Source organism: Phyllobates terribilis, unplaced genomic scaffold (assembly GCF_046119375.1).
Source record: "Phyllobates terribilis strain yellow unplaced genomic scaffold, ASM4611937v1 Scaffold_186__1_contigs__length_3700242, whole genome shotgun sequence".
In the NCBI taxonomy this organism is placed as follows: domain Eukaryota; kingdom Metazoa; phylum Chordata; class Amphibia; order Anura; family Dendrobatidae; genus Phyllobates; species Phyllobates terribilis.
Genome location: NW_027362946.1, coordinates 510369 through 798726, shown reverse-complemented (window position 1 = coordinate 798726; position 288358 = coordinate 510369). Strand labels below are relative to the sequence as shown.

At 45.3% G+C, this 288358-nt stretch overlaps 5 protein-coding genes across 7 annotated transcripts; 4 read left to right on the top strand and 1 right to left on the bottom strand.

Moving 5' to 3' along the window:
- Positions 1-51158: 51158 nt before the first annotated feature.
- Positions 51159-56382, top strand: LOC141212797 (uncharacterized). The gene is made up of 4 exons (XM_073665101.1): positions 51159-51245; positions 51329-51426; positions 51623-51713; positions 54068-56382. The coding sequence occupies exons 1-4, from the start codon at positions 51212-51214 to the stop codon at positions 55090-55092; spliced, it is 1248 nt and encodes a 415-aa protein (XP_073521202.1). The 5' UTR covers positions 51159-51211; the 3' UTR covers positions 55093-56382.
- Positions 56383-104612: 48230 nt separating this feature from the next.
- LOC141212798 (uncharacterized) lies at positions 104613-262914 on the top strand. 3 transcript variants are annotated; one of them, XM_073665103.1, is made up of 6 exons: positions 104613-104699; positions 258273-258370; positions 258569-258659; positions 261566-262503; positions 262580-262646; positions 262733-262914. In XM_073665103.1, the coding sequence occupies exons 1-4, from the start codon at positions 104615-104617 to the stop codon at positions 261892-261894; spliced, it is 603 nt and encodes a 200-aa protein (XP_073521204.1). In that variant the 5' UTR covers positions 104613-104614; the 3' UTR covers positions 261895-262503; positions 262580-262646; positions 262733-262914. The 3 variants fall into 3 exon arrangements, with proteins under 3 accessions (XP_073521204.1, XP_073521205.1, XP_073521203.1); XM_073665104.1 differs by lacking the exon at positions 104613-104699 and adding an exon at positions 258075-258189 and having other exon boundaries at positions 261569-262503; XM_073665102.1 differs by lacking the exon at positions 104613-104699 and adding an exon at positions 258075-258189.
- On the top strand, positions 107906-110612 carry LOC141212772 (uncharacterized). The gene is made up of 2 exons (XM_073665080.1): positions 107906-107921; positions 108523-110612. The coding sequence occupies exons 1-2, from the start codon at positions 107906-107908 to the stop codon at positions 110124-110126; spliced, it is 1620 nt and encodes a 539-aa protein (XP_073521181.1). The 3' UTR covers positions 110127-110612.
- Positions 125757-159591, bottom strand: LOC141212771 (uncharacterized). The gene is made up of 7 exons (XM_073665078.1): positions 159248-159591; positions 144062-144211; positions 143753-143932; positions 143550-143670; positions 143369-143466; positions 143080-143170; positions 125757-126906 (listed from the first exon to the last, which is right to left on the bottom strand). The coding sequence occupies exons 2-7, from the start codon at positions 144116-144118 to the stop codon at positions 125888-125890; spliced, it is 1566 nt and encodes a 521-aa protein (XP_073521179.1). The 5' UTR covers positions 144119-144211; positions 159248-159591; the 3' UTR covers positions 125757-125887.
- Positions 176256-233345, top strand: LOC141212819 (general transcription factor II-I repeat domain-containing protein 2-like). Its single transcript, XM_073665126.1, has 4 exons — positions 176256-176585; positions 232679-232933; positions 233017-233140; positions 233224-233345. Exons 1-4 carry the CDS (start codon positions 176256-176258, stop codon positions 233343-233345), a joined length of 831 nt encoding a protein of 276 aa, XP_073521227.1.
- Positions 262915-288358: the final 25444 nt, after the last annotated feature.

The following is a 288358-nucleotide window of genomic DNA, read 5'->3' as shown; positions in this document are numbered from 1 at the left end:
TGCTCCCAGGTGAGCAGGCAGGCAGACAAGGCAGGTAACAGGCAGGTAACAGGTGGGCGCTCCTAGGTGAGCAGGCTGACGGACACCGCAGGTAACAGGCGGGTGCTCCTAGGTGAGCGGGCTGACGGACACAGCAGGTAACAGGCGGGTGCTCCCAGGTGAGCGGGCTGACGGACACAGCAGGTAACAGGCGGGTGCTCCCAGGTGAGCGGGCTGTCGGACACAGCAGGTAACAGGCGGGTGCTCCCAGGTGAGCGGGCTGACAGACATAGCAGGTAACAGACGGGTGCTCCCAGGTGAGCGGGCTGACAGACAGGGCAGGTAACAGGCAGGTAACAGGTGAGCGCTCCAGGTGAGCAGGCTGGCAGGCTCGGCAGGTAAAGAGCAGATAACAGGCTGGCAGGCAGGACGAGGAGTCAGGCTAGCAACGGGACCTGAGGGCTGAAGCAGAGATAAGAAACTGTGCAACAACTTTGCTCGGGCACCTCCATTTTGGAGGAGGTGCCCTATATATGGGAGGACCCTCGGCTATTGGCCGGGGACTCCTTAGGACGGTGCGTGGCCCCTTTAAGAGGGGGGGAGCGCGCGTGCGCCCTAAGCACAGTGCCCGGGGGACTGCGCGCGCCGACAGCAGGCTGAGAAGGGGAGCGGGGAGCGCGGAGAGAGAGGAGGTGAGAGGGACGGCATCTCAGCCTGGCAGGAGGCAGAGACGCCGATGCTACAGGACTGCGCGCGCCGACAGCAGGCGGGGAAGGAGAGAGTGGAGCGCGGGGATAGAGGAGGTGAGAGGGACGGCGTCTGCCTGGAAGAAGGCATAGACGCCGATGCTACAGGTGGTACTGAAAGCCATGAGACTCTATGAGTTGTCCCAGGCCAAAGGTGTAGATGGAGAAGAGCAGGGGCCTTAGGACTGCACCTTTGGGGACATCGACAGATAGGGGGTGAGATGAGGAGGTGATGTGTGAGTGGGAGACACTGAATGTCCTGTCTGTTAAGTATGAGGAGATCCAAGATACGGCCAAGTCTTTGATGCCAAGAGATGAGAGAATCTGTAGCAAGAGGGAATGGTCCACTGTGTCGAAGGCAGATGACAGGTCTAGGAGGAGGAGGACAGAGTAGTGTCGCTTGGATTTGGCGGTTAGTTGGTAGTTGATGACTTTAGTCAGAGCAGTCTCAGTAGAATGGTGCGGTCGGAAGCCAGATTGGAGGCGGTCAAAGAGAGAGCAGGAGGAAAGGTGGGAAGACAGTTCAGAATGGATGTGTTGTTCCAGTAGTTTTGAGACGTAAGGGAGAAGTGATATGGGGCAATAGCTAGTCAGAGAGGATGGGTCAAGGGAGGGCTTTTTGAGGATGGGTGTGATCGAGGCATGTTTGAAGCATGAGGGGAAGACACCAGTTGTTAGTGACAGGTTGAAAAGGTGGGTAAGGGTTGGGATGAAGACTGTGTTAAGGTTGGGGATGAGATGGGACGGGATTAGGTCAAGTTCACAGGTGGTGGGGTGTGATTTGGAGAGTAAAGAGGAAAATTAGTCTTCCGTACATCACCAAAGCTTGGCACCTTGAGTACACATACCTCCTGTCCACGACATGTCCAGCTGCAACCTTACATACCTCCCCTCTGCCCAAAGCCGTTGGGCTTGGCACCTTCTGCCACCATACAAAGACCCTTGATAAGGCATCATCATTACCATGTTTTTTCCCAGGCCTATGCTCCACCTGGAAACTAACAATAAATAAAAAGGGGAGCGCAAATAGCGCTGTTACCAGATTAAGTCGTGAGAAAACAGAAATTTCTCACCTTTTTGGGTTGTGAAATGCATAACACATGTGGTATGTACAATGGAGGGCATCAGGCAGCACTGAATCCACAGAGGGATAAACAACAGAAAGCCAGAAAGAATAGTAATGGTGCCAAATAAATCTGCGCTCCTCCACACATGGATAAGGAATCAAAGGTTCAATTAAAGTCCAAAATAAATAAAGCCTTAAATAAAAGATGGACTTTAATTGAACCTTTGATTCCTTATCCATGTGTGGAGGAGTGCGGATTTAATTGGCACCACTCCTATCCTTTCTGGCTACCTGGAAACTAAAATCTTGTAGGGCTAGGAACCAACTAGTTACTCGGGCATTGTTTCCTTTCTTTTCTCGCATCCACCTTAGTGGGGTATGGTCCGGCGCTAACCTGAACCTTCTACCTAACAGGTAATACCTCAGAGAGTCTAACGCCCACTTGATGGCTAAACATTCTTTTTCTACTATGGAGTAGTTCTTCTCACACATGGACAGTTTACGACTGAGATACATTATTGGGTGTTCCTCTCCTTTAATATCCTGGGACAAGACTGCTCCCAGTCTGACATTCAATACGTCCGTCTGGACCACAGACTCTTTGGAGAAGTTTTGCGCCACCAAGACAAGCTGTTTACAGAGGGCCAGTTTTAAATCCTGGAAGGCCGCTTCAGCTTCCGGGGCCACTTAGCCATAGCCGACTTCGTCCCTTTCAGAAGATCCATCAGCGGGGCTGCTATCAGGGCAAAGTTATGGACAAACCTTCGATAGTCGCCACAATGCCTAGAAATGCCCTGACCTGCTTCGTGAGGGACTGTGGCCAGTTCAGAATCGCCTCATCCTTATTTATTTGTGGTTTTATTTCCCCTCTATCAACCACGTAGTCCAGATACTTGGCTTCCCCCATCCCCATAGCACATTTCTTCAGGTTGATGGTAAAGCCCACCTTCCTTAGGGCGTCAAGTATTGCTTGAACTTTGCCAAGATGACTTTCCTAGTCCTGGCTGAATATGACGATGTCAACTAGGAAGGCCACTGCATACTTATTATGGGGTGCTAAGATCCGGTCCATGGTTCTCTGGAAAGTGGCCGGATCTCCCTGAAACCCAAACGGCATCCTGACATATTGATAACATCCGTCTGGCGTCGAGAAGGCTGTCTTCTCCTTGGCCTCTTTGGACCGGGGAATTTGCCAGTATCCTTTGGTGAGGTCCAGGGTGGTGATGTACCGAGTGGGTCCTAGCCTTTCGATAAGCTCATCTACCCTAGGCATTGGGTAGGCGTCGAACTTCGAGACCTTGTTAAGCTTCCTATAGTCATTGCAAGTATCTCATTATTTCTCTGTAGCACCCAGGCCAGCAGAACCTCTGGAGAATCCGTTCCTCAGTCTTATCTGCGCCAGGTGACCACCAAACACATGGGAATGAGCCATGTCAAGTACCCTGCGTCTAAAGGGCCCTGGCACTAGCAACTGCTCTATTACCTCACCGCTTGACTTGGTTACTATGTACAGCAATTTCCCATTCACAGCAAAATAAGGGAACCCACTGTCGGCCCCCCGGCTCCTGAGGCACTCCATTTAACACATTTTCGAACGCCACTTTCAAAGTTAAATCCATGAGTTGGGCAGTTCCAAATTTTCCCTCAGACACCCCCTGCTCAGGGATATTGGCCTCAGGGGATGCTACCTCATCCTCATCGCCCACAAACACACATGGGAAACTGGTCCATTACAGCCTGCGGCGAGGTGTCTTCAGGGATGATCTGGCTGACGTCCGAGCAACCAGGTGTCCCCGCTTTCCCCCACATATCCCAGAATAAAGCAAAGTCCCGTCCGATTATTATCGGGTGCATCAAGTCTTTAACGACCCCCACTTCCTGAGATGAGGTGCCACAGTCCATGTTTACAGCCACCCAGGCCACAGGATAGTTTTTAGCGTCCCCATGGATACACAGGACACCCACCACCTTCCCAGAAACCAGCTGATGAGGGAGTTTGGCACTTATCAGGGTTACCAAACTTCCTGAGTCCAACAGTCCAGACACTTGCACCCCGTTTATGGACAATGAGCATGCCTGAGCGCCCTCGCCATGTTGAGGAACCGCGCTGCAGGCGGGGTAGGCAAAATAAGAGCAACGCCGGCCTACGTTGCAGTCCATTTGCTCAGAGTACATGGGACACCGAGTGGCTATATGGCCAGGGGCATGACACCTCCAGCAGAGGATAGAATGGAACTGATTACCCAGCTGCGATTCAGCTGCCTCCTGGGACTTTGGATGCCCACCCAGTGAAGATTTAGTCCTCTTCTTCTGGGAGCTCTAGAAAGGTGACATAACCACTGCTTAACCACCCAGGGAACCCTTTACCGCCTGGTACCTCTCTACTAGGCCCACCGGGTAGTCTGCATTTTGGAGATCTCCCTGGGCAGCCCAGGACTAAATTGGCTTAGGCAGTGAGTGGATAAACCGATCCATGACCACTCTCTTGACCATCTGGGCTGGGGAACAAGTCTCTGGCTGCAGCCACTTCTGTACCAGGTGCAAAAGATCAAACATTTGTGACCGAGGTTTGTCCCTGTGGAAGTTCCAGAGGTGAACTTGTTGTGCCCTGACTGCGAGGGTTACTCCCAGTCGCGCCAGCCTCTCAGCCTTAAGCTTGCTATACTCCTTAGCGTCCTATAGGGCCAGATCAAAATACGCCTTCTGTGGTTAAAGCGGTCAGATATGGAGCTAGAACCTCCGCCCACTGCTCCGGTAGTAGTTGCTCACGGTCCGCCACCCTCTCAAACACGGCCAGGAACGCCTCGACGTCATCCCCTTGAGTCATCTTTTGCAACACCCGTCTCACGGTTTTACTTACCTGGGTCTTGTAGCTTCGGCCTTGAGGTGGTGCGGCTTCTCTGATACGGACGGCCTCCGCCAGGAGCGTCATCAGTTCCTGCTGCTGTCGCAGCTGCATCTGTTGCTTTTGAACCTGGAATTGCTGTATCAACAATTTGTTGGTCTCCTTCTGAGCTTGCTGCTGATGCATATTTGCCTGCACCAGTTGCTTAATCAGCTCCTCCATGCTTGCTGCTAGACGAAACTTGCTGGCTGGCAGCCTTCACCCAGGACATATACAGTTTCCTCTAGCAATCACACTGCCCCTTGGGATTCATGCCCACACTTCTAGCACCAATTTGTGAGGGGTCAACTCTGTGGTAGGCGCTGGTTCACACAGGGATGCAGTCCGCAGGTTCAAACAAACTGGTGGTTTATTAAATGTCCATAAACCAGGTAGGAAACAAAAATATCTCAGCCTCTTTCAGGTTCCAAACAGAACAAAACATAAAATAACCAGTCCATACAGCACGCCCTCAATCGTTTAAATGCAGACGCCTTTCTCTGCCTTCAGCAAGATCTGAGCAGCACATGCAAGCCCGCTCACCTTGCACAACACACACAGACAGACAGACTGAGACAGGCGCAGCTATCTTAAATCAGGCCTTCCAAGACCTGGACTGGAGGTAAGTGAGCAGCTGATCCCACCTAGCTCTTTCAGCTGCTCGTAAAACTCAGCCCTCTAATCCGGGTACATGAAATACCTTTCAGCACTATGTGTGCTGGAGCCTGCTTTTCCGAGTCTTACATCACCAAGACTTGGCACCTCGGGGACACATACCTCCCGTCCAAGACCTGTTCGGCTGCAACCTTACAGTATTCATGGAATGTCTTAAGCTGTTGCTCAGATTCCATCCAGATGATTAAAATATTGTCAATGTAATGGTAGTAGGCAAGAGGCCTGATGGTACATGAGGACAAGAAGTCGCTTTCAAGCTTGGCCATGAAAAGATTTGCATACTGTGGAGCCATTTTACTTCCCATTGCTGTACCAGTCTCATGTAGATATATGTTGTTACCAAATTCAAATAATTGTGAGTGAGGATGAATTTTGTAAGTTTCACCACAAAGGTGAAACAATCCTCCTTGTCTGTTTGCTTTCCCTCCCAGTACCTTTTCTTTCTACCACTGTTAGGTTTCTGGGAAGTTATACTTATTCCTTTTATTTTTGGTTCTCATTAGCTTGCTTTCTTTGCCCTATATGAATGTGTTTCTCACTCAGGGTTTTTCATATCTTACTTCACACTTTTCTTTCCCTTTATTGACAGTGTGTTGCAGCCTCCTCTCTGGTACGAGAAACTCCTCAAATGCCTATTTAAGGGTTAGGTCCTAGTTTGTGTTTTTAGTTGTGCAGCTATGGCCTTTCTAGTCTGTACAGAGACCAGTAGGGTGCAGTCGCTGCATTCTCCTCTGTGTGGGTTCTCCCGTGGCTATCAAGATGCACTTTCTAGTTAAAACATTTCCCACATTTTGAACATGAAAAAGGCTTCTCCCCTGTGTGACTTCGCTGATGTTTCTTAAGAGATGATTTCCATGTAATATATTTCCCACATTCTGAACATGAAAAAGTTTCACCACTGTGTGACTTTTCTGATGTGTATTAAGAGTTGATTTCCGTGTAAAATGACGTGAGTCACAACACTGCTGGAACAGCACCAGCACGGGACCTGAGTATGAGTTTTTTTTATTTTATCATGAAGAAAGGGTTGTCCTAGTAGTGAACAACCCCTTTAAGAAGATCCAGTTTTCGGTTAAAACATTTTCAACATTCTGAACATGAAAAAGGCTTCTCCTCTGTGTGATTTCTTTGAAGTTTATTAAGAATTGATTTCCAAGTAAAACATTTCCCACATTAAGAACAGGAAAAAAGCTTCTCACCTGTGTGACTGCTCAGTCTGGTGCTGAACAAAATTTGATTTCTGTATGAAATATTTCCTACATTCTTAACAATAAGAATATAATTTAAGGAAATAAAAAAGGCTTTTACCCTGTGTGACTTCTCTGGTGACTAATAAGAGATGATTTATCTACAAAACATTTCCCACATTTTGAACATGAAAAAGGCTTCTCCCCTGTGTGACTTCTCTGATGTTTCTTAAGAGATGATTTCCGTGTAAAATATTTCTTACATTCTGAACATGAAAAACGCTTCACCCCTGTGTGACTTTTCTGATGTGTTTTAAGACTTGATTTCTGTGTAAAATATATCCCACATTCTGAACATGAAAAAGGCTTCTTCCCTGTGTGAGTTCTCTGATGTATATTAAGATGTGATTTCTGTACAAAACTTTTCCCACAATCTGAACATGAAAAAGGCTTCTCCCCTGTGTGGGTTCTCTGGTGCTTAACAAAATCTGATTTCTGGCTAAAACATTTCCCACATTCTGAACATGAAAAAGGCTTCTCCCCTGTGTGGATTCTCTGGTGCTTAACAAAATCTGATTTCTGGTTAAAACATTTCCCACATTCTGAACATGAAAAAGGCTTCTCCCCTGTGTGAGTTCTTTGATGTGTAAAAAGAGTTGATTTATCTAGAAAACATTTTCCACAATCTGAGCATGAAAAAGGCTTCTCCCCTGTGTGAGTTCTCTGATGTCTGATAAGCTTTGATTTCTCTGTAAAACATTTTCCACATTCTGAACATGAAAATGGCTTCTCCCCTGTGTGAGTTCTCTGATGTGTATTAAGAGTTGATTTCTTTGCAAAACATTTCCCACATTCTGAACATGAAAATGGCTTCTCCCCGGTGTGAGTTCTCTGATGTGTGATGAGATGTGTTTTCTCTGTAAAAGATTTCTCACATTCTGAACATGAAAATGGCTTCTCGCTTCTGTGGATTCTCTGGTGGCTATTAAGATTTGTTTTCCATTTAAAACATTTCCCACATTCTGAACATGAAAAAGGCTTCTCCCCTGTGTGGACTCTCTGGTGATTGAGAAGAGATATATTCTTCACAAAACATTTCCCACATTCTGAACATGAAAATGGCTTCTCCCCTGTGTGAATTCTCTGTTGACTAACAAGATCTGATTTCTGGTTAAAACATCTCCCACACTTGGAACAAGAAAATCTATTCTTTGCTGTGTGAATTTTTTGATGTTTAAGAAAAGACTTTGAGGGGAAAACGATTTCCATATTGTGAATGTGAAAATGGCTTTTTTGCTTTAGAAGCAATTAGTTTTTTAATGCTTATTTTGTGACTTTGATTTTCCTTAGTAGTCGGTAATGAATCAGAAGACAGGACCTGTTTCAAAGGATCAGGTGACAGATCTTTGCTGTGAAGGGATGATGGTATATCTGGAGTAATGGCATTCACTTCAACTGTATCCTGTGGGATCTCAAAATCATCTGATTTGAAAATTGAAGATGTCAGCTGTCCCTCTGATCTCCTGGTACAGTCATCTGCCAAGAAGAAAGCAAATTATTATTTTTTAAGTATCCTTGAATTTTATATTTTTGAACATTTCTACTTAAATGGTTCGTAAAAATGGTAAGTTATGTAAAAAAAATTTAATTATTCACCAAGACAATGACAGTTCACAGTCTAATAGAAAACCTCATAGCATGAACCAGTAGAGCGTGGTGTTCAACTGTTTGTTAATTCTGCCTCCCAAATATGGAATAAAAAGCCACCAAACAATGTTATGTAGGTGAAATAATACCAATAAAAACTTCTATTCATCCCGCAAAAAACAAGCCCCCACTCAGATCCATCATCTGTCTATGGAAAAACAGAGGTTTCCACATTATTAGTGGCTTAAAGGCTTTTGAAAAGCAACATGGCTTCCATAAACCAATCCAGCAATATCCGCTCTCCCAAAGTCAGATCTCCCCCTCACTTCTGAGCCTTGCAGTGTGCCAAACCACATTTATCATCCATGTATTTGGCATTACTATAGTGAGAAGAACCCGCTTAATTTATGGTGTGTGTCTCCTGTGCACAATCTAGGCACTATGTGTTGGGTAATAAAATGGCAAATGTGCAATTTTCACTCTCTAACATCCACTGCGTGCTAATTTACGGAAAGTGGCTGTGAAGTCAAAATAGTCCCTACTCCTATAGATTAATTCACTGAGGGTTATAATTCCCAAAATGGAGTCACTTTATGGGGATTTTTACTGCTCTGGTTTTCTGCCATTTTGTTATATTAGGGCTTCTGTATGGTGGGTCCCATCTCCTCCGGGATCTGCTCCTGTGACGACTGCTTGTGTTACCATGCGCCGCCTTATTCATACTTCAGGCGGCACTGGTGATGGAGGAGACGTCGGAACCAGAATTTCTGGGTGGCCCAGGCCCTGTCCAGCCACTAAGATTAGAGTGCCTGGAACCAGTAGTACCATCCAGTCTGGCAGCATGGGAGTTTTTTGTCCAGTTGAAGTAATCTGCTCCCTGCTTCAGCCAATTGGAAAGCACCGCACCCTACTAAAGCTGGAAGCATATTTCTGGAAGCTGCCAGATACAGCCTTGTTCTCCTCTGGTTCAGTCCTCTGTGCTCAGCTCCCGGCTTGTGTATTTGTTTCCTGTTGTGACCTCGGCCCGTTTACTGACTACTGGTGTCTTCTGATTTTGTATTTTCTCGGCCCTGCTGGTTCTGACCCAACTACCTGACTATTCTTCTTGCCGTCTCACTCCACAGAACTGCAGGTAAGGCCACAACCCCACTATCAGTATTTGTTAAGTATTTGGTCAGTATTTTTTCTCAGGAGTGGGAGCCAAAACCAGGTGAGGAACAATCAGAGAAAAGGTATAATAGAAACAAGTCACCAATTCTGCATTTATCACCCACTCCTGGTTTTGGCTCCCACCCCTGAGAAAATACTGACCAAATACTGATAGTGGGGCCGTGGCCTTACACCATGGCCCAAGCCTAGAGGTCTCTGAGTAAGTCCAGATACATGTGTAGGTGTTAATCCCTTTACCCCCCCCCCCCTCCAAAGCCTGTTTTCACCTTCATGACAATTCTGACAAGTGTCACTTTATGAGGTAATAACTGTGGAACTGGCAAATAAAAACTGGAAAATGCCACTGCTCCTTCACACGCGGCAAGTTCAGCCGCAGGTAAGCCATCGGCCGGGGCTCCTTGCGTGCTCATGCCGCCACCTCCACATCCAAGTAATCAGCACTGACAGCTTCAAGCATCGGACATCAAAACGCCGACACAGTGAGTTACTGTGGACCTTCTCATATAGGTCCCGCTGCTCGTCTCTCATGGACTGTCAGGAATGTTAATGGACGGTAATTAACCTCTAACTTTAATACAAGCATCAGACAATAAAACGCCGACACAGTGAGTTATTGCGGACCTTCTCACATAGGTCCCACTGCTCGTCTCTCGTGGACTGTCAGCCAGGAATGTTAATGGACGGTAATTAACCTCTAACTTGCATACAAGCGTCGGACAATAAAACGCCGACACAGTGAGTTACTGCGGACCTTCTCACATAGGTCCCGCTGCTCGTCTCTCGTGGACTGTCAGTCAGGAATGATAATGGACGGTAATTAACTTCTAACTTGCATACAAGCATCGGGCAATAAAACGCTGACACAGTGAGTTACTGTGGACCTTCTCACATAGGTTCCGCTGCTCGTCTCTCGTGGACTGTCAGTCAGGAATGTTAATGGACGGTAATTAACATCTAACTTGCATACAAGCATCGGGCAATAAAACGCTGACATAGTGAGTTACTGCGGACCTTCTTACATAGGTCCCGCTGCTCGTCTCTCATGGACTGTCAGTCAGGAATGTTAATGGACGGTAATTAACTTCTAACTTGAGTACAAGCATCAGACAATAAAACGCAGACACAGTGAGTTATTGCGGACCTTCTCACATAGGTCCCACTGCTCGTCTCTCGTGGACTGTCAGCCAGGAATGTTAATGGACGGTAATTAACCTCTAACTTGCATACAAGCGTCGGACAATAAAACGCCGACACAGTGAGTTACTGCGGACCTTCTCACATAGGTCCCGCTGCTCGTCTCTCGTGGACTGTCAGTCAGGAATGATAATGGACGGTAATTAACTTCTAACTTGCATACAAGCATCAGGCAATAAAACGCTGACACAGTGAGTTACTGCGGACCTTCTCACATAGGTTCCGCTGCTCGTCTCTCGTGGACTGTCAGCCAGGAATGTTAATGGACGGTAATTAACCTCTAACTTGCATACAAGCGTCGGACAATAAAACGCCGACACAGTGAGTTACTGCGGACCTTCTCACATAGGTCCCGCTGCTCGTCTCTCGTGGACTGTCAGTCAGGAATGATAATGGACGGTAATTAACTTCTAACTTGCATACAAGCATCAGGCAATAAAACGCAGACACAGTGAGTTATTGCGGACCTTCTCACATAGGTCCCACTGCTCGTCTCTCGTGGACTGTCAGCCAGGAATGTTAATGGACGGTAATTAACCTCTAACTTGCATACAAGCGTCGGACAATAAAACGCCGACACAGTGAGTTACTGCGGACCTTCTCACATAGGTCCCGCTGCTCGTCTCTCGTGGACTGTCAGTCAGGAATGTTAATGGACGGTAATTAACATCTAACTTGCATACAAGCATCGGGCAATAAAACGCTGACACAGTGAGTTACTGCGGACCTTCTCACATAGGTCCCACTGCTCGTATCTCGTGGACTGTCTGTCAGGAATGTTAATGGACGGTAATTAACTTCTAACTTGCATACAAGCTCTAAACACATGGTGTGTATGGTGTATATGTGTATATAAATTTTTCTTCATTTGTGCGGTCACTGGATTGATTATATATGATATAGCATAACCAGTGAGGTATTGTTTTTTGATATACAGATTGCTATTATATGGCTATTAAACTGCATTGATGTAATTTATACAGTCTAGATTGACCAATACGGATCAGACTGCAGGATCCTCCACAACATATATCTGGATCACTTTTTGTTAGTAAAATATTAGTTGTGGACACTGCAGGTTTGTTCCTAATTGGTCATCATTTATGGTACTCTGAAGTGGGTATTTTTTGGGCATTTTCCAGTTTTTATTTGGCAATTCAAGTATTCATCAATCCAGGGATGTTGGTTGTCACTAGCTGCTGACATACTTGATACAATGACACACTATTTAGCGCGGGTGTCTCTCTTGTTTACCCCTTTTTTTTCCGTTGGTAAATTACTCTGGAACGCTTCAATGAATCCCACTGATTCTGAATTTTTTTTTCGGAACATATTATACTTCATGATAGTGGTAAAATTTCTTCAATATGACTTGCGTTTATTTGTTAAAAAAAATAGAAATTTGACGTAAATTTTGAAAATTTAGCAATTTTCAAACTTAATTTTTATGCCCTTAAATCACAGTTGTAAACAAAATTTCCCATATGTCTACATTACATCAGCACAATTTTTTATTCTTATTTTTCTAAGCAAGTTATAAGGATCAAAAGTTGTCCAGTGATTTCTCATTTTTCCAACAAAATTTACAAAACCATTTTTTTTAGTGACCACATCACATTTGAAGTGACTTTGGGGGTCTATATGACAGAAAATACCTAATAGCGACACCATTCTAAAAACTGCACCCCTCAAGGTGCTCAAAACTAGTGTTGAGCCACCCCCGTAGTGTTCGAGTTCGGTTCGGTTCGTCGAACACCCGTGTGTTCGCCGAACTGTTCGTCGAACTGTTCGTCGAACACCTTCGAACACCGTTAAAACCAATGGCAGGCAAACAAAAACACATAGAAACACATAGAAAACACCTTCAAAGGTGTCCAAAAGCTGACAAACTGCTCAGAAGACACAACTAACACATGGAAAAGTGACAAGTACATATAGTCATGCGAAAAGAAAAGAGGTGGAGGAGTAAAAGGAGGGGGAGACACAGATATAGGCATGTCATGCCCTTCTAAAATCCAAAAAGTGAGAAGCCGACACGTTCAGTCCGCTCCTGCCCGTGCCACCTCCGTGTCGCCGGGTTTGTGCCAGAGCCGCGGTGAACCCTGACGGCCAGCCCCCCTCTCCCAATACTGGTGCCTGTCCGCTGGTGGGTCGAGCGAGCCCCCCTGTGGTGGAGGCAGCTCTAAGCTTTTTAATTTAAATTGTCTCTCTAATTTGAATGAATACACTTTAAATCCATTTACAAGGATCTATTGGAGGGCAAGTCTCATGCCAGCAGCCGCGTAATTCCAGCTCCAGTAGCGTCCACTAAAGCTGCTGCAGTTAAAAAGCTTTTATAAGGATCGAGCTCGGCTGTCCACCGCAAGGCATCCTACTGCCAGTCCCAGCCCCTATGCCTTGGGGTGCCTCCTGATGCTCTTCACTGAGTATCCCGTGGTCCCGAAGCATTTCCTTTGAAAAAATTAAGTGTCCAAACTACAGGTGGTGTAGCTTGCTTAACAGCCAGGATAATCCGCTGACTAGCAGACACTGCTACTAGGCACAAAGTATTTCCTGGGCTAGATGCAGTTAAAAATTTGTAATTAGATACTCTCGTTGGATGCTGAGAAAGTATTCCATAGAGTCTCCTGGCACGCCATATATGATTCTCTTAAAAAGCTTGGGGTAGGGGTCTAGGGGACCGTTTTATAGCCAAAATCACGGCCCTGTATCACAATACGTCACCTAGGCTGAAGATAAATGGAACTGTAGCACCCTGAGGGCTCGGTTGCTACAGAGGTATTGCACCTCACCCAGATGTGTGATATCTCACTCTCAGGTAAGGATGGAGTGTGGATCAGGACCCGACACCTGCATGCATTACACCACATTGCCGTGGGGCAGGGCGACCAATATGCCTCTGAGATGGGCACGACAGTCCCTGTCCCTGGCTGGAGTGGGGGGAGGGAACACTGAGGAAGGGGAACCCTGTAGTGCAGGAGCAGGGAGGAAGCAGTTCCTGGGTGCATTGAGAAGGGAGTATAAAAGGTGGGCACCATCTTAGTTCAGTGCAGAGAAGTCTGAGCAGAAGTGGCAGGGAGCAGGGGCTCTGCATGAGCTCTGCTCCGGAGGGGGGCCTAGTAACAGAGGCCCAGGCCTGGAAGAGGGAGAAGGAAGGAAGAGGAGCGGAGAAGGCTCCAGGAACGAGGAATGAAGGGATCCCAGGGGTGCGGACGGGCGAGTCGCCACCGCATGCCCGAATCCACCTGCGTGGAGGGGTCAGGCCAAAGAGGGAGACCGGTCCCCGAAACTAGTGGAGGCAGGAAACGACCCTCAGCTAGAAACCGGAGGCTGTGACATTTTATGTGGCGCAGCCCCTCGCTACACCCGCTAGGAAGGCACCACATAGGGTCAGGGAAACTGGCGCCAAGTTTACCAAGAGGAAGCCCGAGGCAGCCGGACAGAAGGGTTGGTAAGAAAGGCCAGACAAAGGACACACAAAGGGGGTCCTGTGAAGCGCTCCAAAGTTATCTGGGAGTTGTCTGAGCCCCTCACCTGGTGAGCACAGTACGACGTGGGCAGCCGTTACCTGCAGACGTGGTCTGGATAATAAGAACTGTGAGTAAAGGCCCTGGACTGCATCACTGACACCGTGTCGTTACTGCTGCTGCCCTGCACCATCACCCCCATCCTCCGCATACACTGCCCTGAGGCTATACTCCTCCCGTGGGGAGTTATGCTACGCTCTGCTGCACCCACAACACCAGCCTCAGCGGTCTGCCCTGCAGCGGCGGTTCACTCTGACCGCAATCCACGGGTAGCGTAGTCGGACATTTAAACATCAAAACCACATAAATAGTTCCGCCACTGGTTTGACCACCCTGAGCCACGGAACCGGGTCGCCGCCACGAAGACTACAACCACCAGCATCCACCAAAAAGGGTCCGGCTCCGGGTGTCCCAAGGCCCGGGGGTGCATCAGAACATTTTCATCACCTTTCACAATCACCAATGGGACAAGGCAGGGATGTCCTCTCTCCCCTCTCTTATACATCCTAGTGACGGAGCACCTGCTCTCATCAATTCGCCATAACCCCAATATTAGGTGGATTGAGGTGGGAGGCACCGAGTACAAGTGCTCTCTATTTGCTGATGATGTCCTAGTATATATCACTCAATCACATATATCCATCCATGCTGTTATGGCTGAAATAGATAACTTTGTTACATGGTCAAATTTTAAAATCAATGCAGCGAAGTCTGAGGCCCTCGATGTCTCCCTCCCCAAATCCATATAGGATTCCATCCAGTCCAACTTTCCCTTTGCCTGGCCCTCACAGGGTATCAAATACTTAGGAATTCCTATTCATAGAGACCTCTCCCATCTATGTTATCTTAATTTTGGGCCCTTTATTGAACAACTCCATACAGACCACGGTTGGCAAGTTAGAACTGTAAGATTCACTACGTGAACCACTGGTGTTTTGTGGAAAAGCACATGTACACTGTGTTCCAAATTATTATGCAAAAAGTGTTTAGGAGTGATAAGGGAAGAATTTGTTTGTTTGTCAGTTAAACTCATTGATGGTGATGTGTGTCAGGGCTCTTTATATCACTGTAAGCAATTGCAGACACCTGTGCTAATTAGTTTGGCAGGTGTGTCCAATGAAAGGCAAGACTACTTAAGAAGGCTGTCTCACATTATTAAGCAGCCTACATTTTCTGCCAAAATGGGAAAGAAAAAGGATGTGTCGGCTGCTGAGAAGCAACAAATTGTGGAGTGTTTAGGTCAAGGCATGACTACAATCAACATTGTGCGATGATCAGGATGAAGTGTCTTGGCAATCAAGAAGTATGTAGCTGATTCACAGTACACACATGTGCGTGCTGATAAGGGCAAATTGAGGACTCTTTCCTACAGGCAATTACGTCAGGTTAAAAGAGCAGCGGCAAAAAAGCCTTGTCATAGCAGCAGACAAGTTTTTGAAGCTGCTGGTGCCTCCAACGTCCCCCGAACAACAAGATGCAGGGTCCTTCAGAGGTTTGCAGCTGTGCATACGCCATCCTGTCGACCTCCTCTATCCACTTCACACAAGCAGAAACGGCTCCAGTGGGCTAAACATTACATGAAGACTGATTTCCAAACTGTTTTGTTCACGGATGAGTGCCGTGCAGCGGAGGATGGCTGGTTGATGGACACCCCACGCAAACACGGCTACAGCGCCAACAAGGAGGAGATGGAGTAATGTTTTGGGCTGGAATCATGGGGAGAGAGATTGTCGGCCCCTTTAGGATCGCTGAAGGCGCTAAAGATGAACTCCATAATGTATGTGGATTTTCTCAAACAGCACTTCCTGCCATGGTTCAAGAAGAAGAACCGTGTATTTCACAGCAAGATCATTTTTTTGCATGATAATGCACCATCTCATGCTGCACATAAAACATCTGCATCTCTGGCTGATATGGGCATAAAAGGGGACAAACTTATGGTGTGACCCCCATGCTCCCCTGACCTCTACCCCATTCAGAACCTCTGGAGCATCATCAAAAGGAGTGTCTATGATGGCGGGAGGCAGTTCACATCTAAGCAACACCTCTGGGAGGGTATTCTGTCCTCATGCAAAACAATTGAAGCAGAAACCATCCAAAACCTGACAAATTCAATGGACGAGAGAGTTCAGAAGCTCCTTTCGAACAAGGGGTCCTATGTGAAAATGTAACATCACCTAGAATAAAGTTTTGAGTTGAAAACTGTTTGATTTCAGTTTCTAATAACCTGCTAATGCTTATAATTTCAAAAATGACCATTTTTTTGGTCTTTATTAAAATGAAAAGGTTGATCGAAAAGTTTGGGGGATCTAAGAGTGTGGCAACCCAGTAGTCATGATTACTTCGAATTCTGACAATATGAGGGTCATGTTGCAGGTAGTGCAGCAAGAAGGCACTTATGTGTCTTGCGCATCTCGGAGCCCCAAAATTATTTTCCGGGCTAGATGCAGCTAAAAATTATTATTAATTTTAAATCTGGTGGAGCTTAGTATAGATGGCCTAATAGGATCAGTGCTGCACACTGCTACAAAGCCCAAATTATTTTCCAGCCAAGATACAGATAAACATGATTAGTAATTTTAAATCTGGTGGAGCTTATTATAGATGGCCTAATAGAATCAGTGCTGCACACTGCTACAAAGCCCAAATTATTTTCCAGCCAAGATACAGATAAACATGATTAGTAATTTGAAAGCTTAAAATGGTTGGTAGGGTGATTTTAACCAATCATCAAGCTTTTACTCTCCCCAGGATGACACAGGGGTAGAAAAGTCGTTTCGGATCCATGATTTGTTCATCTTTATGAACGTGAGTCTGTCTACATTATCAGTGGAGAGCCGCGTGCGCTTATCTGTCAGCACACCACCAGCAGCGCTGAACACACGTTCAGACAGAACGCTGGCTGCGGGGCATGACAAGATCTCCAAGGCGTAAGTGGCTAGCTCCGGCCATTTATCCAGATTGGAAGCCCAAAAAGAGCAAGGGTCCAGTGACACAGTCATGGCTTCAATGTTTACTTGGAGATACTCCTGTACCATCGTCTCTAGGCGTTGACTATGTGTCAGACTTCTTGTCTCCTGTGGCCTTGCAAAGGATGGGCTAAAAAAGTGGTGAAATGATTCCGCAAAATTGATGTTACCAGCAGATACTGTGGTTCTGTTACGGTTTGAGTGCTGAACACTTGACGGTCCCACGGTTGGCAAGTTGGAACTGTGAGATTCACTACGTGCACCACTGGTGTTTTGTGGAAAAGCACATGTAAGATTCTGCAACAGTCTCTGCTGATACTCCTGCATGCGTGCATCCCTTTCTATGGCAGGAATAATTTTGGCAAATTTACTTTTGTACCGGGGATCTAACAGTGTGGCAACCCAGTAGTCAGGATTATTTCTAATTCTCACAATTCGAGGGTCATGTTGCAGGTAGTGCAGCAAGAAGGCACTCATGTGTGTTGCGCATCCAGGAGCACCAAGTCCCTGTTGTGTTGGTGGCGAGGTAACAATCATGCTTCCTTCCTCTGTCCTCTCCCCCCAACCTCGCACAACAGAAATGTGATCAAGGTCTCCCTCATCTGATGAGTCTTCCATCAGTTCATCCTCCACTTCTTCCTGGGCTCTTGCACCTTCCTCACTAGTTTGGCTGCTACCATGCGCCCTGGTAAAACCATCTCCCCCACCCTCACATGCCTGCCGCCTTGGTGCTGCCGACCGTCTGGACCTTGCAGATGTTAGCCCTTCCGCATACAACTCCTCCTCCTCTACTTCCTCCACCTCCTCTTGTGCCACCACCTGACTCCGAATTCTGTTTAACATGTGCTCCAGCATGTAAATCACCGGAATAGTCATGCTGATAATGGCATCGTCAGCACTAAACATCTTCGTCGCCATTTCAAAACTGTGCAGAAGGGTGCATAGGTCCCTGATCTGAGACCACTCCTCCAGCGTGATTTGCCCCACCTCTGGATCTCGTTGGCCCAGGCTATACGTCAGAACGTATTGCACCAGGGCTTGTCGGTGCTGCCACAGTCGCTGCAACATGTGCAGAGTTGAATTCCACCGGGTAGGCACATCGCATTTTAGCCGGTGAAGTGGCAGGCCCAACGACTTCTGTAGAGATGTAAGTCGCTGAGCTGCGGGATGCGAACGGCGGAAGTGAGCACACAGCGACCGTGCCCTCTGCAGAAGGCCATCTAGTCTGGGATAGTGGGCTAAAAATTGCTGGACAACCAGGTTCAACACGTGAGCCATACAAGGCACATGTGTGACATTGCCCCGGCGAAGGGCCGCACCCAGGTTTGCAGCATTGTCGCACACGGCCTTCCCTGGTTTCAGGTCCAGTGGAGACAACCATTCATGAAATTGGTTCTCCAGAGCTGACCACAACTCCTCAGCTGTGTGACTCACATTTCCCAGACATTTCAAAGTAAAAACCGCCTGATGACGTTGAGCCCTACTGCCAGCATAGTAAGGAGGTGTGCAGGATCCCTTCTGCGCAGTTAGAAAGCTTGTGGCATGACCAGACAGGCTTTGGGTGCAGGTGGAAGACCGAGAGGAGGTTGAGGAGGCAGAAGCAGTGGAGGAACTTTGACAAAGAGGATTGACGCACAACTCGTGGGGACGGCAAGACTTGGACAGCAGCCCCTTGTCCTGCTGTCACCATAGTTACCCAGTGCCCAGTCAGCGACATGTAACGCCCCTGTCCATGCCTACTCGTCCAAGTGTCTGTGGTGAAATGCACCCTGTCACACACAGAGTTTCTCAAAGAAGCGGTGATGTTGTGTGCGACATGCTGGTGGAGCGCAGGCACACCTTTCTTTGAGAAGTAGTGCCGACTGGGCATCTGGTACTGGGGCACTGCGACGGACATAAGGTCTCGAAAATCCTCTGTGTCCACCAGGCGGAAAGGCAGCATTTTTGTAGCCAAGAGCTTGCAGATGCTGAAATTCAACCTCTTAGCTTTCTCATGGCTAGGAGGAAATGGTCTTTTACTTGTCCACATCTGAGGGACCGAGGGCTGGCTATTGTGCTTAGACGGGGTTGATAAGGGTGTCCCCGGCAAACTGCCGGTCTGTGAGGAAGATGCAGGCGGACATGTTAGGTTGCCTTGATCCAAAGGTGGTGCTATCGATGTCGGACAGCGCTCAACACCAGCTGGTGTTACCACCTCCAAAGAAAATGATGACCTGCCAATCACGCTGGCTGTTGCGGGTAAAGAGGTGGCAGGTCTGCGCCCCAAAACAGGTGTGACTGCTGTCCCCCCAGTCACAAAGGATGAAGAGGCCGCGGATGCACAAGATATGGCAGACGGTGGTTGGCCCGGCCGGCTAGGCCGCATTGTAGCACACTGAGCTTCCCACTGCAACTTATGCTTCATGTCCATGTGCCGGTTCATGCATGAAGTACTCAAACTATGTATTTTTTGGCCTCTACTTAGCTTTTGCTGACAAATGTTACAGATAACACGAGTTGGGTCATCTTTATCGATCTGAAAAAATGCCCAGGCTATGCAAGGCTTAGCACCCATGCGACCTGAAGAGCCACCACGACTTGTGGTGAGAGGCAGAGTTGTGTTTGAGGATGCAGTTGTTGACGTGCTTCCAGTACTACGTCTCTGTCCAGGAAGGCGCAACCTGACCTCGTCGTCACTAGCATCTTCCTCCACCTCCTCTGCTGACCTCATCTCTTGGCTGACTGTGGGTTGACAGTAAGTGGGATCTCCAACCTCATCATCATCACCCTGTGCGTTATCACACCCGTCGTCCTCAGAGCCAACCTGTTCCTGCCCTGACAAAAAACTAAAGTTGTCGCTCCAATCAGGTATTTGAGTCTCATCATCGTCTTCCTCATTGTCTCCACCAACAGGAGTTACAGTTTGGGAATGAGGGTCTACATTATGGTCAGAACCTTCTGCGTCTGGTCCTGGATCCGACTCATAAAGATTCTGGGCATCAGTGCAGATCATTTCCTCGTCTGGATTCACAGAAGCGCTGGAGTCGACCTCTGATTCCCAGGCTATAGTATGAGTAAACAGCTCTGCAGACTCAACCATCTGTTCTACCTCATACTCAGACGGGCAGCTGGAGATTTGGGAGCTGTGAGGAAGCAAGTGCGATTGGGGTGACACCTTTGAGGACTGGAGTATTTGTGATGTTGAAGTTGATGTGGAGGAGAGCCCACTTAAAGGAGCACTTGATATCCGTTGAAGCACCTGTTGTTTTTGTGCCTCATCTGGAATTTGTAGCGATTGGCGTGGCCGTAAGAAAGGGATCTTATCACATTGTCCGCTAAAAGAAGTAGACATTTTAGTTTGGCTGGAAGATGGTCTTTCTTCTGCAGATGTTACTGTTGCTTTAACACCTACCCCACGGACACAACCTTTTTTCCCCTTCCCAACACGCCTATTCCCCTTTCCACCAGCAGCAGGCCTTTTTCCACTCATTTTGGTGGTTAACTAATTCACAACTCTGGAGTTGTTTGCACAAAAAAACAATGGATGGGAACCGAGCAGAGCTGAGTGGCCAAACTGTGGTATTAGGCCAAAACTATTGGCTGGGTTAGATGGAGAAAAAAATTATATTCGATTTGCAACCTGATGGAGGTCAGTATAGATGGACTAATAGAACAAGTCCCACACACAGCTAGAAGCCCAAATATTTTTTCAGAGGTAGATGCAGAAAAAAAATATATTCAGTTTGCAACCTGATGGAGGTCAGTATAGATGGACTAATAGAGAAAGTCCCACACACTGCTAGAAGGCCAAATATTTTTTCAGAGATAGATGCAGAAAAAAATTATATTCAGTTTGCAACCTGATGGAGGTCTGTATAGATGAATTAATAGAACAAGTCCCACACACAGCTAGAAGCCCAATATTTTTTCAGAGCTAGATGCAGATAAAAATTATTTTTAATTTGCAACCTGATGGAGGTCAGTATAGATGGACTAATAGAGAAAGTCCCACACACTGCTAGAAGGCCAAATATTTTTTCAGAGCTAGATGCAGATAAAAATTATTTTTAATTTGCAACCTGATGGAGGTCAGTATAGATGGACTAATAGAGAAAGTCCCACACACTGCTAGAAGGCCAAATATTTTTTCAGAGCTAGATGCAGAAAAAAATTATATTCAGTTTGCAACCTGATGGAGGTCAGTATAGATGGACTAATAGAACAAGTCCCACACACAGCTAGAAGCCCAAATATTTTTTCAGAGGTAGATGCAGATAAAAATTATTTTGAATTTGCAACCTGATGGAGGTCAGTATAGATGGACTAATAGAGAAAGTCCCACACACTGCTAGAAGGCCAAATATTTTTTCAGAGCTAGATGCAGATAAAAATTATTTTTAATTTGCAACCTGATGGAGGTCAGTATAGATGGACTAATAGAGAAAGTCCCACACACTACTAGAAGGCCAAATATTTTTTCAGAGCTAGATGCAGAAAAAAATTATATTCAGTTTGCAACCTGATGGAGGTCAGTATAGATGGACTAATAGAACAAGTCCCACACACAGCTAGAAGCCCAAATATTTTTTCAGAGGTAGATGCAGATAAAAATTATTTTTAATTTGCAACCTGATGGAGGTCAGTATAGATGGACTAATAGAGAAAGTCCCACACACTGCTAGAAGGCCAAATATTTTTTCAGAGCTAGATGCAGATAAAAATTATTTTTAATTTGCAACCTGATGGAGGTCAGTATAGATGGACTAATAGAGAAAGTCCCACACACTGCTAGAAGGCCAACTATTTTTTCAGAGCTAGATGCAGAAAAAAATTATATTCAGTTTGCAACCTGATGGAGGTCTGTATAGATGGATTAATAGAACAAGTCCCACACACAGCTAGAAGCCCAATATTTTTTCAGAGGTAGATGCAGAAAAAAAATATATTCAGTTTGCAACCTGATGGAGGTCAGTATAGATGGACTAATAGAGAAAGTCCCACACACTGCTAGAAGGCCAAATATTTTTTCAGAGCTAGATGCAGAAAAAAATTATATTCAGTTTGCAACCTGATGGAGGTCAGTATAGATGGACTAATAGAACAAGTCCCACACACTGCTAGAAGCCCAAATATTTTTTCAGAGCTAGATGCAGAAAAAAATTATATTCAATTTGCAACCTGATGGAGGTCAGTATAGATGGACTAATAGAATGATGCTATGCCCAAAAGATTTTACTTCACTAGGTGCAGTAAAAAAATTGGTATTCTATACACAGGTGGTATATCTTGCAACACAGATAGGCTACTCCACTGACTAACACACTCTGCAATAGGCCAAAAAGGATTAGCTTTGCTAGATTCAGCCAAATGCTGTGAAAAAAACTTGCACAGCACTGGCACAGACCTGCCTGGCAAAAACTGATAGGAACTGATGTAACCTAGTCCTGAAAAGGACTGCAATTACAATTAGTCTTTACTCCCACAATCTATCTATTTAAGAGCACAGACCTGCCTGATAAAAGTCGTAGGAAATGCTGTAACCTAGTCCTTAAAAGGACTGCAATCACAACTATTCCCTACTTCCAAGCTATCTGTAGATTTGTGCAAAAATTGGCTTGAAATTAACAAGGTATAGCGCACACAGCAACAGCGGTGTCGTCTAACACGCAGCTGCAGCAGTGAGAAAATGGTGGCGACGGGGAAAATGGCTTGGTCTTATAGGGCAAGGACATGTGACATACACTGCCAATGACACATGCCCTTGCTTGTGTGAAAAACAGCAGTTCGCTCCGTGTGTGCGCTGCTGATAGGCTGACAGATTGCACCTCCCCACTGCAAATGCGGGAAAGAGAAAAAAAAATGGAGATCTTCATTATTCCTGCAGAGATCCATCCCCTGCCCCTCCCCCCACCCCGCTGTACACTCAAACTGCGCATTAACATTAATTTTCATCATTACTGAGAAAAAATCCAGTTATGATTTTGGTGCACGAACAGTTATCGAACATAACCTCGAACAGCCGAATTTTTCTCAAATCGTTCGTGTTCGCCGAACGGCTCGAACACCGCCCAAAACAGCTCGAATTTGAGATTGGCGAACAGTTCGAGTAGAACAACGCTCATCTCTACTCAAAACCACATTCAAGAAGTTTAGCAAACCATCCGATGCTTCACAGGAATTAATGGAATGTGGAAAGAAAAATGAACATTTAACTTTTTTCACAAAAATTTAAATTTAGACCCAATTTTTTTTATTTTCACAAAGGTATCAGGAGAAAATGGACCCCAAAATTTGTTGTGCATTTCCTCCTGAGCACGCCTGTGGAGACACTGGGTCTTCCGAGGGCATAATAGTACTCAAACCACACAGTGTGAAGGTTAAACTGTGTGGCAATACTTTATTGAACAGTCCCAGCAAACACACAAGATGGTGCAAAATTACGCAGTCTCACCCTTTCGCTGGCTCACTGGGAATAGAGCAACTGCACTTTGGGACTTCCAGAGACAACTACCTCAACCAGTGGCGCCCGCTTTTGGTGGGCACCCACAGAGAGGAGGTAGCAGCAAGTTTAGGAAGCTGACAGTCCATTGAGGTACGTTGCAAGGAGACCTGAAGATCCCACCCTGGCTTTCTCCAAACATATCCATGGATCCAGGTGACCGGATGGTCCCAATCTGGGTTTCTCCGGGTGTATCCATGGGTTCCAGGTGACCGGATGGTCCCAACCTGGCTAACCCAAACATATCCATTGGACCAGGTGACCGGAGGGTCACAATCCTGGCCTTCCCCAAATGTCTCCATGGGACCAGGTGATCGGATGGTCCCAACCTGGCGTCTCAGAACATATCCACCGGACCAGGTGACCGGATGGTCACAAACCTGGTTACCTCAAACATCTCCATAGGGTCAGTGATGGTCAATGGAGCAGATCTGTATCCTTACAGCCAGGGCAGTGGTCCCTTAGGCTGGATTCCTGAAGAATCTAAATCTGTGTCCCTCTGGATGGAGCCATGCTACCAAGCTGCTGCCCTGAAGTGTCTCTCTGATACTTCCTGCAGCACCATAGAAATCCCTTTTTATTTATACATCTGTGGCTCAGGTCATCATTCACAGGTCAGGGGGGAAGGTGCAAGGCTCATGTCTCATTGTTTGAGCATTTAATCAATTTCCATATCTTATACTTTTCTGCTCTGTGAGTCAACAAGCCACAGGGTCCACACAAAGGTTAATCAACATATTTAGCAAATATTCATTGTTCACAGATCAAGAGAAGTCAACATTCAGACTTATGACAAAAGTCTATGTTTCTTGTGCCACCTGAAGAAAGAAAAACACATTTCTTCAAAAGTCAACACACACACAATAGTGTAGTTCTTCTGGCCTAACAAATCTAGTCGTCTTGCTAATTAAGATTAGAAGCTGTGTCCTCACAACGCCCATACCCCATTTGTGGGGGAGAACCACTGTTTGGGCTTGAAGGGGAAGGAGCGCTATTTGACTTTTTGAATGTAAAATTTGTTGGAATAATTAGCGGATGCCATATTGTGTTTGGAGAGCCCCTAAAGTGCCTAAACAGTGGAAACCCCCTCAAGTGACACCATTCTAGAACCTAGAACCTTTTCCTCAGGGAAATTTATCTAGAAGTATGGTAAGAACCTTGAACCCCCAAGGACTTCACAGAAAAATCAAATTTTTCCCCACAAAAATTTTTTTTAGCCCCAAATTTTGCATTTTCACAAGGGTAACAGTAAAAATTTAACCATACAATTTGTTGTACAATTTCTTCTGAGTATGCAGACACCCCATGTGTGGATGAAAACTACCGTTTGGGCGCACGGCAGGGCTTAGAAAGGAAGAGTGACTTTTGGAACGCAGACTTTGATGGGAATGATCCTCGGGTGTAATATTGCGTTTGGAGAGCCCATGATGAGCCTAAACGGAGGAAAACCACCACAAGTGACCCCATGTTGGAAACTAGACCCTCTCAAGGAATTTATCAGATGTGTGGTGAGCACCTTCAACCCACAGGTGCTTCACAGAGAAGTTTATAATCTTGAGCCGTAAAAATAGAAAAAATCCAATTTTTCCCACAAAAATGTTTTTTTTAGCCATGCAATTTGTTGTACAATTTCTTCTGAGTAAACCGATACCCAATATGTGGACAAAAACTCCCGTTTGGGCGCACAGCAGGGCTTGGAAGGGAAGGAGTGCCATTTGACTTTTTGAATGCAAAATTTGCTGGATTAGTGGACGCTATGTCGCGTTTGGAGAGCCCCTGATGTGCGTAAACAGTGGAAACCCCCACAAGTGACCCCATTTTGGAAACTAGACCCCTCAAGAAATGTATCTAAATATGTGGGGAGCACCTTGAACCCCCTGGTGCTTCACAGAAGTTTATAACGTTGCGTTATTTTAAATTTTAGACCCCAATTTTTATTTTCAGAAAGGGTAACAGGAGAAAAAGGACCCCAAACTTGTTGCGCAATTTATTCTGAGTACGATTATACCCCATATGTGGTCAAAAACTACTTTTGAGACACAGTGTAAGGCCATGGCCCCACTATCAGTATTTGATCAGTATTCGGCCAGTATTTTTTCTCAAGAGTGGGAGCCAAACCAGGAGTGGGTGATAAATGCAGAATTGGTGACTTGTTTCTATTATACCTTTTCTATGATTGTTCCTCACCTGGTTTTGGATCCCACTCCTGAGAAAAATACTGACTGAATACTGATAATGGGGCCGTGGCTCAGAAGGGAAGAAGCGCCATATTGGAGTTCAGATTTTCCTGGACTGGTTTGAGGGCACATTGGCAGAACCCCTGCGGTGCCAGAACAACAGAACCCCCCCATAAGAGACCCCATGTTACAAATGACGCCACTCAATGAATTCATCTAGGGGTGCAGTTGTTAATATGATCACTGCACCCCTATATAGGGGTGCCTACATTGGGCAGTGAAGAAAAACAATTACATTTTTACCACCAAAATTTTGTTTTAGCAGATATTACATTTTCACACTGGAAAATGGGTAAAAATAGCATCAATATTTATCCCACAATTTCTGCTTAATGTAGAAATACCCCATATGTGGCTGTACAGTACAGCTTAGCCATACGGCGAGACTCGGGAGGGACGGAGCACTATTTGCCTCCAATGCACCTGGTCTGTGATAGTCTCAGGGTTCTGTTTCAAGTGCAGAGAGCATCATGAAGACCAAGGAACACACCAGGCACGTCCGAGATACTGTTGTGGCGAAGTTTAAAGTCACATTTGGATACAAAAAGATTTCCCAAGTTTTAAACATCTCAAGAAGCACTGTGCAAGCGATCATATTGAAATGGAAGGAGTATCAGACCACTGCAAATCTACCAAGACCCGGCCGTCCCTCTAAACTTTCATCTCGAACAAGGAGAAGACTGATCAGAGATGCAGTCAAAAGGCCCATGATGACTCTGGATGAACTGTAGAGATCTACAGCTGAGGTGGGGGAGTCTGTCCATAGGATAACAATCAGTCGTACACTGCACAAATCTGGCCTTTATGGAAGAGTGGCAAGAAGAAAGCCATTTCTCAAAGATATCCATAAAAGTTCTCGTTTTAAGTTTGTCACAAGCCACCTGGGAGACACACCAAACATGTGGAATAAGGTGCTCTGGTCAGATGAAACCAAAATCAAACTTTTTGGTCACAATGAAAAATGATATGTTTGGCGTAAAAGCAACACAGCTCATCACCCTCAAAACACCATCCCCACTGTCAAACATGGTGGTGGCAGCATCATGGTTTGGGCCTGCTTTTCTTCAGCAGGGATAGGGAAGATGGTTAAAATTGATGAGAAGATTGACGGAGCCAAATACAGGACCATTCTGGAAGAAAACCTGTTGGAGTCTGCAAAAGACCTGAGACTGGGAGGGAGATTTATCTTCCAATAAGACAATGATCCCAAACATAAAGCAAAATCTACAATGGAATGGTTCAAAAATAAATGTATACAGGTGTTAGAATGGACAAGTCAAAGTCCAGACCTGAATCCAATCGAGAATCTGTGGAAAGAGCTGAAAACTGCTGTTCACAAACGCTCTCCATCCAACCTCACTGAGCTCGAGCTGATTTGCAAGGAAGAATGGGCAAGAATTTCAGCCTCTCGATTTGCAAAACTGATAGAGACATACCCCAAGCGACTTGCAGCTGAAATCACAGCAAAAGGTGGCGCTACAAAGTATTAACTCAAGGGGGCCGAATAATATTGCACTCCCCACTTTTCAGTTTTTAATTTGTTAAAAAAGTTTAAAATATCCAATAAATTTCGTTCCACTTCACGATTGTGTCCTACTTGTTGATGATTCTTCCGAAAAAAAAATAGAATTTTATATCTTTATGTTTGAAGCCAGAAACGTGGCAAAAGGTAAAAAAGTTCAAGGGGGCCAAATACTTTCACAATGCACGGTGTATATTTATGGGTACATATATATATGTACCCATAAATATTGTTATGAAAAAACAACGTAAACCACATATACATACAGTACAGACAAAAGTTTGGACACACCTTCTCATTTAAAGATTTTTCTGTATTTTCATGACTATGAAAATTGTACATTCACACTGAAGGCATCAAAACTATGAAATAACATATGTGGAACTATATACTTAACAAAAAAGTGTGAAACAACTGAAAATATGTCTTATATTCTAGGTTCTTCAAAGTAGCCACCTTTTGCTTTGATGACTGCTTTGCACACTCTTGGCATTCTCTTGATGAGCTTCAAGAGGTAGTCACCGGAAATGGTCTTCCAACAATCTTGAAGGAGTTCCCAGAGATGCTTAGCACTTGTTGGCCCTTTTGCCTTCACTCTGCGGTCCAGCTCAACCCAAACCATCTCGATTGGGTTCAGGTCTGGTGACTGTGGAGGCCAGGTCATCTGGCGTAGCACCCCATCACTCTCCCTCTTGGTCAAATAGCCCTTACACAGCCTGGAGGTGTTTTTGGGGTCATTGTCCTGTTGAAAAATAAATGATGGTCCAGCTAAACGCAAACCGGATGGAATAGCATGCCGCTGCAAGATGCTGTGGTAGCCATGCTGGTTCAGTATGCCTTCAATTTTGAATAAATCCCCAACAGTGTCAACAGCAAAGTACCCCCACACCATCACACCTCCTCCTCCATGCTTCACGGTGGGAACTAGGCATGTAGAGTCCATCCTTTCACCTTTTCTGCGTCGCACAAAAACACGGTGGTTGGAACCAAAGATCTCAAATATGGACTCATCAGACCAAAGCACATATTTCCACTGGTCTAATGTCCATTCCTTGTTTTCTTTAGCCCAAACAAGCAGTCTCTTCTGCTTGTAGCCTGTCCTTGGCAGTGGTTTCCTAGCAACTATTTTACCATGAAGGCCTGCTGCACAAAGTCTCCCCTTGACAGTTGTTTTAGAGATGTGTCTGCTGCTAGAACTCTGTGTGGCATTGACCTGGTCTCTATTCTGAGCTGCTGTTAACCTGCGATTTCTGAGGCTGGTGATTGGGATAAACTTATCCTCAGAAGCAGAGTTGACTCTTGGTCTTCCTTTCCTGGGGCGGTCCTCATGTGAGCCAGTTTATTTTAGCGCTTGGTGGTTTTGCAACTGCACTTGGGGACACTTTCAAAGTTTGCCCAATTTTTTGGACTGACTGACCTTCATTTCTTAAAGTAACGATGGCCACTCGTTTTTCTTTACTTCACTGCTTTTTTCTTGCCATAATACAAATTCTAACAGTCTATTCAGTAGGACTATCAGCTGTGTATCCACCAGACTGCTGCACAACACAACTGATGGTCCCAACCCCATTTATAAGGCAAGAAATCCCACTTATTAAACCTGACAGGGCACACCTGTTAAGTGAAAACCATTTCCAGTGACTACCTCTTGAAGCTCATCAAGAGAATGCCAAGAGTGTACAAAGCAGTCATCAAAGCAAAAGGTGGCTACTTTGAAGAACCTAGAATATAAGACATATTTTCTGTTGTTTTACACTTTTTTTGTTAAGTATATAATTCCACATGTGTTAATTCATAGTTTTGATGCCTTCAGTGTGAATGTACAATTTTCATAGTTATGAAAATACAGAAAAATCTTTAAATGAGAAGGTGTGTCCAAACTTTTGGTCTGTACTATATATATGTATATAGTGTATGTGGTTTAATTAGTTTTTTCATAACAATATTTACGGGTATATATATTAAATATATATATATATATATATATATATCTTACTCACACACAAACACAGTGGGTACGGAAAGTGTTCAGACTCCTTTAATTGCAGCTTTATTTAAAAAGAAAAACTGAAATATCACATGGTCATAAGTATTCAGACCCTTTGCTCAGCATTGAGTAGAAGCACCCTTTTGAGGTAGTACAGCCATGAGTCTTCTCAGGAATGATGCAACAAGTTTTTCACACCTGGATTTGGGGATCCTCTGCCATTCTTCCTTGCAGATCTTCTCCAGTTCCGTCAGGTTGGATGGTGAACGTTGGTGGACAGCCATTTTCAGGTCTCTCCAGGGATGCTCAATTGGGTTTAGGTTAGGGCTCTGGTTGGGCCAGTCAAGAATGGTCACAGAGTTGTTCTGAAGCCATTCCTTTGTTATTTTAACTGTGTGCTTAGGGTCATTGTCTTGATGGAAGGGGATCCTTCGGCCAAGTCTGGAAGAGGTTTTCATCCAGAATATCTCTGTACTTGGCCGCATTCATGTTTCCTTCAATTGCAACCAGTCGTCCTGTCCCTGCAGCTGAAAAACACCCCCATAGCATGATGCTGCCACCACCATGTTTCACTGTTGGGATTGTATTGGGCAGGTGATGAGCAGTGCCTGGTTTTCTCCACACATACCGCTTAGAATTATCACCAAAAAGTTCTATCTTCACCTCATCAGACCATAGAATCTTATTTCTCATAGTCTGGGATTTCTTCATGTGTTTTTGAGCAAACTCTATGCAGGATTTCATGTCTTGCACTGAGGAGAGACTTATGTCGGTCCACTGGTGGAGGGCTGCAGTGATAGTTGACTTTGTGGAACTTTCTCCCATCTCCTTACTGCATCTCTGGAGCACAGCCACAGTGATCTTGGGGTTCTTCCTTACCTCTCTCACCAAGGTTCTTCTCCACGATTGCTCATTTTGGCTGGACGGCCAGGTCTAGGAAGACTTCTGGTGGTCCCAAACTTCTTCCATTTAAGGATTATGGAGGACACTGTGCTCTTAAGAACCTTGAATAATGCAGAAATTCTTTTGTAGCCTTGGCCAGATATGTGCCTTGCCACAATTCTGTCTCTGGGCTCCTTGGGCAGTTCCTTTGAGTTCATGATTCTCATTTGGTCTGAATTGCACTGTGAGCTGTGAGGTCTTATATAGACAGGTGTGTGCCTTTCCAAATCAAGTCCTATCCGTTTAATTAAACACAGCTGGACTCCAATGAAAGAGTAGAACCATCTCAAGGAGGATCACAAGGAAATGGACAGCATGTGACTTAAATATGAGTGTCTGAGCAAACGGTCTGAATACTTATGACCATGTGATATTTCAGTTTTTCTTTTTTAATAAATTTGCAAAAATTTCTACATTGCTGTTTTTTTCAGTCAAGGTGGGGTGCAGAGTGTACTTTAATGAGAAAAAAATGAACTTTTTAGAATTTACCAAATGGCTGCAATGAAACAAGGAGTGAAGAATTTAAAGGCGTCTGAATATTTTCCGTACCCACTGTATGTATATATATATATATATATGTATGTGTAGATATATATATATATATATATATATATATATATATATATATATATATATATATATATATAGTGGTAGATCGTCTCACTTATTTGCACACGAACAAAGTCTAGAGGACTGCATAAGCCACAGCATTGTTAGCAAAACAAACACGGCCTTCCCGGCCTAACAGGAAAAAACAAAACATAACTTATGGCACAGTCCTTATTGCTACGGGTAACCGCCTGCTTCAGGTATAAACAACCAAAGGTTTAGCTTAGCTTAACATGAACATCACAGCTCCAGAGCTCGTGCCTCCAGGCCCTCTCCACACCAAATGCTCTGAAAGGCCGGGGGTCCACTAGCATAAGGTATCCGATCCGATATGCTAATGACATTCAGCTCCTGCTCTGCTGAGAGCGGGAGCCGAATGTCAGTGCTCTGTGCTCCGATCCTCTCGCACAGAGAGGATCGCAGCACAGCTGCGGAGGGGATGGAGAAATCAATTTTTCCAACTCCTCTGTTGCTGGTGTCGGCGGGAATCTAACTGCACTCGGGTGATATCCGAGTGCAGTGCGATGTTTCACACGCACCCAAAGTCTTTTATATGTGTGTGTGATCTGAATCCAGCATGCTGCGATTTTTTTTCAGCCCGATCGCAATCTAATCGGTGCTGGAAAAAAAAACGCCACTGAGCCCAGCAGCATAGGATTAAATTGGTCCGAACGCAATCCAATTTTTGCAATCCGATCGGATGGCAGAGGGGGCTCTGTCCCTCTGCCTGTCTTCTAAATGCTGCGATGGATGTCAATCGCAGTAATTCGGGGGTTAAAGTGCCGGGAGCGGTGCCCTGAGTGTTGGGTGTCAGCTGTCAGTTCAGCTGACAGCCAGCGGCGATTGTGTGTGCATAGCTCCTGGGCACACAAAATCGCCTGGACGCGATACGTCCAAGGTCATGAAGGTGTTAAAGGGTGATGAGCAAGACAATCCCTGGGATTTGGAAAACGGAGTCGATAGCGCCAAGCCTGTTCGTGGTCGCCATCTTTTGAGCTGCCAGGTGACAATGAACAGTGCCCCCCAATATATTGTATCTGCAAACTATTCCAGCAAGATCTGCATTCACATAGCTTAATGTCGCTCCTTCCCTTCTTAACCTGCCATGTGCCCAGACAGTAGTGTACAACCGTATATAGGGGATTGTCTGATTCAAGAGAAGTTGGAAAATAATTTGTAAGGTCCATTTGTTTCCTATTATTCTTTGTGAAGAATTCCAGAGTTATCATCATATAAAGTGACACACGTCAGATTGGAAAAATGGGCCCTGATAGGAACACAAAACTGGCTGCAGGAAGGGGTTAAATCAGAGTATTTTGGGCACTAACTCCTGTAGTCAAAAACTGTGACTGTAGACAATAACACATCTACTGAAATGATCAAACTCAACAGTCTTCATCAGTAATAAATGAGTAACTAGTGGTGAAACCTCTCTGTGGTAATTGGAGTATGGGGCTCGGTGGCTCTTGGGAACCTAAAATGTCTATTTATTTTTCTTCAAGTGATTTTCTCACTTGTCAGCACATTCTACGTTCGCTGTCATTTCGCTTTGTATTTTACAGATCTGGGTAGGTAATGGTCAGCGTCTTCTAATCCCAGGGGGTCAGTGGACCTCCCAGGTTGCAAGTTCTCTAGAAAAGGGCTTTCACTGCCCTAAGCCAAACCTGGGCAAAGTGGACGCAGATCCGGCCCTCTGGCTGTTTGAGTCCAGCCCGCGGACTGAAATGGCCGAGGGGCTGGAAAACAGTGGCCTACGGGACACACCACAACCTCCCCCACCGCCTGCTCGCCGGCCGTCTGCTGTCTCCAAACTCTCCATCCGCGCCGACTACATTGGTGGAGGAGGGTCCTTTGGCCCCTTCCTCCACAAATCAGCGTGTGAAGCAGCGGAGAGAGCAACAGAGGCAGAGCGTCGGGTGTAGCGAGGTGAACATGGGCTCTCATGCCGAGCATGGGGCAGGCCATGGGGCTCTCATGCCGAGCATGGGGCAGGCCATGGGGCTCTCATGCCGAGCATGGGGCAGGCCATGGGGCTCTCATGCCGAGCATGGGGCAGGCCATGGGGCTCTCATGCCGAGCATGGGGCAGGTCATGGGGCTCTCATGCTGAGCATGGGGCAGGTCATGGGGCTCTCATGCTGAGCATGGGGCAGGCCAGGGAGCTCTCATGCCGAGCATGGGGCAGGCCATGGGGCTCTCATGCCGAGCATGGGGCAGGCCATGGGGCTCTCATGCCGAGCATGGGGCAGGCCATGGGGCTCTCATGCCGAGCATGGGGCAGGCCATGGGGCTCTCATGCCGAGCATGGGGCAGGCCATGGGGCTCTCATGCCGAGCATGGGGCAGGCCATGGGGCTCTCATGCCGAGCATGGGGCAGGCCATGGGGCTCTCATGCCGAGCATGGGGCAGGCCATGGGGCTCTCTGCTCTCTGGCTGTGCATGGGGCAGACTATGGGGCTCTCTGCCTGTGCATGGGGCAGGATATGGGGCTCTCTGCTCTCTGGCTGTGCATGGGGCAGGCTATGGGACTCTCTGGCTGTGCATGGGGCAGGCTGTGTGGGGCTCATGCTGCATATGGGGAGGCTGTGTGGAGCTCATACTGCATATGAGCAGGCTGTGTGGGGCTCATGCTGAATATGGGGAGGCTGTGTGGGGCTCATGCTGAATATGGGGAGGCTGTGTGGGGGCTCATGCTGTATATGGGGAGGCTGTGTGGGGGCTCATGCTGTATATGGGGAGGCTGTGTGGGGGCTCATGCTGTATATGGGGAGGCTGTGTGGGGGCTCATACTGCATATGAAGAGGCTGTGTGGGGCTAATGCTGCATATGAGAAGGCTGTGTGGGGCTCATGCTGTATATGGGGAGGCTGGGTGGGTGCTCATGCTGTATATGGGTAGGCTGTGTGGAACTCATGATGTATATGGGGAGGCTGTGTGGGGGCTCATGCTGTATATGGGGAGGCTGTGTGGGGGCTCATACTGCATATGGAGAGGCTGTGTGGGGCTAATGCTGCATATGAGAAGGCTGTGTGGGGCTCATGCTGTATATGGGGAGGCTGGATGGGTGCTCATGCTGTATATGGGGAGGCTGTGTGGAACTCATGCTGTATATGGGGTGGCTGTGTGGGGCTCATACTGCATATGAGCAGGCTGTGTGGGGCTCATGCAGTATTTGGGGAGACTGTGTGGGGGCTGATGCTGTATATGGGGAGGCTGTGTGGGGGCTCATACGATATATAGAAGGGGCTGTATTCAGGTTTAAGTAGTATTTAGTTAGAGGCCAGCATACTTAATTCTGCTCAATATTAATGCAATTAATTGATGCAATTAATTATTAATTATATTAATAATATCATTAATATATTGATATTAATATTGAGCAGAATTAATTTCAGCCTATTGTTTGGGCCCTTCACAACAGTCACGATCTCTAATGTGGCCACTCGGGAAAATAAATTGCCCACCCTTGCCCTAAGTCATTTGAACAGTTTTTGGGTGGAGGAGAATGTTGTGGTCTAGCGGTAAAATTGTGATCACACAATTGTGATACGGCCGGACTACACCACCGATAAAGCAGCCACAGCCGGTGACTGAGAAGAATCTGTGACTTCTCTGCATTTAGTGGTTACTACTCACCTGGGTAGTCATATGTAGGAATCTCCTCTTTACACCACTCATCACCCCTCACATATGTCTCTGTAGTATTAATATGGGTCAGATCTTCACCCTGAAACAAATATTGTAAAAGTCACAGACAGATGGAGAAGTCACATCTATGATCAGCTCTAATCCTGCCATCTCCACCGTTCTCATTACACAAGTATAAAACATATAATACTGGGGGATAACACAAGACTGAGCACAAGACCTTCACAGCCGTCTACACATCATAGGGGAGATCTCATGACACCTTCTCTCCATCTACCTGATGATCCTGAGGAACATTGGGATCTTCTTGTTTACAGTCCTGTGGAAGAAGAGGACGGGGACATTTCTCTGGTGTTGTCCTCTTACTGGATAGATCTGGAGGAAACACATACAGGGACTGAATTCATTCTTTACATACAGATAATTATAGGCCGTGTGTATTTAGTCCCGTCTATTACCTGGTGATGTGATGGGCTGGGGAACCTCCATCATGACATCCTTGTACAGATCTTTGTGTCCTTCTAAATACTCCCACTCCTCCATGGAGAAATAGACGGCAACATCCTGACACCTTATAGGAACCTGACACATACAATGATACCGTCATCCCCCCGATCCCTCCATAGCGTTACTGTATAATGTCCCAGCATTCCCAGCAGTGTCACCTCTCCAGTCAGCAGCTCAATCATCTTGTAGGTGAGTTCTAGGATGTTCTGGTCATTAATGTCCTCATGTATCAGGGGGTGAGGAGGAAGCTCCGTGAATGGGCTCAGGGGTCTTCCCCATCCCTCAGACACAGGGTCCTGACAGCGCTCTCTAGTGGTCTTCTTCACTACTGTGTAATCCTGGTTACGGAGAGAGACATTAATAAATCTCACTCCAGACATTTCCAGAGTCCTCACCTCTCCAGTTCTGTCCATCTGTTATACCCATAGATAAGAATGATGTAATGTGACGTCATCAGAATCTCTCACCTCTCCAGTAAGCCGGAAGAGGATCTCTAGGGTGAGGTGTAATATCCTCTCTGTCATCTTGTCCCTGTCTATATTCATCCTTGATCTTCACTGAGAGGATCTGATATTGTAGAGACCTGAATGAGAAGAAGATGAGCCGATGTAACATCATAAAAATCTTGTGTAATAATACAATTACTGGAGATAATAAGGGAAACATATGAGTAGATTTATTATTTTACAGTATTTAGTTTTCTTCTTTACATCTACTAATAAAACCTATATATTTTAGGTCACAGACAACAAGCAGTTTCTTCCTTGGAGTCTGCATCTGAATACGTTTCTCATAGACTCATCTTCCATAAAGCTAAATTAAAAATAATTACTTCATGATGAGGATGACATCTTCATCTTCTACTACGTCTCTATAAACGTATTTGGCCAGAGTCGGTCACTGACTACATCTCCACCGGCCGTCTATATGTTTCCCGTCTTCACCGGACTGTAATTTTCTATCACGTTAGATCTCATGTTTGATTCACACTCAGAAGTTTGAGGCTTTTATAAAAGCTTGTTTGCAAAAGCATGGAGACAACAGATATTTAATTCCAAATTCTCTATATGTATTTTTCTTTCTCTGGATATGATGGGATATTTTTTAACATTCTAACGCAGGTTTCCCTACATTGCATGAAAAACACCCCAAAAAAATAAAATTGGGGATGGAGGTACTGGGGGAATATTATACTGTGTGTGGGAACCAAGAAAGGTGCACTGTACTATGGGAGCAATACATGATTCCTGCACAAAAAACACCCCACAATTTGTGAATCTTCAGGGTAAATCGCTTTCTAACCATGTGATTAGAGCTGATACTATTAAGCTAAAGTTTCTAAACAGACTTTCTTTCAAATCCATAAAGGGGCACTTTTCCGTGTTTTTCATGCCAGAGCTGTTGGAGGATTATTAAAGGTGATAGTTTTCCCACCAATTAGTCCCCAGCGCGACTTTTGATCACCCAGGGCAGCGCGCCGTCATCTGTGCGTCCTGCTCATCTCTTGTTGGGACCTGTAGATTATTTTTTTGTTCCTTCATTCACAGTCGGAGCCGGCAGAACTTTCTCATTTCTTTGTAGCTTCACTATACGACATCCGGCTTTTCTGTAAGGCCGTGTTCATACAGTGCAGAAATACTGTGTTTTTGGCTTTCTGCAAGATTCGCACCAAACTACAGAATAACAATCTTCTCTAATTATTGCCGCATTTTTTAGGCATTTTCCTCCTTATTTATCACAAGGGGGCACAATTCTCATGAAATCACATCCACTTTGCTTGGACAGTTAGGCCGGTTTCACACGTCCGGATATTTCCGGTACAGGAAAAACCAGTACCGGAGATATCCGCGGCCGTGTGTGGCACACGTGTGGCAACCATGTGCTGCCCGTGTGCCGCATCAGGAGCACACATATCGGTGCTTAGGAATCAGTGTACAGTTAGCGCTGTTCCTCATCATTGTTTCCTGCTGGCGCTGTGATCAGCACCAGCAGGGACAATGATGAGAGTAGTAGCTGTAATCCATGGGACAGATCACTCCTGCAGCAAGCGGGCCCCAGAGCTGCCCTCAGCAAGTGACAGGAAACCGCTCATGAGCTCAGCGCAGCTCTGGGGCCCGCTCGCTGCAGGAGTCATTCTCTTCAGTTCCTCGGTGTGATCGGTCGCATGGATTACAGCAGGTGACACTTAGGTGAGAATATGGATTTTTTTTTCTCTATTTTTACAGGTGTAGAAACCGGGAGCAGACTACTACTCTCATCATTGTCCCTGCTGGTGTTGATCGCAGCGCCAGCAGGGACCAATGATGAGGGCAACGTCCAGCACCTCCTGGCGCTTGGGAACAGCGCTAACTGTACACTAATTCCCAACTGCCGGTATGTGTCACATGGATGGCATCCGGGTGCGGTATGTGTTTATATGGATCCTTTGACTTGAATAGAGCTGTGTGATCCGTGCTGACGGCCAAAAACGGATATGTCTACACGTGGATCACACGGACACACGCTCCGGAATGTGATTCCATGAAATATCCGCCCTCTGTGGTCTGAAGACGCTGCAGAAATCTGCGGTTTTGGTGTATTTTTTCTCTATAGGCTTCTTCTGAAAAAAAAAGCATGAAGAAAAAAACACTGTAGCATTTTTAAGTGCAGAATCAAAGCTTTTCTGTACTAATAAAAAAGCATTAAAAACGCATCTTCACATCTGCACCAAAATTGCATCAAATAAGCAGGAAAACGCATAAAAGAAACGCAGCAAATACCAATAGTCAGAGAAGATTGTTACTGCGTCGTGTGCTGCAGACATCTAAAGAAAACGTTCAAAAAAAATAGCATTAAAGAAAACGCCGCACTTAATCTACATGTGAACACGGCCACAGCGTTACGCTGTTAATACATTTCTTATAAGTTTAATAGAGAAAAAATATCAATCACGCCATTTACTGATTCCCATAAAGTGAAGTGAATATTATAAGTGTAATTTATGCGCTTCACAGGGAGGAGCTACGAAGATGTCCGAGAGGGGAGTATGAGCCGGAGAACAGCGGAGACGGGACGGGACTGGACGGGACAGTCCCATAGAGTACGGGACGCTGGGAGCTGTGCCACAGAAACCGCTGAGAAATAATCATCTAATGCTGCGATTCCAGGATTATTCTAGAGGGAATCGGCTGCGATATCCCCTGTGCAATATATATCTAGTATTAATGCTCCAGTAATGGGGGATCTCCACATACCTCCACCTGCAGAGCCGCCACCACATACCTCCACCTGCAGAGCCGCCACCACATATATGGCTGCTCTGTGCGCACAGGAGCTGTGATGAGGTCACAGGAGGGGAGGAGTCAGGGGTCACATAATCAGGGGCCTCAGTGGATGCAGGACTCTGCTGTGCTGGTTGTCATGGTGCTGGATGAGCTGAAGTTTATGTGTGGGGTCAGGAGGGGTTTACAGTGTGGATGTAGCAGAGCCGCGTGTGTACGAGGTGTACGGAGCAGAGCCGCGCGTGTACGAGGTGTACGGAGCGGAGCCGCGCGTGTACGAGGTGTACGGAGCGGAGCCGCGCGTGTACGAGGTGTGCGGAGCGGAGCCGCGCGTGTACGAGGTGTGCGGAGCGGAGCCGCGTGTGTACGAGGCGTGCGGAGCGGAGCCGCGTGTGTACGAGGCGTACGGAGCGGAGCCGCGCGTGTACGAGGCGTACGGAGCGGAGCCGCGCGTGTACGAGGCGTACGGAGCGGAGCCGCGCGTGTACGAGGCGTACGGAGCGGAGCCGCGCGTGTACGAGGCGTACGGAGCGGAGCCGCGCGTGTACGAGGCGTACGGAGCGGAGCCGCGCGTGTACGAGGCGTACGGAGCGGAACCGCGCGTGTACGAGGCGCACGGAGCGGAACCGTGCGTGTACGAGGCGTACGGAGCGGAACCGTGTGTGTACGAAGTGTACGGAGCGGAACCGTGTGTGTACGAGGTGTACTGAGCGGAACCGTGTGTGTACGAGGTGTACTGAGCGGAACCGTGTGTGTACGAGGTGTACTGAGCGGAACCGTGTGTGTACGAGGTGTACTGAGCGGAACCGTGTGTGTACGAGGTGTACTGAGCGGAGCAGCGCGTGTACGAGGTGTACTGAGCGGAGCCGCGCGTTTACGAGGTGTACTGAGCGGAGCCGCGCGTGTACGAGGCGTACGGAGAGGAGCCGAGTGTGTACGAGGCATTCGGAGCGGAACCGTGTGCGTACGAGGTGTACGGAGGGGAGCCACGCGTGTCCCCGCTTTCCCCCACATTTCCCAGAATAATGCAAAGTCACGTCCAATTATTATGGGATTCAATAGGTCCTTAACGCCCGCCACTTCATGAGATGTGGTGCCACAGTCCGTGTTTACATCCACCGGGGCCATTGGCCCAGGAATCAGTCCATGAGGGAGTGTGGCCCTTATCAGGGTCTCCAAACTTCCCGAGTCCAATAGTCCAGAGACTTGTGCCCCCTTTACTGACACTGAGCATGCCTGAGGGCCCTTGCCATGTTGAGAAAACGCGTCGCAGGCGGGGTAGGCAAAATAAGAGCAACGTCGGCCCATGTTGCAGTCCATTGGCTCAGAGTTTACGGAACACCGGGCGGCAGTATGGCCAGGGGTATGACATCTCCAACACACTATATTATGGGGTGGGACGTTGGGCAGCAACTCAGAACCCTCCTGAACTCTATGACGCCCCCCAGGTGTGGCGCTAGCTACCTTCTTTTGGTTGTCCGCTGCCTTTTGAGAACCCCAGTATTGAGAGGCTACGACCCCTTGTTTTTCCAACGGACTCTCAACCGCCTGGTATCTTTCCACCAACCCCACCAAGTCATCGGCATTATGGGGATCTCCCTGGGCAACCCAGGATTTCACCAACTTCGGAAGAGAGTGTATAAAACTGTCTATAATGACCTTCTCCACCATCTGTGCTGGGGAAGAAGATTCAGGTTGCAACCACTTTTGGACCAGGTGTAGGAGGTCGAACATCTGGGACCGGGGAGGTTTGTCACTGCAATAGGCCCAGTAGTGCACCCATTGCGCCCTGACAGTCAGAGTCACTGCTAAGCGTGCCAAAATCTCAGTTTTCAACTTAGCGTACTCTTTCGCGTCCTGCAAGGCCAAGTCATAGGCCTTCTGCGGCTCACCTGTCAAATGTGGCGCCAGCACCTCCGCCTACTGCTCCGGAGACAATTTTTCCCGCTCTGCCACCCTCTCAAAGACAGTCAGGAACGCCTCAACGTCATCACCCGGGGTCTTCTTTTGTAATGCTCTTCTTACCGTCTTCCTGACGTATGAGTCATCACCTGGATCTGAGGATGTGGCGGTCGTCCTGCCATGGATCTGCTCTGCCAAGATTTTCATTTGTCTTTGCTGCTGTTGGATCTGCTGCATCAGAAGTTTATTTGTTTCCTGCTGCAGCATGCTCTGCTGGTACTGCTGCTGGTGTTGCGCTTGTTGCGCCTGCTGTGCCTGCAACAAATGTTTAAGCAGGTACTCCATTTTGTCTGGCGACACTTGCTGGCTTATGGCGGACTTCACCCAGGACATATACGTCTTCTTGCAGCAGTCACACTGCTGCTTGGGATCTGTGCCCGTGCTTCTAGCACCAATTGTAGGGATTTGTACTCACTGAGCCGCGTTGGAGGTAGGCACAGATTCACACAGTGATGCAGTCCGCGGGTTCAAACAAACTGGTGGTTTATTTAGTGTCCATACAAAAGTGAGGAAACAAAAGTAACAGCCTTTTCCTGGCACAAAAAGGAATAACAGAACAAAGGTCAAAATAACAAGTCCATGCAGCACGGCTTCAGCCGTTTAAACAAAGTGCCTTCCTCTGCCTCCTGCAGAGTCTAAGGAGCACATGCAAGGTCTGCTCACCTTGCCCAACACACACAGACTGATAGAGACAGGCGCCGTTGTCTTAAATCAGCCTTCCAAGACCTGGACTGGAGGTAAGTGAGCAGCTGTTTCCCCACCCCCCAGCTCTTTCAGCTGCTCGTAAAACCGGCCCTGTAATCCGGGCCAATTAAATTCCTCTCAGTACTATGTGTGCTGGAGCCGGCTTCTCCCAGTCCTATATCACCGAAGCTTGGTACTTCGGGGACACATACCTCCCGTCCACGACCTGTCTGGCAGCCACCTTACAATATATATATATATATATATATATATATATATATATATATATATATATATATATATATACAGTACAGACCAAAAGTTTGGACACACCTTCTCTCTTAAAGATTATTCTGTATTTTCATGACTATGAAAATTATACATTCACCCTAAAGGCATCAAAACTATGAATTAACACATGTGGAATTATATACTTAACAAAAAAGTGTGAAACAACTGGTGCGGGGGTGCTTTGCTGGTGACACTGTTGGGGATTTATTCAAAATTGAAGGCATACTGAACCAGCATGGCTACCACAGCATCTTGCAGCGGCATGCTATTCCATACGGTTTGCGTTTAGCTGGATCATCATTTATTTTTCAACAGGACAATGACCCCAAACACACCTCCAGGCTGTTTAAGGGCTATTTGACCAAGAAGGAGAGTGATGGGGTGCTATGCCAGATGACCTGGCCTCCACAGTCACCAGACCTGAACCCAATCGAGATGGTTTGGGGTGAGCTGGACCGCAGAGTGAAGGCAAAAGGGCCAACAAGTGCTAAGCATCTCTGGGAACTCCTTCAAGATTGTTGGAAGGCAAGAAGTCCCACTTATTAAACCTGACAGGGCACACCTGTGAAGTGAAAACCATTTCTGGTGACTACCTCTTGAAGCTCATCAAGAGAATGCCAAGAGTTTTGCAAAGCAGTCATCAAAGCAAAAGGTGGCTCCTTTGAAGAACCTAGAATATAAGACATATTTTCAGTTGTTTCACACTTTTTTGTTAAGTATATAATTCCACATGTGTTAATTCATAGTTTTGATGCCTTCAGTGTGAATGTACAATTTTCATAGTCATGAAAATACAGAAAAATCTTTAAATGAGAAGGTGTGTCCAAACTTTTGGTCTGTATGTATATATTCTGTACTGTATGTGTATAGGGTCAGTATGTATATATTCTGTACTGCATGTGTAGATTTATAAAGATAAGTGATATAGTGATCGTACACCTCGTACACACACCGCTCTGCTCCGTACACCTTGTACACGCGTGGCTCCGCTCCGTACACCTCGTACAAACGCGGATCCGCTCCATACATCTCGTACATGTGCGGCTCCGCTCCGTACACCTCGTACATGCACGGCTCCGCTCCGTGCACCTAGTACATGTGCGGCTCCGCTCCGTACACCTCGTACACTCGTGCCTCCGCTCCGTACATCTCGTACACACACGGATCTGCTCCGTACACCTCGTAAACACGCGGCTCCGCTCCGTACATCTCGTAAACACGCGGCTCCGCTCCGTACTCCTCGTACACACGCGGCTCCGCCCCGTACATCTCGTACACACGTGCGGCTCCGCTCCGTACACCTCGTACACATGCGGCTCCGCTCTGTACACCTCGTACACACGCGGCTCCACTCCGTACACCTCGTACACACTCGGCTCCGCTCCGTACACCTCGTACACGCGCGGCTCCGCTCCGTACACCTCGTACACGCGTGGCTCCGTACACCTCGTACACGCGCGGCTCCGCCCCGTTCGCCTCGTACACGCGCGGCTCCGCTCCGTACGCCTCGTACACGCGCGGCTCTGCTCCATACACCTCGTACACGCGCGGCTCTGCTCCGTACACCTCGTACACACGCGGCTCTGCTCCGTACACCTCGTACACACACGGCTCCGCTCCGTACACCTCGTAAACACGCGGCTCCGCTCCGTACACCTCGTACACACACGGCTCCGCTCCGTACACCTCGTACACACGCGGCTCCGCTCCGTACACCTTGTACACACACGGCTCCGCTCCGTACACCTCGTACACGCGCGGCTCTGCTCCGTACACCTCGTACACACGCGGCTCCGCTCCGTACACCTCGTACACACACGGCTCCGCTCCGTACACCTCGTACACGCGCGGCTCCGCTCCGTACACCTCGTACACACGCGGCTCCGCTCCGTACACCTCGTACACACACGGCTCCGCTCCGTACACCTCGTACACACGCGGCTCTGCTCCGCACACCTCGTACACACGCGGCTCTGTTCCGTACTCCTCGTACACACGCGGCTCTGCTCCGTACACCTCGTACACACGCGGCTCTGCTCCGTACACCTCGTACACACGCGGCTCTGCTACATCCACACTGTAAACCCCTCCTGACCCCACACATAAACTTCAGCTCATCCAGCACCATGACAACCAGCACAGCAGAGTCCTGCATCCACTGAGGCCCCTGATCATGTGACCCCTGACTCCTCCCCTCCTGTGACCTCATCACAGCTCCTGTGCGCACAGAGCAGCCATATATGTGGTGGCGGCTCTGCAGGTGGAGGTATGTGGAGACCCCATTACTGGGCGCAGGGGGTATTAACCCCTTCAGCACCGAGACTCTTTTGGGGTCTTGTGTTGCCCCTTTATAAGAATCATAAGGTCTTTGTTCTGTTTCCTGTAATAGATACATACGACCCAACTATGGAGACAGGAAGGGAGGAAACGTATTGTTCTCATAGTACAGGACCCCTTTACTGGCCCCACAGTGTAATGCCCCCATTATGCCCCTTATGCAGGATGTTGATGCCCCCACACAGTGTAATGCCCCCATTATGCCCCTTATACAGGATGTATGATGCCCCCACACAGTATAATGCCCCCATTATGCCCGTTATGCAGTTTGTATGATGCCCCCACACAGTGTAATGCCCCCATTATGCCCCTTATGCAGGATGTATGATGCCCCCACACAGTGTAATGCCCCCATTATGTCCCTTATGCAGGATGTATGATCCCCCCACACAGTGTAATGCCCCCATTATGCCCCTTATGCAGTGTGTATGATGCCCCCCACACAGTATAATGTTCCCATAGTACCACCTGAGGTTTTACAGTTGGAATAATCCCTCTGGAGTTGGTTTTCCCTTTGCCTGCTCCCCTACATGTAGACCCTCGAGCATGTATATGTACTAGATATCGAGGCTTTGTACAGTAATATACCGCATGAGGATGGTATCAGAGGAGTAAGATGTTTCTTGAAATCGAGATCAAGAGTGTAGCAGACATAATGACTTCATGGAGGATCTTCTAAAATTCACTCTTACTCATAACTCCTTTGTTTTTGACAGGAAGTACTTCCACCAGCTCAGGGGTACTGCGATGGGTAGCCTCTGTGCCCCCTCATATGCTAACTTATCCCTGGACTGGTGGGAGGAATCCACAATATTCAGGGATGATGATAAGTGATGGCATCCATATATTGGGGTATGGTACAAATATCTTGATGACATTTTTATCACCTGGTCAGGGACGAGTGAACAATCTTTTGAATTTGTCGGGGAACTCAACATCAATAGAGTGGGCCTGAGATTTACATCTGAATTTATTATAATAATAATTTTTATTTTTATAGCGACAACATATTCCACAGCACTTTACAATTTTAGGGGGGACTTATACAGACAATACAGACTTTACAGAATAAGCATAACTCAGAAATTAAAAGGAGTGAGGGCCCTGCTCGCAAGCTTACAGTCTGTAAGGAAATAGGGGAGACACAAAAGGTAAAATGTACATATATTGTATAATACAGCCTTAATATACTAAATAGGGTAAGTACATAACACCACATGAACTGGTCGCCAGCCAGTATGTGCCAGTATTTTTGAAGAAAATTTTAATATGGGCCAAACTGGGACAGTTAGATAAGTGTGTTGAGGTGATAGGCCAATCTAAAGAAATGGGTTTTTACGGCACGCTTAAAACTGTGAGTATTGGGAATTAATCAAATTGTCCTGAGTAATGCATTCCAAAGAATTGGTGCAGCATGCGAGAAAACTTGGAGACGGGAGTGAGAGGTTCAGATTATGGAGGATTTTAGTTTTAAGTCATTAGCAGAACGGAGGGCACGGGTAGGGTGATAGACTGACACGAGGGAGGTGATGTAGGGCGGTGCAGAATCGTCAAGAGCTTTGTGGGTAAGAGCAATAAGTTTATATTGAACTCTGTATTGGATGGGCAATCAGTGCAATGACTGGCACAGGGAAGAGGCATTGTTGTATCGGTTGGTGAGGAATATGACCCTGACTGCTGCGTTCAGGACGGATTGGAGAGGGGAATGTTTAGAAAGAGGGAGACCGATAAGTAAAGAGTTGCAATAGTCCAGACGAGAATGAATAAGAGCTACAGTAAGAGTTTTTACAGAGTCAAAGGTAAGAAAATTTCTGATTCTAGAGATGTTTTGGAGGTGTAGATGACACGAGCGAGCGATTTGATGTGAGGAGTGAAGGAAAGATCTGAATCAAGTATGACCCCAAGACAGCGGGCATTTTGCTGGCGAGTAATGATGGAGCCACAAACGGAGATGGCAATATTGGGCATAGGTAGGTTAGTGGAGGGAGGAAATACGAGTAGTTCAGTTTTTGACAGATTCAATTTTAGATAGAGGGAGGACATAGTGTTAGAGACAGCGGAAAGACAATCACTGGTATTTTGTAATAATGCAGGGGTGATGTCCGGAGAAGAGGTGTATAATTGGGTGTCATCAGCATAGAGATGGTACTAAAAACCGAATCTGCTGATTGTTTGTCCAATAGGAGCGGAATATAAGGAGAAAAGAAGGGGGCCTAAGACTGATCATTGAGGAACCACGACAATAAGGGGAAGGGGAGAGGAAGAGGAGCCAGCAAAAGACACAGTGAAGGAGCAGGCAGAGAGGTAGATCCACAGTGTCGAATGCTGCAGAGAGATCCAGGAGAATCAGCAGGGAGTAGTGACCATTAGATTTGGCTGTTAGTAGATCATTAGACATTTTAGTGAGTGCAGTTTCAGTAGAATGTAAAGAGCGGAAACCAGATTGTAAAGGGTCAAGAAGGGAGTTATCTGAGAGATAGCAGATTAGACAGCAGTGGACCAGTCATTCCAGGAGTTTAGAGATAAAGGGAAGATTGGAAATAGGTCTGTAGTTAGCAGCACAGTTCTGGTCGAGGGATGTTTATTTAAGTAATGGATGTATGCTGGCGTGTTTAACCCCTTTATGACCCAGGGCATATTAGTACGTATCTGTGCCCTGGGCCTGATGCGTATTAATACACCCTGGCGATTTCGCCCACACACAAGCGGTGCGGGCGAGATCGCCACCGGGTGTCAGCTGATTGTTACAGCTGACACCCAGTGCTATGTGCAGGGAACAGCCCCGCACCGCTCCCGGCACATTAACCTCCGAAATGCGATCGAAATCAATCGCAGCATTCCGGTGGCAAGAGGAGGTAAGCTCGATACTTACCTTGTCTGCCGGCGTCCAGCGGCATCGGAGTCCGGTCCTGGATGTTGCCATGGTGACCCGACGTCATCATGACAACATCTGGGACACCAGGAGGCAGGAAGTTGCTTTGGTCATGCACAGTGCACGACCAAAGTAACTTCTCCCTGTGCAGCGCTGACAGACTGCATGGCATAGGGAGCTGCTGCTCTCTATGCCATGCAGCCGATCAGGCTGCAAAAAGTGAAAGTCCCATAGTGGGACAATGTGTAAAAGTAATAAAAATGTCAGAAAAAAATAAATTAAAAATATATATATATATATATATTGTACCCATAAAAAAATAATCTTATGAAAAAAAAAATAAACCAATAAAAGTACACATATTTGGTATCGCCGCGTCCGGAACGACCTGACCTATAAAACTGTCCTGCTAGTTAACCCTTTTAGTGAACACGATAAAAAAAAAGCAAAAAAACGAAACATAAAACCATGCTTTATCATCATACCGCCAAACAAAAAATGGAATAAAACGCGATCAAAAAGACGAATGTAAATGACTGTCGGCCGAAATATGGAAAAATTATAGCTCTCAAAATATGGCGATGTAAAAACTAGTCTGCAAAAAAGTGTGTCTTTTAAGTGTGTGACAGCTGTCAATCATAAAAACCCGTTATGAATCTGGCATCACTGTAATTGCACCGACCCGAATAATAAAGTCGTCTAATCACTTATACCGCACGAGGAACGGTGTAAAAAATAAACTTTAGGGTTAGGGTTGTGCTAGGGTTAGGGTTGGGGTTGGGCTAGGGTTGGGGTTGGGCTAGGGTTAGGCTAGAGTTAGGGTTGGGCTAAGGTTAGGGTTAGGGTTGGGGCTGGGATTTTTTCAGAAGTAGAAAAAAAAAATGACGATATGGTGACTAATGTTGAACGCAAGTGCTCGCTACTTGAGTTTGCATCGGGTGCTCGGGTATGCACCAAGCATAGCGGGTGCTCGAGTGACATGCTCGAGTCTCCGTCCCAAATGTTTTGCAGCTGTTATACAACCAAAAAAACCTTGCGGGGATTGCCATGCACCAGCGATCCCCGCATGTTTTTTTTTTGGTGTCTAATAACCGTGAAGCATGCGGGGCGGGGACACGAGCATGTCACTCGAGCACCCGCGATACATGGTGCATATCTGAGCACCCGATGCAAACTCAAATAGCGAGCACTTGCACTCAAGACTAATGACAACTTATTAATATGATGACCTAATGTTATCAAATTCTGTGTCGTACCTCTGGGTTCAAAATGTTCACTATACCCCTTGATAAAATCCTTGAGGTGTGTAGTTTCCAAAATGGGGTCACTTGTGGGGGGTTTCCACTACTTAGGCACATCAGGGGCTCTCCAAACGCAACATGGCATCCGCTCTCGATTCCAGACAATTTTGCATTCAAGAAGTCACACAGTGCTCCTTCCCTTCTGAACTCTGCCGTGCGCCCAAACACTGTATTTTCCCCACATATGGTGTGTTGGCTTACTCAGGAAAAATTGCACAACAGTTTTTGGGGTCCATTTTCCCCTCTTACCATTGTGAAAATAAAAAAATTGGGGCTAAAACATAATTTTTGTGGTAAAAGTTAGATTTTTTTATTTTCACGGCTCCATGTTATAAACTTCTGTAAAACACTTTGGGGTTCAGGATGCTCACCACACATCTAGATAAGTTCCCTGAGGGGTCTAGTTTCCAAAATAGTGTCACTTGTGGGGGGTTTCCACTGTTTAGGCACATCAGGGGCTCTCCAAACACAACATGGTGTCTGCTAATTATTCAAGCAAATTTTACATTCAAAAAGTCAAATAGCGCTCCTTCCCTTCTGAACCCTGCCACGCGCCCAAACAGTGGTTTTCCCGCACATATGGAGTATCGGCTTACTCAGGAGAAATTGCACAACAAATTGCATAGTGCAATTTCTCCTGTTACCCTTATGAAAATGCAAAATTGGGAGCTGAAAAACATTTTTGCTGAAAAAATGTGAACATTTTATTTTTACGGTTCAATGTTATAAACTTCTGTGAAGCACCTGGGTGTTCAAGTTGCTCACCACACATCTAGATAGGTTCCCTAAGGGGTATAGTTTCCAAAATGGGTTCACTTGTGGGGGGTTTCCACTGTTTAGGCACATCAGGAGCTCTCCAAACGTAACATGGCGTCCCCTAATTATTCAAGCAAATTTTACTTTCAAAAAGTCAAATGGCGCTCCTTCCCTTCCGAGCCCTGCTGTGCGCTCAAACAGTGTTTTTTCCTCACTTATGGGGTATCTGCGTGCTCAGAGGAAATTTCACCACAAATTTTGGGGTCCATTTTTTTCTGTTACCCCTGCGAAAACAAAAAAATTTGGGTCTAAAGTAACATTTTTGTGAAAAAAGTTAAATGTTAATATTTTTCTTCCACATTCCAAAAATTCCTGTGAAGAACCTGAAGGGTTTTTAAACTTCTTGAATGTGGTTTTGAGCACCTTGAGGGGTGCAGTTTTTAGAATGGTGTCACTCTTGGGTATTTTCTGTCATAAAAGCCCTTCAAAGTCACTTCAAATGTGATGTGGTCCCTAAAAAAAATGGTTTTGTAAATTTTGTTGTAAAAATGAGAAATCGCTGGTCAACTTTTAACCCTTATAGCTCCTTACTAGAAAAAAATTTTGGTTCCAAAATTGCGCTGATGTAAAGTAGACATGTGGGAAATTTTATTTATTAACTATTTTGTGTAACATATCTCTCTGATTTAAGGGCATAAAAATTAAAATTTTGAAAACTAGTTAGGTGAGTGGTGGCAGCTGGAGAAAGGGACTGAAGGAGATGTGAAGGAATAGGGTCACTGGTGCAGGTGGTAGAGCGAGAGGAAGCAAGGAGCCTTGTCACTTCTTCTTCCGTTACTGTTTCGAAGTCAGAAAATGAGCAAGATACAATGTGGAAGGGAGGAGCATGCATAACATGTGGGGATTGAGAAAAAAATTTCCTGTCGGATATGGTCAATTTTTTCTTTGAAATAATTGGCGAGATCGTCAGTGCTGAGGTCGGTGGTTGGGGCCTGTGCTTATTGATTAAGGAGAGAGTGAAAAGTGTCAAACAGGTGTTTAGGATTATTGGACCATGAGATGATTAGGTTGTCAAAGTAGGTTTGTTTGGATAGGTGAAGGGCGGCTTTATAGGTTTTAAGCATAAATTTATAATGGAGGAAATCTTCGGCCAGACAAGATTTTGTCCACAGCCGTTCGGCACACCTGGAGCACCACTGGAAAAAATGTGCTTGCAGCGTGTTCCAGGGTTGTCGCCATCTGTGCCGAGTTGTTCTCTGTGTAGGAGGTGTGCCTTCATCCAGGGCGCATTGCAATGTTTCGTTATAATGCTTCAGTGCAGAGTCAGGGCATGAGAGGGAGGAGATTGGGGCCAATGATCATTGCAACGTTTTCATAAATTTCTGGGTGTTAATGGCATGTATATTTCTATAAGTGTGGAAAGTAGGGGTGTCTTGAGCAGGGTGACAGTTCTTGACAGAGAATGAGAGAAGGTTGTGATCAGAGAGTGGAAGAGGAGAGTTAGTAATGTCATGTATTGAACAGAGCTGGGCGAAGATCAGGTCAAAGAGTATTTCCATCTTTATGTGTAGGAGAATTAGTAAGCTGTGAAAGGCCGAAGGAGGAAGTTAGCGATAAAAGATGAGCGGCAGATAGGGAGAGGGAATCGCTAATTGGGATGTTAAAGTCTCCCATGATGGGGGTGGGGATGTCATAGGATAGAAAGTTTGGAAGTTAAGTGGCAAAGTGATCCACAAACTGACGGGAGGGGGCCGGAGGGCGATACACAACCGCCACTGGCAGGGAGAAGGGCCGGTAGAGTCTGACTGTGTGGACCTCAAAAGAAGGGATGAAAAGTGAGGGTACTGGGGGATAACCTGAAAAGTACATTTTGTTTAAAGGAGCAGACCAACACCAATTATTACCAGTTGCCTTTCCTGTATGTACTGATCAAGAAGGATTGTAATGGGACCATAGGGACACTCATCTACCATAAACCTTCAAGCACTAATAAACTATTGAAGTGGGATAACCACCACCCCCACCCCCATCCCCATAAAAAGAGGAAAACCCAAGGGCCAAATTTTACGGTTGAGAAGGTACTGCTAGAATGTCACAGATTTTAATATACAGGCAATAGACCTGAACACCAGATTAAGGGATGAAGGGTACTCATGGTACAGTTTAGATTCCGCATCATCGTTTGCAGAAAAATGGTCTTATCCATCAGCTTATCTTTTTCTCATTCAGATCTCTAAAATACCGGATCCTCTCAGTGAAAGTCGTCTATATAAGAACATTTTCCTGATTTATCCAGGAAAATGATGGACAAGATGGTGGAGAGGATATTACACCTCACCCTAGAGATCCTTTTCCGGCTTACTGGAGAGGTGAGAGATTCTGATGACGTCACATTACATCATTCTTATCTATGGGAATAACAGATGGACAGAACTGGAGAGGTGAGGACTCTGGAAATGTCTGTAGTGAGATTTATTAATGTGTCTCTCCATAACCAGAGATTAATCACGGGGCCTCCACCTCACCCCCTGATACATGAGGACATCAATGACCAGAAGATCCTAGAACTCGCCTACAAGATGATTGAGCTGCTGACTGGAGAGGTGACACTGCTGGGAATGCTGGGACATTATACAGTAATGGTATGAAGGGATTGGCGGGATGACGGTATCATTGTATGTGTCAGGTTCCTATAAGGTGTCAGGATGTCGCTGTCTATTTCTCCATGGAGGAGTGGTAGTATTTAGAAGGACACAAAGATCTGTACAAGGACGTCATGATGGAGGTTCCCCAGCCCCTCACATCACCAGGTAATAGACAGGACTAAATGCACACGGCCTATAATTATCTGTATGTAAAGAATGAATTCAGTCCCTGTATGTGTTTCCTCCAGATCTATCCAGTAAGAGGACAACACCAGAGAGATGTCCCCGTCCTCTTCTTCCACAGGACTGTAAAGAAGAAGATCCCAATGTTCCTCAGGATCATCAGGTAGATGGAGAGAAGGTGTCATGAGATTTCCCCTATGATGTGTGGACGGCTGTAAAGGTCATGTCTTCAGTTCTGTTTTATCCACCATTATTATGTTTTATACTTGTGTAATGAGAACGGTGGAGATGACAGGATTAGAGCTGATCATAGATGGGACTTCTCCATCTGTCTGTGACTTTTACAATATTTGTTTCAGGGTGAAGATCTGACCCATATTAATACTACAGAGACATATGTGAGGGGTGATGAGCGGTGTAAAGAGGAGATTCCTACATATGACCACCCAGGTGAGTAGTAACCACTAAATGCAGAGAAGTCACAGATTCTTCTCAGTCCCCATCTGTGGCTGCTTTATCGGTTGTGTAGTCCGGCCATATCACAATTGTGTGATCACCATTTTGCCGCTAGACCACAACATTCTCCTCCGTCTGAAAATATTCAAATTTCTTTGTGTAATTGTGAAAGCCCTTTTCTATAGACCTTACAACCTGGAGGATCCACCAACCCCCTGGGATTAGGAGATGCTGACCGTTACCTGCTCAGATCTGCAAACTATAAAGACAAATGACCGCGTACGTAGAATGTGCTGACAAGTTAGAAAATCACTTGAAGAAAAATATTATGATGGGCCTGTAAGAGAAAGCGGAGGGTAATGATGCTGTTGGCTTCCTAGATCCCTGATATCTTATTGGATGAATCTACCTTCTCTCCCTTCTGTGCTGCTGAATGTGCCCATATGGTCCCTACAAGACCAGGTCCAGTCTTTCTGACCAAAGATCACTTTTATTATCGACATTAAATGTGCAGTGAGGCCAAGTGTGAATTTCTGTACAATAACAGCAGAGTTTCCCTTTATCCTGACTTTTCAATTTCTTTTAAAACCAACTAACTTCAAACAGGATTGTGATAAACTATACAGAAAACATTACACTGTGCCATGATATATCTCTAAGCTGTGCGTGGCTGATGGCTGTAATATACATTTATTCACGCCTGCAGGAGGTGTGTTGGCTCCAGCCCTGGTTTCATGGATTCACTCCACGTCATAAATTCCATTATATTTTCAATCCTAAGGAATTCAGATTACTGCACAATCTCTCCTGAAATGGGGGGCACTAATACTTTCTCTACTCTTCTGGTCAGGACTCATAGTTGCTCCAATGGTCCACCATAAATGAGTGCAAGTCCAGTTTAGTGTTGGATTTCTCCCTTCATACATACGTTGTTGTTGGGGATGTTACATGTTTTTATATTCTTTCTTTTTTTTACAAGTTCATTCTGTATGATAGTTTCATTGTGGTTGGATCAGCCGGCCTCACTTATGTGACTCTATAACTCCCTGGTCGTCTTTCAAAAATATCTCCATTATCTCTTCCAAATGCCCGAGATCTAAATTTAAGACACCTCAGCTCTGCACTATTACAAAAGTTCACTTTAAATGTCTAATATTTCTTCTTGACACTCATCTGACAGAAAATATTGTCCCTTACGATAGTTTAGATTGTAGTTACTCATTTTTCCCTGATGAAGACTGTTCAGTTTGATCATTTCAGTAGATGTTTTATTGTCTGTAGTCACAGTTTTTGACTTCAGTAATCCTCTGATTTAACCTCTTCCTGCAGCCAGTTTTATGTTTCTAATCAGACCCATTTTTCAAATCTGACATGTGTCACTTTATGTGGTGATAACTTTGGAATTCTTCACAAAGGATAATAGAAAACAAATGGACCTTACAAATTATTTTCCAATTTCTCTTGAATCTGACAATCCCCTATATACGGTTGTACACTACTATCTGGGCACATGGCAGGTTAAGAAGGGAAGAAGCGCCATTAAGCTATTAGGAATGCAGATTTTGCTGGAATAGTTTGCAGACACAATGTATTGGGGGAGCTGGTCTTGGTCACCTGGAAGCTCAAAAGATGGTTACCACGAACAGGCTTGTCACTATCTACCTTTTTTACAGATTTCACAAATTACTTTGCTCATCGCCGTTTAACCCCTCTACATGGATCTGGACTTACACAGAGACCCCTAGGCTTGGGCCACGGTGTTACCTGCTATTCTGTGGAGTGAGATGGGAAGAAGAACAGTCAGGTAGCCGGGTCAGAGCCAGGAGAGCAGAGAAAGTACAAAATCAGAAGACACAAGAGTAGTCAGTAAACGGGCCGGGGCCACAACAGGAAACAAATACACAAGCCGGGAGCTGAGCACAGATGACTGAACCAGAGGAGAACAAGGCTGTATCTGGCAGCTTCCGGCAATATGCTTCCAGCTTTAGTAGGGTGCGGTGCTCTCCAAATGGCTGAAGCAGGGAGCAGATTACTCCAGCTGGACAGCACGCACACCCATACTGACACCCTGGATGGTACTACTGGTCCCAGGCTCCCTAATCTTAGTGGCTGGACAGAGCCTGCGCCTTTTACTCCATATTTGGGAGGCAGAATGAACAAACAGTTGAACACCACGCTCCACTGGTTCATCCTATGAGATTTTCTATTAGATGGTCATTGTCCTGGTGAATAAGTGAATTGTTTAATATAACTTGCCTTTTTTACAGTCAGTTTAAGTAGAAATGTTCAAATATATAAAATTCAAGGATTTTTTATTAAAAAATAATAATTGGTTTTCTTCTTGGCAGATGTCCGTACCAGGAGATCAGAGGGACAGCTGACATCTTCAATTTTCAAATCAGATAATTTTGAGATCTCACAGGATACAATTGAAATGAATGCCATTACTCCAGATATACCATCATCCCTTCACAGCAGACCTCAATCATCTGATCCTATGAAACAGGTCCTGTCTTCTCATTCATTACCGACTACTAAGGAAAATCAAAGTCACAAAATAAGCATTAAAAAACGAACTGCTCCTAATGCAAAGAAGCCATTTTCACATTCAGGATATGGAAATAGTTTTCCTCTCAAAAAGTCTTTTCTTAAAAATCAAAAAATTCACACAGCAGAGAAAAGATTTTCTTGCTCCAAGTGTGGGAGATGTTTTAATCAGAAATCAAGTCTTGTTAGGCACCAGATAACTCACACAGGAGAGAAGCCATTTTCCTGTTCAGAATGTGGGAAATGTTTTACAGAGAAATCAACTCTTATCAAACATCAGAGAACTCACACAGGGGAGAAGCCTTTTCCATGTTCAGAATGTAGAAAATGTTTTAACCAAAAATCATATCTTAATATACATCAGAGAACTCACACAGTGGAGAAGCCATTTTCATGTGCAGAATCTGGGAAATGTTTTGCAAAGAAATCAAATCTTTTCCAACATCAGAGAACTCACACAGGGGAGAAGCCTTTTCCATGTTCAGAATGTGGAAAATGTTTTACAGAGAAATCAACTCTTATCAACCATCAGAGAACTCACACAGGAGAGAAGCCATTTTCATGTTCAGAATGTGGGAAATATTTTACTGTGAAATCAAATCTTATCAAACATCAGAAAACTCACACAGGGGAGAAGCCTTTTCCATGTTCAGAATGTGGAAAATGTTTTAACCAGAAATCTAGTTTTCTTAAGCACCAGAGAACCCACACGGGGGCAAAGGCTTTTTCATGTTCAGATTGTGGGAAATGTTTTGTACAGAAAGCGCATTTTGATAACCACCAGAGAACCCACACAGGGAAGAATGCCGCAGCTACGCCCAACTAGTCTCTGTACAGACAAGAAAGACCCTAGCTGCACAACTAGAAACGCCACCACAGACCTAACTCCCTAATAAGTCGTTGAGGAGTTTCTCATACCTCCTTAGGAATCAGAGGGGAGGCTGCAACACACTGTCAACAAGGGGAAAGGAAAGTATGAAGTAAAATACGAAGACCCTGAATGAGAAACAAAAACTCATTAATATAGGGCAAAGAAGGCAAGCTAAGGAGAACCAAAAATAAAAGGAACAAGTATAATCTCCCAGAAACCTAACATTGTTTGAATGAAAAGGTACTGGGAGGGAAAGCAAACTGACCGGGAGGATAGTTTCACCTTTGTGGTGAAACTTACAAAATTCATCCTCACCAACTGTATATGTAAAACCCGTCCATTTATAATGACCACGGACAAGATAAAGATTCCCAACTCACATCAGGACCACAAGATCCCAGGTACTTTCAGCTGCATCACAATGAACTTAATTATATGTTCCAAATGTCCAACTGGGGGTCTGTATGTAGGGGAGACAGGGCAAAAACTAAAAACAAGGATGAATTCTTATCGCCACACAAAAAAAGAAAAGAAAGAATAGACCTACTTGTGTCCACACATATTTACGGCCACAACTGCTTATCCCTTTCCCATACTGATAGTTCTGCTTCACGTCACTTGTCTTATTTATTGCACTATTCCTGTGCCCTGTTGTGCATAAATATGTGACTCTTCAGATTTTTGTGTTATACTATATCTGATGAAGGACCTGAGTAGTCTCGAAAGCTTACTGACTAATGGCTAACTGAAAAGATGGTATCAACCACTGAGGACTTGCAAATTTTAATATTTTTCTCCATACAGCAATTTTAAGATCTCTCCACAGGTGTTCAATGGGATTTAGATACGGATTCATTGCTGGTCAGAACTGTCCAGAACTTTGTTTCCATCCATTTTCTGGGTGCTTCTTGAATTATGTTTGGGGTCATTGTCATGCTGAAAGACCCATGACCTAGGACGCAAACCCAGCTTTCTGACACTAGGCACTACATTGTGCCCCAAAATCCTTTGCTAATCTTCAGATTTCATGATGCCTTGCACACAGTTAAGGTACCTAGTGCCAGAGGCAGCAAAACAACCCAAAACATCTTTGAAGGGCCACCATATTTGACTGTATGTGTTGTAAATTTATTGATTATGTTGCGCACCTTGGACAGAGGAACATCCGGATCTCTAAAGATGGACTTATAACCTTGAAATTATTGATATTTTTCAACAATTTTGGTTTTCAAGTCCTCAGACTCATGCGAAGATTAAATCAACTTCTCCCTTTTTTATCTTATTTTAGTTGTGATTTTCATATTGCCCACACCTACTATTTGCGACAATTGTGTTTGAACAAGCTTCACATGATTGAAACAAAGTTGTTTACCCACAATTTTGGCAAGGTGTCAACAATTTTGTCCGACCTATTTTATGTGGTTTTGTGTGAAATTATGTTCAAGTTGCCTTTTTTTTCAGTGTTTTTTTGTGTTGTTCCAATACACACAAAGGAAATAAGCGTGTATAACAAAACATGTAATTGCAATAATTTTCTGGGAGAATTACTTCATTTTCTGGAACAATTTCAAGGGATCCAACACTTTTCACCATGACTTGTTTTTGTTGCCTTTTTAATTTGTTGCAGCATATCATCCTTTTCATGTTCAGCTACAGTGGTGGCCAAAAGTATTGGCACCCCTGCAATTCTGTCAGATAATACTCAGTTTCTTCCTGAAAATGATTGCAATCACATTCTTTGGTCTTATTATCTTCATTTAATTTGCTTGCAAGGAAAAAACACAAAAGAGAATGAAGCAAAAATGAAATCATTGATCATTTCACACAAAACTCCAAAAATGGGCCAGACAAAAGTATTGGCACCCTCAGCCTAATACTTGGTTGCACAACCTTTAGCTAAAATAACTGCGAACAACCGCTTCCGGTAACCATCAATGAGTTTCTTACAATGCTCTGCTGGAATTGTAGACCATTCTTCTTTGGCAAACTGCTCCAGGTCCCTGATATTTGAAGGGTGCCTTCTCCAAACTGCCATTTTGAGATCTCTCCACAGGTGTTCTATGGGATTCAGGTCTGGACTCATTGCTGGCCACCTTAGAAGTCTCCAGTGCTTTCTCTCAAACCATTTTATAGTGCTTTTCGAAGTGTGTTTTGGGTCATTGTCCTGCTAGAAGACCCATGACCTCTGAGGGAGACCCAGCTTTCTCACACTGGCCCCTACATTATGCTGCAAAATTTGTTGGTAGTCTTCAGACTTCATAATGCCATGCACATGGTCAAGCAGTCCAGTGCCAGAGGCAGCAAAGCAACCCCAAAACATCAGGGAACCTCCGCCATGTTTGACTGTAGGGACCGTGTTCTTTTCTTTGAATGCCTCTTTTTTTTCCTTTACACTCTATGTTGATGCTTTTTCCCAAAAAGCTCGACTTTTGTCTCATCTGACCATAGAACATTCTTCCAAAACGTTTTAGGCTTTCTCGGGTAAGTTTTGGCAAGCTCCAGCCTGGCTTTCTTATGTCTCGGGTTAAGAAGTGGGGTCTTCCTGGGTATCCTACCATACAGTCTCCCTTTTCATTCAGACGCCGACGGATAGTACGGGTTGACACTGTTGTACCCTCGGACTGCAGGGCAGCTTGAACTTGTTTGGATGTTAGTCGAGGTTCTTTATCCACCATCCGCACAATCTTGCGTTGAAATCTCTCGTCAATTTTTCTTTTCCATCCACATCTAGGGAGGTTAAATACTTGAAGAAAGAAATACGACCATATCAACCCAAAATAATAATAAAATTTAACTTTTATTCATAAATAGTATAAAAAGTTACTTCATAATCAATATAGGGCACAGTACAAGAATACATAAAAACACATATCATGTATGATGACCATCTCATTGAAGGGACGATCCAGTCCACATGTAATAGGCTCCGAGGCACCACAGCAAAAAAGCATATATATAGTCCTTCATATAACAGACCAATAAAGAGGATTATCAAATGACCACAGTTCATAACCTATACTGTCAGGGTGCCATATACCTAGGCTAAGATATACCTTCATCATATCAAACGCCACATAAGGGACACTAGTAATAGCCACTATAGCACCATTATAATCGAGGTATAACAGCTAGAATGGTTCAGTTAATAGAGTTATGTTGACAGGGTGTATACCAAGCGAGTATAAAGATAGGTGAGTAAAAAACAAGTGCTGCGTTATGTAGGGGAGAATTACCTGGGCCACAAGCTGTGATGTCAGGGCACCCTCACGTGGACCGCTCGTCCACCCCAACGCACGTTTCGGCGTTTGCCTTCTTCAGGGGGTGTCAACTTCCTCTAGGGGCGTGTATATTTAAATGTTGTGTTGGCCAATCGAGTGAAGGGGGTGGACCCGCAGTAATGCGCGCAGCGTCCCCGCTACCAAGCAACCGGTGGCGCGGGCGTCATGCAAGGGATCACGTGATGGTCACATGGACCCAAGCGATACAGGTCCTTGCATAGAGACGCCAGGCGGCACGGGGTACTCAGAAAGCGGCGACGCTCGCGCGTAAGGTCCTTAAACCTCCCATAGTCAGGAACCATAGCAAGAGGTATAAGCTCAATTAAATGACATATATACTTCCACTACCACCACATAGATATATAGGTAGATCGTATAATAGAGACAGTATCCCAACCAAATGAATTAACAATATGGCAATCTGCATACAATATATCATCACATCAAGTAGTATATATAACAATATGACAAAATGCCTATACAGATCATGTTCAATCCCATATATATATAGAGAGAGGAATGTGGAAAAATCATATTGTCCTAGCATTAATATATAGTAGGTGGAATATCAAAAGATAACATCCTATATATCACCATGATTAAATCAAGGGGGACAATATCTAATGTAGGGGTAGCGAACTTCCCAGATATAACTTCCATTTAAACCAATTAACATATAAGGATCTTCAAACGCGAAAGGAAGATCCACAATATATATACACTGCAGTAGTCGTTCCCGGATGAAATAGATTATTTAGTATATTCTTATTCACATATTCATCCATATGATATCAGCCATAATGAAGAGACAACACGCCAGAGGAAGTAAACTGCAAACGGATGATGAAGAATACTAAAAATAATAATAAAAAAATGTTAAAATCATAAAAACCACAACAAAATATGTGACAGGGGAGAGATTAAAGAAAGGGAGCGAAGCTGAGATTCTCATTCAGTCCATTGGGATGTACAGTATTTAATCGCCAAATCCATCTAGATTCGAGCTGAGCCAAGCGTTGGCTCAGTTTACCTCCACGAATACCAACTCTTAACGCATCTATCCCACGAACCCTCAGGAGGGAGCTATCGCAGTCATGATGGAGTTTAAAATGTTTAGGTATAGTCCTGAGTGTGGAAGGATCCGCGCAGTCGATCGCCGCCAATATCCCCAATACATGTTCTCTTATTCTCACTTTGAGTTGGCGCGTTGTTAGGCCAACATAAATAAGCCCACAGGGGCAAGTAGCATAATAAATAACAAAGCGTGAGATACATGTAATGCGGCTCCTTATTTCATAGGTTTTCGTGCCAGCTGCATTGGAGAAAATATTGGTTCTATCCATATTGGGGCAAGCGACGCATCGACCGCACGGAAAACTACCACATTCAGGACCCGATGCACCAAAAATTGTAGACATGCCAGACACAGTTTGGTAGTGACTATGTACAAGATAGTCACGGAGATTCTTGGAGCGGCGTACAGTAATGGGTGAGCGATCAGGAAGGATTTTTGACAATACCGGATGTATCAGGAGGATGGGCCAAGCTTGAGTCAAGCATTTCCTCATCCGTCCGAATTGTCCATGGTAGTTTGTTATAAATCTAGGTTTGTCATTGATCTTAGGATTTCTTTGCAAATAAAGCAAATCGTACCTATTTGAATATTTAGCGAGATGGTACGCTCTTTTAACCACCCGTTTACTGTAGCCCCTATCATAGAATCTCTTCTTCATGTCCTTGGACTGTCTAACAAAATCTTCATCACTGGAACAAAGTCTGCGGAGACCCAGAAATTGCCCAGTGGGTACAGATCGAACCATCCACGGGGGATGGGAGGACGATGCGTGGAGCAACATATTCTTGGAGGTATCCTTTCTATAGATGTTTGTTTGTATCAAATTATTATGATCCCTTGTAAGGGTAACATCAAGAAAGTTCACTGTGTCAATATCCCAATTGAAAGTAATATAGATATTCATCTCATTAGTGTTGAGGAGTTGCACAAATGTTTGCAAGTCCTCAACCGAACCCTGCCAGATCAGCAGGATATCGTCAATGTAGCGCGTCCAAAAAGGGACGCGATCCATTGACGCCCGCCGATCCGGCAGGGAGAGGCCCCTCTCCCACAGCCCCAGGAACAAATTAGCATAGGCCGGCGCAAAAGATGCACCCATTGCAGTACCCTGGAGCTGTAGGTAGAAGGACCCCTTAAAAGTGAAAAAGTTGTGGGTAAGGGAAAATTCCAAGAGGCACATCACCAAGTCGACAATATCTCTCGGTAGATTAGAGGTATTGAGGAAAAAAGCGCAAGCTCTTAGACCATCCACATGCTTGATATTAGTATAAAGTGATTCCACATCACCCGTCACAAGAATCATTTCTGGGTCCAAATACAATCCATCAACTTTCTTAAGTAGATCACATGTATCTAAAAGAAATTCTTTATTGGTCTGTTATATGAAGGACTATATATATGCTTTTTTGCTGTGGTGCCTCGGACCCTATTACATGTGGACTGGATCGTCCCTTCAGTGAGATGGTCATCATACATGATATGTGTTTTTCTGTATTCTTGTACTGTGCCCTATATTGATTATGAAGTAACTTTTTATACTATTTATGAATAAAAGTTAAATTTTATTATTATTTTGGGTTGATATGGTCGTATTTATTTCTTCAAGTATTTATCTATGTCGAACGACTTAACCTATATTCCTACCATTAGGTGCTAGCCATTGAGCAGTATATATATTATCTTTAATATGCACCAATTGAGAAACTTATATTGGATCTAGGGAGGTTAGCCACAGTGCCATGGGCTTTAAACTTCTTGATGACACTGCGCTTGGAAGACACAGGAACATTCAGGTCTTTGGAGATGGACTTGTAGCGTTGAGATTGCTCATGCTTCCTCACAATTTGGTTTCTCAAGTCCTCAGACAGTTCTTTGGTCTTCTTTCTTTTCTCCATGCTCAATGTGGTACACACAAGGACACAGGACAGACGTTGAGTCAACTTTAATCCATGTTAACTGGCTGCAAGTGTGATTTAGTTATTGCCAACACCTGTTAGGTGCCACAGGTAAGTTACAGGTGCTGTTAATTACACGAATTAGAGAAGCATCACATGATTTTTCAAACAGTGCCAATACTTTTGTCCACCCCCTTTTTTAGGTTTGGTGTGGAATTATATCCAATTTGGCTTTAGGACAATTCTTTTTGTGTTTTTTCATTGAAGACAAATTAAATGAAGATAATAATACCAAAGAATTTGTGATTTCAATCATTTTCAGGAAGAAACTGAGTATTATCTGACAGAATTGCAGGGGTGCCAATACTTTTGGCCACCACTGTATATTAGGAAGCTTGTAGCAAAGTCCAATTAGCAGCTTTCCATTATTGCCATTTCCATGTACATCTACCCATACTGGTTTTAAAATGCAGAGGGCCAAAATGAAAAACTTGGACAAAGTTGTGGACCAACCAGTATACAGAATAATGGGCCCCACGGTCGGCGGTCCCGCAGCCCTCAGGACCCCCAGGGTCCTGCAAGTGCTGCGGTTGCGGTTCAGAGCGACAGCTCTGACAGGGGACATCTTTGGGACCTGATTGGATCAGGTCCCAATGGTGTTAATTAACCCTTTGCTAGCTTCTACAGTACAGACCAAAAGTTTGGACACACCTTCTCATTTAAAGATTTTTCTGTATTTTCATGACTGTGAAAATTGTACATTCACACTGAAGGCATCAAAACTATGAATTAACACATGTGGAATTATATACTTAACAAAAAAGTGTGAAACAACTGAAAATATGTCTTATATTCTAGGTTCTTCAAAGTAGCCACCTTTTGCTTTGATGACTGCTTTGCACACTCTTGGCATTCTCTTGATGAGCTTCAAGAGGTAGTCACCGGAAATGGTTTTCACTTCACAGGTGTGCCCTGTCAGGTTTCATAAGTGGGATTTCTTGCCTTATAAATGAGGTTGGGACCATCAGTTGTGTTGTGCAGAAGTCTGGTGGATACACAGCTGATAGTCCTACTGAATAGACTTAGCTGCTTTTTTCTTCCCATAATACAAATTCTAAGTAAATAAAAACGAGTGGCCATCATTACTTTAAGAAATGAAGGTCAGTCAGTGCGAAAAATTGGGCAAACTTTGAAAGTATCCCCAAGTGCAGTTGCAAAAATCATCAAGCACTACAAAGAAACTGGCTCACATGAGGACCGCCCCAGGAAAGGAAGACCAAGAGTCACATCTGCTTCTGAGGATAAGTTTATCCAAGTCACTAGCCTCAGAAATAGCAGGTTAACAGCAGCTCAGATTGGAGACCAGGTCAATGCCACACAGAGTTCTAGCAGCAGACACATCTCTACAACAACTGTTAAGAGGAGACTTTGTGCAGCAGGCCTTCATGGTAAAATAGCTGCTAGGAAACCACTGCTAAGGACAGGCAACAAGCAGAAGAGACTTGTTTGGGCTAAAGAACACAAGGAATCGACATTAGACCAGTGAAAATCTGTGCTTTGGTCTGATGAGTCCAAATTTGAGATCTTTGGTTCCAACCACCGTGTCTTTGTGCGACGCAGAAAAGGTGAACGGATGGACTCTACATGCCTGGTTCCCACTGTGAAGCATAGAGGAGGAGGTGTGGTGGTGTTGGGGGTGCTTTGCTGGTGACACTGTTGGGGATTTATGCAAAATTGAAGGTATACTGAACCAGCATGGCTACCACAGCATCTTGCAGCGGCATGCTATTCCATCCGGTTTGCGTTTAGTTGGACCATCATTTATTTTTCAACAGGACAATGACCCAAACACACCTCCAGGTTGTGTAAGGGCTATTTGACCAAGAGGGAGAGTGATGGGGGGCTACGCCAGATGACCTGGCCTCCACAGTCACCAGACCTGAACCCAATTGAGATGGTTTGGGGTGAGCTGGACCGCAGAGTGAAGGCAAAAGGGCCAACAAGTGCTAAGCATCTCTGGGAACTCCTTCAAGATTGTTGGAAGACCATTTCCGGTGACTACCTCTTGAAGCTCATCAAGAGAATGCCAAGTGTGTGCAAAGCAGTCATCAAAGCAAAAGGTGGCTACTTTGAAGAACCTAGAATATAAGACATATTTTCAGTTGTTTCACACTTTTTTGTTAAGTATATAATTCCACATGTGTTAATTCATAGTTTTGATGCCTTCAGTGTGAATTTACAATTTTCATAGTCATAAAAATACAGAAAAATCTTTAAATGAGAAGGTGTGTCCAAACTTTTGGTCTGTACTGTATATGCCGCGTTTTTTAGTGATCGCGGCATATAGAAGATAGTGAGCGGAGAGGGAGTCGTCAACTTACCTCTCCGACGGCCCCCTGATGTCTTCCAGGACCTGCCGTTGTTATGGCAGCCGGAGGTCACATGACCACCTCCGGATCTGCCATATATGGTGTCCTGCTAGGCTCAGCCTGCAGCTGAACTCTAGCAGGAGACACTGACTGTGAAACAGTCAGCAAAGATCTCATGCAATGCAATACATGTCTATTGCATTGCATGAGATCAGTGATTAGAAAAATAAAAATTAATGTCCCATACAGGGACTAAGTAAAAATGTAAAAAAAAAGAGTCAAAAAATGTTTTCAAACTGTTAAAAATAAATCACAAAATAAATAAAAATAAATAAATAAAATATTAAACCAATAAATCCGTATATTTATGTAAAAACAAAAAAAGTACACGTATTTGGTATCGCCGCGTCCGAAACAACCCGATCTATAAAATTGTCACACTAATTAACTCCTTCTGTGCACACCGTAATAACGGCCAAACAAAAAGTGGAAAAAAATGCGATCAAAAAGCAAAATGGAAATAAAAATGGTACCGCTGAAAACGTCATCTTGTTCCCCAAAAAAAGGCCGCCATACAGCTCCATCAGCTGAAAAATAAAAAAGTTATAGCTCTCAGAATAAAGCGATGCAAAAAAATTTTTTTTCTATAAAATAGTTTTATTGTGTAAAAGCGCCAAAACATAAAAAAATATACAGTAAGTGTAGTATCACTGTAAACGTACGGACCCGAAGAATAATGCTGCCTTATCACTTTTACCACATGCAGAACGGCATAAAAAAAAACTCAAAAAAGAAATCCTGAATTGTTGGTTTTTGTTAATTTTACCTCCCAAAAAAACGGAATAGAAAGCGATCAAAAAATATCACGTACCCAAAAATGGTACCAATAAAAATGTCAGCTCGTCCCGCAAAAAACAAGCCATCACATGACTCTGTCGGCCGAAATATGGAAAAATTATAGCGCTGAAAATATGGCGATGCAAAAACTAGATTTTGCAAAAAAAAAAGCGTCTTTTAGTTTGTGAGGTTATGTGCTCACGTAGCGTTTTACAAGCGTATATGCTGCGGAATTTCCGCAGCATAAACTCTTCAAAAACGCATGGTAATCTGCCCCCCATGGTCCTCAATGACAAGCCGCACTGTCAATGCCCATGCTGCGAATTTTTCCGCAGCGTTTATGCTGCGCTCAAAAATCCGCAGCATGTCTATTAATTTTGCGGACACGCAGCGTAATCGCCGCCATTGACTTGCATTGGACTGCGTGACATCCGCATCACTACATGTGCACAAGCAGATATCACACGGTTCAATGTGCGGATGGTACCCAAGTCTGGAGGAGAGGAGATTCTCATCCAGACCTGGGTACCATAGAAACTGTGAAAAAAAGAATTGAAAATAAAAAATAAAGTTTATACTCACCTTCCGATGTCCTCCCGGTGTTATCTCTGCCGCGTCCGCTCTCTTGCATTGCTCCCGCTGTTGTGAAGGACCTGCCATGACGTCACTGAGTCATGTGACCCATCACATGGCTCAATGACGTCACCGCAGGTCCTTCACACCATCGTGAGCCGCCCAACACACCTTACGCGGCGGAGAGAACACCGGGAGGACACTGGAAGGTGAGTATAAACTTTATTTTTTTATTTTTTACCATTTTATTCTTTTTTTTTAACTAACTTGGTCACACTACTATAAATCCATGCCGGTTGCATGGATTTATATAATGTGAACAAGTTGTCAAGCACTTTTCCAAGTGATGCTAAAATCGCTTGGAAAAGCGCTTGATAACCCGCATGCAGAAATGCATGCAAAGACGCTTTACAAACGCTTCTGGCGGGAAAAATGTATGTAAAATCCGCATGCGTTTTTCCTGCCAGGGAGAAGCGTGAAAAATATGCTTCATTTCCGCAACGTGGGCACATAGCCTGACAGCTGTCAGTCATAAAAACCCAATATAAATCTGGTATCTCAGTAATCGCACCGACCCGAAGAATAAAGTTACACTGTGTTCCAAATTATTATGCAAATAATATTTTCTCTGATTTTCCCAAATTACCTATATGAATTGCAGTCATTGTAATTTTCCAGTCAAATAACTATTAGAGTACAATTGAAAGGTTTTTGTACAAGCTGCCTATGATAACAGTATATTTTTAAAAAAATAAAAAACTCAAACTGCGCTCAAAATGCATGTTCCAAATTATTATGCACAGCAGAGTTTTCAACCTTTTCATTTTAATAAAGAACAAAAAAATGGTCATTTTTGAAATTATAAGCATTAGCAGGTTATTACAAACTGAAATCAAACAGTTTTCAACTCAAAACTTTATTCTAGGTGATGTTACATTTGCACATAGGACCCCTTGTTCGAAAGGAGCTTCTGAACTCTCTCGTCCATTGAATTTGTCAGGTTTTGGATGGTTTTTGCTTCAATTGTTTTGCATGAGGACAGAATACCCTCCCAGAGCTGTTGCTTAGATGTGAACTGCCTCCAGCCATCATAGACACTCCTTTTGATGATGCTCCAGAGGTTCTCAATGGGGTTGAGGTCAGGGGAGCATGGGGGCCACACCATAAGTTTGTCCCCTTTTATGCCCACAGCAGCCAGAGATGCAGGATGTGTTATGTGCAGCATGAGACGGGGCATTAATATTATTAATAGCCTAGGAAGGGTTCATGAATATTGGCCCCCTCCGAGGCTAGAAACAACAGCCCTCAGCCGCCCCAGAAGTGGCGCATCCATAGGATGCACCAATTCTGTCACTTAGCCTCCGCTCTGCCCACTGCCCTGTAGCGGTGGCAGTGGGGTTATAGGGCTGGGGTTGATGTCAGCTTATAAGGCCAGCTGACATCAAACCCAGCTTAGTAATGGAGAGGCGTCTATAAGACGTCCCCATTACTAACACCATAGTGAAAGTGATATGTGAAATAACTACACTGCTCAAAAAAATAAATCTTACCAGCTTCCGCCATCATCTTCACAAGGTCTTTTGCTTTGGTCCTTGGGTTGATATGTACATGTCGGACTAAAGCACGTTCATCTCTGGGACCCAGAATCCATCTCCTTTCTGAGCGGTATGATGGCTGGACATTCCCATCCTGTTTGTACTTGCGTATAATTGTTTGTATAGATGAACGAGGCACCTTCAGGTATCTTGAAATTGTACCCAAGGATGAGCCAGACAAGTGCAAGTCCACAATTCTCTTTCTGGTATCTTGGATGATTTCTTTAGACTTTCCCATGATGCTCCACAAAGAAGCAGTGTGTTTCAGGTGTGCATTAAAATACATCCACAGGTGTGTCTGAGAATCTTCGAAACACATGACATTGTTACGGATCCAGGTGGTGGAACCTCTGTGCTGGGATGCAAGGAGGGACTAGAGGGGCGTAACTAAGTGCCTACTCTGACCGACCCTGGTCACACGGCGGCTTAGTTGACTCCGTGAACCAAGGAGGGATCGGACAGGTGGACTAGGTACCACACTGGGACCGACCTTGTGTGAGAACAGGCAACTCCCATGGGTCAGATGGCTGAAGCTGACAGGTACAGTGGGAGAGCACGGCAGGTAGCCTGACGGGTGATCCAGGTTGGCAAGCGGGCACGGCAGGTAGCCAGATGGGTGATCCAAGTTGGCAAGCGGGCACGGCAGGTAGCCAGATGGGTGATCCAGGTTGGCAAGCGGGCACGGCAGGTAGCCAGATGGGTGATCCAGGTTGGCAAGCAGGCGGGCACGGCAGGTGGCCTGACAGGTGATCTGGGTAGACAGGCTGGCGGGACACGGATGGCAGACAGGCTAGCAGGAACAGCTGACAGACAGGCTGGCGGGACACGGCTGACAGGCTGGCGGGCACGGCTGACAGGCTGGCATGCACGGCTGGCATGCACGGCTGGCGGGCACGGGTGATAGACAGACTGGCGGGCACGGCTAACAGACTGGCTGGCGGGCACTGGAACCTGAGGGCTGAGGAGAGTGTTAGTACACAAACGACAAACTTGCACAGGCATCCCTTCCAATCCACAAGAAAGAAAGTCTTTCCTCTTACCCTCTTGATGGCCAAAATGTTCTCTACCTCAAAGACGTCCTCAGTGGAGACTGGAGCTGGAGCGGTACCTGGATCGTCAGAGAATGAATTAAGGACAACAGGGTTGAGGAGAGACATGTGAAAGGAGTTGGGAATCCGTAAGGAGGCTGGGAGTTTCAGCTTGTAAGCCACTCGATTTATTTGGTTCTGAATCTCGACCGGACCGATGAACCGCGGACTCAACTTATATGATGGTATCTTGAGACGGACATATTTGGAGAAAAGCCAGACCTTGTCTCCCAGACAGAATTTTGGCGGATCCAGACGTCTCTTATCAGCATGCTTCTTCATCCGCTCGGAGGACTGAAAAAGCGCAGATCTAGTGTCCTCCCAAATCACAGAAAATTCACTGATGAGAGACTCCGTGGCAGGATTGTCCACTGCAGCGGAGACGGGAAACGGAATCCGGGGGTGTTGACCATAGACCACAAAAAATGGAGACTTAGCAGAGGACCCACTCACATGGTTGTTATAGGAAAACTCGGCCCAGGGCAGGAGCTCAACCCAATCGCTATGGTGAGCATTGACAAAGTGCCGAAGAAAGCTGGTAAGGATCTGATTGATACTTTCCACTTGACCATTGGACTGAGGATGATAGGCTGAAGAGAAATCCAAAGAGACATCCAGCAGCTTGCACGTGGCTCTCCAAAAGCGAGAAGTGAACTGAACTCCTCTGTCCGAGACAATGTGGAGGGGTAAGCCATGGAGACGGAAGATTTGACGGATGAAGTCCTTAGCCAGCACAGGTGCAAACGGAAGACCAGGCAGAGCGATGAAGTGAGCCATCTTGGAGAAGCGGTCGGCGACCACCCAAATGACTGTACAACCGGCCGATACAGGGAGATCTGTGATGAAATCGATTGCAATATGTTACCACGGAGCGGAAGGCATGGGAAGAGGAAGGAGGTGACCGGCTGTAAGGTGCCTAGGTATCTTGTTACGGGCACAAGAGGAACAAGTCGGGACAAAATCTGCAATGTCCTTGCGCAGGGTGGGCCACCAATAGTGTCGGGCAATGAGCAGAAGTGTCTTCCTCTGGCCGGCATGGCCAGCCAGTTTGGATGAATGGCCCCAGAGTAAGACCCTCTTCCGATCTTGAGCCGCTACAAAGGTCTTACCAGGAGGTAGATGAGACAGGTCAAACGGAGCAACAGTCATTATTCTGGAGGGATCAATGATGTGTAGAGGCTCCTCCTCCAGTTCGGAAGACAGAAAAGAGCGGGATAGAGCGTCGGCTTTAATGTTCTTGTCTGCTGGGCGGTAATGGAGATTGAAGCAGAATCGAGCAAAGAACAAAAACCATCTGGCCTGACGCGGGATAAGTCTCTGGGCGGTCTGCAAATACGTGAGGTTTTTATGGTTAGTGTAGATGACCACTGGGTGCAGAGCCCCCTCAAGCAAGTAGCGCCACTCCTCCAGCGCTAATTTAATGGCCAGCAGTTCTCGATCTCCTATGGAGTAATTATGCTCGGCCGGAGAGAAGAGTTTGGAGAAGAAGCCGCAGGTCACCATTCGCCCGGACGAGGATTTCTGGGTGAGCACTGCTCCGGCTCCGGAGGAAGAGGCATCAACCTCCAGGAAGAACTGTTTATTGCCATCAGGATGGTGTAGCAGAGGAGCTGAGGAAAAGTCTTGTTTAAGAGAGATAAAGGCATTCTCTGCCTCAGGAGACCACTCCCTGGGATTTGCTCCCTTACGGGTAAGAGCAGAGATGGGAGCTGTCCGGGAGGAGAAATGAGGAATGGAGAGGCGGTAATAGTGAATCCCAGACACCGCTGAATAGCCTTTAACCCCTCCGGTCGGGGCCACTTTAATACGGCAGACATGTTCTCGGGATCCATCCGCAGTCCGGTCTCCGAGTTGATATACCCCAGAAATGGCAGGAAGGTCTGCTCAAAGAGGCATTTCTCGTACTTAGCATACAGGTGATTCTTCCGGAGCCTCAGCAGTACCTGACGAACATCCCTCCGGTGAGAGGGCAGATCAGGGGAGAACACCAAGATATCGTCCAGGTACAGCACCACGCAGGAATACAGGAGGTCTCGAAAGATATAGTTTAGTAACTCCTGGAAGATGGCTGGAGCATTACAGAGACCGAAGGGCATCATGCGGTACTCGTAGTGACCATCCCGGGTGTTGAATGCAGTCTTCCACTCGTCTCCCTGGCAGATCCGGACCAGATTGTACGCCCCACGCAGGTCGAGTTTAGTGAAGACCTTTGCACCCTTTAGGCGGTCAAACAGCTCCAAGATGAGAGACAGGGGGTACTTATTCTTGATGGTAATCTGGTTGAGGCCCCTATAGTCGATACAAGGACGAAGAGAGCCGTTCTTCTTCTTGGCGAAGAAGAATCCTGCTCCAGCCAGAGAGGTGGATTTCTGGATAAATCCCCTAGCAAGATTTTCTTCAATATATTCAGACATGGCACGGGTCTCGGCCAGCGACAAGGGGTAGATTCGCCCGTGAGGAGGTGAAGCACCAGGTATTAGGTCGATGGGGCAATCATACGGCCTATGAGGTTGTAGTGTCTCTGCCTCCTTTTTATCAAAAACGTCCGCATAGGACCAGTAGGGTGCTGACAGGCCTGGTACGTTAGCCGGAGTAGACAGGGGTCGAGCAGGACGAACTGGAACCAGACAGGTCTTATGGCATTCCTGACCCCAACGGAGCACGTCTCCCGAGCTCCTGTTCAGGACAGGCTCATGTCTTTGTAACCAAGGCAGGCCTAGCAAGATGGAATGAGAGAGACCGGACAGTACGAAAAAGGAGAGTGCAGCATTCCCACCTGAAGAGTTACCGGCTCAGTGACCAGCAAGATGGTTGTTATGCACACGCCCGCACTGAATGGCGTGTGCGGGAGTAGTGGTTCCACTGGACCATGAACCGGAGAGTGCCTGGAGGGGCGTGACTAAGTATCTGGCCGATCCGACCAAGGTGGCACGACGGCATACGACGCCAGTGCACCAGGGAGAAACCGGGCAGAGGGACCAGGTGCTACTCCAGGTCAAACTCCGGACACGGGGGTTGACCCACACAGGGATTACTGGAACAGGCAGGTTAGGCTGGCACAGACTGGTGGATATAAGCGAACACGGCAGGTATGCAGACGGGTGGATACAGGCGAGTATGCAGGCGGGGAGGTACTGGCCGAAAGGACGGGCTGGAGCACAGAGAGGACAAGACCCAGTACAGACTGGGTCACAGAAACAGAACCGCAGATGCGGTAGCCAAACACAGCAGAGAGGGAACGCCCGAAGCGGTGGGCAAGAGCAGAGCAGGACGGGACTGCCGGAGCAGCGAGCACAAGCAGAGCAGGACAGGACTGCCGGAGCAGCGAGCAGATGCAGAGCAGGACGGGGCTGCCGGAGCAGCGAGCAGATGCAGAGCAGGACGGGGCTGCCGGAGCAGCGAGCAGAAGCAGAGCAGGACGGGACTGCCGGAGCAGCGGGCAGATGCAGAGCAGAAACCGCAGGAGCGGCAAGCAAGGCAAGAGCAGAGTGGAAACTGCAAGAGCGGCAAGCTAAGCAGGAGCAGAGCGGAAACCGCAGAGCGGTAAACAAGGCAGGAGCAGGGCGGAAACCGCAGAGCGGTAAACAAGGCAGGAGCAGAGCGGAAACCGCAGAGCGGTAAACAAGGCAGGAGCAGAGCGGAAACCGCAGAGCGGTAAACAAGGCAGGAGCAGAGCGGAAACCGCAGAGCGGCAAACAAGGCAGGAGCAGAGCGGAAACCGCAGGAGCGGCAAGCAAGGCAAGAGCAGAGCAGAAACCGCAAGAGCGGCAAGCTAAGCAGGAGCAGAGCGGAAACCGCAGAGCGGTAAACAAGGCAGGAGCAGAGCGGAAACCGCAGAGCGGCTAAGAAGGCAGGAGCAGAGCGGAAACCGCAGAGCGGCAAACAAGGCAGGAGCCGAGCGGAAACCGCAGAGCGGCAAACAAGGCAGGAGCAGAGCGGAAACCGCAGAGCGGCTAAGAAGGCAGGAGCAGAGCGGCAAACAAGGCTGGAGCAGAGCGGAAACCGCAGAGCGGCTAAGAAGGCAGGAGCAGAGCGGCAAACAAGGCAGGAGCCGAGCGGAAACCGCAGAGCGACAAACAAGGCAAGAGCAGAGCAGAAACCGCAAGAGCGGCAAGCTAAGCAGGAGCAGAGCGGAAACCGCAGAGCGGTAAACAAGGCAGGAGCAGAGCGGAAACCGCAGAGCGGCTAAGAAGGCAGGAGCAGAGCGGAAACCGCAGAGCGGCAAACAAGGCAGGAGCCGAGTGGAAACCGCAGAGCGACAAACAAGGCAGGAGCAGAGCGGAAACCGCCGGAGCGGCAAGCAAGGCAGAGCAGGGGGGACAGGGCTCTGTTCACACGTAACAGACAGGAAGAGAAAGGCAGAGCCAGATACCCACAGGGTACTTGCAGTGAAGTAGCGAGTGGACCACAAACTCACAAACGGGAGTACAGAGACAACAAGCAGGAGTTAGGTACGAGTTCAGACTCTGCAGAAAAAGGAAGGGAACGGACATAGAGGCAAAACAGGTAAAGGATAGGAGAGAGTTCAGACTGGAACTGAGTGTACGGAGGAGACCGACACTGCAGCGGGATACAGGAGCGGGTCTGGGAATACGGCCCCCAGAGAGGCGGGACGAACAGGCAAGGAGCGTGTTCAGACAGGACAGACAAGATACTGGAGCGGGTCTAGGTAATCGGCCCCTAGAAGGCGGGAGGAACAGGCTAGGAGCGTGTTCAGACAGGCCTGGAAATACAGCCTCCAGGAGAGGCAGCAGGCAAGAGTACACAGACAGGACTCAGTTCAGACACGGGAACTGATACCGCAAGGCAGGAGACATAGACAGGACTCAGTTCAGACACGGGAACCGATACCGCAAGGCAGGAGACAAAGACAGGACTCAGTTCAGACACGGGAACTGATACCGCAAGGCAGGAGACAAAGAACGGGACCTGGCACCTTCAGAATGCAAGCACACACTGAATGAAACACTATGCTCAGGCAGGGATAGATGGGAGCAGCTGAGCTATATACCAGGTGACAGACAGCAATAGGCTGAGGACGCACAAGGGGTGTGACCCACAGCAGGTACAAAAAGCAGGAAGTGATCGGGCGCCGCCCTTAAGCAGCAGAAACAGACACAAACAGACAGCATGGAGGGAAGCCAGAGAGACATTCTGGACTGGAGACCAAGTGCGCGCTCTTGCACAGTGGGAGATGGACCACCATGCAAGGATGCCGCCAGGTATGTTACAGTACCCCCCCCCTTACGCCCCCTCTTCTTCAGGCCTGCCAGAATCTTCCGCAGGGAATTCGAGGACCAGTCGTTCACTTCAAGGAGATCACTTCCACTGTCCACAGGAAAAATTGATCCCATCTGGTTAGCTAGGATGCTACCTCCTATCCAGCCATCCTCAGCAACAGACGAAACGGGTGGAGTACCAGGAACAGCACACAAGGAAGTCTCTCTCCACATATTTTCAGGTGGCACCCCAGAGGGTACAGGAGACAACTGGAAGTCCTTCACCGGGTTGGAAGGGGACAGAGACTTGGGAGTAATCTCTGCTTCGAGGTCCATCTTCGGGTTATCAGGTACATAATGAGAAAAAGTCACTGTCTCTTTGTGATCTGGTGGTACCCCGGAGAATTCAGGAAACAACTGGAGGTCCTCCGCTGGGTCAGAAGAGTGCAGAGGCTCAGAGAAAACATCTGCTTCAGAGTACACTAGGTCGGACTCACTGGAGGAAGCAAGCGAGGTATCAGATCCAGGATATAGGAAAGTCTCTATCCATTCACCACCAGGTGGCACCCCGAAGGGTTCTGAAGACAACTGGAGGTCCTCCGCCTGGTCAGAGGGGTGTAGAGACTCACGGGTAACCTCTGCTTCAGAGTACACTAGGTCGGACTCACTGGACGAAGCGAGCGAGGTATCAGGTACAGAGTATAGGAGAGTCTCTGTCCTTTCGCTACCAGGTAGCACCCCGAAGGGTTCTGGAGACAACTGGAGGTCCTCCGCCTGGTCGGAGGGATGTAGAGACTCGGGGGTAACTACCACTTTGGGGTACCCATCGTCAGGCTCACAGGACGAAGCGGACAAAGTATTGAGTACCGAGTGTAGAGAAGTCTCTCTCCATTTGTCATCGAGTGGTATCCCGGAGGATTCAGGAGGCAACAGGGGGTCCTCCGCCAGGTAGTAGAGGTGCACAGACTCAGAGGTAACCACAGCTTTGGAGCATCCTTGGACATGCACACCGGTTAAAGTGGGTGAAGCATCTGATGCCGGGTGCAGGAAGTTCTCCTGTGTGGAGTCTGGATGGGCAGAAGTCTCTTCTGGCAGGAGAACCGGTGCACTACCCACGCACATTACCCGTTGGGGCTTCTCCGGGATACAGGGAGATGAAGCTTCAGTAGGGACTTCAAGGTTGGGGTCAGGAGGTCTCAGGGAGGACAGACCCTGGCGTGACGGCTTGCCTCTACGTCTAGTACGTCTGGACTGCCTCTTGAGGTTGGGAGAAGTATTCTGGAAAGCGTAGTCACCCTGTGAGGATTCTGGGTGTGCAGTAGTCTCATTGGGCTGGAGGACTATTGCGCTACCCACACACATTACCCATCGGGGCTGCTCCGGGATATTGGGAGGTGAAGCTTCAGCAGGAGCCTCCGGGTTAGGATCATCGAAGACCATTAGAAAGGCCACCAGGAAGGCCATTAGGTCCAGGAGGATCGGATCCTGTGTTTCATATAGGGGGTTGATCCATTCCAAGGCATCACCCGCCAGGTAAGACATAATGAATGCCACCTTAACCCGATCGGTGGGAAAACATAGAGGGTAGAACTTGAAGTGTAGCATGCATTGCTCCACAAATGCACGACTTTGTCTTGGATCCCCATAGTAACGTGGCGGATCCGCAGGAACGAGAGCAGATAGATCCATCTGGACGGGTGCGTAATTCGCCTGGAACTCAGCTGAGAAAAAAAAAAAATTATTTATTTATTTTTAATGCATGTATTCGCTGGAAAACTTCTCAGAGAGCGAAGGCCGTGGGGCTCAACGGGAACCATGGCCTGAGCATGCTGTTATGCACACGCCCGGACTGACTGGCGTGTGCGGGAGTAGTGGTTCCACTGGACCATGAACCGGAGAGTGCCTGGAGGGGCGTGACTAAGTATCTGGCCGATCCGACCAAGGTGGCACGACGGCATACGACGCCAGTGCACCAGGGAGAAACCGGGCAGAGGGACCAGGTGCTACTCCAGGTCAAACTCCGGACACGGGGGTTGACCCACACAGGGATTACTGGAACAGGCAGGTTAGGCTGGCACAGACTGGTGGATATAAGCGAACACGGCAGGTATGCAGACGGGTGGATACAGGCGAGTATGCAGGCGGGGAGGTACTGGCCGAAAGGACGGGCTGGAGCACAGAGAGGACAAGACCCAGTACAGACTGGGTCACAGAAACAGAACCGCAGATGCGGTAGCCAAACACAGCAGAGAGGGAATGCCCGAAGCGGTGGGCAAGAGCAGAGCAGGACGGGACTGCCGGAGCAGCGAGCACAAGCAGAGCAGGACAGGACTGCCGGAGCAGCGAGCAGATGCAGAGCAGGACGGGGCTGCCGGAGCAGCGAGCAGATGCAGAGCAGGACGGGGCTGCCGGAGCAGCGAGCAGAAGCAGAGCAGGACGGGACTGCCGGAGCAGCGGGCAGATGCAGAGCAGAAACCGCAGGAGCGGCAAGCAAGGCAAGAGCAGAGTGGAAACCGCAAGAGCGGCAAGCTAAGCAGGAGCAGAGCGGAAACCGCAGAGCAGTAAACAAGGCAGGAGCAGAGCGGAAACCGCAGAGCGGTAAACAAGGCAGGGGCAGAGCGGAAACCGCAGAGCGGTAAACAAGGCAGGAGCAGAGTGGAAACCACAGAGCGGCAAACAAGGCAGGAGCAGAGCGGCAAACAAGGCAGGAGCAGAGCGGAAACCGCAGGAGCGGCAAGCAAGGCAAGAGCAGAGCAGAAACCGCAAGAGCGGCAAGCTAAGCAGGAGCAGAGCGGAAACCGCAGAGCGGTAAACAAGGCAGGAGCAGAGCGGAAACCGCAGAGCGGCTAAGAAGGCAGGAGCAGAGCAGAAACCGCAGAGCGGCAAACAAGGCAGGAGCCGAGCGGAAACCGCAGAGCGGCAAACAAGGCAGGAGCAGAGCGGAAACCGCAGAGCGGCTAAGAAGGCAGGAGCAGAGCGGAAACCGCAGAGCGGAAACCGCAGAGCGGCTAAGAAGGCAGGAGCAGATCGGAAACCGCAGAGCGGCAAACAAGGCAGGAGCAGAGCGGAAACCGCAGAGCGGCTAAGAAGGCAGGAGCAGAGCGGAAACCGCAGAGCGGCAAACAAGGCAGGAGCCGAGCGGAAACCGCAGAGCGAGAAACAAGGCAAGAGCAGAGCAGAAATCGCAAGAGCGGCAAGCTAAGCAGGAGCAGAGCGGAAACCGCAGAGCGGTAAACAAGGCAGGAGCAGAGCGGAAACCGCAGAGCGGCTAAGAAGGCAGGAGCAGAGCGGAAACCGCAGAGCGGCAAACAAGGCAGGAGCCGAGCGGAAACCGCAGAGCGACAAACAAGGCAGGAGCAGAGCGGAAACCGCCGGAGCGGCAAGCAAGGCAGAGCAGGGGGGACAGGGCTCTGTTCACACGGAACAGACAGGAAGAGAAAGGCAGAGCCAGATACCCACAGGGTACTTGCAGTGAAGTAGCGAGTGGACCACAAACTCACAAACGGGAGTACAGAGACAACAAACAGGAGTTAGGTACGAGTTCAGACTCTGCAGAAAAAGGAAGGGAACGGACATAGAGGCAAAACAGGTAAAGGATAGGAGAGAGTTCAGACTGGAACTGAGTGTACGGAGGAGACCGACACTGCAGCGGGATACAGGAGCGGGTCTGGGAATACGGCCCCCAGAGAGGCGGGATGAACAGGCAAGGAGCGTGTTCAGACAGGACAGACAAGATACTGGAGCGGGTCTAGGTAATCGGCCCCTAGAAGGCGGGAGGAACAGGCTAGGAGCGTGTTCAGACAGGTTTGGAAATACAGCCTCCAGGAGAGGCAGCAGGCAAGAGTACACAGACAGGACTCAGTTCAGACACGGGAACTGATACCGCAAGGCAGGAGACATAGACAGGACTCAGTTCAGACACGGGAACCGATACCGCAAGGCAGGAGACAAAGACAGGACTCAGTTCAGACACGGGAACTGATACCGCAAGGCAGGAGACAAAGAACGGGACCTGGCACCTTCAGAATGCAAGCACACACTGAATGAAACCCTATGCTCAGGCAGGGATAGATGGGAGCAGCTGAGCTATATACCAGGTGACAGACAGCAATAGGCTGAGGACGCACAAGGGGTGTGACCCACAGCAGGTACAAAAAGCAGGAAGTGATCGGGCGCCACCCTTAAGCAGCAGAAACAGACACAAACAGACAGCATGGAGGGAAGCCAGAGAGACATTCTGGACTGGAGACCAAGTGCGCGCTCTTGCACAGTGGGAGATGGACCACCATGCAAGGACGCCACCAGGTATGTTACAATGGTTTCAGGGAGAAGCTTTCCATCTACAGAGGAGACTGCTAAAGGGTCCGCCAGACATATGGTAGGAATCTGAAAGTGCTCCGCAACGGCTTGTTGGATGAGATTCCCAGCGGCTCCGGAATCCAGATGGGTAGTCTCAAAAAAGCGGGTCTCACCACTGGTAACGGAAACGGACAGAGTCAAGGGCAGAGAGGAAAAACTCTTGCCTAGGACGACCTCTCCGAGCGGTTCTAGACACTGGAGTTTCCCGGTCTCACCGGGCAAGAGCAGATAAGATGCTCATTATTGCCACAATAGAAGCAACTCCCCTCAGCATCTTGACTTGGTCAATTTGCATAGGCTCTGGAGAAGACACCCGGGGGAGTGCAGGTTGGCAGACTAGACTTTGGAGGACGGGAGCGAGGCGGGGAGGTTTCCTCTCACGGGTCATCTCCTTAGCGCGTTCCAGGAAACGAAGGTCAATCCGGGTAGCTAATGACACCAGGTCGTCCAGGGAGGGAGGTATGTTACGTCCGGCTAGCTCATCCTTGATCCGTCCGGAAAGGCCCTCCCAAAAGGTGGACACCAGGGCCTCATTGCTCCAGGCAAGTTCAGATGCGAGGGTTCGGAAATGTACGGCATACTGGCCCACAGTGAGACTCCCTTGGCAGAGTCGGAGAAGTGAGGAGGCGGTAGAAGATTTTCGTCCGGGCTCATTGAACACCTTCCGGAAGGCCGCGAGGAAAGCCTGAAGATCGGACACCAGAGGATCCCCTCTCTCCCACAGAGGATTAAGCCACGCCAACGCCTCTCCGGTGAGGTGAGACATGATGAATGCCACCTTGGCCCTGTTGGAGGTGAACTGGTGTGCCAGGAGTTCAAAGTGCAGCGTGCACTGATTTATGAAGCACCGACATAGTACGGGGTCACCACCAAAATGTGGATGCGCAGAGAGCCGGGGTCCAAAGCCGGGTGCCACAGCGCCGCAGGGTTGAGGTGCCGCTGGAGCAGGTGCCGCTTGGATAGAGGCGGACACAGTAGGGGTGGACAGCGCGTCCAGGTGGGAGTTGACTGTCCGCAGATAGGACAGGATAGTATCCTGTTGGGATCTCTGGTGAGAGACCTCTTGGTACAGGTCAGAGAGCGAAGGAGCCTGGGAGCCACTGGGTTCCATGGCCTGTGCAAACTGTTACGGATCCGGGTGGTGGAACCTCTATGCTGGGATGCAAGGAGGGACCAAAGGGGCGTAATTAAGTGCCTACTCGGACCGACCCTGGTCGCACGGAGGCTTAGTCAACTCCGTGAACCAAGGAGAGACCGGGCAGGTGGACCAGGTGCCACACTGGGACTGACCTTGTGTGAGAGCAGGTGACTCCCACGGGTCAGATGGCTGAAGCTGACAGATACAGCAGGAAAGCACGGCAGGTAGCCTGATGGGTGATCTGGGTTGGCAAGCAGGCGGGCTTGGCAGGTAGCCAGATGGGTGATCCGGGTTGGCGAGAAGGCGGGCACGGCAGGTGGCCTGACAGGTGATCCGGGTAGACAGGCTGGCGGGCACGGCTGCTAGACAGGCTGGCGGGCACGGCTGCTAGACAGGCTGGCGGGCACGGCTGCTAGACAGGCTGGCGGGCACGGCTGACAGGCAGCGGGACCTGAGGGCTGAGGAAAGTGTTAGCACACAAACAACAACCTTGCACAGGCACCTCCATTTTGGAGGAGGTGCTTTATATAGGAGTGGTCCTCTGGCCATTGGCCGGGGACTCTTTAGGACGGCGCGCGCGGCCTAAGCACAGTGCCCGGGAAGCAACAGCAGGTGCAGGGGAGCTGGAGGACGCCGTACCAGGACCGCGGCGGTGAGGGAAATGGCGTCTCTGCCCGGCAGGAGGCTCCGCTCCGTACACCTCGTACACATACGGCTTCGCTCCGTATACCTCGTACACCCGCGGCTCCGCTCTCTACACCTTGTACACACGCGGCTCCGCTCCGTACACCTCGTACACATACGGCTTCGCTCCGTACACCTCGTACACGCACGGCTCAGCTCTCTACACCTCGTACACATGCGGCTCTGCTCCGTACACCTTGTACACACGCGGCTTCGCTCCATACACCTCTTACATGCGCGGCTCCGCTCCGTACACCTCGTACACACGCGGCTCCGCTCCATACACCTCGTACACACGCTTCTCCGCTCCGTACACCTCATATACGCGTGGCTCCGCTCCGTATACCTCGTACACACGCGGCTCTGCTCTGTATGCCTCGTACACACGCGGCTCCGCTCCGTACACCTCGTACACACGCGGCTCTGCTCCGTACACCTCGTACACACGCGGCTCTGCTCCGTACACCTCGTACACACGCGGCTCTGCTCCGTACACCTCGTACACGCGGTTCTGCTCCGTACACCTCGTACACACGCGGCTCTGCTCCGTACACCTCGTACACACGCGGCTCCGCCCCGTACACCTCGTACACACACGGCTCCGCTCCGTACGCCTCGTACACACACGGCTCTGCTCCGTACACCTCGTACACACGCGGCTCTGCTCCGTACACCTCGTACACACGCGGCTCTGCTCCGTACACCTCGTACATGCGCGGCTCTGCTCCGTACACCTCATACACATGGCTCTGCTCCGTACACCTCGTACACACGCGGCTCCGCTCCGTACACCTCGTACACACGCGGCTCTGCTACATCCACACAGTAAACCCCTCCTGACCCCACACATAAACTTCAGCTCATCCAGCTCCATGACAACCAGCACAGCAGAGTCCTGCATCCACTGAGGCCCCTGATCATGTGACCCCTGACTCCTCCCCTCCTGTGACCTCATCACAGCTCCTGTGCGCACAGAGCAGCCATATATGTGGTGGCGGCTCTGCAGGTGGAGGTATGTGGAGACCCCCATTACTGGGCGCAGGGGGCATTAACCCCTTCAGCACCGAGACTCTTTTGGGGTCTTGTGTTGCCCCTTTATAAGAATCATAAGGTTTTTGTTCTGTTTCCTGTAATAGATACATACGACCCAACTATGGAGACTGGGAGGGAGGAAACGTATTGTTCTCATAGTACAGGACCCCTTTACTGCCCCCACAGTGTAATGCCCCCATTATGCCCCTTATACAGGATGTATGATGCCCCCCACAGTGTAATGCCCCCATTATACCCCTTATGCAGGATGTATGATGCCCCCACACAGTGTTATGCACCCATTATGCCCCTTATGCAGTATGTATGATGACCCCACACAGTGTAATTCCCCATTATGCCCCTTATGCAGTATGTATGATGCCCCCACACAGTGTAATGCCCCAGTTATGCCCCTTATGCAATATGTATGATGCCACCACACAGTGTAATGCCCCCATTATGCCCCTTATGCAGTATGTATGATGCCCCCACACAGTGTAATTTCCCCATTATGCACCTTATGCAGTATGTATGATGCCCCCACACAGTATAATGTTCCCCCAGTACCGCCTGAGGTCCTGCAGTTGGAATAAGTCCTGAGGTTTTACAGTTGGAATAATTCCTCTGGAAAATGGTTTTCCCTTTGCCTGCTCCCCTACATGTATACCCTCGAGCATGTATACATTCATGTAGGGGAGCAGGCCTTACTAGATTTCGAGGCTTTGTACAGTAATATACCGCATGAGGATGGTATCAGAGGAGTAAGACATTTCTTGAAATCGAGATCAATAAGAGTGTAGCAGACATAATGAATTTATGGAGGATCTTCTAAAATTCACTCTTACTCATAACTTCTTTCTTTTTGACATGAATTACTTCAACCAGCTCAGGGGTACTGCGATGGGGAGCCTCTGTGCCCACTCGTATGCTAACCTATTCTCGGGCTGGTAGGAGGAAACCACAATATTCAGGGATGATCATAAGTGATGGCATTCATATATTGGGGCATGGTACAAATATATTGACGACTTTTTTATCATCTGGTCAGGGACGAGTGAACAATCTTGAAATTGTCAGGGAACGCAACATCAATACAGTGGGCCTGAGATTTACATCTAAATTTAATTAATACCAGTTGCCTTTCCTGGATGTACTAATCAAGAAAGAACTGGATGGGACCATATGGACTCTCATCTATCATAAACCTTCAAGCACTAATAAACTATTGAAGTGGGATAACCACCACCCCCATCCCCATAAAAAGAGGAATACCCAAGGACCAATTTTTATGGTTGAGAAGGTACTGCCATAATGTCACAGATTTTAATATACAGGCAATAGACCTGAACACCAGATTGAGGGAAAAAGGATACTCATGGTACATTTTGGATTCCACATCATCGTTTGCAGAAAAATGGGAGAGACAGACACTCCTCCATACCTAACCAAGAGACCAAGAAAAAGATGGGATAACACGAGTAAGAAAAACTTATGACAATCAGAGTGACCATATCTTTAATATACTCAGAAAACTCTAGGATGTACTTGTGGCTGACCCGGATCTGAGGGTGCTGTGTGATCTACTCCCACAATAACTTTCAGAAAGGGTCGATTAATTAGGGACCATTTAGTGCATAGTTTCTACAAAAAAACTTCACCCAAGGGGACTTGGCTAGATAGAAGAATCTGCGGTTTCTTTAGATGTGGAGAATGTTGTACATTTAGTTGGATGAGACCATGTAAATCTTTCTTGAGTTCCTCCACTAGTAAGTGGGATTATTCCAACTGTAAAACCTCAGAACCACATGCACCTGCCCCCTAGATTATGTAGGCAAGACCAAGAGGGTGTCTAGGAGGAGTGTGTGTGGGGGGGGGAATTTTGGTGATATATGCCATCTTCGGGACACCCCATTAGTGAGACACATAAACAGTGTACATCGAGGTGAAACCGGAGACATCTCCTTTTGTATCATTGAGGTGGTTAAACCCAATGTGAGAGGAGGTGATCACAATACATGTATCCTCAAAAAGGAAAGTGAGTGGATTTTTAGACTGGATTCACTAGGCCCTAAGGGACTGAATGAACAAATTTTCTATGCCTGTTTTGTGGGAATACAGCCCCATTCTGGATTATATTTTTGGATTTTATACTCTACCCATTGCTACTCAGTTCCCTGTGAATGGGGTTCACATATTGTACTTCATCGAGATATCTGAGCTCCTATATCAGAATTTTTTCTTATCAGTTATCTCCTACATATACTATTTCTTAAATAACAAGTGTGGTGATCCTTGTGTATCTCTAATTATGCAATAGGGGTCAAATATGACCATTTAGAAATATACTGTGGGCCATCATCCCATATTTTATGTAGTGACAAAGTAGATCTACATGCCTATTGCATGATGGGAGGATGTGCAATGCTTGTTTTTAATCTCCCATGATGATCTCAGAGAGAGGATTTTTCTGATGATGGAATGCAATCCAATACCATATGCGCTCCGGCGTGGAACGCAGACATTCGAGCATGCGCATTCGCAGACAATGTTCCAGTGTGTTATGCATAACTATGGGAATGCGCACTCACGGGTACCAGTGGGGCGGTGGCAATCAGTTTATCTGAACATGCACACTAGAGGATGGAGATTATTGGACTTCTAGCGCATGAGAAGTAGCGCAGGCGCAGTACATTATTGTAGAAAGACTCCATTCTATATATCCTATGACAATTCACCTCTAGGAATGGGAATGGGTCTCCTAGTCTGGGAAGGGATTTTGGATGATGTGGGATATTTATACATGGAGACCTGGCTATTAGGCACACTATGCTGAACATCATGAATTATCATCCCTGTATCAAGCCTCCTGATGAAGCTGTTGGGGAAACGCGTTGAGGCAGATTACTGAAACATTCTCTGAGTACCATACCCTTCCCTTTATACACACCTTGATACATATCTGGTTTCATGACTGCCCCATGGCTGATTAAAGGGAATCTGTCACCCCTGGGGCTTATCTGACCTTTAAAATGGGCATACAGATGATAGAAATGTGAATCTATACTTATACTTATGTCCAGATCCTGCGCCTGTGCGCTTTTTACGGTAGTGATGCACTTGTACTGTGTACAATGCTGTCATTTCACTGCAGGGATCTTGTGCCCAGGTGCCGGGAAGTCACAGTGACTCGCCTGCGCACAAGATCACTGCAGTAAAAAGTGAAATACGTGGGACTTGGACATGGTGACTGCACGTCATAGCAGGGCTGTGGAGTCGGAGCCCATTTTGGTGGAGTCGGTATAAAACTGTCTCACTAGTTCACCCCTTTACTGAACATGGAAAAAAAAATTTTTTTAAAAAACTAAGCAAAAAATGATTCTTTATCATCATACCGCCAAACAAAAATTGTGATAAAACGCGATCTTAAAAGACGAGCTTAAATAAAAATGGTACCGCTGAAAACATCATCTTCTCCTGCAAAAAAACAAGCCGCCATACAGCTCCATCAGCCAAAAAATAAAAAAGTTATAGCTCTCAGAATAAAGCAATACAAAAAATTTAATTTTTCTATAAAATAGTTTTTATTGTGTAAAAGCACCAAAACATAAAATAACAATATAAATATGGTACCGCTGTAAATGTACTGACGTTAAAAATGAAGCTACCTTATTAATTTTACCACATTCGGAATGGCATAAAAAAAAATTCCGGAATTGTTAGTTTTTGTTTATTCTGTCTCCCAACAATCAGAATAGAAAGCGATCAAAAAAATGTCACGTGCCCTAAAATTGTACCAATAAAAATGTCAACTTGTCCCCCAAAAAACTAGCTGTCACATGACTCTGTCGGCCAAAATATGGAAAAATTATAGCTCTCAAAATATGGCAATGCAAAAATTAGTCTTTGAAAAAAAAATGTTTTTTTAGTGTGTGACATCTGTCAATCATAAAAACCCGATATGAGTCTGGCATCGCTGTAATCGCACCAACTCAAAGAATAAAGTCGTCTAATCACTTATACCACATGAGGAACAGCGTAAAAAAGAAACTATGGTTAGGGTTGTGCTAGTGTTAGGGTTAGGGTTAGAGTAAAGGTTGGGCTAGGGTTAGGGTTGTGTTAGAGTTAGGGTTGGGCTAGGGTTAGGGTTGTGCTAAGGTTACGGTTGGGCTAAGGTTAGGGTTGTGCTAGGGTTGGGTTTGTATTAAGATTGGGGTTAGGGTTGTGTTGGGGTTGGTATTTTTTCAAAAGTAAAGAAAAAAAATGACGATATGGCGACTAGTGTTGAGTACAAGTGCTCGCTACTTGAGTTTGCATCGGATGCTTGGGCATGCACCGAGTATCGCAGGTGCTCGAGTGACATGCTTGAGTCTCCACCCCATATATTTTGCAGCTGTTATACAGCCAAAAAAAACTTGCGGTGATTGTTTGCCATGCACGAGCGATAACCGCATGTTTTTTTTTGGGTGTCTAATAACAGTGAAAGATGCGGGGCGGGGACTCGAGCATGTCACTTGAGGACCCGCGATACTTGGTGCATGCCCGAGTACCCTATGCAAACTCAAGTAGCGAGCACTTGCGCTCAAGACTAATGACAACTTATTCAATATGATGACCTAATGTTATCAAAATTCTGTGTCGTACGTCTGGGTTCAAAATGTTCACTATACACCTTAATAAAATCCTTGAATGGTGTAGTTTCTAAAATGGGGTCACTTGTGGGGGGTTTCTACTGTTTAGGCACATCAGGGGCTCCTCAAATGCAACATGGCGTCCGCTAATTATTCAAGCAAATTTTACATTCAAAAAGTGAAATGGTGCTCCTTCTCTTCCGAACCCTGCCATGCTCCCAAACAGTGGTTTTCTCCCACATATGGGGTATCTGCCTACTCAGGAGAAATTGAACAACAAACTGCATGATGCAATTTCTCCTGCTTCCCTTATGAAAATGCAAGATTGGAGGCTGAAAAACATTTTTGTTGGAAAAATGTGAACATTTTATTTTTATGGCTCAATAAACTTCTGTAAAGCACCTGTGGGTTCAGGGTGCTCACCACACATCTAGATAAGTTCCCTGAGGGAAGCACAAAGGACGAAAAAAACACAGAGATCAAGAATCCAAAGTAAGCCATCAAAATCTTAATTTTATTGGGTCAAGTTGTAACATATCAGGGTGGGAGAAAAAAGGACACAATTCCAGGTGGCAATCCGGAAAAAAAATCACTTATACACAAAAGTATAAGTTTGCAGGAAGCACCATAGCATGAAAACTCAGAAAAATGCACAGACACAAAATATATATGTATGATATGTACCAGCCGCAGATGATAAAGTACAAGTGAATAAATAAATAAGTATAAAAAGGCACCCCAAAAGAGTGGAATAAAGTGCTAGTGATTGAATGCCTAAAATGGGATATACAATATATATTCGATAAATGTCCCATATAGGTAGGTAGAAATACTTATAATTAGATCCCTATATGGAATATATATAGAGGGTGAAAAGGCCACTGTGTCTATCAAAATACTGATACTTACTGTGTTTTACCGAGGACCATTCCTCTTTCCATGCGCACATTCTGTGGTAGTGGGGAATTTTCCTTATATTTATTTATGTGAATTATCTTATACACTGCCCAAACACACTCAAATAACACATCCTAGATCTGAATGAAATCTTCTCATTGAATACTTTGTTCTGTACAAAGTTGAATGTGCTGACAACAAAATCACATAAAAATCATCAATGTAAATCAAATTTATTAACCAATGGAGGCCTGGATTTGGAGTCACTCCCAAAATTAAAGTGGAAAAACACACTACAGGCTGATCCAACTTTGATGTAATGTCCTTTAACCCCTTAAGCCCCGCGGGTGGTTTGCACGTTAATGACCGGGCCAATTTTTACAATTCTGACCACTGTCACTTTATGAGGTAATTACTCTCGAACGCTTCAACGGATCCCCCTGATTCTGAGATTGTTTTTTCGTGACATATTGTACTTCATGATTGTGGAAAAATTTCTTCGATATCACTTGCGTTTATTTGTGAAAAAAACGGAAATTTGGCGAAAATTTTGAAAATTTTGCAATTTTCAAAATTTGAATTTTTAAGCCCTGAAATCAGAGCGATATGTCACACAAAAGAGTTAATAAATAACATTTCCCACATGTCTACTTTACATCAGCACAATTTTGGAACCAAAATTTTTTTTTGTTAGGGAGCTATAAGGGTTAAAAGTTGACCAGCGATTTCTCATTTTTCCAACAAAATTTACAAAACCATTTTTTTAGGGACCACATCACATTTGAAGTCACTTTGAGAGGTCTTTATGACAGAAAATACCCAAAAGTGACACCATTCTAAAAACTGCACCCCTCAAGGTGCTCAAAACCACATTCAAGAACTTTATTAACCCTTCAGGTGCTTCACAGGAATTTTTTGAATGTGGAAGAAAAAAATGAACATTTAACTTTTTTCACAAAAATGTTAATTTAGACCCAATTTTTTTTATTTTCACAGGGGTAACAAGAAAAAATGGACCCCAAAATTTGTTGTGCAATTTCCCCTGGGCACGCAGATACCCAATATTTGGGGAAAAAATACTGTTTGGGCGCACGGCAGGGCTCGGAAGGGAAGGAGCGCTATTTGACTTTTTGATTGTAAAATTTGCTTGAATAATTAGCGGACGCCATGTTGTGTTTGGAGAGCCCATGTGTGCCCAAACTTTGGAGCTCCCCCACAAGTGACCCCATTTTGGAAACTAGACCCCCCAAGGCACCTTTCTAGATGCATAGTGAGCACTTGGAACCCCCAGGTGCTTCACAAATTGATTCGTAACAATGAAAAAGTGAAAAAAAAAACACTTTTTCATTTTTATGAATCAATTTGTGAAGCACCTGAGTGTTCCAAGTGCTCACAATGCATCTAGATAGATGCCTTGGGGGGTCTAGTTTCCAAAATGGGGTCACTTGTGGGGGAGCTCCAAAGTTTGGGCACACAGCGGCTCTCCAAACGCAACATGGTGTCGCTAACAATTTGAGCCGATTTTCCGTTAAATTTGTTAGCGACACCATGTTGCGTTTGGAGAGCTGCTGTGTGCCCAAACATTGGAGCTCCCCCACAAGTGACCCCATTTTGGAAACTAGACCCCCCAAGGCACCTATCTAGATGCATAGTGAGCACTTGGAACCCCCAGGTGCTTCACAAATTGATTCGTAACAATGAAAAAGTGAAAAAAAAAACACTTTTTCATTTGTATGAATCAATTTGTGAAGCACCTGAGGGTTCCAAGTGCTCACTATGCATCTAGATAGGTGCCTTGGGTGGTCTAGTTTCCAAAATGGGGTCACTTGTGGGGGAGCTCCAATATTTGGGCACACAGCGGCTCTCTAAATGCAACATGGTGTCCGCTAACAAATTTAACGCAAAATTGGCTCAAATTGTTAGCGACACCATGTTGCGTTTGGAGAGCTGCTGTGTGCCCAAACATTGGAGCTCCCCCACAAGTGACCCCATTTTGGAAACTAGACCCCCCAAGGCACCTATCTAGATGCATAGTGAGCACTTGGAACCCCCAGGTGCTTCACAAATTGATTCGTAACAATGAAAAAGTGAAAAAAAAAACACTTTTTCATTTTTATGAATCAATTTGTGAAGCACCTGGGGGTTCCAACTGCTCACTATGCATCTAGATAGGTGCCTTGGGGGGTCTAGTTTCCAAAATGGGGTCACTTGTGGGAGAGCTCCAATGTTTGGGCACACAGGGACTCTCTAAATGCAACATGGTATCCGCTAACAAATTGAATGGAAAATCGGCTCAAATTGTTAGCGGACACCACATTGCGTTTGGAGAGCTTCTCTGTGCCCAAACTTTGGAGCTCCCCCACAAGTGACCCCATTTTGGAAACTAGACCCCCCAAGGCACCTTTCTAGATGCATAGTGAGCACTTGGAACCCCCAGGTGCTTCACAAATTGATTCGTAATAATGAAAAAGTGAAAAAAAAAACACTTTTTCATTTTTACGAATTAATTTGTGAAGCACCTAGGGGTTCCAAGTGCTCACTATGCATCTAGATAGGTGCCTTGGGGGGTCTAGTTTCCAAAATGGGGTCACTTGTGGGGGAGCTCCAATGTTTGGGCACACAGGGACTCTCTAAATGCAACATGGTATCCGCTAACAAATTGAATGGAAAATCGGCTCAAATTGTTAGCGGACGCCGCATTGCGTTTGGAGAGCCCCTCTGTGCCCAAACTTTGGAGCTCCCCCACAATTGACACCATTTTGGAAACTAGACCCCCCAAGGCACCTTTCTAGATGCATAGTGAGCACTTGGAACCCCCAGGTGCTTCACAAATTGATTCGTAAAAATGAAAAAGTGAAAAAAAAAACACTTTTTCATTTTTATGAATCAATTTGTGAAGCACCTGGGGGTTCCAACTGCTCACTATGCATCTAGATAGGTGCCTTGGGGGGTCTAGTTTCCAAAATGGGGTCACTTGTGGGAGAGCTCCAATGTTTGGGCACACAGGGACTCTCTAAATGCAACATGGTATCCGCTAACAAATTGAATGGAAAATCGGCTCAAATTGTTAGCGGACACCACATTGCGTTTGGAGAGCTTCTCTGTGCCCAAACTTTGGAGCTCCCCCACAAGTGACCCCATTTTGGAAACTAGACCCCCCAAGGCACCTTTCTAGATGCATAGTGAGCACTTGGAACCCCCAGGTGCTTCACAAATTGATTCGTAATAATGAAAAAGTGAAAAAAAAAACACTTTTTCATTTTTACGAATTAATTTGTGAAGCACCTAGGGGTTCCAAGTGCTCACTATGCATCTAGATAGGTGCCTTGGGGGGTCTAGTTTCCAAAATGGGGTCACTTGTGGGGGAGCTCCAATGTTTGGGCACACAGGGACTCTCTAAATGCAACATGGTATCCGCTAACAAATTGAATGGAAAATCGGCTCAAATTGTTAGCGGACGCCGCATTGCGTTTGGAGAGCCCCTCTGTGCCCAAACTTTGGAGCTCCCCCACAATTGACACCATTTTGGAAACTAGACCCCCCAAGGCACCTTTCTAGATGCATAGTGAGCACTTGGAACCCCCAGGTGCTTCACAAATTGATTCGTAAAAATGAAAAAGTGAAAAAAAAAACACTTTTTCATTTTTACGAATTAATTTGTGAAGCACCTAGGGGTTCCAAGTGCTCACTATGCATCTAGATAGGTGCCTTGGGGGGTCTAGTTTCCAAAATGGGGTCACTTGTGGGGGAGCTCCAATGTTTGGGCACACAGGGACTCTCTAAATGCAACATGGTATCCGCTAACAAATTGAATGGAAAATCGGCTCAAATTGTTAGCGGACGCCACATTGCGTTTGGAGAGCCCCTCTGTGCCCAAACTTTGGAGCTCCCCCACAAGTGACCCCATTTTGGAAACTAGACCCCCCAAGGCACCTTTCTAGATGCATAGTGAGCACTTGGAACCCCCAGGTGCTTCACAAATTGATTCGTAATAATGAAAAAGTGAAAAAAAAAACACTTTTTCATTTTTACGAATTAATTTGTGAAGCACCTAGGGGTTCCAAGTGCTCACTATGCATCTAGATAGGTGCCTTGGGGGGTCTAGTTTCCAAAATGGGGTCACTTGTGGAGGAGCTCCAATGTTTGGGCACACAGGGACTCTCCAAATGCAACATGATATCCGCTAACAATTTGAGCCGACAATTTGTTAGCGGATATCATGTTGCATTTGGAGAGTCCCTGTGTGCCCAAACATTGGAGCTCCCCCACAAGTGACCCCATTTTGGAAACTAGACCCCCCAAGGCACCTATCTAGATTCATAGTGAGCACTTGGAACCCCAGGTGCTTCACAAATTGATTCATAAAAATGAAAAAGTGTTTTTTTTTTCACTTTTTCATTTTTACGAATCAATTTGTGAAGCACCTGGGGGTTCCAAGTGCTCACTATGCATCTAGAAAGGTGCCTTGGGGGGTCTAGTTTCCAAAATGGGGTCACTTGTGGGGGAGCTCCAAAGTTTGGGCACAGAGGGGCTCTCCAAACGCAATGTGGTGTCCGCTAACAATTTGAGCCGATTTTCCATTTAATTTGTTAGCGGATACCATGTTGCATTTAGAGAGTCCCTGTGTGCCCAAACATTGGAGCTCCCCCACAAGTGACCCCATTTTGGAAACTAGACCCCCCAAGGCACCTATCTAGATTCATAGTGAGCACTTGGAACCCCAGGTGCTTCACAAATTGATTCATAAAAATGAAAAAGTGTTTTTTTTTTCACTTTTTCATTTTTACGAATCAATTTGTGAAGCACCTGGGGGTTCCAAGTGCTCACTATGCATCTAGAAAGGTGCCTTGGGGGGTCTAGTTTCCAAAATGGGGTCACTTGTGGGGGAGCTCCAAAGTTTGGGCACAGAGGGGCTCTCCAAACGCAATGTGGTGTCCGCTAACAATTTGAGCCGATTTTCCATTCAATTTGTTAGCGGACACCATGTCGCGTTTGGAGAGCCCGTGATGTGCCTAAACAGTGGAGCTCCCCCACAAGTGTCCCCATTTTGGAAACTATACCCCTCAAAGATTTTATTAAGGTGTATAGTGAACATTTTGAACCCAGAGGTACGGCACATTATTTGTTTACATTAGGTCATCATATTGAATAAGTTTTCATTATTCTTGAGCGCAAGTGCTCGCTACTTGAGTTTGCATCGGGTACTCAGGTATGCACCATGTACAGCGTGTGCTCGAGTGACATGCTCGAGTCCCTGCTCCGCATGTTTCACGGTTATTAGACACCCAAAAAAAAACATGCGGGGATCGCTCGTGCATGGCAGGCAATCCCTGTAAAGTTTTTTGGCCGCGAAGCATATGGGGCAGAGACTCGAGCATGTCACTCAAATACCCACGATACTAAATGCATACCAGAGCACCCGATGCAAACTCAAGTAGCGAGCACTTGCTCTCAACACTAGTCGCCATATCGTCATCTTTTTTTCTTACTTTTGAAAAAAATCCCAACCCCAGCCCTAACCCTAGCACAACCCTAACCCTAGCACAACCCTAGCCCCAGCACAACCCTAGCCCCAGCACAACCCTAGCCCCAGCACAACCCTAGCCCCAGCACAACCCTAGCCCCAGCACAACCCTAGCCCCAAACCCAGCCCTAACCCTAGCCCAATCCTAACTCAAGAGTTTATTTTTGACGCCGTTCCTTGTGCGGTATAAGTGATTAGACGACTTTATTCTTCGGGTCGGTGTGATTACAGCAATGCCAGAATCATATGGGGTTTTTATGACTGACAGCTGTCACACACTAAAAGACGCATTTTTTGTAAAATCTAGTTTTTGCATCGCCATATTTTGAGAGCTATAATTTTTCCAAATTTTGGCAGACAGTCATGTGACGGCTCGTTTTTTGCGGGATGACTTGACGTTGTTATTGGTGCCATTTTCAGGCACGTGGCATTTTTGATCGCTTTCTATTCCGATTTTTGGGAGGCAGAATAAACAAAAACCAACAATTCAGGAATTGGTTTTTTTTTTTATTCTGTTCCGCGTGTGGTAAAATTGATGAGGCAGCTTTACTCTTCGGGTCAGTACGTTTACAGCGGTACCACATTTGTATAATTTTTCTATGTTTTGGCGCTTATACACAATAAAAGCTATTTTATAGAAAAAAATATTTTTTAGTATCGCTTTATTCTGAGAGCTATAACTTTTTTATTTTTCGGCTGATGGAGCTATATGGCGGCTTGTTTTTTGCGGGACGAGATGACGTTTTCAGCGGTATCATTTTTATTTATATGCGTCTTTTTGATCGCGTGTTATTCCACTTTTTGTTTGGCGGTATGGTGATAAAGCATTGTTTTTTGCTTGGTTTTTTTTTTTTTTTTTTTACCGTGTTCACTGAAGGGGTTAACTAGTGGGACAGTTTTATAGGTCAGGTTGTTCCGGACGCGGCGATACCAAATATGTGTACTTTTATTGTTTTTTTTTTATTTTTTTTATAATAATATTTATTGATGGGTACATTATATTTTTATTTTTGGTGTATTATTTTTTTTATTTTTTTATAATATTTTTGCACATTTTTTTTTTTTTTTTTTTCCACTTTCACACAGTTTATACACTTTATTACTTTGTCCCACTCTGGGACTTTCACTTTTTTTTTTCTGATCGCCTGCATGGCACAGGAATGGAGCACCATCCCTATGCCATGAAGGCTGTCAGAAGTGCACAGTGTGAAGATTGCTTGGAGATGCACTGCGCATGTCCAAGCAATCTTCCTGCTCTCTGGTGACCCGGATGTTGTCATGACGACATCGGGTCGTCATGGCAACACCCGGGAAGCCTTTGCAGACTGCGCAGGAAGCCGGAAGAGGAGGTGAGTATCGGCGATCACCTCCCCTTGCCCCCGCAATGCCGCGATCGACTTCGATCGACTTCGATCGCAGCATCGCGGGGGTTAATGTGCTGGGAGCGGTGCGTGACCGCTCCCTGCACATAGTACCGGGTGTCAGCTATGACAATCAGCTGACACCCGGCGGCGATCGCGCCCGCACAGCCTGTGTGCGCGCGCGATCGCCATGACGTACTAATACGGGTCTGGCTCTTAAGTCCCAGGGCACAGACGCGTATTAGTACGTCAGATGTTATTAAGGGGTTAAACAAGTCAAAATGAGGCTCAGTATTGTGTGTGGCCTCCACGTGCCTGTATGACCTCCCTACAACACCTGGGCATGCTCCTGATGAGGTTGCGGATGGTCTCCTGTGGGATTTCCTAGACCTGGACTAAAGCATCTGCCAACTCCTGGACAGTCTGTGGTGCAACGTGACGGTGGATGGAGCGAGACATGATGTTCCAGATGTGCTCAATCGGATTCAGGTCTGGGGAACGGACGGGCCAGTCCATAGCTTCAATGGCTTCATCTTGCAGGAACTGCTGACACATTCCAGCCACATGAGGTTTGGCATTGTCCTGCATTAGGAGGAACCCAGGGCCAACCGCACCAGCATATGGTCTCACAAGGGGTCTGAGGATCTCATCTCGACTACCTAATGGCAGTCAGGCTAACTCTGGCGAGCACATGGAGGGCTGTGCGGCCCTCAAAAGAAATGCCACCCCGCACTATTACTGACCCACTGCCAAGCCTGTCATGCTGAAGGATGTTGCAGGCAGCACATCGCTCTCCACGGCGTCTCCAGACTCTGTCATGTCTGTCACATGTGCTCAGTGTGAACCTGCTTTCATCTGTGAAGAGCACAGGATGCTAGTGGTGACTTTGCCAATCCTGGTGTTCTGTGGCAAATGCCAAGCGTCCTGCACGGTGTTGGGCTGTGAGCACAACCCCTATCTGTGGATGTCGGGCCCTCATACCACCCTCATGGAGTCGGTTTCTAACTTTGTGCAGACACATGCACATTTGTGGCCTGCTGGAGGTCATTTTGCAGGGCTCTGGCAGTGCTCCTCCTGTTCCTCCTTGCACAAAGGCGGAGGTAGCGTTCCTGCTGCTGGGTTGTTTCCCTCCTACGGCCTCCTCCATGTCTCCTGGTGTACTGGCCTGTCTCCTGATAGCGCCTCCAGCCTCTGGACACTACGCTGACAGACACAGCAAACCTTCTTGCCACAGCTTGCATTGATGTGCCGTCCTGGATGAGCTGCACTACCTGAGCAACTTCTGTGGGTTGGAGAGTCCATCTCGTGCCACCGCGAGTGTGAAAGCACAACCAACATTCAAAAGTGACCAAAACATCAGCCATAAAGCATTGGTACTGAGATGTGGTCTGTGGTCCCCACCTGCAGAACCACTCCTTTATTGAGTGTGTCTTGATAATTACCAATAATTATCATCTATTGTCTATTCTACACTGTGTTCCAAATTAGTATGCAAATAATATTTTCTCAGATTTTCCCAAATTACCTATATGAATTGCAGTCATTATAATTTTCCAGTCAAATAACTATTCGAGAACAATTGAAAGGTTTTTGTACAAACTGCCTATGATAACAGTATATTTAAAAAAAAAAATAAAACACTCAAACTGCACTCGAAATGCATGTTCCAAATTATTATGCACAGCAGAGTTTTCAACCTTTTCATTTTAATAAAGAACAAAAAAATGGTCATTTTTAAAATTATAAGCATTAGCAGGTTATTACAAACTGAAATCAAACAGTTTTCAGCTCAAAACTTTATTCTAGGTGATGTTACATTTGCACATAGGACCCCTTGTTCGAAAGGAGCTTCTGAACTCTCTCGTCCATTGAATTTGTCAGGTTTTGGATGGTTTCTGCTTCAATTGTTTTGCATGAGGACAGAATACCCTCCCAGAGCTGTTGCTTAGATGTGAGCTGCCTCCCGCCATCATAGACACTCCTTTTGATGATGCTCCAGAGGTTCTCAATGGGGTAGAGGTCAGGGGAGCATGGGGGCCACACCATAAGTTTGCCCCCTTTTAGGCCCACAGCAGCCAGAGATGCAGATGTGTTATGTGCAGCATTTGCTGATGCTGGCCTGGCAGGTGATGCAAATGGCCTTTTTGGGGTTATCGGCAGAGTCTTTAAAAAACAACCAGACTCGGGAAGACCTAACAGTTGTACTGGCAACTTCCTTTGTGTTGGTGTTATGGGGAACGGTTGCCTGCTTCTGTCTGCGGCCACCACACTGCTTCTTCTTGCCTGTTGGGGTGCTCTGCCTCCCTCCCCCTGTGTGCTGCTGGCCTCGCTCTGCATGTACTCCTACCAGGTTGAGTCATTTACTAATTCATCCACAGCCTCGTCTTCCACTTCCGCACCCTGGTCCTCCTCCTGACTTTCTGACAAATGTGTCTCATCATCGTCCACCTCTTGTGACATTTTCCCACCGTCGCCTTTGTGTGACTGTGGCTGTTCAAATATTTGGGCATCGCTACATGCGATCTCCTCTTGCCTTTAAGTCCTCTATATCTGTGTGGATAAAGTCCTCTGTATCTGTGTGGATAAAGTCCTCTGTATCTTTGTGGATACAGTCCTCTGTATCTGTGTGGATAAAGTCCTCTGTATCTGTGTGAATAAAGTCCTTTGTATCTGTGTGAATACAGTCCTCTGTATCTCTGTGGATAAAGTCCTCTGTATCTTTGTGGATACAGCCCTCTGTATCTGTGTGGATACAGTCCTCTGTATCTGTGTGGATACAGTCCTCTGTATCTGTGTGGATACAGTCCTCTGTATCTGTGTGGATAAAGTCCTCTGTATCTTTGTGGATACAGTCCTCTGTATCTGTGTGGATACAGTCCTCTGTATCTGTGTGGATACAGTCCTCTGTATCTGTGTGGATAAAGTCCTCTGTATCTGTGTGGATAAAGTCCTCTGTATCTGTGTGGATACAGTCCTCTGTATCTGTGTGGATAAAGTCCTCTGTATCTGTGTGAATAAAGTCCTCTGTATCTGTGTGGATACAGTCCTTTGTATCTGTGTGGATACAGTCCTCTGTATCTGTGTGGATAAAGTCCTCTGTATCTGTGTGAATAAAGTCCTTTGTATCTGTGTGAATACAGTCCTCTGTATCTCTGTGGATAAAGTCCTCTGTATCTGTGTGGATAAAGTCCTCTGTATCTGTGTGGATACAGTCCTCTGTATCTGTGTGAATAAAGTCCTCTGTATCTGTGTGGATACAGTCCTCTGTATCTGTGTGGATAAAGTCCTCTGTATCTGTGTGGATACAGTCCTCTGTATCTGTGTGGATAAAGTCCTCTGTATTGTGTGGATAAAGTCCTCTGTATCTGTGTGGATAAAGTCCTCTGTATCTGTGTGGATACAGCCCTCTGTGTCTGTGTGGATAAAGTCCTCTGTATCTGTGTGAATAAAGTCCTCTGTATCTTTGTGGATACCATCCTCTGTATTTGTGTGGATACAGTCCTCTGTATCTGTGTGGATACAGTCCTCTGTATCTGTGTGGATACAGTCCTCTATATCTGTGTGAATAAAGTCCTCTGTATCTGTGTGGATACAGCCCTCTGTATCTGTGTGGATACAGTCCTCTGTATCTGTGTGGATACAGTCCTCTATATCTGTGTGAATAAAGTCCTCTGTATCTGTGTGGATACAGCCCTCTGTATCTGTGTGGATACAGCCCTCTGTATCTGTGTGGATACAGTCCTCTGTATCTGTGTGGATACAGTCCTCTGTATCTGTGTGGATACAGTCCTCTGTATCTGTGTGGATAAAGTCCTCTGTATCTGTGTGAATAAAGTCCTCTGTATCTGTGTGGATACAGTCCTTTGTATCTGTGTGGATACAGTCCTCTGTATCTGTGTGGATAAAGTCCTCTGTATCTGTGTGAATAAAGTCCTTTGTATCTGTGTGAATACAGTCCTCTGTATCTCTGTGGATAAAGTCCTCTGTATCTTTGTGGATACAGCCCTCTGTATCTGTGTGGATACAGTCCTCTGTATCTGTGTGGATACAGTCCTCTGTATCTGTGTGGATAAAGTCCTCTGTATCTGTGTGGATACAGTCCTCTGTATCTGTGTGGATACAGTCCTCTGTATCTGTGTGGATACAGTCCTCTGTATCTGTGTGGATAAAGTCCTCTGTATCTGTGTGAATAAAGTCCTTTGTATCTGTGTGAATACAGTCCTCTGTATCTCTGTGGATAAAGTCCTCTGTATCTGTGTGGATACAGTCCTCTGTATCTGTGTGAATAAAGTCCTCTGTATCTGTGTGAATACAGTCCTCTGTATCTCTGTGGATAAAGTCCTCTGTATCTTTGTGGATACAGCCCTCTGTATCTGTGTGGATACAGTCCTCTGTATCTGTGTGGATACAGTCGTCTGTATCTGTGTGGATAAAGTCCTCTGTATCTGTGTGGATACAGTCCTCTGTATCTGTGTGGATACAGTCCTCTGTATCTGTGTGGATACAGTCCTCTGTATCTGTGTGGATAAAGTCCTCTGTATCTGTGTGAATAAAGTCCTCTGTATCTGTGTGGATACAGTCCTTTGTATCTGTGTGGATACAGTCCTCTGTATCTGTGTGGATAAAGTCCTCTGTATCTGTGTGAATAAAGTCCTTTGTATCTGTGTGAATACAGTCCTCTGTATCTCTGTGGATAAAGTCCTCTGTATCTTTGTGGATAAAGTCCTCTGTATCTGTGTGGATACAGTCCTCTGTATCTGTGTGAATAAAGTCCTCTGTATCTGTGTGGATACAGTCCTCTGTATCTGTGTGGATAAAGTCCTCTGTATCTGTGTGGATACAGTCCTCTGTATCTGTGTGGATAAAGTCCTCTGTATTGTGTGGATAAAGTCCTCTGTATCTGTGTGGATAAAGTCCTCTGTATCTGTGTGGATACAGCCCTCTGTGTCTGTGTGGATAAAGTCCTCTGTATCTGTGTGAATAAAGTCCTCTGTATCTTTGTGGATACCATCCTCTGTATCTGTGTGGATACAGTCCTCTGTAACTGTGTGGATGCAGTCCTCTGTATCTGTGTGGATACAGTCCTCTGTATCTGTGTGGATACAGTCCTCTGTATCTGTGTGGATAAAGTCCTCTGTATCTGTGTGGATACAGTCCTCTGTATCTGTGTGGATAAAGTCCTCTGTATCTTTGTGGATACAGTCCTCTGTATCTGTGTGGATACAGTCCTCTGTATCTGTGTGGATACAGTCCTCTGTATCTGTGTGGATACAGTCCTTTGTATCTGTGTGGATACAGTCCTCTGTATCTGTGTGGATAAAGTCCTCTGTATCTTTGTGGATAAAGTCCTCTGTATCTGTGTGGATACAGTCCTCTGTATCTTTGTGGATAAAGTCCTCTGTATCTGTGTGAATAATGTCCTCTGTATCTGTGTGGATACAGTCCTCTGTATCTTTGTGGATAAAGTCCTCTGTATCTGTGTGAATAATGTCCTCTGTATCTGTGTGGATACAGTCCTCTGTATCTGTGTGGATACAGTCCTCTGTATCTGTGTGGATACAGTCCTCTCCTCTCTACATTCTGTGAATAAGTCAATTAGACCAAGGGTTACATGTGCAAGAGACACATGCACATCGCGCAAAGTAAGTAGTATTATAACTCCATTACCTTGGGCCATGCTGGGAAGGTTAGTGGCGGCGTGGAAGAAGTTCTGGGGATATGTATCTGCTACCCATTTTTAGACTATAGTCCATCACTATATCTTTAAATCTTTATCATTGGATTGTACACTGTCTATAGGACGAGCTATCATATGATATATCACTCCAGTGCCCATTGATGGAATACTTTCTCTGTGACTCCTGATGAAGGGACGTCTGTTTGGGTGTATTTTTGGATTTTTATATTAATAGCCATGAGACATATACATATGTCATCGCGGACTTTCTTTAATTAATTTTCTTATATTTTGTGGCTGGCTGAAAAGGTTAACAATCATTATTTATTGATTGTTACATAGGGGATATAAGTCTCTTTGCAGGGTTCTTCCATGCTACCCTGTTTTTCTTCTCTAGCTGCCCTCCCCCTCCCTGTAACTCCTCCCCCATCATTTACTTATTCATATTTGAGAGTAATTAATTTTTTGTATAATCAATATTTTTCAATAAAGTTAATATTTTTACGATTAAATCCCATTTGGTGTTGTTTTGGAGATAACCTATAGGTATATGGAGGGATTTGTAACCCAACTCAGTGGTCCTCCTTTTTGTACATAAACAGCATGAGACCCCCATAGCCTCCCCATGTTGAGCATGAGTTCCCTATAGCCTGCCCATGTCCAGAATGAGACCCCCACAGCCTCCCTATATACAGTATGAACCCCCATAGCTTCCCCATGTCCAGCATGAGACCCCCATAGCCTCCCCATGTCCTGCATGAGATCCCCATAGCATTCCCATGTTCAGCATGAGACCCCCATAGCCTCCCCATATCCAGCATGAGATCCCCATAGCCTCTGTATTTCCAGCATGAGACCCCCATAGCCTCCCCATGTCTAGCACGAGACCCCCATAGCCTCTGCATTTCCAGCATGAGTCCCCCATAGCCTCCCCATGTCCAGAATGAAACCCCCATAGCCTCCCTATATACAGTATGAACCCCTCATAACTTCCCCATGTCCAGCATGAGACCCCCATAGCCTCTCCATGTCCAGTATGAGACCCCCATAGCATCCCCAAGTCCAGCATGAGACCCCCCATAGCCTTCCCATGTCCAGCACGAGATCCCCATAGCCTCCCCATGTCCAACATGAGATCCCCATATCCTCCCCATGTCCAGAATGAAACCCCCATAGCCTCCCTATATACTGTATGAACCCCTCATAACTTCCCCATGTCCAGCATGAGACCCCCATAGCCTCTCCATGTCCAGTATGAGACCCCCATAGCCTTCTCATGTCAAGCACGAGACCCCCATAGCCTTCCCATGTTCAGCATGAGACCCCCAAAGCCTTCCCATGTCCAGCACGAGACCCCATAGCCTCACCTTGTCCAGCATGAGACCCCCATATCCTCCCCATGTCCAGCGCTCTGCTCTTGTCTCCGATGCATTAACTCTCCACAATGCACAGCTGACGCGATGAAATGACATCATCACATCAGCTGTTTCTCATGCTGATCGGTGGAAGAAGGGGCTGGCGGCCCCTCCTCCACCAGTGCATTCACCGCGGATGGAGATTCACCGCGGATGGAGTCGGCGGTTGGGTGGAATAGGGCACGGTGCGGCCCGTGGACCACTGTTATCAGCCCCTATGCTGTCTTGGACCAGAAGGGAACAGCCAGAGGGCCGAATGAGGCCCGGGGCCCACACTTTGCCCAGGTCTGCATTATAATATTAACCTGCAGGTAATTGATAGATAGATAATTGATTGAGAGATAATAGATAAATAGAGATATAGATAATATGGGATAGATAGAAAGATAGATAATAGATAGATAATACATATATGATAAATACATGGATGATAGACAGATGATAAATAGATAGATTTAGATAATAGATATATGATAGGTAATAGATAGATGATAAATAGATAGATGATATATAATAGATAGATGATAGATTATAGATAGATAGATAATACATATACAGTGCCTACAAGTAGTATTCAACCCCCTGCAGATTTAGCTGGTTTGATAAGATGCAAATAAGTTAGAGCCTTCAAACTGCAAACGAGAGTAGGATTTATGAACAGAAGCATAAATCTTACAAACCAAAAAGTTATGTTGCTCAGTTGAATTTTAATAAATTTTAAACATAAAAGTGTGGGTCAATTATTATACAACCCCTATGTTTAATATTTTGTGGAATAACCCTTGTTTGCAATTACAGCTAATAATCGTCTTTTATAAGACCTGATCAGGCCGGCACAGGTCTGTGGAGTTATCTTGGCCCACTCCTCCATGCAGATCTTCTCCAAGTTATCTAGGTTCTTTGGGTGTCTCATGTGGACTTTATTCTTGAGCTCCTTCCACAAGATTCAATTGGGTTAAGGTCAGGAGACTGACTAGGCCACTCCAACACCTTGACTTTTTCCCTCTTGAACCAGGCCTTGGTTTTCTTGGCTGTGTGCTTTGGGTCATTGTCTTGTTGGAAGATGAAATTACGACCCATCTTAAGATCCTTGATGGAGGAGTGGAGGTTCTTGGCCAAAATCTCCAGGTAGGCCGTGCTATCCATCTTCCCATGGATGCGGACCAGATGGCCAGGCCCCTTGGCTGAGAAACAGCCCCACAGCATGATGCTGCCACCACCATGCTTGACTGTAGGGATGGTATTCTTGGGGTCGTATGCAGTGCCACCCAGTCTCCAAACGTCACGTGTGTGGATGGCACCAAAGATCTCGATCTTGGTCTCATCAGACCATAGAACCTTGAACCAGTCTGTCTCAGAGTCCTCCAAGTGATCATGAGCAAACTGTAGACGAGCCTTGACATGACGCTTTGAAAGTAAAGGTACCTTACGGGCTCGTCTGGAACGGAGACCATTGCGGTGGAGTACGTTACTTATGGTATTGACTGAAACCAATGTCCCCACTGCCATGAGATCTTCCCGGAGCTCCTTCCTTGTTGTCCTTTGGTTAGCCTTGACTCTTCGGACAAGCCTGGCCTCGGCACGGGAGGAGACTTTCAAAGGCTGTCCAGGCCGTGGAAGGCTAACAGTAGTTCCATAAGCCTTCCACTTACGGATGATGCTCCCAACAGTGGAGACAGGTAAGCCCAACTCCTTGGAAAGGGTTTTGTACCCCTTGCCAGCCTTGTGACCCTCCACGATCTTGTCTCTGATGGCCTTGGAATGCTCCTTTGTCATTCCCATGTTGACCATGTCTGAGTGCTGTTCACAAGTTTGGGGAGGGTCTTAAATAGTCAGAAAAGGCTGGCAAAAGAGATCTTTAATCCACACATGTGAAGCTCATTATTCTTGGTGCCTGAACTACTTCTTACTACTTTAGGGGGACCAAACAGAATTCTTGTGGTTTGAGGGGTTGAATAATAAATGACACTCTGAATTAACTTTTAACGTTTAAAAAAAAAAAAAAAAAAAAAATTTGCTGCAGTGCATTTCCCACTTCCAGGCTGATCTACAGTACAAATGTCACAATGCCAAGTTAATTCCGCATGTGTCAACCAGCTAAATCTGCAGGGGGTTGAATACTACTTGTAGGCACTGTATATATATATATATATATATATATATATATATATATATATATATATATATGGGGTCCAATAATGAGCATGACATTTTGGAATCCATAAATAAAAAACCTTTATTACAAAATGGTTACAATGGCACAACAAGCACAAGAATGCCCACATTCAGAATGGTAAATCAAGAACTAGTACATCAAATACCAAATATGCATAAAAACAATATCTATACAACGAATGAGAAAAATAGAGGCGAGGACCGCCAACCCATATGTAATATAATGACCTATCATTACAACATCATAGCGAAAGATATGAACAAATATTATGTGTAGATGAAAGGAGGCGCCAATTAAGATGCACACTATCTAGTGCAATGTGCCCACCAGTTATACAAGAAATATATAATATAACAATAACATATAATGTAAAGCATGTGCTGGTGTTAGAGGACATGCACACCAGACGGACACAGAAAATAATGTTGCTATGTTGCTGAATGTAAAAGCACCTAAAGAGGGGCCACCACAAATGTAAAGGGGAGTAGTTGTAAAGGTCTCATAATGGGAGAAAAAGGAAGTAAAGCGGCATAATATACCTGATAGGCAGTCCAGGAACTGAATGTGGAGCGCTCCCCGACGCGCGTTTCGGACGCAAAGTCCTTCGTCAGGGGGTAATGATAGGTCATTATATTACATATGGGTTGGCGGTCCTCGCCTCTATTTTTCTTTTTCATTGTATAGATATTGTTTTTATGCATATTTGGTATTTGATATACTGGTTCTTGATTTACCATTCTGAATGTGAGCATTCTTGTGCTTGTTGTGCCATTGTAACCATTTTTGTAATAAAGGTTTTTTATTTATGGATTCCAAAATGTCATGCTCATTATTGGACCCCACGTTCGGTGATTCTCTCGGTTGCTGTGTGTTTTAACCGAATGGTCTGCCATTCATATTGCATGTCCATATAGCACACAACTTGTGATACTATGGGTATTTTACACTGACCAACTGGTCCTTGCTGAAAAACCCTTATATATATGTGGCTATATCCTTGGTGTCTTTTGCATATATATATATATATATATATATATATATATATATATATGTGTAGATATATGATAGATAGATAGATAGATAATACATATATTATATATATGGATAGATAGATAATACATAGAAAATAGATATATAATATATAGATGATAGATAATAGATAGATAATAGATATATGATAAATACATAGATGATAGATAATAGAGAGATGATAGATAGATGATAGATTATAGATAGATATATGGATAGATAGATGATAGATGATAAATAGATAGATGATAGATAATTGATAGATAGAGAATAGATAGATGATATAGATAGATAATAGATAGATACATAAATAATATGATAGATATTAGATAGATAATAGATAGATAGATAATAGATGGATGATAGATAATAGATAGATAATAGGTAAATGGATAGATAATAGATAGTTAAATAGATGATAGAGATATAGATAATAGATAGATAGATGATATATAGATAATAGATCGACGGTAGATAATAGATAGATAATAGATAGATAATAGATGATAGATAGATGATAGATAATATATACAGTATACAAATAAACCATTAACATATTTTATTGGCTGTATAAAGACTCTTACGTTCTTTATATTGTTAAATTACCTGAATTATTTTATAACTTCCATAATCCCAACTGATAGCACATCGGTATCTCTGTGTGACCTGAAGATGTATGAAGTGCTCTACCACATTATTGCTTTATACCGGCATCACAATGCTATTAATGTTTTTGGGCGATACACACAGATGCCGCTCTGCCGCAGACTGGGACCCACTAGACACCAGACACCTTGAGAAAGGCCTATGATAGGCCGAAACGTTGGAAATATCTGATTTCATTAGGGGTCTATCAAAATTAAGAAAACTTTCTTTGCTTCATTGCATAATAAAAAAATCATTTTCATGATAATTTGTTTGCTGGAATATATATATATTTTTTGACTGTTTCACTATTTTACTCCTGAGCACCACAAGCAGTGAGCGCCCATTATTCACTTACTATTAATTTTATTATTACACAGAATTGTAAATATTTTACACCAACTCATCTTCAATCCACTCAGATTCCCACAATATGAGATACTAATAATTTATCTGTATAATTTTCCTAGAGAAGAATGGATAGAGACAGAAGAAGATGGTGGAGAGGATATTACACCTCACCCTAGAGATCCTCTTCCGGCTTACTGGAGAGGTGAGAGATTCTGATGACGTCACATTACATCATTCTTATCTATGGAAATAACAGATGGACAGAACTGGGGAGGTGAGGACTCTGGAAATGTCTGGAGGGAGATTTATTAATGTGTCTCTCCATAACCAGGATTACACAGTAGTGAAGAAGGCCTCTAGTGGGCGCTGTCAGGACCCTGTGTCTGAGGGATGGGGAAGACCCCTGAGCCCAATCACGGGGCCTCCACCTCACCCCCTGATACATGAGGACATCAATGACCAGAAGATCCTAGAACTCACCTACAAGATGATTGAGCTGCTGACTGGAGAGGTGACACTGCTGGGAATGCTGGGACATTATACAGTAACGCTATGAAGGGATCGGGGGATGACGGTATCATTGTATGTGTCAGGTTCCTATAAGGTGTCAGGATGTCGCTGTCTATTTCTGCATGGAGGAGTGGGAGTATTTAGAAGGACACAAAGATCTGTACAAGGACGTCATGATGGAGGTTCCCCAGCCCCTCACATCTCCAGGTAATAGACAGGACTAAATACACACGGCCTATAATTATCTGTATGTAAAGAATGAATTCAGTCCCTGTATGTGTTTCCTCCAGATCTATCCAGTAAGAGGACAACACCAGAGAGATGTCCCCGTCCTCTTCTTCCACAGGACTGTAAACAAGAAGATCCCAATGTTCCTCAGGATCATCAGGTAGATGGAGAGAAGGTGTCATGAGATCTCCCCTATGATGTATAGACGGCTGTGAAGGTCTTGTGTTCAGTCTTGTTTTATCCACCAGTATTATATGTTTTATACTTGTGTAATGAGAACGGTGGAGATGGCAGGATTAGAGCTGATCATAGATGTGACTTCTCCATCTGTCTGTGACTTTTACAATATTTGTTTCAGGGTGAAGATCTGACCCATATTAATACTACAGAGACATATGTAAGGGGTGATGAGCGGTGTAAAGAGGAGATTCCTACATATGACTACCCAGGTGAGTAGTAACCACTAAATGCAGAGAAGTCAAAGATTCTTCTCAGTCACCGGCTGTGGCTGCTTTATCGGTGGTGTAGTCCGGTTGTGTCACAATTGTGTGATCACAATTTTACCTCTAGACCACAACATTTTCCTCCATCCAAAAATGTGCACATTACTTTGTGTAATTGTGAAAGCCCTTTTCTGTAGAATTTACAACCTGGAGGATCCACCTACCCCCTGGGATTAGGAGACGCTGACCCTTACCTGTCCAGATTTGTAAAATACAAAACCAAATGGCAGCGTACTTAGAATGTGCTGACAAGTTAGAAAATCAGTTGAAGAGAAAGCGGAGGGTAATGATGCTGTTCCTTCCTAGATCCCTGATATCTTATTGGATGAATCTACCTTCTCTCCCTTCTGTGCTACTGAATGTTCTCATATGGTCCCTACAAGACCAGGTCCAGCCTTTCTGGCCAAACTTCACTTTTATGATCGACAACATTAATTGTGCAGTGAGGCCAAGTGTGAATTTCTGTACAATAACAGCAGAGTTTCCCTTTATCCTGACTTTTCAATTTCTTTTTAAACCAACTAACTTCAAACAGGATTGTGATAAACTATACAGAAAACATTACACTGTGCCATGATATATCTCTAAGCTGTGCGTGGCTGATGGCTGTAATATACATTTATTCCCGCCTGCAGGAGATGTGTTGGCTCCGGCCCTGGTTTCATGGATTCACTCAACGTCATAAATTACATTATTTTTCAATCCTAAGGAATTCAGATTACTGCACAATCTCTCCTGAAATGGGGGCGCTAATACTTTCTCTACTCTTGTGCTCTGGACTCATAGTAGCTCCAATGGTCCACCATAAATGAGTGTGACTCTGGTTTAGATTTGAAGTTCTCTTACCTGATACATATATTGTTGTTGAGGATCTAACATATCTTTTATTCTGTATTTTTTAACAGGTTCATTTTGTATGATAGCTTTATTGTGGTGGGATCGGCCTGACTCAGTTATGTGACTCTGTAACTCTCTAGTCTTTAAAAGAAGGTCTCCATTACCTCTTCCCAATGCCCGAGGTCTAAATTTAAGACACCTCAGCTCTGCACTATTATACAAAGTTCTCTTTCAATGTCTACTATTTCTTCTTGAAACTCATCTCACAGAAAATATTGGCCCTTATCATTGTTTAGACCTCAGAGAGGTTTCACCACTAGTTACTCACTACTTACTGATGGAGACTGTTGAGTTTGATAATTTCAGTAGATGTGTTATTGTCTATAGTCACAGTTTTTGACTACAGTAGTTAGTGCCCAAAATACTCTGATTTAACCCCTTCCTGCAGCCAGTTTTGTGTTCCTATCAGGCACCATTTTCTTAATCTGATGTGTGTCACTTTATATGGTGATAACTTTGGAATTCTTCACAAAGGATAATAGGAAACAAATGGACCTTACAAATTATTTTCCAACTTCTCTTGAATCCAACAATACCCTATACACGGTTGTACCCTACTATCTGGGCACATGGCAGGTTAAGAAGGGAAGGAGCGACATTTAGCTATTTGAATGCAGATCTTGCTAGAATAGTTTGCAGACACAATGTGTTGGGGACACTGTTCATGGTCACCTGGCAGCTCAAAAGATGGCTACCACAAACAGGCTTGGCACTATCTACTCCATTTTCCAGATACCAGGGTTTGCCTTGCTCATCACCCTTTAATCCCAAGAAGAATAGTCAGGTAACCGGGTCAAAACAAGGGGGACAGAGAAAATACAAGATCAGAAGACACAAGAGTAGTCAGTAAACGGGCCGAGGTCACAACAAGAAACAAATCCACAAGCCGGGAGCTGAGCACAGAGGACTGAACCAGAGGAGAACAAGGCTGTAACTGGCAGCTTCCGGCAATATGCTTCCAGCTTTAGCAGGGTGTGGTGCTTTCCAATTGGAATAAGCAGATTACTCCAGCTGGACAGCACACACACCCATACTGCCAGACTGGATGGTACTACAGGTCCCAGGCTACCTAATCTTAGTGGCTGGACACAGCCTGTGCCGTCCAGAGCTTCTGGTTCCGACATCTCCTCCATCACCAGTGCCACCTGCAGAATGATAAAGGTGGCGCCTGGTGACAGATGGAGACGTTGGGGCAGCAGATCCCAAAGGAGATGGGACACACTATTTACAGAAACCTTAAAGAAGTTGTCCAGTACTTTTTATAATTGCCCCAATGTCCCCCAATGTATTTACCCTGTGCCCATAAGTCTTTTTGTAATTACCTTCTGCTGTCCTTCTTGCCTGTAAGTGACGCTATCACTGGCCGCCTACAGACATCACGTGAGGCGTGACATCAGTGACATGGTCCCCGCGGTGAATGCTAGGCTGTGGGCGGGGTTACCCCATGCCTCACACCCGGCATCCACCACGCACTTTCCCTCTCCTCATTCATTGTGAAAGCGCGCGGTGGATTCTGGGTGTGACGCGCGGGGTAACTCTGCCCACAGCCCAGCATCCACCGTGGGGACCACGTCACTGATGCCACGCCTCACTTAACGTGATATCAGTGGAAGAAAGAGCCGGCTGCAGCCGGGGGTCATGTAATGCTTGTAGGCGGCCAGCGATATTGCCGCTCACAGGCAAGAAGGACAGCAGAAGGTAATTACAAAAAGATTTATGGGCACAGGTTAAATACATTGGCGAAATTGAAAAAAAAGTACTGGACTACTTCTTTAATATAACAAAATGGCAGAAAACCAGAGTAGTAGAAATCACCATAAAGTGACTCCATTTTGCAAATTATAACCCGCAGTGAATTAATCTATAGGAGTAGTGAGTATTTTGACTCCACAGGCACTTTCCGGAAATTAGCACACAATGAATGGTGGAGAGTGAAAATTGCCCATTGGCCATTTTATTGCCCAACACATAGTGCCCAGATTGTGCTCCAGGAGACACACACGGTAAATTAATGTCGGTTCTTCTCACTATAGTAATGCCAAATACATGGAGGCTAAATGTGGTTTGGGCGCACTGCAAGGCTCAGAAGTGAGGGGGAGATCTGACTTTGGGAAAGCGGATTTTGCTGCATTGGTTTATGGATGAGAAGAAGTTTTTATTGGTATCATTTTCGCCTACATAACATTGTTTGATGGCTTCTTATTCCATATTTTGGAGGCAGAATGAGCAAACAGTTGAACACCACGCTCCACTGGTTCATCCTATGAGGTTTTCTATTAGACTGTGAATTGTCATTCTGTCAATAACTTGTCATTTCTACAGATGTTTTAAGTAGAAATGTTCAAAAATATAAATTTCAAGGATATTTTATTCAAAATTAATAATTGTTTTTTTCTTGGCAGATGACTGTACCAGGAGATCAGAGGGACAGCCGACATCTTCAATTTTTAAATTGGATGATCTTGAGATCCCACAGGATACAGTTGAAGTGACTGCCATTACTCCAGATATACCATCTTCCCTTCACAGCAAAGATCTGTCATCTGATCCTATGAAACAGCTCCTGTCTTCTGATTCATTACCGACTACTAAGGAAAATCAAAATAAAAAAATAAGCATTACAAAACAAACTGCTCATAAAGGAAAGAAGTCATTTTCACGTTCAGAAAATGGAAATAGTTGTACCCTCGAAAAGTCTATTCTTAAACATCAAAAAATACACACAGCGGACAATAGATTTTTTTGTTCAAAATGTGGGAAATGTTTTAACCACAAATCAGATTTTGTCAAGCACCAGAGACTTCACATAGGGGAGAAGCCTTTTTCATGTTCAGAATGTGGGAAATGTTTTAACCGGAAAGCGCATCTTTATAACCACCAGAGAACCCACACAGGGGAGAAGCCCTTTTCCTGTTCAGAATGTGAGAAATGTTTTAACCATAAATCAGCTTTGGTTAATCACAAGAGAATTCACACAGGGGAGAAGCCTTTTACCTGTTCAGAATGTGAAAAATTTTTCAACCACAAAGCACATCTTAATATCCACCAGAGAACCCACACAGGAGAGAAGCCTTTTTCATGTTCAGAATGCGGGAAATGTTTTGTACAGCATTCAAGTCTTATCAAACATGAGAGAACTCACACAGGGGAGAAGCATTTTTCATGTTCAGAATGTGGGAAATGTTTTTGCGATAAATCTGCTTTGGTTACGCACCAGATAATTCACACAGGGGAGAAGCCTTTTTCATGTTCCGAATGTGGGAAATGTTTTAACACTAAATCTGCTTTGGTTAAGCACCAGAGAATTCACACAGGGGAGAAGCCTTTTTCATGTTCAGAATGTGGCAAATGTTTTAACCGTAAATCATTTTTGGTTAACCACCAGAGAATTCACACAGGGGAGAAGCCTTTTTCATGTTCAGAATGTGCGAAATGTTTTCGTGACAAATCAGCTTTGGTTAAGCACCACAGAACTCACACAGGGGAGAAGCCTTTTTCATGTTCAGAATGTGGGAAATGTTTTAATGATAAATCAGCTTTGGTTACGCATCAGAGAACTCACACAGGGGAGAAACCTTTTTCATGTTCAGAATGTGGAAAATGTTTTCGTGATAAATCAGCTTTGGTTAAGCACCAGAGAACTCACACAGGGGAGAAGCCTTTTTCATGTTCAGCATGTGGGAAATGTTTTAATGATAAATCAACTTTGGTTACGCATCAGAGAACTCACACAGGGGAGAAGCCTTTTTCATGTTCAGAATGTGGGAAATGTTTTAATGATAAATCAGCTTTGATTACGCATCAGAGAACTCACACAGGGGAGAAGCCTTTTTCATGTTCAGAATGTGGGAAATGTTTTAATGATAAATCAGCTTTGGTTAAGCACCAGAGAACTCACACAGGGGAGAAGCCTTTTTCATGTTCAGAATGTGGGAAATGTTTTAACCATAAATCAGCTTTGGTTAAGCACCAGAGAACCCACATAGTGGAGAAGCCTTTTTCCTAATCTTTTTTTTTAATCCAATATATTTTTGAGATTTTTTTTCATAATCTTTTTTTTTTACAAAACAAGAAACCAGTACATATAATAATAAGATAACATACCATAGGGATGACATACATGCATCTCTCCTATATATGCTTTCAGCTTGCCCATTACCATCTGATAACTTGCAGTTACTATATCTTACACTTAACATTCCACATTCTTGAAATCTTTTATATAACTATAATATTGTAATAAACATTATAATCCTATACACATATAGGTGTGCTATATTACCCATACCACATTTAAGGAATTCCAATACACATTACAATGAAACATTAGACCTCGCCAATACCCCCCTCCCCCATAAGTCATGGTCTCTCCAACAATAACCCCCTTGATGTCATTCCAGGTGTATCCGACCATAAACATTAAATCTTGTTTTTTATATACCCCTTTTTCTAATCTGATAATATGATTTATCCTATTTTTTAGTTCACTAATTTCTGGAGGTGAGGGGTTAATCCATTTGGATGCAATATGTTTCCTAGCTTGAAATAAAATACGTGAAATCCCTATTGAAATTGGGTCAAATTCCATATCATCCTTTAATACAGGGGTCCTCAAACTACGGCCCGCGGGCCACATGCGGCCCGCCGAGGAGGTTTATCCGGCCTGCCGGGTGTTTTTGCCGCCGCTGCCTGTCCTGCTTAGCAGACGACAGTTCAATGCCGGCGGGCCCTGTAATCGTGGGCGGAACGACGATGCCGCGAGTAAAGGCGATGCGCTGCCACTCCGGAAGACTTGCTGCCCTCCGTAAACAGCACAGACGACGTGATGACGTCACGCGCCTGTGCCAGAAGTAGACAGAATCGAGCAGGCGCCTATTCAGAGCAGTGGGATACATGGGTGAGTACTGGTATTTTTTTTTATTTTTAACACTGGATCCGGTCTGACATGCTTATTGGGGACATTTACCTGCCTATTGGGGACATGTACCTGCCTATTAGGGACCTATGCTGCCTATTGGGGACCTATGCTGCCTATTGGGGATATTTACCTGCCTATTGGGGACCTATGCTGCCTGTTGGATATATTTACCTGCCTATTGGGGACCTATGCTGCCAATTTGGGATATTTACCTGCCTATTGGGGACCTATCCTGCCTATTGAGAACATTTACCTGCCTATTAGGGACCTATGTTGCCTATTGGGGACATTTACCTGCCTATTGGGGACACTTACCTGCCTATTGGTGACACTTACCTGCCTATTGGGGACCTATGCTGCCTATTAGGGACATTTACCTGCCAATTGGGGACCTATCCTGCCTATTGGGGATATTTACCTGCCTATTGGGGACCTATGCTGCCTATGGGGACACTTACCTGCCTATTGGGGACATTTACCTGCCTATTGCGGCCCTATGCTGCCTATTGGGGACATTTACCTGCCTATTGGGGACATTTACCTGCCTATTGGAGACACTTACCTGCCTATTGGGAACATTTACCTGCCTATTGGGGACATATAACCTGCCTATTGGGGACATATAACCTGCCTATTGGGGACATATAACCTGCCTATTGGGGACATTTACCTGCCTATTAGGAACCTATGCTGTCTATTGGGGACATTTACCTGCCTATTGGGGACATTTACCTGCCTATTGGGGAAATTTACCTGCCTGTTGGGGACCTATGCTGCCTATTTGGGATATTTACCTGCCTATTGGGGACCTATGTTGCCTATTGGGGACATTTACCTGCCCATTGGGGACCTATGCTGCCTATTGGGGACATTTAGCTGCCTATTGAGGACCTATGCTGCCTATTGGGGATATTTACCTGCCTATTGGGGACCTATGCTGCCTATTGGGGATATTTACCTGCCTATTGGGGACCTATGCTGCCTATTGGGGACATTCACCTGCCTATTGGGGACCTATGCTGCCTATGGGAACATTTACCTGCCTATTGGGGACATTTACCTGCCTATTGGGGACCTATGCTGCCTACCTGCCTATTAGGAACCTATGCTGCCTATTGGGGAGATTTACCTGCCTATTGGGGAGATTTACTTGACTATTGGGGACATTTACCTGCCTATTGGGAACATTTACCTGCCCATTGGGGACATTTACTTGCCTATTGGGGACCTATGCTGCCTATTGGGAACATTTACTTGCCTATTAGGAACCTATGCTGCCTATTGGGGACATTTACCTGCCTATTGGGGACCTATGCTGCCTATTGGGGACATTTACCTGCCTATTAGGAACCTATGCTGCCTATTGGGGACATTTACTTGCCTATTGGGGACATTTACCTGCCTATTGGGGACCTTTACCTGCCTATTAGGAACCTATGTTGCCTATTGGGGACATTTACTTGCCTATTGGGGACTCTCACACCACACCAGTCTGAGCCTGAGGTAAAAGCGGAGTTCCACCAATATGGGCACTGGTGAGGCTGAAATTATATAGACTGGCAAGGCTTCATTGATGGGCAGTGCAGTCTGTATGTCTCTATGTGGGCAATTTTATTTTTGGTATTATTGTCTACCTGCAATTGGGGACATTTACCTGTCTATGGGGGACCTATGCTGCCTATTGGGAACATTTACCTGCCTATTGGGGACCTATGCTGCCTATTGGGGACATTTACTTGCCTATTGGGGACATTTACCTGCCTATTGGGGACACTTACCTGCCTATTGGGGACATATAACCTGCCTACTGGGGACCTATGCTGCCTATTGGGGACCTACAGTGGTGGCCAAAAGTATTGGCACCCCTGCAATTCTGTCTGATAATACTCAGTTTCTTCCTGAAAATGATTGCAATCACAAATTCTTTGGTATTATTATCTTCATTTAATTTGTCTTCAATGAAAAAAACACAAAAAGAATTGTCCTAAAGCCAAATTGGATACAATTCCACACCAAACCTAAAGAAGGGGGTGGACAAAAGTATTGGTACCCTTTGAAAAATCATGTGATGCTTCTCTAATTCGTGTAATTAACAGCACCTGTAACTTACCTGTGGCACCTGACAGGTGTTGGCAATAACTAAATCACACTTGCAGCCAGTTAACAAGGATTAAAGTTGACTCAACCTCTGTCCTGTGTCCTTGTGTGTACCACATTGAGCATGGAGAAAAGAAAGAAGACCGAAGAACTGTCTGAGGACTTGAGAAACCAAATTGTGAGGAAGCATGAGCAATCTCAAGGCTACAAGTCCATCTCCAAAGACCTGAATGTTCCTGTGTCTTCCGTGCGCAGTGTCATCAAGAAGTTTAAAGCCCATGGCACTGTGGTTAACCTCCCTAGATGTGGACGGAAAATAAAAATTGACGAGAGATTTCAACGCAAGATTGTGCGGATGGTGGATAAAGAACCTCGACTAACATCCAAACAAGTTCAAGCTGCCCTGCAGTCTGAGGGCACAACAGTGTCAACCCGTACTATCCATCGGCGTCTGAATGAAAAGGGACTGTATGGTAGGATACCCAGGAAAACCCCACTTCTTACCCCGAGACATAAAAAAGCCAGGCTGGAGTTTGCCAAAACTTACCTGAGAAAGCCTAAAACGTTTTGGAAGAATGTTCTCTGGTCAGATGAGGCAAAAGTAGAGCTTTTTGGGAAAAAGCATCAACATAGAGTGTACAGGAAAAAAAAGAGGCATTCAAAGAAAAGAACACGGTCCCTACAGTCAAACATGGCGGAGGTTCCCTGATGTTTTGGGGTTGCTTTGCTGCCTCTGGCACTGGACTGCTTGACCGTGTGCATGGCATTATGAAGTCTGAAGACTACCAACAAATTTTGCAGCATAATGTAGGGCCCAGTGTGAGAAAGATGGGTCTCCCTCAGAGATCAAGGGTCTTCCAGCATGACAATGACCCAAAACACACTTCCAAAAGCACTATAAAATGGTTTGAGAGAAAGCACTGGAGACTTCTAAGGTGGCCAGCAATGAGTCCAGACCTGAATCCCATAGAACACCTGTGGAGAGATCTCAAAATGGCAGTTTGGAGAAGGCACCCTTCAAATATCAGGGACCTGGAGCAGTTTGCCAAAGAAGAATGGTCTACAATTCCAGCAGAGCATTGTAAGAAATTCATTGATGGTTACCGAAAGGGGTTGTTCGCAGTTATTTTGGCTAAAGGTTGTGCAACCAAGTATTAGGCTGAGGGTGCCAATACTTTTGTCCGGCCCTTTTTTGGAGTTTTGTGTGAAATGATCAATGATTTGATTTTTGCTTCCTTCTCTTTTGTGTTTTTTCCTTGCAAGCAAATTAAATGAAGAGAATAATACCAAAGAATTTGTGATTGCAATCATTTTCAGGAACAAACTGAGTATTATCTGACAGAATTGCAGGGGTGCCAATACTTTTGGCCACCAATGTATGCTGCCTATTGGGGACGTTTACCTGCCTATTGGGGACATTTACCTGCCTATTGGGGACCTATGCTGCCTATTAGAGTGACCTTTACTTGCCTATTAGGAACCTATGCTGCCTATTGGGGATATTTACCTGCCTATTGGGGACGTTTACCTGCCTATTGGGGACATTTACCTGCCTATTGGGGACCTATGCTGCCTATTAGAGTGACCTTTACTTGCCTATTAGGAACCTATGCTGCCTATTGGGGATATTTACCTGCCTATTGGGGACTCTCGCACCACACCAGTCTGAGCCTGAGGTAAAAGCGGAGTTCCACCAATATGGGCACTGGTGAGGCTGAAATTATATAGACTGGCAAGGCTTCATTGATGGGCACTGATCAGACTGCATTATTGGGCAGTGCAGTCTGTATGTCTCTATGTGGGCAATTTTATTGCTGGTATAATGTTTTTGTAGCGCTGTATATATAATTGGTATTTTACTAAAAGCAATTTGGAATCCCTAGGAAATAATGATATCAAGAAAAAGAAAAATTGATGCGGAGTGTAGGATATTCAGAGAACAGTGGACTTATGATTACTTTTTCATGCAGTACAAGGAAAGAGCTGAGTGTTTGATATGTCAGAATATAGTGTCTGTGTTCTAAGGATACAATTTGCTTCGACACTATCAAACTCAATATAAAGATAAATATGATTGTTTGGTCGGAGAAAGGATAAAATATTAAAACTGAAAAATACATTGACAACTCGGCAAAATACTTCTGTGAAGCAGAAGCAGCTAAATATTTCATCACTGCGAGTAAGTTTTCAAGTTGCCAAGCTAATAGCGGGCACTGGCCGACCATTCCTGGGGGGAGAATTTGTTACAGAATGCCTTCTTTCTGTTGCCAAAGAGATGTGTCCAGAGAAGGCTGAATTATTTAGTACAGTGAGTCTTTCAGGACCTACCATTACACGAAGGATTGAAGAAATGGGAGACAATTTGCTTCAGCATTTGCAAAACTCTGCAAAAACACTTTCCTATTTTTCCTTGGCACTCAACGAAAGTAATGATATTCGTGATTCTGCACAACTTCTAATTTTTATTCGTGGGACGAATGACTGTTTCGAAGTCACAGAAGAGCTTGCTGCACTGCAAGGCATGAAAGGAAGAACTACAGGAGAGGATATCTATGAAAAGGTTTGCCAAACTGTGAATGGTTTGGAGCTGGACTGGGCTAAACAAGCCAGTGTGACTACTGATGGTGCTCCTAGCATGGTGGGGTCTAAGGAAGGAGTAATTGCTCGCATTAACCAAGAGATGGACAAACATGACCATTCTCATCCAATACTGCCTCATCCACCAACAGGCGCTGTGTAGTAAATCACTGGAGTGGGACTCTGTTAGGAAAATTGTGGTATCTTGTGTTAATTTCATTAGAGCTAATGCATTAAACCACTGACAATTTCAGGAATTTCTGTCTGGGCTAAATGTTGCCTATGAAGATGTTCTGCACCACACAGAAGTGCGTTGGCTGAGTCGAGGGAGAGTTTTGAGACATTTCTATGACTTACTTCCACAGATTACAGCTTCTCTGCTTTCAAAAACAAAGAAGTACCGGAGCTCAATGATGCGGAATGGAAATGGCACCTTGCCTTTCTGACCGATGTAACAGAGTTACTTAACAGTTTCAATGTACAACTTCAAGGAAAGGGGCAGCTCCTCTGTGATATGCAATCACATGTGAAAGCATTTGAAGTAAAATTAGGCCTCCTCATCAAAGAAGTGAAGGAGGAAAATCTCTGCCATCTCCCCACAACTCAAAATCTGTTAGTGGAAAAACCATTGGTTGCATTCCCAAACAAAACATGTGTGGATTCACTGGAAAAGTTCCAAAAGGAGTTCCAATGTACAGTCATGGCCAAAAGTTTTGAGAATGACACCAAAATTATATTTTCACATGATCTGCTGGCCTCTGGTTTTTGTCTGTGTTTGTCTGATGTTTATATCACATACAGAAATATAATTGCAATCATATTATGAGTACCAATAGGTTATATTGACAGTTAGAATGAGTTAATGCAGCAAGTCAATATTTGCAGTGTTGCCCTTTCTTCTTCAAGACCTCTGTAATTCTCCCTGGCATGCTATCAATCAACTTTTGGACCAAATCCTGACTGATAGCAGTCCATTCTTGCATAATCAATGCTTGCATTTTGCCAGAATTTGTTGGTTTTTGTTTGTCCACCCGTCTCTTGATGATTGACCACAAGTTCGCAATGGGATTAAGATCTGGGGAGTTTCCAGGCCATGGACCCAAAATCTCTATGTTTTGTTCCATGAGCCATTTAGTTATCACCTTTGCTTTATGGCAAGGTGCTCCATCATGCTGGAAAAGGCATTGTTGGGCGCCAAACTGCTCTTGGACGGTTGGGAGAAGTTGCTCTTGGAGGACATTCTGGTACCATTCTTTATTCATGGCTGTGTTTTTAGGCAAGACTGTGAGTGAGCCCATTCCCTTGGCTGAGAAGCAACCCCACACATGAATGGTTTCAGGATGCTTTACAGTTGGCATGAGACAAGACTGGTGGTAGCGCTCACCTCTTCTTCTCCGAATAAGCTGTTTTCCAGATGTCCCAAACAATCGAAAAGGGGATTCATCAGAGAAAATGACTTTGCCCCAGTCCTCAGCAGTCCACTCCCTGTACCTTTTGCAGAATATCAGTCGGTCCCTGATGTTTTTTCTGGAGAGAAGTGGCTTCTTTGCTGCCCTCCTTGAAACCAGCCCTTGCTCAAAGAGTCTCCGCCTCACAGTGCGTGCAGAAGCACTCACACCAGCCTGCTGCCATTCCTGAGCAAGCTCGGCACTGCTGGTAGTCCAATCCCGCAGCTGAAACAGTTTAAAGATACGGTCTTGGCGCTTGCTGGTCTTTCTTGGGCGCCCTGGAGCCTTTTTGACAACAATGGAAGCTCTCTCCTTGAAGTTCTTGATGATGCGATAGATTGTTGACTGAGGTGCAATCTTTGTAGCTGCGATACTCTTCCCTGTTAGGCCATTTTTGTGCAGTGCAATGATGGCTGCACGTGTTTCTTTAGAGATAACCATGGTTAACTGAAGAGAAACAATGATACCAAGAACCAGCCTCCTTTTAAAGTGTCCAGTGATGTCATTCTTACTTAATCATGACTGATTGATCGCCAGCCCTGTCCTCATCAACACCCACACCTGTGTTAATGGATCAATCACTAAAACGATGTTAGCTGCTCCTTTTAAGGCAGGACTGCAATGATGTCGAAATGTGTTTTGGGGGTTAAAATTCATTTTCTGGGCAAATATTGAATTTGCAAGTACAGTAATTGCTGTTAAGCTGATCACTCTTTGACATTCAGGAGTATATGCAAATTGCCATTACAAAAAATGAAGCAGTAAACTTTGGAAAAATTACTATTTGTCTCATTCTCAATACTTTTGGCCATGACTGTAGATTTAAAGATTCATCTCCATGAACAGGACATGCAGCTTTTCCGTAACCCATTTTTTTATTGACATTGAAAATGTGGATACAATTTACCAAATGGAACTGGCTGAAATGCATAATTGTGACTCTGAAAGATGCATTCAAGTCAAGCAGCCTTCCTAATTTCTATGCATCTCTCCCCTCTGAGACATATCCTAATCTCAGGAACCTTGCACTCAAAATGGCAACCATCTTTGGCAGCACTTATGTCTGTGAACAGACTTTTTCCAGAATGAAACATGTGAAATCTCCAACCAGATCCAGACTAACTGATGCACACTTGCATCACTTGTTACGACTAGCAGTGACAAATATGGAACCGGACATTGACCATCTCATTAGCCAAAAGCTGGCCCATAGTTCCCATTGACATACCGGTAAGTTTGTTGATTTAACTTTACTTGTTCTTCATTTTAAATATTGTATTTATTCCCGTTTTGTTTTTTTTACTTTAAAATAAGATATGTGCAGTGTGCATAGGAATTTGTTCATAGTTTTTTTTTAAACTATATTCCGGCCCTCCAATGGTCCAAGGGACAGTGAACTGGCCCCCTGTTTAAAAAGTTTGAGAACCCCTGCTCTAATATACCTAATAGGCATTTTTTGGGGTCTGGTTGAATATCTATTTTATATACCCTCTTTATAATAGACAGAACTCCTTTCCAGTATTTTCCTAACTCCCAGCATTCCCATAGCGGATGTAATAGGCCCGCAGCATCCATGTTACATCCTGGACATTCAGCAGCAGTCCGGTATCCTATGTTGCATAGGAATCTAGGCGTCTTATATTTCCTATGTATTAATATGATCTGGGAAAATCTCTGTGTCTCATGTAAAGATAATTGGGGTACCAGTTCTAATACCGCTCTCCATTGATCCTCAGAAATTGGACCTATATCTCCATCCATTTTTGTCTAGCTGGAGAAGGAAATATTGTTAAATAAGAATTAAAAGGACTCAGTAAATATCAGAAATACGACCCTTAGTATTTCCCTTCTCTAATACCAACTTAACAAAAGTATTATTTTCTACCCAAAAGGGCGTCCATCTTGATTTGCATTTAAGAGTGTTCCATAAGGACCAATGAATATCCTACTTATTCATTGTGTTATTTCTCATGGCAGCCGCTAGTTCAAAAGTATTATTTGTGGTTACTCTGTCAATTACCTCTGATATCAAAGGCACATTAGTTTGAAACCAGAAGTTTACATACACTATATAAAAAGACACATCAGCATGTTTTTCTCAATATCTGAGATGAAATCAGAATAAACCTTTCCCGTGTTAGGTCAATTAGGATTACCATAATTTTTAATATTTTCCAAATGCCAGAATAATGAGAGAGAGAATGTTTTAAGGCATTTTTATTACTTACTCCAAAGTCAAAAGTTTACATATATTTCATTAGTATTTGGTACCATTGCCCTTAAACTGAATGACTTGGGTCAAACGTTTGGGATATCCTTCCACAAGCTTTTCAGAATAGTTGTTCGGAATTTGCGCCGATTCCTCCTGACAAAACTGGTGTAACTGATCCAGGATTGTAGGTCGCCTTGCTCGCATCTGCCTTTTCAATAGGACTGAGATCAGGGCTTTGTGTCGGCCACTCCAAAACATTGACTTTGGTATCCTTAAGCCACTTTCTTACCATTTTGGCAGTATGCTTCAGGTCATTGTCTATTTGGAAGACCCATTTCCGCCCAAGCTTTAACTTCCTGGCTAATGTCTTGAGATGTTGCTTCAGTATTGCCACATAATCTTCTTTTCTCATGATGCCATCTATTTTGTGAAGTGCATCAGTCCCTCCTGCAGCAAAACAACTCAACAACAAGATGCTGTCACCCCCGTGTTTCACAGTTGGGATGGTGTTCTTAGGCTTCCAAGCTTCTCCCTTTTTCCTCAAAAGGTAACGATGGTCAGTATGCCCAAAAAGTTCAATTTTAGTTTCATCAGACCACAGAATATGTCTCCAAAAATTAAGCTCTTTGTTCCTGTGTGCATGTGCAAACATTAATCTGGCTTTTTTATGTTTTTTTTTTGAGTAATGGTTTCTTCCTTTTCTTGAGTAATGGCAGAGTAGCCTTTCGGCCCATGTTGATACAGTACTCGTTTCACTGTGGATATTTACACAATCTTATCAGCTTCCGCCATCATCTTCACAAGGTCTCTTGCTTTTGTCCTTGGGTTGATATGCACATGTCGGACCAATGCACGTTCATCTCTGGTACACAGAACCCATCTCCTTCCTGAGTGGTATGAAGGCTTGACATTCCATTTTTGTTTGTACTTGCGTATAATTGTTTGTACAGATGAACGAGGCAGCTTCAGGTATCATGAAATTGTACCCACAATTTGTAATCCACAATTCTCTTCCTGATATCTTGGCTGATTTCTTTAGACTTTTCCATGAGCAGCGTGTTTCAGGTGTGCATTAAAATACATCCACAGGTGTGTTTCTAATTAACACAGATGCTGCCAAAAAGCTCAGAAAAAAAATCAGAAGCTTCAAAACGCATGACATCATCATATGGGCAGTCCAAAATTATTTAAAGGTATAGTAATCGTAGTGTATGGAAACTTTTGCAGTAAGCAATAAAAATGCCTTAAAACATTCTCTCTCTCATTGTTCTGGCATTTGGCAAATTTAAACTAATTGACCTAAAACGGGAAATGTTTATTCTGATTTCATCTCAGATATTGAGAAAAACATGCAGATGTGTCTTTTTATATAGTGTATGTAAACTTCTGGTTTCAACTGTGTCTGTGTGTGTGTGTGTGTATATATATATATATATATATATATATATATATATATATATATATATATATATATATACAGTACAGACCAAAAGTTTGGACACACTTTCTCATTTAAAGATTTTTCTTTATTTTCATGACTATGAAAATTGTACATTCACACTGAAGGCATCAAACTATGAATTAACACATGTGGAATTATATACTTAACAAAAAAGTGTGAAACAACTGAAAATATGTCTTTTATTCTAGGTTCTTCAAAGTAGCCACCTTTTGCTTTGAAAACTGCTTTGAATACTCTTGGCATTCTCTTGATGAGCTTGAAGAGGTAGTCACCGGAAATGGTTTTCACTTCACAGGTGTGCCTTGTCACGTTTAATAAGTGGGATTTCTTGCCTTATAAATGGGGTTGGGACCATCAGTTGTGTTCTGCAGAAGTCAGGTGGATACACAGCTGATAGTCCTACTGAATAGACTCTTAGCTGCTTTTTTCTTGCTATAATACAAATTCTAAGTAAAGAAAAATGAGTGGCCATCATTACTTTAAGAAATGAAGGTCAGTCAGTCCGAAAAATTGAGCAAACTTTGAAAGTGTCCCCAAGTGCAGTTGCAAAAACCAGCAAGCGCTACAAAGAAACTGGCTCACATGAGGACCGCTCCAGGAAAGGTAGACCAAGAGTCACCTCTGCTTCTGAGGATAAGTTTATCCGAGTCAACAGCCTCAGAAATCTCAGGTTAACAGCAGCTCAGATTAGAGACCAAGTCAATGCCACACAGAGTTCTAGCAGCAGACACATCTAGTCACCGGAAATGGTCTTCCAACAATCTTGAAGGAGTTCCCAGAGATGCTTAGCACTTGTTGGCCCTTTTGCCTTCACTCTGCGGTCCAGCTCACCCCAAACCATCTCGATTGGGTTCAGGTCTGGTGACTGTGGAGGCCAGGTCATCTGGCGTAGCACCCCATCACTCTCCTTCTTGGTTAAATAGCCCTTACACAGCCTGGAGGTGTGTTTGGGGTCATTGTCCTGTTGAAAAATAAATGATGGTCCAACTAAACACAAACCGGATGGAATAGCATGCCGCTGCAAGATGCTGTGGTAGCCATGCTGGTTCAGTATGCCTTAAATTTTGAATAAATACCCAACAGTGTCACCAGCAAAGCACCCCCACACCATCACACCTCGTCCTCCATGCTTCACGGTGGGGACCAGGCATGTAGAGTCCATCCGTTCACCTTTTCTGCGTCGCACAAAGACACGGTGGTTAGAACCAAAGATCTCAAATTTGGACTCATCAGACCAAAGCACAGATTTCCACTGGTCTAATGTCCATTCCTTGTGTTCTTTAGCCCAAACAAGTCTCTTCTGCTTGTTGCCTGTCCTTAGCAGTGGTTTCCTAGCAGCTATTTTACTATGAAGGCCTGCTGCACAAAGTCTCCTCTTAACAGTTGTTGAAGAGATGTGTCTGCTGCTAGAACTCTGGGTGCCATTGACCTGGTCTCTAATCTGAGCTGCTGTTAACCTGCGATTTCTGAGGCTGATGACTCGGATAAACTTATCCTCAGAAGCAGAGGTGACTCTTTGTTTTCCTTTCCTGGGGCGGTCCTCATGTGAGCCAGTTTCTTTGTAGCGCTTGATGGTTTTTGTAACTGCACTTGGGGACACTTTCAAAGTTTACCCAATTTTTCAGACTGACTGACCTTCATTTCTTAAAGTAATGATGGTCACTCGTTTTTCTTTACTTAGCTGCTTTTTTCTTGCCATAATACAAATTCTAACAGTCTATTCAGGAGGACTATCAGCTGTGTATCCACCAGACTTCTGCACAACACAAGTGATGGTCCCAACCCCATTTATAAGGCGAGAAATCCCACTTATTAAACGTGACAGGGCACACCTGTGAAGTGAAAACCATGTCCGGTGACTACCTCTTGAAGCTCATCAAGAGAATGCAAAGAGTGTGCAAAGCAGTCATCAAAGCAAAAGGTGGCTACTTTTGAAGAACCTAGAATATAAGACATATTTTCAGTTGTTTCACACTTTTTTGTTAAGTATATAATTCCACATGTGTTAATTCATAGTTTTGATGCCTTCAGTGTGAATGTACAATTTGGTCTGTACTGTGTGTGTATATATATATATGTATATATATATATGTGTGTGTGTGTGTGTGTATATACAGTGTATATATATATATATATATATATATATATATATATATATAAGTAAATCGTCATCATTAGGATACCATATTTATAGCCTACAATATCCGGACTAGCAATCAACATACAGGCCAAAGGTTCAATGGCTATCGTGAGAAGGAGGGGAGACAGGGGGCATCCCTGCCGAGTGCCCCTGCCCAACGCGATTGAAGCCGATAAGAGACCATTAGTTCTTATTTTAGCCTGAGGTCCAGAGTACAAAACCTGTATGTATGATAGGAATTTGGGACCCACCCCAAACCTTTTAAGAACCTCCCACAGGTATTTCCATTCTACGCCATCGAATGCTTTAGCCGCATCGAGAGAGAGAAAGAAAGAATAGCTTTATGTCCCATTATTACATCTGATCTTTGAAGAAAAAGCCTTCGTAAATTCATTGCTGTGGACCAGTTTGGAATAAAGCCTGATTGATCCTTATGAATAATCTCCGTAATAATGTGAAATAATCTATTTGCCAGGCCTTTGCAATATGTCTATCGATAGAAGAGAAATGGGACGATATGACTTGGGGTGTGTAATGTATAATGTTTAGATCTGTCTCTTTAAGAAAAGGAAGTCTTGTGACCGGAGAGTTAGAGACAGGAAGTGAGTGAGTTTTAGTTTCGGTTTCTAGTCTCCTGAGAAACATGTAATGCATTGTGCTGGAGGAAGAAGGAGAAGAATAAAATACAGATAAAATCTACTCTCTTGAATTTCTTGTACTGTGAGGACATTACAACTTATATAGCGCCATTAATTCCACAGCGCTTTACAGACATTATCGTCGCTGTCCCCATTGGGGCTCACAATCTACATTCCTTATCAGTATGTCTTTGGAGTGTGGGAGGAAACCGGAGAACCCGGAGAAAACCGACGCAAACACAGGGAGAACATACAAACTCCTTGCAGATGTTGTCCTTGGTGGGATTTGAGCCCAGAGCCGCAGCGCTGCAGTGCTAACCACTGAGCCACCATGCTGCCCCCCATGTTATGCTTGATTTACTTTTATCAGTCACCATTTTTATCATATACATATATATTGTATATATTTCTTAAATATTTTAATACTGTATATATATCTTAAATATTTTTAATAATTATATTTTTGTGTATGGTATAATTTCTTAATATTTGCACAGTTTACCTCAATTTGTTATTTCGGGTGGGAATTGAACTCACTCCCGCTTCATTTTTTGTTTTGCCATTCATTTTGCTCGAAGATCTCTTCTTTATTCCTCTTTCATGGCTTCTCTGGAGGATTGTACTAACATTTTCCCACGTTACGTCACGATTTCTCCCAGCCTCTCACTCTAACAGCTGGGTTATCCCCGAATGCTGAGTTCATCTAAGTTCAGCGGAGGGACTTTCCCAGCAGCATAGATTTTTTCCCACGCTATTCTCTTAGCGATTTCTTTGGCCAGTATCTTTAGTTTAGTATCTTATTTCTCTTATACATTAACATTAAAAATGTGTTTTATATGTCCATATAATGTCTAATAATTAATATTCTAACATTCCAATGTGACAAACACTTTTATTCACTACAATCCACTTCTTAATAAATTTATGGTTTTATACACCCCAATCGCCCCTTTTTAATCCTCTGGTTCATTCACTCTTCTCCATTACATCGCTCACGCCAATGTCGATACTTTTGTTCTGTGACTTCTTGCCCAACCTACATAACTATATTTTTACATCACACTATATTTATATTTGGATTAAATTTATCACCAGAAATGTGTATTTTATTATTGTTTACAAGATAAATGAAATTGAGAAAATAAAAATATGTAATTTTGAAAGCTTTTATCATCATTTCTTCTTAAATTATTTACATTATTAAACTTTGACATATCATGTGTTCTTTTTTGGCGCCACATTTTTTCAAATTCACCAGTGTATATACTGTATATGGCTGTGTTCTGTCATTTGTCATATGTTTTTTGCCCTGAGGAGGAAGTATATTACTTTGACACGGATAGACAATAAAATAAAGCATGTTTTTCTAGTGTGGACCTGGATTAACTGTCATCTTCCAGCAGCGCGGATTTTCCACTTTTCGTTCCTTTCCACATACTACTGTTTCAGGAAACCAACTGCACGTCAGCAGGTACCACAGTTATAACTACAGTCGGTAGCGGAGAGCTTTGGGAAGCACTCATAGTACTAGAAAACTGACCCTGCAGCTGGGACTGTGAAGATCCTAGCTTGTAGTATTTCCTGGCCAGATCCTGGATCATCTGGGTCAGATTCGCTGCCTGATCACAGAGTGTAGGAATTGGATCCATTATTGGATATAATGTGATGCTAGTCACCACTCATGGACAGGCTGTGAGGCAGATTAGTCAAACATACCGGGGTCAGATACCAAGAGAGCACTTAGAAAACAAAAGAGAAAAGACAGGCGAAGTCAAGTCATGATCTGAGGTCATAATACCAGGAAGATAGCAGATCAGAGCAAAGGGGCTAGGCAAATGGATGGTCAGAACGAGGTTTAAAGTCATACAGCAAAGGACCAACAAACAGAGCACAGAATTACAAGGCAAACAACCGAGCAGATGCTATGTCTAGCAGAGGTCTGAGACTCAGCTAAGTTACTGGGTAATCACCTGGAACAGGGAACATCTGAAAGAAGCTCAACACCTCTCAAGACTCGGATTGGATGGCTGAGCTGTCCATCAAAACACCGACAACTCAGCACACCCCTGCACCACATGGCATGACTGAGCTGTCAGTCACAGCATCCGAGACACACTAAGCAGAGAAATTGTGACACTCTGATGTTTATTAGGCTGATATTTATTTAGAGTTGATTTCCGTATAAATTATTTCTCACATTAAGAACATGAAAAAGACTTCTGCCTGTGTGACTGCTCTGGTGACTAAGAAAAGATGATTTCTTCACAAAACATTTTCAACATTCTGAACGTGAAAAAGGCTTCTCCCCTGTGTGGGTTCTCTGGTGTCTAACAAAATATGATTTCTGGTTAAAACATATCCTACATTCTGAACAAAAAAAAGGCTTCTCCCCTGTGTGAGTTCTTTGGTGTTTAATGAGATTACATTTATGATTAAAATATTTCCCACATTCTGAACAGGAAAAAAGACTTCTCCCCTGTGTGAATTTTCTGGTGCGTGACAAGATTTGATTTCTGTGAAAAATATTTCCCACATTCTGAACAGAAAAAAGGCTTTTCCCCTGTGTGAGTTCTCTGGTGCTTAACAAAAACTGATTTCCGGTTAAAACATTTCCCACATTCTGAACAAGAAAAAGGCTTCTCCCCAGTGTGAGTTCTCTGGTGTGTAACAAGATCTGCTTTGTGATGAAAACTTTTCCCACATTCTGAACAGGCTTCTCCCCTGTGTGACTTCTCCGGTGATTAACAAGATTTGATTTCCATAAAAAACATTTCCCACATTCTGAACAGGAAAAAGGCTTCTCTCCTGTGTGTATTCTCTGATGTCTGATAAGACTTGATTTCTCTGCAAAACATTTCCCACATTCTGAACATGAAAATGGCTTCTCCCCTGTGTGAGTTCTCTGGTGATTAACAAGACCTGATTTCTGGTTAAAACATTTCCCACATTTGAAACAAAAAAATCTATTCCCTGCTGAGTGAATTTTTTGATGTTTAAGAATATACTTTTCAACGGAAACACTATTTCCATTTTCTGAATGTGAAAATGGCTTCTTTGCATTAGGAGCAGTTCGTTTTTTAATGCTTATTTTGTGACTTTGATTTTCCATAGTGGTCGGTAATGAATCAGAAGACAGGACCTGTTTGATAGGATCAGATGACAGATCTTTGCTGTGAAGGGATGATGGTATATCTGGAGTAATGGCATTCACTTCAATTACATCTGGGATCTCAAGACCATTTGATTTGAAAACTGGAGATGTCAGCTGTCCCTCTGATCTCCTGGTACAGTCATCTGCCAAGAAAAAAAAAAACTAATTATTATTTTTGAATAAAATATCCTTGAATTTTATATTTTTGAACATTTCTACTTAAACTGTCTGTAAAAATGGAAATTTATGTAAAAAAATTTAATTATTCACCAAGACAATGACAGTTCACAGTCTAATAGAAAACCTCATAGCATGAAGCAGTTGACCGTGGTGTTCAACTGATTCTGCCTCCCAAATATGGAATAAAAGCCACCAAACAGTGTTATATAGGTGAAAATAATAACAAGAAAAGCTTCTACTCATCTCACGAAAAAACAAGTCCCCACTCAGGTCCATCATCTGTCAGTGGAAAAACAAAGGTTTCCACATTATTAGTGGCTCAGATACTCTACAAATACACCCTAGGGCGTGGAGAGCAATGGATATTCATCTTCCTTAATAGCGCGAACACTGTAGCCACAGCACAGCTCCTGCTGTGCTCGGCGGTCAGTGTGCCTACTATTAAAGACCATGAATATTCACTACTACCCACTCTCCTGGATTGTAGTGAATAATCATGGTTTTTAATAGTGGGCACACAGACCTCCGAGCACAGCAGGAGCCGCACTGCAGCTACAGTGTGTGCGCTGTTATGGAGAGTGAATGGTCACTGCTCTCAACACACACAGTCCCAGCATGGGGAGCAGTGACTATTCCGGCACAGCATCTCAGTGTGAGGGTACATGACAGGGACGCCATGCGCCCCCTGCCATGAGAGGCGCACACAGTGAGTGTCGGCAGCAGAGCGGGACGCCATGTTTTACCAGTATGGGGACCAGAGGTGGCCATGCATTACCAGGGCAGGGATCAGGGGGGGCATGCATTACCAGGATGGGGATCAGGGAGGGCATGCATTACCAGAATGGAGATGAGGGGGGCCAGGCATTACCAGCATGGGGATCAGGGGGTGCCATGCATACCAGGATGGGGATCAGGGAGGGGGTGCCAAGCATACCAGGATGGGGATCGGGGGGTGCCAAGCATACCAGGATGGGGATCAGGGGGTGCCATGCATACCAGGATTGGGGATCAGGGGATGCCAAGCATACCAGGATGGGGATCAGGAGGTGCCTTGCATACCAGGATGGGGATCAAGGAGTGCCATTCATACCAGGATGGGGATCAGGAGGTGCCTTGCATACCAGGATGGGGATCAAGGAGAGCCATTCATACCAGGATGGGGATGAGGGGTGCCATGCATATGGGGATGGGGGCCACATATAACAGGAAGGAGGGGGGCATATATACCAGGATGGGGATATTAAAAGAATTGGGGGACATTACCCCTTTAACAGTGTCAGCAGCAGACCCCCTTCCCCTAAAATAATGCATCATGACCACAATTTTTGCTTAATTTTTTTTTCTATTTTGCTACTCTAAAACCTAGGTGCGTCCTATGGTCTGGTGCGTCTTTTAGTCTGAAAAATACGATAAGTGTAGCAGCCAATAATCTATATAAAATATAAATAAATAAATTGGTCCCCTTGGGAGGTTGTGGGGCCTTGACCATATGGTATTTATCCTTACTTATATGTTATATTTATTTTTGCATATAATGTATCTAGTATAGAACTTTTATTTATATATCCACTGGGATTTAATTAAGAATTTATTTATATTTTATATAGATTATTGGTTGCTACATTTATTTATTATATCTATGCACGTTATCATATATTTAGGATTAACCATTCATTGTCATCTACATGCTATACCCCATATATATAGTTTTCTCCTTGTAATCCCTTCCTTTTTTGGTTTTATCATTTATATTAATAAAAATTAAAAAATGTTATATTTTAAATACATTTTTCTGTTTAGTCATTATTTATTTGAGTAGGTTTAGTGCATGAAATAAGTATTTGATCATCTACTAACCAGCAAGAATTCTGTCTCTCATAGACCTGTTGGTTTTTCTTTAAGAAGCCCTCCTACTCTGCACTCCTACCTGTTCTAATTGCACTTGTTTGAACTCATTACATCTATACAAGACACCTATCCACACATAATCAATATCACTCCAACCTCTCCACCATGGCCAAGACCAAACAGATGTCTAAGGACACCAAGGACAAAATTTTAGACCTACACAAGGTAGGGATAGGCTCCGCGACAATAGGCAAGCAGCTTGTTGAGAAGACAACTGTTAGTGCAATTAATAGGAAATGGAAGAAACACAAGATGACCGTCAATCTTCTTGTCTGAGGCTCTGTGACGACACAGCTTATCTTAATCAGCCATACGTCTAGATTTGTTAAGCCAAGAGAAATGCACTATTGTGTTTGTGTTGACTTTAAAACTTGTGTGTGTTTCTTTGGTAGGTCAAGAAGAACAGACCAGTATTTGTATAACGCTGAATGTTGTCTTCTCTTGGTTCTGAAACAATGACGTTTGTTACTATACTAATTGCATATTGTACTAAAGCCAGCTAGATGTTGATTTAAAGAACCACCCCCCACCCCCCCCCCGCTATGTCGGCTGTGTGGGTGATTGCCCTGTGGATGTGTACTTGAAAGAACAAATGTGAACTATTTAAAGAACCCATGCCTCTGTAGCAGGCAGAATTGAAAGAGACTTTACAAGTAGAATCAAAGATCAGACTCTCTTCAGACCATCAGCTTGGTAGCATCAGTTTATTCAAAGAGACACAGATTTGTATTCTACAAGATTCCAGCCTAAGGGTATATGGCCCTGACTGGAAAGATACGTATCTGCTCCATTGACCATCAGAGAGCCCATGGAAACATTTGGAGAGACCAGGTTGGGACGATGAAGTCACCTGGCCCCTTGGATATGTTGCTTGGGGTTGCCAGGTGGGACCCTCCGGTAGCCTGGAACCCATGGAGACATTCTATCTGAGAAGCCAGATTGAGACCAGCTGGTCATCTGGCCCCATGGAAACTCTTGGAGAGGCCAGGGTGGGACCCTTGGGTCTCCTGGCCTTGTACCTCGATGGACTGTCAGCTTCCTAAGCTTGTCGATACCTTCTCTCTGTGGGGGCCGGCCAAAAGCGGGGAGCCTCTGGTTGAGGTAATTAGCCTTGGAAGTCCAAAAGTTGCAGCTGTTCTATCCCAGGCGGGCCAGCAGAAGGGTGAGACTGTGTAATGTTGTGCCATCTTAGGTATTTGCTGGGACTGTTCTATGGGTTTATTGTCCATTTGGTGGTTCAATAAAGTATTGCCACACTGTTTTACCCTCACCCTGTGTTGTCTGAGTAGATTTATGCCCACGAAAGACCCTGTTTCTTCACAGGCTCCATGCAGGCTTCATCTCGCCTCGTGCGGTAAGGATGATTCTGAGAAAGGTCATAATCAGCCCAGAACTACACAGGAGGATCTGGTCAATGACCTGAAGAGAGCTGGGACCAGAGTCTCAAACATTACCGTTAGTAACACCTCGCCGTCATGGATTAAAATCCTGAAGCACTCCCAAAGTCCCACTGCTCACGCCAGCACATGTCCAGGCCAGTTTGAAGTTCGCCAATGACCATTTGGATGATCCAGAGGAGGCATGGGAGAAGGTCATGTGGTCAGATGAAACCAAAATAGAACTTTTTGGTATCAACTCCACTCTCAATGTTTGGAGGAAGAAGAATGAGTACAACCCCCAGAACACCGTCCCAACTGTGAAGCATGGTAGGGGAAACATCATACTTTGGGAATGCTTTTCTGCAAAGGGGTCATGTATTGCGAGATTTTGGCCAATAACCTTCCCTCAGTAAGAGCATTGAAGATGGGTCATGGCTGGGTCTTCGAGCATGACAAAGACCCGAAACACACAGTCAGGGCAACTAAGGAGTGGCTCCGTAAGAAACATTTCAGGTCCTGGAGGGCCTAGCCAGTCTCCAAACCTGAACCCAATAGAAAATCTTTGGAGGGAGCTGAAACTCAATGTTGCCCAGCGACAGCCCCGAACCTGAAACATCTGGAGAAGATCTGTATGGAGGAGTTGACGAAAATCCCGGCTGCAGTGTGTGCAAACCTGGTCAAGAACTACAGGAAACATCTGACCTCTGTAATTGTAACAAAGGTTTCTGGACCAAATATTAAGATCTGTTTGTTTATTGTTTCAAATATTTATTTCATGCAATAAAATGAAAATTAATTATGTAAAAATCATACAATGTGATTTTCTGGATTTTTTTTTGATTCTGTCTCGCACAGGTGAAGTGTACCTACGATAAAAATTATTGATCTCTCCATTCTTTGTAGGTGGGAAAACTTGCAAAATCGGCAGCGTATCAAATACTTATTTTCCTAACTGTTATGTGTTGCGCAATAAAATGGCAAATGTGCAATTTTCACTTTGCAACATCGTCTGTGTGCTAATTTCCAGTAAGTGGATGTGGAGTCAAAATCGTCACTAGTCCTATAGATTAATTCACTGAGGGTTATAATTTCCAAAATGGAGTCACTTTATGGGGATTTCTACTGCTCTGGTTTTCTGACATTTTGTCATATTAAGGTTTCTGGTGGGTCCCATCTCCTCTGGGATCTGCTCCTGCGATGTCTGCTTCTCTCACCAGAAGCCGCCTTATTCATCCTGCAGGTGGAGCTGGTGATGGAGGAGACGTCAGAACCGGAAGCTCTGGGCGGCGCAGGCTCTGTTCAGCCACTAAGATTAGGGTTGCTGGGACCAGTAGTACTATCCAGTCTGGCAGTATGGGTGTGTGCTATCCAGCTGGAGTAATCTGCTCCCTGCTTCAGCCATTTGGAAAGCACCGCACCCTACTAAAGCTGGAAGCATATTGCCGGAAGCTGCCAGATACAGCCTTGTTCTCCTCTGGTTCAGTCCTCTGTGCTCAGCTCCCGGCTTGTGGATTTGTTCCTGTTGTGACCTCGGCCCGTTTACTGACTACTCTTGTGTCTTCTGATTTTGTATTTTCTCTGCCCTCCTGGTTCTGACCCGGCTAACGGACTATTCTTCTTCCCATCTCACACTACAGAACAACAGGTAATACTGTGGCCCTACAGATACACTAGAACTTAGTGATGTTTTTTTACATAGGGGTCTCTGTCTAAGTCCAAATCTATTTAGAGGAGTTAACCCCTTTACCCCCCAAGGCTGTTTGCACCTTCATGACCAGGCCAAATTTTACAGTTTTACACTGTCACTTTATGAGGTAATAACTCTGGAACGCTTCAACGGATCCCACTGATTATGAGCTTTTTCGTGACATATAGAACTTTATGTTAGTGGTAACATTTCTTTGATATTACTTGTGTTTATTTGTAAAAATAATCAAAATTTGGCAAAAACTTAATTTTATGAACTTAAATCAGTTATATCACACAAATTAGTTAATAAATAACATTTCTCACATGTCTACTTTATATCAGCACAATTTTTTAAACAATTTTCTTGTTTGTTAGGAAATTAAAAGGGTTAAAATTTGACCAGAGATTTCTCATTTTTCCAACAAAATTTACAAAACCATTTTTTTAGGGACCACATCACATTTGAAGTGACTTCAGGGGCCTATATGACAGATGACATATACTCAAAAGTGACACCATTCTAAAAACTGCACCCCTCAATGTGCTGAAAACCACATTCAAGTAGTTTATTAACCCTTCAGATGCTTCACAGGAATTTTTGTACTGTGGAAGGAAAAATGAACATTTAACTTTGTCACAAAAATTTTACTTTAGACTCAAATTTTTTTTATTTTCGCAAGGGTAACAGGAAAAAATGGACCCAAAATTTGTTGTGCAATTTCTCCTGAGCACGCCGATATACCATATGTAGAGGAAAACTACTGTTTGGGCGCGCAGCAGGACTTGAAAGGAACACCATTTGACTTTTTGAATGCAAAATTTTCTGGAATAATTAGCGGGCGCCATGTCGCGTTTGGAGAGCTTTTAATGTGTCTAAACAGTGCAACCACAAGTGACACCATTTTGGAAACCTCTCAGGGAACTTATCTAGATGTGCGGTGAGCACCTTGAATCCCCAGATGCTTCACAGAAGTTTATAACATTGAATCGTGTAAATAAAAATCACATTTTTCCAAAAACAATGTTATTTTAGCCCCAATTTTTTTATTTTCACAAGGATTGCAGGAGAGAATGGACACCAAAATTTGTTGTGCAATTTCTCCTGAGTGCGCAGATACCCCTTATGTGGTCGAAAACTACTTTTGAGGCACAGTGCCAAGCTCAGAAAAGAAGAGGTGCCATATTGGAGTTCACATTTTGCTGGACTGGTTTGAGGGTACCATGTCACATTGGCAGAGCCCCTGAGGTGTCAGAAGAGCAGAACCCCCCATATGAGACCTCATTTTACAAACTACACCTCTCAAGGAATTCATCTAGGGGTGCAGTGATCACAACAGGTGGGTCACCGAATTTTATACTATTGGGCAATTAAAAAAATAATTCCATTTTTACCACTAAAATTTTGTTTTAGACCCAGATTTTACATTTTTACAATGGGAAATGGGTAAAAATTGCATCAAAATTTGTCCCACAATTTCTGCTGACTGTATACCCCACATATGTGGTTGCACAGTACTGCTGGCATGACTCTGTTGTCGGGTATCCCGGGGGCAGGAGCTCCTTCCTGTCCCTAACATTAGGGGCACCCTAGCTGGTCCTGCTCCCCGGATTACTTCTGAAGGTAAAGACACCGGGCGCCACGTACCTTGTCTGAGTTCCTCAATCCGCCCACAGTCTGTTCCCTTCCACCACCCAGGGAAGAGGGGAGTAGTAATGTATGGCTGAACCCCAACCAGACTAACAAGGTAATACAAATAGGGCTAAAGGAAAATACCAATCATACAAATAAATGCACACAAACAACAGAGGTTAACACTGGGAAGTGGAGGATGGGGGACAAACCTAAATAGAAGAAGAAGAGGATAACACACAAACTAAACCACGCAACAGTCTTAGCTTAATCCTCCAAACGCCTTCTCAAACAACAACAGTCCAGCACACTCCTAGAACCATGCAGCATAAGCTAGCTCTGGTAGGATAGCCTGCCAAAGCCCAGTATATATAGGAGCGGGGAGTGGCTAACAGCGAACAGGTGAGAGCCTAAATGATGGTAAGCTTCTAGGAGCTTACAACTGAGCAGATTAACCCCCGGCAGAAACCTGCACTGTTTAATATGAAGGTGAAAGGCTTTTAATGAGTGGGAGGAATTAGAAGCTGCAGTCTTCGGGCTCCTCTCCGTCACAGTAAATCCATGTCAACTGCTTAGCCATACGGTGAGACTCGGGAGGGACAGAGCGCTATTGGTTTTAGCAGAAACCCAGTATAGTAATACAGTAGGCATCCTGGAGCACAGAATTTTCTGTATTAGTTTACGGACTCCATATACAGAACCCCTAAGTGCTACAAGAGCACAATCACCGCTCAAGTTACCCCATTTTGGAAATTATACCCTTTGGGAATTTATCTACAGGTGTTGTGACGATTTTGACTCCTTGGGTTTTCCAGAAACAAGCAGCAGTGGATGTTGCTGAGTGAAAATTGCAAACTTCCGTTGTAGTGACCAGTACGCTGTAGTGACCAGTAGATTATTCCCGGCTTATGCTTCTGGAGACATGCACCCATACAGTAAGAGGGCTCTCATCACTACAGAAATGCCAAACATGTGGACACTAACTGCGGTTTAGGCTTACTGGTGCTCAGAAGGGAGGGGGCATTTAGTTTTAGGAGCACAGAATTTGCTGAATTTATTTTGGGGTGCAAGGGCCATTTCGATTTTCCAGAGCCTTTGTGCCATCAGTAACATGGAAGCCCCCTATATTTCCGCTAACAGATGACGAACCCGAGTGGGAACTTGCTTTTTTTGTGGATTGAGTTGAAGCTGGGAACATTTTGGGAACATTTTACATAACATTTTGGATCACATTTATCCTGCACTCTATGCTGAGCACTTACATAAGGGTTTCCTTTTAAATCTCAGAGTGACGTAATTCAGATGAAACCCCGAGGCAGCAGAGTTACTCTCGACTCTGTCTGGCCTCTGTTCAGTGATGTCCTTTTTTCCCAGAGGTGCACAGAACTGTGGCCGATGACCCTTTTATGCAAACCTAAAAAGACGGACACCGCCAGATCAAAGGCCAGACAGCATCCATGGTGCCTCCACCTGCCTCATTATAGGGAATATTCAGAGCGCAGGATAAATGTGAGCTGAGCCTTACTGCGATATTTGGGAGTTAGAATCAACAAATCAACAGCAGGTGAAGAATTGGTTTTATTTATTTTTTACGCTGCTCCTGTGCGGTATAGGTGATTAGACGACTTTATTCTTCGGGTCGGTGCAATTACAGCGATAGATTTATAGCGGGTTTTTATGTTTGGCTGCTATCACATACTAAAATACGCTTTTTTTCCCCAAAAAAACTAGTTTTTGCATAACCAGATTTTGTGAGCTATAATTTTTCCATATTTCTACTGAAAAAGTCATGTGAGGGCTTGTTTTTTGCAGGATGAGTTGACGTTTTTATTGGTACCATATTTGGGCAGATTACATTTTTTGATCGCTTTCTATTCCGATTTTTGAGAGGCAGAATAAACAAAAAACAACAATTCAAGAATTGTTTTTTTTTTTGTTTTTTTTATGCCGTTCCACGTATGGTAAAATTGATAAGGCAGCTTTATTTTTCTAGTCAGTACGATTACAGCGATACAACATTATGTAGTTTTTTTATGTTTTGACGCTATTACAGAATAAAAACAATTTTATCGAAAAAAAAATATTTTTGCATTGCTTCATTCTGAGAGCTATAATTTTTTTATTTTTCCCCTGATGGAGCTGTATGGCGGCTTGTTTTTTTGCAGGACAATGTGACGTTTTCATAGATACCATTTTTATGTACAGTACATTCATCTTTTTGATCGCATTTTATTCCACTTTTTGTTCTGCGGTATGATGATAAAGCATTGTTTTTTGCCTAGATTTTTACTTTTTTTATGGTGTTTACTAATTGTATTAACTAGTGGGATGGTTTAATATGGTTGGGTTGCTCTAGACACGGCGATACCAAATATGTCTACTTTTATTGTTTATTTATCCATTTGATTTATAATAATATTTATTTATGGGTACAATATATTTTTTATTTTTTTAATTAGTATTTTGTGATTTTTTTAAAAAATATTGTTACAACATTTCTCCACTTTTTTACTTAGTCCCACTGTGGAACTTCCCAGCTTTAAAGGGGATACCCACCAGGCTAGGGAGCCTTTTAAGTCTGGAGTTAAGGGCATCTTTTTGTCCAGGCCTGACGGACGTTTGTCCCAAGCGGAGCTGATTTCATTCTGAAGAATTCTGGAATGTGCCTGACACCACTTTACACAGGGGATGCACAATGTCATGGTCCCCAGAACACTCATAGCTTGCCTGACCGTTACTTCCCTCTTTCTGCAAAAGGAACTGAATTTTTTTACTATGTCCCGAGCTTTCTTTTGAGGGAGTTTGGACAAGCCCCGGTGCGAATCTAATAGCACTCCCAAGAATATCTTCTGGTTGCTTGGAGCTAGGTCTGATTTTCCTAAATTTAGAACTCACCCCAAGTCTGACAATACTCGCATTACCCGACGCTGATGAAGAATTAACTGCGCGTCTGAATCTGCTACTAGAAGAAAGTCGTCTAGGTAGGGAATTATGACTATGCCCTCTCTCCTTAGACGGGAGACTACTTCCGTCACTATTTTGGTGAAAATACGGGGTGCCGATGACAGGCCGAACGGAAGACATTGGAACTGATAGTGGCTTACGCCACCTTTCCCTCTTGTTGCAAACCTGAGGTATCTCTGTCTTGAAGGGTGTATGGGAATATGGTAATATGCCTGCTTCAAATCCAAGGTACACATCACCGCGTCTTTGGGTACCAGAAGTATCACCGATTTTATTGACTCCATTTTGAACCTCTTGTACTTTACCCACTGGTTCAGGGGTCTGAGGTTTATAATTGTCCTGTACTCTCCCGATGGTTTTTTTATGGAGAACAGTCTGGAATAATGGCACCTGTATCTCTCTGAACGAGGGACCGGTGTTATTGCTCCGTCCTGGAGAAGCTGCCTGATGTCTACTTCCAGCCTTCTGAGGGCCGCTGTTGAACTGGCTTCCGTGATCTGAAATCGTCGGGGGGGGAATTGAGAAAACTCGATCTTGTACCCGTGTTCTATAAGTTGTAAAATCCACTGATTTTGGGTTATTCTCTGCCAACTTCCTAGGAAATGCTGCAGCCGAATGCTGTCCAGTACAGGTCCAAAAACCTGTAGGCCGGAAAATGGGATAGCACAAAGTTTGTTTTTGGACTGCATATCGCCTGTCCAAGACCTAAGCCAGAGTGCCCTACGGGCCGAATTCAACAGCGCATCATTACTTGCCGCGAACCGGACAGATTCTGCTGACGCATCTGCCATGAAATTTACTGCCATCCTGACCATGTATAAAGCCTCGGCTATATCCTCCCTGGAAGCACTCTTTCTCAGTTTGGCTTCCAGGTCCTCCAACCATAAGCCTGCTGATCTGGCCATGGACGTGGCCGCAATATTGGTCTTGATGATTGCAGCTGAAGCCTCCCAGGCACTTCCTCTTTAATCATAGCCTTTACTTCGGCTCTAAATGTGGCCTGCTCCTCCGCCATAACTTTTGCTATACAGTCCTTGCACAGCTGTTTGTTATATGTGTCCAGAAGCCTGGTAGTACAAGTTGGGCATCGCCTAGCCCTCTTCTTAGGAACTGATCCCTTTGGGGTCCCTTTATTCTATGGACAGTATCAGACACAGGCAGTTTGTCAGGATAAATCACCATAGCTCAGTTACAAAAAAAGGGGGCCCATAGATGCTCACTTACATGACCCAGGGAGATGGCCGTGGAATCCGTGTGCTGTGCGGGGCTACCCTCCATAGCTCACTATAGGTGCAGTGCCTAACCGACAGACACACATGGACAGATTTTACCTGTCTGCCGTCTTCGCCGCCATCTTCCCCAGGCTTCTCCTTCCTGCTGACCTCCTAACCGGAAGTGCGTTCCAGGGTGGAACTCATGCCGCAGCCGCGTCACTGGAATTGCGCTGGCCGGCAGAGGCAGCACGCCCAGAGCCCTCCGAGGAGGGAAGCGGCGCCTTCCAGGAGCTCCGCTCCACTGGGCTGGCTGAGGGACCAGGACGGGTTTCAGCCGGCAGCCTGTCTTGACAGCGGGAGGAGACAGGTATGGCAACCCCTCCGTCCCCTGGGCTGCTCCTATGCTTTCAGCGCTGCTGCGCCCTCTCATGTGCCTGTCCGACTAGGGACAGGAAAAACACAGGCGATGGAGGGTGGGGAGGGGCCTTTAACCTCTCGTGTGTTCCTGCCCCTAGTCGGACATGAAGGACTACCTCCTGGTGTGCTGTCAGGAGGGACGTCCTGGAAAAAAACATTACACTCACCTTCCGATGGCCCCCGGTCTCCTTCTCCGATGCGTCCGGTCTCCTCGGTGTCTCGCAGTGGTGTAAAAGGACCTTCCATGACGTCATTTAGCCATGTGACAGGTCACTCGACCGCCGACGTCAGCACTGACACCCACCCACAGCGCTGATACACACCCACAGCGCTGACACACACCCACAGCACTGACACACACCCACAGCGCTGACACACTGAGCTTCCTAGTTTTGATTCCTACGATACCACAGTGTCTATCGACTCCTGTAAAACATGATATTAGACCTTCCTAGCTAGCACTAAGCCGAAGTTCAAGCCTTACGTGTTTCATCATTTTTTTATAACTGCCATGATCATCAGGGGCTAGCAGTCTGTTTAATATCTAAATAGAATTCGTTACTATGATAGTTTCTTGATAAACATATCGGCATGGTTGCTGGCCATGTTCGGCGGCCAAGCAAGCATGTCTTTATAGGTAAGAACATCCCACCTCCTTCCTCCCTATTCTCAACTTGACCAATCCTTGGACGGAAGTGTGAAAAACTTATTGCATCATTCCCTAGAAGACTCATGGCTGTACTAGCTCAAAGGGTGCTTCTACTCAATACTGAGTAAAGGGTCTGAATACTTATGACCATGTGATATTTCAGTTTTTCTTTTTTAATAAATTTTCAAAAATTTCTACATTTCTGTTTTTTTTCAGTCAAGATGGGGTGCAGAGTGTACTTTACTGAGAAAAAAATGAACTTTTTAGAATTTACCAAATGGCTGCAATGAAACAAAGAGTGAAAAATGTAAAGGGGACTGAATACTTTCCATACACACTGTACTTTCTATCTGTGCAGCATTATTCATAATCTTACATCTACCAGAAATATATGCTTTGATCCAGGGTGGGCACCTTATTACATGTAATATTTCATAAATTTATGTATATTTATGTATGTGCCTTTTATAAGGTGGTTTACATCTAATGCTTTTTCTGCCTTTTTAATTATGTTTTAACTTTTTGGTGCTCGTGTGTGGTATTTAATAAAATTTATAATTCTTCTTAAAATTATTATTTATTGTTATTGACTTACTTATTCAGAATGTCTGGTGCCCATTTTTACACCCTTTTATTGTTCTTCTCTATATATTTCCTTGGATGCTGGGGCACAGCGTTCCTTTATAAATGTGTGGTGCCAGGTCTTCTTGTCTCTATACCCAGCTCTCTTCAGGGAATTGACCAGGTCCTCCCATGTAGTTCTGGGCTGATTCCTGACCTTTCTCAGAATCATCGCTGCCCCACCAGGCGAGATCTTGTATGGAGCCCCAGCCAGAGGAAGATTGACAGTCATCTTGTGTTTCGTCCATTTTCTAATATTGTGCCAACAGTTGTTGCCTTCTCTATTGTCCTGTAGCCCATCTGAGCCCTGTACAGGTCTACAATTTTCTCCCTGGTGTCCTTATACAGCTCTTTGGTCTTGGCCATGGGGGAGAGATTTGAGTGTGATTAATTGAGTGTGTGGACAGGTGTCTTTTATACAGGTAACGAGTTCAAACAGCAGCAGTTAATACAGGTAGTGAGTGCAGAGTAGGATGGCTTCTTAAAGAAAAACTAACAGGTCCGTGAGAGCCAGAATTCTTGCTGGTTGGTAGGTGATCAAATACTTATTTCATGCAATAAAATGCAATTTAATTATTTAAAAATCATACAATGTGATTTTCTGGATTTTTTTTTACATTCTGTCTCTCACAGGTGAAGTGTACCTACGATAAACTTGAAAAATCAGCAGTGTATCAAATACTTATTTTCCCCATTCTTTTGCCTCTTGAGAAAGCCCATAATATAGGGGCAAAACGCGCGTCGAGGTTCTCTTCTGGTCACTTGGCACCTTAAGTTCATCCTGTTCCCGGTCTGCCTGTCACTTTTTCTCTACTGGCCCCCCCTACTAGCGATTGGTAAGGGATACTTGAATTTTTCTTGATATCTTATATATACCTGCACACTTGTGCGGCTACCCCTCATCTATGGTATATCTTACATGCTATTTGCTTGCCTTTCCCCTTCCCCCTTTTTTGTTTGGGGGGGCCTTTGATATATACATTTTCTATATATGTTACCATGTACTGTATTTTGTAATCTGCTATTTACTCTGTGTTGCCACTGCTGTGGCCTTTTTACTATTTTGTATCCAATAAAGCTATATTGATTTTATGCCTATATATACTCTGTTTCTCCTGTTATATCTGCATTCAATATTGAGTAGGCTTGTGGCTATTAGAAGCTATGTATTTCCTAGTTGTCTTTTCGCCACGACTTTAAAAAATGAAGGCCGTCTTGCATATACTTATTTTCCCCACTGTAGCAGCAGCTAGGGACGTCCATCACGATAGCTTCATCCTCATCGCTAATGCTATAATATGAGAAGTTCAGCTAACAGGCTCTTGTGATTGGCATTATGTAGGAGACAGTGTATTGTACTATATGATTGTTGACAAGATTAGGGATAAAGCAAGAGAATCTCTCAATATCCTATAACTGCTGCTATAAGCACAAGATAAGAGAAACTGCCAATGTGTCGGCTTCATGAATTTTAAAGCTTACCACAGTGAATTTATTCACAGTTCTTCTGAATAAATTGTTCTGTTAGATACAAACGGTAGGAAGATCTGTTATCCTGATTAAATAAATATAATTGATATACAGTACAGACCAAAAGTTTGGACACACCTACTCATTTAAAGATTTTTCTGTATTTTCATGACTATGAAAATTGTACATTCACACTGAAGGCATCAAAACTATGAATTAACACATGTGGAATTATATACTTAACAAAAAAGTGTGAAACAACTGAAAATATGTCTTATATTCTAGGTTCTTCTAAGTAGCCACCTTTTGCTTTGATGACTGCTTTGCACACTCTTGGCATTCTCTTGATGAGCTTCAAGAGGTAGTCACCGGAAATGGTCTTCCAACAATCTTGAAGGAGTTCCCAGAAATGATTAGCACTTGTTGGCCCTTTTGCCTTCACTCTGCGGTCCAGCTCACCCCAAACCATCTCGATTGGGTTCAGATCTGGTGACTGTGGAGGCCAAGTCATCTGGCGTAGCACCCCATCACTCTCCTTCTTGGTCAAATAGCCCTTACACAGCCTGGAGGTGTGTTTGGGGTCATTGTCCTGTTGAAAAATAAATGCAAACCGGATGGAATAGCATGCCGCTGCAAGTTGCTGTTGTAGCCATGCTGGTTCAGTATGCCTTCAATTTTGAATAAATCCCCAACAGTGTCACCAGCAAAGCACCCCCACACCATCACACCTCCTCCTCCATGCTTCACGGTGGGAACCAGGCATGTAGAGTCAATCCGTTCACCTTTTCTGCGTCGAACAAAGACACGGTGGTTGGAACCAAAGATCTCAAATTTGGACTCATCAGACCAAAGCACAGATTTCCACTGGTCTAATGTCCATTCCTTGTGTTCTTTAGCCCAAACAAGTCTCTTCTTCTTGTTGCCTGTCCTTAGCAGTGGTTTTCTAGCAGCTATTTTACCATGAAGGCCTGCTGCACAAAGTCTCCTCTTAACAGTTGTTGTAGAGATGTGTCTGCTGCTAGAACTCTGTGTGGCATTGACCTGGTCTTTAATCTGAGCTGCTGTTAACCTGCGATTTCTGAGGCTGGTGACTCGGATAAACTTATCCTCAGAAGCAGAGGTGACTCTTAGTCTTCCTTTCCTGGGGCGGTCCTCATGTGAGACAGTTTCTTTGTAGCGCTTGATGGTTTTTGCAACTGCACTTGGGGACACTTTCAAAGTTTGCCCAATTTTTTGGACTGACTGACCTTCATTTCTTAAAGTAATGATGGCCACTCGTTTTTCTTTACTTAGCTGCTTTTTTCTTGCCATAATACAAATTCTAACAGTCTATTCAGTAGGACTATCAGCTGTGTATCCACCTGACTTCTGCACAGCACAACTGATGGTCCCAACCCCATTTATAAGGCAAGAAATCCCACTTATTAAACCTGACCGGGCACACCTGTGAAGTGAAAACCATTTCCGGTGACTACCTCTTGAAGGTCATCAAGAGAATGCCAAGAGTGTGCAAAGCAGTCATCAAAGCAAAAGGTGGCTACTTTGAAGAACCTAGAATATAAGACATATTTTCAGTTGTTTCACACTTTTTTGTTAAGTATATAATTCCACATGTGTTAATTCATAGTTTTGATGCCTTCAGTGTGAATGTACAATTTTAAAAGTCATGAAAATGCAGACAAATCTTTAAATGAGAAGGTGTGTCCAAACTTTTGGTCTGTACTGTATATTGCAATAATTTTGAGTGACAAACTCTTTACTACTAATATCCTAGCTGACTTTCAGTTCAGGGACCACTGAGTCAATCATTTTTACATTTTGCTACTATATTTCTAGTTTTAATCGTGAAAAAATAAAAGTTAATTTTTACCCTTTACTCCAATTGGATTAGTCTGTGAATTTTGGAAATATAAGTTTTGGAGATATATAATAATTTGTCAGAGCAATGAGTGGATTTACAGATCTGGGCAGTTAACAGTCAGCATCTACTAATCCCAGGGGGTAGGTGGATCCTCCAGGTTGTAAATTCTATAGAAAAGGACTTTCACAATTTCATAAAGTCATTTGAACAGTTTTAGGTGGAGGACAATGTTGTACTTTAACGGCAAAATGGTGATCACATGACCAATAAAGCAGCCACAGCCGGTGTCTGAGAAGAATCTGTGATTTCTCTGCATTTAGTGGTTAGTACTCACCTGGGTAGTCATATGTAGGAATCTCCTCTTTACACCACTCGTCATCCCTCACATATGTCTCTGTAGCATTAATATGGGTCAGATCTTCACCCTGAAACAAATATTGTAAAAGTCACAGACTGATGGAGAAGTCCCATCTATGATCAGCTCTAATCCTGCCATCTCCACCATTCTCATTACACAAGTATAAAACATATAATACTGGTGGATAAAACAAGACTGAACACAAGACCTTCACAGCCGTCTACACATCATAGGGGAGATCTCATGACACCTTCTCTCCATCTACCTGATGATTCTGAGGAACATTGGGATCTTCTTGTTTACAGTCCAGTGGAAGAAGAGGACGGGGACATCTCTCTGGTGTTGTCCTCTTACTGGATAGATCTGGAGGAAACACATACAGGGGCTGAATTCATTCTTTACATACAGATAATTATAGGCCGTGTGTATTTAGTCCTGTCTATTACCTGGTGATGTGAGGGGCTGGGGAACCTCCATCATGACGTTCTTGTACAGATCTTTGTGTCCTAAATACTCCCACTCCTCCATGGAGAAATAGACGGCGATATCGTGACACCTTATAGGAACCTGACACATACAATGATACTGTCATCCATCGATCCCTTCATAGCGTTACTGTATAATGTGCCAGCATTCCCAGCAGTGTCACCTCTCCAGTCAGCAGCTCAATCATCTTGTAGGTGAGTTCTAGGATCTTCTGGTCATTGATGTCATCATGTATCAGGGGGTGAGATGGAGGTCCGGTTTTTGGGCTCAGGGGTCTTCCCCATCCCTCAGACACAGGGTCCTGACAGCGCTCTCTAGAGGTCTTCTTCACTACTGTGTAATCCTGGTTATGGAGAGACACATTAATAAATCTCACTGCAGACATTTCCAGAGTCCTCACCTCTCCAGTTCTGTCCATCTGTTATTCCCATAGATAAGAATGATGTAATGTGACGTCATCAGAATCTCTCACCTCTCCAGTAACCCGGAAGAGGATCTCTAGGGTGAGGTATAATATCCTCTCCGCCATCTAGTCTCTATCCATATCCATCCTTGATGGGTAAATCAGAAAAATTTGCTTATATAGAAGATATTCACTGAGAGGATCTGATATTGTAGAGACCTGAATGAGAAGATGATGAGCAGATGTAACGTCATAAAAATCCTGTGCAATAATACAATTACTGGAGATAATAAGGGAAACATATGAGGAGATTTATTATTTTACAGTATTTAGTTTTCTTATATACATATACTAATAAAACATATATAATTTAAGCCACAAACAACAAGCAGTTTCTTCCTTGGAGTCTGTAGCTGAATACGTTTCTCATAGACTCATCTTCCATAAAGCTAATTCTCGCCTCATTTACAGACACCGGAATCGGCATTAGTAATACTGCAGGAGATTTTACACGTGACATGAGAAATAACTACTTCATGATGAGGACATCTTCATCTTCTACTTTGGTTCTAGAAACATATTTGGCCAAAGTCCGTCACTGACTACATCACCACCGGCCGTCTATATGAATGTTTCCCGTCTTCGAACTGTAATGTTCTATCACGTTAGATCTCAGGTCTGATTCAGACATAGAAATTTGAGACATTTATAAAAGTTTGTTTGTAAGAACACAAAGACAAGAGATATTTAATGCCAAATACTCCATGTACAGTGTATTTTTCTCTCTGGATATGATGGGATTTTTTTTTAGCATTTTCGCATAGGTTTCCATATGATACATGAAAAACACCCCAAAAAAATAAAATTGGGGATGGAGGTACCGTCGAAATATTATACAGTGTGTGGGTGGATGGCGATACTAGGGGAACAGTATACTGTGTGTGGGGGCCAAGAAAGGGGCACTGTACTATGGGAGCTATTCCTTCACAAAAACACCCTAAATATAACATTTTTAAAACAACCCCACAATTTGTGAATCTTCAGGGTAAATCGCTATCTAACCATTTGATTAGAGCTGATACTATTACGCTAAAGTGTCTAAACAGACTTTCTTTCAGATCCATAAAGGGGCACTTTTCCGTGTTTGTCATGTCAGAACTGTTGGAGGATTATTACAGGTGACAGTTTTCCCACCAATTAGAAGGGACACCTGTGGAAATTGGTGTTTTTTTACCAGCTACAGTTCTGATGTGATTTACTCTGTAAAGTGCCTTGTGGTAAAGTGGACAAAAGTCATGATCAATTACAATCAGACTGAAGGAACATCGCTCCTCTATTCAGCTCTATGAACCTAGGATGAAATCCACTGCGGCCACTGCAAGAAAAAGAATGAAGAAGAGCAGAAGTTTGGTGAGACCACCGTGGCCAGACATTTCTTGGATGGTGATAAAAGTTCTGATCTCCGATGGTCGGTGTTAGAAGAGACGACCCCCGCGGATTCACAATCACAACGCAGTAAACTTCTACAGAGACGTGTTCTGAATTTACTCCCTGGAATCACTTTCTCCCAAAGGGTTAAATGACGTCTGTAACTTCATTGTCTTTCTATGAAGCTTCTTCTCTGAACTTTATTGCTCTGTTTTCTGAAGTATTTATATTACTCTCCAGAATCAGGAATGTATTAAGTCCTATATAAACTTCTGAGAAATAATTCTCTCTAATTCTGTGTTTCCAGGATTATTCTTGTGGGAATTGGCTGCGATATCCCCTGAGCAATATATTTCTAGTATTAACCCCTTTACGACCTTGCCTGTAATATTACGTAGCTGCGCCCTGGGCTTTATTGACCAGCTATGTGCTATTACGCGTGCGGCGATGGGGCCCGCACACAAGCGGTGCGGGGCGATCGCCGCCTGGTGTCAGCTCATGGTCACAGCTGACACCCGGTGCTATGTGCAAGGAGCGGTCCCGCACCGCTCCCGGCACATTAGCTCCCACAATGCTGCAATCGAAGTTGATCGCAGCATTGCAGAAGTAAGAATCGGTACTCACCTCCTCTCCCGGCGTCCCGTGGCATCTGAGTCTGGTCTCGGATGTTGTCATGACGGCTCGATGTCGTCATGACAACATCCGGGTCAACAGGAGGCAGGAAGTTACTTTGGTCATGCGCAGTGCATGACCAAAGTAACCTCCCTGTGTGCAGCGCTGACAGGCTGCATAGCATAGGGAGCTGCTGCTGTTCTCTATGCTATACAGCCGATCAGGCTGCAAAAAGTGAAAGTCCCATAAAGGGACAATGTAAAAGCAAAAAAAGTGTAAGAAAGTTTAAAATAAAAAATTAAAAGAAAAAAAATAGTAAAAATATAAAAAAAAAATGAAAAAAATAATACCCAAAAAATAAAAATATAATATACCCATCAATAAGTATTATTATGAAAAAAACAAAACAATAAAAAGTACACTTATTTAGTATCGCCGCGTCTAGAATGACCTGACCTATAAAACTGTCCCACTAGTTAACCCCTTTAGTGAACACTGTAAAAAAAATTAAAAAAACTAAGCAAAAAATGATGCTTTATCATCATACCGCCAAACAAAAAATGGAATAAAACGCGATAAAAAAAACTAATGTAAATAAAAATGGTACCGCTGAAAACGTCATCTTGTCCCGCAAAAAAACAAGGCGCCATACAGCTCCATCAGCTGAAAAATAAAAAAAGTTATAGCTCTCAGAATAAAGCGATACAAAAAAATTATTTTTTTTATAAAATAGTTTTTATTGTGTAAAAGCGCCAAAACATAAAAAAAACTATATAAATGTGATACCGCTGTAAACGTACTGACCCGAATAATAAAGCTGCCTTATGAATTTCACCATACGCGGAACGGCATAAAAAAACAAACCAAAAAACAATTCCTGAATTGTTGGTTTTTGTTTATTCTGCCTCCCAAAAATCAGAATAGAAAGCGATCAAAAAATGTCACGTGCCTGAAAATGGTACCAATAAAAACATCAACTTGTTCCGCAAAAAACAAGATGTCACATGACTCTGTCGGCCAAAATATGTAAAAATTATAGCTCTCAAAGTATGGCGATGCAAAAAATAGTCTTTGCAAAAAAATGCATCTTTAGTGTGTGACACCTGTCAATCATAAAAACCCGATATAAATCTGGTATCGCTGTAATCGCACCGACCCGAAGAATAAAGTCGTCTAATCACTTATACCGCACAAGGAACGGTGTAAAAAATAAACTCTAGGGTTAGGGTTGTGCTAGGGTTAGGGTTCCGCTAGGGTTGGGATTTTTTCAAAAGTAAAAAAAAAAGAAAAAAAAAAATTATGACGATATGGCGACTAGTGTTGAGTGCCAGGTGCTTCGGTATGCACTGAGTATCGCAGGTGCTTGACTAACATGCTCGAGTTTCCGCCTCATATGCTTCGTGGCCAAAAAAAACTCGCGGGGATTGCCTGCCATGCATGAGCGAACCCCGCGTGTTTTTTTTTGGGTGTCTAATAACCGTGAAACATGCGGGGCGGGGACTCGAGCATGTTACTGCATACCTGGTGCAAACTCAAGTAGCGAGCACTTGCGCTCAAGACTGATGACAACTTATTCAATATGATGACTTAATGTTATCAAATTCTGTGTCGTACCTCTGGGTTCAAAATGTTCACTACACCCCTTGATAAAATCCTTGAGGGGTTTAGTTTCCAAAATGGGGTCACTTGTGGGGGGTTTCCACTATTTAGGCACATCAGGGGCTCTCCAAACGCGACATGGCGTCCGCACTCAATTCCAGCCAATTTTGCGTTCAAAAAGTCACACAATGCTCCTTCCCTTCTGAACTCTGCTGTGCGCCCAAACACTGTATTTTCCCCACATATGGGGTATTGGCGTACTCAGGAGAAATTGCACAAAAGTTTTTGGGGTCCATTTTCTCCTCTTGCCCTTGTAAAAATATAAAAATTAGAGCTAAAACATAATTTTTGTGGAAAAAGTTTGATTTTTTTATTTTCACAGCTCCGTGTTATAAACTTCTGTGAAGCACCTGGGGGTTCAGGGTGCTCACCACACATCTAGATAAGTTCCCTGGGGGGTCTAGTTTCCAAAATGGTGTCACTTGTGGGGGGTTTCCACTGTTTAGGCACATCAGGGGCTCCCCAAACGCGACATGGCATCTGCTAATTATTCAAGTAAATTTTACATTCAAAAAGTCAAATGGCGTTCCTTCCGTCCAAACCCTGCCGTGCGCCCAAACAGTGTTTTTTCCCCACATATGGGGTATCTGCGTGCTCAGGAGAAATTGCATAACAAATTTTGTCCATTTTTTCCTGTTACTCTTGCGAAAATAAAAAAATTGGGGTGTAAAGTAACATTTTTGTGAAACAAGTTAAATGTTCATTTTTTTTCTTCCCCATTCCAAAAATTCCTGTGAAGCATCTGAAGGGTTAATAAAGTTCTTGAATGTGGTTTTGAGCACCTTGAGGGGTGCAGTTTTTAGAATGGTGTCACTTTTGGATATTTTCTGTCACAAAGACCCCTCAAAGTGACTCCAAATGTGATGTGGTCCCTAAAAAAATGGTTTTGTAAATTTTGTTGGAAAAATGAGAAATCGCTGGTGAAATTTTAACCCTTATAGCTCCCTAATAAAAAAAAAATTTTGGTTCCAATATTGTGCTGATGTAAAGTAGACATGTGGGAAATGTTATTTATTAACTATTTTGTGTGACATCTCTCTGATTTAGGGGCATAAAAATTAAAATTTTGAAAATTGCAAAATTTTCACCAAATTTCCGTTTTTTTCACAAATAAACGCAAGTGATATCGAAGAAATTTTTCCACAATCATGAAGTACAATATGTCACGAAAAAACAATCTCAGAATCAGGGGGATCCGTTGAAGCGTTCCAGAGTAATTACCTCATAAAGTGACAGTGGTCAGAATTGTAAAAATTGGGCTTCTCATTAACGTGCAAACCACCCTCGGGGTGAAGGGTTTAATGCGCCAATAATGGGGGATCTCCACATACCTCCACCTGCAGAGCCGCCACCACATATATGGCTGCTCTGTGCGCACAGGCGCTGTGATGAGGTCACAGGAGGGGAGGAGTCAGGGGTCACATGATCAGGGGCCTCAGTGGATGCAGGACTCTGCTGTGCTGGTTGTCATGGTGCTGGATGAGCTGAAGTTTATGTGTGGGGTCAGGAGGGGTTTACAGTGTGGATGTAGCAGAGCCGCGTGTGTACGAGGTGTACGGAGCAGAGCCGCGTGTGTACGAGGTGTACGGAGCGGAGCCGTGTGTGTACGAGGTGTACGGAGCGGAGCCGCGCGTGTACGAGGTGTACGGAGCAGAGCAGCGTGTGTACAAGGTGTACGGAGCAGAGCCGTGTGTGAACGAGGTGTACGGAGCGGAGCCGCGCGTGTACGAGGTGTACGGAGCAGAGCCATGTGTGTACGAGGTGTACGGAGCAGAGCCGCGTGTGTACGAGGTGTACGGAGCAGAGCCGCGTGTGTACGAGGTGTACGGAGCCGTGTGTGTACAAGGTGTACGGAGCGGAGCCGTGTGTGTACGGAGCGGAGCCGTGTGTGTATGAGGTGTACGGAGCGGAGCCGTGTGTGTACGGAGCGGAGCCGTGTGTGTACGAGGTGTACGGAGCGGAGCCATGTGTGTACGAGGTGTACGGAGCGGAGCCACATGTGTACTAAGTGTAGGGAGCAGAGCCGTGTGTGTACAATGTGTAGGGAGCAGAGCCGTGTGTGTACGAGGTGTACATAGCGGAGCCGTGTACGAAGTGTACAGAGCGGAGCCGTGTGTATACGAGGGTTATGGAGCGGAGCCGGGTGTGTGCGAGGTTTTTGGAGCGGAGCCATGTGTGTACAAGGCGTGCGGAGTGTAGCCATGTGTATAAGACATGTACAGAGCAGAGCTTTGTGTATAAGACATGCACGGAGCGGACCCATGTGTGTACGCGGTTTACGGAGCAGAGCCGTGTGTGTATGAGGTGTGCGGAGCGGAGCCGTGTGTGTATGAGGTGTGCGGAGCGGAGCCGTGTGTGTATGAGGTGTGCGGAGCGGAGCCGTGTGTGTACGAAGTGTACAGAGCGGAGCCGTGTGTATACGAGGTTTATGGAGCGGACCCGGGTGTGTGCGAGGTTTTTTGAGCGGAGCCATGTGTGTACGAGGCGTGCGGAGCGTAGCCATGTGTATAAGACGTGTACGGAGCAGAGCTTTGTGTATAAGACATGCACGGAGCGGACCCATGTGTGTACGCGGTTTACAGAGCAGAGCCGTGTATGTACGAGGTGTACAGAGCGGTGCCGCGTGTGTACGAGGTGTACGGAGAGGAGCCGCGTGTGTACGAGGTGTACGGAGAGGAGCCGCGTGTGTACGAGGTGTACGGAGCAGAGCCGTGTGTGTATGAGGTGTACGGAGAGGAGCCGTGTGTGTATGAAGTGTACGGAGCGGAGCCGCGTGTGTACGAGGTGTACGGAGCGGAGCCGCGTGTGTACGAGGTGTACGGAGAGGAGCCGCATGTGTATGAGCTGTACGGAGAGGAGTCGTGTGTGTACGAGGTGTATGGAGCGGAGCCGCATGTGTACGAGGTGTACGGAGCGGAGCCGCATGTGTACGAGGTGTATGGAGCGGAGCCGTGTGTGTACGAGGTGTACGGAGAGGAGCCGTGTGTGTACGAGGTGTATGGAGCGGAGCCGTGTGTGTGCGGAGTGGAGCCGTGACTATAATCAGCTTTTGGGGGCTAAATGGTTTTCTAACCTTGAGGGGCTTACTACAGTTTGATTTGCACCAAGAACGGTGATGAATGGAAAATAGAGTTTTTAACGTCTGAGGGTTTACTCGATAATCTCGTTCTGCTATTTGGATTCTCCAATGCACCAACAGGATTTCACAGCTTTCTGAATAATATTTCTCTGATTACATTGGGAGATTTCTTGTGATTTTCCTTGATTATATATAATTTTTTCTCGTGATTTGGATTCTCATCAGGAACATGTCCGTGTTTCTTCTCCAGAACCTACATCCTCCAGTCTACCTAAAGGCACTGCGGTTTTCTGTGGTATCCTTGGAGTTGGAAGCTGAGATCCGTAAAGTCCAGTCATTGGCCCATTCCGCCACTTCTGGGTCCAAATTATTTGTAGCTTTGTACCTAAGATTGCGTCTGTTGCAGGAGTTTCATGATTCCATCTTGAATGGTCATCCTGAGGTCACAACTATGCAGAAAGCTATTGATAGGCTTTTTGGTGGCTATCTATGAATAATGATATTAAAGGTTTTGCATCCACTTGTGAAGTTTGTGCACACGATAAAGTCTGTCATAATTGACCGGCCGGTAATTGGCTCCATTGCTAATTCCTGAAAGACAGTGGACTCATCTGTCCATGGATTTCATCATGGATTTGCCTCGGTGTGGTGAGAAGACTGTTATTTGGGTTGTGGTTGACTGATTCAGTAAACAGGCTCATTTTGTTCCTTTGTCAGGGTTACCTAATGCTGAGACACTCTCCAGGTTGTTTATTCGTCATGTTGTGAGATTGCATGGAATTCCTCTTAACACTGTGTCTGATAGGGGAGTGCAATTTGCTTCCAAATTCTGGAGAGCGTTTTGTAAAACACTGGGGATTGACTTGTCATGTTCCTGTGCCTACCACCCTGAAACCAACGGTCAGACAGAAAGGATAAATCAATCTTTGGAACAAATTTTAAGGTGTTTTGTTGCGGCTCAGCAGGAGGACTGATCTTCATTCTTACCTATTGCTGATTTTGCCTTTAAGAGTCAGATCAATCAGTCCACTGGAACCTCACTGTTTTTTTCAATTATGGTTTTCATCCCCATTTTGGTGTATTTTATAAGATAAGTTCTGAATGTCCTGGGGTGGAGAACGCTATACAGAAAGTTGGGGATGTGTCACGGGTGTGTCGCCACGAAGATCGTCACGATTACACAGCCTGACTTCTCGCAGCTGACTTTTTGGTGCTTTGTGTTTTTCGGCAGTGAGGGAGTTAATTCTCTCTCTCTCTGTGCTAGACGAGGTCCAGCCTCGCCCAGCTGCAATCAATGCTGCTGTAGTGAGACTCCTTCAAATGCCTGCGGGTCTGTTAGGGAAGTGTCGGTGAAAGCATTTCATGCAGACTAACAGAGCGGATCGTGGTATTTGGAGTTTCAGAGATAAGTGTATTCGGAGAGTTTTTTCCCTTCCTCGCTTTATCATTTATCTCCTTTCCCGTTGGTGTTCCCTCTGTTGTAGTTGTGTAGTTTTTGTATGCAAGGTGGTTTTGGTTTTTCCCTTGTACTGTCTCGTTCGTCTAAGTACTGTGTGTGGGCATATTATTACTTGTCCCCTTTTGTTGTGATCGGGGTCCTTCTCAGGACTAGATTACTTAGGTGCAGGGATCCTCAGGAGGTAGGGGTTACGCTGGCGGCCTGGACCTCTGTACCTTTAACAGTACCTCCAGGTTGAGGGATTAGTCAGGGCCCCAGCTTAGGGTCAGCTTAGGCCCCCTACCTCCAGTATACAGAGACAGCGTGACATTTTCACCGACCACTTAGTTTTTCTCCAGCTACCATGGATCCAGTAGCCGGTCTAGCTCGGCAGTTGCAGAGTTTGTCCATGGAGCTGGCGGACGTTAGGTCCAAGGTTTTGTATCCTCAGGAGCAAGCCGGACCAGAACCTAAAGTAGCTCTCCCTGACAGGTTCACTGGGGGGCGGGACAAGTTTTTTGTTTTCCGGGAGGCATGCAAGTTGTACTTTCGGCTGCGGCCTCGGTCATCGGGGAGTGAAGAACAAAGGGTGGGAATTGTCATCTCGCTCCTACAAGGGGACCCACAATCTTGGGCGTTCTCTCTTCCCCCGGGCTCCCCGGCTCTCCAGTCAGTGGATAGGTTTTTCGCTGCTCTGGGACTCGTATATGATGACCCAGATCGGATCTCCCTTGCTGAGTCTAAGTTACGTAGGATTCAGCAGGGAGATCGTCCGGCGGAGGAATTCTGTTCGGAGTTCCGTAGGTGGGCCACGGACACCCAGTGGAATGACCCGGCTCTTAGGAGCCAGTTTTGTCAAGGTTTATCCGACAAATTACAGGATGTGTTGGCACAGTATGACTCTCCCGCGTCACTGGAAGCCGCTATGGCCCTTGCTATTCGCGTTGACAGACGGCTTTGGGAGAGGTGCGGGATAACTCTACCCCCTGTGATGACTCCACCTCCTACAAGGTCCCCTCATATGGTGGTTCCCCTGGTCAGTCCAGAGGAGCCTATGCAATTAGGAGGGACATAATTTCGGGGGAGGGGACCGGTGGTGCGCCATAAGACAGGAAGGTGTTTCTTCTGCGGGAGAAAGGGACATTTTATTGGGGGGTGTCCATCCCGTCCCTTGCAGAGTGAAGAGTCGTCGGAAAACTGTTGATCCCAGGTTGTGTGGTGGACGGCAATCTGGGAGTAGGTATTTCGTCCCTAGGTTCGTCTCAGTTTCTCGTACCGGCGGAGGTGGTGGTGGGTACGAGAACTGAGAGGATATCTGTTCTTCTGGATAGTGGGGCCGGGGCTAATCTGGTTGATGCTCGGTTTGCCCGGGTTCAAGGTATGCGATTGAGTGAGTTGGCTAAACCCATCCCCATATTCTCGATCGATGCCAGGCCTCTCGGTCAGGGAAGTTTTTTGCAAGCTGTGCATGACGTAAAACTTCAAGTGGGGGCGATACATAAAGAACTGTTGTCTTGCTACGTGTTGGAGGGTCTTCCCACTCCTATAGTGTTGGGCCTTCCTTGGTTAACTAAGCATAACCCGGTTATTAATTGACAAACCAGAGAGATAAGCCAATGGAGTAAATTCTGTAATAAAAACTGCATGAACACGGTCATCGGTGCGGTTACTCCTTGGGTCTTACCTCCATTTCTGGCGGACTTTGAGGATGTATTCTCGGAGAAAGGGTGTCAGGAACTACCTCCTCATCGCGAGTATGACTGTTCTGTAAAACTGCTCCCTGAGGCCAAGTTACCTAAAGCTAGGTTGTATAACCTTTCTGGTCCTGAGAGGCAGGCCATGAAGGATTATATTTCAGAAAGTCTGGCTAAGGGGCATATTAGACCTTCATCTTCACCGGTGGCTGCGGGGTTCTTCTTTGTTAAGAAGAAAGATGGAGGCCTACGCCCTTGCCTGGATTTCCGTGAACTTAATCGGATTACGGTCCGAGATCCGTATCCGCTCCCACTTATTCCCGATCTCTTTAATCAGATCGTGGGCGCCAAATGGTTCTCTAAGTTGGATCTCAGGGGGGCGTACAATCTGATTAGGATGAAGGAGGGGGATGAGTGGAAGACGGCGTTTAACACTCCGGAGGGGCATTATGAGAACCTTGTCATGCCATTCGGTCTGACTAATGCCCCGGCGGTGTTCCAACACTTTGTTAATGACATTTTTCGCCGCCTGGTGGGACAGTTTGTTGTCATATATCTGGATGATATCTTAATTTACTCGCCGGATCTGGTGTCTCATCAGGAGCACGTTAGGCAGGTGTTACAGATCTTGCGGGATAATAAACTGTATGCCAAATGGGAAAAGTGTGTGTTCGCCGTACAGGAACTCCAGTTTTTAGGCTTCCTGGTTTCAGCGTCCGGTTTTCGTATGGACCCTGGGAAAGTGCGGGCAGTTCTTGAGTGGGATCGGCCAGAGAATCTTAAGGCACTACAACGTTTCCTGGGGTTTGCTAATTATTACCGGAAGTTCATTTGTAATTTCTCGTCCATGGTTAAGCCTCTCACAGACATGACTAAAAAGGGGACGGATTTTTCTAGGTGGTCTGACAAGGCTTGTCAAGCATTCTCCTCCTTGAAAAAATGTTTTGCCTCGGCACCCATACTCATTCAACCTGATGCGTCACAGCCATTCATTGTAGAGGTAGACGCTTCCGAGGTAGGGGTGGGAGCAGTATTGTCACAAGGTTCGTCCCCTGGTAAGTGGCATCCGTGCGCCTTTTTCTCTAAAAAATTGCCGTCCGCTGAGAGGAATTACGATGTCGGCAATAGGGAACTCTTGGCCATTAAGTTAGCTTTTGAGGAGTGGCGCCATTTTTTGGAGGGGGCAGTCCATCCGGTCACCGTTATCACCGATCACAAGAACCTGCTATATCTGGAGTCCGCGAAACGTCTGAATCCCAGACAAGCTAGGTGGTCATTGTTTTTTACCAGGTTTAATTTTGTCGTTACCTGGCCCTGAGGGTCCGGAGGCCCCTCGTAGAAGGGGGGGTACTGTCACGGGTGTGTCGCCACGAAGATCGTCACGATTACACAGCCTGACTTCTCGCAGCTGACTTTTTGGTGCTTTGTGTTTTTCGGCAGTGAGGGAGTTAATTCTCTCTCTCTCTGTGCTAGACGAGGTCCAGCCTCGCCCAGCTGCAATCAATGCTGCTGTAGTGAGACTCCTTCAAATGCCTGCGGGTCTGTTAGGGAAGTGTCGGTGAAAGCATTTCATGCAGACTAACAGAGCGGATCGTGGTATTTGGAGTTTCAGAGATAAGTGTATTCGGAGAGTTTTTTCCCTTCCTCGCTTTATCATTTATCTCCTTTCCCGTTGGTGTTCCCTCTGTTGTAGTTGTGTAGTTTTTGTATGCAAGGTGGTTTTGGTTTTTCCCTTGTACTGTCTCGTTCGTCTAAGTACTGTGTGTGGGCATATTATTACTTGTCCCCTTTTGTTGTGATCGGGGTCCTTCTCAGGACTAGATTACTTAGGTGCAGGGATCCTCAGGAGGTAGGGGTTACGCTGGCGGCCTGGACCTCTGTACCTTTAACAGTACCTCCAGGTTGAGGGATTAGTCAGGGCCCCAGCTTAGGGTCAGCTTAGGCCCCCTACCTCCAGAATACAGAGACAGCGTGACAGGATGTTACCTATGTTGAAAAAAGACCTAAGTCCATCAAGTTCAAGCTTTCTCCACCAATTATACATTTGTTGTCACTAAATTATCTATAATCCACAATGTTATGTTTACTGAGGAAATCATCCAGCTCTTTTTTAAAAGTTGTTATAGTGTCTGCCATTACTACCTCTTATAGTAAAGCGTTCCACAGTCTGACTGCTCTAACTGTAAAAAGCCCTTTCCTGTTTGCCGGAATGATCATTCTGCCACCTGTAATGAGTGCCCACTAGTCCTTAGCATCTTTGGAAGAAATAAGTCCGCTAGAGACTTATTCCTTATACCATTGTGCTGTCCAGAGACCCCCGAGCATACCCTAGGTATAAGAGTAAACGGCATACAATGGGTCCCATATTTAAATAAATTTATCTAATTACTGCAGCAAGAACTTCAATTGCTATTGCAAACAGTAAGGAAGACAGGGGGCATGCTTGTCTTGTACCTCTGTGCAATAAAAATCGATTAGTGATAGAGCCATTCGCTCTTATTTTAGTCTTTGGGTCTGAATAAAGCAATTGCACCCATTATATAAATTTGTCACCAAAGCCAATCTGCCTCAACGTAGCCCACAAGTATTGCCATTCTACACTGTCAAAGGCCTTAGTGGCGTCCAAAGACAGGATCACCCTTTGACCAATATTATCAGCCCTTGCTTGCATATTAATATAAAGCTTTCCGAGATTGATCGTGGTGGACATATTGGGCATAAACCCAGACTGACCCAGATGTATTATTGAGATCACTTTTCAGAGTCTGTTTTCTAGCACCAGGGTCGGCTCCAGGTTTTCGTGGGCCCCGGGACGAAAGAGTGGGCCCCTTTAATACTTACCACAATTCATGATGCACAGATAAGAAATATAAATAGTACAATGCCAAAGATTGTACTATTTGTCGCACAGTGTGTGCCCTGGGGGGAGTCAAACGTTTTCATTTTAGACCGGACAATATAGTCCTCCATACAGTATAATGGACCCCAAATATTGCTCCATACAGAATAATGGGCGTCATATAATGCTCCATACAGAATAATAGACCTCCTATAATACTCCATACAGAATAATGGACCCCATATATTGCTCTATACAGAATAATGGACCCACATAATGCTCCATACAGAATAATGGGCCTCATATAATGCTCCATACAGAATAAAGGACCCCTTATAATGCTCTATACAGAATAATGGACCCCATATATTGCTCCATGAAGAATAATGGACCCCATATATTGCTCCATACAGAATAATGGACCCCATATATTGCTCCATACAGAATAATGGACCCCATATATTGCGCCATACAGAATAATGGGGCATCATATAATGCTCCATACAGAATAATGAGCCCCATATAATGCTCCATACAGAATAATGGGCCTCATATAATGCTCCATACAGACTAATGGACCCCAAATATTGCTCCTTACAGAATAATGGACCCCATATAATGCTCCATACAGAATAATGGGCCACATATAATGCTCCAAACAGAATAATGGACCCCATATAATGCTCCATACAGAATAATGGACCCTATATATTGCTCCATAGAGAATAATGGACCCCATATAATGCTCCATAGAGAATAATGGACCCCATGTATTGCTCCATACAGAATAATGGGCGTCATATAATGCTCCATACAGAATAATGGACCCCATATAATGCTCCATACAGAATAATGAACCCCATATAATACTAATTACAGAATAATGGGCCACATATAATGCTCCATACAGAAAAATTGGCCCCATATAATACTAAATACAGAATAATGGGCCACATATAATGCTCCATACAGAAAAATTGGCCCCATATAATGCTCCATACAGAATAGGCCCCATATAATACTCCCTACATGATGGGCCCCATATCATGCTCCATAGAAGATGGGCACAATATAATGCTCCATACATGATGGGCCCTCTATAATGCTCCATACATGATGGGCCCCATATAATGTTCCATGGAAGATGGCCCCCATATAATGCTGTGTACATGAAAAAAAATCAAATACTTCCCTCTCCTCGTTCCTTGCTGGCTGCAGCTCTGGACTCCTCAGCGTCGCCATCTTCCTACTCTCTGTGATGCTCATAGCACAGGGTGCGCTGATGTCATCGCTCCCTCTGACTTGAGAAGTCACAAGTCAGCAGACGCGGAAGAAGCTGGAGCTGTGGGGAACAGGGAGAGGTAAGTATTCCAAGTGCTGGCAGCCTGAGCAAGTGCGGCACTGGCACTGGGCTCTCCCAACTCACTGGCCCCATAGAGCGCCAATGTCCCCGACGGTGAGTGGGCCCGCCCCGCTGGCTCAGGGCTGACGCCAGCCCTGGATGGCAGCTTGGGAAGAAGTTTGACTTTACTGTTAAAAGAGGGATGGGTCTATAGGATGCCGGCAAGCTAGGGTCCTTGCCTTGTTTACGTAACACCATTATTATGGCTTCCTGCATGAATGTGGGCATTCATACAGGAAGCCATACAATTGCCTTCTACCCTCTTATCCCTCTATCCCAGTGAGAGTCCGGTATATTATTAAAGTCCTCTATTATAATATAGGGGATTTGTGAGAAGCCGGAAATAATAGTGAGAATTTTATGTATAATTCTCCTGGAATATGGTGGTGGTATGTAGATAGATTATATTAATAGAGATTTAGTAATTAATTTACAGAACAAACATATCTAGTGACCCTCTGTATCTCACTGTAAGACGCTCACATTGTGCACTAGGGTGTACTAATATACTGACTCCCCGAGAGTATGGAGAGCGCGTGGAGTGATAGTCGGCTGTAATCTCTTCTTGTTTAGTAGATGAAGTTTCTCAGAGGTAAGATGTGTTTTTTCCATTTAAAGATACTGAAAGATCACCTGTCTTTTAACACTAGAAGAAAGACCCCTTACATTCCAGCTATTTGCACTGACCCTGCCATATTTAATGTAGTAGATATGTCGTTTCCAATATCCTATCAGCAGAGCATTTCTGTTTTACATAGATAGTTAAGCGCTAATTACAAGATTGTCAACAAAATAAAACATACCCCAAAAAATAAAAAAGACCTCCACCCATAAAATCCCAACCATAATAGTCAGATATAAAACACCTTTCTCCGGGTGAGAGACTGGGCGAAGTATTTCCATTTTTAAAGTATAAAAAATGGCGGCTCAGTCACTGTTGAACATATGGGAAAATCCCCCCTAGAATTTACGTCTCCTTGGGAGATAATTCAACCCCAATTATACATAAGGACTGTGATAAAATCATAATAGAACCTGAAGAAAAAACAACATTTGTAAAGAACTGTCCAACAAGCAGGGACACACTTCTTCCCATATACTCACGGATCACTGTGGTTTTGAAGAATTAGTGTTTGTACCACAGGATCTACAACTTGTAACATCCCGAATGTGATCCCGGTGTATTTCATATTTGATCCTCTCATTCATATCCAGCCAGTGAAGGGTTTATGAATCTTGAATAAAGTGCACAGTACCTCGGGCTACCACCCTTAACTTGGCAGGGTAGATCATTGAATATCAGGATCTGGAGATATTTGTGGATACTTCCCAGGCTGCTGGTTTATTCAAGACGTCAATTCAGAAAGGTTTATTAAATTTCTGTTTTTATTCGAGGAGTTTCAAAGTGACAAGCACTTCTTCTTCAGGAGACAACCACATACAGACAAAATCCTGCAAGACAATGTGAAGGCTTGAGGTTTGAATTAAGACACCAAATCAACACATGACTGTCTGAGTTGTGTCAAAGTTCACTGGATTGGCAAACGATTACATCGGAAAATAACAAAATTGTGTGTATTTCAATTATACAAAGAAATTCCTCCTAAAAATGTATCACGATTCATATACTATAAACCTATTCAGCATTATTTAAAAATTGTATATATATATATATATATATATAAGTTCAAATGTTCACTAAAATAAATGTATGTATTTACTTATTCTAATAGCAGGAGTTGGGCTAGAACCTATGTCTCTATAGGGAAAACCACTGTGTCCTGTGTTCTTTACTCGTTAAGCCGCTATGTGTATTTAGGAATTAACAGAAGATTAAAAAGAAAAGCAAATCCAAGGGTCGGAGAAAAGTGTGTAAAAAAACTTGTAGCTCATTGTATGTCAATAAATTCTTGATTTATTTTATTTAATGTCTTTTTGATGAGCTAAAATGCTCTTATCCGAATTCCTCTAAATATTATTTTAGTTTATTATATTGGTTACAGGCCATTTGTCGTGTTTCATATCTCAGAATATTATTTTGTGTCATTATACTGATATCAGTGTGTTTTATCAATTCCTGTATAATTTTATTAGAGGAAAAATAAATATCATTATAAATAATTTCCACGCTTCCTTTTTTAATTAATTAGTTTCTCATACAATGTGATGGTGAAATATGGGGAGAGAGCGTGGTTTACCTCTGTCCGTGAATACGGCCGCTGGAGTAAATATATGGCCATGTGCTTAACTTGGAAGGATTTCATCTGCTGAGGGGTCACCTAGGGCAGTGGTGACGTCACGGGGGGATCCGGTCAGGGAGATCTTTCTTTTTACTACAAGCCTTCGTTATCAGGGACTGTAGGTAATAGAGGACGGGGAACATCAGAGGAATCCCGTGCTTGCTACATGGATTCTCTTGGAACGTAAAACGGTAGTGACTGGAATTACAATGAGGGGAGTTTTATACTCTGAGAAAAAAAGACAATCACTTCATGGAGATCTAAATGCTCGATGTTCCGGGAGTTTGATAAAATTGTGACATCTAAAAAATATACAGGGTGGGCCATTTATATGATACACCTAAATAAAATGGGAATGGTTGGTGATATTAACTTCCTGTTTGTGGCACATTAGTATATGGGAGGGGGAAAACTTTTCCAGATGAGTGGTGACCATGGCGGCCATTTTGAAGTCAGCCATTTTGATCCAAACTTTATTTTTTTCAATGGGAATAGGGTCATGTGACACATCAAACTTATTGAGCATTTTATAAGAAAAACAATGGTGTGCTTGGTTTTAACATAACTTTATTCTTTCAGGAGTTATTTACAAGTTTATGACCACTTATAAAATGTGTTCAAAGTGTTGCCCATTGTGTTGGATTGTCAATGCAACCCTCTTCTCCCACTCTTGACACACTGATAGCAACACCACAGAAGAAATGCTAGCACAGGCTTCCAGTATCTGTTGTTTCAAATGCTGTACATCTTGTATCTTCACAGCAAAGACAATTGCTTTCAGATGACCTCAAAGATAAAAGTGTAAGGGGGTCAGATCGGGAGACCTTGGTGGCAATTCAACTGACCCACGACTACCAATCCACTTTCCAGGAAAATGTTCATGTAGGAATGCTCAGACCTGACACCCATAATGTGGTGGTGCACCATCTTGTTGGAAAAACTCAGGGAACGTGCCATCTTCAGTGCATAAAGAGGGCAACACATCAACATGTAGCAATTTCAGATATCCAGTGGCATTGAGGTTTCCATTGATGAAGAATGGCCCCACTATCTTTGTACCCCATATACCACACAATACCATCAATTTTTGTGTTCCAACAGTCTTGGAGGGATCTATGAACTGTGCGCTAGTGTCAGTGTGTGGTTTTGTGTGTGGTTTTGTTCACCATTCACAAAAAAGTTTGCCTCATCATTGAACATAATGTTCTGTGTAAACTGAGGATCCTGTTCCAATTTTTGTTTTGCCCATTCTGCAAATTCAGTGCGCCGATCTGGGTCATCCTCGTTGAGATGCTGCAGCAGCTGGATTTTGTAAGGGTGTCATTTGTGAGTAGCTAATATCCATCGAAGGGATGTTTGACTGATGCCACTCTCAGGTGACATGCGATGAGTGCTACGCTGTGGGCTCTTGCTGAATGAAGGTAGGACAGCCACTGATGTTTCTTCATTAGTGACAGTTTTCTTGCATCCACATTTTGGCAAATCCAACACTGAACCTGTTTCATGAAATTTGGCAAGAATTTGCTAAATGTAGCATGGGAGATGGGTGGTCTCATAGGGTGTCTTGCATTGAAATCTGCTGCAATGACCCGGGTACTGCATTCACCAAACATCAACACAATTTCTATCCGCTCCTCACGTGTTAACCTCTGTGACATGTCAATGGCTGTAAACAAAGAGAAACTTGTAATAACTCATGAAAGAATAAAGTTACGTTAAAACCAAGCACACCATTGTTTTTCTTATGAAATTCTCAATAAGTTTATTGTGTCACATGACCCTCTTCCCATTGAAAAAAATAAAGTTGGATCCAAAATGGCCGACTTCAAAATGGCCGCCATGGTCACCATCCATCTGGAAAAGTTTTTCCCCTCCTATATACTAATGTGCCACAAACAGGAAGTTGATATCACCAACCATTCCCATTTTATTTAGGTGTATCCATATAAATGGCCCACCCTGTACATAGGATATTAAAAGATTATCATTGTACCATAGTTAAATGTCTTAATCATAGGAAATATATCTATATAAGAACTAAATATTAAAATTTGAAAGGTCGAGGGTTTTATCTAAAATAATTAATTTATTTTAATTGGTTAATAAAACCATGTCACAGATCATGGATAATATTGTAGTAAATAGATATTACAATAAAATATCTTATTAAAGATCATGTAAATTATTACAATTAATACTAATGTTAAGGGAGCTTCCACATCAGACTTTCTATCTCCAAAATGACCATATATGTAGATTTCTTACCATCTAAAGCAATGGTCTCAAACATGCGGCCCGTGGGCCACATGTGGCCCCTGAGGCAGGCATCTGCGGCCCGCGGTGCACCACAAGTCTCACCCTAGCAGAGAGGATGAGTGCGCCGCTCTGTAGTGGCTATGGCCCTGCGTTATGACATCCCTCTGGCGCTGCGTTATGACATCCCTCTGCAAGGAGGTGGGCACTGCTATAGAATAGTGAGCAAAACGGGGTGCTACAGTAACCTGATATAATAGTATAATATAGTTTGGAAGAAAAAAGACTCAGGATATACAACCGTGCACACCCAATATTAGAAAAATGAAAAAATCTTTATTACATGATTACACACTGACAACACAAGAAAAAATAAAAACATTTAAAAACAGACAAGGCATAACAATATTCATGGGGGAAGAACAATAATAGTGTTCCAAAGCAATAAATCCCCCCTTAGGCCACAGGTATAATATACATCAATTTTAATATCTCATAATACAATAATGTTTTTTAACCAAGCTATGTCACCCTAGTGAAGGGTAGCACAGCACCACTAGACCAAACATAGGTAATGGACCAGGCATTCCCAAATAATCAGACTATACATCATAATAGATTAAGGAATGAAGGAATGAGTGGGAGTGATAACCTGCTAGCACTAGGGGCCCGTATAGTATCAGCATTTACCAAAAAGTGTCATCCCACGTAAGGTACGACATTGGATCATGAATAAAATCATGTATGGCAAAACGGGCACTCCTGAGTAGTCAAGGGATAAATCAAAAATAATAAATTGACATAGTTACCTGTTGGCACCGAAGACCCTACGCGTTACGCTGCTGGACCGCAGCTTCGTCAGGGGTATGTTGTCAGTGAACACATGTGTACATTAAATAATCTATCCAATTTAGTGTGATTCCCTTCAGGTGAGTATAGATGCCCTCAGAAAGTCTCTCCAGCATCGTGGCAAATCGGACGGTAACTTCCTGTTTCCACAGCGTGCCGCCCACGTGCTGTGATGTAACGCAACCGGAACTGGATAAGACGTCATATCCGGTCGGCGAACCGCCGCCCCTTCCTATCTCTCATGCGTTCCACCCAGACGCTATGGTGGAACGCAACCAGAACTAGGTAAAAGATCATATCCGGTTTTGGAAACCGCCCCCTCAGAGATCAAGAGGGATGTAGTCCCTTGGGATGGTCACAATAGGAAAGAAGCTGGCATTCCCGGGGAAGATAGAACGCAAAAAATATATGTATACCCCCGGAAGTAGCGCGTCCGCTACAAAAAATTACCGGTACAAAGAAAAGAGGGCTGGCCCTGATCAAGGAAAGTGCCTGGCCAGGCCAAAGAGCAAGATGAAAAGTGTGATTGGAGTCAGAAAGTCACCAAATGTGCATAAAAGTGTGACCAATAATAACAATACAAACATAAACATAAAAGACTTACCAGACAAACCAACCACAAACAAACATAGAACAAACAACAATCATGTACAAATTGTGGGCCATTACAAAGGTGGCTAATGAAGCCAAACAGCAACATATATGGATATACGTACAATTATAAATAAGGACCTGGCATTTAAGATGATAAGAATGCTGGGGATTAACTTGTTATGGGATGGAGGAAATGCACAAGCCAGCCACACGAGAAGAGATGGAAGGATAAAAAGGATAAAGAGGAAAAAGGTTGAACCAGAGAGCCCTCAATCTAAAGCGGGATTCCAATAGCAAGGATACCATGGGAGTTTAAGCCAAGTAACCAGTAAATGAAAAGTCCTCATTTATACCCCTAGGGGCCACTGTATCAAGAACAAAGATCCACCTAGATTCAGATCTCAATAGATCCTTGGTGTGATCTGAATTACGTGAATTGGGCCTCATCTTCTGGAGGCCCATGACTCGCAATTTATTGGGGCTACCAGAGTGGCATTGGAAGAAGTGCAGAGCCACCGAAGAGATGGCTTTGCCCTTCTTCAAATCCTGTTCAGCAAGATGGATGTTGGAAACATGTTGCTGTACCTGTCTACGGAGTTCCTGCGACGTTTGACCAATATAAACCTTCGGACAGGGACAGGTCAATGCATATACAACATTAGTGGACCTACAATTGATAAAGTCCCTCAAAGGGTATTGATGGTTGTCAATCGGATTAGTGAAAGTTTTACCAGAAGAGAGAAATGGACAAGCAGAACAATCGCCACAAGGGAATGAGCCCTTAAATTTACTGCCGCCCGAGGTACTACAACTGGGGCGTGTATAGTGACTATGCATAAGTTTATCCCTTAAATTTGGGGCGCGTCTAGCCGTCAACAACGGTCTCTCTGGTAAAATGCTAGAAAGACGACTATCCGTCTTAAGTATATTCCAATGTTTCCGAAATAGACTACCCACTTCATTCCATTGATTGTTAAACCTGGTGATAAATCTAATCTGTGTATCCTCCATATTGACACGTGATTGTAGCAACATCTCCCGTGGTTTGACCAAAACCTTCTGGTGAGCCTTGGAAATTACCGCTTTAGGATATCCGCGCTCCCGAAAACGTGAGGTTAAATTGCTGGCCTCGGTTTTGTAATCCTCCTGTGTTGTACAGTTCCTTTTGGCCCTTGAAAATTGTCCCACCGGTATGCTGTCTCTCAAGTTTCTAGGATGAAAACTTTGGTAGTGTAAGAGACTGTTTGTGGCAGTCGATTTCCTATGTAATTTGGATACAAGTGAGCCACCCACTTTCCTGATGTCCAGATCCAGGAAGTTAACTGCAGAGGAAGATATACAATGGGTAAGATGAATGTTAAAATCATTAACGTTCAGCCTATCAATGAAGGTAAGTGCCTCGGCTTCCGTGCCCGTCCAGATAATCAAGATATCATCTATGAAGCGTAGCCACTTGAAGACCCCCCGATTGTATGCCTGTGAGGGGTACACGTGTGTGTCCTCCCACCAACCCAGAAAAAGGTTGGCAAAGGAGGGCGCACACCGTGCCCCCATGGCGGTCCCAGAGATTTGTCGATAGAAGATATGATCAAACACAAAATAATTGTGGGTAAGAATGAAGTTCAAGAGGTCCACAATGAAAGAGTCATGTAAACGATTACCTCCACTTGTAGCATTCAGAAAATAGAGGACTGCTGCTATGCCATCTTTGTGGGCTATATTTGAATATAGCGATTCAACATCAACAGTGATGAATAAGAACTGGTCAGGTAAGCAAAGAGAGTTGAGAGTCCGTATCAGATGAGATGAATCTCTGAGATAAGAGGGTAAACTGGTAACGAGGGGCTGCAAGAAAAAATCTATGTAAATACATGCCTTTTCACAAATGCTTCCTATGCCTGACACAATAGGTCGACCCGGTGGACATTCCAGATTTTTGTGGACTTTGGGCAAGACATAGAAAGTGGGTATGGTAGGTTTCCTCACTATCATAAATTCCCTCTCTTGTTTATTAATGGTTCCCATAGAGAAAGCCTTCAAAAGTAGTCGTTCAAGCTTAGCCGAGAAGACCTGTGTGGGGTCCGAGGTAAGTCTCAAATAAAATCTGGTGTTATTGAGCTGTCTATGTACTTCAGCAGTGTACATGCCACGAGGCCATAAAACAATATTTCCCCCTTTGTCTGCTTCCTTTATCAGGAATTCCTGGTTTTTCTGCAGGCAAAGGAGGGCACGCCTCTCCATCATGGTTAAATTTTGATGAGATATGTTATTGACAGGTAATCTCCTGATCTCATCTTTCATAACCTCAAAAAATGTAGAAACTGCTGGAACCAAAGACAGGGATGGTAGAATATTAGAAGGTAATCGATGCGGAAACTTTTTCCTACCTTGGTATGACTGGTTGTCCTCTAGGAGTTCAAGTAAGTCACGGAAGACCTGTTTATCAGTAGGGGAAGAGAGGTCTGAGAATGAATCAGATTTAGTGTAGATGACTTTGAGAATAATTCTTCTACAAAAAAGATACAAGTCTTTTAGCAAGATAAATTTATCGACCGGTACCATGGGAGAGAAAGAGAGACCCTTCTGTAATACAGACCTTTCAACATCATTTAATGTATAAGTAGAAAGGTTGATGATCTGAAGTTGGTCAGAGTTCTGACTTAAAATCTGTTCCTCTTCTTGTATGTCCTGGTGGCCATGGTCCTCACAGAATTTGATCCTGTTTTTTTGCTGCCGTTGCTTACGTTTCCCCCGTCTCGTCCGCCGTCGGTATCGCTCGTTTCTGAGTTTAAAAAATGATCACTATGGCCTATACTTGACAGAGATCCTCCTTCCGTATATTTTACAGATGAAGGTTTATGCAAGTTACCCCTATGTTTCCATTTATAGGCTTGGTTCCTGTCATAATCAGCTTTATCCCTGTTTAACTTGGCTCTTTTCCTCTCCATGGTATCTTTATCAAGACGATCAATGGTGTCCCTCAACTCAGTTTGGAAGGGCACTATAAATTTATTATAATCATATTTGGACATCTGTGTTTCCAATAATTTAATACGAATTTTCAATGTCTGAAAAAGATCCCTGTCATGTTGGATTAGCATATTGACTAGGACATTAGAACACTGTGATAGACCTGATTCCCATGTGGCCTTAAATTCTGGGGTAGGTTCCCAGGCTGGAAATATCTGGACTCTCAATCCACGTGGATAGATAGAGTCTCTGATATTTAATTGTCTCGCACGGGATTTGACGGATCTGCACAAGTCAGTCATACGAGTCTGGTGGAACATATCTAGACTTGAGGAATATCAGAGACTCTCTATCTATCCACGTGGATTGAGAGTCCAGATATTTCCAGCCTGGGAACCTACCCCAGAATTTAAGGCCACATGGGAATCAGGTCTATCACAGTGTTCTAATGTGCTAGTCAATATGCTAATCCAACATGACAGGGATCGTTTTCAGACATTGAAAATTCGTATTAAATCATTGGAAACACAGATGTCCAAATATGATTATAATAAATTTATAGTGCCCTTCCAAACTGAGTTGAGGGACACCATTGATCGTCTTGATAAAGATACCATGGAGAGGAAAAGAGCAAAGTTAAACAGGGATAAAGCTGATTATGACAGGAACCAAGCCTATAAATGGAAACATAGGGGTAACTTGCGTAAACCTTCATCTGTAAAATATACGGAAGGAGGATCTCTGTCAAGTATAGGCCATAGTGATCATTTTTTAAGCTCAGAAACGAGCGATACCGACGGCGGACGAGACGGGGGAAACGTAAGCAACGGCAGCAAAAAAACAGGATCAAATTCTGTGAGGACCATGGCCACCAGGACATACAAGAAGAGGAACAGATTTTAAGTCAGAACTCTGACCAACTTCAGATCATCAACCTTTCTACTTATACATTAAATGATGTTGAAAGGTCTGTATTACAGAAGGGTCTCTCTTTCTCTCCCATGGTACCGGTCGATAAATTTATCTTGCTAAAAGACTTGTATCTTTTTTGTAGAAGAATTATTCTCAAAGTCATCTACACTAAATCTGATTCATTCTCAGACCTCTCTTCCCCTACTGATAAACAGGTCTTCCGTGACTTACTTGAACTCCTAGAGGACAACCAGTCATACCAAGGTAGGAAAAAGTTTCCGCATCGATTACCTTCTAATATTCTACCATCCCTGTCTTTGGTTCCAGCAGTTTCTACATTTTTTGAGGTTATGAAAGATGAGATCAGGAGATTACCTGTCAATAACATATCTCATCAAAATTTAACCATGATGGAGAGGCGTGCCCTCCTTTGCCTGTAGAAAAACCAGGAATTCCTGATAAAGGAAGCAGACAAAGGGGGAAATATTGTTTTATGGCCTCGTGGCATGTACACTGCTGAAGTACATAGACAGCTCAATAACACCAGATTTTATTTGAGACTTCCCTCGGACCCCACACAGGTCTTCTCGGCTAAGCTTGAACGACTACTTTTGAAGGCTTTCTCTATGGGAACCATTAATAAACAAGAGAGGGAATTTATGATAGTGAGGAAACCTACCATACCCACTTTCTATGTCTTGCCCAAAGTCCACAAAAATCTGGAATGTCCACCGGGTCGACCTATTGTGTCAGGCATAGGAAGCATTTGTGAAAAGGCATGTATTTACATAGATTTTTTCTTGCAGCCCCTCGTTACCAGTTTACCCTCTTATCTCAGAGATTCATCTCATCTGATACGGACTCTCAACTCTCTTTGCTTACCTGACCAGTTCTTATTCATCACTGTTGATGTTGAATCGCTATATTCAAATATAGCCCACAAAGATGGCATAGCAGCAGTCCTCTATTTTCTGAATGCTACAAGTGGAGGTAATCGTTTACATGACTCTTTCATTGTGGACCTCTTGAACTTCATTCTTACCCACAATTATTTTGTGTTTGATCATATCTTCTATCGACAAATCTCTGGGACCGCCATGGGGGCACGGTGTGCGCCCTCCTTTGCCAACCTTTTTCTGGGTTGGTGGGAGGACACACACGTGTACCCCTCACAGGCATACAATCGGGGGGTCTTCAAGTGGCTACGCTTCATAGATGATATCTTGATTATCTGGACGGGCACGGAAGCCGAGGCACTTACCTTCATTGATAGGCTGAACGTTAATGATTTTAACATTCATCTTACCCATTGTATATCTTCCTCTGCAGTTAACTTCCTGGATCTGGACATCAGGAAAGTGGGTGGCTCACTTGTATCCAAATTACATAGGAAATCGACTGCCACAAACAGTCTCTTACACTACCAAAGTTTTCATCCTAGAAACTTGAGAGACAGCATACCGGTGGGACAATTCTCAAGGGCCAAAAGGAACTGTACAACACAGGAGGATTACAAAACCGAGGCCAGCAATTTAACCTCACGTTTTCGGGAGCGCGGATATCCTAAAGCGGTAATTTCCAAGGCTCACCAGAAGGTTTTGGTCAAACCACGGGAGATGTTGCTACAATCACGTGTCAATATGGAGGATACACAGATTAGATTTATCACCAGGTTTAACAATCAATGGAATGAAGTGGGTAGTCTATTTCGGAAACATTGGAATATACTTAAGACGGATAGTCGTCTTTCTAGCATTTTACCAGAGAGACCGTTGTTGACGGCTAGATGCGCCCCAAATTTAAGGGATAAACTTATGCATAGTCACTATACACGCCCCAGTTGTAGTACCTCGGGCGGCAGTAAATTTAAGGGCTCATTCCCTTGTGGCGATTGTTCTGCTTGTCCATTTCTCTCTTCTGGTAAAACTTTCACTAATCCGATTGACAACCATCAATACCCTTTGAGGGACTTTATCAATTGTAGGTCCACTAATGTTGTATATGCATTGACCTGTCCCTGTCCGAAGGTTTATATTGGTCAAACGTCGCAGGAACTCCGTAGACGGGTACAGCAACATGTTTCCAACATCCATCTTGCTGAACAGGATTTGAAGAAGGGCAAAGCCATCTCTTCGGTGGCTCTGCACTTCTTCCAATGCCACTCTGGTAGCCCCAATAAATTGCGAGTCATGGGCCTCCAGAAGATGAGGCCCAATTCACGTAATTCAGATCACACCAAGGATCTATTGAGATCTGAATCTAGGTGGATCTTTGTTCTTGATACAGTGGCCCCTAGGGGTATAAATGAGGACTTTTCATTTACTGGTTACTTGGCTTAAACTCCCATGGTATCCTTGCTATTGGAATCCCGCTTTAGATTGAGGGCTCTCTGGTTCAACCTTTTTCCTCTTTATCCTTTTTATCCTTCCATCTCTTCTCGTGTGGCTGGCTTGTGCATTTCCTCCATCCCATAACAAGTTAATCCCCAGCATTCTTATCATCTTAAATGCCAGGTCCTTATTTATAATTGTACGTATATCCATATATGTTGCTGTTTGGCTTCATTAGCCACCTTTGTAATGGCCCACAATTTGTACATGATTGTTGTTTGTTCTATGTTTGTTTGTGGTTGGTTTGTCTGGTAAGTCTTTTATGTTTATGTTTGTATTGTTATTATTGGTCACACTTTTATGCACATTTGGTGACTTTCTGACTCCAATCACACTTTTCATCTTGCTCTTTGGCCTGGCCAGGCACTTTCCTTGATCAGGGCCAGCCCTCTTTTCTTTGTACCGGTAATTTTTTGTAGCGGACGCGCTACTTCCGGGGGTATACATATATTTTTGCGTTCTATCTTCCCCGGGAATGCCAGCTTCTTTCCTATTGTGACCATCCCAAGGGACTACATCCCTCTTGATCTCTGAGGGGGCGGTTTCCAAAACCGGATATGATCTTTTACCTAGTTCCGGTTGCGTTCCACCATAGCGTCTGGGTGGAACGCATGAGAGATAGGAAGGGGCGGCGGTTCGCCGACCGGATATGACGTCTTATCCAGTTCCGGTTGCGTTACATCACAGCACGTGGGCGGCACGCTGTGAAAACAGGAAGTTACCGTCCGATTTGCCACGATGCTGGAGAGACTTTCTGAGGGCATCTATACTCACCTGAAGGGAATCACACTAAATTGGATAGATTATTTAATGTACACATGTGTTCACTAACAACATACCCCTGACGAAGCTGCGGTCCAGCAGCGTAACGCGTAGGGTCTTCGGTGCCACCAGGTAACTATGTCAATTTATTATTTTTGATTTATCCCTTGACTACTCAGGAGTGCCCGTTTTGCCATACATGATTTAACTCATGATCCGATGTCGTACCTTACGTGGGATGACACTTTTTGGTAAATGCTGATACTATACGGGCCCCTAGTGCTAGCAGGTTATTACTCCCACTCATTCCCTCATTCCTTGATCTATTATGATGTATAGTCTGATTATTTGGGAGTGCCTGGTCCATTACCTATGTTTGGTCTAGTGGTGCTGTGCTACCCTCCACTAGGGCGACATAGCTTGGTTAAAAACCATTATTGTATTATGAGATATTAAAATTATATATATTATACCTGTGGCCTAAGGGGGGATTTATTGCTTTGGAACACTATTATTGTTCTTCCCCCATGAATATTGTTATGCCTTGTCTGTTTTTAAATGTTTTTATTTTTTCTTGTGTTGTCAGTGTGTAATCATGTAATAAAGATTTTTTCATTTTTCTAATATTGGGTGTGCACGGTTGTATATCCTGAGTCTTTTTTCTTCCAAACTATATTATGACATCCCTCTGGCGCTGCGTGATGACATCCCTCTGGCGCTGGGTGATGACATCACGCCAGTGCACAGAGAGCGGAGGCGTGACTTTCCCCCCCATTGCTGGATTTTGTAGGTGACATATGCTGTGGCTGTACATGTACAGCAAGATGATAGCGCCGGCTCACATGCAGAGCCGACCCTATCATCCGCTGAGGTAAGCTGTACATCACAGCTGACAACCTACTTTAATGGCCACGATTGGGATTAACACCGATCGCAGCCGTTTAACCCTTTAGATACCGCCATCAATTGTGACAGCGGCATCTAGATGGCTATTTCAGGGCAGGGGCTTACTCTTAAGCCTATGGTAACCTGAGGCCAAGTAATGGCCTTTGGGTTAGCCATCTTTGGGGCCTGGAATATGCAGGGTCCTACATGTGAACTGTCAATATAAGACTGACAGTCCTAATATTCTGCAGTGCAGAAGTATTGCAGGATATTAGATCAGTGACTGTAAAGTAAAAGTTAAAAGCTACATAAAAAAATCTAAATAAAATATGAAATAAAAGTATTCTGCTACTAATCTTGAAAGTGAAAAAAAAAAGTACACATTTGTGGTATAAATCTGTACCATATCCCTGGCTTACTGTGCCTTCACATTACGCTCAATGTCCCCATCGGGGCATACGTCCGGACCCCCCCACAAAACGGGATTCAGACATATGTGCCTATGGGGCCATATACTGTAATGGTGCCGACACAGCGAACGTGCGTTCTGCTGGCATCATTTTCGGAAGTGTACACATACTGGAAGCAGACATTCAGATGCAGTCTATTATGTCTGAGTGTCCGCCTCCTGTAGGCGTGCACTCCAGAAAATTATGCAGAGCACACGTTTGCTCTTCCGGCATCATTACAGTCTATGGCCCTGTAGGCACAAATATCCGTATCCCGTTTTCTTGTAGGGTTCGAACGTATGCCCCAATGGGGACATTGAACAAAAGCGTTTTTGCAGCGTTTTTCACCCATAGCAATAAGAAAGTGGGAAAACACTGATTTTGCAGGTTTTTTGGTGAATAAAACTGACTTTATTAAACGTACTGTAGATTCCTATAATCTCCACCAAAAAACGCCACAAAACCTGTTTTTTAGGCCGGTTTCGCATATATTTCCGTTACCGAAGATATCCGTTTTACATGTTGCATCCGTGTGCGGCCCATGTGCTGCATCAGGATCACACATACCGGCACCAGGGAATCAGCGTACAGCTAACGCTGTTCCCAAGCGCCGGGTGCTGAATGCTGCACTCATCATGATTCCTTGCCTGCGCTGCAATCAGCACCAGCAGGGACAAGGATGAGGGTAGTAGTAGTGTCTGCTCCCGCTGTGTCCCTGTGTAAAACAAAGAATAAAACAATAAAATCCATATACTCACCTCTTCTAGGTGTCCCCCGCTGTAATCCTCTGATACCGAGGAGCCGGGGAGAATGTGTGGCTCCAGAGCTGAGCTCAGAAACCGTGTCCTGTCACTCACTGAGCGCAGCTCATTCTCTCCTGCTCCTTGGCAGCATCGGTCAGAGGATTACAGCGGGGGACACCTAGGAGAGGTGAGTATATGGATTTTATTATTTTTATAGGTGGACACTGCGAGATCAGACACTACTACCGTCATCATTGTCCCTGCTAGTGCTGATCGCAGCGCCAGCAGGGAACCATGATGAGGGCAGCATTCAGCACCCAGCATTTGGGAACAGCGCTAACTGTAGCGCTGATTCCCAGGCATCGGTACGTGTCACACGGATGTCATCCGTGTGGTACATTTTGCGGACCGTGCATCTGCAAAAAAACTACCATATCAGTATGTGGAGCACATGGACACACGGTCTGTGGAAACACACTGAGATGTGCACAGACCAATTCATTTGAATGGGTCTACGTGTATCAATGTCTCCAGCACTGGAGATACTGACATGTGAAAAATGTAGCTTTTCCATCATACTGACAGAAAGTAGAATAAAAAATTATCAAAAAGCCATATACCAAAAATGGTATAGCTGAAAACGTCAGATAAAGGAATAATCTGCAGGTAAATAGTGTTACAACGTTTCCTGGCAGCTTTACTAAAAGTTCAGCTACTGGGAAACTGAACTATATTTCTTTCAAGAGCCATCGGCTTTCAGTCATGCAAGGAGTTGCTTAAGCCGGCTTACTACACTATGAGTAGTTGCTGTAAGCACGCTCCAGCACTTGGGTTGCCAGCTCAGTGTGCAGCGCATCTGTGCGGAGAAAATCAAAAGTTCTGGGGCGTGCTTACAGTATAGTGAGCAGTGCTGTGAGCCATGAATGTAACTTCTATGACTGAAAGCCCATAGCTCCCGGGAGGAAATAAGTTAATTCTATCCTGGTAGCTGCACTTACAGTAAGACGGCCATGTAGCATTGTAAAGATATTTACCTGCAGATTGACTCTATATCTCCAGGTAAATAGCGTTTTCTGACATTACAGGTTCTCTTTAATATTGACATGTATGGCATTGCTATGGTGAGAAACTACATAAAGAGATTCTGCAGGACTTAAAGGGATTGTCCATTGCTTTTATATTGATGGGCTATCCTTTATAATGGCTGCAACTGGGTAATGCAATACTACGCCTAATCAATAAGAGTGGATATGAAGTGCCCAGCCGTGCCCACTATGCAGTTGATGGAGCTGTGTAGTTCCGCTCCGCAAGTGAGCACATACCACGGGCACCGGGAACTGCTGATCAGTGAGGGGAGCTGGATGTTGCATCCCACTGATCAGATATCCATCACCTGTCCTAATGATAGGCCATCAAAATAAAATTGTCTGACAACCCCTTTAATGATTAAATGGCCACTTCATTGAATAAACCAGTGATATGAGATCAGTGGGGTGCGGGCGCCCGGCACACCCCTTTATCAGCTGAAAACTGCTCTGGCAGTGAACTAAGCAATGTATGGGCAGAACACAGCAGCCTCATATATTGCTGACGCCCCTTTCACATTGTGTTCTTCCCCATGTTCGTCGGTCCCGTCGGGGCTTATGTCCGAACCAATATAAAATGGGATTTGGACGTATGTGCCGACGAGGCCATAGAATATATAATGGTGCTGACAGACTCAACGTGTGCTCTGTCCTGCATCATTTTCGGGCGTATACACCTACTGGACGCAGTCTACTATGTCCGAGTGTCTGCCTCAAGTAGGCGATGCACGACAGAGCACATGTTCGCTCTGCCAGCACCATTATAGTCCGTACTCTGCATACGCCCACGGACTATGATGCATTTCTATGGGAGCAGGACGGAGTTGCTAACAGACATATTTTTCAATACACAGAGCACCTGTTTAACATCATAAATGGCATCGTCATCAAAAAAGCGCAAGATTGCTGAGGAAAAACGAATATTTCAGGAAAAGTGGGAAAACTTATATTTTGTCACAGAGGTCGGAGAGAGAGCCCAGAGTCTGATTTGTCTTCATTTGTCGCAGCTTAAGGACTACAATGTGCGTGGACATTACATGACGCAGCATGGAGGACAGTATGGAGCAATGTCTGGCAAACAGAGAGGAAAAGCTTCAGCAGCTGAAAGCGTCTCTTCAAAAACAGCGAAACTTCTTCCCAAGTATTAACAGGTGAAGTGAAGCTTCTGGAAAAGAGAGCTTTCTACTCAGTAACATGATAGCAAATCATTCACGACCATTTACTGAGGGTAACAGATACTCCATACTGTGCCGTGTTCATTCGTGGGGTTGATGAAAACCTAAACATAACCGAGGAATTATTGGATTTATTACCAATGAAAGGCACAACGACCGGTCGGGACATTTTTAAAGAACTTGAAGGTTGTATTAACCCAGCAGGACCGCCATGGGATAAACTGGTGTCTGTGGTAGCGGATGGTGCACCAGCAATGTGTCCTGAAAACATTGGTGTTGTCAGATTATTGAAAGCAAAACGAGGCCAGCGTTCATTGTCAGGTCCTTTCAGTGCTATACACTGCATTCTGCATCAGGGGGCGCTGTGCGGAAAAAGTGTACAAATGAAAGACGTTATGGACTTTGTGCTTAAGACTGGTAACTTTATACGGGCAAGAGGTCTTAACCATAGGCCGTTCACTTCATTCCTGTCTGATCTGGACAGTGAATATGGAGACTTGCTGTAGCATACCGAGGTCAGATGGTTGAGTCGGTGAAGAGGGTTGGAAAGATTTTTTGCTTTGAGACAGGAGATAGATTTTTATGGCGCTGAAAGATAAAGATGCTTTCCAACTTTCCTTCCCAGCTTTTCTATCTGACTTAGCGTTTCTAACAGATGTCACAGAACACCTCAACGCACTCAACCTGAAGCTCCAGGGCCCAAAGCAGATGATTACAATGATGTTTGCTGGTATAAAAGCAATCAGATGTAGCTGTCTATGTGGCCCAGCAGCTGCAGTCAGGCAATTTGCCTCATTTCTCAGCTATGCAGTCGCTGGTACGAGCTGAACCCGAACGCTTGAACTACTCTTCCAATATAATTTCTCAGTTACTACAAGAGTTTGATAGACGTTTTCATGGGTTTCAGGATCTTGAAGCTGAATTTACACTCTTTGCCACTCCGTTTGCGGTAGACATTGCTTGTGTTTCAGAAGATCTGCAGATGGAGATTGTGGACTTGCAATGCGACGCTGTTCTTAAACAGAAGTATATGGACATTGCTGTTCCAGATCGCTATAGGTTTGTCGCACGAGAAAAATTTCCAAATCTTCTTAAAGCCGCTGCCAGGATCATGGCCATGTTCGGAAGTACATACGTACAGTACAGACGAAAAGTTTGGACACACCTTCTCATTTAAAGATTTTTCTGTATTTTCATGACTTTGAAAATTGTACATTCACTCTGAAGGCATCAAAACTATGAATTAACACATGTGGAATTATATACTTAACAAAAAAGTGTGAAACAACTGAAAATATGTCTTATATTCTAGGTTCTTCAAAGTAGCCACCTTTTGCTTTGATGACTGCTTTGCACACTCTTGGCATTCTCTTGATGAGCTTCAAGAGGTAGTCACCGGAAATGGTCTTCCAACAATCTTGAAGGAGTTCCCAGAGATGCTTAGCACTTGTTGGCCCTTTTGCCTTCACTCTGTGGTCCAGCTCACCCCAAACCATCTCAATTGGGTTCAGGTCTGGTGACTGTGGAGGCCAGGTGATCTGACGTAGCACCCCATCACTCTCCTTCTTGGTCAAATAGCCCTTACACAGCCTGGAGGTGTGTTTGGGGTCATTGTCCTGTTGAAAAATAAATGATGGTCCAACTAAACGCAAACTGCATGGAATAGCATGCCGCTGCAAGATGCTGTCGTAGCCATGCTGGTTCAGTATGCCTTCAATTTTGAATAAATCCCCAACAGTCTCACCAGCAAAGCACCCCCACACCATCACACCTCCTCCTCCATGCTTCACGGTGGGAACCAAGCATGTAGAGTCCATCCGTTCACCTTTTCTGAGTCGCACAAAGACACGGTGGTTGGAACCAAAGATCTCAAATTTGGACTCATCAGACCAAAGCACAGATTTCTACTGGTCTAATGTCCATTCCTTGTGTACTTTAGCCCAAACAAGTCTCTTTTGCTTGTTGCCTGTCCTTAGCAGTGGGTTCCTAGCAGCTATTTTACCATGAAGGCCTACTGCACAAAGTCTGCTCTTAACAGTTGTTGTAGAGATGTGTCTGCTGCTAGAACTCTGTGTGGCATTGACCTGGTCTCTAATCTGAGCTGCTGTTAACCTGCGATTTCTGAGGCTGGTGACTCGGATAAACTTATCCTCAGAAGCAGAGGTAACTCTTGGTCTTCCTTTCCTGGGGCGGTCCTCATGTGAGCCAGTTTCTTTGTAGCGCTTGATGGTTTTAGCAACTGCACTCGGGGACACTTTCAAAGTTTTCCCAATTTTTCGGACTGTCTGATCTTCATTTCTTAAAGTAATGATGGCCACTCGTTTTTCTTTACTTAGCTGCTTTTTTCTTGCCATAATACAAATTCTAACAGTTTATTCAGTAGGACTATCAGCTGTGTATCCACCAGACTTCTGCACAACACAACTGATGGTCCCAACCCCATTTATAAGGCAAGAAATCCCACTTATTAAACCTGACAGGGCACACCTGTGAAAACCATTTCCGGTGACTACCTCTTGAAGCTCATCAAGAGAATGCCAAGAGTGTGCAAAGCAGTCATCAAAGCAAAAGGTGGCTACTTAGAAGAACCTAGAATATAAGACATATTTTCAGTTGTTTCACACTTTTTTGTTAAGTATATAATTCCACATGTGTTAATTCATAGTTTAGATGCCTTCAGTGTGAATGTACAATTTTCATAGTCATGAAAATATAGAAAAATCTTTAAATGAGAAGGTGTGTCCAAACTTTTGGTCTGTACTGTATAAGAACAGTTTTTCTCTTCAATGAAGCTTAACAAATCAGCATTATGGTTAAGACTTACAGATGAACATCTTCGTGCAACATTGCGATTGGCCAACACTCAGGATTTCAAGCCCAATCTTGACATTCTCGTATCTGGCAAATGCTGCCAACTGAGCAGCCAGATTGAATTCTGCGACACTTGAAGTGGAAAACTGGATTGTTAAAATAAGCATGTGGAGTAAGCCGGCAAATTTCCGTTAAGTTTAAACCTAGCAGTATTATAGTACAGTAATGGAGAATTGTTATAGTAGTTCAAATAGATAATTGTTTAACAATAATTTTGTACTGTATTAAATTTGAAAGGAATGCGGCCCGCCAGCTTACAATTTTTTTTAACTGCAGCCCATTTACTCTATCGAGTTTGAGACCCATGTACTAGTGGAAGTCACGAGTGCAAGGGTTCATGGGCGCCAGTAGTGGAAGACATAGTGCGCGAAACCGAAGAACAAGTAAGCAGACCTGCTGATCAGCACTGCAGTGCTGAGGCCGAGTTATGGTGAAATAGGGAGCGACAGTGCGCCTCACCAGTCCTGGAGTATATTACAGAGGAAGGAGACTGTGTGGAAAATGCTTTATACTGTAAAGGAAACGTCCAGAACACTTTGTGCCCCCCGATATCCCTTGTATGCCGGGACGTTGCTAGGGTCCTAAAAGATCAGGGGCCAAAGCCCCAAAGTAGGTGTTTCCCCATACAACCTCCCCGCCACTTAAAAGAGGACCTATACATATATAATTACAGTACACCATTGTTGCTAACTTAAAATACACAACTGAAAGACCAATATTCCCAAAATTACTTCTGCACAATGCAATAATAATCCCGCTACACAATGCCCTCTACCATCAACACTACACAGTGAGTACATAGTATTATGATATGACCATTGCCTCTACATAAAAAACACACTGTACAAAGACCATCTGACTTCTCACATTTCTATTCCCACCCTGCACAACCGCCCCATGCTGCCTGCTCTTCCGACGTGGAATAGGAACCTCAATACTTCAAAAATTATGTCATTACTATGATTACCCTCCACCAATTAATGCTACAAAGACTGTGTGCCAGATAGAGGGGACCTATAAAAATAATAGTGTCCCATAGAAAGTAGTAAAGACCCCACTGTGCTGCCTAGCAAGTAATAATGCCAGATATGCTCTTATGAAAGTTTCAATATCTGAAGTGTTCCCTCCAAGCAACAAATACCGTTGAGTATCCCCTTTAAGTAATAATGCCCCCTTAAAGACACAATCAAACTACACCCAACTACAAAGTTCTTCTTCAAGTCTATGGACGATGATTTCTGGGAGGTGAAAGAAGAAATTTCTGATGATGCACCCATTTAAAATAAATAATGTCCTTAGTGCCCCCATAGCACCCTGTATATTGTATGATAGTCCAACAGCTCACTACACACTGTATGATGGTCCCCACAGCTCCCTATGCACTGTATGATGGTCCCCACAGCTCCCTACGCACTGTATGATGGTCCCCACAGCTCCGTATGCACTGCATAATGGTCCCCACAGCTCCGTATGCACTGCATAATGGTCCCCACAGCTCCCTATGCCCTGTATGATGGTACCCACAGTTCCATATGCACTGTATCATGGTCCCCACAGCTCCCTATACCCTGTATGATGGTCCCCACAGCTCCGTATGCACTGCATAATGGTCCCCACAGCTCCCTATGCCCTGTATGATGGTACCCACAGTTCCATATGCACTGTATCATGGTCCCCACAGCTCCCTACGCTCTGTATGATGGTCCCCACAGCTCCCTATGCACTGTATGATGGTCCCCACAGCTCCCTATGCACTGTATGATGGTACCCACAGCTCCATATGCACTGGTATCATGGTCCCCACAGCTCCCTACGCTCTGTATGATGGTCCCCACAGCTCCCTATACACTGTATGATGGTCCCCACAGCTCCCTAGACACTGTATGATGGTCCCCACAGCTCCTTAGACACTGTACGATGGTCCCCACAGCTCCCTAGACACTGTATGATGATCCCCACAGCTCCCCCATGCACTGTATGATGGTCCCCACAGCTCCCTATGCATTGCATAATGGTCCCCACAGCTCTCTATGCTCTGTATGAGGGTCCCCACAGCTCCCTATGCTCTGTATGATGGAACCCACAGCTCCCTATGCACTGTATGATGGTCCCCACAGCTATCTAAGCTCTGTATTATGGAACCCACAGCTCCCTATGCACTGTATGATGGTCCCCACAGCTATCTACGCTCTGTATGATGGTCCCCACAGCTCACTATGCACTGTATGATGGTCCCCACAGCTCCTTGCTCCTTAGATACTGTATGATGGTCCTCATACTTCCCTATACACTGTATGATGGTCCCCACAGCTCCCTACACACTGTATGATGGTCCCCACAGCTCCTTAGATACTGTATGAGTGTCCCCACAGCTCCCTAGACACTGTATGATGGTCCCTACAGCTCCCTATGCTCTGTATGATGGTCCCCACAGCTCCCTATGCTCTGTATGATGGTCCCCACAGTGCCCTATGCACTGTATGATGGTCTTCACAGCTCCCTATGCATTGTATGATGGTCTCCACAGCTCCCTATGCATTGTATGATTGTCCTCATAGCTCTCTACGCACTGTATGATGGTCCCCGCAGCTCCTCTTGCACTGAATGATGGTCCCCATGGCTCCTTATACACTGTATGATGGTCCCCATGGCTCCTTATGTACTGTATGATGGTCCCCGCAGCTCCCTACGCTCGGTATGATGGTCCCCACATCTCCCTATGCACTGTATGATGGTCCCCACAGCTCCTCAGGCACTGTATGATGGTTTCCACAGCTCCCTATGCATTTTCTGATGGTCCCCACAGCTCTCTACGCATTGTATGATGGTCCCTGCAGCTCCTTATGCACTGTATGATGGTCCTCACGGCTCCTTATACACTGTATGATGGTCCCCACGGCTCCTTATACACTGTATGATGGTCCCCACGGCTCCTTATACACTGTATGATGGTCCCCACGGCTCCTTAAGTACTGTATGATACTCCCCACAGCTCCCTACGCTCTGTATGATGGTCCCCACAACTCCCTATGCACTGCATAATGGTCCCCACAGCTCCATATGCACTGCATAATGGTCCCCACAGCTGCCTACGCACTGCATAATGGTCCCCACAGCTCCCTATGCACTGCATAATGGTCCCCACAGCTCCCTATGCACTGCATAATGGTCCCCACAGCTCCCTATGCACTGCATAATGGTCCCCACAGCTCCCTTTGCCCTGTATAAAGGTCCCCACATCTCCCTATGCACTGCATAATGGTCCCCACGCTCCCTATGCACTGCATAATGGTCCCCAAAGCTCCCTATGCACTGTATGATGGTCTCCACAGCTCCCTATGCATTGTCTGATGGTCCCCACAGCTCCCTATGCACTGTATGATGGTCTCTATAACTCCTTATAACTGGCATGATTGTCCCTACAACTACCTATATCCTGTATAATGGCCCTCACAGCCCCATATATACAGTACTGTATGATGGCCCCCGCAGCCCAATATATACTGTATGATGGCCCCCATACCCACTTGTACACTATATTATGGCCCTTACAGCTCCCTTTATACTGTATGATGGCCCCACGGCCCCTTATAAACTGTATTCTGGCACCCACTCCCCATTTTATATAATATGATGGCCCCACTGCCCCTTATATATAGCATGATGACTCTCATAGCCCCTTATAGTATGATGACACTCACACCCCTTATATATACAGGTGCATCTCACTAAATTAGAATATCATTAAAAAGTTTATTTATTTTAGTTCTTCAATGGTGAAAATGAAACTCATATATTCTATAAAGTCATTACAATCAAAGTGATCTATTTCAAGTGTTTATTTCTGTTAATGTTGATGATTATGGCCAGGGGCGCACATAGAAATCATGAGGCCCCATAGCAGAAGCTCTAATTGGACCCCCCGCCCAAAAAAATAAATAAATATTTGTCTGTGTCACAGAAGAGCCGATCTCACAACTTTCCAGCCTTTACTTCGCTTTTCTAATGTTCCTCCTACTGAAGTCCTAGATCCCTCTTTCATTGCCCCCATGAAGTATGATGCCAATAAAAGTGCCCCCCAAACACAGTATGATACCCCATGGTGCATTCCTCCACATTAGCCTCTACATGAACAGTATAATGACCTTATTGTACCCCACTTCAACTCCCAAGGCAAAGTATGGTGACCCTAACACTGTATGATTCCCCCAACTGTGACTCCCACACAGCCCTCCATACAGTATAATGGGCCTACATACAGTATAATGGCCCACACTAGCCCTCCAAACAGTATAATGGCCCCACACAGCCCTCCATACAGTATAATGGGCCTACATACAGTATAATGGCCCACACTAGCCCTCCAAACAGTATGATGGACCCCACACAAACCTTCACACCGTATAATTGCTTTCATACAGTATAACGGCCCCCCACATAGCCCTCAAAATATCATAATGACCCCACATAGACTTCCATATAGTATAATATGCCACCCATAATCCTCCATATAGTATAATGCACCCTCCAAAATCCTCCATATAGTATAATGCACCCCCCATAATCCTCCATATAGTATAATGCACTCCCCATAGTCCTCCATACAGTATATTTCACACCCCAAAGGGTAAAATGCAGCCCTCATATAGTATAATGCACCACACAGTCCTGCAGTATTATGGGCACCACATACTCACTGATTTTAAAATACCATATGTTTTAAATAAGACGACCCGAGTATAAGCCGAGGCCCCTAATTTTACCACAAAAAAACTGGGAAAACGTATTGAGTTGAGTATAAGCCTAGGGTAGGAAATGCAGCAGCTACTGTAAAATGTCACCATCCTGGTATGTATGGCTCCATCATCACTAATCCTGGTATGTATGGCACCCCTCATCCCTCAATCCTGGTACATATGGTACCCCTCATCCCCCAATCCTGTTATGTGTGGCCCCCTCATCCCCCAATCCTGGTATGTATGGCTCCCTCATCACCAATCCTGGTGTGTATGGCACCCCTCATCCCCCAATCCTGGTACATATGGCACCCCTCATTCCTGAAAACCCCTTTAATCTGACTTTATAGAAAAAGTCTATATCCGGCTACTGTCCTCCCCTCATGAATCACAAAATATGCCAAGTGTGAACAACTTCTGTCCCCAAATGAGGACTTGCAGGCGATCAGTTGATAGTCGGGGATCTGGCAGTGAACACCCTCAGGCCACACCACTGCTATGTAGCACGTGAGCCTCGGGGGAGCGAGGAGGATAGGTGAGTATTGGGGGGTGGGAGGTTGCGGCGGCGGAGGAGCGGGCACACTCAGTAGCGGCTGCTGTAGCTACCACGTGTGCCCGCTGCTAAAGGGACATGAATATTACCTCTTCTCCACTTCCATGGGCGTGGAGAAGAGGGAATATTCATTCTCTTTAGTAGCGGGCACGGAGGAGCGCTGAGCCGTGGCTCCTGCTTACAGTGCCTGCTACTAAAGAGAATGCATATTCACGCTTGTCAATGCTCATAGTCCCGGCGTGGAGAGGAGTGAATATGCCAACAGGTGAACGGCTCAGCGCTCCTCCGTGCCCGCTACTAAAGAGAATGAATATTCCCTCTTCTCCACGCCCATGGAAGTGGAGAAGAGGTAATATTCATGTCCCTTTAGCAGCGGGCACACGTGGTAGCTACAGCAGCCGCTACTGAGTGTGCCTGCTCCTCCGCCGCCGGAACCTCCCACCCCCCAATACTCACCTATCCTCCTCGCTCCCCCGAGGCTCACGGGCCCCATAGCAGTGGTGTGGCCTGCCATCATTGGCGGTACGCCACTCATTATGGCTTATAGCCAATGAAATCACAAAAGTCATTATCTCAGTAAATTAAAATACTTTATAACATCAGCTTGAAAAATGTTTTTAAAATCCGAAATGTTGGCCTACTGAAATGTGTGTTCAGTAAATGCACTCAATACTTGGTCAGGCTCCTTTTGCATCAATTACTGCATCAATGCGGCGTGGCATGGAGGCGATCAGCCTGTGGCACTGCTGAGGTGTTATGGAAGCCCAGGTTGTTTTGATGGCAGCCTTCAGCTTGTCTGCTTTGTTGGTTTGGTGTCTCTTATCTTCCTCTTGACAATACCCCATAGATTCTCTATAATAGATTCTCTATGGGGTTAAGGTCATGTGAGTTTGCTGACCAATCAAGCACAGTGATACTGTTGTGTAAACCAGGTATTGGTACTTTTGGCAGTGTGGACAGGTGCCAAGTCCTGCTGGAGAATGAAATTTCCATCTACAAAAAGCTTGTCAGCAGAGGGAAGCATGAAGTGCTGTAAAATTTCCTGGTAGACAGCTGCGCTGACTTTGGTGTTGATAAAACACAGTGGACCTACACCAGCAGATGACATGGCTCCCCAAACCATCAGTGATTGTGGAAACTTCACCCTAGACCTCAAGCAGCTTGGATTGTGGCCTCTCCACTCTTCCTCCAGACTCTGGGACCTTGATTTCCAAAGGAAAATTGGAACTCTGGGACCTTGTGGATGGTGTCAATGACTGCCTTCTTGGCATTTGTCAAGTCAGCAGTTTTCCCCATGATTGTGGAGCCTACTGAAACAGACTATGGGACATTTTTAAACACTTAGGAAGCCGTTGCAGGTGTTTTATGTTAATTATTCTAATTTACTGAGATAATGACTTTTGTGTTTTCATTGGCTGTAAGCCATAATCGTCAACATTAACAGAAATAAACACTTGAAATAGATCCCTCTGTCAGTAATGACTCTATATAATATAGGAGTTTCACTTTTTGTATTGAAGAACTCAAATAAATTAACTTTTTGATGATATTCTAATTTAGTGAGATGCACCTGCATATGATGACTGTTGCCCCCAGTGGAATATATGCGGTGTCTATTTTGGGATATTTTAGTATACCCATGATGATACTATAGACAGCCATTATACCTGGAATGGCCCCTTCCTTGCGTGCCTTGCTTTTTTTTGCTTACATGTCTAACAATCACATATGTGTTGTGTCCCTTCCCCCATCATCCTATTTTTCTATTGCTGAATAAATATGATAGATTTTATACTCCCTGGACTCCTTTGATGGTCTTTTACCCTGCGGGGTTTTCTTTCATATATGGACTCACTGTGTGGTGGTGATGGTAGAGGACATTGTGTAGCAGGATCATTTTGGCCTTGTGTAGTAGTAATTTTGGGAATATTGGTCTTTGTATAGTGTATTTTAGATTAGTAACAGTGGTATACTGTAATTATATATGTATAAATCCTCTTTTAAGTGGCAGGGAGGTTATATGGGGAAACATGTACTTTGGGGCTGGGGTCCCTGATCTCTTAGGACCCCAGCAACGCTCCTGCACTGGGGAAAAGCAGGGTCTGGAGGCCACTTTAATATCATCATTTTATGGATATGACGCCAAAGAAACTAATGAAGTGCTTTGCAAAGTGCCATAATTAAAAAAATAAAATGGCGCAATTTTACAAGACCCGTAGCGTCTCCATTTTTCGGGATCTGGGACCGGGTTTATTTTTTGCACACCGAGCTGAAGTTTTTATTGATACCATTTTGGGGTAGATCCGATGTTTTGATCGCCCGTTATTGCATTTTATTGCAATGTTGCGGCGACCAAAAAACATAATTCTGGCGTTTAGAATTTTTTTCTCGTTACGCCGTTTACCGATCGGATTAATTCTTTTTTATATTGATAGATCGGGCGATTCTGAGCACGGCAATAGCAAATATGTGTATGTGGGTGGTATTTTTAGAATTTTATTTTGAATGGGACGAAAGGGGGGTGATTTAAACTTTTATATATTTTTTATTTTTTTTTAATATTTTCAAAAACATTTTTTTTGTACACTTTTTGCTTGCTTCTATAGTCTCATTAGGAGACTAGAAGCAGCAACTGTCCAATCACCTCTGCTACATAGAGGTGATGAGCAGATCAGCTCTATGTAGCAGAAATGCTCCTGTGCTATGAGCGCCGACCACTAGGTGGCGCTCATAGCGTCAGTACATGACAATCACTGGGGTCTGCTGCAGACCCAGAGTTGTCATGCCCACCCATCAGTGACCCGCGATTACGTGACGGGGTCACCGATGGGCGGGGTAAGTGATGCGCTTCCGGCGCAGCGCTGTTAAATGCCGCTGTCAGAGATTGACAGCGGCATTTAACATGTTAACAGCCGCGGGTGGATTGCGATTCCACCTGCGGCTGTTGGGGGCACATGTCAGCTGTATAAATCAGCTGACATGTGCCCGGTTCAGTGGGGGCTCAGCGCCGGAGCCCTCACTGAACCGGGGGTGATAGCCTAGTGCGTACTATTACGCCCCATGCTTTAAAGGGGTTAAATGGAGTATAATATTTGACAGTTCCCAAAAATTTCAGGATGTTTACGGCAGTAATATGGGATCACGTCTGATGACCACGGTTTTAGGCACTGGCCTTGTAGTGTGGTATTGGTCTGCGACCAAGTGTGAATAGGTTCAAGAAAACACAGCTGGCAGACTTTAAATGGAGAGTAGTATTTGGCACGCTCCACAAAATGTCACTGTTATTAGGTAAGGTGTGTATAGGAAAATGTTATTTAAGGAAATAAAATGTACATTTTATTGGGGATTCCTACACAGTCAGTGATTTTAGTCCAGTGTTTTCCTGTAACTCACATAGCAGTAGAAGACAAAGACAGAAACACAATACACAAATCCCCTGCAGTAAAATAAACCGCAATAGTGCATGAAAATAACAAAGGGGACTTAGTTAACAGAATTGTGATCAAAATAATGTGAAAGCCATCGGTAAAGTTTTAAATATTAGAGTTAGGACTGTCCCATAAGGGTCGCCGTGACGACACGGGATGGCTTTCGCATTATTTCAATCAAAATTATGTTAACTAAGTACGCTTTATTATTTTCATGCACTATTGCGATTTATTTATTGCAGGGTGTTTGTGTATTGTATTTCTGTCTTCGTTTTTTTTCTGGCTAGTGGCCATGTGTGAACATGCTCTTACATGCTGCATGCACGACAATTAAAATTCCAGTTCAGGTCTCGAGTGTTTTTCATATAGCAGTAGGTTATATGGATTAAAATAAAGGTTCATTTAAATAGCTGTCATGAATTATAACATGGGGCTGTGGGATATTTGCAGTCTGTGACTTTTTTGTTTAGTAATTTATTTCCTGAAGTGTAAACTTGATACATAAAACAGCAGTGTCCGTTATGATGACATCACAAAGCACATGACAGCACCGAGAACATGACATCATAGACCTCACATGACATCATAACTGCTACAGAATGTACAAAGTTCTATTCCTGAGCCATCTTGTGTCACAGCTTGAAGAGGACCAGTCCAGGTAAGTAGCTCATCACTGAACGCTGGGGATCGGGTCACATCGGAAAGGGAGGAGCACTGGCTGCACAGCATTGTGTCACAGCACAAACAGCAGAGTAGGATCAGGAAGAGATCTGCAGTGTGTGCTGTATGGACTGTGTCCTCATCCCCACGATATTTCCAGATGATTATTAGCTGCATTGTTTTCTTTCTTCCTGACCTTCCTCAAGGCTGTTCTGAGATCTGTGGAGTAACTATCATACGTCTGGCAATTATCAAGTGAGTAGACTTTTTGGGATTCAGCAAGAAGGTAGGTGTGCGTGCATGTGACTGTGTGTGTAGGCACAGCATTGAAGGTTTGTGTGACCCCAGATCTAAAGGGAAGTGTGTCTGTGACCCCAGCACTAAAAGGATGTGTGTCTGTGACCCCACCAATAAAGGCATGTGTGTCTGTGACCCCAGCACTTAAAGGATGTGTGTCTGTGATCCCACCAATAAAGGGATGTGTGTCTTTGACCCCACCAATAAAGGGATGTGTGCCTATGACCCCACCAATAAAGGGGTGGATGTGTGATGGTTTGTGTGTCCCTGCACTAATGGGGTGTGTGTTTGTGTCCTCAACACTGCAGCACTGAAGGGGTGTGTGCACGTGTGTTTGGCACATGTGTACATGTCCCTGAAATGCAGCACTGAAGGGCTGTGTGTGTGGCCCCAGCACTGAAGGTGTGTGACTGTGTCTGTTTGTGTGACCTCAGCACCAAAGGGATGTGTGTCTGTGACCCCAGCAATAAAGATGTGTGTCTCTATGGCCCCATCAATAACGGGGAGGCTGTGTGATGGTTTGCGTGTCCCTGCACTAATGGGGTGTGTGCTTGTTTCCTCAACACTGCAGCACTGAAGGGGTGTGTGCACGTGTGTTTGGCACACGTGTACATCTCCCCTGAAATGCAGCACTGAAGGGCTGTGTGTGTGGCTCCAGCACTGAAGGTGTGTGTCGGTGTCTGTTTGTGTGACCTCAGCACCAAAGGGATGTGTGTCTGTGGCCCCAGCAATGAAGGGCTGTGTCTCTATGGCCCCATTAATAAAGGGGTGGCTGTGTGATGGTTTGTGTGTCCCTGCACTAATGGGGTGTGTGTTTGTGTCCTCAACACTGCAGCACTGAAGGGGAGTGTGCACGTGTGTTTGGCACACATGTACATGTCTCCAGAAATGTAGCACTGAAGGGCTGTGTGTGTGGCCCCAGCACTGAAGGTGAGTGTCTGTGTCTGTTTGTGTGACCTCAGCACCAAAGGGATGTGTGTCTGTGACCCCAGAAATGAAGGGGTGTCTCTGTGACCCCATCAATAAAGGGGTGGATGTGTGATGGTTTGTGTGTCCCTGCACTAATGGGGTGTGTGCTTGTTTTCTCAAGACCGCAGCACTAAAGGGGTGTGTGCACGTGTGTTTGGCACATGTGTACATGTCCCTGAAATGCAGCACTGAAGGGATGTGTGTGTGGCCCCAGCACTGAAGGTGTGTGACTGTGTCTGTTTGTGTGACCTCAGCACCAAAGGGATGTGTGTCTGTGACCCCAGCAATAAAGATGTGTGTCTCTATGGCCCCATCAATAATGGGGAGGCTGTGTGATGGTTTGCGTGTCCCTGCACTAATGGGGTGTGTGCTTGTTTCCTCAACACTGCAGCACTGAAGGGGTGTGTGCACGTGTGTTTGGCACACGTGTATATTTCCCCTGAAATGCAGCACTGAAGGGCTGTGTGGGTGGCCCCAGCACTGAAGGTGTGTGTCTGTTTGTGTGACCTCAGCACCAAAGGGATGTGTGTCTGTGACCCCAGCAATGAAGGGGTTGTGTCTCTATGGCCCCATTAATAAAGGGGTGGCTGTGTGATGGTTTGTGTGTCCCTGCACTAATGGGGTGTGTGTGTGTGTCCTCAACACTGCAGCACTGAAGGGGTGTGTGCACGTGTGTTTGGCACATGTGTACATTTCCCCTGAAATGCAGCACTGAAGGGCTGTGTGTTTGGCCCAGCACTGAAGGTGTGTGTCTGTGTCTGTTTGTTTGACCTCAGCACTAAAGGGATGTGTGTCTGTGACCCCAGCAATAAAGATGTGCGTCTCTAGGGCCCCATCAATAACGGGGAGGCTGTGTGATGGTTTGCGTGTCCCTGCACTAATGGGGTGTGTGCTTGTTTCCTCAACACTGCAACACTGAAGGGGTGTGTGCACGTGTGTTTGACACACGTGTACATCTCCCCTGAAATGCAGCACTGAAGGGCTGTGTGTGTGGCTCCAGCACTGAAGGTGTGTGTCTGTGTCTGTTTGTGTGACCTCAGCACCAAAGGGATGTGTGTCTGTGACCCCAGCAATGAAGGGCTGTGTGTCTATGGCCCCATTAATAAAGGGGTGGCTGTGTGATGGTTTGTGTGTCCCTGCACTAATGGGGTGTGTGTTTGTGTCCTCAACACTGCAGCACTGAAGGGGAGTGTGCACGTGTGTTTGGCACACATGTACATGTCTCCAGAAATGTAGCACTGAAGGGCTGTGTGTGTGGCCCCAGCACTGAAGGTGTGTGTCTGTGTCTGTTTGTGTGACCTCAGCACCAAAGGGATGTGTGTCTGTGACCCCAGAAATGAAGGGGTGTCTCTGTGACCCCATCAATAAAGGGGTGCATGTGTGATGGTTTGTGTGTCCCTGCACTAATGGGGTGTGTGTTTGTGTCCTCAACACTGCAACACTGAAGGGGTGTGTGCAAGTGTGTTTGGCACACGTGTACATCTCCCCTGAAATGCAGCACTGAAGGGCTGTGTGTGTGGCTCCAGCACTGAAGGTGTGTGTCTGTTTGTGTGACCTCAGCACCAAAGGGATGTGTGTCTGTGACCCCAGCAATGAAGGGCTGTGTCTCTATGGCCCCATTAATAAAGGGGTGGCTGTGTGATGGTTTGTGTGTCCCTGCACTAATGGGGTGTGTGTTTGTGTCCTCAACACTGCAGCACTGAAGGGGAGTGTGCACGTGTGTTTGGCACACATGTACATGTCTCCAGAAATGTAGCACTGAAGGGCTGTGTGTGTGGCCCCAGCACTGAAGGTGTGTATCTGTGTCTGTTTGTGTGACCTCAGCACCAAAGGGATGTGTGTCTGTGACCCCAGAAATGAAGGGGTGTCTCTGTGACCGCATCAATAAAGGGGTGCATATGTGATGGTTTGTGTGTCCCTGCACTAATGGGGTGTGTGTTTGTGTCCTCAACACTGCAACACTGAAGGGGTGTGTGCACGTGTGTTTGGCACACGTGTACATCTCCCCTGAAATGCAGCACTGAAGGGCTGTGTGTGTGGCTCCAGCACTGAAGGTGTGTGTCTGTGTCTGTTTGTGTGACCTCAGCACCAAAGGGATGTGTGTCTGTGACCCCAGCAATAAAGATGTGTGTCTCTATGGCCCCATCAATAACAGGGAGGCTGTGTGATGGTTTGCGTGTCCCTGCACTAATGGGGTGTGTGCTTGTTTCCTCAACACTGCAGCACTGAAGGGGTGTGTGCACGTGTGTTTGGCACACGTGTATATTTCCCCTGAAATGCAGCACTGAAGGGCTGTGTGGGTGGCCCCAGCACTGAAGGTGTGTGTCTGTTTGTGTGACCTCAGCACCAAAGGGATGTGTGTCTGTGACCCCAGCAATGAAGGGGTTGTGTCTCTATGGCCCCATCAATAAAGGGGTGGCTGTGTGATGGTTTGTGTGTCCCTGCACTAATGGGGTGTGTGTTTGTGTCCTCAACACTGCAGCACTGAAGGGGTGTGTGCACGTGTGTTTGGAACACGTGTACATTTCCCCTGAAATGCAGCACTGAAGGGCTGTGTATGTGGCCCCAGCACTGAAGGTGTGTGTCTGTGTCTGTTTGTGTGACCTCAGCACCAAAGAGATGTGTGTCTGTGACCCCAGCATTAAAGATGTGTGTCTCTATGGCCCCATCAATAACCGGGAGGCTGTGTGATGGTTTGCGTGTCCCTGCACTAATGGGGTGTGTGCTTGTTTCCTCAACACTGCAGCACTGAAGGGGTGTGTGCACGTGTGTTTGGCACACGTGTATATTTCCCCTGAAATGCAGCACTGAAGGGCTGTGTGGGTGGCCCCAGCACTGAAGGTGTGTGTCTGTTTGTGTGACCTCAGCACCAAAGGGATGTGTGTCTGTGACCCCAGCAATGAAGGGGTTGTGTCTCTATGGCCCCATCAATAAAGGGGTGGCTGTGTGATGGTTTGTGTGTCCCTGCACTAATGGGGTGTGTGTTTGTGTCCTCAACACTGCAGCACTGAAGGGGTGTGTGCACGTGTGTTTGGCACACGTGTACATTTCGCCTGAAATGCAGCACTGAAGGGCTGTGTATGTGGCTCCAGCACTGAAGGTGTGTGTCTGTGTCTGTTTGTGTGACCTCAGCACCAAAGAGATGTGTGTCTGTGACCCCAGCAATAAAGATGTGTGTCTCTATGGCCCCATCAATAACCGGGAGGCTGTGTGATGGTTTGCGTGTCCCTGCACTAATGGGGTGTGTGCTTGTTTCCTCAACACTGCAGCACTGAAGGGGTGTGTGCACGTGTGTTTGGCACACGTGTATATTTCCCCTGAAATGCAGCACTGAAGGGCTGTGTGGATGGCCCCAGCACTGAAGGTGTGTGTCTGTCTGTGTGACCTCAGCACCAAAGGGATGTGTGTCTGTGACCCCAGCAATGAAGGGGTTGTGTCTCTATGGCCCCATCAATAAAGGGGTGGCTGTGTGATGGTTTGTGTGTCCCTGCACTAATGGGGTGTTTGTTTGTGTCCTCAACACTGCAGCACTGAAGGGGTGTGTGCACGTGTGTTTGGCACTTGTGTACATGTCCCCTGAAATGCAGCACTGAAGGGCTGTGTGTGTGGCCCAGCACTGAAGGTGTGTGTCTGTGTCTGTTTGTTTGACCTCAGCACTAAAGGGATGTGTGTCTGTGACCCCAGCAATAAAGATGTGCGTCTCTATGGCCCCATCAATAACGGGGAGGCTGTGTGATGGTTTGCGTGTCCCTGCACTAATGGGGTGTGTGGTTGTTTCCTCAACACTGCAACACTGAAGGGGTGTGTGCACGTGTGTTTGGCACACGTGTACATCTCCCCTGAAATGCAGCACTGAAGGGCTGTGTGTGTGGCTCCAGCACTGAAGGTGTGTGTCTGTGTCTGTTTGTGTGACCTCAGCACCAAAGGGATGTGTGTCTGTGACCCCAGCAATGAAGGGCTGTGTCTCTATGGCCCCATTAATAAAGGGGTGGCTGTGTGATGGTTTGTGTGTCCCTGCACTAATGGGGTGTTTGTTTGTGTCCTCAACACTGCAGCACTGAAGGGGAATGTGCACGTGTGTTTGGCACACATGCACATGTCTCCAGAAATGTAGCACTGAAGGGCTGTGTGTGTGGCCCCAGCACTGAAGGTGTGTGTCTGTGTCTGTTTGTGTGACCTCAGCACCAAAGGGATGTGTGTCTGTGACCACAGAAATGAAGGGGTGTCTCTGTGACCCCATCAATAAAGGGGTGCATGTGTGATGGTTTGTGTGTCCCTGCACTAATGGGGTGTGTGTTTGTGTCCTCAACACTGCAACACTGAAGGGGTGTGTGCAAGTGTGTTTGGCACACGTGTACATCTCCCCTGAAATGCAGCACTGAAGGGCTGTGTGTGTGGCTCCAGCACTGAAGGTGTGTGTCTGTTTGTGTGACCTCAGCACCAAAGGGATGTGTGTCTGTGACCCCAGCAATGAAGGGCTGTGTCTCTATGGCCCCATTAATAAAGGGGTGGCTGTGTGATGGTTTGTGTGTCCCTGCACTAATGGGGTGTGTGTTTGTGTCCTCAACACTGCAGCACTGAAGGGGAGTGTGCACGTGTGTTTGGCACACATGTACATGTCTCCAGAAATGTAGCACTGAAGGGCTGTGTGTGTGGCCCCAGCACTGAAGGTGTGTATCTGTGTCTGTTTGTGTGACCTCAGCACCAAAGGGATGTGTGTCTGTGACCCCAGAAATGAAGGGGTGTCTCTGTGACCGCATCAATAAAGGGGTGCATATGTGATGGTTTGTGTGTCCCTGCACTAATGGGGTGTGTGTTTGTGTCCTCAACACTGCAACACTGAAGGGGTGTGTGCACGTGTGTTTGGCACACGTGTACATCTCCCCTGAAATGCAGCACTGAAGGGCTGTGTGTGTGGCTCCAGCACTGAAGGTGTGTGTCTGTGTCTGTTTGTGTGACCTCAGCACCAAAGGGATGTGTGTCTGTGACCCCAGCAATAAAGATGTGTGTCTCTATGGCCCCATCAATAACAGGGAGGCTGTGTGATGGTTTGCGTGTCCCTGCACTAATGGGGTGTGTGCTTGTTTCCTCAACACTGCAGCACTGAAGGGGTGTGTGCACGTGTGTTTGGCACACGTGTATATTTCCCCTGAAATGCAGCACTGAAGGGCTGTGTGGGTGGCCCCAGCACTGAAGGTGTGTGTCTGTTTGTGTGACCTCAGCACCAAAGGGATGTGTGTCTGTGACCCCAGCAATGAAGGGGTTGTGTCTCTATGGCCCCATCAATAAAGGGGTGGCTGTGTGATGGTTTGTGTGTCCCTGCACTAATGGGGTGTGTGTTTGTGTCCTCAACACTGCAGCACTGAAGGGGTGTGTGCACGTGTGTTTGGAACACGTGTACATTTCCCCTGAAATGCAGCACTGAAGGGCTGTGTATGTGGCCCCAGCACTGAAGGTGTGTGTCTGTGTCTGTTTGTGTGACCTCAGCACCAAAGAGATGTGTGTCTGTGACCCCAGCATTAAAGATGTGTGTCTCTATGGCCCCATCAATAACCGGGAGGCTGTGTGATGGTTTGCGTGTCCCTGCACTAATGGGGTGTGTGCTTGTTTCCTCAACACTGCAGCACTGAAGGGGTGTGTGCACGTGTGTTTGGCACACGTGTATATTTCCCCTGAAATGCAGCACTGAAGGGCTGTGTGGGTGGCCCCAGCACTGAAGGTGTGTGTCTGTTTGTGTGACCTCAGCACCAAAGGGATGTGTGTCTGTGACCCCAGCAATGAAGGGGTTGTGTCTCTATGGCCCCATCAATAAAGGGGTGGCTGTGTGATGGTTTGTGTGTCCCTGCACTAATGGGGTGTGTGTTTGTGTCCTCAACACTGCAGCACTGAAGGGGTGTGTGCACGTGTGTTTGGCACACGTGTACATTTCGCCTGAAATGCAGCACTGAAGGGCTGTGTATGTGGCTCCAGCACTGAAGGTGTGTGTCTGTGTCTGTTTGTGTGACCTCAGCACCAAAGAGATGTGTGTCTGTGACCCCAGCAATAAAGATGTGTGTCTCTATGGCCCCATCAATAACCGGGAGGCTGTGTGATGGTTTGCGTGTCCCTGCACTAATGGGGTGTGTGCTTGTTTCCTCAACACTGCAGCACTGAAGGGGTGTGTGCACGTGTGTTTGGCACACGTGTATATTTCCCCTGAAATGCAGCACTGAAGGGCTGTGTGGATGGCCCCAGCACTGAAGGTGTGTGTCTGTCTGTGTGACCTCAGCACCAAAGGGATGTGTGTCTGTGACCCCAGCAATGAAGGGGTTGTGTCTCTATGGCCCCATCAATAAAGGGGTGGCTGTGTGATGGTTTGTGTGTCCCTGCACTAATGGGGTGTTTGTTTGTGTCCTCAACACTGCAGCACTGAAGGGGTGTGTGCACGTGTGTTTGGCACTTGTGTACATGTCCCCTGAAATGCAGCACTGAAGGGCTGTGTGTGTGGCCCAGCACTGAAGGTGTGTGTCTGTGTCTGTTTGTTTGACCTCAGCACTAAAGGGATGTGTGTCTGTGACCCCAGCAATAAAGATGTGCGTCTCTATGGCCCCATCAATAACGGGGAGGCTGTGTGATGGTTTGCGTGTCCCTGCACTAATGGGGTGTGTGGTTGTTTCCTCAACACTGCAACACTGAAGGGGTGTGTGCACGTGTGTTTGGCACACGTGTACATCTCCCCTGAAATGCAGCACTGAAGGGCTGTGTGTGTGGCTCCAGCACTGAAGGTGTGTGTCTGTGTCTGTTTGTGTGACCTCAGCACCAAAGGGATGTGTGTCTGTGACCCCAGCAATGAAGGGCTGTGTCTCTATGGCCCCATTAATAAAGGGGTGGCTGTGTGATGGTTTGTGTGTCCCTGCACTAATGGGGTGTTTGTTTGTGTCCTCAACACTGCAGCACTGAAGGGGAATGTGCACGTGTGTTTGGCACACATGCACATGTCTCCAGAAATGTAGCACTGAAGGGCTGTGTGTGTGGCCCCAGCACTGAAGGTGTGTGTCTGTGTCTGTTTGTGTGACCTCAGCACCAAAGGGATGTGTGTCTGTGACCACAGAAATGAAGGGGTGTCTCTGTGACCCCATCAATAAAGGGGTGCATGTGTGATGGTTTGTGTGTCCCTGCACTAATGGGGTGTGTGTTTGTGTCCTCAACACTGCAACACTGAAGGGGTGTGTGCACGTGTGTTTGGCACACGTGTACATCTCCCCTGAAATGCAGCACTGAAGGGCTGTGTGTGTGGCTCCAGCACTGAAGGTGTGTGTCTGTGTCTGTTTGTGTGACCTCAGCACCAAACGGATGTGTGTCTGTGGCCCCAGCAATGAAGGGCTATGTCTCTATGGCCCCATTAATAAAGGGGTGGCTGTGTGATGGTTTGTGTGTCCCTGCACTAATGGGGTGTGTGTTTGTGTCCTCAACACTGCAGCACTGAAGGGGAGTGTGCACGTGTGTTTGGCACACATGTACATGTCTCCAGAAATGTAGCACTGAAGGGCTGTGTGTGAGGCCCCAGCACTGAAGGTGTGTGTCTGTGTCTGTTTGTGTGACCTCAGCACCAAAGGGATGTGTGTCTGTGACCCCAGAAATGAAGGGGTGTCTCTGTGACCCCATCAATAAAGGGGTGGATGTGTGATGGTTTGTGTGTCCCTGCACTAATGGGGTGTGTGCTTGTGTCCTCAACACTGCAGCACTGAAGGGGTGTGTGCACGTGTATTTGGCACACGTGTACATGTCCCCTGAAATGCAGCACTGAAGGGCTGTGTATGTGGCCCCAGCACTGAAGGTGTGTGTCTGTGTCTGTTTGTGTGACCTCAGCACCAAAGGGATGTGTGTCTGTGACCCCAGCAATAAAGATGTGTGTCTCTATGGCCCCATCAATAATGGGGAGGCTGTGTGATGGTTTGCGTGTCCCTGCACTAATGAGGTGTGTGCTTGTTTCCTCAACACCGCAGCACTAAAGGGGTGTGTGCACGTGTGTTTGGCACAAGTGTACATGTCCCCTGAAATGCAGCACTGAAGGACTGTGTGGGTGGCCCCAGCACTGAAGGTGTGTGTCTGTTTGTGTGACCTCAGCACCAAAGGGATGTGTGTCTGCGACCCCAGCAATGAAGGGGTTGTGTCTCTATGGCCCCATCAATAAAGGGGTGGCTGTGTGATGGTTTGTGTGTCCCTGCACTAATGGGGTGTGTGTTTGTGTCCTCAACACTGCAGCACTGAAGGGGTATGTGCACGTGTGTTTGGCACACATGTACATGTTCCCTGAAATGCAGCACTGAAGGGCTGTGTGTGTGGCCCCAGCACTGAAGGTGTGTGTCTTTGTCTGTTTGTGTGACCTCAGCACCAAAGGGATGTGTGTCTGTGACCCCAGCAATGAAGGGCTGTGTCTCTATGGCCCCATTAATAAAGGGGTGGCTGTGTGATGGTTTGTGTGTCCCTGCACTAATGGGGTGTGTGTTTGTGTCCTCAACACTGCAGCACTGAAGGGGAGTGTGCACGTGTGTTTAGCACACATGTACATGTCTCCAGAAATGTAGCACTGAAGGGCTGTGTGTGTGGCCCCAGCAGTGAAAGTGTGTGTCTGTGTCTGTTTGTGTGACCTCAGCACCAAAGGGATGTGTGTCTGTGACCCCAGCAATAAAGATGTGTGTCTCTATGGCCCCATCAATATCCGCGAGGCTGTGTGATGGTTTGCGTGTCCCTGCACTAATGGGGTGTGTGCTTGTTTCCTCAACACTGCAGCACTGAAGGGGTGTGTGCACGTGTGTTTGGCACACGTGTACATGTCCCCTGAAATGCAGCACTGAAGGGCTGTGTGTGTGGCCCCAGCACTGAAGGTGTGTGCATGTGTCTGTTTGTGTGACCTCAGCACCAAAGGGATGTGTGTCTGTGACCCCAGCAATAAAGATGTGTGTCTCTATGGCCCCATCAATAACCGGGAGGCTGTGTGATGGTTTGCGTGTCCCTGCACTAATGGGGTGTGTGCTTGTTTCTTCAACACTGCAGCACTGAAGGGGTGTACGCACGTGTGTTTGGCACACGTGTACATGTCCCCTGAAATGCAGCACTGAAGGGCTGTGTCTGTGGCCCCAGCACTGAAGGTGTGTGTCTGTGTCTGTTTGTGTGACCTCAGCACCAAAGGGATGTGTGTCTGTGAACCCAGCAATGAAGGGGTGTGTCTCTATGGCCCCATCAATAAAGGGGTGGCTGTGTGATGGTTTGTGTGTCCCTGCTCTAATGGGGAGTGTGTTTCTGTCTTCAACACTGCAGCACTGAAGGTGTGTGTGCACGTGTGTTTGGCACATGTGTACATGTCCCCTGAAATGCAGCACTGAAGGGCTGTGTGTGTGGCTCCAGCACTGAAGGTGTGTGTTGGTGTCTGTTTGTGTGACCTCAGTACCAAAGGGATGTGTGTCTGTGACCCCAGCACTGAAGGGGTGTGTATCTGTGACCCCTTCAATAAAGGGGTGGCTGTGTGATGGTTTGTGTGTCCCTGGACTAACGGTCTGTGTGTTTGTGTACTGAGCACTGCAGCACTGAAGGGGTGTGTGCACGTGTGTTTATTGTATGTGTATAGAGGTGAGTGTGTATTTGTGTCTGTGTGTTTGTGTGTGTATGTACAGTGCCTACAAGTAGTATTCAACCCCCTGCAGATTTAGCTGGTTGACACATGCGAAATTAACTTGGCATTGTGACATTTGTACTGTAGATCAGCCTGGAAGTGGGAAATGCACTGCAGCAAATTTTGTTTTTGTTTTTTTTTTTTGTTTTTTTTTAAAACGTTAAAAGTTAATTCAGAGTGTCATTTATTATTCAACCCCTCAAACCACAAGAATTCTGTTTGGTCCCCCTAAAGTATTAAGAAGTAGTTCAGGCACCAAGAATAATGAGCTTCACATGTGTGGATTAAAGATCTCTTTTGCCAGCCTTTTCTGACTATTTAAGACCCTCCCCAAACTTGTGAACAGCACTCAGACATGGTCAACATGGGAAAGACAAAGGAGCATTCCAAGGCCATCAGAGACAAGATCGTGGAGGGTCACAAGGCTGGCAAGGGGTACAAAACCCTTTCCAAGGAGTTGGGCCTACCTGTCTCCACTGTTGGGAGCATCATCCGTAAGTGGAAGGCTTATGGAACTACTGTTAGCCTTCCACGGCCTGGACAGCCTTTGAAAGTGTCCTCCCGTGCCGAGGCCAGGCTTGTCCGAAGAGTCAAGGCTAACCCAAGGACAACAAGGAAGGAGCTCCGGGAAGATCTCATGGCAGTGGGGACATTGGTTTCAGTCAATACCATAAGTAACGTACTCCACCGCAATGGTCTCCGTTCCAGACGAGCCCGTAAGGTACCTTTACTTTCAAAGCGTCATGTCAAGGCTCGTCGACAGTTTGCTCATGATCACTTGGAGGACTCTGAGACAGACTGGTTCAAGGTTCTATGGTCTGATGAGACCAAGATCGAGATCTTTGGTGCCAACCACACACGTGACGTTTGGAGATTGGATGGCACTGCATACGACCCCAAGAATACCATCCCTACAGTCAAGCATGGTGGTGGCAGCATCATGCTGTGGGGTTGATTCTCAGCCAAGGGGCCTGGCCATCTGGTCCGCATCCATGGGAAGATGGATAGCACGGCCTACCTGGAGATTTTGGCCAAGAACCTCCGCTCCTCCATCAAGGATCTTAAGATGGGTCGTAATTTCATCTTCCAACAAGACAACGACCCAAAGCACACAGCCAAGAAAACCAAGGCCTGGTTCAAGAGGGAAAAAGTCAAGGTGTTGGAGTGGCCTAGTCAGTCTCCTGACCTTAACCCAATTGAAAACTTGTGGAAGGAGCTCAAGAATAAAGTCCACATGAGACACCCAAAGAACCTAGATAACTTGGAGAAGATCTGCATGGAGGAGTGGGCCAAGATAACTCCACAGACCTGTGCCGGCCTGATCAGGTCTTATAAAAGACGATTATTAGCTGTAATTGCAAACAAGGGTTATTCCACAAAATATTAAACATAGGGGTTGTATAATAATTGACCCACACTTTTATGTTTAAAATTTAATAAAATTCAACTGAGCAACATAACTTTTTGGTTTGTAAGATTTATGCTTCTGTTCATAAAACCTACTCTCGAATGCAGTTTGAAGGCTCTAACTTATTTGCATCTTATCAAACCAGCTAAATCTGCAGGGGGTTGAATACTACTTGTAGGCACTGTATGTGTGTGTTGAAGTGAGTGTGTATGTGTGTGAATGTTCATGTATGTATTAAAGGTAACCCATCACTTCATTTCAGGCCCCTAAACCACCACCATTGTGAAATACCACTGTGTAATGAGTTTATAAAGATGCCCCTGTATAAATCATTCATTTCTGCATTGTGTAGACAATGAGCTTATAATGAACCAACAGTTTATACAAGGACATATTTATTATTCTGTTGGTGCCTTGGTGGTGATTTCATTCCCAGTCCCCTTAAAGGGTTATTTGGGACTTAAGAATTGATGACCTATCTGTAAGATAGCTGATCAGTATGAGATCGGAGGGTCTGACACCTGGCACCCCCACGATCAGCTGAAATCTGCTCCGGCAGGTGCCAGACACATGATAAGCATACTTGATAGGACGCTGCTTCTGGTCTATAGGACGCACACAATACTGAGCAAGATTTTTTGTTGTTAAAAAGTGCGTCATATAGTCTAGAAAATACAGTTAATGACGGTCACTCTTTAACTAAGAAATGCATCTTAACTTATGAAGGACTATATCCGTCATAATTCTGCTCCCCGCATTTCTTGCAGGCTCACACGCCGAGTCTGCATCTTTCTCGGCAGATGATGGCTGTGTTATTCAGCAATCATATGCCTCTAACAGTCGCAGGTTGAGCGGAGCTCTGCCCACGACAGTTAGCCTATTAAATCTTGCTATCAGTGTGTGACAGCGGCATTTAATGTGCGCCAGCAGGGGGTGCACCATTCCATCTCTTTATTGGCGCACCCGTGACTTGATCACTGAAGATCCCTGTGTCTGTCATCACTGGATTCCTGTGACAGCCAGCCTGTTGCTAGTGTTCATAGGAGACCGTGATCTCTGCTATATATAGCAATGCTGTATATAGCACAAGCAATCAGATGATTGCAGGTTCAAGCCCCCTAAAGAGACGAACAAATACAGTGAAAAGTAAAAAAAAAATGAAAAAAGTATAAAAGTTCAAATCATCCAAGTTTTCCCCCCATTAAAAATTAAGAAATATAAAACATTTAAACAATACACATATTTGGTATCGCTGCGTTTGTAAAAGTCAGATCCATCAAAATCTAAAATAAATTAATCCATTTAGTAAACGGCGTAACTAGAACATTACATAAAATGCCAGAATTACAGATTTTCAGTCGTTGCAACAAGAAAAAAATATATAATAACAGACAATCAAAACATTGTATATACCCCAAAATGATATCAATATAACCATCAGTTTGTGGTGCAAAAAAACAGCCCTCACGCAGCCCCATTCCCGAAACATGGAAACGCCGCGGCTTTCAGATCTCGGAAAGTGGCGACACAAGCAAATTATTTTTCATCACTTAAATATAAATCCTATAAATCGTCACTTAAGTAGAAGAGATGAAGCTTTACTACCTCCTGCTCCAGCTCCAGCACTTCACCGCTGCCGCTGATCTTTAGTCACAGGCTTCAAGGGTGACATCATCACTGCAGTTCTGCAGCCAATCACTTGGCTCAGTGGGCCACGCTGACAGAGCTTCTAAGCTCAGTGATTGGCTGCAGCAATGATGTGTGCTGAAGTTGATCCATCACCCCTGCAGCCTGTCACAATAGAGCACAGGAAGCGCTGAAGATCCAGAGCTGGAGCAGCAGGAGAAAGTAAAGCTCTGTGTGTTTTCTCTACCACTGGGAACCTCCTATATATTACATAAAAACATTCCTGAAAACCCCTTTAATCTGACTTTATAGAAAAAGTCTATATCCGGCTACTGTCCTCCCCTCATGAATCACAAAATATGCCAAGTGTGAACAACTCCTGTCCCCAAATGAGGACTTGCAGGCGATCAGTAGATAGTCGGGGGTCCGGCAGTGAACACCCTCAGCAATCAGCTGTGTTTTGCTGGACGTAGCGGCCTCTCCAGGACACATGTGGTATTACATGGTGCTCTTTCAGAATAATATGTAATATGTAATACATGATATCTTGAAGTCTTCCAGAAGAAGATATTGGCAGACAGGTAATGACTTATTACCTACCAGCCATTGTCTCCTTTATCACTCGCTAGTTCTTATACATATTTGGATGATGTCACATCTTCGTTGGAAGCCGTATTAGGAACCTCCATCGCAGATTTTATCATACAGGACGAGTTCTCAGCCAACAGCTATTTGGCCATTGTTCACATGACGTAAGTCTATGTTATATACAGCAATATGCAGCAGGATACACGAGATCCAGGGAAATATCCGATCGCCAGAAATGGGGTCAGGAAGGAATTTTTTTCCCCCCTGAATCAGAATTCTTTTGGGGGGGTTTCTTTGCCTTCTTCTGGATCTTTGGGTCCCAATGACTCTCAGGTGGTCCCCAATGACCGCAGCTCGTTTTGTGGTCTCCACCGGGGCCAATCTGAGAGTGACTGTGACCATAGTTTAATTTCTTAAAGGACCAGTAATATTTTCATTACAATGTTGCTTATTGCTATTTCAATAAAAAAATTAATTATATATATATATATTGTTTTGTGTGTTTTTTTTCCTGGATTTCACCTTACACAGTGAGAATGATAAGAGTAATCACAAAATATGGGGGCTCCATACACAGAGAGAACTCTGGTACCAAATTCCATGACAATTGTTCTGAGGTTCAGTCTGTGATGGAGCAGTAACATTGTATCCAGGACGTCGTACACACCATGCTACAGGAAGAAGACTGAAGAACGGGACGCAGCCGCAGAATACAGGAGACACAGGGTCTTGTGTAACAGTAAAAAACAGGAAAAATGTCCAACAAGTGGCCGGGGGGCTCCAGGACCAAACCAGGGGGGAGGCCTCAGTCATCAGTGGCCAATATTCCCATGAAGTGGCCACATTTACCAACCGTTCTGCAGCCACTCGTTTACGTTTCTCCAACACCTCCGTCGGTCCTTGCAGTTATTAGGCCACCTCTGAAATGCTTTTCTGACTACACACAGACACCTACATAGAAACCGTGCATGCCGCCATCACCGTACACAACCAGAGTCCTGGTCCAGACCAGTGGCCTTTCCAATTCAAGTCTACTTGGGTTTAAACAAGGGTCCTGTCTCTAAGAGAACCATGTGCTTGCCACTTGGAACAGCAGTAATACAGTAACACCAGGTTAATATTCTTCGGGCACAGAGATGCACAGACAGTGAACCCTCTTAAAAAGAAGAATTGGACTGACATTCCCTAAGCAATAAGTACCCACACAATTGGAGGGACAGATTGCTAGCCCTTGCTGCACCATGGTGTATGCCCAGTGGTGGCCACTCTTAGTCTAAGTTGGCTCTTCAGATTGTATGGTGATAAAGAACCTGAGGGCCATATACCTTCAAGAAAAGGATCTCATAAGGACACGTTGCCTTGAAATTGTGAAGAACACAATAATGTTTTCCATACAATTCTATTGTGTTCTATTCAGGATATATTAAAAAAAAGTCTGGTCCTTAGAAGTTATAAAATGAGGTCAATACAACCTCAGGTGAAGAACACATCACAAATTACACCAGGTCATCGAATATTTACCAAAAAATAGACTTAAATGCAGAAACAGTGTGTGAAAAATTAAAGGGGTTGTCCAATGAAAACAAGCTCCAATCTACAGGAACCTTCATCCCCTCTAGATTGGAACGGTGGTCCGCAAGCTAAAATGCTGCTCCATTCATTCTATATGAGGCAGCCATGAAGTGCGCCCGACTTTTTTGGACCGATGAGACAGAGTGGCCTTACAGAGAAGGGTCCTTGGATTGGACGCCGAGTTACGGACCCCAAAGCAGCACTGAATATGATGTACTAGTGGGAGTCACGAGTGCAAGGGTTCAAGGGCGCCAGTAGTGGAAGACATAGTGCGCGAAACCGAAGAACAAGTAAGCAGACCTGCTGATCAGCACTGCAGTGCCGAGGCCGAGTTATGGCGAAATAGGGAGCGACAGTGCGCCCCACCAGTCCTGGAGTATATTACAGAGGAAGGATACTGTGTGGAAAATGCTTCATACTGTAAAGGAAACGTCCAGAACACTTTGTGCCCCCCCGATATCCCTTGTATGCCAGGACGTTGCTAGGGTCCTAAAAGATCAGGGGCCAAAGCCCCAAAGTAGGTGTTTCCCCATACAACCTCCCCGCCACTTAAAAGAGGACCTATACATATATAATTACAGTACACCATTGTTGCTAACCTAAAATACACAACTGAAAGACCAATATTCCCAAAATTACTTCTATACAAGGCAATAATAATCCCGCTACACAATGCCCTCTACCATCAACACTACACAGTGAGTACATAGTATTATGATATGACCATTGCCTCTACATAAAAAACACACTGTACAGAGACCATCTGACTTCTCACATTTCTATTCCCACCCTGCACAACCTCCCCATGCTGCCTGCTCTTCCGACGTGGAATAGGAACCACAATACTTCAAAAATTATGTCATTACTATGATTGCCCTCCACCAATTAATGCTACAAAGACTGTGTGCCAGATAGAGGGGACCTATAAAAATAATAGCGTCCCATAGAAAGTAGTAAAGACCCCACTGTGCTACCTAGCAAGTAATAATGCCAGATATGCTCTTATGAAAGTTTCAATATCTGAAGTGTTCCCTCCAAGCAACAAATACTGTTGAGTATCCCCTTTAAGTAATAATGCCCCCTTAAAGCCACAATCAAACTACACCCAACTACAAAGTTCTTCTTCAAGTCTATGGACGATGATTTCGGGGTGGTGAAAGAAGAAATTTCAGATGATGCACCCATTTAAAAGAAATAATGTCCTGAGTGCCCCCATAGCACCCTGTATATTGTATGATAGTCCCACAGCTCACTACACACTGTATGATGGTCCCCACAGCTCCCTATGCACTGTATGATGGTCCCCACAGCTCCCTAGACACTGTATGATGGTCCCCACAGCTCCCTATGCACTGTATGATGGTCCCCACAGCTCCGTATGCACTGCATAATGGTCCCCACAGCTCCCTATGCCCTGTATGATGGTACCCACAGTTCCATATGCACTGTATCATGGTCCCCACAGCTCCCTACGTTCTGTATGATGGTCCCCACAGCTCCCTATGCACTGCATAATGGTCCCCACAGCTCCCTATGCCCTGTATGATGGTCCCCACAGCTCCCTATGCACTGTATGATGGTACCCACAGCTCCATATGCACTGGTATCATGGTCCCCACAGCTCCCTACGCTTGGTATGATGGTCCCCACAGCTCCCTATACACTGTATGATGGTCCCCACAGCTCCCTACACATTGTATGATGGTCCCCACAGCTCCTTAGATACTGTACGATGGTCCCCACAGCTCCCTAGACACTTTATGATGGTCCCCACAGCCCCCTATGCACTGTATGATGGTACCCACAGCTCCATATGCACTGGTATCATGGTCCCCACAGCTCCCTACGCTTGGTATGATGGTCCCCACAGCTCCCTATACACTGTATGATGGTCCCCACAGCTCCCTACACATTGTATGATGGTCCCCACAGCTCCTTAGATACTGTACGATGGTCCCCACAGCTCCCTAGACACTGTATGATGGTCCCCACAGCTTCCTACACACTGTATGATTGTCCCCACAGCTCCTTAGATACTGTATGAGGGTCCCCACAGCTCCCTAGACACTGTATGATGATCCCCACAGCTCCCCCATGCACTGTATGATGGTCCCCACAGCTCCCTACGCATTGCATAATGGTCCCCACAGCTCTCTATGCTCTGTATGATGGTCCCCACAGCTCCCTATGCCCTGTATGATGGAACCCACAGCTCCCTATGCACTGTATGATGGTCCTCACAGCTATCTACGCTCTGTATGATGGAACCCACAGCTCCCTATGCACTGTATGATGGTCCCCACAGCTATCTACGCTCTGTATGATGGTCCCCACAGCTATCTACGCTCTGTATGATGGTCCCCACAGCTCACTATGCACTGTATGATGGTCCCCACAGCTATCTACGCTCTGTATGATGGTCCCTACAGCTATCTACGCTCTGTATGATGGTCCCCACAGCTCACTATGCACTGTATGATGGTCCCCACAGCTCCTTAGATACTGTATGATGGTCCTCATACTTCCCTACATACTGTATGATGGTCCCCACAGCTCCTTAGATACTGTATGAGGGTCCCCACAGCTCCCTAGACACTGTATGCTGGTCCCCACAGCTCGCTATACTCGGTATGATGGTCCCCACAACTCCCTATGCTCTGTATGATGGTTCCCACAGCTCCCTATGCTCTGCATGATGGTCTCCACAGTGCCCTATGTACTGTATGATGGTCTCCACAGCTCCCTATGCACTATATGATGGTCTCCACAGCTCCCTATGCATTGTATGATGGTCTTCACAGCTCCATATGCATTGTCTGATGGTCCCCACAGCTCTCTACGCACTGTATGATGGTCCCCGCAGCTCCCTATGCACTGTATGATGGTCCCCATGGCTCCTTATACACCGTATGATGGTCCCCACAGCTCCTTATGTACTGTAAGATAGTCCCCACAGCTCCCTACGCTCTGTATGATGGTCCCCACAGCTCCCTATGCACTGCATAATGGTCCCCACAGCTCCCTATGCACTGCATAATGGTCCCCACATCTCCCTATGCACTGCATAATGGTCTCCACAGCTCCCTATGCACTGCATAATGGTCCCCACAGCTCCCTATGCCCTGTATGATGATCCCCACATCTCTCTATGCACTGCATAATGGTCCCCACAGCTCCCTATGCACTGCATAATGGTCCCCACAGCTCCCTATGCACTGTATGATGGTCCCCCCAGCTCCCTATGCACTGCATAATGGTCCCCACAGCTCCCTATGCCCTGCATGATGGTCCCCACAGCTCCCTATGCCCTGTATGATGGTCCCCACATCTCCCTATGCCCTGTATGATGGTCTCTACAACTCCTTATAACTGGCATGATGGTCCCTACAACTCCCTATATGCTGTATAATGGCCCTCACAGCCCCATATATACAGTACTGTATGATGGTCCCCGCAGCCCAATATATATACTGTATGATGGCCCCCACACCCACTTGTACACTATATTACGGCCCCTACAGCACCCTTTATACTGTATGATGGCCCCACAGCCCCTTATAAACTGTATTCTGGACCCACTCCCCATTTTATATAATATGATGGCCCCACTGCCCCTTATATATAGCATGATGACTCCCATAGCCCCTTATAGTATGATGGCACCCACACCCCTTATATATACAGGTGCATCTCACTGAATTAGAATATCATCAAAAAGTTTATTTATTTTAGTTCTTCAATGCTGAAAATGAAACTCATATATTATATAAAGTCATTACAATCAAAGTGATCTATTTCAAGTGGTTATTTCTGTTAATGTTGATGATTATGGCCAGGGGAGCACATAGAAATCATGAGGCCCCATAGCAGAAGCGCTAATTGGACCCCCCCACCAAAAAAATAAAGAAATATTTGTCTGTGTCACAGAAGAGCCGATCTCACAACTTTCCAGCCTTTACTTCGCTTTTCTAATTTTCCTCCTACTGAAGTCCTAGATCCCTCTTTCATTGCCCCCATGAAGTATGATGCCAATAAAAGTGCCCCCCAAACACAGTATGATACCCCCATGGTGCATTCCTCCACATTAGCCTCTACATGAACAGTATAATGACCTCATTGTACCCCACTTCAACTCCCAAGGCAAAGTATGGTGACCCTAACACAGTATGATTCCCCCAACTGTGACTCCCACACAGCCCTCCATACAGTATAATGGGCCTACATACAGTATAATGGCCCACACTAGCCCTCCAAACAGTATAATGGCCCCACACAGCCCTCCATACAGTATAATGGCCCCACACAGCCCTCCATACAGTATGATGGACCCCACACAGCCCTCCAAACAGTATAATGGCCCCACACAGCCCTCCAAACAGTATGATGGACCCCACACAGCCCTCAAAACAGTATGATGGACCCCACACAAACCTTCACACCGTATAATTGCTTTCATACAGTATAACGGCCCCCCACATAGCCCTCAAAATATCAGAATGACCCCACATAGACTTCCATATAGTATAATATGCCACCCATAATCCTCCATATAGTATAATGCACCTTCCAAAATCCTCCATATAGTATAATGCACCCCCCATAATCCACCATATAGTATAATGAACTTCCCATGGTCCTCGATAGAATATAATGCACTCCCCATAGTCCTCCATACAGTATATTTCACACCCCAAAGGGTAAAATGCAGCCCCCATATAGTATAATGCACCACACAGTCCTGCAGTATTATGGCCACCACGTACTCACTGATTTTAAAATACTGTATGTTTTAAATAAGACGACCCGAGTATAAGCCGAGGCCCCTAATTTTACCACAAAAAAACTGGGAAAATGTATTGAGTTGAGTATAAGCCTAGGGTGGGAAATGCAGCAGCTACTGGAAAATTTCACCATCCTGATATGTATGGCTCCCTCATCACCAATCCTGGTATGTATGGCACCCCTCATCCGCCAATCCTGGTACATATGGCACCCCTCATCCCTCAATCCTGGTATGCATGGCCCCCCCTCATCCCCCAATCCTGGTATGCATGGCCACCCCTCATCCACCAATCCTGGTATGCATAGCACCCCTCATCCCCCAATCCTGGCATGCATGCCCCCCCCTCATCCCCCAATCCTGGTATGCATGGTCTCCTCATCCCCCAATCCTAATATGAATGGTCTCCTCATCCCCCAATACTGGTATGCATGGCCTCTTCATCCCCCATTGCTGGTATATATGGTCCCCCTCATCCCCAATCCTGGTATGCATGGCACCCCTCATCCCCCAATCCTGGTATGCGTACCGCCCTCATCCCCCAATCCTGGTATGCGTGGCCCCCTCATCCCCCAATCCTGGTATGCGTGGCCCCCTCATCCCCCAATCCTGGTATGTGTGGCCTCCTCACCCCCCAATCCTGTTATGTGTGGCCTCCTCATTCCCCAATCCTGGTATGTATGGCCTCCTCATCCCCTAATCTTGGTATCTGTGGCCTCCTCATCCCCCAATCCTGGTATGTGTGGCCTCCTCATCCCCCAATCTTGGTATGTGTGGGCTCATCATCCCCCAATCCTGGTATGTGTGGCCTCCTCATCCCCGAATCCTGGTATGTGTGGCCTTCTCATCCCCTAATCCTGGTATGTGTGGCCCCCTCAACCCCCAATCCTGGTATGCATGGCACCCTCATCCCCCAATCCTGGTATGTGGGGCCTCCTCACCTCCAATCCTGGTATGTGTGGCCCCATCACTGCACACTGTCTGTCATCACTGTATTCCTGTGACAGCCAGCCTGTTGCTAGTGTTCATAGGAGACCGTGATTTCTGCTATATATAGCAATGCTGTATATAGCACAAGCAATCAGATGACTGCAGGTTCAAGCCCCCTAAAGAGACGAACAAATACAGTGAAAAGTAAAAAAAAATGAAAAAAGTATAAAAGTTCAAATCATCCCAGTTTTCCCCCCATTAAAAATTAAGAAATATAAAACATTTAAAAAATACACATATTTGGTATCGCTGCGTTTGTAAAAGTCAGATCCATCAAAATATAAAATAAATTAATCCATTTAGTAAATGGCGTAACTAGAACATTACATAAAATGCCAGAATTACAGATTTTCAGTCGTTGCAACAAGAAAAAAATATATAATAACAGACAATCAAAACATTGTATATACCACAAAATGATATCAATATAACCATCAGTTTACGGTGCAAAAAACTAGCCCTCACGCAGCCCCATTCCCGAAACATGAAAACGCCACGGCTTTCAGATCTCGGAAAGTGGCGACACAAGCATATTATTTTTCATCACTTAAATATAAATCCTATAAATCGTCACTTAAGTAGAAGAGATGAAGCTTTACTACCTCCTGCTCCAGCTCCAGCACTTCACCGCTGCCGCTGATCTTTACTCACTAGCTGCAAGGGTGACATCATGACTGCAGCTCTGCAGCCAATCACTTGGCTCAGTGGCCCACGCTGACAGAGCTTCTAAGCTCAGTGATTGGCTGCAGCAATGATGTGTGCTGAAGTTGAGCCATCACCCCTGCAGCCAGTCACAATAGACCACCGGAAGCGCTGAAGATCCAGAGCTGGAGCAGCAGGAGAAAGTAAAGCTCTGTGTGTTTTCTCTACCACTGGGAACCTCCTATATATTACATAAAAACATTCCTGAAAACCCCTTTAACCTGACTTTATAGAAAAAGTCTATATCCGACTACTGTCCTCCCCTCATGAATCACAAAATATGCCAAGTGTGAACAACTCCTGTCCCCAAATGTGGACTTGCAGGCGATCAGTTGATAGTCGGGGTCCGGCAGTGAACACCCTCAGCAATCAGCTGTGTTTTGCTGGACGTAGTGGCCTCTCCAGGACACATGTGGTATTACATGGTCCGCTTTCAGAATAATATGTAATATGTAATACATGATATCTTGAAGTCTTCCAGAAGAAGATATTGGCAGACAGGTAATGACTTATTACCTACCAGCCATTGTCTCCTTTATCACTCGCTAGTTCTTATACACATTTGGATGATTTCTCATCTTCGTTGGAAGCCGTATTAGGAACCTCCATCCCAGATTTTATCATACAGGACGAGTTCTCAGCCAACAGCTATTTTGCCATTGTTCACATAACGTAAGCCTATGTTATATACAGCAATATGCAGCAGGATACACGAGATCCAGGGAAATATCCAATCGCCAGAAATGGAGTCAAGAATGGTATGTATGGCCTTCTCATCCCCCAATCCTGGTATGTGTGGCCCCTTATCCCCCAATCCTGGTATGCATAGCCCCCTCATCCCCCAATCCTGGTATGTATGGCCCCCTCATCCTTCAATCCTGGTATGCATAGTCTCCTCACCCCCCAATCCTGGTATATGTGGCCCCCTCATCCCCCAATCCTGGTATGTATGGCCCCCTCATCCCCCAATCCTGGTATGTATGGCCTCCTCACCCCCCAATCCTAGTATGTGTGGTCCCATCACTGCACACACAAAAAATAAACACTTATACTCACCTTCCTTCCTCACCTCTGCTCCAGAGCTGCTGTGTTCTGTCTGCTGCAGCTCATGTTGGTATCCGAGCAGCGCGCGCTCTCAGTTGCTGAGGTGAGCTGCTGCTGCCGGCATATTCACTCCTCTCCACGCCGGGACTATAAGCGTTCACAAGTGTGAATATGCATTCTCTTTAGTAGCGGGCACTGTAAGCAGGAGCCACGACTCAGCGCTCCTCTGTGCCCGCTACTAAAGAGAATGAATATTCCCTCTTCTCCTCGCCCATGGAAGTGGAGAAGAGGGAATATTCATGTCCCTTTAGCAGCGGGCACACGTGGTAGCTACAGCAGCCGCTACTGCGTGTGCCCGCTACTCTGCTGCCGCAACCTCCCACCCCCCAAATACTCACCTATCCTCCTCGCTCCCCTGAGGCTCACGGGCCCCACAGCAGTGGTGTGGCCTGCCACTATTGGCGGTACGCCACTGATTATGGCTTACAGCCAATGAAATCACAAAAGTCATTATCTCAGTAAATTAAAATACTTTATAACATCAGCTTGAAAAATGTTTTTAAAATCCGAAATGTTGTCCTATTGAAATGTATGTTCAGTAAATGCACTCAATACTTGGTCGGGGCTCCTTTTGCATCAATTACTGCATCAATGCGGCGTGGCATGGAGGCGATCAGCCTGTGGCACTGCTGAGGTGTTATGGAAGCCCAGGTTGCTTTGATAGCAGCCTTCAGCTCGTCTGCTTTGTTGGGTCTGGTGTCTCTTATCTTCCTCTTGACAATACCCCATAGATTCTCTATAATAGATTCTCTATGGGGTTAAGGTCATGTGAGTTTGCTGACCAATTAAGCAGAGTGATACTGTTGTTTTTAAACCAGGTATTGGTACTTTTGGCAGTGTGGACAGGTGCCAAGTCCTGCTGGAGAATGACATTTCCATCTCCAAAAAGCTTGTCAGCAGAGGGAAGCATGAAGTGCTCTGAAATTTCCTGGTAGACGGCTGCGCTGGCTTTGGTCTTGATAAAACACAGTGGACCTACACCAGCAGATGACATGGCTCCCCAAACCATCACTGATTGTGGAAACTTCACAGTAGACCTCCAGCAGCTTGGATTGTGGCCTCTCCACTCTTCCTCCAGACTCTGGGACCTTGATTTCTAAAGGAAAATTGGAACTCTGGGACCTTGTGGATGGTGTCAATGACTGCCTTCTTGGCATTTGTCAAGTCAGCAGTCTTCCCCATGATTGTGGAGCCTACTGAAACAGACTATGGGACATTTTTCAACACTTAGGAAGCTGTTGCAGGGGTTTTTTGTTAATTATTCTAATTTACTGAGATAATGACTTTTGTGTTTTCATTGGCTGTAAGCCATAATCGTCAACATTAACAGAAATAAACACTTGAAATAGATCTCTCTGTCTGTAATGACTCACTTTTTGTATTGAAGAACTGAAATAAATTAACTTTTTGATGATATTCTAATTTAGTGAGATGCACCTGCATATGATGACTGTTGCCCCCAGTGGAATATATGCGGTGTCTATTTTGGGATATTTTAGTATACCCATGATGATACTATAGACAGCCATTATACCTGGAATGGCCCCCTCCTTGCGTGCCTTGCTTTTTTTCGCTTACATGTCTAACAATCACATATGTGTTGTGTCCCTTCCCCCATCATCCTATTTTTCTATTGCTGAATAAATATGATAGATTTTATTCTCCCTGGACTTCTTTGATGGTCTTTTACCCTGCGGGGTTTTCTCTCATATATGGACTCACTGTGTGGTGGTGATGGTAGAGGACATTGTGTAGCAGGATCATTTTGGCCTTGTATAGTAGTAATTTGGGGAATATTGGTCTTTGTATAGTGTATTTTAGATTAGTAGCAGTGGTATACTGTAATTATATATGTATAAATCCTCTTTTAAGTGGCAGGGAGGTTATATGGGGAAACATGTACTTTGGGGCTGGGGTCCCTGACCTCTTAGGACCCTAGCAACGCTCCTGCACTTGGGAAAAGCAGAGTCTGGAGGCCACTTTAATATGATCATTTTATGGATATGACGCCAAAGAAACTAATGAAGTGCTTTGCAAAGTGCCAGAATTTTCACAATTCTGAAAATAAATTGTAAGTTTAGTTCCACTATAAGTGATGTTAATTCTGTTATGAGAGCTAACCTTCTGAGACAATTTATCACTGCGGTGTGTGAATTGTCACATGAAGCTTTGCTACATCTATACATAGTGAAGTTCAGGATCAAAATGCTGCAGGTCCCATCTCTTCTACAGAACAATCCCATGGAAATAAAGCTGATCATTTTATCAGATGGGATCATTAGAACTTACCTGGTTGGATCCTTTGTTTCTGGTGGTTTCTTTCCCAGGTCGTCATTAAGGCCCTTTACAATAAGCTCCAAAAACTCATCGGACTTTCAGAATCTTTCAAGCGTTTTCTCCATCACAGAAAGGACAGAAAGGAGGCGCTTATCCTGGCAGAAGAGGATCAGAGATATATTGTTCTACATCTTCCAGATGTTTGGATTTATTACAGACTAATGATTAATCTCGCATGAAGAATGATAATATTATAAGAGATCACAATTTTGGGGTAAAATTATTCAATTTTAAAAAAATACAGTTATATGAAAAAGTTTGGGCACCCCGATTAATCTTAAGCTTAATGTTTTGTAAAAATTGGTGTTTTTGCAACAGCTGTTTCAGTTTGATATATGTAATAACTGTTGGACACAGTAATGTTTCTGCCTTGAAATGAGGTTTATTGTACTAACAGAAAATGTGCAATCTGCATTCAAACAAAATTTGACAGGTGCATAAGTATGGGCACCTCACCAGAAAAGTGACATTAATATTTAGTAGATCCTCTGCCTCTAGTCGCTTCCTGTAGCTTTTAATGAGTTCCTGGATCCTGGATGAAGGTATTTTTGACCATTCCTCTTTACAAAACAATTCCAGTTCAGTAAAGTTTGATGGTCGCCGAGCATGGATAGCCCTCTTCAAATGATCCCACAGATGTTCAATGATATTCAGGTCTGGGGACTGGGATGGCCATTTCAGAACATTGTAATTGTTCCTCTGCATGGATGCCTGAGTAGATTTGGAGCAGTGTTTTGGATCATTGTCTTGCTGAAAGATCCATCCCCTGCATAACTTCAACTTTATCACTGATTCTTGAACATTATTGTCAAGAATCTGCTGATACTGAGTGGAATCCATGTGTCCCTCAACTTTAACAAGATTCCCGGTGCCGGCATTGGCCACACAGCCGCAAAGCATGATGGAACCTCCACCAAATTTTATTGTGGGTAGCAAGTGTTTTTCTTGGAATGCTGTGTCTTTTTGCCGCCATGCATAACGCCTTTTTGTATGACCAAACAACTCAATCTTGGTTTCATCAGTCCACAGGACCTTCTTCCAAAAAGAAATTGGCTTCTCCAAATGTGCTTCTGCATACCTCAGCCGACTCTGTTTGTGGCGTGCTTGCAGAAACGGCTTCTTTCGCATCACTCTCCTATACAGCTTCCCCTTGTGCAACGTGCGTTGTATAGTTGACCGATGCACAGTGACACCATCTGCAGCAAATTGATGCTGCAGCTCTCTGGAGGTGGTCTGAGGATTGTCCTTGACTGATCTCACCATTCTTCTTCTCTGCCTTTCTGATGTTTTTCTTGGCCTGCCACTTCTGGCCTTAACAAGAACTGTCCCTGTGTTCTTCCATTTCCTTACTATGTTCCTCACAGTGGAAACTGACAGGTTAAATCTCTGAGACAGCTTTTTGTATCCTTCCCCTGAACAACTATGTTGAATAATCTTTGTTTTCAGATCATTTGACAGTTGTTTTGAGGAGCCCATGATGCCACTCTTCAGACGAGATTCAAACAGGAGAACAACTTGCAAGTGGCCACTTTAAGTAGCTTTTCTCATGATTGCATACACCTGGCTATGAAGTTCAAAGCTCAATGAGGTTACAAAACCAAAAAAGTGCTTTAGTAAGTTAATAAAAAGTAGGTAGGAATATTTAAAACAAGAAAATGATAAGGGTGCCCATACTTATGCACCTGTCAAATTTTTTTTGAATGCAGATTGCACATTTTCTGTTAGTACAATAAACTTCATTTCAAGGCAGAAACATTACTGTGTCCAACAGTTATTACATATATCAAACTGAAATAGCTGTTGCACAAACACCAATTTTTATAAACATTAAGCTTAAGATTAATAGGGGTGCCCAAACTTTTTCATATAACTGTATATATAGCAATTACATTATTCTGACAAGAACAATTTTTTTTTTTTCCTCCCCTTTTTACCCAAAAATATAACTTTGTTTTTTCATTCACATAGACGGAGGGCTTGTGTTTTGTGGGACTAGTTGTTGTTTGGAATGACAACATTCAATTTAGCGCATAAAGTATTGAAAAATGGGGGAAAAAATCAAAGTAAGGTTATTATTTTTGTTTGTTTGGGTTTTTTTTATGAACATTTAAAAAAAATGTGGTTTGTGAGACCATTTTCATCTTGCGAAGACCTAATTTTATAAAATGATCCCATTGATGGAGTTGTCGACTTTTTCTTGTGAAGAGATCAGTAGTTACAAGTTTCTGATTGCATTTTTGGGAGGGTAGTAGAGTGACCCAAAAACCACAACCACAACCATGGCGCTTTACTGTCCTTTACAGCATTGACCCGACGTGTAATAGATTTATATATAATGAAATATTGTACTTATGTCAATGTAGCAGAAACAAATATTGTTTTACGCTTTTTCTTTTTTATAGTTGGCCAGAAAACCGCAGAACCTTAAGCAGAAAATGACATGAATGAGAACATCTGCCCGGCTTGTACCGGATCCGGGGGTGTTACGTACAAGGCGAAGGTCCCAGAATAAGGATTTGCTTCATTTTGGTGCAGAGTTTCTAGTAGTTTCTGGTTGCAAAATACAGCAAAGGGGTTTCCAAGATAACCACACAATAGAGTAGGTATTAAAGCAAGTATAGTGGTACTACAGAAAGTTAAAACTTAACATTTATTACAAATGAGTAAAAAGTGATACACAAGTCGCAAGGACCTAAAAACAAAAATATGCCTGCCTGTGGTTGTGAATAACCATACTAATCAATAACTCATTATGTCCAGGAATAAGAAGATATGTTATACAGACATAGTCTACCCGTAACATAACACAGATACAGTGGCAAAGAAATAGTCGAGCTCTCAAGACAATGTCTCAGCATATAAGAACCTTAGTACATTTAAACTGGTTATGGTGAGCATTTAGATCTTATATATAATAGTGGAACGACCTCACCAAATAAAATGTCGGTTCTTGCTCTCTGGCTTTAAGACAGCTCCATGTGGTGGGGCATCCAAACCTTTTCAGCCTCCAGCAACACACAGCACACCGCTCCCAACGCGTTTCATTGCCTCAGCTAATCATCAGGGGAGAAGAGGGTGTCACACAATATAAAAGCTGGCATCAATCACTCAGCCTATCCATTAGACAGCACCTCTTCTCCCCTGATGATTAGCTGAGGCAATGAAATGCGTTGGGAGCGGTGTGCTGTGTGTTGCTGGAGGCTGAAAAGGTTTGGATGCCCCACCACATGGAGCTGTCTTAAAGCCAGAGAGCAAGAACCGACATTTTATTTGGTGAGGTCGTTCCACTATTATATATAAGATCTAAATGCTCACCATAACCAGTTTAAATGTACTAAGGTTCTTATATGCTGAGACATTGTCTTGAGAGCTCCACTATTTCTTTGCCACTGTATCTGTGTTATGTTACGGGTAGACTATGTCTGTATAACATATCTTCGTATTCCTGGACATAATGAGTTATTGATTAGTATGGTTATTCACAACCACAGGCAGGCATATTTTTGTTTTTAGGTCCTTGCGACTTGTGTATCACTTTTTACTCATTTGTAATAAATGTTAAGTTTTAACTTTCTGTAGTACCACTATACTTGCTTTAATACTTAGTTTCTGGTTGCTACTGTTACAGGCAGATTCCGTCTGCATAATACAGCCAGCACCGCCTCAACCCCTCCATGCATGTGGACCCCGGCACAAACACTCCGGCACATCCTTTTATGCTAAGACATTAATAATTCTACAATTATCACACACAACTTATATACAGAAACCTCCCAACCGTCCCCGATCCAATGGGACTGTCCGGCTGTCGCTGGAGGTCGGGGCTATGTCCTGACGAGCTGTGTTCTGTCAGGACAGTCTGTGTAGTACAAGAACATCTCATGCCGTGCTGCTGTGATCGCTCCTGGAGAGGGGCAGCATCCGCTCCGTACACCTCGTACACGCCCGGCTCCGCACGCCTCGTACACGCACGGCTCCGCTCCGTACACCTCGTACATGCCCGGCTCCTCTCCGCACGCCTCGTACACGCCCGGCTCCGCTCCGCACGCCTCGTACACGCCCGGCTCGGCTCCATACGCCTCGTACACGCCCGGCTCCGCTCCGCATGCCTCGTACACGCCAGGCTCCGCTCCGTACGCCTCGTACACGCCCGGCTCCGCTCCGTACGCCTCGTACACGCCAGGCTCCGCTCCGTACGCCTCGTACACGCCAGGCTCCGCTCCGTACGCCTCGTACACGCCAGGCTCCGCTCCGCATGCCTCGTACACGCCAGGCTCCGCTCCGTACGCCTCGTTCACGCCCGGCTCCGCTCCGCATGCCTCGTACACGCCCGGCTCCGCTCCGTACGCCTCGTACACGCCAGGCTCCGCACGCCTCGTACACGCCCGGCTCCGCTCCGCATGCCTCGTACACGCCAGGCTCCGCTCCGTACGCCTCGTACACGCCCGGCTCCGCTCCGTACGCCTCGTACACGCCAGGCTCCGCTCCGTACGCCTCGTACACGCGCGGCTCCGCTCCGTACGCCTCGTACACGCGCGGCTCCGCTCCGTACGCCTCGTACACGCGCGGCTCCGCTCCGTACGCCTCGTACACGCGCGGCTCCGCTCCGTACGCCTCGTACACGCGCGGCTCCGCTCCGTACACCTCGTACACGCGCGGCTCCGCTCCGTACACCTCGTACACGCGCGGCTCCGCTCCGTACACCTCGTAGACACGCGGCTCCGCTCCGTACACTTCGTACACACTCGACTCCGCTCCGTACACTTCGTACACACTCGACTCCGCTCCGTACACTACGTACACACTCGACTCCGCTCCGAACACTTCGTACACACTCGACTCCGCTCCGAACACTTCGTACACACTCGACTCCGCTCCGAACACTTCGTACACACTCGACTCTGCTCCGTACACCTCGTACACACTCGACTCCGCTCCGTACACCTCGTACACACTCGACTCCGCTCCGTACACCTCGTACACACGCGGCTCTACTCCGTACGCCTCGTACACACGCGGCTCTGCTCCGTACGCCTCGTACACACAAGGCTCTGCTCCGTACGCCTCGTACACGCGCGGCTCCGCTCCGTACGCCTCGTACACACACGGCTCTGCTCCGTACGCCTCGTACACACGCGGCTCCGCTCCGTACACCTCGTACACACGCGGCTCCGCTCCGTACACCTCGTACACACGCGGCTCCGCTCCGTACACCTCGTACACACACGGCTCCGCTCCGTACACCTCGTACACACGCGGCTCTGCTCCGTACACCTCGTACACACGCGGCTCTGCTCCGTACGCCTCGTACACACGCGGCTCCGCTCCGTACACCTCGTACACACGCGGCTCCGCTCCGTACACCTCGTACACACACGGCTCTGCTCCGTACACCTCGTACACACGCGGCTCTGCTCCGTACACCTCGTACACACGCGGCTCCGCTCCGTACACCTCGTACACACGCGGCTCCGCTCCGTACACCTCGTACACACACGGCTCTGCTCCGTACACCTCGTACACACGCGGCTCTGCTCCGTACACCTCGTACACACGCGGCTCTGCTACATCCACACTGTAAACCCCTCCTGACCCCACACATAAACTTCAGCTCATCCAGCACCATGACAACCAGCACAGCAGAGTCCTGCATCCACTGAGGCCCCTGATCATGTGACCCCTGACTCCTCCCCTCCTGTGACCTCATCACAGCTCCTGTGCGCACAGAGCAGCCATATATGTGGTGACGGCTCTGCAGGTGGAGGTATGTGGAGACCCCCATTACTGGGCGCAGGGGGCATTAACCCCTTCAGCACGGAGACTCTTTTGGGATCTTGTGTTGCCCCTTTATAAGAATCATAAGGTTTTTGTTCTGTTTCCTGTAATAGATACATACGACCCAACTATGGAGACAGGAAGGGAGGAAACGTATTGTTCTCATAGTACAGGACCCCTTTACTGCCCCACAGTGTTATGCCCCCATTATACCCCTTATGCAGTATGTATGATGCCCCCACACAGTGTAATGCCCCCATTATGCCCCTTATGCAGGATGTATGATGCCCCCATTATTCCCCTTATGCAGGATGTATGATGCCCCCCACAGTGTAATGCCTCCATTATGCCCCTTATGCAGTATGTATGATGCCCCCACAGTGTAATGCCCCCATTATGCCCCTTATGCATGATGTATGATGCCCCCCACAGTGTAATGCCCCCATTATGCCCCTTATGCAGGATGTATGATGCCCCCCACAGTGTAATGCCCCCATCATGCCCCTTATGCAGGATGTATGATGCCCCCCACAGTGTAATGCCCCCATCATGCCCCTTATGCAGGATGTATGAAGCCCCCACACAGTGTAATGCCCCCATTATGCCCCTTATGCAGGATGTATGAAGCCCCCACACAGTGTAATGCCCCCATTATGCCCCTTATGCAGGATGTATGATGCCCCACACAGTGTAATGCCCCCATTATGCCCCTTATGCAGGATGTATGATGCCCCACACAGTGTAATGCCCCTTATGCAGGATGTATGATACCCCCACACAGTGTAATGCCCCCATTATGCCCCTTATGCAGTATGTATGATGCACTACACAGTGTAATGCCCCCATTTGCCCCTTATGCAGTATGTATGATGCCCCACACAGTGTAATGCCCCAATTATGCCCCTTATGCAGTATGGATGATGCCCCCCCAGTGTAATGCCCCCATTATGCCCCTTATGCAGTATGGATGATGCCCCACACAGTGTAATGCCCCCATTATGCCCCTTATGCAGTATGAATGATGCCCCACACAGTGTAATGCCCCCATTATGCCCCTTATGCAGTATGGATGATGCCCCACACAGTGTAATGCCCCCATTATGCCGCTTATGCAGTAGGTATGATGCCCCCATTATGCCCCTTATGCAGTATGTATGATGCCCCCACACAGTGTAATGCCTCCATTATGCCCCTTATGCAGGATGTATGATGCCCCCACACAGTGTAATGTGCCCCTTATGCAGTATGTATGATGCCCCCATACAGTGTAATACCCCCATTATGCCCTTATGCAGTATGTATGATGCACTACACAGTGTAATGCCCCCATTTGCCCCTTATGCAGTATGTATGATGCCCCACACAGTGTAATGCCCCAATTATGCCCCTTATGCAGTATGGATGATGCCCCCCACAGTTTAATGCCCCCATTATGCCCCTTATGCAGTATGGATGATGCCCCCACACAGTATAATGTTCCCACAGTACCGCCTGAGGTTCTGCAGTTGGAATAAGTCCTGAGGTTTTACAGTTGGAATAATCCCTCTGGAGTTGGTTTTCCCTCTGCCTGCTCCCCTACATGTATACCCTCGAGCATGTATACTTGCATGTAGGGGAGCAGGCCTTAGTAGATATCGAGGCTTTGTACAGTAATATATCGCATATGGATGGTATCAGAGGAGTAAGATGTTTATTTAAATCCAGATCAATAGAGTGTAGCAGACATAATGACTTCATGGAGGATCTTCTAAAATTCATTCTTACTCATAACTTGTTTCTTTTTGACAAGAAGTACTTCCACCAGCTCAGGGGTACTGCGATGGGGAGCCCCTGTACCCCCTCATCTGCTAATCTATTCCTGAGCTGGTAGGAGGAAACCAAAATACTCAGGGATGATTATAAGTGGTGGCAACCATATATTGGGGCATGATATAGATATATTGACAACATTTTTATCATCTGGTCAAGGACGAGTGAACAATTTCTTGAATTTGTCAGGGAACTCAATATCCATAGAGTGGGCCTTAGATTTATATCAGAGTTTAATTATTACCAGTTGCCTTTCCTTGATGTACCAATCAAGAAAGTACGGGATGGGAGCCAGGGTTGTGGAGTCGGTAAGCCAAACCTTCGACTCCTACTCCTCAATTTCCATGACACCGTCTCCGACTTCACGACTCCAACTCCACCAAAATGGGCACCGACTCCAACTCCACAGCCCTGGTTTGGACCCTAGGGACACTCATCTACCATAATCTATTAAAGTGCGATAGCCACCACCGCATCCTACTAAAAAAAAAAAAAAAAGACAATATCGAAGGGCCAATGTTTACAGTTGAGCAGAAACTGCTCTAATGTCACAGATATTAATATACGGGCAAAAGACATGAAGACCAGATTCATGAAAAAAGTACCCACAGTACATTTTGGATTCCGCACGATTGTTTGCAGAAAAACAGGAGAAAGAGACACTCCTACATACCTAACCAAGACACCAAGAAAAAGATGGGATAACACAAGTAATAGGAACTTGTGACAATCAGAGTGACCATATCTTTAATATCCTCAGAAAACACTAGGATGTACTTGTGGCCGACCTGGACCTGAGGGTGCTGTGTGATCTACTCCCACAATAACTTTCAGAAAGGGTTGGTCAATTAGGGACCGTTTAGTGCATAGTTTCTAAAAAAAAATACTGCACCCAAGGGGACATGGCTGGATAGAAGAATCTGTGGTTTCTTTAGATGTGTAGAAAGTTGTACATGTAATTGGATGAGACCATGTAAATCTTTCTCGAGTTCCTCTACAGGTAAAACCTTTTTCCAGAGGGATTATTCCAACTGTAAAACCTCAGGACTTTTATATATGGCCACATGCACCTGCCCCCTAGATTATGTAAGCACGACCAAGAGGCAGTCTAAGAGGAGTGTGGAGGGGACATTTGGGCGAAATACTCCATGGTTGGGTGTCACGGGTGTGTCAGAGGTGACAGACAGTCGCCCTGCAGGGGTTTGCAGGGGATCTCCACGTTTGGCAATGCAGACAGCTGCCTAGATGGGAGGCTGTGTTTAGGACCCAGATTCTACCTCCATTTAGTCTGGGTGTATATATACCTGGTGTGTCTATGTTGGCATCGCCGGGTATACTCATTTCTACTTGGAACTTGGCTAAAGCAGCATCACGTCCTCTTTGGAGTCTTGAGGCCGTGAGCCCTGTTGGAGTTTCTTCTAAAGCGAAGTTGTAATTCCCCTATGTTGTCTTTCCCTTTGGTCTTTAGAGTGGTAGCGGAGGTTGACTAGTGCTCACCTCCTTCCACCTCCAGCTATAGCCTTACGACAGGGATAGTTGGGCGAGGCATGTGATGGGTGACAGCTGCGGAGGCTGTATAGAGACGTTAGGGGGAGAGAGGGTGATGCTAGTCCAGATTAGGAGGTCACCTCTTCCCCCTTTTCCCTAGTGTCTGGGCTCCCTTTCCCTTTCTCCTCTGTGTTGCACTCACACCTGGCGTGACTCTGTGTTGCACTCACACCTGGCGTGACATCGGGACACCCCATTAGTGAGACACATGAACAGTGCACATTGAGGTGAAACAAGAGACATCTCCTTTTGCATCATTAAGGTGGTTAAACCCAATGTGAGAGGTGGTGATCTCAATAGATGTATCCTCAAAAAGGAAAGTGAGTGGATTTCCAGACTGGATTCACTAGGCCCTAAGGGACTGAATGAGCAAATTTCCTATGCCTGTTTTGTATGAATACAGACCCATTCCAGATTACATTTTAGGATTTTATACTCTACCCATTGCTACTCAGTTCCCTGTGAACGAGGTTCACATATTGTTTTACTTCATCAAGATATCTGAGCTTCTATATCAGAATTATTTCTTATATCCCAATTATACTATTTAGTAACTAACGAGTGTGGTGTTCCTTGTGTATCTCTAATTATGCAATAGGGGTCAAATATGACCATTTAGGAGTATACTGTGGGCCACCATCCCATATATTTTGTGATAAAGTAGATCCACATGCCGATTGCATGATGGGAGGATGTGCAATACTTGTTTTTAGTCTCCCATGATGCTGATCTCAGAGAGAGGATTTTTCTGTTCTTGGAATGCAATCCAATACCATATGCACTCGGTGTGGAACGCAGACATCTGGACATGCACATTTGTGGACAATGATCCTAGATGGAATGATAACTGCGGGCATGAGCAGTCACAGGTACGAGTTTCACGGCGGCAATCAGTTTTTCTGGTGTTTCAGCATAAAGCACGTCACTTCCGGACATGCACACTAGGGGATGGACATTATCGAACCTATAGCTCATGAGAAGTAGCATAGGCGCAGTATATTATTGTAGACAGACTCTATTCTGTATATCCTGTGACAATTCACCTCTAGGAATGGGAATGAGCCTTGGAGGGGTTTTGGATGAAGTGGGATATTTAAACATGGACACCTGGCTATTAGGCACACTATGCTGAACATCATGAATTATCATCCCTCTATCAAGCCTCCTAATGAACCTGTTGGGAAAATACGTTGAGGCGGATTATTGAAACATTCTCTGAGTACCATACCCTTTCCTTTATACATATTGTAGGGGTTTTACTCACTGGGGCACAAAGGGAGGAGAACAGGAAGCATGTTCCTTTAAAATTTCATGTGGGTTTATTACTTCATAAACCCAGAAGCCAAACAGAAAAGCAAATAGCCTTTAGATCAGGCAAACAAAGTAAATGTCCTTAGCGGGTCTCTGCTCAGCCAGGCCTGTGTGGCACACAAGCTGGGGTAGAGTCCAGTGTCCTGGCTTGGTCTGAAGACAAACATACACAGGAGGCCTTCTACCTCTAAACACACAGACCATGTGCCAAACAACAGCCTTCATTTTATAGGCTGTTAACCACACCCAGAGGTGAGGTATGTGGGTAGCTGGACCCGCCCATTCTCTCCTAGCTACCCGTAACCCGGCTCCCAGGTGCACCAAACGATCCTCTTAGTGCTTATGTGCCCTAGAGAAACACTCCGGGTTACTTCACAGAGACCAGCCATCTCTGTGACACATACCTCCCATCGACTACGCGACCATTAGCCACTTTACATACCTCTCCCCCCTCTGCCTAAAGCCGTGGGCTTGACACCTTTTACTACCAGACAGGGGATTCTCGAGAGAGCATGGGCATTATCATGTAGCTTCTCTGCTCTATGGTCTACAGGGAAGTAGGAGTCCTGTAGGGCTAAAAACCCGAGGGTAACTCTGTCATTTTTTCACTTTTTTCCCTCATCCATCTGAGTGGAGCATAGTCGGATAATAATCTAAATTTTCGACCTAACAGTACGGTAAGGTGTCCACTGCACACTTTATAGCCGAGCGTTCCTTCTCTATGACCGAATAATTTTTCTCGCAGGAGGACAGCTTTCTACTCAGGTAGTGGACTGAGTGCTCTTCCCCGTGTATCTCCTGGGAAAGGACTGCTGCTAACCCGACATCTGAGGCATCTGTCTGGAGTATAAACTCTTTCTTGAAGTCCGGGGCAACCAGGACCGGTTGCCTACACAGTTTTTGAAAGGACGTCTCCGCCTCTGCAGTCCACTTGGCCTTGGCTGATTTTGTCCCTTTAAGGAGGTCAGTCAGGGGTGCGGCCATCATGGCGAAGTTTGGGATGAATTTCCTGTAGTATCCCACGATTCCCAGGAAGGCTCTGACTTACTTTTTCGACACCGATCTCAGCCAATTTTGGATTGCTTCTACTTTAGTATTTTGGGGTTTTATCTCGACTCTACCCACTACATATCCAAAGTACTTGGCTTCTTATTTCCCCATGCCACATTTCTTCAAGTTTATTGAAAACCTCACCTTCCTCAGAGCATCAAACACAGCCTGAATCTTTTCCAGATGACTCTCCCAGTCTGGACTGAAGATAATAATATTGTCCAGGTATGTTACGACATATTTCTTATGGGATGCAAGGATGCAATCCATAGCTGTCTGGAATTTTTCAGGGGCCTCCTGCAGTCCAAACGGCATCCGGGCATACTGGAAGCATCCGTCTAGCGTAGAAAACGCAGTCTTCTCTTTGGCTACCTGTGCCATGGGGATCTGGCAATATCCCTTCGTCAGATCCAAGGTGGTTATGTGCCCTGCTTCCCCAAGCCTCTTGATCAGCTCGACAACGTGTGGCATGGGATATGCATCAAATTTGGAGACCTCATTCAACTTCCAATAGTAGAATCTCCAATCACCATTGGGATTTGGGACCAAGACGATCAGGCTCGACCAACTGCTCTTGGATTCTTCAATGACACTGAGCTTCAGCATACAAGCTACCTCTTTGGATATCAACTCTTGTCTTGCCTCAGGTATCAGATAGGGCTTCAAGTTCACCCGCACATGTAGCTCCGTCAGAACCTTGTGTTCTATGACCCTTGTGCAGCCCGACAATTCCAAGAACAGATCCCTGTTCTTCTGCATCAACTCCCGACACTGCTGTTTCTTGGCCTTCGTTAGCATTTCCGCTATTGCGACTCCTCCAACGTCACCTTCTAGCTTGCCCAGCAAGCATGGAGCTTCCACAGCCTCTCTGTCTTGCCACGGCTTGATAAGGTTGATGTGGTATATCTGGTACGGCATACGTCGTCCCGGTTGATGAACCTTGTAGTTCACTTCACCCACTTTTTCCACCATCTTATACGGCCCTTGCCACTTGGCCAAGAACTTACTTTCCACCGCAGGAATTAGCATGAGGACTCCAGTCTCCCGGATTGAATTGCCTCACTCTGGCTGACCGGTTGTAGACTCTGGCATGAGCTTCTTGTGCCTGGAGGAGATGTTCTTTTACGATGGGCATCACCTTCACAATCCTCTCCTGCATCAGAGCAACGTGCTCGATGATGCTCCTGTGGGGCGTGAATTCGGCTTCCCAGATTTCCTTTGTGACATCCAGAAGACCCTGCGAATGTCAGCCATACAGAAGTTCAAATGGCGAGAATCCTGTAGAGGCCTGTGAAACCTTTCGGTTGGAGAACAACAGATACGGTAGGAGACAGTCCCTGTCTCTACTGTCCCTTTCTATGTCCTTCCTCAGTATACTCTTCAGAGTCTTGTTAAACCTTTCGACTAGGCTGTCTGAGGATGGTATACTGAAGTCCTCAGTTGGGAGATTTGGAGGGTTTTGCATAACTCCCTCATCACCTTACTCATATAGGGAGTTCCCTGGTCGGCGAGTATCTCCCTTTGGTAAGCCTGTTGGGGAAAAACGTGGACCAACTCACGGGATATATTCTTTGTGGAGGAGTTTCTCAGTGGAATCACTTCAGGATAGTGTTTGGCGTAGTCCAGGATAACCAATATAAATTGATGCCCACGAGCAGATTCAACCAGGGGACTGACCAAGTCCATAGCAATTCTCTCGAACGGCACTTCAATAATGGGCAATGGCACGAGGGGACTTCAAAAGTGAGAGGTGGGGTCGGTTAACTGGCACGTAGTGCAAGACCTGCAATACTTAAATATTTCCCGGTGACATCCGGGCCAATAGAACCTTTGTAAAAGATAATGCCTTACCAACACCAGATGCAGCAAGCCTCCATGATAAAGGCGGGGCCAGCACATGTGCAAAATACTGATGCAGACAGCCACTCACTAACCTACCAATTCATGGAGGGAGGTGGCTGTCTAGTATTATACATGCCCACCGATGGAGTGTGCATAGGGCGCCAGTCACACAGATATGTGCGGTGCACAGTTTCTGGCTTGTAGCTTGTTGATGACACCCATACTATTAGATCAGGCGGGCTGGCCAGCACTATATACGTGTACCCCCACAAGACAGATGCCCCAATTCACCCAGCCAACACTAAAGAGACCTGGCCGCATCCTGCAAAAAAAATGTGCAAAAAAGATGAAAAATAGTGTAGAAGATAAATACACCACATGAGGTATTGGTCGATATTTTGGCCAAAATACACAAGCTCGCAACCCAAACGTCAAGGGTCCTCATACTTGCGAGTCCTAACACTAAACATTAAAAATGGTGAACATTGGACATAATTTCAAAAAACATCACAGTAAGGCTGTATGCCCACTATCCATTTTTTAAGCAATTCCGCTGCAGAAACGCTTAAAAAACGCTTGGTAGAAGGTCTGCCATGTTCCCCAATAATAATCCCATGTGCTGTGCATATGCTGTGGAAATTTCCGCTGCGGATTATCATTGCGGAAAAATCCGCATCACTACCAATTATTTTGCGTTAGCGCGGCGTTTTCACCGCCATTGACTTGCATTGGAATGCATGTAATCCGCATCATTGCATCTGCAGATGCGGAATCCATGCGTTTCAGTGTGCGGATGGTACCCGGGTTTGGAGAAGAGGAGACTCGTCTCCGGACCCGGGTACCATAGAACCTGTAAAAAAAGAATAAAATGAAAAATATACATTATACTTACCTTCTGATGGCCCCCGGTGTCCTTAGCGATGCGTCTTGGCTTGCTGGCAGCTCGCGATGGTCTGAAAAGGACCTGCCATGACGTCAATTAGTCATGTGACAGGTCACGAGACCGCTGACGTTGGCAAGTCCTTTAGTCTACCGCAAGCTGCCAGCAAGCCAGGACGCATCGGATAAAGACACCGGGGGCCATCAGAAGGTAAGTATATATTTATTTTTTACCATACTTTCGGTCACAGTATATAAATCCATGCCGGTTGCATGGATTTATATAGTGTGACCAAGTTGTCAAGCACTTTCCAAGTGATGCTAAAATCGCTTGGAAAGCGCTTTTCAATGCGCATGCGGAAATGCATGTGAAGAAAGCTTCACTTCCGTACAATCCGCATGCGTTTTTTTGTGCCAGGGAGATGCAGAAATGCTCAGGAAAAAATCCAGAGCATTTCTGCATCGTGGGCACATAGCCTAAAAGATAATGCCTTACCAACACCAGGTCAGATTACCAATGCACTGCAGGATGCAGCAAGCCTCAATGATAAAGGCGGGGCCTGCACATGTGCGAAATACTGATGCAGACAGCCACTCACTAAACTACCATTTCATGGAGTGAGTGGCTGTGTAGTTTTATACATACACACCGATGGAGTCTGCATAGGGCGCCAGTCATACAGATATGTGTAATGCACATTGTCTGGCTTGCAGCCTATTGATGACACCCATACTATTAGATCAGACGGGCTGCCAAGCACTATATACATGCAAGACCACAAGACATGCCCAATTCACCCAGCCAACACTAAAGAGGCCTGGTGGGGTATTTATCTTATACACTATTTTTCATATTTTTTGCACATTTTTTTGCACTGTGCATCACACATATCTGTGTGACTGGCGCCCGCCCTATGCAGACTCCATCGGTGTGCATGTATAATACTACACAGCCACCCCCTCCATGAATTTGGTAGGTTAGTGAGTGGCTGTCTGCTTCAGTATTTTGCACATGTGCTGGCACCGCCTTTATCATGGAGGCTTGCTGCATCCTGCAGTGCATTGGCAATCTGACCTGGTGTTGGTAAGGTATTGTCTTTTATTGTGATGTTTTTTGAAATTATGTCCAATGTTCACCAATAGAACCTTTGCACGATCCGTTCCTGCGTTTTTTCCACTCCCAGATGTCCCCCCAAGACATGTGAATGGGCCATGTCCAACACCTTCCGTCTTAAGGGGCCCGGCACTATTAACTGCTCCACACTCTCCTCCCTCACATTCTTGACCCGATACAACAACTCCTTACTCATCATAAAATGGGGAAACCTTGTGTGAGCCCCCGACTTCTGTGCAACCCCATTTATAATAGTGACATTATTAAAGGCTTCCTTCAGAGTTAGGTCCCTATGTTGGGCAGACCCAAAATTCTCGCTGATCACCCCTAACTCTGGAATGGCAGACTCAGGGGGCACTACCTCCTCATCCCCCACAAGGACACAAAAAGGAAACCTGTCTGACTCTGGGTGTGGTGATACCTCATTAGGGTTAATTTTTTTCTTATCTGAACCAGCGAACCCAGAACCCTTCCCCCATAGATCCCAAAACAAGCAAAAGTCCCAGCCTATAATAATAGGGTGCAACAAGTCCTGAACGATGCCGACCTCGTGGGACTCTGTACCGTGGGCGATTTCAATGTCCACTCTGGCCCATAGTGTAGTCTTTAGCATCGCCATGAATGCACTGAATGCCGACTTTTTTCCCCGGGATAATTTGGAGAGGAAGGGTGGCCCTCATAAGGGTCACCAGGCTCCCGGAGTCTAGCAGTGCCGGTACTTCCCATCTATTCACCTTCACGTGACATGCTTGTGGCCCCTCTCTGGGTGGACAGTTCACACTGCACCCCGGATAAGCATAATATGAACAATGTTGTCCTATGCTGCAGTCCATCGACTCAAGGGTCAGGGGACAACGGGCGGCTATATGGCCTGGGCCATGGCACCTCCAGCAAACATCACCTGTATGAACCTTGGGCACCACCTCCCTCGTCCATTTGGACCTTGGAAGTCCTACCACCTTTTGGGCCTCCACCCCCTGTTGGGAACTCAAACATGTAGTGGGCTGCCTTCCCAAGGAACCTTCAACCCCCTGGTATCTCTCGATCAGTCCAACCAGTTCATCAGCATACCTGGGATCACCCTGGGCAACCCAAGGCTGTATGGGCCTCGGCAGGGAGTGCACAAACCGGTCCATCACCACCCACTCTACCATCTGCGCAGGCATTGAGGACTCTGGCTGCAGCCACTTCTGGACCAGGTGCAGCAGGTCAAACATTTGGGACGGAGGTGGTTTGTTCTGGTGATACAAACCCGCTGTGCCCTGATAGTCATTGTCAACCTCAAGCGTGCGAGAATCTCACTTTTTAGCTTGCCATACTCTTTGGCATCCTGCAAAGCTAAATCATAGTACGCCTACTAGGCGTACTTCTGGGGCTCTCCAAGTCAAGTATGGCGACAGTGCCTCTGCCCACTGCTCTTGTGGAAATTTCTCCCTCTCGGCCACCCTTTGAAACAGCATCAGGAAGGTCTCCACGTCATCCCCCGGGGTCATTTTCTGCAAAGCCCGTCATACCGCCTTCCGGACATGGGAGTCATCAGTCGGACCTGGGGTTGGAGTGCTCGTCCTGTCCTGGATAGCGGTTGCCAAAAGCTGCATCTGCTGATGTTGTTCCTGCTAGTGCTGCTGGATCTGCTGTAACTGCAGCCTGTTGGTCTCCTGTTGATGCTGCTGCAACCGGACCAGGTGTTTCAGCAGGTCCTCCATTTTGTCTGGCGATGCTTGCTGGCTTGCGACAGACTTCACCCAGGGCATGCAGTCCATCCTGTAGCACTCACACGTCTCTGCTGGGAACGCTGCCCGCAAGTCTAACACTAATTGTGGAGGTTTTACTCACTTGGGTATGACAGGAGGAAAACAGGAGGCATGTTCCTTTAAAAGTTCATGTGGGTTTATTGCTTCATAAACCCAGAAGCCAAACAGAAAAGAAAATAGCCTTTATATCAGGCAAACAAAGTAAATGTCCTTAGCAGGTCTCTGCTCAGCCAGGCTTGTGTGGCACACAAGCTGGGGTAGCGTCCAGTGTCCTGGCTTGGTCTGAAGACATACATACACAGGAGGCCTTCTCCCTCCAAACACACAGACCATGTGCCAAACAACAGGCTCCATTTAATAGGCTGTTAACCACACAAAGAGGTGAGGTATGTGGGTAGCTGGACCCACCCTTTCTCTCTTAGCTACCCGTAACCCGGCTCCCAGGTGCACCAACCGATCCTCTTATTGCTTATGTGCCCTAGAGAAACACTCCGGGTTACATCACAGAGACCAGCCATCTCTGTGACACATGCCTCCCATTGACTATGCAACCATTAACCACCTTAGAATACCATGATACATATCTGGTTTTATGATCACCCCACGGCTGATGAAAGGGAATCTGTCACCCTCTGGGACTTATCTGACCTCTAATATTGGCATACAGGTGATAGAAATGTGAATCTATACATACCTGAATGCCTCATATTAGAGTTCTGTTTGCTGTGAAATGGCTTTTTATTCAGTGAAGATTCTGATGCTTGCTGGCCGTGGGGTAGTCGGTGGAGTGGATTCCCTTTAATAAATACTCACTTAGCTCCATTCTTCGTGCAGATACTAATAAATACAGGACCTATGAGATTTTTATCATTATGATAGTTGGATAGTTAGGAGTGTATCATCCATAGCAGCAGCCCACAGGGCCACTATGGTGCCCGTGAAAAAACACAGAATTTGAGCTTGGTTTAAGTTGGTATCCATGCAGCACATAGACGCATGTTTACTATGGCCATAGATCAGAAAAAAAAACTATAAGAAGAAAAATTATCATAAACCCTGCTGTAAATAAATAAATAAAAAGCAAAAGTGCATTTAAATAAAATAGGGTTCTTAGTAACACTGTTTTTGATCAAAAATAGCATGAAAGCTATCCCACCATGGCAAGATGAACCCATTCGGGATAGTCCTACTCTGTTTAATATTAAAAACCTTACCATGTATCAAAGCCTCAAACTTCTGTGTGTGAATCAGACATGAGAACTAATGTGATAGAAGATTACAGTCCGGGGAAGACGGGAAACATTCATATAGACGACCGGTGGAGATGTAGTCAGTGAAGAACTCTGGCCAAATATGTTTGTAGAGCCTTAGTAGAAGATGAAGATGTCTTCGTTCTCCTCATGAAGTAGTTATTTCTCATGTCACGTGTAATGAATATCCCCTGCAGTATTGCTAATGCCGATTCCAGTGTCCGTAAATGAGACGAGAATTAGCTTTATGGAAGATGAGTCTTTGAGAAACGTGTTCAGCTACAGACTCCGAGGAAGAAACTGCTTGTTGTCTGTGGCCTAAAATATATAGGTTTTATTACTAGATGTAAAGCAGAAAACTAAATACTGTAAAATAATATATCTCATATGTTTCCCCTTATTATCTCCAGTAATTGTATTATTACACAATATCAGATCCTCTCAGTGAAGATCTTCTATTTAAGAGAATTTTCCTTATGGACCCATCAAAGACGGATATGGATAGAGACAAGATGGCAGAGAGGATATTACACCTCACCCTAGAGATCCTCTTCTGGCTTACTGGAGAGGTGAGAGATTCTGATGACGTCACATTACACCATTCTTATCTATGGGAATAAAAGATGAACAGAACTGGAGAGGTGAGGACTTTGGAAATGTCTGGAGGGAGATTTATTAATGTGTCTCTCCATAACCAGGATTACACAGTAGTGAAGAAGACCTCTAGTGAGCGCTGTCAGGACCATGTGTCTGAGGGATGGGAAAGACTCCTGAGCTCAATCACAGGGCCTCCATCTCACCCCCTGATACATGAGGACATCAATGACCAGAAGATCCTAGAACTCACCTACAAAATGATTGAGCTGCTGACTGGAGAGGTGACACTGCTGGGAATGCTGGGACATTATACAGTAACGCTATGAAGGGATCGGGGGGATGACTGTATCATTGTATGTGTCAGGTTCCTATAAGGTGTCAGGATGTTGCTGTCTATTTCTCCATGGAGGAGTGGGAGTATTTAGAAGGACACAAAGATCTGTACAAGGACGTCATGATGGAGGTTCCCCAGCCCCTCACATCACCAGGTAATAGACAGGACTAAATACACACTGCCTATAATTATCTGTATGTAAAGAATGAATTCAGTCCCTGTATGTGTTTCTTCCAGATCTATCCAGTAAGAGGACCACACCAGAGAGATGTCCCCATCCTCTTCTTCCACAGGACTGTAAACAAGAAGATCCCAATGTTCCTCAGGATCATCAGGTAGATGGAGAGAAGGTGTCATGAGATCTCCCCTATGATGTGTAGACGGCTGTGAAGGTCTTGTGCTCAGTCTTGTTTTATCCACCAGTATTATATGTTTTATACTAGTGTAATGAGAACGGTGGAGATGGCAGGATTAGAGCTGATCATAGATGGGACTTCTCATCTGTTTGTGACTTTTACAATATTTGTTTCAGGGTGAAGATCTGACCCATATTAGTACTATAGAGGCATATGTAAGGGGTGATGAGCGGTGTAAAGAGGAGATTCCTACATATGACTACCCAGGTGAGTAGTGACCACTAAATGCAGAGAAGTCAGAGATTCTTCTCAGTCACCGGCTGTGGCTGCTTTATCAGTGGTGTAGTCCGGCCGTATCACAATCGTGTGATCACCATTTTGCCTCTAGACCACAACATTCTCTTCCACCCAAAACTGTTCAAATGATTTTGGGCATTGAAACCCTTTTCCATAGAAGTTACAACCTGGATTTTCCACATATTCCCTGTGATTAGGAGACGTTACCTGCCCAGATCTGTAAACCACAAAGCCAGAAAATCACTTGAAGAAAAATATTATGATGGTCCTGTAAGAGAAAGCGGAGGGTAATGATGCTGTTGGCTTCCTAGATCCCTGATATCTTATTGGATGAATCTACCTTCTCTCCCTTCTCTGCTGCTGAATGTGCTCATATGGTCCCTACAAGACCAGGTCCAGTCTTTCTGGCCAAACTTCACCTTTATGATCTACAGCATTAAATGTTGAGGGCCAAGTGTGAATTTCTGTACAATAACAGCAGAGTTTCCCTTTATCCTGAGTTTTAAATTTCTTTTAAAACCAACTAAATTCAAACCAGATTGTGATAAACTAAACAAAAAAACAAACATTACACCTGTGCCATGATATATATCTCTCAGCTAAATTTAAGACACCTCATCTCTGCACTATTATAAAAAGTTGTCTTTGAATGTGTAATATTTTTTCTTGAAACTCATCTGACAGAAAATATTGTCCCTTATGATAGTTCAGATTGCCAAGAGTAGTATTGAGCGAATTTGTTCGGCGAATGTTCGAAAGTTTCAAATTCGGCATGAATATGGCACATTCGGATTCAACATCGCAAAGGTGAGCAAATTTTCTTAAAATCAAAAAAGTTAGATGAATTTGCGCTGGACCGCGAATACAGGGCTACCACGGCGCTTTGTTAGCATAGTGCAAGTGTATGATGGGCGATGACATGTGCCAGGTGAGTGTGGGGGCTGGGGAGAGCTTAGAACAGGTCAGATCAGCAGCGCACTGTTTTTTGTTTTTTCCTGTGGGCGGTAACTTTAACTGAGGAAAGCGCGGCCAGCCAATCATAGCGCAGGAAGCATCTACACTGCCCAGACATAAGGGCTTCTGCAATTGGCTGCAGAAATCACATGTCCTCTCAATATAAAAAGCGGCCATGTTCCCTCAGCGCCATTCTATCCATGTCACTGCTGGAGACAGACGCAGCTCCGTGTTCTCCTGTGTAATGAGAGGTATTAGCTAGATAGATGGGCGCTTGTATCGTAGTCAGATAGTGTAGATAATTCCTGGCCTGTGTACCTCTGCAACCGCTGGTGCAGCACATTTTTGGTGTTCTTGTGCAAGTACTGAGATTCTGACAGAAACAAAGGGCCCATGCCATACAATAGTGCTGTGCACCGCTGGTATAGAGCTCCATGCCTCAGTATACCTTGAATCTTTTTTTGCAATTGCTAATGTGATCAAGCAAGCGCAGTGCACCTTTTCATTTAGTGGGGTTGAAATTGTGCTCTGCAGAGTCTGCGATTCTTCTTATTGCAGAGCACAAAATCAGTTTTTTTCTGTTGCTATTGTGATATTGAAAGCTGTGTGCACTAGTTTTTTTTTAGTGTCTGAAACCAACTCAAGTTCAACTCCACTAAAATAGTATCTGAGTAAAAAAATAAATTTTTCCTCTTGCTGCGCCCAGTCAAAAAAATATTTTTTCCTGTGCCAAAAGTCATACCGTGCTATAAGTCAGCTACTACGTCAGTGGCTTTCAAAGTCAGCTGGACGCAGAGCTTATGCAGTGTAACCCAAAAATATTTTTTGCTCTGAGTAAAGTGATACAGCTGGCTAGATCTGAGTTTTAAATATTTTGGAGCATATATTCTATGTCATACTGGCCTCATCCACATTCAAAAAAATAATTCTTCTGTTCCTAAAGTAATACAGTAGGGGACATCTCAGTTTGAAATTGTTTGGAGAATATCTTGTAGGTTTTATCGGCCTTATGCACACTAACAAATTTCTTTTGTCTGTTAGTAACCTTATACGGCAGGCCATATCTTACCTTGTCATTTAGTGTCGCTGAAATTCAGGTGGGTGCTGTGTTATTGCACAGGAAAAAACGTATTTTTCTTTAGTTAATTGCGTGCTTCTACCATTGAATCTGATCAACATGAGTGGGAAAAAGAGAGGGCGTGGTGGAAGGGAGAATAGGCTTGGTATTAAAGGTGTACGTGGGGTATGTGGTAATGTTAGTGAAAGCACCACGTCACAACTGCCCAACTGACTGTAGCAAACGACAGATGGGCGAGTCTGTAGAACTCTTCACCCATTCTACACCATGGACATAAGAAGTGTACTCCAAACAGTCACAGAGTAAAGAGGAGGAAAGCATCTGCAGCGATGCCCAAAATTTTTTTAGCTTGAATTCGGGGCAGGATGAAGTAGGGTCCGAGCAGATTCCTGACCCTCGTCACCAGACGTTAACCGCAGGGGAGGGAGGTGATCCCAATGAGACTCGGATACCTGAGGCTCATGCGGACTGTACTGTGCTGTCAGGGCAACAAGAGGAGAGGGGTCACTCTGAGGGCGAGGAATGGGATAACACATTGGATGATGACGAGGTTGAAGATCCTACTTGGTGTGAACCCATAGTCACGCAGCCGAGTAGCTCATCTGAGGAGGTGGAGTAGGATGACGAGGAGGTTATATTTCGCCCTACGGCGCAGACATGGAGTGATGCAAGCACGAGGAGCACTGCATCCTTAGCCACAACCGTGGCTGTGGCCAGCAGCTGTCATGGGTCTGCAGCTCGCAGTGGCAGCAAGGGTTGCCTAGTATGGGCCTTTTTGGTCACTGCAAAAGGATGAGCCAACTCACGTTTTTTGCAAACTTTGCGATAAAAAACTCAGTAAATTTGACTACTACATGCATGAACGTTCACATGCTCAAACAACATTCTTTACCCTGCGAATCTTACTGCGCTGAAATGCGGAACAGCGCACCTCAACAACCATCATCTGCCCCAGCAAACGCATCCGCTGCTTCTTGCTCCTTCTCTGTTACCGTGCCAAGTATTGTCACGCAGGTCTCCCATCGCAGAAACTCTGGTTCTTTACCCGCTTCAGTCAGGCTGAGTGACAGCCCTTCAGCTGTAATGGAAGCGGACACACCTGCTGTGTTCGTTTCAACGAACACACCGCATGTTTCTAAATCCACCGTAACATCTGCACCTCACTCACACTCCACCAGTTTTTCTGGTTCACCATACTCCGCTCTCTCAGCACCTTAGCCAGCCCTCGGTCCCGCAGTTGTGGTCACGTAAAAGATTGTTTCATTCTACGCATGACAAAGCTAAGAGGTTGAACACCACCATCTCCAATCTGTTGACCACGTAAATGCTGCCTTTCCGCCTGGTAGATACAGACTGTTTCCGAAAAATGATGGCCGTCGCAGTCCCCCAGTACCAGTTGCCCAGTCGCCATTACTTCTCTAAGAAAGCTGTGCCTGCGCTATACCAGCATGTCGCCGACAACATCACCCGTTCCTTGTCTAAATCTATGTGTGCCAGGGTGCATTTCACCTCAGACACCTGGATGAGTAAGCAAGGCCAAGGGCTTTACATCTCGCTGACTAGGCACTGGGTGACTCTGGTGGCTGTGGGGGCAGGCGGGGAAGGAGCTGCTCCACAAATCTTGGAATCCCCAAGGCTTGCAGGAGAAACCTCTGTATTTCCCACTTCCTCCACTGCTTTTGCATCCTCCACCTCCTCTAGGGCCTCCACCTGCGCACTCAACCTCTGCCTTAACAAGACACCGCGTTCCAAGGTGCGGAGCGAATACACACCACCTCCGTACTGCGCAGTCAGGGCTCTCCATAATCAGGCAGCCTTCAAATTAATATGCTTTGGAGATCTCAATCATACAGGTGAAGAGTTGTGGGCAGCTCTCCAGGCTCAGTTTGAGCAATGGCTGTCTCCGCTGAACCTAGAACCAGGGAAGGCCGTGTGCGATAACGGTGCGAACCTGTTATTGGCCCTAGGCCTAGGCAAGATCGGCTCACGTCCTCAACCTGGTGGTACAGCGATTTCTCCGCCACTATCCTGGCCTGGATGAGCTGCTTCACAAAGTACGGAAGCTGTGTGCTCACTTCTGACGTTCGCACCCCTCATGTCATCGACTTGCATCGATACAGAGGTCTTTGTCCGTGCCAGTTAACAGGTTGATCTTCGATGGCCGACGCGGTGGAATTCCACTCTGCACATGTTGCAGCAACTGTGCCAGCAGCAACGAGCTCTGGCGCAGTATGTCATGACGTATAGCTTGGGGCAACACAGTACGGACTTGGAGCATATCACGTTTGTGAAGTGGGAACAGATTAGGGACCTCTGCACATTCTGCACGGTTTTGAAATGGCTACTAAACTGGTTAGCACTGACGATGCCATCATCAACATCACTATTCCGGACATATACATGATGGAGCAAACTTTGAATAACCTGCAGCAGGAGGTGCTGGCCCCAGAACAAGAGGAGGATGCGGAAGGGATACCAATGTCTCAAATTTCCAGACTGTCGTCACACAGGCTTATGCCAAGTGACGCTGGATTACAGCGATCGAGGGGGTTTGGTGATACCAGGCAAACTGTTAGTGAAGGTGCAAGAGCCGAAGAACTAATGGAGGAGGAAGAGGTGATGGGCGAGCAACTGTCAGAGGATGAAGAGGATAATCATCCCCTCTTGTTTGAACGTGGTTGGCTGGAGGGGACTTAGGAAACAAGCATCAGTGTTACGCAGCCCACAATACAGCCTGGCTTTGGACCTCCTGGAAGAGCCCGACATATAAGTGCCTTCTTGATGCACTATCTGCAACATGATCCCTGTATAGCTAGGATTCGAAATAATGCTGACTACTGGGTTGCCACTCTGTTATAACGTGGATCTGAGTCAATTTTGCCAGATGCTTCCCGCCCTGAAAAGGGACCCGCTTATGTTGGAGTATCGAAACAAGCTTTTAAGCAACCTTTAATAGAGGTTTTCCCCAAGATAACAGTGAGGCACACAGTGTGCGTCGCAGCTGTAGTCTTTCAACCTCCGGCACGTCAGCTCGTCAACGCCAAAACATTAGCAACAGCAGCAGAGTAAGTGGCAGAAGCAATTTCTGGGAGTCCTTTCACACATTTTTTGCACAAGCTCGTGATGACATTGATGCCACTTCGGTGATGTTAGGCCCTCATTTAGGGCAATGTGAACACTCCTGGTTATGTCTCCATCTCCTGGGTTGGCTGTACTGGAAGAGGTGTGGGTTTTATTTACACTATTTCTACTGTAGTGAAATTGATTAGACGTTGCTAGTGTCTGCCACAAATTTTTTTGAAATATGGAGAATCATGATTGGGTCTCCATCTATTGGGTTGGCTGTAGAGGAACTAGTTTTGGCCTCCTTTGCAATACTTATACTCTAGTGAAATTGATGCCACTTCGGTGGTGTTAGGCCCTCATTTAGGGCAATGTGAACACTCCTGGTTAAGTCTCCATCTCTTGGGTTGTTTGTACTGGATGAGATGTGGGCCGCTAATTTTTGGAAATATGGGGAATCCTGAATGGTTCTCCATTCATTGGGTTGACTGTAGTGGAAGAGGTTTTGGTCTCCATGCATTTCTATAGTTATGGAGTGAATGTAGTGAAATTGAGCATTTGGTGCAGATATTGTTCTCCCCAAACGGGTACGCAAACATAATAAACTCAAAATAGATTTTCAAAAAGCAACCATCAGCCGCCCCATCAAACACCTCTGCTGCTTCTTCCTCCTCCTCTGTTACCGTGCCAAGTTGTCACGCAGGTGTCCGACAGAACAAGCTGTATACCCACTGCAGTTAGGCTGAGTGACAGCCTGTCAGCTGTAAGTGAAGCGGACATGCCTGCTGTGTTTGTTTCTCTGAGCACACCACACGTTTCTTAATCCACCGTAACATATCCACATGCACCTCACTCACGGTCTATCGGTTTGTCCGTTTCACCATACTCTGCCCTTTCTCAGTACTGCAGCCAGCCCTCAATCCCGCTGTTGTAGTCACGTAAAAGACTGTTTCATCCCACACACGACAAAGCTAAGAGGTTGAACTCCACATTCTCCAATCTGTTGGCCACGGAAAGGGTGATCTTAGGCCCTATTTTTTTTAAATGTAAACACTTCCGATTGAATCTGCATCTCTTGCGTTGGCTGTAGTGGGACAGGTATGGGTCTGCGTTAAACTACTTGTAGTCTGATGACATTGGTGCCACTTCGGTGGTGTTAGGCCCTCATTTAAGACAATGTGAACACTCCTGCTTAGGTCCCCATCTTCTGGGTTGGCTGTACTGGAAGAGGTGTGGGTCTTATTTACACTATTTCTACTGTAGTGAAATTGATGCCACTTTGCTGACGTCTGCCACTAATTTTTTTAAATGTGGGGAATCCTAATTGGGTCTCCATCTATTGGGTTGGCTGTAGTGGAACCTTCCTGTTGTGTAAGGTTGTGTACCAGTCCTTGCTGCACTCCTGATACAGACTCTGCCTGCTGCACTCCTGATACAGACTCTGCCTGCTGCACTCCTGATACAGACTCTGCCTGCTGCACTCCTGATACAGACTCTGCCTGCTGCTCTCCTGATACAGACTCTGCCTGCTGCACTCCCGCTACAGACTCTGCCTGCTGCACTCCCGATACAGACTCTGCCTGCAGCACTCCCGATACAGACTCTGCCTGCAGCACTCCCGATACAGACTCTGCCTGCTGCACTCCCGATACAGACTCTGCCTGCTGCACTCCCGATACAGACTCTGCCTGCTGCACTCCCGATACAGACTCTGCCTGCTGCACTCCCGATACAGACTCTGCCTGCTGCACTCCCGATACAGACTCTGCCTGCTGCACTCCCGATACAGACTCTGCCTGCTGCACTCCCGATACAGACTCTGCCTGCTGCACTCCCGATACAGACTCTGCCTGCTGCACTCCCGATACAGACTCTGCCTGCTGCACTCCCGATACAGACTCTGCCTGCTGCACTCCCGATACAGACTCTGCCTGCTGCACTCCCGATACAGACTCTGCCTGCTGCTCTCCCGCTACAGACTCTGCCTGCTGCACTCCCGCTACAGACTCTGCCTGCTGCACTCCCGCTACAGACTCTGCCTGCTGCACTTTGATGCGGACTCTGCCTGCACCGCCATCTAGTCTGTTCTACTGGGTCCAGCTGCTGAGCGTCCGTTGGTCTGTCCTGGAGTGGCACCTGGCGTTCACCGGGAGCCAAGTCTAACCTCATCATCAGAGGCTCTAGTGAACAGTCCGGTGCTCGCTTAGTCACGCCCCTCCAGGCTCTCCGGGGTCCCTGGCACAGTGGATCCACAAACCATGTCCGTGACTGTGCGCCCTCGCAGGCATGGTCCTCTCTCCTGTTGTACCAGTCGGTGACCCCTTTTGACATGTAAAGCGCAACTGAATAAATTTCGCTGCCACAGTAATAATAATTACAGTACTTGTACTCTGGGTCAATTGATGGCACTTCCCTAATTTGATGTGTTTTGGCAGCTTTTGGTCCCGTTTCTAGGCGTTCCCTATGCATTTTTTTGGTCCCCCCATTGACTCCTATGGGATTCGGAAATGTTTGACGAATATTCGACTAATAAATTCTGCGAATATCAATTTGTTCTGCTAACTTTTCAGAACCGAACATTGAAATGTTCGCTCATGCCTAGCCAAGAGCCACCGAGCACCATACTGCAATTACCACAGAGAGGTTTCACCACTAGTTACTCACTACTTACTGATGGAGACTGTTGAGATTGATCATTTCAGTAGATGTTATTGTCTATACTCATAGTTTTGACTATAGTAGTTAGTGCCCAAAATACTCTGATTTAACCTCTTCCTGCAGCCAGTTTTGTGTTCCTATCTGGGCCCATTTTTCAAATCTGACGCGTGTCACTTTATATGGTGATAACTTTGAGATTCTTCACAAAGGATAATAAGAAACAGATGGACCTTACAAATTATATTCCAACTTCTCTTGAATCCGACAATACCCGATATACGGTTGTACACTACTGTGTGGGCACATGGCAGGTTAAGAAGGGAAGGAGCGACATTTAGCTATTTGAATGCAGATTTTGCTGGGATAGTTTGCAGACACAATGTATTGGGGACACTGTTCACTGTCACCTGGCAGCTCAACATATGGCTACCACGAACAGGCTTGGCACTATCTACTCCATTTTCCAGATCCCAGGGTTTGCCTTGCTCATCACCCTTTAACCCCTCTACATGGATCTGGACTTACACAGAGATCCCTAGGCTTGGGCCACAGTGTTACCTAATGTTCTGTGGTGTGAGATGGCAAGAAGAATAGTCAGATAGCCGGGTCAGAACATGGAGGTCAGAGAAAATACAAAATCACACAAAAGTAGTCAGAAAACGGGCCGAGGTCACAACAGGAAACAAATACACAAGCAGGGAGCTGAGCACAGAGGACTGAACCAGAGGAGGACAAGGCTGTATCTGGCAGCTTCCAGCAATATGCTTTCAGCTTTAGTAGGGTGCGGTGCTTTCCAAATGGCTGAAGTAGGGAGCAGATTACTCCAGCTGGACAGCACACACCCATACTGCCAGACTGGATAGTACTACAGGTACCAGGCACCCTAATCTTAGTGGCTGGACAGAGCCTGCGCCGTCCAGAGCTTCTGGTTCTGACGTCTCCTCCATCACCAGCGCCACCTGCAGGATGAATAAGGCGGCTCCTGCTGAGAGAAGCAGACGTCACAGGAGCAGATCCCAGAGGAGATGGGACACACCATTTACAGAAGCCCTAATGTGACCAAATTGCAGAAAACCAGAGCAGTAGAAATCCCCATAAAGTGACTCCATTTTGGAAATTATAACCCTCAGTGAATTAATCTATAGGAGTAGTGACTATTTTGACTCCACAGGCACTTTCCGGAAATTAGCACGCGGTGGATGATGGAAAATTACAAATATATAATTTCATTACCCAACACATAGTGCCCAGATTTTGCTCCAGGAGACAAACACCGTAAATTAAGTGGGTTCTTCTCACTATAGTAATGCCAAATACATGGAGGCTATGTGGTTTGGGCGCACTGCAAGGCTCAGAAGTGAGGGGGGGATCTGACTTTGGGAGAGCGGATATTGCTGGATTGGTTTAGGGAAACCATGTTGCTTTTCAAAAGCCTTTGAGCCACTAATAATGTGGAAACCTCTGTTTTTCCACTGACAGATGATGGACCTGAGTGGGGACTTGTTTTTTTGTGAGATGAGTAGAAGTTTTTATTGATATTATTTTTGCCTACATAACATTATTTGGTGGCTTTTTATTCCATATTTGGGAGACAGAATTAACAAACAATTGAACACCACGCTCTACTGCTCCATCCTATGAGGTTTTCTATTAGACTGTGAACTGTTATTGTCTTGGTGAATAATGACGGCTAACATAAGGCAAAATGTAAAAAAAATCACAGAAAAAGATACAGCCTTACCAACACTAAATCATATAACAAATGCACTAGCAGGATGCCGCAGACCCCCATGATAAAGGTGGGGACAGCGCAGGTGCAAAATACTGATGAAGCAACCACTCACAATCATACCAATTCATGGAGGGGGTGGTTGCCTAGTATTAAAGATGCACACAGATGAAGCTTGCATAGGACGCCAGTCACACAGGTAGGTGTGATGCACAGTGTCTGGCTTAGAATAGTGATGATGCCCATACTATTACATCAGGAAGGCTGCCCAGCACTATATAAGTGCACCCCACATGGACAGACACCCCAGTACACCCAACCAACACTAAAATGCTAATGCATTTGTTATCTGATTTGGTGTTGGTAAGGCAGATTTTTTTTCTGTGATATGTTTTCTTGGTAAATAATGATACTTTTATATAAAGTACATTTTTGCAGAGAGTTTAAGTAGAAATATTCAACAATATAAATTTTAAGGATATGTTATTCATAAATAATAATTGGTTTTATTCTTGGCAGATGACTGTACCAGGAGATCAGAGGGACAGCTGACATCTTCAATTTTTAAATCAGATGATCTTGAGATCAAACAAGATACAACTGAAGTGAATGCCATTACTCCAGATATACCATCATCCCTTCACAGCAAAGATCTGTCATCTGATCCTTTGAAACAGGTCCTGTCTTCTGATTCATTGCTGATTACCAAGGAAAATCAAAGTCACAAAATAAGCATTAAAAAACAAATTGCTCCTAAAGCAAAGAAGCCATTTTCACTTTCAGAATATGGAAATAGTTTTTCCCTCAAAGTCTTTTCTTAAACATCAAAGCATTCACACAGCAGAGAATAGATTTTTTTGTTTCAAGTGTGGGAAATTGTTTAACCAGAAATCAGATCTTTTTAATCACCAGCGAAGTCACACAGGAGAGAAGCCATTTTCTTGTTCAGAAAGTGGAAATTGTTTTACAGAGAAATCAAGTTTAATCAAATATCAGAGAACTCACACAGGGGAGAAGCCTTATTCATGTTCAGAATGTGGGAAGTGTTTTAACGATAAATCAAATTTTGTTAAGCACCAAAGAACTCACACAGGGGAGAAGCCTTTTTCCTGTTCAGAATGTGGAAAATGTTTTAGCCGGAAATCATATTTGGTTGAGCATAACAGTACTCACACAGGGGAGAAGCCTTTTTCCTGTTCAGAATGTGGAAAATGTTTTAGCCGGAAATCATATTTGGTTGAGCATAACAGTACTCACACAGGGGAGAAGCCTTTTTTCTGTTCAGAATGTGGAAAATGTTTTAGCCGGAAATCAAATTTGGTTGAGCATAACAGTACTCACACAGGGGAGAAGCCTTTTTCCTGTTCAGAATGTGGAAAATGTTTTAGCCGGAAATCAGATTTGGTTAATCACCAGAGAACTCACACAGGGGAGAAGCCTTTTTCCTGTTCAGAATGTGGGAAATGTTTTAGATTGAAATCAAGTTTTATCAAACATCAGAGATCTCACACAGGGGAGAAGCCTTTTTCATGTTCAGAATGTGGGAAATGTTTTACAGCGAAATCATGTTGTATCAGACATCAGAGAACTCACACAGGGGAGAAGCCTTTTTCCTGTTCAGAATGTGGAAAATGTTTTAGCCGGAAATCAGATTTGGTTAAGCACCAGAGAATTCACACAGGGGAGATGCCTTTTTCCTGTTCAGAATGTGGAAAATGTTTAAGCCGGAAAATAGATTTGGTTGAGCACCAGAGAACTCACACAGGGGAGAAGCCTTTTTTCTGTTCAGAATGTGGAAAATGTTTTGGCTGGAAATCAGGTTTTCTTAAGCACCAGAGAACTCACACAGGGGAGAAACCTTTTTCCTGTTCAGAATGTGGGAAATGTTTTATCGAGAAATCAGTTTTGGTTGAGCACCAGAGAACTCACACAGGGTAAAAGCCTTTTTGCTGTTCAGAATGTGGAAAATGTTTTAGCCGGAAATCAGATTTGGTTATACACCAGAGAAATCACACAGGGGAGAAGCCTTTTTCCTGTTCAGAATGTGGGAAATGTTTTGTGAAGAAATCATCACTTCTTAGTCACCAAAGTACTCACACAGACGAGAATCCATTTTCATGTTCTTAATGTGGGAAATGTTTTGCACGGAAATCAACTCTTAACAAACTTCAGAGAAGTCACACAGGGGAGAAGCCTTTTTCATTTTTAACCGAAAATTGTATCTTCATAAAGGGGTTGTCCACTACTAGGACAACTCCTTCTCATTCCTCATGTTTGGCCTTGTTAAAATAAAAACACTCATACGCCCTTCCTGTTCTGGTGCCGTTCCATTGGTGTCACAACTCGCGTTTCCGTAAGGATGTTACATCACACAAGATTGTTACATCACACAATCCTGCTGCCAATCAACGCCACCTTCAGACGTATTGTACATCAACAGGAAGGACATGGCCTGGACATAGCACCAAGAGAACACACACACTGAAAGCACTCTTCATACCGTGCTACTGGGTGAATTATAAGCAATTTACAGCCTCAAACATGACTTTCGATATGGGAAAGAAATAAGAAATCAGAGGTTAATCTGAGGTCCTCCACCTCCGTCAGCATGTCTGGTATGCAGCGTTTCTTATGGAAGGTCTTATCTTCCTGCTCTGGAGCCATTACTGCCTCACTTCAACGTGGTAAAAGAAGCAGTCTTAACCCTCATGATGCCAGACAGCTACAGCCGGTAAGTCCTGCACCAACTTCTCTCTTAATGTAGGCCTCACAAGAAAACAGCTCCACAAATCTCCCTGTACTCTCACCAAAGTCCACATACTGAGCAGTGCTTGCTTCACAGGGACATTTACCCCACAGCCACAGGTTATTCTGATATGGGGAACAACATAACTTATTTGTATATCAGATTGCGTCTATCCCTACTAAAGAAGATATGGAGCAATATATTCAGAGGCTGGAGACCACATACAATACTGAAATACGTCCCCTCACTTCTATCCTGTCACAGCTTACTGACAAGGTACAGAGATTAGAGGATGACGACGTTCAAGTTAGAGGCCATCATAATGCTCAGAAACTAACACTGGATCTTCACAGCCAGTAAATAAACCATCTGTTTAATATGGTTGATGATCAAGAAAATGGCAATGATATCTGGATAAGGGGTATACCTGAAAGCATCAATGCACAAGTGATTATGCCAACACTGCGATCATTATTCACTAATATCCTTGGTGATCCTATTGATAAGGAGGTGGAGATTTAAAAGGCGCACCGTACAATAGGCAATCATGGCCCAGATCCTGAGTGTCCAAGAGACATTATCTGTCGCATATTTTTTTCAATGTAAAAGAGGCCATTGTGAGGAAAGCAGAGGAGTTGGGTCCTGGTGATTTCAATGGAAAACGCATATAGTTGCTCACATATCTATCCTGAATGACACTTGCTAAAAGAAGGGTATTGCAACCACTACTTAATGCCATCCGGGAAAATGGCCTGATGTACTCCTGGGGGTACCCATTCCAGCTGTATATTTTCAAAGATCCAAGCAACATGAGACCTATTTGTGATGCCCTGGACATTCCATATATCTGACTGGCCACCTGCTCCACCATTGCCACAGAGAGTTCCAGCACGTCACAGAAGGCGTTCAATGGATCAGGAACTTGATGGTGATGCAGCCAGATGGGAAAGGAACCTGCCAATCATATGAGCTCCTGAAATGAATCTTGCCTTCCCTGATGAGAGACAGTTTGCAGATGCTTACTTATTTCTTTAAGCATATAATTAGATATATCTAAATAGAGCGTTAGGTGCCACTCTTCCACTATATAGAATGTCTAAGTTCATATAAGATCTTAGACCACCATATAAGTTGAGTTCACATGATACTACTGTAATATCAGGCTGTATTACATTACTTGCTTTATATTCCATGGTTCCCCCTAATAGGAATCCTAGAACTGAAAGTTTGACTTGCGCCTGTAAAGACAACCCCCAGTTAGGGACTTGCATTGGGATCTGCTTGTTTCGCAATTTCCTACTGTTTTGATATATTCATAATCTATACTTCTTAGACACTGAGAGGTAGACGTTACTATCTACTGTCTATACTTCATCTTTTCTTTTAATCTTTCTCTCTTCCATTCCTCCTTTTTTTCATATAATTTGGCACAACTCAAAACTTGTTCATTGAATGTCAGAGGACTTAATGTTCCTGAGAAAGGAGCTCAAGTGTTTTATCGTAGGTATAAACAGCACGTACATTTTCTCTTTCTTCAGGAGTCACACTTTAGAGGCGATCATATACTGTACCTCAGATTACTAATAGATAGCATTTTTCTGGGATGCCAAGATGATTAATGTTTTGAAGTGTAGGGTGCTGAGTATAGGCCGCCACAGATCACTGCTGCATACTATTGTAGAAACACTGTCTGACGCGAAGAGGAGGTATGTGTTTGTTAAGATCTCCGTCTACTCCAAAATTTTGACTTTGGAAAACTTCTATCTCCCTAATTGTGACCAAATTAAGACATGCCGTCATTACTTAAACAAACTAAAATATTTTGCGGAGGACCTTATCATCATTGGAGGTGACTTTAATTTTGTCTTGGATCCTTCTTTAGATGCGTCCCTGGGCTGGTGTCACCAATCTAAAAAACAAACAAAAGCTTTGCTAAACGTGCTCCGGTCTCAACCAGTCGATATATGGAGAATACTACATCCAGACGTAAAGGATTATGCCTGTTATTCTCCTTTACACAATATGCATAGCCATATAGTCCTTTTCTTAATTAGCCGTCACTTGCCTACATGGCAACCTACCTGTCAGGTAGGAACTGCTGTATGGTCAGATCATGCTCCTGTATATTGTAATCTGACTATACCAGACTCCACCAAGGCTTCAGATGTTGGAACCTAAATGATAATCTGCTGAAAGACTCACTCTGTGTCTCAGACCTTCTTGAGACTATAGACTCTTTCAAATATATGAGCATGATGAAACTGCCTTACCATTTAAATGGGAAGCACTCACATGCGTCCTCAGAGGGATAATAATAAAACATGGATAAATGCTAAAAAAAGGAGAGAACAGCTAAAGTCTCCCATTTGCTTGAGCAGATTGATCTACTTGACAAACAACATAAATGATCTGCTTCCTTCCAGGTATATATAGACCTGCTTAACGCTAGAAGGGAGCTAAGTAGTTTCATGGATGGGGTACTTGCAAATATTGTGTAATTTCAGGGCACCTACTTATGGAAGGAACCAAGTGGAAGCTTCCATTCTCGGTACTAGATATGGGGCCTCCTCAAGAAAATTACTTAAAATGTCGTACACTAAAGTTAATATATAAGGCGTGGGATAGGGGTAAAAATATTCTGGGAATTGGAAAGTACACAAATTATACTCCTTTATGGCACAACTATAACTTACCAGAGCTACATAAACTAAAAAATGTTAGTGAGTGGAAGGATAGTGGGTATATGTTTGGTGTCATAACTCTTGAGGGATGGATTATTCAAGATGTTTGAAGAAATAAAGGCAGATTTTAACCTTCCGCATAGGGTGTTTTATCAATATCTGCAAATACATCTTGCATATAGTACACAACTAAAATAAACGCCATACTGATTGACATCACCCAATAGATACCATTACTACATCGTTGGATACAAAAGGTCTAATATCCCTTATTTATAGGCAGTTTCTGGCCCTACATTTGGATAAATATTGATTTGATAGTTAAGACAAAATGGGAGGGGGATGAGGGTCCCTTATCTGAGTAGCAATGGGGGAGATACTGGATTTGACACTGAAACTTTCATTGTCAGAGTCACAAAGATTGTCCCGAATTCTTCTCATTCATAGGGTATATAGATCCCCAAGTATTTTATTTAAAATTGAAATACAAACGGATGACACATGTCCTAGATGTGGTCAAAAGGACGCCCACCTGATGCATATGACGTGGGAATGTGTAAATATTGGCGACTAATGGAACGTGGTGATCGCTCTTGTACTATCTGTATTTGGGATACAACTTCAGTTGGAACCTAAAATCTGTATCCTAGGACTCCTGGGAGAGGACGTAGATCCAGACTCCCATATGGCAGTAGATAGCTCAGGAATATTATTCCAAGCCAGAAAGTTGTTGGCACTACATTGGATAGACAATTCTCCCCCAACGACAACAGAACTAAAACCCAGGATAAATAACACTCTATGCTTGGAAAGTGGATCTTATATTAAAGGAACGCTCTCAAGAAATCCATACACATATAGGAACAATGGTTAATTACCCCAGGTATTGCTTCAGAAATACTATACTGGACCATTTGTACATATCCCTGCAGTAAACCAGGAATTTATATCCTTATACCTAAGGTGTCAGCAAATAATAATTGTCTCAGTCCACACAATTGTCCCTTCTTAGATATATTCTTTTTCTTTTGATGTCCCAATAGGGAAAAAAAAGCCGTCAGGAAGTATTCAGATATTTATGTGCAAATGTAAAATTACTATTCTAAAACCTTGTACTATAGAGTAATATTGGGTTTTATATCATTGTAAACCAGTTGTTGTATTCTTTACTGGTTTTTCTTTCTTTTTATTTTTGTCACAAAGTTTGTATGACAAACACAAAATGCTGGTCTTTCTTTTGTTAAATAAAAATGATCTGATTGAAAAAAAAGAAAGGAACGAAGGTCTTTAATAGATCAAACGTATACAAAATATCAAGATCGCATGTGAAGGTATTCGTATGAATTCACAGATAAATGTGGTCTCTCATTGACAAGGAAGTTACATCCACGGATGCAAAGGACATACGGCTCCGGCAAAAATTAAGAGACCACTGAACAGTTTTCTATTGGAAAGCATGGAAAGACTGGTGGACAGCATAGCAAGAGGAATGAAAGCTGTGATTAAAAATCATGGTTAGTCCACCAAATATTGATTTCACATTTAAAACATGAGTAATTTGAGGTCTGAAAGCACTGTTTCTTTTTTAGTATTTTGACGCTCTATCATTTGCTGCAAATAAATACAAAATTTTTCGCTTTCAATTTCGGAGACATGTTGTCAGTAGTTTATAGACTAAAACAACGATGTATATTTTACTCTATAATATACCTATAAAGAGAAAAATCAGAGAAACTGAAAATTTTGCAGTGGTCTCTTAATTTTTGCCAGAGCTGTATGTATCCAAAACAAAAGGAGCACGACTGCTATAAATTCATAACCCCACTGACATAGCTGACGCATTTCATTGCTGTTATAGCTCACTACATAATATTCATGGAAAATACCACGACATGCCACCTAATTTTCTTGAAACAAAAATTGACAAATATATTATGGACACTGCCGTTCCTTCCTTACAGACCCCTGAGCAGGAGGTACTAGACAAAGCTTTCACTAAACAACAGGTAGGGAATGATTTAATGGCCTGTCCTATCGGGAAGAGCCCTGGGCCAGATGGATTCAATAATAGATTTTATAACATGTTTGCACCTCTGTTGTTACCATTAGTGTTCAATAATATCTCAGAAGACTCCACTTTGCCCCCCAATCACTTGATGCTCACATAACAGTTTTACCAAAGCCTGGAAAAGAACTAAATGCCTGCCCTAATGTTCATCCAATTTCATTAATTAGTGTAGATGTCACCATATTCTCTAATATAATTGTATCATGGCTCTCCCACTACTTACCCTCAATTGTTAGCAACGTTCAGGTTGGCTTCGTTAAGGGTAGAGAAGTGCGTGATAATACAAATAAAACATTGTTAGTTTCACGTGCAAAAAAAACGGGATCCCAATGTGCCTTGTTTCTGTGGACGCTGAAAAAGGGTTTGACAGAATGCACTGGACTTTCTTGAAGAGCACCTTACGAAAAATTGGGTTAGGCTCTTTTTTATTATCTAAAATTCTATCCTTTTACACTGACCCTAAAGCGATAGGGTAAACGGCCTTCTATGACACATTTTCTGTTAAAAATTAGACAAAGCAAGAGTGTCCCTTATCGCCTCTCCTATACACATTGGTGATGGAACATTTCTCGGTAGCATTACAAAAAAATCCAGATATTAGTGGAGTTACTATAGGCTCACATCACTGTAAACTAGCTCTATACGCAGATGACCTATTGCTCTATTTTCAAACCCAATTATCTAATTCCCTTCTATACTAAAGGAATTTGAAGAATTTGGCCAAGTAAGCGATTTTAAAGTCAACTACTCTAAATCAGAAGCAATAACATAAGACAACAGCTAATTTTTAACTTTCCCTTTAAGTGGCAGAAAGACACATCTAAGTACCTCAGTACACAAATTCCAGGCAACATGGATGATCTGTATAGTTTAAATTATATCCCTGTCCTTGAACAAACTCTTCAAAATTTAATGAATTATAAATTCAGACCCTTGTCCTGGTTTGGTTGTATTTATGTGATAAAATGGACATTTTGCCAAAACTTCTTTATATATTCCAGATCGTTCCTGTCTGCGTTCCTCAGACCTTTTTCTCCCATTTCGACAACGCTATTAGGTAGTATGGGGAATGTCGAGGTCTAGGATACGTTTTAAAATATTGTGATGTTCCAAAAATAAAGGGGGTACTAGTATGCCTGATCTAAAAAAATTACCATCAATCTTTGATTCTTATTAGAGCAGTGGACTGGTTTACGTCTGTGGAACATAAGCAATGGGTGAAACTGGAAGGGGACGTCTATCCGTTGATACTCACATCTCTACCTTGGATTGACTAAATACATGTACAAACTAAACAATTACCAATACCCATTCAACACATTTTGAAAACATGGGATCAAGTCTTAATCTCTTCATCTATACCACGTAGGTTGGGTCCATTAATGCCCTTGTTTGGCAACCCAGATTTTCCCTCTGCTTCAGGTACGGGCTCATTTCTAATCTGGGACTGATCTGATGGGGTTAGATTGAGACATGTTCTCATGGGATCAGGCTCTTTTCCTTCCTTTATAGAACTTCGTGGCTCCTTTCCAATTAGGAGTCTATCCTGCCTGACTTTTTTTCAGCTCAGGTCATTTATAAATTCTCACATGTTACTAGTATAAAGGATGAACTCACTCCGTTTGAACCCATAATCACTCAAGTAGGTCCTTGTTCTAAACTATCTTGCATACACAGAGCAACACAAATGGACACCAGCAATGACCCTCTACCCTTTACTGGGGTTGGGAGAAGGAATTGGGTCGTCAAATTTCAGAGAAGGATAGGCAAAAAACATTCACACTCTCCCACAAATTATCTATTACTTGCCGTGCCCAGGAGAAAAACGATAAGATTTTATCTAGATGGCACCATTGTCGCACTATGCTATGTAGCATCTTCGAACTTGTGCTGGCGGTGTGGTGGTGCAGACGGGTCTGTGTTACATATATGGTGGGAATGCCCATCATCGTCGGATTCGGTGGACTACGTTGGACCTGCATGCTTCTTTTTTTGGGGGGGGGTTTAATAAAATAGTGAACCAGGAAAAGTGTTGAGGAGTGTTTATTCAAATTAAGTATTTTTTCGTGGGTGTTTTTATTTTTGATTACTGTGTCAGTAATGGGTTTGTCTGATAGACACCTCTCCATTACTATCACCAGAGTTTGATGCCAGCTGTGATTTTTGACAAACCACAGCTGCCATTAACCCCAAGATACTTTACACCAATTGTCAATGCATCTGGGCAATTGGGAAGAGCAAAGGCAAAAAGCCATAATTGGAGCATTTCATGTGATGCACCACTTCTGGGGCAGCTATGAGCTGGTATTTTTAGGCTGGGGAGGGCCCAATAACCAGGGACCTTCCCAACTTGATAATATCAGCTCTCAGCTGTCTGCTTTACCTTTGCTGGTTACAAAAAAATAGAGGGACCCCATGTTGTTGTTTTTTAATTATTTATTAGGTTAAACAAGGCTCAACTCCCTTTAGTTCCACATGAAAGGCTCTAAAGGGCGCAAATTTATAACATATAGGGGATTGTGAAATGATATTTCTGCAGGACATCTATCTATCTATTATCTATCATATCTCTAACATCTTTCTATCGATAACTGTATATAAGATTGTTTTCTTAGTTTTGTAATCAGCTTTTCGTTACATAGAGGATTATAGTCAGTAAAAGACGATGTTAATAACGCATTGTACATGGATGTAGGCGAGAAAAACATTGCGCACTCGCATGACACTCGTCTAACTATTCGAGATGAACATTGGAGCGATTTATAATCCGCTGATGTGAACGAACCCTCAGCCGGACTCTTCTGAACATAGTCTTTCAAAGCCGCCCTCCCTGGAAGGGGTTAAACATACGAGATTTCTGCCTTATAGCTCCTGGTATGAAGTGGATAGCACAATCATATGCCGCCATATAGTAGACGTCCGGTAACTGGTAATAATCACCTCATGTGTCGTCTATTTGTCTCCAAGCAGGAAAATCCCACGTTACATTCACACATAAAACTGTAGAAAAGGCGGCGCGGGGTAATTGTGCCCGTAGTGAGGGGCAAATAATGCCGGAAATGTCACTGACTGCGGAGACGTCTCCATGTAGCGTCTTCACTCCGGATATCACTGTACAGGAGCCGCACAGTTCACACTGCGCATTCACTGAGGCCCCTGATCATGTGACCTCTGACTCCTCCCCTCCTGTGACCTCATCACAGGTCCTGTGTGCACAGAACAGCCATATATGTGGTGGCGGCTCTGCAGGTGGAGGTATGTGGAGATCCCCCATTACTGGGCGCAGGGGGCATTAACCCCTTCAGCACGGAGGCTCTTTTGGGGTCTCTTTGTGGTGTGAACAGTGAGGTAACAGCTGTGGACAGAATGTGGCTTAGCTGGTTCCCGTCCACATTAGATCCATTCAGACGACTGCAGGATGAAGGACAGAAGCCCAGAGAAGTCCTCACACAACGCCATTATTCCTCTCCTAGCTCCAGCACAGTAATGTAGATAGTGGTGATAACCGTCCACACATAGAGGACGATCCAGGACCTCAAATAACATAAAACTTTTATTCCTTCATTTTATAACCTTATGTCACAATAATGATGGGACGTCATCAGAAGATTGGAGGAAAGAATCCAGAGAGGATTAAGGTGGAGGTGACGCGTTTCGGAGTGATACTTCTTACCCAGAACCGAAGGTAAGAATGAAACCCGAGCAGGATATAAATGTCTCTGGAGCAGCCGCTCCTGTGCACAGGATGAATGGCGGCATTAATAGATGTAATAGATATTATACAAAGAAAGACAATGAAGAAACACAATCATCTTACAGTCATCACAATATGGCCCCTTCACCGGTCTGGTAATGTAAGATCAGATCCCTCCTTCTCTTTATACCCTCCGGTACGATGGATTTGGCCTCAGTGTCCAGGAAGCTTCACGGTTCAGCAATGCTCCTCTGCCATCTCCCCGACACCTGAACGATTTACCCTTTCACTGCCACAAAACTGAAAGTTCTTGAAGTCACCATTGTGTTCTCTTAGGCTGAGTTGACACGATGCGTTTTTCGTGCGTTTCCGCGGCGTTTTTGCAGTTGCGTAAACGCCGCGGAAAAGCATGAAAAACGCATGGTAGAAGGGCAGCAATGTTCCCCAATGGAAATCCGCATGTACTGTGACCATGATGCGGATTTTTCCGCAGCGTAAACGCTGCGGTCAAAAATCCGCAGCATGTCACTTAATTTTGCGGAAACGCTGCTCTTTTGCCGCCATTGACTTGCATTAGACCGCATGGAATCCGCATCACTGTATATGTTGATGCGCTTTTCATGCGGTCTAATGTGCGGATGGTACCCGGGTGTGGATGAGAGGACTCTCATCCAGACCCAGGTACCATTAAAAAAAAAAGAATAAAATAAAAAATACATATTATTCTCACCTTCTGACGGCCCGCGCTGCGTCCTGCCGGCTTCCCGCGCACTTCGCGGTTGAATGAAGGACCTTCGCTGACGTCAGAGTCATGTGACGGGTCACGTGACGCTGACGTCGGAAGGTCCTACAGTCTTCACTGCCGGCAGCCGGGACCGATGAAGCAGGACACCGGGGGCCATCAGAGGGTAACGTATAGATTTATTTTTTGACATCACACACTATATAAATCCATGCCGGTTGCATGGATTTATATAGTGTGACCAAGTTGTCAAGCACTTTTCCAAGTGATGCTAAAATCGCTTGGGAAGCGCTTGTCAACCCGCATGCGGAAATGAAAGTGAAGACCGCTTCATTTCCGCATGTCCCTGGCAGGAAACCGCATGTACAATCCGCATGCGTTTTTTCCTGCCAGAGAGATGCAGAAACGCTCAGGAAAAAATCCTGAGCATTTCTGCATCGTGTGCACATACCCTTAGGAAATGTGTGGAAATGTTGGAAGGGTTAATGGCCGCGGGATTAGTGGGGTCTCCTATGTGCTCATTAATTCTCTGCCTTATTTACAGGAGGAGCAGCCGACATATCTGACATTACATTCCAGACACTGAATACAATAAACTACAAATTCTCTGCGGCAGGTGATACATTGTGTAATGAAATGTTTTATTTAATGTGATTAAATCTATTTCTTGTGTTCGGCATATTTACATGGTGGACATTTATCAATGCCGCATTTGTGAAAACCCAGAGGTGTAAAGGCCCCGTCACACATAACGAGATCGCTAGCGAGATCGCTGATGAGTCACGTTTTGGTGACGCAATAGCGATCTCGCTAGCGATCTCGTTATGTCTGACATGTAGCAACGATCAGGCCCCTGCTGTTAGATCGCTGATCGTTACAAAGCTTCCTGGACCATTCCTGGGTCGTTGCGCTCCCGCTGGGCAGTGTGCATCGCTGTATTTGACACCTTGTCAACGACCTCGCTAGCGATTCAGAACTGAGACACGTAGAGGTGCATAAATTGGACTTTTCTACGTTCATCGTCCCCGATTGGTGGTCGCTACTGCGTCCTTGTTTTTTCAGATCCCACCAGCGTTCTCCGGCTGTGACTCCACTTTGAACAAATCAGACATCTTTAGCGAAGTAGGTATTGTTTGGGGTCTCAAATGAGTTTCCATTTTTAATTCATTTATAGGACATCTACCAATTATCTGCTATCATTGCTCTTCAGGGAGTGAGGGCTTGGCTTCAATAGCGATCTCGTTAGCGATCTCGTTATGTGTGACGGGGCACCAGGACCGTTAAAATACTGGCAGCAGTTGTCGCAGCAGGTCTTCGCATCATGGGTGTTTCTGCCATGTCCCACTGGTTGAAGGCCTGCAATTGCAGGATCGTTTGCACGCTATACACCGAGTTCCACTTCCCCATTGGCTCGGTCCACAGAGTCCACAAAGCCAGGCGGACAGTACGTAATTGCATCACGTCGACGAAGAAAGTTTTGAAGCGTGCAACAGGCCAAAAGAACAGAGTCTATTGATTTAAGCTTCATGTTAATTGGCGTATGAAAAACTCTGAAGCGGTTGGCCACGACAGCGTGTCAGAAAACGTGCTGTGTGGGTGTGTGTGCATGAGACCCCTAAAATATCTGCCCATGCAAAAGCATATATATACAGATAGAAGCCAAGCCCTCCCTCCCTGAAGAGCAATGATAGCAGATAATTGGTAGATGTCCTATAAATGAATTAAAAATGGAAACTCATTTAAGACCCCAAACAATACCTACTTCGCTAAAGATGTCTAATTTGTTCAAAGTGGAGTCACAGTCGGAGAACGCTGGTGGGATCTGAAAAACAAGGACGCAGTAGCGACCACCAATCGGGGACGATGAACGCAGAAAAGTCCAATTTATGCACCTCTACGTGTCTCAGTTCTGAATCGCTAGCGAGGTCGTTGACAAGGTGTCAAATACAGCGATGCACACTGCCCAGCGGGAGCGCAACGACCCAGGAATGGTCCAGGAAGCTTTGTAACGATCAGCGATCTCACAGCAGGGGCCTGATCGTTGCTACCTGTCAGACATAACGAGATCGCTAGCGAGATCGCTATTGCGTCACCAAAACGTGACTCATCAGCGATCTCGCTAGCGATCTCGTTATGTGTGACGGGGCCTTAAGCCAGGTTCTCATTATGTGTTTCTCTTGAGATTAAACTAGGAGACAGGAGTTGTGAAAGGGTCGGGGCTGAGAACAAACAACCATCTTGTAAAACCATCAGATAACCATCTTGTGAGAAAGGTATTCAACTACAGACTCCAAGGAAGAAACTGCTTGTTGTCTGTGGCCGAAAATATATAGGTTTTATTACTAGATGTAAAGAAAAAACTAAATACTGTAAAATAATAAATCTCATATCTTTCCACTTATTATCTCCAGTAATTGTATTATTACACAGGATTTTTATGATGTTACATCGGCTCATCTTCTTCTCATTCAGATCTCTACAATATCGGATCCTCTCAGTGAAGATCTTCTATAGAAGAGAATTTTCCTGATTTACCAATCAAAGATGGATATGGACAGAGACAAGATGGTGGAGAGGATATTACACCTCACCCTAGAGATCCTCTTCCGGCTTACTGGAGAGGTGAGAGATTCTGATGACGTCACATTACATCTTTCTTATCTATGGGAATAACAGATGGACAGAACTGGAGAGGTGAGGACTCTGGAAATGTCTGGAGTGAGATTTATTAATGTGTCTCTCCATAACCAGGATTACACAGTAGTGAAGAAGACCTCTAGTGAGCGCTGTCAGGACCCTGTGTCTGAGGGATGGGGAAGACCCCTGAGCCCAATCACAGAGCCTCCACCTCACCCCCTCATACATGAGGACATCAATGACCACAAGATCCTAGAACTCACCTACAAGATGATTGAGCTGCTGACTGGAGAGGTGACACTGCTGGGAATGCTGGGACATTATACAGTAATGCTATGAAGGGATTGGGGGATGACGGTATCATTGTATGTGTCAGGTTCCTATAAGGTGTCAGGATGTCACAGTCTATTTCTCCATGGAGGAGTGGGAGTATTTAGAAGGACACAAAGATCTGTACAAGGACGTCATGATGGAGGTTCCCCAGCCCCTCACATCACCAGGTAATAGACAGGACTAAATACACACGGCCTATAATTATCTGTATGTAAAGAATGAATCCAGTCCCTGTATGTGTTTTCTCCAGATCTATCCAGTAAGAGGACAACACCAGAGAGATGTCCCCGTCCTCTTCTTCCACAGGACTGTAAACAAGAAGATCTCAGTGTTCCTCGGGATCATCAGGTAGATGGAGAGAAGGTGTCATGAGATCTCCCCTATGATGTGTAGACGGCTGTGAAGGTCTTGTGTTCAGTCTTGTTTTATCCACCAGTATTATATGGTTCATACTTGTGTAATGAGAACGGTGGAGATGGCAGGATTAGAGTTGATCATAGATGGGACTTCTCCATCTGTCTGTGACTTTTACAATATTTGTTTCAGGGTGAAGATCTGTCCCATATTAATACCACAGAGACATATGTGAGGGGTGATGAGCGGTGTAAAGAGGAGATTCTTACATATGACTACCCAGGTGAGTAGTAACCACTAAATGCAGAGTAGTCACAGATTCTTCTCAGTCACCGGCTGTGGCTGCTTTATCGGTGGTGTAGTCCGGCCGTATCACAATCGTGTGATCACCATTTTGCCTCTAGATCAAAACGTTCTCCTCCACCCAAAACAAAACTGTTCAAATGACTTTGGGCATTGAAAGTCCTTTCTGTGCTGCTGAATGTCCTCATATGGTCCCTACAAGACCAGGTCCAGTCTTTCTGACCAAACTTTGCTTTTATAATCGACAACATCAAATGTGCAGTGAGGGACAAGTGTGAATTTCTGTACAATAACAACAGAGTTTCCCTTTATCCTGACTTTTCAATTTATTTTAAAAGCATCTAACTTCAAATAGTATTGCGATAAACTACATAAAAACATTTCACCTGTGCGATGATATATCTCTAAGCTAAATTTAAGACACCTCAGCTCTGCAGTATTATAAAAAGTTCTCTTTGAATGTCTAATATTTCTTCTTGACACTCATCTGACAGAAAATATTGGCCCTTACAATAGTTTAGATTGCCAAGAGCCACCGAGCCCCATACTCCAATTACCCCAGAGAGGTTTCACCACTAGTTACTCATTTATTACTGATGAAAACTGTTGAGTTTGATCATTTCAGAAAATGTGTAATTATCTATACTCACAGTTTTTGACTACAGCAGTTAGTTCCCAAAATACTCTGATTAATCCACTTCCCGCTGACGGTTTTGTGTTCCTATCAGTGCCCATTTTTTATATCTGACGTGTGTCACATTATATGGTGATATCTTTGGAATTCTTCACAAAGGATAATAAGAAACAGATACACCTTACAAATTATTTTACGGTTGTATCCTACTATCTGGGCACATGGCAGGTTAAGAAGGGAAGGAGCGCCATTTAGCTATTTGAATGCAGATCTTGCTGGAATAGTTTGCAGACACAATGTATTGGGGGCACTGTTCATGGTCACCTGGCAGCTCAAAAGATGGTCACCATGAACAGGCTTGGCGCTATCTACTCTGTTTTCTCCGTATCTGGACTTACACAGAGGCCCCTAGGCTTGGGCCATGGTGTTACCTGCTGTTCTGCGGTGTGAGATGGGACGAGGAATAGTCAGGTAGCCGGATCAGAACCAGGAGAGCAGAGAAAATGCAAAATCAGAAGACACAAGAGTAGTCAGTAAACGGGCCGAGGTCACAACAGGAAACAAATACACAAGCCATGAGCTGAGCACACAGGACTGAACCAGAGGAGAACAAGGCTGTATTTGGCAGCTTCCGGCAATATGCTTCCAGCTTTAGTAGGGTGTGGTGCTTTCCAGTTGGCTGAAGTAGGGAGCAGATTACTTCAGCTGGACAGCATACACACCCATACTGCCAGACTGGATGGTACTACAGGTCCCAGGCTACCTAATCTTAGTGGCTGGACAGGGCCTGTGCCGCCCAGAGCTTCTGGTTCTGACGTCTCCTCCATCACCAGCGCTGCCTGCAGAATGAATAAGGTGGCGCTTGGTGACAGAAGCAGACGTCGCAGGAGCAGGTCCCAGTGGAGATGGGTCACACCATTTGCAGAAGCCCTTACTATGACAAAAGGCAGAAAACTAGAGCAGTAGAAATCCCCATAAAGTGACCCCATTTTGGAAATTATAACCGTGAATGAATTAATCTTTAGAAGTAGGGAATATTTGGACTCTACAGGTACTTTATCGGAAATTAGCACTCAGTGGATGTTGCAGAGTGAAAATTGTGCATTTGCCATTTTGTTACCCAACACATAGTGCCCAGATTGTGCTCCAGGAGACACATGACTTGCCCAGGGGGATATGGGGGAAGCTCGGTACCCGGGCCTTGACCTTCTGTGGGATGTCACGGCAGTCGGCTCCCGGCCCGTACCCTGGGGTCACTCTTTAAAAGGGGGTTTGTTAACAGTTTTGTCTTGTGACGCCACCTGTGGTTCCCAGTAATGAGTACCGGCGCTGCTGCAGACCTCTGGGGGTGATGGGATGGCAGCTGGAATGTTTCTGCTCCCCACAGGCGGAGCGGGCCCCCAGGGCAGAGTTGATGGAAGGGATGCAAGTGAGAGGTGGCCCGGTTGGGTCAGGGGGAATGATGGTCACGCACACAGGGGATTCGCTTCAGTACCTTTACTGGTGTAACGGCAGGTATGGTCCAGGGTACCTAGTAGGAAGGGTGCACTTCTGGACTCTCCCCAGTGAGCAGGTAGTAGGCCTCCTGGTCCGTTTCTTCCTTTCTCTAAAGCTTCTGGCCAGCCTGGAACTAGGCCTAGCTTCTATGCTGTTTCACTCTCTCACCTGTCTGCTTGGTAATAGAACTTTTCTCCGGCTACCACTATCCCTGGACGCTGGGGCCTTCGTGGTTCCTAGTTCTGTAAAATGATGGTAGCTTCAGGTTGACCAGGGATCTGGAATCCTCCTGGTATGCCGGTTGTCCCTACTGGGTGTAGAGGACCCTGTAGGCGCGGACCCGGTGTCCGGCTTGTGTCCTGGGGTGAGCTTCAGATGCTCCTCTGCCCCCTTAACTCCTCTCTCCTCTCCTTGCCTCGGCCACACTCGGGGCCCTCAACACAGCAGCAGACGTGCTGCTCCTTCACTGATCTAAAGTGTCAGCACACTCCGACTACCTAACTCCACCCTCCAATATATATATTCCTAAGATGGGCCTGAGTGGGGACTTGTTCTTTGTGGGATGAGTGGAAGTTTTTATTGGTATTATTTTCCCCAACATAACAGGTTCATCCTATGAGGTTTTCTATTAGACTGTGAACTGTCATTGTCTTGCTGAATAATTCATAATTTTACAGAGAGTTTAAGTAGAAATGTTAAAAAATATAAAATTCAAGGATATTTTATTGAAAAATAATAATTGATTTTTATCATAGCAGATGACTGTACCAGGAGATCAGAGGGACAGCTGACATCTTCAATTTTTAAATCAGATGATCTTGAGATCCCACAGGATACAATTGAAGTGAATGCCATTACTCCAGATATCCCATCATCCCCTCACAGCAAAGATCTGTCATCTGATCCTTTGAAACAGGTCCGGTCTTCTGATACATTACCGACTACTAAGGAAAATCAAAGTCACAAACTAAGCATTAAAAAACAAACTGCTCATATAGCAAAGACGCCATACAAAAGTCCTCAGTGCTATCCGTACCAACCTCATTGCGAGACATCACGTGACCTGACGTCACGCGGGTCCTAGCCCGGACGAAAAGGTACCGCCATATCTGGGTGCCCGCCTCCACTGGAGCCTCTGGCCGGGACTCCGTGTACGGCGAGACACCCACACTGCAGAGCGTCATACGCTCCCACCCGCAGGTCAGTAAAGTGACAGGCGCCTGGAACGACCACCGACTACTGCCAGCTAATACCGCTACCACAAGGTACGTGATCGATAAGCTGGCGTCTGTCACGCACGACCTCAACCACATTGCGTGCCACCTTTTACTATCAGTAAACCAACGTTAGTCTAAAGTACTGGCTGCCCATCCCTGTCAGCCATCTACTGACAGACCACCTTGGAGCAGAAAGAACACAATCATTTCATGCTCGTCCTGCATACAAGTGATTAGCAACTCTCAATTTTATCCGCCAATCCGCCAATCCAGGACCTCACAGGATTGCGCTTTCCAGGAGAGAAACGCCACTTACCAACTCAGGGTAATTCACCACATCACCACCCAGTTACCATTCTGAATTTAGTATAATTCCTATTTATAATCTTTTAACCCTTACCCAGATACAGTGTAAAGCCAGCAGTGACCTAATGACCTTGGAGCCAATTACACCTTCACTCCTTCTATAAATCCAGGTAAAACCCTGTTATACCGCTATTAACATATCAACCCTGAGTATGCTCCTCCTTACTTTCTCCTCTGTCCCTACAGACAGTTGACCTACAGCATCCCTACGGATCTGAAGCCACCACTAGAACCGCCCTCTCACACCAAGCAGGTAATACTCCACATTAATATTATAACCTATGTAAAAATCAAATAGTGATTAGGGCATCCTCTAACTGCCATTCCCTTTCCTTTCAGGTGATCCTCACCCAACATCAAGCCTCCTACCCACTAACCCCATCTAGCACGTTCCAATCAGGAATTTGTCTACTATGTGGTTTTAAAACGAACTTGGTCAGCCATCTCTAGTCTGACAATTTTATTCTACATGTGCTTTTAGACAAACTACTATTTGAGCCTTTTTAACCATTGAATAAAATAATATAAGTTTTACCTCACCCGCTCATAGCCTGTTTATTAGTACCTAAAGCTGACCAGGACCAGCGCAGGTACTCTATACACTTACTACTTAAACCCTTGCAGTCTTTTTTGGTTTACTGCGCGTATCAGCAGCAGGTCACGGTTGTGAGTCCACCAGCGCCCCTAAATATTATTTATATAATAAAACATCACATTTACAGGATTTAAAAAAACACCCACAACCCTCCCCACCAGAACCCCCCTTTTCATCCCTTACCCATCTGATTTTGCATAAGACTGTCGTCCCTCCTTGACGTACAAATACCAAATGTATCATGAATTGCACAACATTCTATCCATCCTATTATGTTGCTATTAAAGAACTAGCATATCAAATATTATGTCTCTGACCAACTCATCCAACACCACACTTGAGCATTTAACCCAATTCCCCCGCTGTTTCCCCAGCTGAAAACTGCTGTTCACAAACGCCCTCCATCCAACCTCACTGAGCTTGAGCTGTTTTGCAAGGAAGAATGGGCAAGAATTTCAGCCTCTCAATGTGCAAAACTGATAGAGACATAACCCAAGCGACTTGCAGCTGTAATCGCAGCAAAATGTGGCGCTACAAAGTATTAACTCAAGGGGGCCGAATAATATTGCACGCCCCACTTTTCAGTTTTAAATTTGTTAAAAAAGTTTAAAATATCCAATAGATTTCGTTCCACTTCACGACTGTGTCCCACTTGTTGTTGATTCTTCCCCAAAAAATTAGAATTTTATATCTTTATGTTTGAAGCCAGAAATGTGGCAAAAGGTAGAAAAGTTCAAGGGGGCCAAATACTTTCACAAGGCACTGTAAGATGCATAATTGTTATAGGGGCACTGCGGCTATTGTGACTGTCAAGTTTTATTATATATATTTTATATTATTTTCTATGGGAAAAATGTGGGCACTGTTTTCGGGGGCACAGTTTTACCATCTAAGGGTACAAAGGAGGCATTTTACTTTGCAAGAGGCACATTGGTGGGCATTATTATGTGAGCAATAAGAGGATCAGGAATAGGGACACAGCAGTGGTTCAGCATTGGGGTGACAGCGGGATGAGGAGTTTGTGCAGGTTGGGAATAGATGGGGACGGTGCTGGAGGTGTGAGAAGTCAAATGTTTCTTTGTTGTAATCTCTGCAGATGTTGCTGGAGAAGTTGTGATATCGGCCCGGCCCAGATGGAAAAGACGGGAAAAGTGAACGACTCCATCAGAAAGAAAACGTCAGCTGTGAGTTAATTTAATATAACATATATGTAGCATCGGCGAACCCTGCCCTCTGCTAGGCAGGGACGCCGTCCCTCTCACCTCCGCGCTCCTCACGTGGGTCCCTCCAGCGCTTCTCTCTCTCGCCCCCCGGCTCCTGGCGCGGCTTCTCCCTGCGCTCCATTCCCTGCTGTGGCCGGCGCGCGTCCCTCCTCCAGCAGAGTGCTTAGGGCGCGCGCGCACGCACTCCCCCCCTCTTAAAGGGACTGCGCGCGTCTACCTAAAAAGTCCCCGGCCAATGGCCAGAGGACTTCCCACATTTAAGGCACCTCCTCCAAAATGGAGGTGCCCGAGCAACAGTTGTCGCACTGTGTCTTCACCTCTGCTTCAGCCCTCTGGTCCCTCCGCTAGCCTGACTAGTCCAGCCTGATTCCTGCCTGTCACCTGTCTGCTACCTGGAAGCACCTGCCAGCACCCGCTGAGTTTATCTACCTGCTTATCCGGAAGCGCCCGCCAGCACCTGCCGCTGCTATCCACCAGCTTACCCGGAAGCACCTGCCAGTACCTGCCGTATCGATCTGCCCGCTGGGTTGAAGGTACCTGCCGTCTACTCAGAGACTGTCCCCGTCACTTGCCGTGACCACCTGCCTGTCTACCCGGAGACTTTCCCCGTCACATGCCGTGACCACCTGCCTGTCTACCCAGAGACTGTCCCCGTCACTTGCCGTGACCACCTGCCGGTCTACCCAGAGACTGTCCCCTGTCACTTGCCGTGACCACCTGCCTGCTTACCCAGAGACTGTCCCCGTCACTTGCTGTGACTACCTGCTTGCCTTCCCTGGGAGTCACCCGCTTCCTTACAAGGACTTCCCCTTTGTATTGAAGCTCAGAGGTTCCACCTCCCGGTCCCGTTACAGTTTGCTCGGGCCATGGAACCCGGTGGCACCCAAGCTCCCTCGCTCTTGGACCTATGCCATGAACTTTACCGTCAGAGGTCCCAACAGGAGTCCATCCTGAGCCACCTGCGTAATGTTAACTCCCGCCTGGACACACTGACTGCCTCATCGGGACCTGCTTCCAGTCACACGACTCCTACCCCGGCAGCGTCGCTGCCCATCAATACCATGGCATCCCTTCCCGGTCCCCGCCTATCCGCCCCGCCTCGTTTTGGTGGAGACCCCGGTCTGGCACGAGGCTTCATTAACCAGTGCACCCTGCACTTTGAACTTTTGGCACACCATTTCACCACCGACCGGGCCAAAGTGGCCTTCATCATGTCCCATCTCACTGGGGAGGCACTGGCTTGGCTAAATCCCCTATGGGAAAGAGGAGACCCCCTGGTGTCCAACCTGCCAGCCTTTCTCACGGCTTTCTGGAAAGTCTTCTACGAACCAGGACGAAAGACCTCATGCGCCTCCTCTCTGCTACACCTCCGCCAAGGGAGTCTCACCGTGGGCCAATATGCCATACAGTTCCGTACCCTTGCTTCCGAGCTTACCTGGGATAACGAGGCCCTGGTGTCCGTCTTCTGGGAAGGCCTATCCGGCCAGATTAAAGATGAACTCGCCGGTCGGGACATTCCAACCTCCCTGGATGACTCAGTAACACTTGCCACCCGGATTGATATCCGGTTCCAGGAGCGTACCAAAGAGGTCATCCGTGAGAGGAGGTTTCCCCGCCTTGCTTCCACTTTCCAGAGACCCGTCTCTTCCTCTGTAACTCCCCGGGCGCACTCGCCAGAGTCCATGCAGGTCGACCAGACCAAGATGGTCAGAACCCGTCAAGAGTCACGCCGTGCCAAGGGGAGCTGTTTCTATTGTGGCAGTAAGGATCACCGGATCCGTTCCTGCCCGGAGAGGCCTGGAAACGCCAGTGTCTAGGATCGCTCGGAGAGGTCATCCTAGACAAGAGTAAACACTCTCCATCTCTGATACTGTCGGTCTCTATCATCTGCGGGGAGAACCGCTACTTTGAACTAGCTCAACTCGATTCTGGAGCTGTCAGAAACCTAATTTCTCAGTCCCTGGTAGAGAAATACCGCATTCCCACTAAACCTTTGGCTGGACCCTTATCTGTCGCCTCCGTGGATGGAGGGCTCTTACCGCTAACCATCCAACTCATCACCGAACCCATAACTCTGCAGGTGGGAATGCTGCACTCTGAGAGGATCTTCTTCCATGTTCTACCTGGACTCTCTCATGCCCTCTTGTTAGGCCTTCCTTGGCTCCAGAGACATGCACCCATGCTGAATTGGCAGACCGGAGAAGTCCTTCTCTGGGGGCAGGACTGTCATAAAACTTGTTTAGTTCCTGTTCGTCCTGCTCGTCCTTCTCCTACTCCAGCCAATCTACCCGGTCTACCGGTTCCTTATTGGTCTTATGCTGATGTTTTCAACAAGAAAGAAGCAGAGACATTATCCCCCCATAGACCATACGATTGCCCAATCGACCTGGTACCCGGCGCTACTCCACCCCGTGGGCGTATTTACCCGTTGTCCGCTGCCGAGACCCGGGCCATGTCTGAATATATCGAGGAAAATCTGGCCCGGGGATTTATCCGGAAATCTACCTCCCCGGCGGGAGCAGGCTTCTTCTTCGTTAAAAAGAAGGATCGCTCACTTCGTCCTTGTATAGACTATAGAGGTCTTAACCAGATCACGGTGAAGAATAAATACCCCCTTCCACTCATTCCTGAATTATTTGACCGTCTGAGGGGTGCCAGAATCTTCACCAAGCTGGATCTCCGTGGGGCATATAACCTCGTCTGTATCGGCCAGGGGGATGAATGGAAGACAGCATTCAACACCCAGGATGGCCACTACGAATACCTCGTAATGCCCTTCGGCCTCTGTAATGCTCCCGCCGTCTTTCAAGAGTTGGTCAATGACATCTTCTGTGACCTTCTCTACTCCTGCGTGGTGGTGTACCTGGACGACATCTTGATCTTCTCTCCGGATCTTCCCACACACCGGAGGGACATTCGTCAGGTCCTGCTCAGGCTCAGGCAGAACCATCTCTACGCAAAATTTGAGAAGTGCCTCTTTGAGCAGACCTCGCTTCCATTTCTGGGCTACGTCATCTCCCAGACCCGCCTACGAATGGATCCTGAGAAACTTTCTGCCATCCTGAAGTGGCCCCGACCGGAGGGGTTGAAGGCTATTCAGCGGTTCCTGGGCTTCGCCAATTACTACCGCCTCTTCATTCCGCACTTCTCTTCCCGGACTGCCCCTATCTCCGCGCTCACCCGTAAGGGCGCTAGTCCCAAAGAATAGCCGCCCGAGGCTGAAGAGGCCTTCCTTTCTTTGAAACAAGCTTTCTCCTCCGCTTCTGTGCTGCACCGTCCGGACTACAACAAACAATTCTTCTTAGAAGTAGATGCTTCCTCCTCCGGAATCGGAGCGGTGCTCACCCAAAAGTCGCCATCCGGGAGAATGGTAACCTGCGGCTTCTTCTCCAAGCTCTTCTCTTCGTCTGAGTTCAATTATTCTATAGGAGACCGAGAATTGTTAGCCGTTAAATTGGCACTGGAGGAGTGGCGTTACCTGCTCGAGGGGGCTCTTCACCCGGAAATAATTTATACGGACCACAAAAACTTGGCTTACCTCCAGAGTGCCCAAAGACTTAACCCGCGCCAGGCCCGGTGGTCCTTGTTCTTCGCCCACTTTGATTTCATTCTTCATTTCCGCCCGGCAGACAAGAATATCAAAGCCGATGCCTTGTCCAAATCCTTTCTGTTCTCCGATCTAGAGGAGGAGCCTAAGCACATCATCGACCCCGCCAAGGTAATGCAGGTGGCTCCCTTGGATCTGAATCGTCTTCCACCCGGTAAGACGTTCGTGACAGTACCTGATCGTGAGAAGGTTCTGCACTGGGGACATTCATCTAAGCTAGCCGGCCATGCTGGCCAAAAGAAGACCCTCCAGCTTATTGCCTGGCATTACTGGTGGCCTACCCTGCGCAAGGAGGTAATAGACTTTGTCTCGGCCTGTGCGTCCTGCGCCCATAGCAAGGTTCCTAGACATCTGCCAGCCGGCCGCCTTCTGCCTCTTCCCGTACCTGCTGCCCCGGACTTTATAACGGATCTCCCTGTCTCTGCTGGTTGTACGGTCATTTGGGTGGTCGCTGATCGCTTCTCTAAAATGGCTCACTTAATTCCCCTGCCGGCTCTTCCGTCTGCATCTGAGTTGGCTAAGGACTTTATTCATCATATTTTCCGTCTCCATGGTCTTCCTCTCCACATCGTGTCCGATCGAGGGGTTCAGTTCACCTCTCGCTTCTGGAGAGCCACGTGTAAACTGCTGGGGGTCACCTTGGACTTCTCTTCTGCTTATCACCCACAGTCCAATGGTCAAGTAGAGCAGATCAACCAAATCTTAACCAGTTACCTCCGGCACTTTGTTAATGCCCACCATTCCGATTGGGTGGATCTTTTACCGTGGGCCGAATTCTCCTACAATAATCACGAGAGCGAATCCTCTTCCAAATCCCCGTTTTTTACAGTCTACGGCCAACATCCCCGAATCCCGTTTCCCATCTCCGCCTCGGTGGACAACCCATCCGCGGAATCTCTTGTTAGCGAATTCTCCACCATTTGGGAGAGTACCAGATCCGCACTTCTTCAATCCTCCGAGCGGATGAAGAGACAGGCTGACAAGAGACGTCTGGATCCGCCCCAATTCCGTCCTGGAGATAAGGTCTGTCTCTCGTTCAAATATGTCCGGCTCAAGATTCCTTCCTACAAGTTAGTACCCCGGTTCATCGGCCCACTGGAAATTATCAAGCAAATCAACCCGGTGGCCTATAAATTGAAACTCCCGGCCAACTTGCGGATCCCCAACTCCTTCCATGTATCTCTGCTCAAACCCGTGGTACTTAACTCTTTTTCCAAGACTACAGGTACGCCTCCTGCTCCGGTTTCCGCTGAAAACGAGTTTGAGGTAGAGAGCATTCTGGCCACCAAGAGGGTAAGAGAAAAGACCTTTTTTCTAGTGGATTGGAAGGGGTTTGGTCCTGAGGAAAGAACGTGGGAGCCCCGGGAGAACATCCATGCCCCGCTCCTCCTTGATAAATTTCTTTCTGGCCTAAAGAAGAGGGGGCATAAAGGGGGGGTACTGTAGCATCGGCGTCCCTGCCCTCTGCTAGGCAGGGACGCCGTCCCTCTCACCTCCGCGCTCCTCACGTGGGTCCCTCCAGCGCTTCTCTCTCTCGCCCCCGGCTCCTGGCGCGGCTTCTCCCTGCGCTCCGTTCCCTGCTGTGGCCGGTGCGCGTCTCTCCTCCAGCAGAGTGCTTAGGGCGCGCGCGCACTCCCCCCCTCTTAAAGGGACTGCGCGCGTCTTCCTAAAAAGTCCCCGGCCAATGGCCAGAGGACTTCCCACATTTAAGGCACCTCCTCCAAAATGGAGGTGCCCGAGCAACAGTTGTCGCACTGTGTCTTCACCTCTGCTTCAGCCCTCTGGTCCCTCCGCTAGCCTGACTAGTCCAGCCTGATTCCTGCCTGTCACCTGTCTGCTACCTGGAAGCACCTGCCAGCACCCGCTGAGTCTATCTTCCTGCTTACCTGGGAGCACCTGCCAGCACCCGCTGAGTTTATCTACCTGCTGATCCGGAAGCGCCCGCCAGCACCTGCCGCGGCTATCCACCAGCTTACCCGGAAGCACCTGCCAGTACCTGCCGTGTCGATCAGCCCGCTGGGTTGAAGGTACCTGCCGTCTACCCAGAGACTGTCCTCGTCACTTGCCGTGACCACCTGCCTGTCTACCCAGAGACTTTCCCCGTCACTTGCCGTGACCACCTGCCTGTCTACCCAGAGACTGTCCCCGTCACTTGCCGTGACCACCTGCCAGTCTACCCAGAGACTGTCACCGTCACTTGCCGTGACCACCTGCCGGTCTACCCAGAGACTGTCCCCGTCACTTGTCGTGACCACCTGCCTGCTTACCCAGAGACTGTCCCCGTCACTTGCTGTGACTACCTGCTTGCCTTCCCTGGGAGTCACCCGCTTCCTTACAAGGACTTCCCCCTTTGCATTGCAGCTCAGAGGTTCCACCTCCCGGTCCCGTTACAATATATATACAGTTGAAACCAGAAGTTTACATACACTATATAAAAAGACACATCTGCATGTTTTTCTCAATATCTGAAATTAAATCAAAATAAACCTTTCCCGTTTCAGGTTAATTAGGATTACCATAATTTTCAATATTTGCCAAATGCCAGAATAATGAGAGAGAGAATGTTTAAGGCATTTTTATTACTTACTGCAAAGTCAAAAGTTTACATACATTTCATTAGTATTTGGTACCATTGCCCTTAAACTGAATGACTTGGGTCAAACGTTTGGGATATCCTTCCACAAGCTTCTCACAAATAGTTGGTCGGAATTTGGGCCCATTCCTCCAGACAAAACTGGTGTAACTGATCCAGGGTTGTAGGTTACCTTGCTCGCAGCCTTTTCAGCTTTGCCCATACATTTTCAATAGGATTGAGATCAGGGCTTTTGTGATGACCACTCCAAAACATTGATTTTGTTATCCTTAAGTCACTTTTTAACATTTTGGCAGTATGCTTTGGGTCATTGTTCATGTGGAAGACCCATCTCCGCCCAAACTTTAACTTCCTGGCTGATGTGTTGAGATGTTGCTTCAGTATTGCCACATAATCTTTTTTTCTCATGATGTCATTGAGACAACACAGCTTTTCTTCTTAATTATGCCAGACATACTTTCTGATGGCAAGAGCAATATACCTTTATTTTTATGTTGACTTTTTAACCTGTGATCTTCTGTGGTTGATTAACACAGACTATTGTTTGAATAATCCTGATTGTTGACACTTGAGTTAAGATGATCTACAACTTATTGTCTGCAAATCTTGCAAGATAGGGTGAGCAATACTGTTTGATAATATGCTGATTACATATTATACCAGCTAAAGGGAGTTGTTGATTTGCCGAGCAATAGAGGACAAACTATTCAAGTTGATTAAATGCACAAACATGAGCTCTTTCCACCTTCATCCCTGACCCTTGACTTGTGAATGATGGCTGCAAGGAAAATTGTGATCTATAAAAAGGGATTCTCTGTCTCTATTCGGTGAGCATGTCAGCTTAGGGGACTTCGGCCCCAGCTGGAGGAATACAGATTGGCTCCATTGACCATTGCTGAACCCTCAGAGACGTCTTAAAGAATCAAGGTTGGGACAAACAGGTCACCTGGCCCCAGACCTCACTGCCCTCGGCTAGTTTCCTAAGCTTGTCATTACCTCCTCTCTTTGAGGGCCTGCAAAAAGCGGCGTGCCACTGGTGGGGGTAGTCAGCCCTGGAAGCCCCAAAATCGCGACTGTTCTATCCTAGATGGGCCAGCGGAAGGGTGAGGACTCTGTAACTTGCACCATCTTGGGTACTTGCTGGGACTGTTCTATGTGTTTATTGTCCTGTTTTGTGGTTCAATAAAGTATTGCCACACTGTTTAACCCTCACCCTGTGTTGTCTGAGTAGTGTTACGCCCACGGAAAACCCCGGGTCTTCACGGCCATCTATTTTGTGAATTGCACCAGTCCCTCCTGCAGCAAAACAACCCCACAACATGATGCTTCCACCCCCGTGTTTCACAGTTAGGATGGTGTTTTTAGGCTTACAAGCTTCTCCCTTTTTCCTCCAAACGTACCGATAGTCATTATGCCCAAAAAGTTAAATTTTAGTTTCATCAGACCACAGGACATGTCTCCAAAAATTAAGGTCTATGTTCCTGTGTGCATTTGCAAACATTAATCTGGCTTTTTATATTTCTTTTGGAGCAATGACTTATTCCTGGCAGAGTGGCCTTTCAGCCCATGTTGATACACTACTCATTTCACTGTGGATATTGACACACTCTTAACAGCTTCCGCCATCATCTTCACAATGTCTTTTGCTTTTGTCCTTGTGTTAATATGCAATTATCGGAAAAAAGCATGTTCATATCTGGGACACAGAACCCATCTCCTTCCTCAGCGGTATAATGGCTGGACATTCCCATCTTTTTTGTACTTGCATATAATTGTTTGTACAGATGAACGAGGCACCTTCAGGTATCTTGAAATTGTACCCAAGGATGAGCCAGATTTGTGCAAGTCCACAATTCTCTTCCTGATATCTTGGCTGATTTCTTTACACTTTCCCATGATGCTACACAAAGAAGCAGTGTGTTTCAGGTGTGCATTTAAAAACATCAATAGGTGTGTCTCTAATTAACTCAGATGTTGCCAAAAAAAAAGAAGCTTCCAAACGCTTGACATCATCATATGGGCAGTCCAGAATTGTTTAAAGGCATAATGATCTTAGTGTATGTAAACTTTTGACTTTGCAGTAATAAAAATGCCTTAAAACATTCTCTCTCTCTCTCTTTCTTTCTCTCTCATTATTCTGGCATTTGGCAAATATTAAAAATGATGGTAATCCTAATTGACCTAAAATGGGAAAGGTTTATTCTGATTTCATGTCAGATATTGAGTAAAACATGCAGATGTGTCTTTTTATATAGTGTATGTAAATTTCTGGTTTCAAATGTATATATCCAGAGGTGGGTTAAGGATAGCCAGGCCCTGGGCAGTTCAGACTGTGGACCCCCGACGGGTCACGTGACGGGTCATCATATACCTGAAACAGATTATTTCTGAAAAAAATAGCTGCTGAGTGAAACTATAACCAAAAAAACCATCAATTTATATAAAATTTACCTACAGTTAAAAGATTGTTTAAGCCATAGTATTGAACAGACCAATTGTAATATGTAACAAGTCTTTTTCCAGTTGTCACAAGCTTTTCATATCGATAGTGCAGCACAAACACAGAATACTGTAGAAAACATTTACACTATCACATTTCCACTACAATAGAAACATCAGTCATTATATCAATAAAAAAATGTCAAATGTATAATGTAAAATAAATATATATACAGTACAGACCAAAAGTTTGGACACACCTTCTCATTTAAAGATTTTTCTGTATTTTCATGACTATGAAAATTGTACATTCACACTGAAGGCATCAAAACTATGAATTAACACATGTGGAATTATATACTTAGCAAAAAAGTGTGAAACAACTGAAAATATGTCTTATATTCTAGGTTCTTCAAAGTAGCCACCTTTTGCTTTGATGACTGCTTTGCACACTCTTGGCATTCTTTTGATGAGCTTCAAGTGGTAGTCACCAGAAATGGTTTTCACTTCACAGGTGTGCCCTGTCAGGTTTAATAAGTGGGATTTCTTGCCTTATAAATGGGGTTGGGACCATCAGTTGTGTTGTGCAGAAGTCTGGTGGATACACAGCTGATAGTCCTACTGAATAGACTGTTAGAATTTGTATTATGGCAAGAAAAAAGCAGCTAAGTAAAGAAAAACGAGTGGCCATCATTACTTTAAGAAATGAAGGTCAGTCAGTGCGAAAAATTGGGAAAACTTTGAAAGTGTCCCCAGGGGCAGTTGCAAAAACCAGCAAGCGCTACAAAGAAACTGGCTCACATGAGGACCGCCCCAGGAAAGGAAGACCAAGAGTCACCTCTGCTTCTGAGGATAAGTTTATCCGAGTCACCAGCCTCATAAATCGCAGGTTAACAGCAGCTCAGATTAGAGACCAGGTCAATGTCACACAGAGTTCTAGCAGCAGACACATCTCTTCAACAACTGTTAAGAGGAGACTTGTGCAGCAGGCCTTCATGGTAAAATAGCTGCTAGGAAACCACTTCTAAGGACAGGCAACAAGCAGAAGAGACTTGTTTGGGCTAAAGAACACAAGGAATAGACATTAGACCAGTGGAAATCTGTGCTTTTGTCTGATGAGTCTAAATTTGAGATCTTTGGTTCCAACCACCGTGTCTTTGTGCGACGCAGAAAAGGTGAACGGATGGACTCTACATGCCTGGTTCCCACCGTGAAGCATGGAGGAGAAGGTGTGATGGTGTGGGGGTGCATTGCTGGTGACACTGTTGGGGATTTATTCAAAATTGAAGGCATACTGAACCAGCATGGCTACCACAGCATCTTGCAGCGGCATGCTATTCCATCTGGTTTGCGTTTAGTTGGACTATCATTTATTTTTCAACAGGACAATGACCCCAAACACACCTCCAGGCTGTGTAAGGGCTATTTGACTAAGAAGGAGAGTGATGGGGTGCTACGCCAGATGACCTGGCCTCCACAGTCACCAGACATGAACCCAATTGAGATGGTTTGAGGTGAGCTGGTCCGCAGAGTGAAGGCAAAAGGGCCAACAAGTGCTAAGCATCTCTGGGAACTCCTTCAAGATTGTTGGAAGACCATTTCCGGTGACTACCACTTGAAGCTCATCAAGAGAATGCCAAGAGAGTGCAAAGCAGTCATCAAAGCAAAAGGTGGCTACTTTGAAGAACCTAGAATATAAGACATATTTTCAGTTGTTTTACACTTTTTTGTTAAGTATATAATTCCACATGTGTTAATTCATAGTTTTGATGCCTTCAAATGTACAGTTTTCATAGTCATGAAAATACAGAAAAATCTTTAAATGAGAAGGTGTGTCTAAACTTTTGGTCTGTACTGTATATATTTCATAAAGCCACCAGAACCATAAACTGTAGAAAGTATCCTCTCACTAAGCCTAAGCTCAAGCACAGCAGATAGTTTGGGGTTTGTTACTTGTTACATTTTATAAGTTAATTTGACCTTCAACCAAGGGGACTTAGTAGAGATTTGTCTCTGGAAGCGTTACCCTTTTCCCCTGTATGATGCTGACCAATCATAAACTGGAGGCAACATGGAGGGAAAAAAAGAAAACACCCCCAGATTAGGTAAGACCTGACCTTTTCTGTGTAATAGAAGACTCGTGTTTGAAGCACTACTCCAGGAACTTCGTTTAGTTGCACCATTCCAGCACTGAAATAAAAAACAAAACACTAGACCGTAGCTTTAACCAGGTCACAAAACTCTCACTAGCGGTGATTACTGTGCAGGGGAGGAGAGCGGAGGTGTGTGACTCCAGGTACTGCTCTGTATCTATCCCAGGCTGTGTGGAATAATGTCCTGGGACCTGGGGTAAACGCTGAGCGCTGTATGTGACACGTGCTGATCGGACACTTCAGCTCTCATCTCAGCCCTGTCCTGCTGCTGTGAGACTAGAGCTGTAGTGTGCGATCAGCATTTATCCCAGGTACCGGGAAGTTATTCCCAAAGCCTGGGACGGATGCAGAGCAGTATATGGAATCTCACATCTCAGCATAGTAATCGCTGGAAGTGAGATTTTTTTAACTAGTTAGACGTGTATTATATCAGATACAGAGAAAGCCAGTTCTGATATTCTCTGGGGGTGTGCTCTTTATCCTCTGCATGACACCTCTTGCATATTATTGGACAACGTCATACAGGGGAAAAGTGAACGCCCCCTTAGTTGAATGGAAAATTGGCGTAAAGTTTACAAGTTGATATCTCTGCAATGGAGATGAGAAATAAAAGAAACCATGTTTTATTCATATCTTCAGTCACTTGAATGTAAAGTAACTAGTTCCTCATTTAAAGGGAATCATTTAATAATATGAACCTGGCCCAAACCACATATATAGGCATGCAGGTCCTTGAAACCTAAATCCAATGACAACTTTATATATTTTATCTGCTGCTGCATACCCAAGAAATCAGTTTTGTAACTGGACTTGAAATATGATAACTAATGGGTGACTGGTCTGGTGGGCATTGTTTTCCTTAGACTAATTGTTCCACAGTCCCACTAATCATGTTATCATGCCCTGTGGGTTTAAGTGATATTATTTGCAAGAGCGGTGCCACTAACAGCTCTTTGTAAATTTCAGCATCACTGATAATGCACAGTAAGCCAGGTGTCTACCTTGGCTTCATTGGAACACTGAGCATGCCGGGTATGCAGCACGGACGCAGGACAGAGCCAGCTGCGGAATTTGCAGAGAACCGTCTGTGAAGGCTGGCTGTGTCCTGTCATCATTGCCTGCAGTTAATACACTGTGCCCTGATAAAGTTGGGGTGCATACGCCTGGCTGACTGCGCAATGTCAAAGAGCCAGTGGTAACAATGCTCTTGTAAATAATCTGACTCATGCTCACAGGGGTATAACGTGACTAGTGGGACAATTAGTCTGGGAAAACAACACCCCCACAACTAGTCCCCCACTACTTAGCAAATTGCAAGCCATGTTATAAAACTGATTTTATGCATAGGCAGCAATTAATAAGCCCAAAAAAAGCCTTGTAAGAAAGGTATAAAGGGATCAATACCAGGGATTGAAGCTTGAAGAGGACAATTTGCATATTCCAGGTGCCTTCTGGGAAAAGCGAAGAGTCTCCTTCAGCTAGAAGATCGTTGGGTACAGCCGGGGCCAGCTGCTTGGAAAGCATCGCCAAACCAGGGATGGAAGCTTGAAGAGGACAATTTGCATATTCCAGGTGCCTTCTGGGAAAAGCGAAGAGTCTCCTTCAGCTAGAAGATCGTTGAGTACAGCCGGGGCCAGCTGCTTGGAAAGCATCGCCAAACCAGGGATTGAAGCTTGAAGAGGACAATTTGCATATTCCAGGTGCCTTCTGGGAAAAGCGAAGAGTCTCCTTCAGCTAGAAGATCGTTGGGTACAGCCGGGGCCAGCTGCTTGGAAAGCATCGCCAAACCAGGGATTGAAGCTTGAAGAGGACAATTTGCATATTCCAGGTGCCTTCTGGGAAAAGCAAAGAGTCTCCTTCAGCTAGAAGATCGTTGGGTACAGCCGGGGCCAGCTGCTTGGAAAGCATCGCCAAACCAGGGATTGAAGCTTGAAGAGGACAATTTGCATATTCCAGGTGCCTTCTGGGAAAAGCGAAGAGTCTCCTTCAGCTAGAAGATCGTTGGGTACAGCCGGGGCGCGAATTTGTTTAATTTGTTTATCCTAGGGTATCACAAGAAAGAAGACAGACATAAAGTTAGCAGGGACAAGGAGCAGCATGGCAGATGTGACAACCTACATGGTGAGCTGCAACATGTGCTACATGTTCACAGATCGACCAGAAGCTGAAACCAACTTCACCTGCCAGAAGTGTAGACTACTGGCTCTTTTAGAAGAAAAGGTGCGGGGACTGGAAGAAAGACTTGTGACATTAAAACTCATTAAGGAAAATGAAGACTTCCTGGACAGAACAGAAGCGTCACTACTGGTCACGGAAAGTGATGGAAGTGTCAGAGAACCTCCAGAGGCAGACAAATGGAGGCGAGTGACCAAAAGAAGCAAGAAGACCATGGAGACACCACCAACCACAGAACTGAGAAACAGATTCCAAGGACTTGTGGAGGACGAAGATGGCACACCTAAGGATGAGGAACTACCAGCAAGCAAAAAAGAAAAGAGTACCCAGAAACACCCAGAAGCGACAAGAAAAAGGACAGCCAAGAAGGGAAGAAGAGTGGTGGTGGTGGGAGACTCACTACTGAGAGGAACAGAAGCAGCTATCTGCAGACCGGACATAACCGCAAGAGAAGTATGCTGCCTCCCAGGGGCGAAGATCAAGGATGTTACCGATAGGATACCGAAGCTCATCAGTTCCAAGGATGTCCACCCATTTCTTCTGATACATGTTGGCACCAATGACACGGCAAAGAAGGACCTACCGACAATCTGCAAGGACTTTGAAGCATTGAGGAAGAAAGTAAAAGAACTGGATGCGCAGGTAGTTTTTTCTTCTATCCTTCCAGTAGACGGGCATGGCCTCAGGAGATGGAACAGGATCCTTGATGTGAAGAACTGGCTGAGACGATGGTGCAGACAACAAGGATTTGGATTCCTGGACCACGGTGTGAATTACCTCTATGACGGACTCCTTGCCAGAGACGGACTACACCTCAACAAACCCGGGAAACACACATTCGCCAGGAGACTCGCAACACTCATCAGGAGGGTGTTAAACTAGAAGAAGAGGGGATGTGAAGAAAAACGCCGGACACGAACATGCAACCAGAGAACATACTAATGAAAGATATGAAGTGCGACAAAGAAGGTCCAAGACAAGATACTTGGAAGGGAGGTAAGAAAATTTCTAATACAATCCACAGGGAGAAGATTGAAACAAAACAAAATCGTGTAAACTGCGTGCTAGCAAATGCCAGGAGCCTGACAAACAAGATGGATGAACTGGAAGCAGAAATATCTACAGGTAACTATGACATAGTGGGAATAACCGAGACATGGTTAGATGAAAGCTATGACTGGGCAGTTAACTTACAGGGTTACAGTCTGTTTAGAAAGGATCGAAGAAATCGGAAAGGGGGTGGAGTCTGTCTATATGTAAAGACGAGTCTAAAGCCTACAATACGGGAGGATGTATGGGAGGGAAATGAGGAGGTTGAGTCCTTATGGGTGGAGATACATGGGGCAAAAAACAATAATAAAATTATCATAGGAGTCTGTTATAAACCACCAAATAGAGCAGAAGCCACGGAAAGTCTATTAATGAGACAAATAGACGAAGTAGCAAAAAATAACGAGGTGATTATTATGGGGGACTTCAACTACACCGATATAGACTGGGAAACCGAAAGCTGTAGATCTCAGAAAGGAAACAGGTTTCTGTCAATTATCAAAGACAATTATTTGTCACAACTTGTGCAGGAACCAACTAGAGGGATGGCCCTTTTAGACTTAATATTAACTAACAGGCCAGACAGAATAACTGAGGTGCAGGTCGGGGGGCACCTGGGAAATAGTGACCACAACATTATACAATTCCACATGTGCTTCAGTAGGGTGCCCAGCAAGGGAGTCACAAAAACACTGAACTTCAGGAGGGCAAAGTTTGATCAGCTAAGAGATGCCCTTCACCTTATAGACTGGGATAGTATCTTCAGTAATAGGAGCACGGATAGAAAATGGGAAATTTTCAAAACAGTCCTACATAGTCACTGTAGAAGGTACATACCTTATGGGAATAAAAGGGCTAGGAATAGGAGGAAGCCAATGTGGCTAAATAAGGAAGTCAAGAGGGCAATGAAAAACAAAAAAAGGGCTTTCGGTAAACTTAAACAAGAAGGCAGCGAGGAAGCGCTAATATCTTATAGGGAAAAAAACAAAATCTGTAAGAAACAAATAAGAATAGCAAAAGAGGAGACAGAGAGACTAATTGCCAAGGAAAGTAAAACGAATCCCAAACTGTTCTTTAACTATATAAACAGTAAAAGGATTAAAACTGATGGAGTTGGCCCATTGAAAAATAACCTTGGTAAAATCATAGAGGGCGATGAGGGTAAAGCAAACCTACTCAATAGCTTCTTCTCCACTGTTTTCACAAAAGAAAACAATTTATCGGAGGAAATGCAGAGTGATAAAGTAAACCCTCCGCTAAATATCACCCACCTAACCCAGGAGGAAGTTCAGAAACGCCTAAATAATATCAAAATAGACAAGTCACCAGGCCCAGATGACATACACCCCCGGGTACTAAAAGAAGTAAGTAATGTGATAGACAGACCGCTGTATCTTATATTCAAGCACTCTTTAGGAACAGGGACTGTCCCACTAGACTGGCGCCAAGCAAATGTGGTACCAATATTCAAAAAGGGGTCTAAAAGTGACCCTGGGAACTATAGACCAGTCAGCTTAACGTCTGTTGTGGGTAAATTGTTTGAAGGATTTCTTAGAGATGCTATTGTAGAATATCTTAATGATAATAACTGTCTAACTCCATATCAACATGGATTCATGAGGGATCGCTCCTGCCAAACAAACCTGATGGCCTTCTACGAGGAGGTGAGCTCACAGCTGGACCGGGGAGAGTCAGTGGATGTTGTATACCTGGACTTCTCCAAAGCGTTTGATACCGTGCCACACAAAAGGTTGGTATATAAAATGAGAATGCTTGGTCTGGGGGATAATGTATGCAAGTGGGTAAATAGCTGGCTGAGTGATAGAAAGCAGAGGGTGGTTATCAATGGAGTAAGCTCAGGGTGTGTCAGGGTTACTAGCGGGGTGCCTCAAGGGTCTGTCTTGGGCCCTATATTATTTAATATATTTATTAATGATCTAGTGGAAGGGTTGCATAGTAAAATAGCAATATTTGCAGATGATACTAAACTTTGTAAAGTAGTTAATACAGATGAGGATAGGGCACAGCTACAGGAGGATTTAGATAAATTGGGGAGTCGGGCCAAAAAATGGCAAATGGGGTTCAATGCCGATAAATGTAAGGTCATGCACATGGGAAAGAAAAACAGCAGTCACCCATACATATTAAATGGGAAACCGTTGGGGAAATCTGACATGGAGAAGGACCTGGGCGTCTTGGTTAATAGCAAATTAAATTGGAGTGCCCAGTGTCAGGCAGCCGCTGCGAAGGCAAATAGAGTCATGGCATGCATCAGAAGAGGAATAGGGGCATATGATGAGAACATTGTTCTTCCTCTGTATAAAGCGCTGGTAAGGCCGCACTTAGAATATTGTGCACAGTTCTGGGCTCCGGTGCTCAGGAAAGACATATTGGAGCTAGAGAGGGTACAAAGGAGGGCGACTAAGGTAATAAAGGGAATGGAGGGACTAGAATACCCAGAGAGGTTGTCAAAATTAGGCCTATTTACATTGGAAAAGAGAAGGCTTAGGGGAGACCTCATAAACATGTATAAATACATCAGGGGGCAGTACAGAGATCTCTCCCATGACCTGTTTATACCAAGGATGGTGACAAAGACGAGGGGGCACACTATGCGTCTGGAGGAAAGGAGGTTCCTGCACCAGCATAGAAGGGGATTCTTTACGGTCAGAGCCGTGAGACTCTGGAACTCTCTGGGAGAGGAAGTGGTGATGTCCAACTCACTTAATGAGTTCAAGAGAGGCCTGGACGCCTTTCTTGAGAACAATAAAATTACATCTTATGCTTAGTGATAGTTAATTAATCCAGGGATTTAATCTGACTGCCAGATTGGTGTCGGGAAGTGAATTTTTCCTCAATGATGTAAATTGGCCTATACCGCATGGGTTTTTGTTGCCTTCCCCTGGATCAACGCTGCGGAATAGCTGCAGTGCACAAGAAATAGGCTGAACTGGATGGACGCTTGTCTTTTTTCAGCCTTATAAACTATGTAACTATGTAACAAAGTGACAAGGGAACTGTTCAAATTGCTAAAAATTAAACAATTGCGCACCTCGGTGTACCACCCTCAAACCGACGGGCTAGTAGAACGGTTCAATAAAACCCTCAAGTCCATGTTAAAAAAGGTGGTTTCTAAGGACGGAAGGGATTGGGACATGTTGCTACCCTATTTGATGTTCGCCGCCCGTGAGGTACCCCAGGCTTCCACAGGGTTCTCTCCCTTTGAGTTATTGTACGGCAGACACCCTAGGGGTCTGTTGGACGTAGCAAAGAGACATGGGAACAAGAGCCGACTCCACATAGGAGTATAATTGAACACGTGGCTAGTATGCAGGACCGGATCGCGGCGGTCCTGCCCATCGTGAAAGAACATCTGTTAGATGCCCAAGCAGCCCAGAGGCGCACATATAATAAAAGAGCCAGAGTCAAGTCTTTTAACAAGGGCGATTGTGTGTTAGCACTGGTACCCACAGCCGAGAGTAAGCTCATGGCCAAGTGGCAAGGGCCATATGAGGTTCGAGAAAAGGTGGGGGAGGTAAATTACCGGGTATATCAGCTCGGAAGGAGGAAACCTGAGCAGCTTTACCATGTAAACCTGCTAAAGCCTTGGAAAGATCGAGAGTGTTTAGTTACAGACGTCACTCCGGGCATATCGCCAGAGAGTTCTCTACCTTAAGCCAGGGAAGCGTCCGAGGGGGAGGTCAGGATAAATGATGCCCTCACTAAACAGCAGCAATGGGAGGCTCGCTCGCTGGTGCAGCACAATACCAATGTGTTCTCAGAGCTACCGGGTAGGACTACGGTTATCCAACATGACATTGTCACCGAACCTGGGGTAAGGGTGCGAATGAGACCGTACCGGGTACCCGAAGCCCTGAGGCAAGCCATCACGGCTGAGGTAAAACAAATGCTTCAGTTAGGCGTTATAGAGGAATCACGGAGTGAGTGGGCTAGCCCCATCGTACTGATTCCGAAACCAGACGGATCTTTACGCTTCTGTAACGATTTCCGGAAATTGAATGAAGTGTCGAAGTTTGACCTTTATCCAATGCCCAGGGTGGATGAGCTGATTGACAGACTGGGGCAGGCCCAGTACTTTACCACGCTCGATCTCACCAAGGGTTACTGGCAGGTACCTCTCACAAAATCGGCGAAGGAAAAGACTGCCTTCATAACTCCGGAGGGTCTGTATCACTATGTGGTCTTACCTTTTGGGTTACATGGGGCTCCGGCTACATTCCAGAGGTTGTTGGACATAGTGCTCAAGCCTCATCAGGAGTACGCGTCCGCGTATCTAGATGATATTATCATCTTTAGCACCGACTGGCATACGCACCTATCACAGGTACAAGCGGTGCTGGATTCTCTCAGAGCCGCGGGGTTAACGGCAAACCCCAAAAAATGTGCGATAGGGCTAGAGGAAGCCCAATATTTGGGGTATGTGATAGGCTGAGGAGCTATCAAGCCCCAAATCAATAAAGTTGAGGCCATAAAAAACTGGCCTAAACCATCAAGTACAAAGCAGGTGAGGGCATTCCTTGGCATCCTTGGGTATTACCGCTGGTTTATACCTAATTTTGCTGGGCGAACGGCGGCCCTGACCGATCTCTTGAAAGGGAAAAAAAAAATCGGTAATGGTCCGGTGGAACCCTCAGGCAGAAGAAGCTTTTCAGTCCCTGAAGTTGGCCCTGTGTGGACAGCCGGTCCTCATCAGCCCCAACTTCAAGGAAACCTTCATTGTACAGACAGATGCCTCGGAGTTAAGCCTAGGGGCGGTATTGTCACAAAAAGTGAATGGTGAAGAGCACCCGGTCACTTACTTAAGTAGAAAACTTGTCCCGGTAGAGAAAAACTATAGCGTGGTAGAGAAGGAGTGTTTGGCTATTAAGTGGGCCTTGGAATCGCTACGTTATTATTTACTCGGGCGTCAGTTCCTCTTGGTGACGGACCACTCACCTTTGGTATGGGTGAGAAATGCCAAGGAGAGGAATGTGCGAGTCACCAGGTGGTTCCTATCACTGCAAAATTTCAGTTTCTCTGTAGAACATCGCCCCGGGAAGTCACAGGGAAACGCGGATGCCCTGTCCCGGGCACCGTGTATGATGGCAAATGTTCAACCCCACAAGTTTGAACAGAGGGGGGGGATATGTGAGGCAGTGACCGGGATCGTATACGAGGGACATTATATCTCCCCCAGAATGTGTACAGAGACCTATTAAAACCATTGGAGTGCATTGCATTCATAGACACAGCTGCAATGCAGGAATGAAGGTGAGCATTGACCTGGTCAGACTACCTGGCTAAGGCAGATTAAGTAAAACCCGGCAGGGCCTTCATTTCTTGGAGGAGGTCACAGGAGGCAGTGGGGCGGCCTCCTCCCTCCAACCCGGGTTTTCCAGTGGCTCTTGCCACAGGTCCTTTAAAATCCCTGCACTAAGGATTAGTGTTGTTCTATGTTGGAACCTGCTAGGAGCACAGCAGGGGAGCTCAGCAGGATTGAGGGTGGCTGAACCCACTCCTGGGAAGCCTCTGCACCTGTCAGGCTTTGAGCGGCCCGGCGCGGCCGTTGCCCCCGGCAACTTTTTGTTTATGGACTCAAGCTAACCCGGCTGCGAACCGGAGGACTTTCTGTTTACCCGTGAGTTGCTGAATAAAAGCTGTTTATGTTGGACTTGCTTGGGTCACTTCCTCAGTTACTGCACGGTGTGAACACCGCCACCTTACAATACGTAGGCTAGTGCAATGCCTGCACATGAGGTAAGTGACATAGCTAATTAGGAGAACTATACTAAATTTCTAATTTGAGGTATTTGCTAATATTACTATACTTACTACATATTGGGATAGGATCTTAGAGATGGGAATACCCCTTTAATTACATAATGTCCTCCTCTATATACAACACCATCCCTAATTACATAGCATCCTCTCTACCTATGTATAGCATTGTCCCTTATTACATAGCATCCTCTTTAGCTATGTATAGCACCATCACTTATTATGTAGCACCCTCTCTAGCTATGTATGGCGCCGTCCCTTATTATGTAGCATCCTCTCTAGCTATGTATGGTGCCGTCCCTTATTACGTAGCATCCTCTCTAGGTATGTATGGCTTCGTCCCTTATTACGTAGCACCCTCTCTACCTATGTATGACACCTTCCCTTATTACGTAGCACCCTCTCTAGGTATGTATGGCGCTGTCACTTATTATGTAGCAACCTCTCTAGCTATGTATGGGGCCGTCCCTTATTACGTACCATCCTTTCTAGCTATGTATAGCGCTGTCCCTTATAATGCAGCATTCTCTCTAGCAATGTATGTCGCCGTCCCTTATTACGTAGCATCCTCTCTAGCTATGTGTGGTGGATTCCCTTATTACGTAGCATCCTCTCTAGCTATGTGTGGTGCATTCCCTTATTACGTAGCATCCTCTCTAGTAATGTATGGCGCTGTAAATTATTATGTAGCATCTTCTCTAGGTATGTATGGTGCTGAAACATATTACGTAGCATTTACTCTAACTATGTATGGCGCCGTCCCTTATTACATAGCACCCTCTCTAGCTATGTATGGTGCCGTCCCTTATTATGTAGCAACCTCTATAGTTATGTATTGCGCCGTCCCTTATTACGTAGCATCCTCTCTAGCTATGTATGACCCTGTCACTTATTACGTAGCACTCTCTCTAGCTACGTATAGCGTCTTCCCTTATTATGTAGCATCCTCTCTAGGTACTTATGGCGCTATCACTGATTACGTAGCATCTTCTCTAGGTATGTTTGATGCTTAGACATATTACGTAGCATTCGCTCTATGTATGGCGCCGTCCCTTATTACGTAGTACCCTCTCTAGGTATGTATGGCGCCGTCCCTTATTATGTAGCACTCTCTCTACCTATGTATGATGCCTTCTCTTATTACGTAGCACCCTCTCTAGCTATGTATAGCGCCGTCCATTATTACGTAGCACCCTCTCTAGCTATGTATGGTGCTGTCCCTTAATACTTAACATCCTTTCTAGCTATGTATGGCGCTGTCCCTTATTACGTAGCATCCTCTCTAGCAATGTATAGCGCCACCCCTTATTACGTAGCACCCTCTCTAGCTATGTATGGGGCCGTCCCTTATTACCTAGCATCCTCTCTACCTATGTGTGGTGCATTCCCTTATTACGTAGCATCCTCTCTACCTATGTATGGCGCTGTCACATATTTCGTAGCATCTTTTCTAGGTATGTATGGTGCTGATACATAATACGTAGCATTCGCTCTATGTATGGAGCCGTCCCTTATTACGTAGTACCCTCTCTAGCTATGTATGGTGCTGTCCCTTATTACGCAGCATTCTCTCTAGCAATGTATGGCGCCGTCCCTTATTACGTAGCACCCTCTCTAGGTATGTATGGTGCTGACACATATTACGTAGCATTCGCTCTAACTACATATGGTGCCGTCCCTTATTATGTATCATCCTCTCTAGGTATGTATGGTGCTGTCCCTTATTACAGAGCACCCTCTCTAGCTATGTATGGTGCCTTCCCTTATTACGTATCATCCGCTCTAGGTATGTATGGTGCCGTCCCTTATTATGTAACATCCTCTCTAGATATGTATAGCGCCGTCCCTTATTACGTAGTACCCTCTCTAGCTATGCATGGCGCTGTCACTTATTACGTAGCACCCTCTCTAACTATGTAGGATCCTCTCTAGGTATGTATTGCACTGTCGCTTATTATGTAGCATCCTCTCTAGGTATGTATGGCACTGTCACTTATTATGTAGCATCCTCTCTAGGTATGTATGGCGCCGTCCCTTATTACGTAGCACCCTCTCTAGCTATGTATGGCACTCTCACTTATTATGTAGCATCCTCTCTAGCTATGTATAGCTCCTTTCTTTATTATATAGCGTCCTGTTATGTTCAGAACCTGATATGTAAAGGACAAGAAAGTGCACCATGTAATATTATGTTACATATACAGGTGCTTCTCACAAAATTAGAATATCATCAACGACTTAATTTATTTCAGTTCTTCAATGCAAAAAGTGAAACTCATATATTATATAGAGTCATTACACACAGAGTGATCTATTTCAAGTGTTTATTTCTGTTAATGTTGATGGTTATGGCTTACAGTCAATGAAAACACAAAAGTCATTATCTCAGTAAATTAGAATACTTTATAACAACAGCTTGAAAAATGTTTTTAAAATCGAAATGTTGGCCTACTGAAATGTATGTTCAGTAAATGCACTTAAGATTTGGTCGGGGCTCCTTTTTGCATCAATTACTGCATCAATGCGGCGTGGCATGGAGGCGATCAGCCTGTGGCACTGCTGAGGTGTTATGGAAGCCCAGGTTGCTTTGATAGCAGCCTTCAGCTCGTCTGCATTGTTGGGTCTGGTGTCTCTCATCTTCCTCTTGACAATGCCCCATAGATTCTCTATGGGGTTAAGGTCAGGCGAGTTTGCTGGCCAATCAAGCACAGCGATACTGTTGTTTTTAAACCAGGTATTGGTACTTTTGGCAGTGTGGACAGGGCCAAGTCCTGCTGGAGAAGGACATTTCCATCTCCATAAAGCTTGAGGGCAGAGGGAAGCAGGAAATGCTCTAAAATTTCCTGGTAGACGGCTGCGCTGACTTTGGTCTTGATAAAACACAGTGGACCTCCACCAGCAGATGACATGGCTCTCCAAACCATCACTGATTGTGGAAACTTCACACTAGACCTCAAGCAGCTTGGATTGTGGCCTCTTCACTCTTCCTCCAGACTCTGGGACCTTGATTTCCAAATGAAATGCAGAATTTACTTTCATCTGAAAACAACACCTTGGACCACTGAGCATCAGTCCAGGTCTTTTTCTCTTTGGCCCAGGTAAGACGCTTCTGGCGTTGTCTGTTGGTCATGAGTGGCTTGACACAAGCAATGCGACACTTGTAGCCCATGTCCTGGATACGTCTGTGTGTGGTGGCTCTTGAAGCAATGACTCCAGCAGCAGTCCACTCCTTGTGAATCTCCCCCAAATTTTTGAATGGCCTTTTCTTAGCAATCCTTTCAAGGCTGCGGTTATCCCGGTTGCTTGTGCACCTTTTTCTACCACACTTTTTCCTTCCACGTCCATTAATATGCTCGGATACAGCACTCTGTGAACAGCCAGCTTCTTTAGCAATGACCTGTCAACTGGCACATAATAAAAATTAATTATTTTTATATACATACTGACACATGAGGTGATTGATATTACTGCACTGTATACATATGCACTATGCTTTCCTGATGTATAGTGATTAATCACTGATTATGGGGTGTAAGCTATTGTGATGTAGCAGACATCCCTTTAATGGTTCAGTGTGTTTGAATGACCATGTACCTTCCCCTTTAATTGACTGGTCACATGACCGTGACATCACACAGGTCCTTATGCACACAGAGGGTGTGGACACATAACTCTGACATCAGTTAAGGTCCTATCTGTGGATGTGTGCAGCAAGATATAAAAACCCTGTGTGTTCCGGTGTGTAGGAGTTCCTGTGTGTTGGGAGCTCCTGTGTGGGCACCGTGTGAGAGCCACGAGGCTGTTCACTGTGTGTATGGGGGAACACCGCTCGTGTGAGGCCTGGTGGACTCCGGTGAAGGTGATGCCTGGATCCCTGTGAGAGTGTGGGGGATGCCAGTAAGCCTCGGAGTGCCACACAAGCGTCCTGGAGGGCAGAGCCTGGATCTGAGTATGTGAGAGATGCCAGTGGCCTTGGACGGGTGGAGGGCTGGAGACCACGTGTGGTCAAGCCTTAGAGTCACAGTGGTGGCGGACTAAAAGCAGCTGAAAGCCGATAAAGGTAATACTCTTTATGTTATGGACATTTTCATGGACATTGTTTTATTACCTTGCGGGAGGCTGTAATTAGAGCCAAGTGGGCCGGTCTGCCACTTTGGCTCGTGGACATGTTGTATGGAAATACGGTTTATGACGTGTAATAAACTGTGGATTGTGAAAAACGGCAAAGTAGTTGCTGGTGTGCAGTGATTGACGAAGCAAAGCGAGTATCCCCCAGGATAATGACAATCGCTGCCTTACATGTGGTTTGAGAGTGCGGGCAGCTGCAGTCTGGTTGCTAGGGGCAACTGCAG

Bases quoted from the DNA above. Each gene is read 5' to 3' on its own strand.
- LOC141212797 (XM_073665101.1), top strand. From the start codon at position 51,212: ATGATGGAGGTTCCCCAGCCCCTCACATCACCAG. The intron at 51,246-51,328 runs GTAATAGACAGG...TGTTTCCTCCAG, and splicing joins CCAGCCCCTCACATCACCAG to ATCTATCCAGTAAGAGGACA. The intron at 51,714-54,067 runs GTGAGTAGTAAC...TCTTCTTGGCAG, and splicing joins TCCTACATATGACCACCCAG to ATGTCCGTACCAGGAGATCA.
- LOC141212798 (XM_073665103.1), top strand. From the start codon at position 104,615: ATGGAGGAGTGGGAGTATTTAGAAGGACACAAAGATCTGTACAAGGAC. The intron at 104,700-258,272 runs GTAATAGACAGG...TGTTTTCTCCAG, and splicing joins CCAGCCCCTCACATCTCCAG to ATCTATCCAGTAAGAGGACA. The intron at 258,371-258,568 runs GTAGATGGAGAG...TATTTGTTTCAG, and splicing joins GTGTTCCTCGGGATCATCAG to GGTGAAGATCTGTCCCATAT.
- LOC141212771 (XM_073665078.1), bottom strand. From the start codon at position 144,118: ATGGCGGAGAGGATATTATACCTCACCCTAGAGATCCTCTTCCGGGTT. The intron at 143,671-143,752 runs GTGACACTGCTG...TGTATGTGTCAG, and splicing joins TTGAGCTGCTGACTGGAGAG to GTTCCTATAAGGTGTCACGA. The intron at 126,907-143,079 runs GTGAGTACTAAC...TTTTCTTGGCAG, and splicing joins TCCTACATATGACTACCCAG to ATGACTGTACCAGGAGATCA.
- LOC141212819 (XM_073665126.1), top strand. From the start codon at position 176,256: ATGCAGTCGCTGGTACGAGCTGAACCCGAACGCTTGAACTACTCTTCC. The intron at 232,934-233,016 runs GTGACACTGCTG...TGTATGTGTCAG, and splicing joins TTGAGCTGCTGACTGGAGAG to GTTCCTATAAGGTGTCAGGA. The intron at 233,141-233,223 runs GTAATAGACAGG...TGTTTCTTCCAG, and splicing joins CCAGCCCCTCACATCACCAG to ATCTATCCAGTAAGAGGACC.